Source organism: Copadichromis virginalis, linkage group LG17 (genome assembly GCF_057382275.1).
Source record: "Copadichromis virginalis isolate Kocher_CV1m ecotype Utaka linkage group LG17, C_Virginalis_male_GT1.1, whole genome shotgun sequence".
Classification (NCBI taxonomy): domain Eukaryota; kingdom Metazoa; phylum Chordata; class Actinopteri; order Cichliformes; family Cichlidae; genus Copadichromis; species Copadichromis virginalis.
In genome coordinates, this window is record NC_140634.1 from 7,664,173 (window position 1) to 7,952,530 (window position 288,358).

The window sequence follows — 288,358 nt, forward strand, 5'->3', positions numbered from 1 at the left end:
CGTGGCTGTCATGCGACCGGCTATTGCAGTTAATAATACAACAGCTTCTTGACATTTTTGTGTTTCTTTTTATCGCTGTATAACTGATTTCAATTGAAAGCCTGCGTGCGCTAGTACCGCTTGCCACGATTTCCCAGAATTCTTTGCGGTTTTACCCCTGAGTGACGTCACATTTTCAATCTCTATACCGGTGAGATATATTAGTAATCCTAAAATGCTAGAGCCTGATGGGACAGCAAGAAAAGAAGAGAGACATTCGTCTGCGTCCCACGAATTCACCTCAGGAATCATAAAAGGCAAAGTGAGACGATTATCATCATGAGCTGCCGCTCTCCTGTGACCTTTGACCTGTATTCTATTGTTGAGGTCACAGGATCCCCGGAGTCTTCATTATCACGTAGCGGAAGAGCATACTGACTGCGTTAAATGGAATCTGGTTTTCTAAATGCATTGCTGCAGTTCATCCTTTTTACACCCAGCTCTCTAGCTGTGTGCAGTTTTACTCGCGGCTTTAATCCAGTGTTAAAAAAAATAAACGTGTTTTTTTATGAAATGGTTGATATTTCTTTCGACACACAGCACTGTTTACTTCCAAACTATCTGTGAAATTTTTGTATAATTACTGCAAACAGATGACACCGTGGCGAAGATGATTGGTAACCTGATCCTCGCACCAGTGATGCTGTCACTGCTAATGTTTCTCTAAATTAACAGCACATTTCCCATAAACCAATAAACCTTAAATCTTTTTTAACAGGAAACCTCCCCTCAGCAAAAAATGTTGCGTGTTTGGGCAAATGTTTTCCCTTCTACTTTACTGAAGAGGATAAACAGTTAGTAAGTGGTTTTCCATCTGTCTTTCACTCCTTCTACCATCTGCCTTTGTGAGAAACTCTGAAGCAGTAGTTCTGTTTGTGCTGGCATCAGTCTGTCTTCTGCTTTGTGTCATAAAGCAAACCGGCACGTACGCTGTGAGCGAGATTTGACCCTGTGGTGCACAATGTGAAATGTAGCATCCAGTAAAGACTGCCAATCTTATTGAACATGTTCTCATTTGTTTATGGTAAATGTGCCTGGTATTTAGCCAGAATCAGGCCAGTTGCAGCTGAGTGTTGGTGCACTCATCTGGGTTCTGGCATCAGAAGACAGGACGCAGGCCAGCTCTGGGCCATATATAGCTGCCAGAATATTCTAGAAACGGCTCCAGTTAGCAGCACTCGGGCTGGTGTTACACCTGGAGCAGGACCAATGATCCTGGGATGTTTATAGCATGTAATTCATGTGCTGTGGGGATTTAGGCTGCTGTTGGGACATTTGGGATATTTGGCTGTTTAGCAGCCCACCCTAATTCAGTAAAAGGTTCATGTGAAGGTTAATTTTATCACTTGTGGGGGGCTGGTGCATCCTGGGCCTGCTGCCAGTCTATCGCACACTCACATTCACACCTATGTCCAATTTAGAACCACAGATTAACCTAACATGCAAGTCTTCCCATGATGCACTCACCTTTTTAACTCTGTGTTTACACAACACTTTGTTCACTTTGTATTTAATTGTTTATTATTCATCTCTGCCTCCTTCTGCAGCGTGACTTTTTTGCTGATGATGTGGTGATGAGGTGATGAGAATGAGATTTTAGATACAAACAGTGGAAATGAGAATCCAAAGGGTGGCTGGACTGTCCCTTAGTGATAGCGTGAGGAGTGCAGTCATCTGTGGGGGGTCATTTGGTGCTTTAGCAATCAATTTCACAGCAACAAATAAAATATATATTTTCCTTACCAGTCTCTCCTACCAGATTGACAGTTGGTTTTTATACCAATAAAATATTCCCTAATTTAAACCATGTATATGATGTGATGCGCTTCATGATACATAAGCAGACAGCAGTCTGATGCACAGCATAAGAGCAACAAATTTTAAACCTCGACTCAGATTAGTTTTTCAATTTCATTCTTATTTAACTACCAAAGTCGCACGTCTTCCAATGCCAGGAAATCTACACTGTATAACAATTTGCAGGCTAGATAACTAATGAGCATAACAATCACAAGAGGCTTAAATGAGAAAGATGCTTAAAGAGAAGGCGTAAATGATTTATTTGATGTGCGCACAGTATGGAATAACTGAAGAAATACGTGCTGATTAAACTCCATTGTGATGCCGTCAGTTTAAGGGGGTAGTAATGCCATGAGCCACAGGAGCGTTCCCAAGTGGAGTGTAGCTGGAAAAATGATTGGCAGACTAAGAGATGCTGAGGCAAAATGTGATTGGTTTAACTGGGGAGAAGAGGAAAACTCCAATGAGCTTCAAAAATCTCAACTGCAGATATCATTTCAGACACATGTGCTGATTTGGCAGAAAAGAAGCGTTTCTCATCCCTCCATCGTTTCCTGGTCGTAATTAAAAATGCAATTTGGCTATTTTTGACTGCACAAAAGGGAATCGCTGTGTAATTGTGAATTAATTCTAAAACACTGTAGTGTTGTGATTCACTTAGTTTGTGTTTTCACGTATAAAAGCAAATTATTATTTATTTGTAATTCCTAGTTTTATATCACTTGGAGATATATCTTTTATATTTGTTTAATTTTCAGTACGCTGTATACTGTGTATATTGTTTTATTGACAATAAATTACTCTTGAATCTGAAAGGTGACTTTTCTTGTATTCACATAACACCTGGAAGTTTTAATAAAGACTTTGTTCAGCAAAAATAACTTATTTTCAGAGATAATGACTTTACACGAGAACAAAAAAAAACAGGAAAGTTGGAGTGATTGAGACAAACACTGCATTTTGCACAAAGTGATGAATCACATTCATTTGATGGCAGCTGATGGAGATACAAAGTATATCTGCCTCACGCTATACTCAGACATCACAAGAATCACAACCGTTAGGGAGACAAAATCAGTGTGTTTGGTTTTAGTTTTTTTTTTTTACTGGTTTTTGCAGCAACCCATATGAAAAAGAAATAGAAAAACCATATATGATTTACTCATGAAAGTGGCCACTTTCTCATTACTTTCATATATTGTTTTAGTAAGTATCCAAAACATACAAGTTTCATTATATAATTTTTCAAGGGATCTTATATCTGTTTTCACTCTTGTATGCTTTTCATACAAGTTTCACACAAGACAGATACAAACTTTATAAGATTTATATATATCTTTTCCATGTGGGAAGTCATACCTCTGAATGTGCTTAGCAGCGTTGGTTATGATTCTGCAGCAGCTAAATATTTTGGAGTTTAGTCATGTTGAAAAGTAAAAATGAAAAAAAAAAGTGCAGAAGACTGTTGAGGGGGTGGGTGGGGGTGAACAACAGGGGACTGCACTGCAACAATCAGTGTGTCTCTAGTCAAACCCTTGGCTTGGCTGGTTAGTATGGAGATTGGGTGCCCGGGGTTAAATGAGGAGATGTCTTTCCTTTCGAGAGAAAGACCAGGAGTCTGCTCTGACTCCCAACCATGTGAAATATTAACAAGGCTGGGGACTGTGCAGCGGCTGCACAGCCCTGGCCTGTGCATAACGTCGAGACACAGAGACAGCATAAGAAGAGATTTTTTTTCTAAAGAGGAAGAAGATAAAAACAAAACAAAAGAAAGAGAAGGCAGCTGATATTTTGTGAAAATCCAAAGGCTGTTATTAGAGTGGGGAGAAGGGAAAAAAAAGGCTCAAAGACAGGGATTCTCTGAATACTTGTTTGATGACTCTCACACGTGGCTGAACAGAGCCGTCTAACAGTCTCCTGTGCTGACTGAAGTGTTAAGCACGCAATCAATCAGTAATTAAAAACAGATTATAATTTCAAGTAACCTTCTGCGCCCTGCCGCATGAGTCAGTCTGAGCTCAGCACTTAAATTAACTCTAATATGATGCAACAATCCTGCAACTGAGGAACGCGAAGAGAAAGAGAAAAAGAATCAGAATGCCTTGTTAAAGCGTGCATTTTTTCCCCACCCCTATTTTTAATAACATCCCTAAACCCTGTGCTAGTTGTGTTAGTCTTAGCTTTCACTAAACCAGAGGCAGACGGTGACTCATTGATAGCGCAAAGGCTGCCCCTCGAGAAGTTACAATGCTGCTCATGTCAGCAAAATTGTGAGCTTTTTTTCTGTCCCTGCAAGCAGAAAGCAGAATTCAGATTTACACTACAACATAATTACTTGCTTGAGAGAGGGAGAGAGCGCAAGGGAGTGAAAGAAAAGACGACGATAAAGGCAGCGGGAGAGAAAGGGAACATGAAACAATAACATGATTTCAAGTTCAACTTTGCCGCGTGTGTCAACGCAGTTTGTTTTAATCGGCGCCTCTTTTTTGTTGTTGTAGTTTCCTGCCGACCGAGCTGCAACAAAAGCATCGAACCACTTAAATATCTTATTTAGCCCGTGAAGGAAGCCCAGACACCTTCGGGGAGCAGCCTTTGACTTGAGAGCATAAGTATTCTCTGGTACATGAGGAGACGAGGGGGGAGTGGGTGGGTGGTGGGGGGCAAATGAGGCTGGCTGATTGCTATTCTGAAACGTGGCGTTGTGCAGGGAGGAAGACAAGGCCAGCGCCGAGAGAAAATCTATACACTGACAAAAGGGGAAAGACGTGAAGGGTATGTGTGTGTGTGAGGGGAAGAAAGTACGAAGAAAGACATGGGTCACAATTACTGCAGAGATTCATTTTCTGAACCCCCCCAACTCGTCACACACTCACAGATATTGTCACCGAGCCATCCCATCTTTTCAAAGATGATTTAAAAAGAGATTACAAGAGAGGACCAGATTTCTCTACAGTCGCCCCGTTGCTATGGTGACACAAAATTGAGTCTCTCCCTTTCCTTCTCTCTCTCTCCTTCTTATGGTCAAATCAGCACATAGGTGCAGTCCTGAGCACAGTGGCAGGCTAAATGTGCGTCTGCTTGTATTACTTGTGTTGTGGCGACTTAAATGCACTTAAAGAGTCAGCTTTATGGGACTCATTCTCCTTCTGGGCAGGTCTCTGTTAACAGATGGTTTAGTTTAAGGATGAAGAAGTAGCTTAAGGTTGGGAATCCAACAAGTAGTGGTAATTGTTTAAGGGTAGTCAGAAAATTAAAGTTAGGTAATTTGATGTCCTGAGACGTGATGGGGACAAGTGTGTGTGAGAGAGAGACAGAGAGAGAGACACTTCTGTTACCTTGGTGTCACCACGCTGCCGCCCTCTTGCTGTTGTTGTTGCTTTCATGCAGGGACAGGGAGAGAGCCTGAATGAGTCAGACTGGTATCTCATGTTAGGGGCTTTCTCATTGCCATCTGAGAAGACCAGTGTTTCCACAATTCCTTGTTTTTTAAAGGACACTAACACATTTAAATAAATACATACAAATAGAGTTTGTGTTTCGGTTTCACCTACCAACTTTGGAGGGATGGCACTTCATGTGAACCAATCCATGGGCTGCAATGGAAATGCTGAATTTTTTCAGAAATAAACACAAAGCCAAACTACTGGAAAATTGGCTGAAAACTCTCCGAGTTCTAATTTTACTTGTGGCAAAGAGAAACCCCAACAATCAAATGACTCCCTATATGCAGGCACTTGGTGACAGTGGGAAGGAAAAACTGCCTTTTAACAGGAAGAAACCTCTGGTAGGACCAGGCTCAGGCAGGGGCAGCTAATTGCTACAGCTGAGTCAAGAAAAAGTATTCTGGTAACAACGATAAATATATTGCTATATAATCCTACTGAGTTGCAGAACTAAACTCATCCTTTGGTTTTAATTCATCTTTGCTAGTCAAGGGAGTCAGATGTCAGTCGCACAGGCCTAGAGAGGGGTTCGTAACATCTGCCAACAGCCTGTCCCTAGGGAAAAACAGGTATTCCTCGACCAGGGTAAAATCAGGTACAAAGAGTGCGCTGCATCAAAAAATGTGGAAAGCACCCAGCATACCTCCACTCTTGCCATTAAGTTTGCTTTTACTTTGGGAGCCTCATTGGAGGAAGCAGGAGTAGAGAGTCAGTTTTCTTGGCTTCTTTGGCCTTGGAGAGAAGCAGATCTGAGACTGAGACCGCTCTCTTGAAGGTCTGTAATGATCTTTTAATGGCTTCTGTTGCAGATGACTGTTCTGTAATTATTTTTGCTTGATATAAGTGCAGACCACTGACCATAAAAGCCTACTTATTAGAATTAAGGTTTTGGCTGGTGTATGTGGCTCTGCCTAAGACTGGTTTTCTTCTTACATACCTGACAGGACCTTGTCTGTATGAACGAACAAGTTTTAACATTGCCTCCCTGACCTGCAGGCTTCAGTTTTGGGTCCATTATTGTTTTCTTTCTACATGCCTCCTGTAGCTGGCATTATTCAATGTTCTAATGACATTTCTTATCAGTTCTATGTCGATAACATTCTGCTGCATATGTCTTTTTAGCCTGATCAGATGGATAGGTAGTCCACTGTTTAACTCAGGTTACTGATTGGCTCTCTAGCAATTAGCTTGTTTTAAACAGTAACAACACTGAAGCCATAATTACAGCTCCTCCTGAACTACATTCTCAGTCAGATTGTTGCTTCTTTTTGTCCAATGCTAAGCCCAACATTTGAAATCTTGGTGTGGAACGACTGTGTTTAGTCTGTTCCTTCCCATTCCGTGCAAGGCCACCTGGGTTGGCTGGAAGACTGTTTACTTAGCCTGGCAGGGCGAAGGACACTGTCTCAGCTGAACTATGGACACGCACACACATACATATACTGATACTGATAAGCACTCACCGACGCATCACCCTCCCTATCCCGGATCCATCGCCACCTCCAACACTTACCTCCCCCATGATGTGGACATCGGGTCAGCTGGAGGCGCAGTCGAAAGATTGCAGCGGTCCCAGATCAGATGTACACACTGGAACACTTTCCCATGTTGCTTGTCTGTGTTTATTGTGTTATGGTGTGTTGATATCTGTGCATTCCTGTATTATCCTTTTGTGTTACACATTTCAATGTTTTTTTCCTCGCTACCTACCCCGACCTGTCTCCCCAATGTGATGTTTGTGTATTGTATGTACGGTCGGCAAGGTCTGTCATCTCGGTTGTGGGCAAAAGACCTGCAACTGACAAATAAAGGCTATCTCATCTCATCATCTCTCATCTCATATTTGATTCTTGTCTGGGCTTCGACCCAAATGTAAAATCTTTGTCTTGTTGCTGTTTCTTTCATTCGAGGAACATTTCTGAATTGTGACAAACGGTCTCGTCACCGAAACTGGAAAAAATTGTTCATGCATTTGTCATCACGTTTAGATTATTGTAAAGCACTGTTTACCACGTTGGACTACTTGTCTCCGTTCACAGACTCAAAACGTTTGAGCTGTTCCCCTTACAGACTGAAGACTAAAGGGGACATAGCCTTTCACTGTGTGGAACCAGGGCGTTGAAACAGCCTACCACTACAAATAGTTTTCTGCGTAAACAGGCTTTCTGTTGAGAATTATTTTTAATTGGATTATTATTTACTTTTTTAAAACTACCTGTTTATTTTACTGTGCCTTATTTATTATTTAGGCACTTAATGTTCATGTCGATTTTAGTTTTTTGTACAGCATTTTGTGACTGGTTGTCTGTGAAAAGCTCTTATAAATAAAATTTGCTTACATACTTCTCAGAGGTTTTAAAGTGTATTATTTTTCATCAGTAATTTGAAGAATACATCGTATTGGAGCACAAACGGTGCACGGACACTGCACGCCCCCCCTTTAGCCACACTCCTGTTAAACAGTAAATCAGTTTTAAAATAAATAAAAGGGAAAAACATTGTGGATCAACTAGTTTACAGCTTAACCTTTACTTTTATCAAACAGGAGTAACTACATTACAGCATTCCCACCAAAAATAGTTTAAAAATAAACTTTTTTTAACCAAGAGCTGCATGCGGAGATCAGTGCCACTTTCATGCCTGCATGCAACTTTAGAGCTAAAGTTAGGATAAGCATAAAGACTAAAATAGCAAGAAACAGCTAACACAGCTAAAGAAGACTGATTTTCACATTTCTGTCTGTGCATGCTGACGACTGACCTTTAAAGGCAACTTGTAAACAAAGTCTTTTACCTTTGGAAAAAAACAGGGTAACTATTTCTAAAGCTGTGTGCACACAGAAGGTGTAGCAGCTCCAGTGTGTTTGTACACTGGAAGTATTCAGACACAGTATCGATCTGTGTGTCAGCCTCACATCTGGAGGCACATGCTGCAATATACAAAAACAAAAAACAGCTCAATCTTCAGGTTTTATTGTTTAGCATTCATGTGCCTTTATAATAATAATAATAATAATAATAATAATAATAATAATTTTTTCATTAAATGTACCTTAGGTGTCACGTCAGACATTTCTATCCCGAGGTGTTTTTTTCCTTCAAGTAAAATAACCCATTGATAAACTGGCAGCCTGTCCAGGGTGTAGCCTGGCGCTCACCCTAGGTGAGGCTCCAGCTGAATTGTGGCGTGCTGGATGGATGTAGCTGCACCACGGGCCCCAGTCAGGACTAAACTGGAAATTTTAGTTATATAACTTCCCTACTTCCCCATTTTTATTCTGACATATGAGTCAGAAAATATGAAGAAGTTGAGATATGTCTGACATGCAGGGAAGTGTGGGTGATATTTTAAATTTAAACCCACCAGCATAGCAGAAAATCAGCCACCTGTACAGGAGTCAGGAGTTACATTTTTCAAATAAATAAATAAATATCTGTTATAATTAGCCTCTTTTGCATCATCTTTTCTGAACTGGTGTGGAAGTTTTTTTCATTTTCATTCAAGCTGCATTTAGGCTCCAACCACCTCCATCCCCACATTCTAATTTTAAAATCTGCAAATAAACAGATGGAAACTTCCGATGAACTCAGGGGATTATTCTGAGTGGAACACACCCATGAATAGAATCAGAATGAAACGCTGGAATGTCCCTTTAATAATTTTATGTCTGATAACATACCTGTAACCTGAAATGCTTTTTTAAAAAGAAAAAATAACCCTGTCCAGGCGATACCCCAGCCCTCATCATCGCTGGGATAGCCTGCAGCTGAAACAAAACTCTGACAAGTGGAAGGGGATGGATGGATGAATTATGGCTTTTCAGTGCTTTCATTACTGTAGACAACATTAAAATAAGTGCAAAGGAAAGTTGCGGCGTGTAAGTAACCAATACTGACTGAATGTGGGGAGATATCTACTTTATATTTAGGTGATGAAACCATTAACATCCTTAAAGGGCAATAAAAACGAACTAAATAAAAATAATATTACAATATTAATTAATTATTTTATTTATTTAAAAAAACAAGATACAAATACTTAAAGGGTTGAATACTGACTTCAGGCTGTTTCAGGCACTAGAAGACATGATATACTTTGAATGGAAAGCAGAAGTAAATAAACTATTTGCCATTGATTTATTGCTGATCAGAAGCTTGCTGACATTTTAAACTTGAGTGGATTACGCTGTTGTAACTGTACAATATTGATGCACAGAATGGTTTTAAGCAGGGTGTATTTTGTTCTTGCACATACTTAAAAATAAAATTCCAGCAAAAGTCCCACACCGTAAAAAACAAGATTAGACTGAACTACTTCCTGCAAACACCGAGGGCGTCCTCGGAAAGCAACGCAATCACTGATCCCTGCAGAAGAATCCTCAGCTAAATTTAGTCTTCACAGGATTCAGGGCAGAAAAACAATGGGATGTAGGAAGCAGAGGTGGAAGAGGAAGGTATAAACAGAGAATAAGGTGGGAGGAAGAGGAGTTGGAGAGAGAAAGAGGAAGAAAAGCCAGGAGGAAGCGAGAAGAGGTGGCATTTTTGACCTGTGAACTGCGGGAAAATGCAAAAATGTACTTTCTGTGAGCATACATATTCATATTTGTTGATCTCAAGCTTTTTATATTAGACACACACTCATGTATAGCTTAAATTGCAGATGTTCGTATTGCGGATAAAAAGTTTAAATGTTAGATAAGGTTTTAATTTTAGACATACCTCCGAACAATAACTCAGATAAAGCTGCTAGGCAATTTGTATGGATCCAACACAAAGCTGTTTATCTTACCTTTGAATCCACTCCAGGGATGACTTATGGAGGGGATATTAGGTTCAGATGAAGTTGAAAGAGTTGAGCATCAAAGTTGCATTTGACCCAAATACCTCAAATTAGAATGCTCAGAGGAAAGTGCTGCAAAAACGTGCTCATCTCAACCAGATCGGAAAACAAGGTAAATCTGTTCAAAATGCAAGACGGAACTCATCAAGGTGCTGATCTTAATAAAAAGAAAAGTCTACTGCAAGCAAATTTCTCTGAACACTTTTTAAGTTAATGGTTCGGTCACGCTCTTGAATATTAATTCTTTATCACAAGACTGAGTTTGTTCACCGTGAACGACTGACTTTTTCTGAATTTCAGAGATGTTATGGTTTCTGTTTTGGACTATAACAACATCACATACCTGCACAGGTTATATGTTAATTATTATCAGCCTTCACCCTCACATATCTCTTCTGTAAAGTTCAGTGAGTTGAACTGAAGCTCTTCCTGTGCAGCTGTGACATGGGGTCAGGAGTGTTTCAAGTCACATGTCACTGCAGCGGTTCAGAGATCAAAGTGTCAGTGTCATCAATCTCAGCGTCTTAGCCGAGGTGTCTGAGCAGAAATTTACAGCCCTGTTGTTGTTACTGTGGAATTTCCGTAACTTTTTTCCATTTCTTTTTTCTTTTTGCTGTGCCTTCTCCTCCGTGAGGTTCACTCTGGAGCTCGCGTGCATAACTTTGAATGGGCTGCCGCTACTAAAGCTAAACTGGCTGTGCAGGGCTTGCCCACAATGAGATCTAAAAGGCTGCCAGCTGGTTTGAGTTCAATGGAAGCTGAAGGGGTGAAGCTTCCTTTTACAAACAAGTTCCAGTGTGTAGAAAATCATGAATTGCCCTTATGGGGTGCTCATTATGTAGCTGTTTTTCTAGCAACAGTGCCGGTACAGAGGCTTCATCTGCCAATCATCTGGCACTGGCACTATTCTTTTCTATTTTCTTATGTGTTTAGCAGGTTCTGTGCTTTACACTGGCACCACATCATTAGGAAATAGGTTTCAGATGGCCAAAAACACAGTCTGGTTGATTTTCAATATGCTGCACCATCCTGCCTTCATCAGAAATGAAAGTGGTTAGCATAATGGAGTGCAATAATTAAAGGTCAAAATCTTCACGTCACACATGAACGTCTCATGGTCCATTTGCCATCTTGTTCATCAATCTTTAAAAAGAGTTCATCTGCACTTTAAAGTCACCGATCTATAGCATCAGCCTGATACACATGGTCCTGACTCTGTTCTGTGTGTGACTTTAAGGGATTTTATGTTTATTGTTGCATATAAAAGAAAATATTCTCATTTCCCTTCACTGGCATGCAAAACACAATTTCATGCATATATTTTTAAGAATTTGTCTCCAGGACTGAGCACCTCCACCAGAGTGCCAAAACCACTGCCGAGTATTTTCTTGAACATATCGTTACCAAGCCTGAGAAAGAAAAATATGATTCTGGAGTAAGTTGCATGAAGGGGGAGAGACCGTCCCCAATGGGTGGTGAGTGCAGCTTTAATAGACATGTAGGTAAAGGAACATGAGGAGGTGTTGGATAGGTGTGGTGTCAGGGAGAGAAATGCAGAAGATGAAAAGGCTGGAAATGGCTGTGATGAACACATATGTCAAGAAAAGGGAAGAACATAGGTGGCTGTTTAAGAGTGAAGGAAAGTACACACACGGGGACTACTTCTTATGCAGAAGTTGCAATCTGAAAGAGACTGGAGACTGCAAGGTGGTGTCAGGAGATAATGTAGCTAATCAGCATTGGATGGAAGTGTTTAGGATCACCTTGGAAAGCGAGAAGAGGAAGCGAGTGACGGCAGAGACAAGGAAGCTGAGCTGAGCTGCCTCACAAAGAGATTTGTGACACAAGGATCGGCGCAAGAGTGAAAGACAAGGTTTACAAGATGGCAGTGAGACCTTCTATGATGTTTGGTTTGGTAGCATTGACAAAAAGACCTGCAGGTGGCAGAGTTGAAATTTTCATTAGAAATGATCAGAGGGACAGCTCAGGTGGAGTGGTTTGGAGACAAAGTTAGAGAGGCAACGCTGGGATGGTTTGGTAATGTGCAGAGGAGGGACAGTGGATACTGGACGACTGCCAGGCAGGATAAAAAGGAGACCACAGAGAAGATTCATGTAGTAGTGAAGGAGGACATGCAGAGGGTTGGTGTGACAGAAGAGGATGCTAGAGATATGGTGAAATGGAGCTAAAGCTGCTGTGGCGACTTCTAAAGGGAGCAGCCAAGAGAGGAAGAAGAAGATTATTACTGTGCTTGACTGGCCAGCCAACTTGTCTGACCTGAACTTCTGAGAGAATTAATAGGCTATTGTCAAGAGGAAGATAAGAAACAACCGACTCAAAACAGACGAGCTGAAGGCCGCTATCAAAGAAACTGGACTTCAATAACACTTCAGCAGTGCCACAATCTTGTGGCTTCAGCCTCCTGCTGATATGATGTAGTCATTTCTGGTAAAGGTCCAACAGCCAAGTATAAATGAACATACCTTTCAGAAGTTGGACATCTCTCTACGGTAAATCCTTGAGTCTTTTGAGATCCTGGATTTCTAATTTTCATAAGATATAAGCCATAATCATCAAAATCAAAACCAAAAAGACTTGAAATGCTGGATTTAACTTTATGTGTAATGAATGTGGCAGGGATAGCTCTACTACTCTAAGGGACTCTTGAGCCAGGTACTGTCTCTGTGCACTGCTTGCGCTGGATTGGTTGCTACCCACTGCTTCACCGAGTGAATGGGTTAAATGCAGAGGACAAAATATCCCACCCATGGGATTACAAGGGGTTTGGAAATAAATAAATATGACAGCATCCACCCATTCGCTTATCCTTTTTCATGGTCACAGGGGGCACTGGAGCCTATCCCAGCTGTCATAGGGCAAGAGGCGGGGTACACCCTGGACAGGTGGCCAGTCTATCGCAGGTCTAACACACAGAGACAGACAACCATTCGAACTCGCATTCACACCTATGGTGACCTATTGATCAATTAACCTATCCCCACTAACTGCATGTCTTTGGACTGTGGGAGGAAGCCGGAGAAACTGTGGAGAACCCACGCAAACATGGGGAGAACATGCAAAGTCCACACAGAAAGATCCTGGCCTGATGGTGGAATTGAACTCATACCTTTTTGCTGTGTGGCAACAGTGCTAACCCCCGTGTCACCGTGCTGTCTAAATAAATCCTGTTTGAAAAGAAATATGAAAGCAGACTTTTTTTTAAAGAAATTTCAAATTTTCCTGCTAAATGTAAGTTTCAAATGCACTTCTATATTTGAATTTGAAATCTACTATTTCCTGTTTGCTAGGCACTAGTTATTAATTTGTACTGTACTGTAGGCCAGCGGTCCCCAACCCCCAGGCCTCGGACTGGTACCAGTCCGTGAGTCGTTTGGTACCGGCCGCGAGAGTTGAGGCTCAGGTGTGAAATGTATAGTTTTCAGGGTTTTTATCGGTTTTCAGCGTTATTTTGTTATCATTTTTATCGTTTACTCGGTTTTCCTGGGTCTTTTCACGTGTGTTATGAATAAATTTTCTTTTTTTCGGTACCGGTACTAGTTTTATTTTGTTGTATTTATCCGCGACACCTTAAAGGCCGGTCCATGAAAATATTGTCGGGCATAAACCGGTCCGTGGCGCAAAAAAGGTTGGAGACCGCTGCTGTAGGCTACATGTGAAATACACAGATTTTCATCTTTGTTTACATGTTCAACCTTAAAGATAAGCAAGAGTGTGTTTCTTTATCATAGAAAACCTGTCATGGCTACTGAACGGACTCACGCGCAGACAGTTCTTTCAAGGAAACAAAAAGGGGATTTATTTACAATAGGGATCACCTTAGTGCAAAATATATGTACAGTGAGTTGGGAGGGGGTCCAGGGCTCCAGGGAGAGAAGGGGGGGTGAATCCACACACACGCTTCCTCTTCCACTCAGTCACCGCCACCGCTCCTCCGCACACACGCACTCCTCTTCAGCCGCACTCGCTCCAACACTCCACACACTGCCCCACTTGGACAGGTCCGGTGATTCGGTCCAGAATCTACAGACAGAAGGTCAAAGGTTAGTTCCACAACATAAAACACATGTAAGCGATTCTTCTTTGAATATGCCGCGAGCACGAACTCAGGTGGTTCAACGTTCCAGCGGTGAGCTGCTCTGTGCCACTGCCTTAAATAGCAGCTGGGGAAATCAGCCAGATCAGCCGCAGGTGGACACCATCCACAGGGGTGCGTGGGCCAAGAGTGAGAGCCCGTAATGAGCTCCACCCAGGCAGAGAGGAGGAGGAGAGACAAAAAACCAAAACTAACAACAACAAAACCTGTAGCCAGCGTGGGCCAACCAGAGAGACACGGGGACCGTGACAAAACCTGAGACAGGTGATGCTCAAAAAACTGAATATTATACAAAATTGTGTTCAGATGTTCAGTTAACAAAGCCTGATCCTTTCCCGCTCACTGTTTTCAGTATAAACTCATTTCCATGGGCATCAGCGCATTACTATTACTATTACTATTACTATCCGAGGATTCCTTACACCATGAAAAGCTCGTCCTTGACACTTCTTCACCTCGCAGACAGTCACTTAAGGTTGCCCCTTCCTCTGTAAGCAGCACCCACCTGCTGTCGTCTGTCGAGTCTCAGTGTTTCCACAAAGAACAGAAACTGACTAATAAGAAAACCAGGTTATTAACCACCCAGTGGTGTTTTCATGAAAATCAAACACCACAGAAATCACATTTTACTTACTCCACTAACCCACAGAAACCGGTCAGAATAAAAAAAAAATCTTCATCATGTAGTGAGACTACATAAAAAAAAAACAAATCAGGCCTGGAGAAAATGTGGCTAACGTTGAAAAACTACAAAACAGACAAGAAGAAAACAGGAGAGGAGCTGATAGCCGGCTGGAGACTGTGTGCATATATGCTGCAGTAGCTAAATGACTAATGAAGAGCAGGTGTTCGTGCGAAAGCAAGGCTACTCACTAGGGCAACTAGCGGGCTCCTGAGGAGAGGGTTTATTCTCTCAGTTTGTGATGTTACTACACAACAAAACATTTTACTACTTTCTTTTGAGCAGCTGGCTTTGCTCGGGTTTTTGACATTTCCTTGCTGGTAAATGCAGAACTCGGAAAGCTCCGAGCCCGAGAGGGGGCTTAGTTCAGATCTGTGCAAATCTCTCTGGTGCTGTGTCATATTTATTTTAGAAGCCTAGTAGATAGAGATAGCTGCTGCTGCTGCTGTCTGCTGTTCAATAATAGATAACTGCTCATTCCTTTAAAGAAAAAAAAAATAGAAAAGCTCACTAGTCATTGGTTCCTGCTGAGAGTTCGGCAAGAGGAAGATATATGAGAATGAAAGCAAGGCCGAGATGGACAGAAGAAGAAAGGATCACGCCATCGCGCCTCTGAAGTCAAAGTCCGGAGAACAAAATGCCTCACACCAGTGGGCCAGTGTCAGAAAGGAGTCAATTAGTTATCCTTTGGTGGGGGGGAGGAGAGGAAAGACAAATTTATGTTGGTGAGGTTGTGTGAAGATGACTCACTGGGCCTGACACACACACACTCCCTCCTATAGAAGCGCTTTCATCGCTTCATCTCTCTCATGTCCTCCCTCTTCCATCCCCTCTCTCTATCTCTTAACCTCTTTCTGTCGCTCACTCTTTCTGCCGGTGATGAAGTCATGCCACCACGCCCGGCTCTCCCCCTGTGCTCCCCACGCTCGCACGCCTGTTACTACCAAAAGCCATTAACCCTTGGAACCAAGGAGCTGAGGCGGCACGCGGCATCATTCATAAGAAATGAGCTCAGTTTAACACTCGTGGCCAGAGGTGACTTGCTGCTTTCCCTTCGGTGGCATGAAAAGCAGGGCAGCGGCGGTGGCCAAGCATTAACTTTCCTGCACGATTCACTTTTTTTCCCCTTGAGATTCTCGGTCAGTGGGATTCTGCAATTGAAGGGGTGTTAAATCCTTGATAGCAAAGTTTATCTTGTGCAGCTGTTGAACACACTATAGACATCTAGGCTTGGCTGATTCTCACTTGAGGTTGCGCTGATTTATCAGTCTTGCAGGCGCTGCCACAAGTCCCATGACAACCTGTGTTTGCTGTGTTCTTAAAAAGATGTAAATTGTTCATTTGGCCATGAATTAATGCATAATGAGTGTGAGTGTAGTTTTTTTTAAAGGTTCACTAATGTTTGTTTATTTTGATCATGGTTAGAGCCACACCCAGGGGAAGAGATGGGCTCAATGTCTTGTGCACCTAATTAAATATTCCATCCATCCGCTGTCTTGACAACTTGTCCAAATGAGGGTCTCGAAAGAATGAAGATGCACCCTTTGGTCAGTTCACCAGTCTATCACAGTTCCATCCAAAAGTTAAGAAAAATCATTTTAAGCCTAGTTATGTCCAGCAACTTGAAAAAGTGTCACAAAAAGAAGGAAACTGATGTTGTGTCACTCAGAGTGGTTTCAGCTCAGAGCAAGTAACAGTACAGTACATATATACTATATTACCAAAAGTGTTACTTTACACCAGGGGTCCCCAATCCCAGTCCACGAGGGCTGGGATTGGGACATATCTAAACCCAGCAGGTTTTAGATGTGTCCTTGATCCATCACAGCTGATGTAAATGGATAAATTACCTTCTCAACATGTCTTGAAGTTCTCAGAGGCCTGGTAACGAACTAATCATGTGATTCAGGTGTGTTGACCAAGGGTGAGGTCTAAAACCTGCAGGGACACCGGCCCTCATGGACTGGGATTGGGGGGCCCTGCTTTACACAGTAATTATTTTTATGTCTCTGATTTGGTACAGATCTCCATCCCATCCCAGTGCCTCAGATCTTCCTCTTCTTTCTGTTCCTTCGTTTCGTCTTCTTACCATGGAGGGCAGGGATTTTAGTTACTTTGCACCTCGACTTTGGAATTCCCTACCCGCTGACCTCAGAAACATCACTTCATTCCCCCTTTTTAAGTTCACCCTGAAAACCCACCTCTTCAAGATAGCCTATTCTATATAACTTCTCCATGCTCTTAAACCTTCTTTTATTATTGTGTTTATTTCCAGTTTTTATGCTTGTCTTATTTGCTCTGTACAATGTCCTTGGGTGTTTTGAAAGGCACTTTTGTTAGGATGCCTGGGTCGTTGACCCAGGGGTTTTGAGTTTATTATATTATTTATACTTTCTAGTCTTTGGTTTCTTTGAGTTCTGTCTTATAGTTTATGTCTCTGTCTTCTCTAGCTGCTCTGTCTCCCCTGTCAGCTGTATCCCCTTGTCTAGTTCGCGTCTCTGTGTGTCCTTAGTGGCTATATCCCCGTGTCCAGTCAGTGTTTGTGTCTGCCCTGGTCCCACGTCTCTGTTCCCTCTGTTGCAGTGCGTGCGAGTCTGTGTCTTTGTTCAGTCTGTGTTATGTGTTTCCTGTTTTACTTTGAAAGTCCATGTCTGATGTTAATGTGTCTGGTTTTGCTTCCCCTTGTCTCGTTAGGCCTGATTTGCCCCAGCTGTGTTTCCCTCCTGTTACCCATTCCCTGATTGCTCCCTCTGTGTATTTAAGCCCTGTGTTTCTCTGTGTCCGTGTCGCAGTGTTGGGGAGTAACGGAATACATGTACCGCCATTACGTATTTAGAATACAAAATATGAGTAACTGTATTCCGTTACAGTTACTGTTTAAAAAGGTGGTATTCAGAATACAGTTACTTTGTTGAAATAAATGGATTACACTGCGGTACTTTCCTGTTTCATTTTGTCGCGGGTCAGGACTGTTTGGGTTTTGTTTGACAGCTACGTTCTTTCGTTCCAGGCGGCAGCGTTACGGTTGCCATGGTTACAGGGCGACGCTCTCTCTCTCTTTCTGCGACTGTGTGTTTCCTGGGTGAGAGAGCGCCTTTTCGTTGTTGTTGTTGTTGTGCTAAGCTAACAGGCAGAATGCTACAAGCATAGCTCTAAAGAATGTAGCATCATGGGCAGTATAGTCCGTGTTGCAGGGAGAATGCACTGCCATACACGTTATGTGTCTGTGAGCGCGAGGAGGGAGAAAAAGGCGAGTGGAAAGGTACGAGTTGTCGTCGAGGAAAAACGGGAGCTGGAAGCATGTAAATATAATAATAACCACTGCAGCCAAGAAGAGTGCCTGACGAGCCCAGATGTAAGTAAGCTATTAAGACTCGACTGTACACTGTGTTCGTGTTTTCCTCCGAAAACAATAAGTTCCGTTGGAGCAGTCTTTCAACGCCTCTCTCTGTCTCTGCTAGCAAAGTTGACCCACACAACAGAGTAAAGCTATTTTTCGGCTACGAGCCGACAGGGACCCCGCCGTATTAGTCAGAGGTCCCTTTACTACAGTTCGGAGTCGCGGACCTTCAGTAATAGTAATAAATCACACAGCAATAGTACATTCACGTTGTTGTAAAAAGCACGATAATATATTAAGTAATCCAAAGTATTCAGAATACGTTACTCTCATTGAGTAACGTAACGGAATACGTTACAGAATACATTTTGGGGCATGTATTCTGTATTCTGTAACGGAATACATTTTAAAAGTAACCTTCCCAACACTGCCGTGTCGCGATCTACCGTTTACTTTGCTGTGTGTTTTGTCAATCCGCTGGTGTTAGTTTATTTTTGAGTTTTTCCAGTTATGTTATGTTTGCGTTCAGCATTAAAGCTGTTTTGGTTTAAGTTCTGTCTCCGGAGTCTGCACCTTGGGTCCTATCCCTGTCCGCACACAGCCGTCACCTAACAACTTTTAAATAAAATGTATTAATATTATTATTATTATCTGACTACTATAGAGGGTATTAATTAGAGCAATGTTTGTAGCCAATATTTTGACAGACAAAAAGCTGGACGACTTTGGTTCTGGGGCAGGGACCATTCATTTTCCCAAAGAGTCCCACGAGAAACTGAGGTTGTTGTGGAGGACAAGACAAGAAACCTCAGTCGAAGTAAATTCTGTTCAGTGTTGATTTTTATCTCTTTAGAAGCTTATTGGTGCTAACTCACCACAACAATCCCAGTTTTTCATGTGGCTCCTTGGGAAAATGAACTGCCCACCATGGTTCTGGAGACTAGGAGCAAATCTGCCTCAGAGTGCGTGTTTACTATGCTAACTACTATGTTAACTATAGTGTTGGGAAGGTTATTTTAATCTGTATTCCACTACAGATTACAGATTACATGCCCCAAAATGTATTTTGTAACGTATTCTGTTACTTTACTCAATGAGAGTAACGTATTCTGAATACTTTGGATTACTTAATATATTATCAAGCTTTTTGCAACTACATGAATGTACTATTGCTATTTATAGTCTTTAAATGTGCACTATAAATGTGTGTGTGTGTATATATAAATATATATATATATAAATATTCCCCTCTCGCCCCTGTGGGTGGTCAATCCTTCAAGCTCGGGTCCTCTACCAGAGGCCTGGGAGCTTGAGGGTCCTGCGCAGTATCTTAGCTGTTCCCAGGACTGCGCTCTTCTGGACAGAGATCTCCGATGTTGTTCCCGGGATCTGCTGGAGCCACTCGCCTAGCTTGGGAGTCACTGCACCTAGTGCTCCGATTACCACGGGGACCACCGTTACCTTCACCCTCCACATCCTCTCGAGCTCTTCTCTGAGCCCTTGGTATTTCTCCAGCTTCTCGTGTTCCTTCTTCCTGATATTGCTGTCATTCGGAACCGCTACATCGATCACTACGGCCGTCTTCTTCTGTTTGTCTACCACCACTATGTCCGGTTGGTTAGCCACCACCATTTTGTCCGTCTGTATCTGGAAGTCCCACAGGATCTTAGCTCGGTCATTCTCCACCACCCTTGGGGGCATCTCCCATTTTGACCTCGGGACTTCCAGGTTATACTCGGCACAGATGTTCCTGTACACTATGCCGGCCACTTGGTTATGGCGTTCCATGTATGCCTTGCCTGCTAGCATCTTGCACCCTGCTGTTATGTGCTGGATTGTCTCTGGGGCATCTGTACACAGCCTGCACCTGGGGTCTTGCCTGGTGTGATAGACCCCAGCCTCTATGGATCTTGTACTCAGAGCTTGTTCTTGTGCTGCCATGATTAGTGCCTCTGTGCTGTCTTTCAGTCCAGCTTTGTCCAGCCACTGGTAGGATTTCTGGATATCAGCCACCTCCTCTATCTGCCGGTGGTACATACCGTGCAGGGGCCTGTCCTTCCATGATGGTTCCTCGTCTCCCTCCTCTTTCTTGGGTTTCTGCTGCCTGAGGTATTCACTGAGCACTCGGTCAGTTGGGGCCATCTTCCCAATGTATTCTTGGATGTTCGTTGTCTCATCCTGGACTGTGGTGCTGACACTCACCAGTCCCCGGCCCCCTTCCTTCCGCTTAGCGTACAGCCTCAGGGTGCTGGACTTGGGGTGAAACCCTCCATGCATAGTAAGGAGCTTTCTTGTCTTTATGTCAGTGGCTTCTATCTCCTCCTTTGGCCAGCCTATTACCCCAGCAGGGTACCTGATCACGGGCAGGGCGTAGGTATTGATGGCCCGGATCTTGTTCTTACCATTCAGCTGATTCCTCAGGACTTGCCTGACCCTCTGCAGGTACTTGGTGGTTGCAGCCTTTCTAGCGGCCTCTTCATGGTTCCCATTTGCCTGCGGGATCCCCAGGTACTTGTAACTGTCCTCTATGTCTGCAATGTTGCCTTCTGGTAGTTCAATCCCCTCAGTTCTGACTACCTTCCCTCTCTTTGTTACCATCCGACTACACTTCTCCAGTCCGAACGACATTCCAATGTCATTGCTGTATAGCCTGGTGATGTGGATCAGTGAATCGATGTCTCGTTCACTCTTGGCATACAGCTTGATGTCATCCATGTACAGGAGGTGGCTGACAACTGCTCCATTCCATAGTCGGTATCCGTAGCCAGTCTTGTTAATGATCTCGCTGAGGGGGTTCAGGCCTATGCAGAACAGCAGTGGGGACAGAGCATCTCCTTGGTAGATCCCACACTTGATGGTGACTTGTGCTATGGGCTTGGAGTTGGCCTCTAGTGTTGTACGCCACATCCCCATTGAGTTCCTGATGAAGGCTCTTAGGGTCCTGCTGATCTTGTGCAATTCTAAGCATTCCAGTATCCAGCTGTGGGGCAGCTGGATATATATATATATATATATGTGGGAAAAACTCCTTCCCTTGTAAGAATCATGGTTTCCAGGTTGTCTAAGTGATTAAAATGATAAAGTGACCACACTCTACACTGCTACAAACACGAGCAATCGTGTTTACAGACAGAAAGAAAATGATACCAAGGGGTGGCTGAAGAGGTTTGCGGAGTCCTGTATTTGTTGGTACAGTCCAGCTGCTGTGATGGGATTTGCGTTATCCCTTAACTGTAGAGGCTGTTTTACAGAGCATACCGATACATAGAAGCTGATTAGCTGTAGGGAAATTTGACTTTAATATTTAGGTGGGTGTTATATATATGGAGTTTATTTTAATTATATTTTACTTGCAGGCCACCTTTTATTGTAATCAAATTTCATTCTCTGTCACTTAGCTACGGTTAAAAGGGTTTATGTCAATTACACTCCTGGTGTGTATTCACGGCACTCATTAGCAATTTGCCATAGCACCTGTGCTGTTAATGTGTTTCGTATGAATTGACGGGGCTCTCACTGCTCTGAATAATAGACTGCAGCAGACTCTGTCAGGTAATAGGTTTCTTTTACATGTGACTCTAGCTTTAAATGTCTTTCAATTTACCCCACATTGTGGGTTTTGAGATTTTTGTGAATTTTTTTGTCAGCTCAGCCCCTTTAAATACCTCCAGTGCTCTGAGGGAAAGTGCTCTGCATCATTCAGATTCACAGGTTATAAACTTCCCCGTTAATCAACAAAGAGTCAAAGTCAAAAACATGAATCACTCACATTTTTAAAGTAAAATAAAATAAAATTCACTTAGTCTGCTGGTATAAAAAGAAAAACTCATTATAAACTTTTATTATCTTTTTTTTTTATTATGTCTTGTCTTCTGTAATCTCCTGAGAAATGCATCTTACACTACAACAGGTACAATTTAGACCTAATGTTGCCTCCAGCAGTAAACATTTAACCAAGAATATCAAGCACTTTGATTACCATTACTGCAGCCTGAGTAGACTTAATTTAAACATTATGCAACTGTTCAACTGTTATCTTCTTTTATTGAGTTTGGGCTTCCACAAAGTCCTCCGAACTATGTATAAAACTATGAAAAACAGTGAACTCAACCATATCCTTAAAAAAATCTCCTCATTAAAACTAAATATACAGCAAACTGGTGAAGTGGCGATGAATGTGACAACATATGGAAATTACTATGTTATATTGTTATCCCACTATTAAAGTGTGAGAAGGTTACACTGCTTAAAAAAGTCCTTCCAGCACAAACTGTATATACAGAGCAGAAGCTGTACAATACATGTATGGATCACCCCCCCCCCCACACACACACACACACACACACAGGACGCCCCCAATACACTCAGTTCAGATAAATGGCATCAAGAGTTTTAATAAAAGTGGGAGAAATTAATCGATAATCAGGATGTTTAAACGTAAATGTTGTTAGCATAGCATAGCTCACCTGGCCAAACTTCATAAAAGCTTCTGCTAGCTCTTCTAAAACAATGCAACACTATACAGTGTCTGTGAGCTGTAAATGTAGCCATACATGTAGTAAGAAATCTCATTTTCATCTCTGTTTGGATTCAGAAAACAAATTATTTCTATTATTATTATTATTATGAGGTGCTCGAGGTTGAGTTTTGTAAGCTAACAGAGCCTAAGTTGTGGGCTTTATGTCATGGTAGGCTAACCTACTGATAATCCATATACAGTATAAAATATAGTTGAAGTCACAGCGAAAGACACACTGTGGAAAACAGTCAGAGATGAATAATAACTAAAGATTTATACTTTCATTGTAATGTCAACAAGTACACATACATTCACTGGCTAACAGCTAGTCGATCACAAATGGTTAACTAATGACTATACCCGGGATAATACTCTTTTTAAATCTACACATCATTTACAAAATATTTGTTTATAAATATTTTGTATTCAACATGAACAGAAACTAGTGACTGAACCTATAAAATCATTAGAAACTATATACCGAGGTCCCACTTTTACACCTACACCCACCCTGGTCATTAAAAAGCATATAATCAGGGCATTTCCACATCCATCTTTTATGTGCCGATGCAATGGATACGTATGCTTCCTTACATGATGTGCTCATCCAAATCTCTGCATGGCAGATCGAAAATATCCTTTCAAGTCCCACAAAGAACTGTATATTAACCCAGCCTGTGACGAACTATCCAGCTTGTGTTCCCCCTCTCACCCTGCATCACCTGTGACTCCAGCAACCCCGAGTCCCAACCTGATAAACTTTAAATTTCCTCTTCATCACAAAACAGAACTGATTTCCAGAAGTCATGGGTTTGAATTGTCTTCTTTATTGACAAACAGTGCATTGTAAATGTAAGAGTCAGAAAGTTTACAGCTACAAACTCACGCACAAAATACAAACATGTTACTGTACACTGAACAGCACTCACACGCACACACACATCCACACACACAATATATTACACCCACACGCGCACACAAACACACAAAGATGCACAGGCTTGCGCATATTCACATTAATTTACAGTAGTATAATACATGACAGTGGGATGCTCTGACTATATGAGCAGTAACACCTAGAACGTTATTGTTGGTAAACAGAGAAAGGCAGATGCAGCTGATTATTGAGCTGCTTTTTCTTTTTTCAAGAGAAATAGTACATTACATACATACTAAAAGGTATGGCAAGCAGTTCGAAGGAAAATAAATTACCATGAGAAAAACAACAAAGTGGAAATTTCTGCAGAGGGAGTGTGCACAGCCAGTCTGCGGTTTAAAGAAACACTTTGTGTAAAATGAGATTACAAAGCTCAAAAAGCTTAGGTTGGAACGCAAATATTTATACATTCGGGCAGAAGACATATATTGTCACAGTTTGGGGAAATATGCTCATCAGAATTCTTTGTATTTATGTATTTTTTTCCTTTTTTTCTTTGTTTTTTTTTGCAAAAGACTTTAAAGAGACATTCCCCGTACAAGTTTTTAATTATTTTCTCCTGGATTTGTGAAGTTACACAAATATTTTTGTAATTGAAATACTTCCCCATCATTCCATAACTGCGCCAAATGATGTGGCATCCTTTTGGTGCCTAAGCCAGACAACTTGAAAGTCACAAAAAGAACTCAGTAAAGAAAGGGTCACACATGGGAGTCGAACCCTCGACTCCTGGATGAAAGTCTTGTGGATTGCAGACTTCATCAATCATTTAAATAAGAACGTCTCTTCCCGGAGAGCTTGAAATGCAACTGAAAAGAACTTGCAGTTGTAAGGGAATATATTTTTCCGAGTGAAAGCAAACTCAAATGTGTTTTCAGCTAAGCGCTAACGTTAGCAATTTAATAACGACCCCAAATTATGAGGCTAACTTGCTCATCAGGTATGATAGATGTTCACGGTTTAGTTTAGGTAGCACGCAGCAACAAAGTACAGCTGAGGCTGATGTGAATTACTGCTGTTTCTCACTTATTTGGTTATGAAGAATCGGACAAAATAATCTAATGATGATGCTTTAAATGTAGCAAGATCACTACACAAAATACAACTCATCCCGAGGGGAACGTGAACCAAATTTCATTGTGATCCGCCCAATTCACATAAATAGCAGTTTCTGGTAACCCATAGTTTTGAATATGTCACAGGGGGGCAAGAGGAAAATCAGAGGACCACCAAAGTCAGCAGACTTTATCTGTTTGGGCCTATTAATTTCTGCTGAGCATCCCAGAAAACCCCTTTCTGCCCTTGCAGTGTGCACAGCCACAGCGAGGTCAGCCTTATGAATCGCTGTGAACGACTGGGCGCGAGGAGCAAAGCAGGTGGAAAAGAGGAAAAGCCCATTACTTCCACAGCTCCGGCATAAATAGTTTGCTGAAAGCCCACAACAAAACAGTGCGGGGGTCTTTTATGTAAAGAATAGGCGCCAATATATCCTTAAGAGATGCAAGTTCAAAACTGCTGGAGAGAGGAGTGCTTCTAACGCAGAACGATTGCTTGCCTTCAAACTCTGAGTGAAAAAGAGACGGTGGAAATGTGGACTGGAAGCAGAGTGAGCAGTTCAGAGAGGCTGTGGGCATTAGGAGAAGAAGGAGGACAGCTGGGTAGAGCGGAGAGGGAGAGAGAGAGACAAAAAGAGAACGAGTAATCTCTCCACACCCAGCCTCATTTTTATTCAAACACAAGTCAAGCTTTGCCTTTGCTCCTCCACCCCTCTTCCCCACCCCGCTTCTCTCTTCTTCTGCTAATCCTTCCCCTTCCCTTCTTTCCCCTTCTATTACCTATTCCCTTTTACCTTTTCCTCCCCTCTCTTCATAACTCTCACGCTCTCATCTGGTGCCTCACCTACAGTATCTATTACACCAGAGAAAAAGCAGAGGAGAAAGAAAAGCAGCCCAGTCTGACCAGCTTTCAAAAGAAAAAAAGAAAATCTGCAATTAAAAGATAAATCCACCCTAAAGCACTTAGAGGAGACTCACCCTGCATTTCTGGGCCTACTTTGTTGTTTAGGTTTCTACTTTTCTCATTTTTGTGCGTAAGTGGCTAAATATAGTGTGACAGCTACAGTGGAGTCTGAAAGGCAATTTTATCTTAAAGATCTTGCGGTAAATGTCGGGTTTTGATGACAGTTCTGCAGAATAACAGAATGAGGGCTTTTGTCATGTGTGCCTTACAGCAGCACTTACAGCGAGCAGAGCACAATGCATTGCAGCTGCATCAGACGTGGAGTTTTCGCAAACGAGATGGGATGTGGTCACGGATACGTTCACGTGCTCCCAAAACGATCAGGTGCCGCTTTATGTGCAGGCGTGCAAATGTCAACACGACACAAAAGCCCTGTGCAAAATGTATAAATGACAAGTGGCATATCACGTTAAAACAAAAGCAGTTCCAGGTCTGTGTTTTCGTACTTGGTATGCAAAAAAACTGAAGACGAAGAAAAGAATCAAAAAGAGAGTGTGGGTCTGTATTTTCACCACCTGTCTCTCTGCACACACAACACAAACACATACGGGCATGCACAGTGGTTCACCATCATCTCAGGTGCCAGTAGCATGAAAAGAAGCGCTACTGTGCAAGAGCGAAGGCAGGGAGTAGTGCTTAGGAGTGTTAACATTGCCTCTGTGTACTCGAGCCAACTGATATGATGAACACTTATTACACTACTGTGCTAATAAATTATTAGGCATTGAAAAGTAGTCTGAATACGAGGCTGCAGCATGACTGCAGCAGCCAGCATCAGCAAACTCTGCATGCAGAAGGAAAACTAGTCACAAGATAACAGGATAACAAGCACTGAGTTTGCTGACTGACTCTGATACAAGCCTTACAGCAGTCCTAAAGTTCCCAATTGGTGTCTTTGGCAATCTTCTGCACATAGGAAGTATCTCAGGCAGTGAGGATGTCTGCTGGCATCAGCAGCAGCCAACAGGTCTGTTATACACAGTTAAAGATGGACGACCACGTCGTCTTTAAACTTTAAATTGAAAACTGGACTGCGTTTGTAAAAAAATGGGGAAAAAAATGGGCAAATGTTGCATACACCACTTATACACTGCTCCAAAAATTAAAGGAACGCTTTAAAACACAGCAGATATCAATAGGAGAAATATCATGCTGCATATCTATACTGATATGGACTGGGTAATGTGTTAGAAATGAAAGGATGCCACATCATTTCATGGGAATGAAAATGATCAACCTGCAGAGGGCTGGATTGAAGAATACAACTGACATGAAATTGTGATGTGGAAAGCTGGTCTGCTTTGCAAAACTGTCATTTTGCTGACTCAAAATGGTACTCAGCAGTTTGTTTGGCCCCGTCTGCTTTGTATGCTTGCCTGAAATTGTTGGCGCATGCTGCTAATGAGAAGACGGATGGTGTACTGAAGGGACCTCCTCCCAGACCTGGACCAGGGCGTAGCTGAGCTCCTGGACAGTCTGAAGTGCAACCTTGTAGCATCAGCTGAACTGAAAAATTATGTCCCAGAGTTTGTCTGTTGGATTTAGGTCAGGTTATCATGCCGGCAGCAGTGACACTGACCCCAGCCAAATGCAAAACTAGTAAAAAAAAAAAAAATCCAGAAAGATAAGGAGGGAGAAAATATCCGTCTACCTGTAAAACTATTCCTGTTTTGGGGGTTGTCTCACTGTTGCCCCTCTAGTCCACCTGTTAGTCTCATCAACACCAAAGTAGCTGAAACTGATTAAGAACCCCCTCTACTACTTAACTGGCCAGATTAATAGCCCAGAAGTTTAATGGTCTTGATGCTACACTCTGATTAAAAAGTAGTCCTTCAATTTTTTTGAGCAGTGTACAGCAGTGACAATGTAGCCACGCAAAAAAGCATACCCAACTTGATGATCTATTTAGCTCTAAATGGGACTATAATTTAGTAAATGAACATTGCATTATATTAAATAAGACAGTTTAAGGTACTTTGGCACTGCCTCCACTTTTTATACCCAGTGCCTACCTCTATGTTGTATACACAGTCTGTGGTTTGTAGTAATGACCAGCAAAGTCACACATACAGCTATGGCAAGCATAGAGGGGAAAACAAGTCACCATCTGCTCTGCTTCAAACAAGCCATCACACAGGACTCAGAGTTCAAAACCCTGTTTAAGGTTATTCTTCCATTTTTAACACTGGCTAGATTCTCAGCATGTAAAATGCTGAGTGGGAGAAGTGTGTGACCCAATGTGCAAGCTTATGACTTGGCAGTGAAGCGTGGTTGGTCCTGGTACGAATCAAACTCGGAGCACAAGATGAGTTCATTTCGTTTCTGCCAGCAGTGTCCCCAGATAGGGCACCTTTAACTGGTTCACACTGACAAGAAATGATCCCATCCACAGAGCGACGTACGCCAACCAGACTGGGTCTTCTAAATGTCAGCGCTAATTAAACTTCACACGAACACGTATAAAATATCTCCCTCGTCCTGTCTTACACTTATTTTCTGCCGTGCTTTCAGAGCTACTTTGCCACCATCCACGATTAGTTTTCATTTTTAGCAAGCTGTCACTACGCTTCTTCGCTTCTTTGTGCATGCATGCTGATTTATTTATTTTTTTTGACTATACTCTCTCTTGTTGCTTTTCCAGCAGGCGCACACTCTTCAGACTAGAATTAGTTTCTAATGTGGAACTGGGACACAGCGAGTGTCTTAGGCAAACTTTTCATCTTCAAACTTTTAAAAAGTTGACAGTGAGTGGGAGATATTTTTTTTCATCATTTTATTTTACCGTGTGTGTGTGTGTGTGTGTGTGTGTGTGTGTGTGTGTGTGTGTGTAGAAATAGCAAAAAATGTCAATGATTGACTGTTTCTTTCGAAATAAAAACTTTTCTATAGGAGAGAAAATGAGAAAAATCTAAAACTTAACACAATTTAGCCTCAAGCTAGAATTCAGCATACATTACAGACAGCATAGCTACATATCTGGCTCCTGACTTGTTTACATGCTCTCCTTTCTTTTTTATTATTATGATTTGTTTGTAGGCAACAGATTCAGGGTGGATTAGCTTTTAACTCAGAAACCTGCTTTCACAAACTCCATCTTTAACACTCAAATCATCCTCTTGAGGTTTCTCCAGGTATCCCCTCTGTGGCGAACACTTGTGCTTGAACCAAGACACGCAACAGTATAAACACAAGACGTGTCATAGATCACTTATGCCTTCATTGGGGTTTGGTTTGGTTTTTTTCACAAACACTGACACAGCAACATGTGAAATGGTTCCCAAAACTAACATTTACACTTGCTGAGAAGAAAGAAAAACATGAATCGGAAGAACAGACACACTCGACTACAGATGTTGCATAACGCAGCAAGATGCCTGTCTGTGTTGATAGTTTTCATTTCCTCTGCATGAATTTTGTTTCTTTTTCGTCTATTCTTTTCTTAGGTGGCATTCAATATGAGCTTTTAGGGCGCACTAGTTGTCTCGCTCTTTATTAAACCCCGGAGCCAGGGCTGAAACTGTTTTCTTTCTCTTTTTTTTCCACAGGCATCTATTCACAACGAATTATGCCTCTGAACTACTGACACGCTCCCAGTTGATCTCAATACTTCCTGATAAAATGCTCAATAAGCTGCTGTTGCCAGGCAACAAATGCAATTGCGGGCCGCGCCGTTGGAGTGGAGTTTCGGGGAAACGAGTGCAAACTGAAATGTTTGGAGGTTTTGTTTTTTCTTCTTCTTGGGTTTAAAAAAAAGAAAAGAAAAGCCACAGACCCCTTCAATGTCACAGTGTTCATAAATAAAAAGACTTTGGGGCATCCCAGCAGTGGCGAGCGGTGGTGCGAGACAAACACAAACACAGCATTTTTTTTTTTGTTTGTTTGTTTTTGTTGTAGGAGCCATGCAGCAGTGAAAGCGTGTTAAAAGCAAACAACTGTCACTTCTGTCATCATGAGCCCGAGCTCGCAGCGGATGACAAATAAAATCATAACATCCAATCAGAGGTGCTGATGGGTAATCCGTGCACGCGTGTGACCAGAGGGGTTTTGTTGGGCGGGGTGGTGGTGGTTGGAGGCAGAGCGAGCCTGCTGTTGTTTCACAGCTGGTAATCCGCTCAGCGCTGAGATAAAAGAGATCTCCCAGTGCTTCTCCACCAGTGTGCCCTGTAGTGGGATCAGGCCTTCTTTATATCATATTTTGTTAGGACGAGCTTCAGTATTTAGAAAAAAAAAGATAAATAAGTCACCAGTTTTGCCTCTTCACTGAAAGCATGTGGTATTTCACTGTATCTCTTCTTGTTTGATCTCTTTATCTCTTCTCTGACACTGAAAAGGTTGCCGTCTGCAGATGAGGAACACGGATAGGTCATTTCCTGTCATTTCATCTGCAAACTGACGCGGCGGTATTAATCGGAGATGTCAATCGGGAAATGAGATTGTCAAAACGGGCTCTGACGGCAACGTGTCCGGCAGCCGGCGAATAAGAAAAATGAATGAAAACAAAGAGTCCTGCATGGCTGCCTGCTGCTGAGCGATGAATGCCACCTGGATGGCGGCCATGACAAAGTTTAGACAGGAAGATCTGTTTCCACGCGTGGACAGAACATGAGCGTTGGATTTCTGGTTGGTTTTGTGCTTGGCTGGCAGGCGGCTTTAGGATTTGCAGCCAAATCACAAGAACACTGGATACCTTTGGTGTCTTTTAAAGATTCTCTGGACACCGCGGCGCTTTCACAACAGGTGCAATCTCGATAACTGGTAATGACACAGTACCCACAGTCTTAAGCTGCTTTATTCTTCTGCGCCACCAAGCATGCATGCGCTTTGATTCCTGGCTCAGAAAAGAGAGACATACCACTATGGTTTGAATATTTCTAATTGGCTTTACTCAGTGGGCATTTGTGCTGATTGTGAAACATCATCCATTATGAGTTCTCTGTGAATTAAGTACTTTAAGTAGGCCAGGCCCTGGTAGCACTTTCACTGAAAGAGTTTATCTTTTCATGGCTGCATGGAAAGTACAAAAAAAAAAGAAGGAGAAGAAAAAAACCAGAACACTGAAACCTATTTTCTTTCTTTTTTTGTTTGCAGTCCACAGCACTTCAGAATTTGCTCCAGTGATGATTCAGGCGGGGAAGAGAATCGTTGAGAAGTCACAAATACTCCAGCGACACTGAACTGTCTGTTGCTGTTAGCGAACGCAAACGCTAATGAGCAAATAGGAAAGACATATCCCGTATCACAAATATGTACAAACTCTTCAATATGAAGATAGCTTTTTTTTTATTAAAAAAGGTCCCCTTTAAACGGTTGGCCTTTGTCAGGATTCAGATGGTAGCAATTTTTCAGGAACACGCTGAAGTAGTCTCTGGATTTAACAAGCCTGCTCGCGCGTCTCGTCTCTTAAAACCCTTTTTGTCAGTCTTTTGGTCCGGTTTGTGCCCCTTCATATAAACGTCTGCTCAGCCACTTCTTTCTTCAAAGCAGAGTGTTTTGTGTCCTCATGAAAAAAAAACAAAAACAAAACAATCTTCCTTTAATTCAAGATGGTTTAAATGGTCTGTAGATTTCAGTGATAGCATTCACAGTTACGCTGGCATGTGGAAAAAGGGGGGTAATGATTTTAGAGCCTCATGCTCAGTAAGTTTTCCTTTTTTCCCCACTTATTTTTGTTTTTACTCTTTGTGAGAATAATGCATCTACACTGAATTTCTCCCAGGAGCCATTTTCGTTTTGGAAGCTAAATGGCATAAAAGAAGTCCATCCTGTCAGTGGGGGACGGATCTGTCCATGCAGACACACAAATGGCTAACGATGATTTTTTGAAAGCGCGTGAAGTGATTGAGATCTCCAAAAGCAGCAAACTTAATTGTATGAGCTTAAAAACTGAAGTATAGGACAGCCTGCTCGCTCACAGACTGCACCCAGGTCAAGTGTTTCCCCCGTGTGGCTACACGGATTCGGTGGGAGACTGATCATCGGCTTGGTGCCTCATTAGCTGCACGCTGGTCAGGATCTTCTTCTGGTGTCCAGCTAGAGACACTCCGATCCTCTGCAGATCTCTGGGAAGACAGAGATACGGATATGAGGTTTTGTCTTCATAACAACAATCAAATATAAATTGAACACTCCATGTAGTACACCATTTACAAAATCAGTGTTGTGTGTGAATGTGTGTGTGAATGGGTGGATGACTGGATGTGTAAAGCGCTTTGGGGTCCTTAAGGACTAGTAAAGCGCTATACAAATACAGGCCATTTACCATTTTACCATCCTAGGCCCTCTGCTACACCTGACCCACCTCCCGCTTCCTGTGTTTACTGTCACTACCCAAAAAAGGCACAAAAAAATCAATTTTTATATGGTTATCATTGGAACTGCTGTCTGTAGGATTGTAAACCAGGAAATCAACACTACAGTAAACATGAGCAGCGCTTTAACTGGCCAAGAAAAGGTGCCAGTGCTCGCAACAGCTTGAACATGTAGTAGAGTCTGTTTGTAACTGCTACAGATTAGTAGCTTGTGTTTAACTAACAGGGAAGATACAGGAGAGGCCATCACTGAGTTATAAAGTGGGTGTGACTAAGGTGTAGGGGCACCCATCCTTGTAGGCACGATTGTCATAGCAACAACAACCACTCACTGACAAGCTTCAATAAACTGCTAGCATCAACTAAGCTAGCTCTAGCTCAGTTAATGCTAATGGCTCACCACAACTATCAACTTCGGCTACACTTTGATATTGAAATGGACCTCGCTCTCGGGATTTGTAAAGCGATTTGAATGGCTGGAGGATCTGAATAAATGTGACTGGACTGGAAAAACTTTTTTTTTTCAGGATTTCAGCATGAACACCACAAAAAGAGCAAAGCAATGAATTCACAATTCAGTTCTGTAACGCATGACGTCACCCCATTGAAAGTGAATGACAGGCCAGAGTGTCGAAGCCTAAACCGCAATACACAAATCCTGCCTCAGTGCAGTGCCGAGTTGTTTCGATGAGCAGCTCTTATATTTTTGCTAAAAGTGGTTGTCAGTCAGGAGTTGTTGCTGCCTGCTCCGGTCTGTGCGTGGGTGCAGGGGCACACATACACAAACACGGGCATGTTTGTGGGTTAACTTTGAAAGGACATTTATTGACATTAATGCATTCTCATGTCTCTTGCTTCTAGTTTAACTACCGCAACTGAGTGCCACACTATTATCCGAACTGTAACCTAAACCGGCTTTAACCTTAAAACTAAAACCTGTAACCTAAAAAAAAATTAACAAACTTTGAAGAGGTGCTGATCCGAGCCAAACTGGTTTTCACAAAGATGAGTGGAGAAGTCCAAACTATATTTTTGACTAAGTTCTTATGTAAGGATGGCTTTGGTTTTCTGTAACAAATAACAGATTGTGGGTTGCATAAAGCTGCAACCCACAATCTGCCCGTTCTGTGCAGCCACAGTTTGAACTGGCACAATCACACACAACATTCAGTGAGTGTATCCTTAGAGCTGTCCTCCTTTCAGTACAGTAGCTTTGTGATTGCTTGCATGTTTGGCGATATCTGTAAGTGTTAGCTGTTAAGAAAAAACAGCCCTGGTTTAGACACACTCTGAATGTTTACTGCATTAGCATATACTGTGTAATAACTTCCTTTCTTAATTCGATAAATAGGTACACCATCCATTGCAGAAAGATGTATTTAGACTGAAAATTTGAGGCATCTTGAAGCCCTTCCAGTTACTGTTCGCCTAAGCCTCATCAGAAATGGTCTCAGTGGAAAGGTGGCTGTCAAGACGCTGTGCTTTAGGGACCGAAACAGGGAAAAAAGGCTAAATCATACAAAACTACACAAGAACTAGAACTAGACTGAAAATCAGTGACAACAGGTCTTATGGAGTGATGAATACAGACTTGAAATTTCTTGTTCAAATCATCACTAACATGTTCAGAGGAGGTCAGAAAGTAACTACAGCAGTGAGTGTCTAAAACCATCTGCAGAGCAAAGTGTCCTAATTTGGGGGTTTGTGGATCCTGTCTAAACTGATGGAAATCAGATTTTTGGTCCACCATGCAATACCATCTGGAAAGTGCCTGAATGGCAACAGCTTCATTTTTCAGCATGACAGTGATCCCAAACACACTGCCAATGCAGTAAAATCATACTTGGACAGACAAAAATACACATATTAGTGATTCATTTTGCATGAAAAGTATTTTAAAGTTCACTCAGTATTCTAACTCTGCCTTTATTACACCGTAACTGTGTTAAAATACACTTAATTAATCCCGTTGGTGAAATTTACCCTCTGCTTTTGACCTATTTTAGCTATTTTAGGAGTGGTAGACAGCCACAGTGTAACCAATGGGGACCAGCTCCAGGTCTGGCGCTTTGGTCAAAGGTGAGGGCGGCAACCACGGGTGGACTATTCACAGATAGAAAATTAAGGACAGGCCCAGCAGCTGTCTAAATGAATTAAAGAGACACCTCTCACACATATATGGAATCTTTGCAGGGTAATTCAGACAGGATAAAAGTGATCAACCCATCTCTTCTAATGACAAAACTGAATCATTGATTAAACCCTGCTAAACTGTGCAAATTTCTTTCATGGACACATTGCTTTTTATTTGTCTGTAATATAATGGCACTTGGAGCATTTTATACCATGAGGCATAGAAAAAATAAGGATGGCAGTAAGCAAGCCAGATACAGAGAGACAGACAAGTGTTCACACAGTCAGCCAACCAGCTGCCCCACCAGTCTTCCAACAAAAAAGATGCCGACTTGGCAGGATCAGCTAAGTGTGAGACTCAGGCAAAGAGAAGCAGACAGACAAAAATAGAGGCAATTTAATGGCTAAACCTACTCAGCTGTGATTTGCGTGACGAGCGGCAAAGAGGTGAAGCCCGAGCCCAGAAAGGAGTCTCTGTACTGGGTCATCTTCAATGCAGCCAGCCAGTCTTCTACTGAGCTCACCCTGCTTAGGTCTGGAGCTCCACGGTCTAACAAGGGATGATGGGGAGGACTGCAGAGAGTAGATACAAGAGAACGTGGAGTTTAAAACAGAGGGAAACAGAGGGATAAGATAGGGAGAGTGTGTTTGTGTATGTAAATGAGTTTGTATCTCTGCTCACCCAGGGACCATGTTGTTGGTGCCGGCTTTGAGAGATGCAGGGTTGCGTATCATTTTGTCCAACATGCTGACAATATCGGGGAACTTTGGCCGGGCGTTTCTGTCTTTCTGCCAGCAGTCCAGCATCAGTTGGTGCAGCACTACTGGACAGTCCATGGGAGCTGGAAGTCTGAAGTCCTGCTCTATGGCATTTATCACCTAGGGCACAGCAGAAGAGTCACACAGGAAAAGGAGAAGACCCAAATGACCACAAAAGGTTATAGAAGAAAACTGCAGCATGATGTATATTTAAGGCTCACTGGGGAAAGCTTATATAATCAGTATCTTTATAATAAAGCTTTGGCAAGGCTTAATGAGAAAGATGTAGCTTATTAAATCCGTGCTATTCCTGGTATTCTATTTTCCCCCTTCTAATTTGTACTTCCTTTAGACCTACTTTTGTACAGCTTTCCTTCTCCCCATCATTAACTTATGGTACTTTTGTGTTCAGGAAGTTTTCAAAACCAATCACATCACAAGGGTCACGCTCCAAAGAGTCCAGCTCTATCTCCCACCTGTTTGGGTTTTGACTAGTTCAACTGCCAAATTTTATTTTATAAACAATGTACATTCAATTCAATTTTATTCATATAGCGCCAAATCACAAGAGCAGTCACCTCAGTGTGATTTATATTGTAAGGTAAAGATCCTACACTAATACAGAGAAAACCACAACAATCAGATGACACCCCATGAGCAAGCAATTGATGAGAGTGGGAAGGGAAAAGGAAGAAATCTCCAGCAGAACCAGGCTCAGGGGGTGACAGGAGGAAGACGGGACAAAAGACATACAGTGCAAAAGAAACAGAGTGAAGAAGAAACACTCAGTGCCCCCAACACCAAACCAGGCTAACCGATCCAGTCCTGACTATAGGCTTTATCAAAAAGGAAAGTTTTAATCCTTATATTAAAAGTAGAGACGTGTCTGTCTCCTGAATCCAAACTGGGAGCTGCCTTCACAGAAGCCTGAAAGCTGAAGGCTCTGCCTCCCATTCTACTTTTAAAAAAGTAGAATGGGAGGCAGAAGCCAGCACCCTAAGAGCAAAGTTCTCTATTGGGGTGATATGGTAGCAGTCATCTCTAAATGATCTCTAGACTTTTAAACTTGAAGAAATTAATTAGATAATGATATAGCTCTATAGACCATTTGGGCATCTTAATTTGCTACTTTAGTTTTATAATTGCAATTTATAACAGTCACTGGCAATACAGACAGTAAAAAACATGCATATAGTTTCTTGGTCAACAAAAAGAAATCAACATGGAAGTAGCATAAACCTGCATTCTATCTAAAGGCCACCAGATGGCGATAGTTGTGGTTGCAAAAACTCTTCCGGTCCTCCAGAAATTTGGAAAAGGGGCTTTTTGCCTTGACCTCTGTAAAAACTTTTCCCGCAGAATTTATGGTCTCAGCCACTTTTGGGATTTGGATCATACTGAAAATATTGAATCTGTGTTTTTAATGTCGGTTATACTATATTTCAAATGGCTGATTATCTATGGCATGAAACCTGAATGTTCATTGGCTAATGACTTGTCAGTCACAAGCCAGTTTCACAGTCGGACCAGACACTCTTTGTCACCAACCAAGATGGTAATGTTGCATCTAATCATTGGTGCTTGATGAAACATAAAAGACGGAATTCAGACACCAATGAGTGATGTCATGTTAGCTACGTCCATGATGATCGCCATGGCTAATATCAGCCGATATGGTGATATTTGACTGACACATAAGCACATATCTAGTATCTAAAGCGCCCAGTTGTAGGCCAAGGGATTTAACAATATAAAAAAGAGTCAGCCAATTAGCCCAAATCAAAGCCTAAAGTCTTGATATATAGTATTGCACTGTATTTACCGTAATTGTCGGGCTATAAGCCGCTACTTTTTGCACAAGCTTTGAACCCTGCGGCTTTTAGTCAGGTGCGGCTTTTCTATGGATTATCCATGATTTTTGTCATATCGTAAGACGATTTGTTTTGTTTGTTCCGCTGTTGTACGGCACTACGTTGCCTGGCGGAAGGGCATGTGATCAGACACACAGTATCGGGGTTCAAGAGTGGTATGTTGGTCACATGTCCATCCGCCAGGCAACATAGTGCCGTACAAGTAGCGCGAAAAACAAACTTCAAAGTAGCGCTACACGTTCAGCCGGAGGCGTGGATGACGAGCGGCAATAAACTTGCGAAAAGCAAGTCATGCTCAACTCCACCGGTGGAATCTGACAGCGTGGAAAAGTGTGAAAACATCCATGATCACCAACGGATTTCGAAGGGCTGGACTGCTGCATGATGGAGAGGACACCGCCACGGCCCTTCTGAGGGTGTTCGACTCTGACACTGACAACGAGGATTTGTTTGGTTTTGAAAGTGACAACGAAGGAAAGAAGCTGAAAGTGGATGACGAAGCCACCCTGAGCCTGTTCGTTTCCAACACTGGAGAAGAGGACTTTGGTGGTTTTAGTGCGCAGGAAGAAGAGGAAGATGGTGGTGAATGACTGACTTTTCTTCTTGTTAAAGCCGTGTCACTGCACCTGAGCCTAAAAGGTAGTCCGAATCTATTTTTCTGGTGTGCTGTAGGTTATTGTTATGTACTACATTTGTTACTCATTTATGAAGCACAGTACATGTTTCGTACTTGTAATTACCGCTACTTTTACATAAAAGTTGTGCAAATATGTACCCATAACTTGTTTTTCAAAATATTAATAAAAGGGGTGTGTCTCCAAACAGCCATCTCTTTCCTGACAATTCCCTTTGTGCATATTCTCTTACATATGATAAGTCAACATTGAAACACCTGCGGCTTTTAGTCAGGTGCGGCTAATGTATGTACAAAACAGGATTTTCCCCTGATTTTAGCTTGTGCGGCTAATATTCAGGTGCACTTTGTAGTCCGGGAAATACGGTAGTCGCTTTTGATATACATTTGACAAAAGTAGGTTTTCATAAATATGAAGGTTTGTGATGTGCGACATATTAAAGGGCTAAAAAGATCATCCCCCTGAGTCGATCTCTCTCGCTGCTGTTTGTCACACTGAGTGGAACGTCTTCTGTGTTATGGCTCCTTTGTGATTTCAGTCGATAAAAACAGGCATATTTTTATAGAACAATCTTACCTCGTTCAGCTTTATTTAAAACCACATAAAAATGAAAACTCGGATTACTTAAGAGGATCCAATTTCCGTTTAAGAACTTCATCCTGACACAGCGTGCAGTCACACAGTATATCCAGATATTCATCTCTAAGCAGCAGTAACTTCTGCTGCAGTCTCAGATGTCAAGGCAGGTAGTTTTACACAGAGGAGCTTTTGATTTCATCACGCCAGTGCAGGTACTGAGAATGATAAAGCTCTTTCAAAGTTTTGATTTTTTTTCTCCCTGTGAAAACTTTTAGGCAGGAATTTTGTAAAGCAAAGAGGTTGTGCTAGATGTGTCAGGATACCTTTGAGTGCAGAATGTAATTATCCAGAACAATATGGAATTTAAAACTACCTGCCTCGCCACTCTAAAAATAATCAAAGAAAGGAAATATCACGTTTAGTAACCATTATCTGAAATTATTCGGCCCCCTGTGTCAGATTTGTGAAATTATTATTTTTTATTTCTCCCCAGCTGTAATTACAATCGTTGTAATGTTTAAAACTCCCATTGTGGTGTGCCCCGAAGGTTTAAAAAGTGCCTTCTATCATCTTTTATACATGTTCTGTCTAGCAGATTCAGACATCCAATTACTATCATCTTTCTTGTCATCTTTCACACTCTTTAGACACATACAATCAGTCTCTTTTTCTGCCTTATAAATTAAAGGTGGATTAATATATACTCAAGAGACATAAAAAGAGAATAAATGGCAGAACTGTACTGATGACACATCTGAGGTAAAACTTGATTTGGCCTAGTGAAGACTTGTCAGAGCTTTTCTGTTTATTTCTAACAAAGGAAAATGCAGAAATTGAATTAAAACTTAAGTATCAATACAACAATACTGAGGAAACTCGATGTTATTCTCGTGCTTTATGAAAACTACATTTCTTTACATTAGCTGCCGAATGTAAATGAAAATAGACAAATCCAAGTTAGACAACACTGGAGCATTTCTTCAAACGTATTGGGTCCTAGAAACTGCAGCTGCACACTGAAAAAGAGTTGCTAGGTTTGCAAGGTCATGTACTAGACCTGTTATATATCTTGTCCACAAAATTTTCTAATATCTACATGTCAACATGCACTGCTGGTGGATATTAGCTGAGTTTGCCGAAGTGATCAGACGCTTCATTATATACTCCCCCATGTCTGCTAAGCTGTCTTCTTGTCTTTGATGGGCAAGGCTGAAACAACAAAACACAGCCCGTGAAAGCATGAAAGAAGAGAATCCCTTTGCTGTTCCCTAGTCTCAGAGATAGGCAAAGGTCATGCACAAGGATCGACTTCAGATTCTGTCCGTAGCCAAAGGCAATCAACAACTGCTGCACACGAATTTCCTTAAGGGCTGGTCGAACGCTGACGGCTCTTAGAAGAATATCTGACCCTGACGTGCTGAAAGATTTTTGTGTCTGCCTTGTCCTGACTGCGAGGAGCTATCTCATGTAGGCTTGTGGTGAGGGTGCTTAGAGCATCTTTTTCTTTGGTCACAGTGACCAAAGAAACGTCCCAACATTTTGGAGTTGTCTGCGCAATTGTGTCAGAAAGGAGGAGTTCGGTTTTCCTTGAGCTTGGTCTAAAATTTGCCCTAGCCGGTCACCTTTCATGTGATTCCACATTCTTGGTCTGGCCTCAATCTTCAAACTCAATGCCAGGTAGGTATCAAAGACGCTACATGTTCCCTTGGCTATAGAGGAATATTCTTCTATCGTGGGAAGATAGAAGAATATACACACTTAAGAGCTACCTGGTTGCAGACTTTATACCAGTGAGGAACCGTCAGTGATGGTTACTACCTATGGCTGGTTGTCAGAGAATGCAAACATCACCCGAGAAAGGCAGTGCTGGGATTTCTGACAGCTGTGCTCCTTCTGCCATCACTCAGTGCTACAGGGAGCGGGTGGTTCTTCTGACATAAGAACCACGCACTCCGATATGGGTTGAACAGCCTGGAGATGAGCTGTTTAGAAGTTGTTGTTCCATTTAGTTGAGGTAACTTCTGTCAGCGTCAGGGTCGGGATTTGTTTCAGCAGTCAATCCAAGACAGCCGATTTTTACAAACTACTTTTACTACTAAACTATCTCTATACCTCTATACCTCTGCCATCTCGACCACCACATCCCCACCCAGTGTACTGGCAACAGATTATTCAGAAAAAATGGTTGTCCAAATTCAAAAACTAAGACCCTTTGTCTACAAATCACTGCCTCAACAGTTATTTCAACTCACTGTTTATTGGTTCACAATCCCTGGTGTGTACCCACCCTACCCCATCAATTGACCTCCACATCCACCGGCACACCTGCTCCTGTTTTTCTGCCCTGTAACCACAGTACTGCCAGATTTTCTGCTTTGCATTCCTGCCAGAGTGGTCCAGCTTTTTGTCATGTTATCCTGCCTACCTACATTTATGTATGACCTCTGCCTGTATCTGGACTTACTCCTGCCAGCTTTCGCCCCCTCGGACTCCTCTGCCTCTCCTTGCTTTGATCATTGACCTACTAAACTTTGTTTTCGCTCCACCTTTTGTCTGGCTGTGATTTGCACGTCTGTGACCAAACTTCTAAACTTCTACCTCTACAGTAGTGCGAGAATGAAATAATACTTTAGTGTGTGTGTGTTTTTCTTCTTTTTGTCACAGTTCCCTGTAAATGTAAAGTAACAAGTCTGTCTCAGTGTAGTTGGAAGTCTAGCTCGCGGTAAGCTGAGGTAATGCGGTGCTTCTCCTACTGTAAATGCAGCACGGGGGATTTGTCTGTTCGCTGAGTGAACTCTACTTGACCCCGGCACACTTCTCGGGCTTTGTGCTGCATAAATTCACTTTAAGCACCACTGTCAATCAAAATAGCAGCGAATGTAGTGAAACATCACAGGTCTCTTTCATGATTAATTCATGTTGAACACAGCACCTGCAGTGGCTCCGCTGACAATTTCCCCGCTCCGTGTTCTTTGAAATTGCATGTGTGTGTAAGTGTGTGTGTGTGTGTGCATGCCTTTACACATGTATGATTGCATGTGTGTGTGTGGATTAGCAGGGTGTGTGTCATATGTGTGAGTTTAGGGTGTGAGATTCATGCATAGTTAATGCCCCGGCAGACCTTCGTTAGTGGTAACACACACTTTCACCATCATTATACGCAGTCTCTGCCATTATAAATCTGTCTCTATCATTATACTGACTGTGTCATTACTGCTGCATAGGCTGCTTCTGTTGCTTGCGAGCAAGCATGGGGGAGAAGACTGGGGGAGCTGCAAGGGGAGAAAAATATGAATGTGTGAAAGAAGGGGAAAGAGGTGTTTAAGGTGATATAGAAGCTACATGGGGAAAATGGTGCTCCACAGAGAAAAATAAAGAAATGAATTAGTTTTATGATTTAAATAAAGACTTATGTCTCAGTCTTATAGTTAGGATGGGGATCTTGCCACTGATTAACTTCTCGGCAGTTCATCCTACAAAGAAAACTTTATATATAGAGTTAACAAGGTCTAAAGCCAGGTAAATGCTGCTGGAGCGGGGCTGTGATTTCCTGAAATAGAGTTAAGAAGGTGCTGATTGAAGATATTTACCTGGGGTAATAAACACACTAGAAGCTGCTTGGCAGATTTTCTGCGGCAATAAAATGTATTTTAAAGTTTTGACTCGAGCGAAACTGGAAGCTTGTAAAATCCCCAGCCTCCTTTGTGTCAAAGTCATTAGATATATCATTTGAGAAAGCTAGAATTTGGATTTAAAGCTTCAGTGATTTGAAGTGGGTTTTAGTGCTGTAACTATAATCTGCACATCATGTTTCTTCTCAGAACAGAAACTTAAAAATAAAAACGTCAGCAGTCCAGTGTTGTGGAACCTTCATTTTCATGGACTGCACTGCATCCCCTTTAGGGTTTTACAGTTAAATTGAATTCTCGTGCTGCACAATAATGTTTAATATTTAGTATTTACTGTTACATTCCCATAGATCATCGTGATGTTGTTTATTATGTTGCTCTTTTTTTTCTTCTGCTTGTTCTCTCTTTTTTCTTTCTCAACAGGTGATCCAGGTGATTGATATATGTATTTTTTGTCTGCTTTTTTTGTTGTTTTTTGTTGTTTTTGCCCTTTATCCCCGTCCCTCTTCTCCGCTGTTTTTCTTTCCCTTTCTTTTCCCCAGTCAAGTCTGTCCCGTATTTAACAAGTGAAAATACAATAAAAAATAAAAGGTGAATCAAATAGACCATTACGGCAAGGCTGGGATGGACCATTTGGTAAAGTAAATCCGTTGGGCATCTTTCTTTGCCTTTAGACAATAATTCTGATGGCAAAAGAGCCAAACGGGACAGGCAAGAAAATAAATAAATACAAATAAAAAAAATAAATAAATTGAATTCTCACCCTAAAGAAAGTACACGTGTTTCTGGCACCACTTTATAATAACCATTAAATATATAATAGGACTCCTTTACGGTTTAAAAAAGCAACAATAAAATGAGGTGAAATGATATTTCCTAATTGGCTAACTGGTCTGTTATCTGAATGGTTACTGTAAAGGTATAAATGGTTAACAAATACTGAATCCAGAGTCATTATTTTGACAGCTGTGATGACGGTAAAACAGATTTTAAAACAGATTCAAATAAGACGACGGGTTGGGTGGTAGTGAAAGGTGTTTGTGTCCTGCATCACTTATGGTTGTCATTGCAGTTTGCTTTATGCACAACTACTCACAAGCTCCACTATTATGTTATGGTGTGAATATATATTATGATAAAGTGTTACCATTTTTAACATAAAACCAGTAAATGTGAACTGACTACGGCAGGATGAATGATCTCAGAACACTTAATAAACATCAGTGTGATATGACGAGACACAAGGAGAGCGCAAGGTAAAGAAATGCCGCGGCAAATTGCTCACACTGTGAAGGTAATTGGAATAAAGCTGTCACTACCATGAAATATTCCCAGAAGAAAATCCCAGGAAAGAAAAAAAAATCCTTTGCCTTTTGGTCTGATTTTCATGGAACAAACATTTCTGTGACACTTAAATTGATGTCCTCATTTTCCATGTGTGTTTCCTAGACATGCAGACGCCCTGCTGTGACGGAGGAAACAAACAAGCACTTCCCCCGAACGCCACACACACGTGCTGGAGCAGACGTACACGATATTTTACAGCCGCAGACATCAGTGAGAACTCAAACTACGAGTCTCTTTCTCTCTCTTTTGCCCTCTCTCAGGCAAGCAGGTGGTGACTTACATCTTGGTTGCTCATGTCCCAGTAAGGTCTCTCCCCATATGACATCACCTCCCAGGTGACGATCCCGTAACTCCAGACATCTGAAGCTGATGTGAATTTCCTGTAGGCGATCGCCTCTGGTGCCGTCCACCTCACGGGGATTTTACCTCCCTGAGAGAAAAAAAAAGGGGGGGGAAGAAAAGAAGGAAATAAATAACTAAGGGCAGTAGGGAAGGAAAAAAGGATTTGTAGCTTTATACCTGATAGTTCTGCTTACGTATTCGTCACATAGTTCTTAGCTGAAGTCTCTTATCAGACACGGTGTTGAAAACTGTGCATTATGCACACGTGTGTTAAAAAAAAGAAAGAAAAATGACAAATTTGAGGGGAAATTTGAGGGCAGGCAACATGAATTTTCCTACTTTTTTTTTGTTCTCGAGTGTGGAAGTGTAGACAAAGCAGATGCTTGATAGCATCCACCTGCTTCACGTAGACAAATCCACATCTGCCTGCTGTTGTCTTTTCTAATGAAGACAAAGTAGTGCGTAAACAAAAACTTCTTCCTTCTGACTGCTGAGTGAAATCCAGGATAAAAGGATGCATTACCATATGCTGGTTTGGCTGCTGTATCAAATTTAATATATTAAAGGAAATGCTTAAGACAAACATTTCTTTTTAATAGACTCCTTTTTAAGTCAGGCAAGCGACACGAGTTTAAGGCAGTGTGTATTTAATCCATCAAGCAAAAACTTTTCTTTAACCCCACCCTGGTCCTAGATCTCTGTATTTACTTTAGTCTTTAATTCTGGTTAGTTTTGTGCTCTGGGTTTTGTTTGCATTTTGAATATTGGTTTGGATTTATTTCTTTGCGTGTTTCAGTTTAATCTAGTTTTGCTGTTGTTTCTTGTCAAATCTGTGTTATCCTAGTAAGGAGGTAACACTGTGTTTCACGACAGATAGATGCAAGCAAACACAAGTGAGCCCACTGAGTCACCTTGTTTTTGTTTAAGGAGATTCAAAAATACTCCCAGGCTGTACCCTTCCCTTGGAAAGGCTAAAACAGAATTTTTATTTGGAAAAATAATGTGAATAGTTTTTGATGTATCAAAATGAATCTGTTCCCTGATTAACAAGACCTTGGAAAGCAATGAAATAAAAACAAAACGTACATATTTTTGATTCACAGGAGCTAAAGTTTAAGTCAGTGACATCACTGATGAAGATTTAAAACTAATTTAGACTTCTTCTTGGTCCAGTTAACGATGCAACCAATGTAGTCTCCTACAACCAAAGTGCTAGTGTTTATGTCCTTGTCCCATGGCCCACTCTTGACTTGTGAGTCAGGTTGTGAGGTTGAGGCTCTGATTATTAGTTTTCTCACTAATGAACTCAAAAAGTGCAGAGAAAACGTAGCTGGATGCACAGGATGAATCAACGGTACTGAACAGGCCAATCACAATAGTCCTTACATTTACGTGTAAGTACATTACACATCTGTGGAGGGTTTTGCAGTTACAACATACCTGCATTGTAGATTTAACACAAAAGCATAAATCCGTTTTTAGACCTCAAAGGGTTAAATTATGAATTATATTTGTTTCCCAATAGGATAGCCTGAATCTTTATTCTTCCCATGGAGTACAGTACTCTGATTTTTCATTGCGAGTTCAAAATATTGCCGGATATGTCAGCAGGATATGTTGAGGCGGTGAATTTTCATTTGTCTGCACGCTATGTTTTAAATTTATGATCTCTTAAGCTTATAATTGAATTTTTATCTGCCTCAGGGTTAACATGTGTGAACAATATGAACGGCCAGGTCTATGCCTATAGGTCTATAGGATAATGGCCAATGCAGGACTGGCGGGATATAAAAAAAAAGACTCAGTGAACGTTTTTGTGTGCAAAGGCATCTAAACTGTAACATGAACATCATGAGTGGCTCAACATAGTTTTTATTAGTGAGCAAGCTACTTGGCAGCTTGTGAGTACAGTCACAACCACAGGGACGAGTGAGAAGCGGCAGAAACAAATAACACAAATTGTTACCTTCAAGCAGTGTGTGACAACATGTTTAATGTAATCAGTCAAGCACATTTTAATTTAAAGTATTAACATTCAGCTCAAAGCACAGATGAGCTGAGGTACGGCAGCGGGCCCGTGAAGTCCGGCTTAGATTGATAAAAAAATCGGTGTGACAAACCGGCGATCTGACAAGCTGAGTCTTTCTAAAATGTCCAACTCACCACCCGCAGGACAAACTTCAATCCGGCCTTTATCAGTTTAGTCTTAATTAAGATTCCAGACTGGCTGCACCACACAGATAAGTGTGTAGGAAACAACACATATCACAGTCAAATTGCTGAACATATAAAAGTATGTATATATGGAAAATACATTTCAATCATTTTATATAAAGGCCTCTATAAGGTAGATGAGTAATGACAAAGAAAGTTCTGACTGCCAAATATAATTGGTCGACAGTACTTGGACTACAAATGGACTACAAATTGAAACCCCTATGGTTTGGATAGGAAAAATCATATCCCTTTCCTACATATTCTATATACATTCACTTGCCACTTTGTTAGGTACACCTGTTCAACGGCTCATCAACACAACCTAATGCCTAATCAGCCAATTACACAGCAGCAGTGCAATGCATTTAGGCATTAGAAGACATGGTCAAGTAAACATGCATTTAGGTGACTCTGAACGTGGTAGGCTACAATTCACAAAGGCTTGCCAAAATTGGACAACGCACAAGATTAGAAAAATGGCACCGGGTCTGATGAATCCTAAATTCTGCTGCAACATTCGGATAGTACGGTCAGAATTTGGCACTAACAACATGATCTGTGCCACGAAGAATGACTGCAGTTGTGAAGGGAAAAGAGGTACTAGGTAGGTGTACCTAATAATGTGTATATTGAGTGTATCAATATACTGAAATCTATTTAAAGGGAAGAAATGTTTGGTAGTTCTTAATGACAGAACTGAACTGAAAACTTTATTTTAAAATGATTGACCTACTTGTAAAATGGTTAAAATTTGCATTTTCACCAATCCAGAGACTTTTCATTTTCTGTGTGTTAAACTGTGGCAGACCAAAGTTCTTAAGTGGTGCATCTTTTTACCTTTTAATAAATGTGAGTAACAGGCCAGAATCCTGGTAAAGAAAAGCTACCACTGCAACAAACATTTTGCCCACCTTTGGTCTGCAGAATGAAGGAATGCAGAAGGAAGCGTTAGTGTGTTTTTAGCTTACGTACCAGCGAGCTGGTGTAGGTGGGGTCGGAGGTGTCCTCCTCCAGATAACGTGATAAGCCGAAGTCAGACACCTTACACACGAGGTTACTGTTAACCAAGATATTTCGAGCTGCCAGGTCCCGGTGAACATAACTCATCTCCGCCAGGTACCTGTAACATCAACAGGAGTTATTGTATGAATTTGTGTTATCTGTAGCCAGCTACCTAGGCTACTATAAAAAGGTAATGGGATTTAGAGTTATGTGTGTGTGTGTGTGTTTGCCTGTGAGTGCATGTTATCACTGCCAGCTACCTTCGATAAAACAGGAATAGGATTTAATGTATACAGTAACATGTTTTTGTGCTATCACAGCCTGCATTTAACACAGATAGGCTCTAGTGTGCGTGAGTTTGTGTGTGTGTGTGTGTGTGTGTGTGTGTGTGTGTGTGTGTGTGAGCATTTGTCAGTCTGCCAAGCTGAAAAGTTGCAGTTTTACCAGTGGATTCAAATGCAGCGTATAGCGGAGGTTGCATGTGTTTATGTGCTCATATCAATGTATGTGTCCGTGCAGAGTCGTCAGGATGTGGAGACAGCGCATCTCAAGCTGCTGATGCACATGACCAGACAGCACGAATATCACCACATGAAATCTCAACATCTGAAAGAACTGATATCGCCAAAAGAAATCTAAATCCTCATACCCATGTCTGAAAGATTAGGAAAAGTTTCTTCTCCATCTTTATAGTAAAATGGATTTCTGTAGTGGGTATGTGCGCGCGTGTGTGTGTGTGCGTCTGGGTGTGAGTCTCAGTACCTCATTCCAGATGCGATGCCCCTCAGCATACCAACCAGCTGGATCACTGGGAACTGCCCATCATTTTGCTGTGAAACCATGAACCGACAGGATTATTCTTATTTTCCATTATCAGGTTTTTTCACTTTAGTGCTTTAGAAAGAATCTTGCAGGTAAGAAGATTTATTACCACTTCACAGAAAATGTCATAAGAGAAAAACATTTTTTACCCCCCCATCCCCTTCCCTATTTGCAGCACAGATGATGGTGTGTAAATGTGGTACGTTGTGTTACAGTTGCATAAAACGAATTTGATCAAGATGATGCAAGTAAGAAAAAACTTGAACTTAATCTTTTGCAAGATTCCATTTTCTGCTTTCACTTCTTTGCTCATACTGTGTTCGTGTTGGCAGAGGCTGGCACAGGCTTAAAATACAGCATCTGAAACCCAACTATTGCTTCTTACTTCTATTTTAATAACTTTGCATACACCGACACACTAAAATCTTCAAGCACACTTCCTGCTGCGTGTTGGCCAGAAGGTTACAGAAACAGGTTTATGACCGGAAGGCTAAGATCGAGGTGGAAGAGTGAAAATGAATCCCTTTGACCTTCCCTCCTTACAACCACTGTGGTGCCCTTAGGAAAGGCCTTTAACCCCCTAGAGCCCAGCAAGTCAGACTGTGGTTAAAATTTGCAGCTTCCAGGTGTGTAAATGTGATATACTCAAAGGACGACTATCCTTCAATAAATAACGGTAATTAAAAAAAACTCTGAAAAAGGGACCAAGAAATTGCAAACTGTGTCAACACTAATATAACAAATGCTTTTACTACTAAGCTATTTTTCACACATGAACTCTGGGCAGTGATCTGCAGTTGACCTTCCTCACATGCGGCACACAACCGTAGAGAGTTCCCTTCAAACGCTTTTTTAAACTTCAGATGCCCCGTTTGGTTTAGATAGTTGTCCTGGAAAGGGTGTGCAAGAGGCAGGAAACAAGATAACCACTCCAGATTATTACCTGCACTCTTCTCTTGAACATCACATAGACTTTGTACAAAGGATCTGCAGGGTTCAAGACTGTTTACTGTGACCATGTGGGATATTAGCTTTTTCCCCCACACGGAGCTCACAGTCGGGTGACGAACAGAAAAGTTCAGGGCAGCAGTGCATGTGTGAAAACCACCCTGAAAAGAGTTAATTGAAACGCTGTGATAAAAGTGTTACAGCAGGCATTTTGGACCAATACAAAGGAGACAGCTGGAAATTCTACAAAGCCTTTTTGCCGTCAGATGTAGCTGGATGTCAGCTAGTTTAAAATAAATTTAAGCAAACAAGGTGCACGACCACCTTTATTGTTTATCACAGCCTGAAATGCAGTTTATGCTGAAGTTCAATAAGGAAAAGCTTTTCACATTCATCTGTCTGCATTCCTGAGTGTTCAGGCTGCTAGTCTATTCTTTACATCACTTCGGCTTTTCCACGCTTTCAAACTTAATTCTGTCATCATCACTCTGAGCATTTTCTTTTTGCACGTCTTCTGCTAGCCAATCAGCCTTTGACTCAATGCTTCTCTGCCATAGTGCCTTTCAGACTCTCATTCATGTGACAAGTCTCCTCAGAAACTCAAAATCTCCATCTGCTTCCTCTCTGCCACCACCTGTATGTAAATTCCAGGAGGTCCTGTCCTATTAGCAACATTGGGCCCTGCTCTACTTTGTAGCTTCAGCTGAGGTCTAATAGCCAAATACTCAAACTCTATAAAAACCTTCTCGTAATTTCTTCAAGTCATCTCCAGGAATACTTCTCCAGGCTTCTTTTAGGACATTCAAAGCTCCTCTTTGGATGTTGGCTGCATTTTGTTCTGATCTCTGTAAAGATGATCCCACACTACTTCAATAATGTTGAGGTCCGGGCTCTGGGGAGGCCAATCCATGACTGATAGTGTTTATTGTGTGTTTTTCTATCCAGTTATGCTTTTACTGCATTGACAATGTGTTTGAGGTCATTGTCATAGTCAAAAATGAAGCTGTTGCCAATCAGATAGTGTATAAATAGTATGGGATGGTGGCTGCATTTCACTGACTGAAGTGCAGCCCCAAATTGTGTCAAAGTCAGTATTTCACAGATGGCTGTAGACACTCACTGCTGTACCTCATTCCTGACCTCCTTGGTACATACTGATGAGGATCTCAATTCATTCTCAGTTCAGGTTTACTTACATAGCACCAAATGACAACAGTTGCCACAAAGCATTTCACACTGTGAGATAATGACCCCAAAGGATTTGAACTAAAACTTTCAAATTTGGATTCATCATCATCCGTAAGACCTGTTGTCACTGATTTTCAGTCCAATTCTGGTGTAATTTAGCAGAACCTTTTCTCCCTGCTTCCCATCCTTAACAATGGCTTCTTGACAGCCACCCTTCCACTGAGACTATTTCTGATGAGGCTTCATTAAACAGCAGATGGATCAGCAGATGCATCTCTCAGGTCCTGTGTCAGGTCTTTGCAGGATTTTTTTCTTATCATTTCTTGGCATTCTTCCAACACGTTCTCATCCCAAAATGTAACATATTGTGTGTGTGTGTGTGTGTGTGTGTGTGTGTGTGTTCGGAAATGTCAGGAAACATGACAACTGCTTGGGAATGAATCTACACATGTACCTTTATTTTACTTTCTCATCATTAATTGATTTAGAAAACACTATCTGATACAATTAAGACCGTAGTTAAGGTTAGAGATAAGGCTATGGTTAGAGTTAGGATTAAGGTTGGGTTTGGGCTGGAATACACGGCTGGAGCGTGGGTTACCACCAGGAGTGTCATTCTATTGAATTCCATCCACAATCCGGTGCATATCAAAGGGACGCAGAAGAGTACCTTTTGCGTTTCTATGGGATGCCTCGGGACGTGACAAATCGTCAGGAATAAGAACGGTCTGCATTCTTCGCAGACTCAAATAAAGAAATTGGAACAAATGATGTGTTTTTGTGACAAGCTGCTAATAATAAATTGCCTATAGACATCATTTAAAGTTGGTTATTTGCCCAGCTGCATGTCATGTGTGGACAAAACAGTGCTTTATTCCTTGAGGTAGATTCCTTTTTATTCCTAATGATTGTTAATTCAGAGTTACAACAAACATTCATGTGAAAATGGGCAGGTGGAAGGACTGGATTGAAAATGAATGAAAAAGCAGCCAATGTCCAAAGAAAAAAAACTTTGGAAGACCTTCAGAAAGTCTGGAAAGCCATTGGTCAAGACTGCTTGGAAACATTTAAAGAAAGTCAGTCTCCTTGGAATAAAAAAATATGAAGAAATGAAGGGTCGCTCTAGACTTTTGCATAGTACTGAATAAGAAAAAGAAGTACAAAAAAAAGAAAGAGAGAAGAAAAGAACAAAAGCAAGTTGACCAAGACTATACAAAGGTGGCTTGGAAAGTTAAGAAAGTTCCTGTTTAGAGCTGCTGGAGGCTTTGTTGGATTTATGAAACATTTTTTGATAAAACTCAAAATATTTGCCTTTTTGCTACCTCACCTCTGGGCCAGGCTTTCTCTGTTTCTTATAAACATCACTGACATCCCCCACTGACATCTCTGCAGTCGAAGGTGTGTGTGTGTCTTTTAATTCACTTTGCGCATCAAACCTCACCTTTGATGCTCCTCTAGCCTAATCCTCTGCAGGCAAAGACCTTCTTCTAGGCACACTCACACACACGGCATTGATCTTTTGGGTCTTGTGCCTCCAAGATGGTCACGCTAGGACAGCAACACCAGGAAGATCGATCATTGTGTTTGTGAATGTGTGTGTCTGTGTATGTGTGTGTGCATGAGTCATCGGGTGATTTCTGAGTCAAAAGGGGTCACGCTGTGAGTACCAAACATCAAAGAGTTTCTCTTTCTGTTTTTAGAGGCGCCTCAAAAGGAGGGCAGGATCAAAGAGACGGACAGACTGACAGACAGTCAGGCTGGCAGGATGAGGCGGAAAGAGCACAGGAAGGAAGAGAGGAGAAAGGGAAGCGCAGGAGGCTATTTCTGTCTTTGTGTCTATTTCTTCAAAAACTTACAGTCCTCCTCTCTCCAACTGTTGCTCTGTTTGGTTATTTAGTTTGAACCGAAGGTGAAGGTGCCTATACTCAGTTACCGGTTTATTAGGTATGCCTAATAAATGAACAGATCCAGATCTGGTAGAGGTATTAAATATCCCAAAAGCATGTGATATAATACTGTACCATGTCAATGTGTGATGCTCAATCGTAATTTTTATCATTTGTATTTCAGACTGTAAATCGTGTGTTTCTTCCTGTCAGGCTGAAGGTGATGTTATCTTCATTTTTCTTAAGCATCATGTTGAGTTCTAGATGATAAATGGTTGGGAACTGAACCTGACCAACCACACCATTAGCACCTTGAGCTGCTGAGCAGTGCTGTCCAGACAAGTGATGGTTGTTCTTAGAGTCGCTAGGCAAAAACTTGCTATAAGTGTGGAAAGCCTTTTTTCCCTCTTTTCAGTTATATTTCTCCTGTTTACGTTGGAGAAAAGTGTCGTAAGCCTTAATTATTAAACTTTAGTAAGCTTGGCTATGTCGGGGTTGATGCAGTTTATATTAATGGTTAAATACATCGACCCTCTCTGGACAGTAGCTGTGCGGTCGCACTCCTTATTCCTTGGGAATTTCCCCTCATTGGAACCTTAATCAAACCTTTAAATGACCCGATCCTGAAAGTGGTCTAAAGTGTAGCAGTTACCCTGAGAAATGAGTCCAGTGCTCCATTCTCCATGAACTCTGTGATTATCATCGTAGGCCTGCTCTTGGTGACCACGCCCTCCAGTCTGATGATATTTGGTTGGTCAAACTGGCCCATGATTGAGGCCTCTGACAGGAAGTCCCTCCTCTGCCTCTCAGAGTAGCCCACCTTCAGGGTCTTGATGGCCACAGGGATTTCTTTTTTCCCCACAGGTTTCAGGCGACCTTTGTATACCTCACCGAACTCACCTGAAAATATAAAAGGAGTCAAATTAAAGCAAATTCCGTTTTTTTCCCCAACAGGACAAAAAATGTGCACTAAAGTATTCCTTAATTTTGAGCTCTTAAATAAATGATTTACCAATAAAATGGGATACTAAATTACTGCATTTGAATCCCATTAATAATGTAAAACGGGGCTCAAATAAAAAAAAAAAAAAAAACAGGCTCGAGTTCATACTGAGCACATTCTTCTTTTCAATTGGATGACTTAGAGAGCCGTGTGTGTGACGGAGTGCAAGTTAAACATACAAACACTGAAAGCTGAAAAGCTGCCATCTGCACCCTCGCTGTCATACTGATGGTCACTGAGCAGCTTCACCGGATTAGATTGAGGTCGAGGGGTTTTGCTCAAGGGCACTTTTTATTTTTTATTTTATTTTATTTTTTTATTTTTTTCAAAATGAAAGAACAACAAAAATTGGATCCCCTCAATAACCGCTCAAGGGTGAGGAAAGGTTGTGTAGCAGAGGTGGCAAACAAGATAAAAGGGACAGTGCCACCGTTGTTGCTTGGATACTCGGTTTTGCACATATTCCTCAAATATAATCTCTCAGGTAAATAAAGTCGGCCCGGGTTAAAGTGCTGGATGGAAATAGTGCGCTGCTAAGGCCGTATCAGGTTTGCCTTTTCATTAGAGTTTAAAAGAAATGTAAAAACATTTTGACCCCATCATCAGTCACGTGTCATAATTGAACTATAAACTATAACAACGTTTTTTCTTTTTGTTTTTTTTTGTTTTACACTTCCTTATTGTGACTTTTGAAACAACCAGGTTTCACAAGTCACATGATTATTCTTTCTGCTAATCCCTTCAGCATTTAAAAATTAGTTTTTGCATTGCTTTATTGAAGATATACTGTGTAGCACCTCCATAACAGAGCGGAGCGATGGCCGAAACACTACAATTTTCCTTCCTCTGTATACTCACTACAGCAGAAATAAATACAATACACTTCTTATAGAGTCCCACCCTCAGTAAATGACCTGCCGAAAGGCTGTGCTTCCAAAGTGTTTGGAACAAAGGAAAATAATTCATGTTCTTTTTTTAACATAACATCAGTTCACAACAAGTCACCAAGGTGGAGTAAGAAAATACAAGCAAATGCAACTTCTCCAAATAATAACAAAATACGGAAAGGAGATTCATTTTACCTTTAATAAAACTTTTAATAACAGAGTGTTTACTTCATGCTTTTTGTGCATGAGTATGTGCTGCACATTAGCATTATAACAATATATCTGATTTTTTTTTTTTTTTACTGTGAAATGAGATTCTTTTAGTCTGTTATGTCATTTCCTGTTTTATTTTGATGACCTCTCGTCTACTTCCCCTGTCTTGTCATTTGTAATTAGTTTCAGTTGATCTCTGCTGGCTGTTCCCTCGTTATCGTCTGTGTGTACATATTGTCTCAGTCTTGCCCTTTGTTGTGTTCTCCCTCATGCTCTATTCCTCGTATAGTTTTGTTTTGTTTTTGTTTTAGTTTCTCGATTAAAATTAAACTACCATAAAAATTAGAGACTGTTTATTTCTTTGGAAGTGAGTAAACTTTCAAATTCAGTAGGAGATCAAGCGTAACCTATAGATTTGAGGTTCAATAGTTCACGTGTCTCTCATTACGGTTTTCTTTGTGTTTTGCTGTGAAGGAAGCCGAACTGGTTATAACTTCAATGAACTCGTTCCTTGCGCAAAAAATTCCCTTTCTGTGACACAGATGTCTTTTGTCAAAATAAATGCAGCTTTATGCTGATTGGGGACATGAAAATTGAATGTCACTTCAAAATGAAAGTCCTCATCCCAGAGATAAAAATCGGTGTGTGAATAATGGATGAGTAATGGGAATTGGATGCCAGGCTGTGCCGTCCTGTCTCACTGTGATCTCTGCTCCACATCTTACTGCTCATTAAAAAGTATCTACTGTCACCACTGTAAACCAGTCGACACACAGACGGAGAGGGAGAGAAAAAATGAACGGGAAGGGGATGACAGAGAGAGGGCTGTTATGAAAAGCGCAAGGGGTGGTTATGAGCAGGCAATGATAATAAGGACGAGGCAGGGAGAAGGGATGGAAGGATGGGGTTTTTTCTCCAAGAGAGGCCATGTCAGATGACATGTCACTGCTCTTCGGAAAAAAAACGAGGTCAAAGAGATGACGGGAAAATCAAAGGAAAGATTTAGTCTGTATTATAAACATTCTTGGGTCTACATTATATCTAAGTATGCTGCTTAGTAAAGAAGTGTCAGATGAGATATGGTTGCTACTTCCTTTTATAAATTTAAGAGTTTCATGATTTGTCTTCAGTCAAATAAAGTGCTTTTTGTGAAGGACAATTCCTACAGTGTCAGTGATAGTAATACAAAAGGAGGAAAGGAGAGGGTGTTATCGCAGAGGGAGAGGATGAGGGAGTAAGGTGAGATATTTTTATTATCTCCTCGGGGTGCTTTCTTCTTTTATCTTCCCTGCTCAATCTGTTGTTCTGCTTCCTCCCCGCCCCCCAGCCCACCCCCCTTTCGGTTCTTTGTTTAGCATTTCGCTATACACAAACAAAAGTGAAACTCCAGAGGGGGCTGAATCACAGAGGGAGCTCGACATAGGAGGAAGTATCAAAGAAATACACAGATTAAAAACAAAAGGCAAACAGCTATGGATAAACTTTCACTATCACTTAGAAAGGTAGAGATCCGCCCGTTTGAGGGTTCAAGGTGCCCATCTCATATTACTCGGGCTCATATTTTCTCCTCCCTCCTTGCAGTTTTCAGCCCTCCTCTGTCACCTCTGGCTTAGGTGAGAAACCCTTTCGCTGAGGGAAATAAACCGAGAAACGGGGGAGGGATTACCAAAAGCCTCTCAGAGTACCTCAACAGACCAAAGCCCACAGCACATACTCGCAGCAGTTCTAATACACAACCTTTAACACCGTGAGCTCAATCGCTTTGAGTGTGATTGGTTTTGGTCAAAAGAAGAATAAGTAACGAGAATCAAAGTGTAAGATCTGAAGAATAACGTTTTACTCCTGTTTCTTGTTGACCATAAATTATGACCAATAAGAAACAGACTTAGGTCTATAAGAAATTTTGCATTTTTGCCTCCATATACCACTACTGTTGAATCCAAAAAATATAGAAAGATTAAAGTGCAGACATTTAGCTTTAATTCCAGGACTTCAACAAATGTGTTGCATTGATTAACACGCCCTCAGTTTCAAAGGTTAAAAAGTAATTGGGCAATTGATAAGTGTGTCAGTTGTCATGGCCAACAAACTACAAGAAGCTGACGGTGGCTACAGTTAAGGTTTAGCAGAGCATCTCAAGGGAGATGAAAAAATGTCTCTCAATTAATTTTCAATAAAATGCTTAACATCACATATTGGCTGTAAAGATGTAAATTTGTGGATGAAATGCACACAGTCAATGTTTAGATTTATAGAACCTGATCAACTCTCTGTGGTCACTTTCTAGTAAAGGATATGGGAATGCTACAAATTAAATGTACCTTTTATACTTTTTAACAAAATGTATTCACAGAATCAAATTGTATTATAGCAGGATAGCTATTCAACTTACCAAAGTGCCGAAAGAAAACTAGACTACTCAGTAAAATTCTTCTTCAGTAAAAGTCTTGGTTACTTGCTGGTTACACAGTTTTTGCCCATCACTTGTGATGGCAGCTGGCTGAAATGAACAGTTCCATTTAAAAAGGTTGGTTACATAGTAACAACATTAACAATGACAGGGGCATCACAGCTAAAATTCATGGTGGAGGTGATCCTTTCTTTTCCATCTCACACTTGACCAGAAAAGAGGCAGCGCCATGGTCCAGACAGGGAACCCAGGTCAGATAAAAAAATAACGCTTTATATGAGCTGACAGCAGCTACGCTTGCAGTTGCAGTGGGTAAAAAGCCAAAAAGAGCTGAAATGTGAGAGTAACAGCAACCATCTGCCTCTGGCAGTTATTTTTTATATATTATTAAACAGTAATAAGTTTCACGAAATTTGACCAGAAAGGTTTTATGCAATCTTAGAGATGGCACGATACCACTTTTTTATGTCCAATACCGATACCGATATCATAAATTTGGATATCTGCCGATACCGATATGAATCCGATATAGTGTTTTTTAATCAACAAAACTGTTTTTTAAATATCTTGCTGCATTTTGTATAAGTTCATACTCAAGTTTAAAACAACAACTACACTAAAGCTATTCTGTTATACCTGTATGCAAAAAAAAAAAATTTCATAGTTCAGCAATACTGATCAATCTAATAAACTCAAACCTACACCTTCCTCCCTATTCTGGTATTTTAAAGAGTACTTAGCGTAAATATTAAGCAACCTAACTAATAGGGTTCCAACTCCCAGCAACAACAAAAATAAATAAATAAAAAATAGGGAACCACCCCTCACGCTCCACCTCATGATGCTTAATCAACGTAATCAACCTTAATTTGATGCAGTGTGAAAAAAAATGCACAGAAATCAATTATTTTTCAAGAAATATTAAATAGATTCAACATCTTTCTTCAACAAAATTGCAGACTGCACAGATGGTACCTTCCCAAAGGAAAAAGTACTATAGCTTACTAGGGTATATTAGACTTAACAGTTACTATATGCAGTAATGGACTTCTATACATTTTACATCAGGTTAAAACTTTGGGTGTAAGATTCAGATAAATATTGAATAATTAAAAGCGAGACATTTTAAATGAGAATAAGAAAGAAAAGTATGTCTTTGTGCCCCCCCTTTTCCCTGTTAATGCCCTATCGGCCCCCCTGGCTAAACTTTGCTAGATCCGCCCCTGCACAGTTACCAGCGTCAGCTACGTAGAAAAAGATCCTCGAGTAGAAAGTAATATTAAATAAATTCTAACAACAGCTGATCAAGCTTAAACGTGCTTCTGTTGTTCAGCCGCTGGTTTCCTCTTTCTGGTGCAAAGTGGGCCAAAAGCAAACAAGAGACACGGACTTGCGACAGAAAAGCCGATCAGCTGATCGTTAAGCAGTTTCATGATTGAAGTAGCAGCCGGAGAGCGAGAGGCAGTCGCTCGTTAAGCTTAACGCAGGAATGCTTTACAAACATTCAGAGATGGACTTACACACTTGCTTTACTTCTCTCGGGGATAACTTTGTCGGAGATGAAATGCTGGGTTGCTAGCGAAGCTCCAAATGCTATCCAGACCACCGACAGGTCCCGCATGCCACAGCCGCTCTATCACGTGATGCATACTGCTCCGACGTGCTAACGTTCTGAGGTGAGTTACGGCATGTTGCAAGTTTTGTGAGGTGCTTTCGTGATATTTAATGGATCGGATTACATTTTTTATTTTTCTCCGATATCCGATCCAGTAATTTAGGTCAGTATCGGACCGATACCGATATGTAATATCGGATCGGTCCATCTCTATGCAATCTTGCTCTAAAACAAAAGACAAACAGGAGCAGGCATATACCCATTCACACCTTGAATAATGTGAAAAATGATTCATATCAGCTTAATATATGTTCAAATCTGAATCCACTTTGCAAAAATAACCATCTTCAAGAAAGCACCATACTGAACTATCACCTTACTTGCAATATTGAAGAATCCATATTCCTTTCCCTCCCATTAACCAAATGATAGTTTAAAGTGAACCTCCAACCTTTGTGGGTCTAATGCTGTGATATAAGATCTAAACAAATAATGCCAATATGATCAACATATAAACCTTTGAAAACACTAAATCAATGAGCATTAATATTACCTTTAAAAATCTACTTGTAGCAAACAACAGTCCTGAACATCTGGTAGAGAATGTATACTATTATTCCTGTGAGGCAGAGGTAGCTGGCTTCAGTGCTTCTGCTTTATTCGTCGGTCTGTCTAGTTGTCGGTCAGTAATACTGTTCAAACACGAGTAACCAAATTTCAGAAAACCTGGCAGAGCATGAGTGAAGAAAGATCCTATTAAATTTAGCTGCAGCTCCAGATCGCTTTCTTTAAAACTGTCACACAGACACTGGTCGTGTCTCAGAGTGTGAGTCCCTTGTCTTTCTTTCTTCTTTTTTTTTTAACTCAGATTTTATTATAATTTAAAACATTGCAATGTTCACAAGTAAGACAGTTACAGGAACCGCAGTGCAGAAATACAGATTACAATAAGAACTGCAATTAGGAAACAACACAAAACTGGGATGCAAACCCCCCCCCCAAAAAAGAAACTTTACGTAATATTAAAAAACGTGAAAATCTTAATAGCCATGAAGGAACAAAATGAAACAGACCTATGCTAAATTATTGAAACAGTAAAGCATGTATGGGTCGCCAACGCTCAGTAAACAACTCTCTCTGAATCCGCAGAGTATATGTTATTTCCTCCATCTGGTAAATTTCTCTTACTTTATCAATCCACATATTATATGAAGGTGGGTCAAGATTCAGCCATTTAATAGTAATACACTTTAGTGCTGCTGTAAGCAAGATTCTTAAGAGGTACTTTTTACTGTTTCCTGCAAAACCATTTGGTAATACTCCTAAAATGGCGAACTGTTGGTCTTTTGTTAATGGTTGTTGGAAAACTGTATTGAGAACTTTAAATATGTTATTCCAAAATGAGCAGATTTTTGGGCATGACCAGAATATATGTGAGTGGGTTCCTAAATGAGTACCACAATTTCGCCAGCAGGTATCAGGATTTGTAGGCTTCATTTTGGCCATTATCTCTGGGGTTCTAAAATATCTCATGACCACCTTCCATTTGAATTCTCTCCACAGCCCAGAGTCACGAGATGGGCTTCACCGAACACCTCTTCCCAGGCGTCCTCTGAGATTTGAGTGCCAGTCTCAGCTTCCCACCTTGCCTTAATATCCAAAGTTGCACTTGTACTGAAACTCATAAATGCGTTATAGAAATTGCTGATTAATTTTGGGGAGGAATTACTTTGAAATATTTTTAGAAATATTTCCTCAATGGGTGAGGGCTCCAAAACTTATGAGTCCCTTTTCTGACGTCCTGATAACAAACAATAAATATATGCAATTTTTTTCTGGGGGGATAGAACAGTAGTAAACATAAATACATAGCTCTAATATCCTTATATAATCAGTTTTTTTTGGCTATGTATGTGCAAAAGTCTTGGGCTACAATTCATTTCTTTAAATTTTGATTCTAAGCTGTCATATTTGATTTTTTAAGGTAGTCTTGAGCACTAATTTTCTCAGCTTTCTGTGGATTTGTCTTTGGACACTGGATGGTTTTTGGCTCATTTTCAGTCTAGTCCTGAACATTTTTGGAGGAAATCTTTTTTTCTTTGACCTATCCAGCATAAGTAACTCAAGGATGAACCAGTAACAGACAACTTAGCAAAGAATTTTAAGTTGTATCTTTATGCACTTTGGGTTGAACAAAAAGATTGCATAAAAATGTAAGGAACTTAACACAATCGCTTCATTTCAAATGCAGGTCAAAAGCAACTGAACTAATTAAATACCTGAAAATAAATTGTTAGTTTCTAATACTTGTTTTAAAAGCCTTTGCTGGTAATAACAGCCTGAAGTCTTCTTGACCCCATGGACATCAGTAGATGCTGCGTTTTCTTCTTTTTAATACTCTGCCAGGCCTTTACTGCACCAGCTTTCAGTGTTTTAGAGGGCTAGTCCAATCTAGCCTTTCTATTCTTGAGGCTTATGAGTGGCTCGCACCTTGCAGTGAATCCTCTGTATTTGCTTTCATGCAGTCTTATTATTATGGTAGACTTGGATATCGATACGCCTATTTCCTGGAGAGTGTTGTTCACTTGGTTGGCTGTTGTGAAGGGGTTTCCTCTTCACCATGGAAATGATTAGAAAAATCCTTTAATTGTCCCACAAGGGGAAATTTAGTGGACGATCATCCACCACTGTTATCTTCCAGGTCACTCACTCCTAATATTGTAGCACTTTCTCAGATGGTTTTTTTCTGGATGGCTTGTTTCACCTGCATGGAGAGCTCCTTTGACCGCATGTTGTCTGTTTACAGCAAAATCTTCCAAATCAAACCTCAAATCAACTTCAGGCCTTTTATCTGCTTATCTACCTTTATCTGCTTAAGTGATAATGACATAACGAAGGAATTGCCCGCACCTACCTGAAATAGCTTTTGACTCAACTGTCCAACTACCTTTTGTGCCTTTAAAAAGAGAGTGGCACATATTTAGGACCTGAAACTCCCAAACCCTTCATCCAATCTGAATGTGGATACCCTGAAAGATGCATCAGGCCCCCAATTGATTCATCCACTGTTTCCCAAAGCCACGTCAAAAACGGTAAAGAAGCCATTCTTAAAAGCTGTATGTCATTATTATGAAGTGGATGAGAATAGAGGTACAACAATGAGTGTGTACAGCTACTACAGCCACCATATAAAACACAATGGAGGCTTAGTCATGGTTTTGGAGTTGCATTTCACTCAGCGGTGTAAGGAAGAAAAAAAGAAAGTTTAGTCTGTGCTGAAGAATGAAGTTGGTCATACAAAATATTGACTTTCAAGCTTGTTTGAATTGTACAAACTGTGTTTTTGACTTATATATTGTAGTTTCCTTTATGTCTGTGAAGGTTCTCAGTCATCCAGGTCATCACAGTCTAAGGAGCTTGGAAAGAAAAGCGTCTGGAATTCTTTAAGTTGCTTGAAGACGTTTCACCTCTCATCTGAGAAGCTTCTTGGTGGAGAGTCCCAGATTTAAGCCCTATGGGAGTGTCCCCCACAAAAGGCAAAAAGGACCCCCTGATCAGTGTTCTAAGGTTTTTATCTAAACTTTAGAACTGAAGAAGTTTCTCGGATGAGAGGTGAAACGTCTTCAAGCAACTTAAAGAAGTCCAGACGCTTTTCTTTCCAAGCTCCTTAGACCAGCGGTCCCCAACCCCCAGGCCTCGGACCGGTACCAATCCGTGAGTCGTTTGGTACCAGGCTGCGAGAGTTGAAGCTCAGGTGTGAAATGTATGGTTTTCAGGGTTTTTATCGGTTTTCAGTGTTATTTTGTTATCGTTTTTATCGTTAACTCGATTTCCTGGGTCTTTTCACGTGTGTTATGAATAAATCTTCTTTTTTTTCGGTACCGGTACTAGTTTTATTTTGTTGTATTTATCTGCGCCACCTTAAAGGCCGGTCCGTGAAAATAATGTCGGGCATAAACCGGTCTGTGGCGCAAAAAAGGTTGGAGACCGCTGCCTTAGACTAGTTTCCTTTATGTTTGTACACACTTCAATAAAACTGCTGCATTTATTTTCCAGTGAAATGAGGGGTGGCTTAAGACTTTTGCGCGATACTGAAGCCCAACGACTGATAACTGAAGTGGATGATAACTCACACTCAGCTTTATACTTTAAAGGTGTTCCTTGTTTTTCTTTCCTTCCTCTTTTCCTTTCTCCTTTTCTCATCCAATAGCCAAAATACCCCCCCAGCAGCCCTGGGACTCTCAGCGTTCTCTGTTTGCCAAACATCATACAGCATTTTTACAGTGAGAGTGCAGATAGCCAAAGAGAATGCATGAAGACAGTTTTAATTTATTCCTGTGAAAGTTTTCAACATGAATAAAACATCTCTCCTGACTTCAAAGGAAAAATAAAGCAAAATAATAAACTGGCATTGTGTGATTCCAGATCTTCCTCATTCACACTAAAGTCTGGCACAGTTGAGAAATTTGATTAATTTTCTGTAGAGGATCTGCTCCTTCACATGGCGGTTGGTTTCATTAAATAAACCAAGGTTTGCTTTTCTAGCTTATGTTTTGAGGCACTTTGTAGAGGATAGCAGTGCTGTGATTGTGGTTATTTTTTCATCTCAACCTTCAACTGATTTTGCTTACACTGAATGAATGCAATGATTATTCAACACATCTGAAAATAAATACAGATTTTCCCTTGCTGAGATTATCTTTCAGCAGCTTATAGAAACAACATGACAAAAGCGAAAGGGTCACCAAACACATGAAGGCACTTAAAGTATCTACCTGATCCGATGACTTCCTCTATTTTGACACAGGAGGGATCGATTTCTTTGGCAAACTCCCGCACAGCCTCATTGGGGTCCTCGTAGGTGAAAGGGTCAATGTAGATCTTGACCCCTGGTGAACTGTGACCCTCAGAAAGGCTGGGAAAGGTCACAGTGGGTGTGGGTCCACTGAACATGTCTGGCCTCAGAGTCACCTCTGAGGAGAAAGGCAGAAAGCTCGAATACACACACTGTTTTAACACATCATATTTTATGTATCGTGATAAAGAAATAAAGAGGGGGGTCGTACCTCCTCCTGTGTTGTACTGCTGCAGCTTGTCACCATATACGCTCTCCTTCAGCTGCCTTCTCCTGCAGACAGAAACACGGACACAGAGATTTACGGGGAAGAAAAAGTGGCAAGTAGGTAAAAAAATAAAACAACTCAAAGTTAGAAATGTTGCAGAAACATCATGCTAATTGGTTGTCCTCTCGCTGTTTCTCTTTTGAGGTGAAATAAATTGTTTTCCAGAAGTGTGCTTAAGAGAGAGTCTGTCAGGAAATCATTAGTATTGGGTGACTTGCTCGTGCTCTTTGTCATCAGCTCTTGTTTCCCGCTTCTCTCCGAGGCTGAAACTAAAGGAATGCACGCGGTAATATTTTAATATGTGGACTGATCTCCACAGCAGACACCTAATACTGAGCGCAGGAGAGACAGCTTGCCGCTCGCTATTTCTGGGAGTTCATGGGGTCACTGAGACTTTGGACATTTCTCATTTCACAGCTAGTTTAAAACTCTTGCCGTATTAAATATTATAATTTAATATTTTTTTTGCATCACTTGTGCGTGATTTTTTGGTCTACAACTTTATTTCTACTAGGAGTCATTTCAAATCCTTTTTTAAAAAAATATGTGAAGTACATTTAGAAATGCTCCCTTCGCGTACACAACCAATGTTTTTTCATAAGAATCTTTTGTTCTTGCACTCTAATTTTGATATTTCTCCTTCACATAGCCCACCTCTCCCTTAATGTCAGCTAGGACAGGCTCCAGTTCATCTGTGACCCCCTAACAGGATAAGAAAACAAATATTTTATAGTCCAATGCATGCAAAATTTAAAGTTAGACTAACTTGTAGGTCTCCTTGCTGTCAGTGGCTGTGGCCATGAATGACCATTATTCGGAAAATGCCACACTCGGTTTTTTGTAGTACCATATGCAGATACAAAAGTATTGGAAATAGCTAACAATAATAGCAATAGCAGCAGCAAGTGTAGTTTGAGCTTGAATCAGTTGATCAGCGAAAGGTTAAAGACTACAGTGTACAGAGAGGATTTGACTTAGATGCACACACGCGACTGCAAGCAGATATACTGGTAAACATACCGATTCTACATTTAAGGTGAGAGAGCTGCAGCTGTCAGTGGTGGAAGCTACACTATATTGCCAAAAGTCAAAATGCAGCCATCCAAATCATTGAATTCAGATGTTGCAATCACTTCCATGACCACAGGTGTATAAAATGAAGCAGCTAGGCATGCAGACTGCTTCCACAAACATTTGTAAAAGAAGAGCTCAGTAAATTCCAGAATGTTACCGTGATAGAGGAACAAGTCCAGCTGTGAAATTTTCTCACTACTAAATATTCCACAATCAACTGTTAGTGATATTATAACAAAGATGAAATGATTGGGAACAACAGCAACTTGGCCATGTAGTGGTAGGCTATGTAAAATCACAGAGCTGAGGTGCATCGTGCACAGAGGTCACCAACTTTCTACAAAGTCAATCTCTACAGACCTCCAAAATTCATGTGGCCTTCAGGAACAGTGAACAACGGTCGAACAACAGCCTTATGTCACCAAGTGCCATGCAAAGTGATGAATAAAGTGGTATAAAGCACGCCACAGACTAGAGCAGTGCAGATGTCTCGTCTGGAGCAACGAATCACACTTCTCCATCTGGATGACTGCGGGTTTGGTGGTTGCCAGGACAAGGGTACTTGTTGGGGCTGTCCCTCATAATATCCAGTGAGAGGAACTTGTAATTTTTTCATTTCATGCTCCCAACTGTATGGGAACATTTTGGGGACCTTTCCTGATCTAACATGAATGTGCATCAGTGCACAAAGCAAGGTCCATAAACGCATGGATGAGTGCGTTTGGTGTGGGAGAACTTGACTGGCCTGCACAGAGTCCTGACCGTGCACTCCTGGGATCAATTAGAGCGCAAGTGCACTTCTGGAAGAATGGTCAAAAATTCCCATAAACACTCCTAAACCTTGTGGAAAGCCTTCCCAGCTGAGTTGAAGCTGTTATAGCTGCAAACCCCATGGATTAAGAATGGGATGTCACTCAAGTTCATATAAGTGTGAAGGCAGACAAGCAAATACTTTTGGCAATATAGTGTATATATAGTAAGGTACCATTTAATGCAACTTCAACTGTACTTCGTTTTAAAAGTATTATTTTACTTTCTAAGACATTTATTTAACAGCTCCAGAAAATAGTTTAAGATGAACATTTTACACAGTTGATAATGTTTTAAAATAGAGCACATTATTAAAGCCGACACCAGTGGTTTTAACCTTCAAGCTCGCTGAATTACAAAAAGCAGAATGGAATGAGATCAGTCAAACGTCTGTGTTTTTTAACAGCTGCAACAAATAGGGATTTTTTGGTTCCAAATTTCTCACATGGTTTAATATCAATCGAAATTCAAATGATAAGACACCAAAAAAACCAAAAAAAAACATCAAAGATGAAAAACAAACAACAGATTAGTTTATCACATCTTTTTCTTCTTCTTCTCTACCACCAATCATGTCCTCAACCCCTTTACCCTATTACCCCTATATGTAAAGTAAGTAAGACAAGCTGTTCATGCACTGATGCCTGTAATTTAACAATCTAACGATGCCATACAGAATAATATGACACCCAGAGGCGCCAAAGCGGTACTTTTGCAACATTGCTTCATTTTAGTGGTCAAGCAGGAGGTGGTGGACTGCCACAGAGTTCCTCTCATCTCCAACTGGAAAAATGATGAAATGCTGCCTCCTGGTTGGGGTTTAGAAGCTTGTATCAAATATGATGGCCTCTTATTCCCAAGTAACAGGAAGTGCAGTGTGACTTGAACCAACAGATTGGCACAAGATCAGCAGTGATGTGGGTGCTGTACCAGACTGTCATGGTAATGAGATTAGCACTCCACCAAGTCCAACTTTCATAAGACTGCAACAAATAGTGCAAATAGTGATCATGAGATCTAGTAATGACCAAACGACTAAGACCGATGAAATCAGTTTCCTCTGCAGAGGGAATGGGCTCAGCTTTGGAGATAAGGAGAACAGCTCAGACATCCAAAGGGATCTCCTGCGACTCCCGGTCTCAAGGGAGCCTTCCATTGGAGGTCGTTGGGTATATCCAAACATGAGGTGACCCTAGAATAGACTCAAGGCTCACTCGAGTGATTGGGAGCAACTGGGAACACCTCAGCTCCTCCAGGATCAACTGGAAAGTGTTGCTGGGGAAAAGACCCTACTTGGCTTAGTGCCATTGTGACCTGATTGTCTATAAGTGGAAGATGACGAATAGAGGGATGGATGGTGTTTTGTAAGGACTGACGGATGGACATTTTAGTACAATTATTCATGCAGAACTTTCACTTGTCATTTATTTTTTGTCACATCAACAACATATAAAATGTTACTTTAAAGGAGGTACATCAGCTGTGGCTACGCTCCACACCACACACTCCCAGAGGCTTCCATTATCTGGTTTACGCTTAAGTAGCGATAGCTAGGTGCTAGGTGCTGCTCATATGGTTGATAAACTTCCATTTTTTTCTTTTTTTCACCATTTTAGCTGAAATAGAAGAATGCATGTGCAGCAGCTCTCTTATTCATTTAAAGGAGCTTTGTTAAAATACATTTATTTGATTGATATTTGTGGGTGTCAGATTTATTTTACTGGGTAATTATATTTGAAACAGATGGCAAATGTCACGAAAGAGAGCAGGGGATTAGTAAAATGGGTCAGGGATTCTGTTGCTGGGGGCATTTTTATTCATGTGGTATGCTCCATGGCCAATCGGCCCTGAACATTTATCCTGGAAAAAAATATGTTGTTCAAAGTCCACTTACTGCTTTTAAAAAAGCATCTACCAGTCTGTCTCAGCTAATCGATTTCCTCAGCGGTCATTAAATAACGTGATCTAAAGACGTGATGTGTGGAAGCTGCAACTGTGCTACTGAAGTGCCGCTTTGTCCACGTAATTACAAACACCTTTGCATTTCGTTCAAAGCTCAAAAAAGAGGGGAACTGTTGTTTTAACTATCAGTTCATGTTCATAGTCTGACAAGTGAAAAGTATGTTATTTAATAGGACACGTGTCTAGCATCTCTACCTCTTTGGATTTTGCAGTGACAGACATTTATGTGCAGCTGCACTTTCGTGTGAAGTGAGCAGGTGTGTCAGCTGTACATTACCTGGTACAGATGATGGCGATAGCTACTAGTGATACAATACACACTCCACCAACTAGAGAGCCAGCAATCAGAGAGAGCTGCTGTCCGAGCTCTGACTTATATTCATCTGCAGAACACACACACACACAAATTAATATTATATTTCATACTCCTCATATGTTTCAGTCTTGCATACACACAGCTGAGCATTTCTGGAAGGGAAAATATATAACTGACACTTTTTTCTCTCTAATACACAGAAAATATAATTTACAAGGCTCATTTTACATGACTGCAAGCACTCTTCACAAACACACACACACGCACACACACACAGAAAGTAAGGGAGAATTTAATCACTTCACAGCCAGAATTTCACTCTTGCGCAACCCTCTCACATTCCCTCTCTCAGCCCTACACTCGCTTTCCTCTCCACCACGAAAACCCACACCCACACAAACACCTCCACACACTCCAGATAACCACCCACACACTTACCGTCGGTGAGGGTTTGGAAGAGCATGTCTTTGCTGTAGGCTCCGTAGCCCGCTACAGTGCGGGCCCTCACCTGGACCACATAGCCGGTCCCGGGTCTCAGACCCTCCAGAACCACATTAGGTGTTTCGCTTAGGACCATCGAACTGTTCAGCACAGATGACTGCAACTGCGTGTGAGGTACAGAGACAATTAGGAGATATATTTAAGAAGCAGCCCAAACAGTCTGTCTGTAACCAAAATATTCTTTTAGTCTAACTTCAGCACTTAGTTTTGGCCAGTATAAACAAAAATACATCCAAAGTAAAGCGAAAACAAAAGAAATTGGTAAAAGCACCCTTTGCCAGGCTTCATCACATTGCCCTGTTCCAAATAACAAAAATATTACAGTTACATGTAGTGGTACAATATGTAGTCATGGAGATAGTTTGGGTTTATTAATCCATATTTGGATATCTGTGTTTTCATGTAATGTGAAGCTGAAACAGGAAAAAAGTAATCCACAGGCCTCACTGTGTATAGCTTTTAGTTTATTAAAACTTCACACAGAGAAGACACTGGATTGTTGTTTTAGGGAAGAGTGTGCTGTGATACACAGTGGCCAAAGCACGATTGTGTTTAGTCTCATTTCATTGTGGCTATTAAAAAGCAAGGCAACACTTCACATCGGTAGGTTTGGAATACTGGTGTCCCAAACTAAATAATATCATCATTTCAAAATGCATTTTGTATTTAATCAGTTTATCATTGTCAAAAATGAAAATTTGTTTGATGAATTTGTAACTTCTACAAAATTGCAAAAAACTAAGAAATTGAGAAGGTGGCAAACACTTTTTAGCAGCACTGTGTGTGGGTCACTTTCTAACCTAATCCACCTCGAGAATACAAGAAGTCTACGTGTGCCGCCTTTCTTTCTGTTGTAATGATCTCCAGAGCTGAGAGTTGTACACAGACACAAGAGACTCATCAGTATTACACCCCATGATTCAACAGCTAGAACAACCTTAAGAAGGAATAACTTAACATTTCCTTAATGACTTTCTAATCCACTGTACGAGGATTTATAGAGGCGCTCACACTTTCTGCTCTTCAGTTAATCAAGTGTGTTTGATTAGCAGCACCTGGCTGCCACTTACCCTCTCAGTTCCTATGGAGGCAGCGACTGATTCTGAGTTGTTGTCAAATAAATAATGACACAGTGCACATGTTTTGTAGTCCATCTGAGTTTGTATTTACCTCATTCAAAGACCAGATGCATGCACCAGATGTGTAAAACTTTCTTTTGACCCTGACTGTGCACAGCAGCAGTTGCTTGTAGATGGATTGATGGTTGCCAGTTTGAAAATTTGAACATATTATCCAACCCCTCTGGTCAGCTCTATTGCATCTGTAACCATAACCAGCGCTCACCTCATGGTTACACTGACATCCTGGATAAAACGATCTACACTATGGAAAAGTGAGTGATGAATAAAGAAACACTGCTTAACTTACACCTCTGTGTCGAAACTAAACACTAAGATTGGGAGACTGCCATTTTTTGCAGCACATAAAGATTCAATAAGTCAGGTTCCTCTTTAAAACAGAAAAGGTCAGAAACAAGCATTTTGCGAGGCGTGGAGCCCTATTCAAAACTAAAGAACTCCTAAAGCTGCTGCTTTTGCAGACTTGATATTGGTATTCTTAAACAGATTACACCATATGATTTGTGAGGCTTAATTTGATTCAAAATGGGCAGAAGGCATTCAAAATACAGCGGCAGACTGAGTGTTTGCTGAATGAATATAATGATTCTGTGCACAGGAAACAGATTCCACACAGCAGAAAACAGTATGTGAGCTTAACCTTCCCTTCCCCATCAGTCTCTTATACTAAACTGTAACCAGAGTAAAGGGCAAAGTTGTCCTGTTCTCTCTGGAAACCTAAATCCTCACAGGATCCTCTCAGACATCAAAGGTTCCTCTGGTACAGTTGCAGTCACTGTCAGAAGGCAAGAAGTCAGAAATCTTTAGCTGGCACTCGTGCGATTTCCAACATTTACCCCGTTAGCACCACTTTGGAGCCAACCCAACAAAAACAATGAATAGTCTTTAGCTATCCTTTGTCATTATTTCTGGAAAGATACATAAACATGATATGTTTTTCCAGTTTTCTTGGTGTGGTAACACAGAATCTTCCCACATGAGAACAAATGTTGTTCAGGCTTTTTCAAGCTCACTATCGTTAACATTTCTAAACCTCCAGTTTTTGTTTCATATGATGCTCCTTGCCCTCATATATCTTCCAGTTACGTTTTCACCCCTTTTAACCCCACCCCCCTTCATTCCCTGCATATATAGGTATTTCTGTCACAATGCAGTTAATTAGCTATTATCCTCAGAGACAGGTGAGAATTTGGTCTTCACCCCTTCCATTTCTTCTTCTGGACTGAATTAGGTATGAGACCTATCAGGCCACTCCAATAAACCAAAGACCACCACCTTGCACTGCTATCTTTCTCTGTCTGCCTTCTAGACTTCCTGTCTTCAGTCGGTTTCTTTCAGATAAAAAAAAAAAAAAAAAGCTTCACTGCAGTTAATTTGAAATGGAGTCTGGAGAGAATGACAGATATAATGTGGTGATGGCATGAAAGTAGAGGGAGGGAAGCATGCAGTGAGGATGAAGGGTGGTAGGGTGGAGGGGGTCAAAAGCATAGCAAAGATGAGAGGAAGAGAGATGACGGTGGTGATGAACAGGACAGGTCAGGAGGGAAAAGAGTGGGAAGAAATTGAGGGAAAAGCAGACGAAAGGCTGGGAAGGCTACCAGAAGATGGAACGGATGAAAGAGGGTTAAAGATGATTGTTTTTATTATCGTAATCTTTCATAACCAACACTCATCCCCCGATCATCAGCCCCCTTTGTTGCTGCAGGGCCTGTTTACTTTTCCAATATGCGATATCATATAGTATTTATTACCTTCATTCATGTCATCTTAATATACTGATTTCTCTTATTAACATATATAAAAGACGGACGCTGCTAATTGCTTTCTCGTAATTAGGACATAACGCAAGGACAAGTGTTAAAGGCTTGAAAAGAATGCGTTATATTTGCAAGTGGACAGAGAAATGGGGTATTGTGTTGGGGGTGAAGTTTGAATTTGAAGGTGTGTGTGTGGGTGGGGGGGAGGGAGGATGAGGGTGGCTCTATGTTTGCCAGAATGAAGAGGTTAAGGGGCAGCCCATATGGGAAGGCCTGGTAGCCAGAGATAAGTAATGGGGAAAAATCCAGCCTTCTTGCACCATATCAAATCTACTACATTAAAACCTCATTATCTATAGAGTGGGAGTGGAAAAGGAAGGTGCGGGTGGGGAGGATGGGGGGGCGAGAGAAGGTGGAGAAATGACAAAAAACTGCCAGAGCAGGAGGTAGAGTACAGCTGTCTGGTAAGAAAAACCTGTCCTCTCTCTGCAGGCTTATCAAACCACTCCCCGGGGACATCTTCACTTTCAAATATGTGCTAAAATTAGTCTTTATGTGGCCGACTGCTCCGTGGTGTGAAACGCAGCGACTGAATTGGCTTCTGCGTTAAATGATATTGAAGTAAAAGCAACAGCAAATAAGGCTGACTTAGAGTAAAGTCACTGTCATGATTTTGACTAACTAAGGATTTTATCTGTGGCTGTCACACCACAGGTGCAGTACATCTCTCAGTGAGAGCACTACTTCTCACCGTGTACTCAGCTCACTTTAATTGCCCTGCGAGAGGCAGAATCTCGACCTCCTCTTCTCTCCCTATTCTCCATCTTTCCTGGAACTTTGCTGATACCAAAACTGTGAGAATAAGAGGAGCGGTGAGTGCTCCATATGGAGATAGGGCTACTGTGCTCTTCCTGTTATTTATTTCTTTTTTGATGATGCCTAAGTGACAACGCTGTGTATGTAGAGTAAAAGACTGTGAAAGAAACACAAAAAAATGACGAACATGAAATACTAAACCCGCATAAGAATATAGATCAAATTAAAAAAGTGTTTTAAGGTGGTAAACAAAGCCACAACTCCTTCCTTTGCATCTAAGAGTACAATCACTATTTATGCTGGTGTAGGCTTTTCAGGAAGTGCATTATGGGACTGGCATGGTTGTGCTCTGCAGCTAGACAGCCAATGCACAGCTTTGTAGACTCTTGTCTACATGTAGTAGCTGTCTGCTGACAACAGGAGGCAGTGTCAAAAATATGCTGAGCAACAGGTCTGTAGAGTGTATTGATCCCCAAGTTGAAAAACCCCTGCATTCAACCTATTCACCTAAGCAGTCGACATTAGAACGATGCCACCTTATCCCATAGTCCAGCCAATGATGCGATTCACATTCGTATATACGCAGTTAATCAACATCATTGACAGGCTATGACAGCGTCCTTATGTGCTGACACCGGTGTTTTAGCTAGCAAAGCGGCGTGGCTGATGTGGAGTTAATGGCAACATGTACAACCACTGGAGATGTGAGCAGGACAGACGGAAGTTGACGGAAAAAGTGTGGACTTTATACCAGTTTTTAAATTGCGTTGATCGGCCACGTAAAACCAGAGTTATGATAAAAATATATGCAATGTTTGTTTTTCCTGAATACTATTGTTGTTTATATTTACTGCGGGAAGAAACGGTAAAAACTGCGTTTTATAAGGAAAACGCTCGAAAGCACTCTCCACCTGTGAGCAAAACCAAAACCAAAAAACCCCCCACCCTTTCCTGTTCGTCGGAAAAAGTACCATGTCGACCAATCAAAAAAATGATATGGCAACATGGCATTTAGTTGTTTAGGAAGGGGGGAAGTTTTAGGAGTGACAGCGGTGTTTTGAGATGAGAGATTTGCGACGTTTAGCGCAAATCTTGTGTGAATGTTACAGCTGTTACAGCAGTGATACATCTCCTGCTGTCAAGCCTGCAGGTATCAGGCTGTTGCTCTCCTTTATCTCATAGTGGACAGAAATTATTTTTTGGAGTGGCACAAATAATTTGTGTGGCATCAAATTTGATGCAGAACAGCTGATTGTTCTGTAAATAGTTTGAAATGTTTATTTAAAAACAACTTTGTTGTTTGCATAACTCAGTAACTTTTTTGAAGAAGTAACTATATAATTAATTGCCCAACATTGATCATTATATGCTGTATTTTGCAGACAGAGTTACAGGACTCTCTCCCAGACCACAGACTCATAATACAAGTCAGAGCTTTATTGGAGTTCAAGTTATTTTTACTTCCAATAGTGTTAACATACTACACAGGTCATGAACAAGATTTTTTTTAATTTTCATTGTAAGTGGGCTAAAGCACTTAATTAAAAGAAGTCTAACATAAATGTAAATGCTGTAGTTTGGTCATTTTAATAAACCATGTAACTTGGATGGATTTGATGCTGGCGTGACCACACATCTGCTGTTGCACACAGTGGTCTAAGGGGGCCGCTCAGGGAGTTTGTGTGTTCGCTCAGACACATGAAAAATTAGAGAGAACATTGCTGTAGACTGTTCTTGAAGTTCTAACACATTTGTTTACTACAGTCTTTGTCTGTGCTTTATCGATCTTTTCATGACTTTGTGGGCCCCCTTTACTGTTCAGGCCAGCGTTTGAATCCAGCATTCAACCTATGCATAGCATCAGCAACATCTACATACTGTTGGTTATTTTCTTGCTGTATGTAAGCAAGCCCACGTAGACTGCATAGCATAATCCTGTACTCTGAGTAGCCAAACACCTACGCAAACAGACTACAGACGCAGTACCATGAATCCCACTTGAAACAACTATTATCCGGTTCTGTGCTTCCGGATAATGTTTGAAATACAGCCAGTCCTACCCTGGAGAAACATGAAACATTTTACATTTGAACGACAGATGAAATGAAAATGATATAAATGGTTTTCGTTTATCGGAGATGAGTCACCCTCACCGAGCTTACGGAATCTCTCCTTTATTCCTAAAGGAAAAATCAGCGAGTGTCGTCTAATGCCCATTATAGACAAGAGACACTGAATCAGCAGGAGTCTAAATGAAAGTTTTGTATAAGAATTAGTGAGGTTTAAGAGACAGTAGTGAGACCTGCTATGGTGTATGGCTTAGAGATAGTGGCACTGATAAAAAGGCGAGTGGTGGAGCAGGAGGTGGCAGAGTTGAAGATGTTGAGATTTTAATTGGGAGTGAGCAGGAGGGACAACATTAGAAATGGAGGAGGGATAGTGGATGTACTGGGAAAAGGATGTTGAAGATGGAGCTGCAAGAGGATGAACACACAGAAGATTCACAGGTGTAGTGAAGGAGAACATGCAGAGGGTTGGTGTGACAGAAGACAATGTAGAAACAGGGTGAGAGCTAATGCTAACAGTTAACCAGCTAGAAAAGATAAAAATAAAGGTACATGCTGCTGAAAAATACCTGTCTTTAAAACTGTTAATAAGGCATCACAAATTATTACACAAATTAATTCAAAACTAACAATACAATTAAGTGCAATTTATAAAAAGCATTAACTCCACATATGTTGGAAAGCAAACCTTGAAGTAATAGGTACTGATTTTTAATTATGTAATGACAAATGGTTGCATTAGTGCCACATTAAGACTTAAAAAGCAGCAGCAGTATCCATAAAAATAAAAAGGAAAGATTCAAACACACGTTTTCAGTTGTTTTTGTGCAGCCCTGCGAAGTTGACAGCCCTGGAAAATTGGAATCTCTGAGCAAGTTCTCTGAAGCCACGGACTTTAGGGCTGCGCATGAGTGTTTTCATCAAAGAGAATAGATAACAAAAACAGCTGACAAGAGTACTGGGCATTTAAAGTTTGTACTTGCGCTCACAGTTGAGAGTTTCAATGAGTTATGGAAGTACCAACTCGCTGACAGTGTGTATTAAAAAGAAAAAAATGAGCACAGGGAGAAGCAGTGGTATTCCAAAAAATGCCAAAAACAATTTTCTTCAGATCTTGTGCGAAGGACTGAAGGATGGTGGGGAATGAAATGTGATCCGTGGCTGAGGAGGCACGCGCTCTGTTTGGTGTATGTTACACAATCCCTTGTAGGTGCTTCACTCTTTGTTTTTAATCTGTCTGCAGCAAAAGTCTGTCTGTTTTTGCAGCTGTTGGCTCTGCTTCAAAAAAAGATGAGGACATTCTTATATTTACCTTTGGGTGATAGATATGGGAGTAATTTAACTCGGAGTCTCGAAATGCATTGCTTCCTATTTGCGGAATTACAAAGACAAGATATGCTGTCGCAATTTTCCTTTCTCTTCACAATTTTCTTTCCTAGAGCAACTTCTTTGATAGGAAAGCAATCAGAACCTGCATGTTTTACCACTGAATCAGAGGCTCACATTGGTGCCTCTGGTCTGACATTCGCTATTCAAGCTAGACTATGAAGTCTTTTGTTCATACAAATTAGGACCTTGTCCACTACAGGCAGCTGAAGGCTTGATTGCTTCAGTAAGACAGCCTCACAGAAGACTGGTAGGAGCTTTGAAAAACACCCACTGAGGGGATAAATTGGTGGTTTAGTGTTTCTGCTTTTGAGTGAATCGGTTAACAAGATTAAATGATCTTCCACTATTCTACATTACAAAAGCTGGAGTAACACTGTTATCAACGCTGCAGCAAGACATTCATATTGTGATCTCTTTTGCAAAACACTGACTCCAGAAGGGTAAATAATATTCTGTCTGCACAAGAAACTGCTTCATATCTGGAGTGCATCCACAGAATGGAAATCTGATCACAAAGCTAGAAGCATCTACGCTGCTCGAAAAAATGAAAGAAACAAATCAGAATATAGATCTGATCTCAATGGGGGGGGAAAATCATGCTGCCTGCATATCTATACTGATCGGGTAATGTGTTAGGAATGAAGGGATGTTACATTGTTTGATGGAAATGAAAATTACAAACATACAGAGGGCCTAATTCAAAGACACCTTGTAAATCCAAGTGAAGAAAAGTATGTGGCAGACCAGCCCATTTTACTGAAAATTCACCCCAGCCACTCAACATGGCACTCAATGGTTTGTATGTTCTCAATGTGCTTATGTGCATGCCTGACAACATCGGGGCATGCTCCTACTGAGACCACAGATGGTGTCCTGGGGCATCTCCTCCTAGATCTGGACCAGGACATCACTGAGCTCCTGGACAGTCTGTGGTGCAACCTTGCAGTGTCTGATGAACTGAAACATAACGTCCCAGACGCGTCCTATTGGATTTAGGTCAGGCGAGCATGGGAGCCGGTCAGTATGAACTCCTTTATCTTCCACAAACTGTCTGCAAACTTTTGCCACATGAGGTCAGGCATTATTGTGCAACAGGAGGAAACCAGGACCCACTGCACCAGTGTAGTGTCTGACAGTGGATTTCACAGTGTGCCAGTGTATTGTTGCCAATCCTGTAGAGGTCTCTGCGCCCCTCTGTGGATATGCCTCACCCCACCATCACTGACCCACCGCCAAACCTGTCGTGCTGAGCGAACATTCTTCATTTGTTCTCCAGACCCCTTCACGTCTGTCACATGTGCTCAGGGTAAACCGGCTCTTATCTGTCAAAGGCATATTCTGGTGTTCTGGCAAATGCCACAGTGTCGGGCAGTGAGCACAGAGCCCACGAGAGGACATCAGGCTAGCCTCATGTAGTTTGTTTCTGATATTTGGTCAGAGACATTCACACCAGTGTCCTGCTGGAGGTTTATTTTGTAGCTCTGGCAGTGCTCATCCTGTTTCTCCTTGCACAAAGGAGCAGATATCGGTCCTACTGATGGGTTAAGAATCTATTACAGTCCTGTCCATTTCTCCTGGAGTAGCTGTCGGTGTCCTGGAATCTCCTCCATGCTCTTGAGACTGTGTTGAGCGACAGAGCAAATCTCTTGGTGATGCCATGTATTCATGTCCCATCCTAGAGGAATTGAACTACCTTTGGAACCTCTGTGGGGTCCAGGTGTCACCTCATGCCACCGGTGACTGACCCTAACTGAACTAGTGCAAAAAATTGTCAGAAAAGACGGGGAGAGAAAAAATGTCAGTGGCCTCCACCTTTAAAACCATTCCTGTTTTGGGGGTTTTCAAAAGGTTTTCCTTTTTGTGAAGCAGTATATATAGAGAACATGGAAGTTCACATGATTAGCATGCCAAGGTCAAATCCTAAAAATGAATCCAACTCCAGGGCATGTCTCTACAGTGGTGAGATAGGCACTGGTGAGTCTCCTGCTCTTCTGGACTCTACAGCCAAGCCCTATGCTAAAGCACTACTTTGGTTGTGGAGGTTCCCCTCCAAGGTTTTGTTACAGGTGGCAGCAATGACCTTGTTTTGTTCACCTCCTTTGGATTAATAACCCCTCCACCACAACAACCTTCATATTCCTAAAAGGAGAAGCAGGTTTCTGGTTGCTTTTATCTGAAAAATTACTCACAATAATAAACTTTATTCCAGAAAAAAATACAGTTATAACCAACTAAAAATAATTTCTTCTATAGGGTGGCTGAGCTTAAACTTTAGAAATAGTTCAATCAATCCTGAGGGAGAACAGAATAGAGCTGGTGCTCCTTTATTTCTAAAAAGCTAAAGTGGTTCAGGCATTTCATAAGGCTGACTTCAGGGTGCCTCCCTTTGGAGATTTTCAGGGCATATGCATCATGTAGGAGACCCTAGGGTAGACTCGGACTTTGTGAAAGGATTTTATGTATATCTGATGTGGTACTGGAATGCCTCTGGATCCCTCAGGATGTGCTAGGAGACGCTGCTAAGGAGAAGAATGTCTGGACTAACTTGACCTGGCCTAAAGAAATGATAGATGGAGAATGTGGGCATCCCTCTTGTGCAGGAGATCAAGTACTGAGACTGAGAGTTTCCTTTTATTCTCAGTATAACTCAGCGGGTCAGGGTAGGGAAGAATAAAGAAAACTTCCAAAGAGTTCAGCTAATGGACACAAGTGGTTCTTCTCTCGGAGCACATTTCTGGCCTTTGCGAAACAGGAACAATAGGAGTAAAAGAAAGCTACAAAGGATCATTTTGAATATCGATCATTTTCCTTCAACCTTGCCTGCCTGGAACAGAAATCCTCAACACTCTGGCCTGGAAGAACGGATGCTTCTTGTTCTCTTTTCTGTGGCAGACTCCATCTCTCTGGGGTGAAAGGCTTTGCCCTTTTAAGATAAAGGTAACTATGTAATATCAGTGCTCTGTGCTGACTTCGGGCATGTACTGAGGTCCACGGAGAGACCTGAAGCCCACAGCAACAGAGAATGCTGAGGAGATGAATCTAGGACACCATCTTACTCAGCAAACAATAGAGAAATATTAGCGGCTGCAGTCTACAAACACTATGATATCCCGCCTCGCAGACTTTGGAACAGACAAAACAACATAAGCAGTAAATTGAATAAATGCATCGGAGCTGTATACATGACTGCCAATGAATATTTTCCTGTAAAACAGCAACAAAAGATATCGCCGTCTTGTGTGGCTACCTAAATATTTAATATTTCAGCTAGGATCGGATTAGCTGGAAAGGTTTTGGGGAAATTTGTCTAAATTACTGTCCATTTGTCTTCTAAAGTTTTCAGTAAAGACTAAAGAATTAGCTGCTTGAGACTCCCAAGATCAGCATGAGCTCTTACTGCTCCTGATTAGCCTAATGGTTGATTTAATTTTCATCTTCACAAATCCTAATTTGATCTTATATTGCATGTTACCGATAACAAAGCTGCAGCAGCCCAAACTACTCCCTTTGTTCGTGTTCGATTCAGTGAAACGCTGAGTTGGAGGGAGGCGGTCCTCATTGTCTGAAAACAGCTTTTTAAAGCCAGTTGTTAATGAATGGACACTCATCCTTCCTGCACAAATACGATCAACAATTTATGTGTGGTTGAAAAAAGAAAGGCTCTACATCACTGTAAAACCCTGTCAGTATGGCTGCAGGCCCCATTAAATATGCATTGTAGCTCTAAGATCAATCCTGACTTATTAGGAAATAATATTGCATAAAAGATGATACATGAATAGGCATTCAGCACGAGTGGGAGACAAAAATACATCATTTATAAGAGCTATAAATTGTAGAAATATGCTGACAGGTTTCTGCCTTCAGCTGTCCTGAAATAATTGCCATGTTGATCAGCCACCAAACCCAGTGATGATGATTTTTATCAAGCTGCAGTTTTCATACTAAATGACAAGAAATATTTAATAACAACGGTATTACAAAAACGGCAGTACTGAGTACTGAGTTTCTTGAACGATATGATGGAGAACAGACACGTTCAGAAACATTTGTCATGGTGTCTGCTGCTGTTGGATGGATGTTCTCAAGGAGTCTATGAAACTACCAGACAGCCCGTAATCTTCTGTCAAGTATTAAAAACATAACATCATGCCTGTATAAATTATCGCCATACCCAATACACTTTTGAAGCTTCTCTTTGATAGATGAAAAAATTTCAATTATTAAATTTTAAAAACTGGTTCTCTTCCATCCGCTGCCTGGAGTTATCCTACCCCCTTATTTTCTTAAACTCCTGGATAGATGTAGTACCTAACTATTCTTTTTTTGGTGAATATTTTAAAATTGCTATCAGCCTCTCCTCCTTATTAATATTAAACACATCTAATTTCTTTCAGTAACATGTTTTTTGTTTGCTGTTTTTTGTGTTTTCCAAGGGACTAAATCTGGAAACATAAGGTAGCACATACAATATCTACCTAGCAACAACACTTCTGTGAGCTCCTGATGTGTGTTTATAATTAATGCTTTATTGTTGATGAAGATGGGAACTTGAACTCTACATCACCACGGTGAGCAAGATAAATCTAGGAAATGATCTCACACCCAGCAAACAATAGAACACTATTAGTGACAGCGGACACTGTAACATATGTGAAACCATTAAGAGCCCCTAGTAAAAAAGCAGAAAGTGCAGTGCTGTGCGTGAGTCTATATTTTGCTAGGAAAATGTGAAATCGGTGTAGGGATTTATTGAAACATGCAGAAACATCCATAGAAATACAGTATTTAAGACAAAATCAGAGTTTATATAAATGTAACCAGCTTGAAAGTCAAGTCATTTCATATGATCGCCATTAGTCTTCAACACAGACTGTTTTGGGCAAGCTTTCTTATCATTTCTTTAAGCAGCCTTCAGGAATAGTTCCCTAAGCTTCTTGAAGGACTGCCTTTTGTTCTACTCTCTTCTGGGATGATCCCACATTGCTTTAATGATGTTAGGGAGGCCAATCCATTATGTGCCTTTTTGTTTTCTATCTGGGTTTCTACTGCACTAGTAGTGTGTTTGCGATCATTTTCATGCTGAAAAATTCAGCTCTTGTGTAACCAGTATGTAACAAAATATATAAACAATGGGCAAATCAGAAGATTTCAGGAACGACAGGAGCCCAGAGGATGGGTAACCACAATGAAAACACAACTGCAAATGATGAAGCAATAGTTCAACTGTATTTGAAATTTGTGCACTGTATTGCCTTTACAATAACAACCAAAATTGTGTGTGCGCGCACAGATACCCAAAATAAAAAAGAAAAGAATGTTAGACCCGGGTCTTTTAAAGTGTCAATAGGATCCAGATCAGGCCTGTTTGGTGATCTGGTGAGTTATTGGTGTGAGTTCAGTCCACGATCGATGTATGGTTTGCACTGTTTTGTCCTACCACAGTTCAGGCAACCAGACTTCAAGATTCAATTCCAAATGGGCTGTGGCTCGCCATCCATTGCAATGGAAAATTATTCCTCTTCTGCGGATTTCCACAAAGTCTGTAATCCGATGTTCTCCGAGGAGTCTCGGCTCCTTTCTCCAACTCAAAAAACCTGACCTAAGAGTGAGGTCAGAATTACTTCAAATGAACATGGTTCACACTTAACTAACACTTCTGTTTAAAGTATAAATCATGAACAAAATGTGTTTCAATTTCTAATGTTGTACAACTAATCAAATTCTAAACGTTTTCATTACATGGCAATGTAGCTATCACCAATCATTAAAGCAATTCACACTGCTCATTAAAAGCAGCAAACTCAATATACTCTGCTCACGGTCAAGTAACAACAGTGATGAATAAAAGTAACACAATAAAACATTTCAATACAGATAGACATACTGTTTTTTCCTTAACCTAACAACAGCTAATAAGTTCTCAACTAACGCTTAACAACGGGAGTGAGCATTTAGCACACTCGCTAGCTACTTGCATAGTACCGTCACCATTAGCGTTTGTTTTTTGAAGCGAACAACATTAACATTTCAGGATGCCGATCAGCGGCTATAACAGTTTCGTTACTCACCAGTGCAAAGTAGTGATGGGACGTTCTGTATCGAGGCTTCGGAGCGTGTGTCGAGTAATGGAGGGGGCGTTTCCGCGAAGCGCGTATCGAGGCTTGCTTCATTTATGGGAGGAGCTGAAAATGATGACGTCCGAAGCCTCGCTGCCCGGCTGTACCACGTGACTGGTTCATGAAGTGGTTCGAACTTTGCCGCGAGATATGACAGCGATATAAACCCCTCAGACTTCATTCAAAAATGTGGGTGTTTGATGGAGAGTTGCGGTTAGTGAGAGTTTGGAGACCGTATGGAGGTTTATGAGAGTGAGGAGAGTCAGGAGAGAATGGAGCCAGCTAAGAAGAGGAGGATGTCCTCCCCTGTGTGGGAACATTTTGATCTTATTCCTCCCAACAAGGTATGTAAATTTCTACAGAAGATGTATTTTGATGATACTGATGGTGCAATACAATTTATGTTGAGCTGTCTTGACTTTTGTACAAGGTGAAGTGTTTGCTATGTGCCAGGGAGCTGGGATATAACAACAACACCTCATCCATGCTTAGGCACTACAGAGCTTTGCATGAGAATAAGGGGGACACCGATCGTGGAGCAAGACCAGGTGAGCCATCAAATGCAATGATAATATAGGATGCAGTAATGTTACTAAATGATATAACAATATTATACAACTGTTATAAGTTACGTATGTGATATTTATATTTGTGCTTTATCTTTATTGTCTTTCCTCAGGAGAACAATCTCAAATAGATGAAGACCTGGTCAGCATGGTGATTGAGGACTCCCAGCCATTTAGCATTGTGGAGGACAAAGGATTCAAAAGATTTGTTAAATCATTAAATCCCAGCTATGTTCTCCCCACTAAAAAGGTCATAAAAGCAGTGAAAATTTAGTTTTTACAGAATAAAATGTGAACAGGCAGGACTGAGGCTCAAAGCCTCAGTGTGTAGCTGTCCATACCTCAACGTTACAAAAGCACAACCACTGTCCACACCCCAACCACACCTCACCTCACAGTAAATGATCATTTCCATTTCAAGCATTTCCAAATAATCATTTCCCATACTGCCACTATAAATATACACAGTATACTGCCATCACTACAATATACATGTTTTACACACTCCTTTTGTTGTTGACATTTACAGGCTGTGTGCAAAATGCCACACTCTTCAAATTCATGCCAGCTATTATTTTTACGTCCAGTAGGTGTCCTGCTAGAGCAAATGAAGCTTCATGAAGCTTCGCGTTGGGGTGAACCAATTGGATGAAAAGCTTCAGTGCTTCATGGGGCTTCATCTGCCCATCACTAGTGCAAAGCACTTCGTATTCATAAAACTAGCTTCGGCTATCCAAATCTGGCGGCTAATCAAGCAGACACCAACAGCTTCGCTGTTTCAACAGCTACCACGTTTTCCCCACAGGTACTGCTATGGCGCGTGCGGTCTAAGCAGCCTTAGCAGCGCAACCAAACATGAAAAACAAGGCGGGACAAACAATCCCATTGGTTGGACTGCATTTGTATCCAGGTCAAAAAATAACCTTTGAGAAACAAAATAAATAAATAAATAACACAAATAATGCAATTCCATACAAAATAATTTGGATTTTTTTCTTTAGAGTCTCTCTCCAATCATGAGTGCTTTTAACTGAACAAAATAAAACACCTTTAATAATAATTACAATAAACAGTCTCTAATTCCATCTGTTTGCCACTGGGCTACACTTGCCAATCAGATGGTTTCCAGATGGTACTGCATGATGGATCAAAAATCTGACAGGACTTTTCAGTGTTCATAATTCCATCAATCTTGAAAATCCCCAACAACACTTTGTGAAATACAGCCCCAAACCATGAGAGGCTCCACCTTAGCTGTGTCCCAAAACGTAGGCTGCATCCTCCCGAGGCTGCATTTTTAGACCAATTACGCCACAGTGACACAATGAAGGCTGTCCCAATTCGTAGACTCCTCCGAATGCGGCCGACAAATGCGTCCTCCTTTTCCTAAGATTTGAAGGATGGGTCGGGTGTATCCTTCGTGGCCCACCATATCCCAGAATTCATAGCGCGGCCCAGCCAATTCCAGTTTCCAACAATGGCTGCAGCTACTTAGTTTTATTATTACTCTTATTACTCTTTCTGGGTCACAAAATAAACTTTTAACATATTTTAATGTAGCTGTGTAAACTTCAAATATCTGCTTGGTTTATCAAGACATCACATATCGCATATTTGTAAAAGTGCTCCGACCTTTTCGGAGACGTCTGTTACCCACCAGATCGATGGCTAGAGGGGGTTCAAGGGTCACTAGAGCAACTAGAACAGCGGACTCCTGGCTTCATCATTTTTTTGGCTAATTGAAAGCCACTCTTCCACCGAGACCATTTCTGATGAAGCTTCAGTGAACTGCTAATGGATCAGCTGAAGAGGAAGATGCATTTCTCTGATTAGATCTTTGTCGGACTTTTTCCTGTTTCTTAAGGACATAGCATTCAGACATTTTTCACTGCAGACAGTTTTTAAGATCTGACACTCCTTCTGTCCTCTGTTTGTCCAGTTTCCTCAAATGTTTCAACGACACACTACACACCGTGTTGTCACATGCCAAGTTTTTAGCTAATATCTCTTTGACAATCACCTTGTTAGTACAAAAATATTATTGTATGCCTATCAAAGTGTCTGTTTTGTGACAGGTTGCTGGTAACACAGTGCCTAAAGATAAAATTAAAAATGTTTTTTTGATAAGTTGTCTGTTATGTGTAGACACAACACTGGTTAATGCCTTTAATTAGGTGCTATTCATCCATCCATCCATCCATTCGCTTCCGCTTATCCTTTTCAGGGTCGCGGGGGGCGCTGGAGCCTATCCCAGCTGTCATAGGGCGAGAGGCAGGGTACACCCTGGGCAGGTCGCCAGTCTGTCGCAGGGCTAACACATAGGGACAGACAACCATTCACACTCACATTCACTCGCACATTCACACCTAGTGGCAATTTGGATTATCCAATTAACCTATCCCCACAAGTTAATTGGGTGCTTGTGCTATTCATTTCTCTAAAAATGGTCAGGTATAAGGACTGGACTAAAAATGAGTGAAAAAACAGTGTTCAGAGAAAAAAGAAAGCATCTGAGGACCATTTTTAAAAATTACAAGAACTTTTGGGTTTCTTGGAAGCAAAATATAAAGTACGCAGTGGTGGCTCATAACTTTTTGCACAGAACTATACGTGTAGTTTTACCAAAATGGTTGGTGTTACTTTTATTCAAGTTCTTAATGGCTGAGGTGTTTGTGCAGAAGTGAGAATCCTGCTGGTCTTTAGTAACAGTCCTGATAATGGATGACTCTGATGAAGTTGATATTGATTTGCCTGCTTTATTGACTAATGAGTTACTGCCAGCGACTATAGCACCAAAAAGCACAGACACAGAGACAAACACAGACATTTATCATCCCACCCTACCTTGTCATAGTATCGTATCTCGTAGTCGAGGATAATTCCATTGGGCTGTTCGGGCGGTGGCCATGACAACGAGAAACTGCGACTTGTTGAGCTCACTTGGTGCATTATGGGAACTGCTGAGGGAGCTGATAAAAAGCGCACACACATACATACGCACACAAGAATACACAATCAATTAGGCAGTTAAAAGACTTGCTAGCATGTTTAAACACCATAAATATGGAAATACAGAGTTTAATGACATATTGCCAAAGATTATTTGCACTCAAAGGAGAAAAATGTTTCCTCTTCCAAGCTCATGAAAACAAATTACTGCACTTGTCACTGATGGGGAAACAAGAGCTATGTCTGCGATGCATTTTTAACCCATAATTTTGGGAACGAGAAGCTGTTGGCTGTAATGTATTTCATGGTTCAGCTTCTGGATCGTTTTATGTGATGGCTTTCATCACTTTTGTGCTTTGATAGTCTCAAGTGGAAATATGAAGCGAGAAGAAGACTAATATCACACAGCATCTGGAGATGTACTACACTGTTTTAAATTTAATTAAATTAGTGTTTTAAAGGACAAAAAACCTCAAGAGAATTTGTCTTCTTGGTTTTATGGGGATTCTGCTGAAAGCCATTATATCCTAAATAGACTGTATGCATCTTACACAGCTGAGTCACCATAATTTCATACAGCAGCTATAACGCACAGTAAATGCTATGATGCCTCAAGAGGTGTATACTTCTGCTGGAGAAATAATTTGACAGCATGAGCGATCTGTCACCTGAAAACCCCACAGTCTTTTTTTTCCTCACATAGCCACAATTGAGCCCCCCCCCCCCACACACACACACACACACAGTGTTGAATTTTACATCCTAAAGTCCAATGAAATACACTCAAAAGCTATTGCATAATTTAAAAATCTCCCCCAGTGCAGTCAACCTGAAAAATAAATCAGTTTTTGTTGAGTCCTAAAAGATTTCAGAGATAAGAGAGCCTCGCATCCGACAGCCTCGCATAACAAATGCGCTCAGAAAACGGCAGGGTGACAATGGATCATGTTTCGATTAGGAATGAGCCAGGGGTGCTGTAGATGAGGTAAATGATGTGTTTTTCCATAGCAAAGCGGCTTTTAAATCTAAATTTGGGTAGCAGTGGAAATATCACTTGTGTCTGTCTCCATAAAGTATTGATGGAGTAATAACTCACTCACTTTATGGCCTCTAAGAATTATACTGAGGGAGACCTAGGGTGAGGAAAGCAGGGAAAGGGGGGAGAAAGCTGAGAAAAGCAGAATTGAGGGAGGGGGAGGAAAAGCGATGAAAGCTGTGGATGAGCAGGAAAGAAAGAGAGAGAAAGGGGAAGGAGAGCGAGAACAGGCAGAGCGATGACAAGCACATAACATGTTTTATGAATTAAAAGGCTGTAGCTCAATTTCCTTTATCTCTCCGGCCATCCCTCCCTCACATAATCCACAGTGCCCCGGGGTATGCTAGCACACACACAGATGCTTACACACACACACACACACACGCAAAGAGTCATTGCTCTCCCAACTTACCAGCCTGATTGGTTGTAATGTTGATTGACAGTTGTTGGGCGGGGTAAGGGCTCTTGTTGGAGACTCCGTTGACTGCCTATAGAAAAGTAATGGTTATTCCACCCTCAGACATTAAAGTTAATAGTTATTTGAACTGAGTTCTCCACCCCCATCTCTTCATAGCTCTTGGTGCCTTTCCATTCAAGCAATGCATCTGTTTAACAATAATAATGGTGGCTGATAGCTTGAACAACTAGCACATGATTTACCTTTAGCTTCTCAATTTTAGCTAGCAACCGCTGTTGTTTTTTGCCTGAAATGACAAATGGTGCTAGTAAAATTTGGCAAGCTAAGAGTAGCTAAGTTTAATGCCCCAGAATCATATGAAAATAGCAAAGCTAACAAGTTCAACTGTCAAAAGCATTAACTATATTACATGTTGAGTATTATAAGGGAAACCTCAGATTCATGCATTTCTTTGAGACCTAGAAAGTATGGCTGCCTGATTCTGATAGATAGAATCACACATTTTTCTTTGCAGCGAAATTGTATGTTTCACTTATAATGTTAAAACAGTTAAGGCTTGTCAGGTGAGTATGAAAAACATGATAGTACTGCTGCAGTGTAGCAGTAACTTGGTTAGACTGAGTGCACAGTAGGAGAAATCGTAGTGTGCTTTGTAGTGAAATGCTATACAGTAGATGAGGTAATCTACAAGGGTATGATAACCTGCAACTCCACAAAATAATTGGAAATACACTACTGTGCAACAACCTTAAACCATCCCTCATTTCTCTCTCTCATATATATATATATATTGGTCGGTTATTGGTCGGTAGTTGGAGGGGACCGGTCCCTTCTTGGGGTCCTTGGGGATCAGGACCGTCCGGCCTTCAGTTAGCCATTCCGGGTGTCTCTCGTTAACTAGCAGCTGGTTCATTTGTGCTGCCAGACGCTCGTGGAGTGCAGTCAGCTTCTTCAGCCAGTAGGCGTGAACCATGTCGGGCCCTGGTGCTGTCCAACTCTTCATACTGGAGACCCTTTCTTGGATATCTGCCACTGTGATGGTTACTGGACCCTGTTCAGGGAGGTCGCTGTGGTCTGCCCTCAGATCCTCTAGCCACTGAGCATTGCCGTTATGGGTTGCATCCTTCTCCCATATGCTCTTCCAGTATTGCTCCGTCTCCAGCCTTGGTGGTGCTGTTCTCTTATTGTTCCCTTGCCACTGAGAGTACACCTTTGCTGGTTCTGTGGAGAACAGCTGGTTTATTCTCCTGCCTTCTATCTCTCTGGTGTACCTCCTCAAGCGGCTGGCCAAGGCTGTGAGTCTTTGCTTGGCAGTTTCCAAGGCCTCAGGTATGGACAGCTTGCTGTATTTCTTAGGCACCTTATTTGTCGCACCTTTCTGCAACTCCGTTAGTTGGCTAACCTCCCTCCGTGCTACTTTGATCTTGCCCTCTAGCCTCCTTCTCCATGGAGGGTACTGCCCCTTGTCGCTGTTCAACTTGTAGCCAAGCATCTCACTGATCACTGCTGCCATATTGTAGATCAGCTTGTTAGTGTCGGTAATCGTGGTTGTAGGTATTGCCCGTAGTGCTGCATTAACATCATCTAGCAGACCTTCTGAGGGTACTTCACGTAATCTTGGTAACCGGCTACGGGTTTCGACCAATAACCTGCCTCAGTACTACATGGAAGCTCCTGTCAGGCATCATATCGGCCAAGATGAACAGGCACATGGGTCAATACATGAGCGGGACACAGAAAGGAATTGGCAAGAATACCAGAGGCGCAAAACACCAGCTACTGGTAGACAGAACAATCAGCCGAGACTGCAAGACCAGACTGACCAACCTGTGCACTGCCTGGATTGATTACAAGAAGGCCTATGACTCAATGCCCCACAGCTGGATACTGGAATGCCTAGAATTGTACAAGATCAATGGGACCCTAAGAGCCTTCATCAGGAACTCAATGGGGATGTGGCGTACAACACTAGAGGCCAACTCCAAGCCCATAGCACAAGTCACCATCAAGTGCGGGATCTACCAAGGAGATGCTCTGTCCCCACTGCTGTTCTGCATAGGCCTGAACCCCCTCAGTGAGATCATTAACAAGACTGGCTACGGATACCGACTACGGAATGGAGCAGTTGTCAGCCACCTCCTGTACATGGATGACATCAAGCTGTATGCCAAGAGTGAACGAGACATCGATTCACTGATCCACACTACCAGGCTATACAGCAATGACATTGGAATGTCGTTCGGACTGGAGAAGTGTAGTCGGATGGTAACAAAGAGAGGGAAGGTAGTCAGAACTGAGGGGATTGAACTACCAGAAGGCAACATTGCAGACATAGAGGACAGTTACAAGTACTTGGGGATCCCGCAGGCGAATGGGAACCATGAAGAGGCCGCTAGAAAAGCTGCAACCACCAAGTACCTGCAGAGGGTCAGGCAAGTCCTGAGGAGTCAGCTGAATGGTAAGAACAAGATCCGGGCCATCAACACGTACGCCCTGCCCGTGATCAGGTACCCTGCTGGGGTAATAGGCTGGCCAAAGGAGGAGATAGAAGCCACTGACATAAAGACAAGAAAGCTCCTTACCATGCATGGAGGGTTTCACCCCAAGTCCAGCACCCTGAGGCTGTACGCTAAGCGGAAGGAAGGGGGCCGGGGACTGGTGAGTGTCAGCACCACAGTCCAGGATGAGACAACGAACATCCAAGAATACATTGGGAAGATGGCCCCAACTGACCGAGTGCTCAGTGAATACCTCAGGCAGCAGAAACCCAAGAAAGAGGAGGGAGACGAGGAACCATCATGGAAGGACAGGCCCCTGCACGGTATGTACCACCGGCAGATAGAGGAGGTGGCTGATATCCAGAAATCCTACCAGTGGCTGGACAAAGCTGGACTGAAAGACAGCACAGAGGCACTAATCATGGCAGCACAAGAACAAGCTCTGAGCACAAGATCCATAGAGGCTGGGGTCTATCACACCAGGCAAGACCCCAGGTGCAGGCTGTGTAAAGATGCCCCAGAGACAATCCAGCACATAACAGCAGGGTGCAAGATGCTAGCAGGCAAGGCATACATGGAACGCCATAACCAAGTGGCCGGCATAGTGTACAGGAACATCTGTGCCGAGTATAACCTGGAAGTCCCGAGGTCAAAACGGGAGATGCCCCCAAGGGTGGTGGAGAATGGCCGAGCTAAGATCCTGTGGGACTTCCAGATACAGACGGACAAAATGGTGGTGGCTAACCAACCGGACATAGTGGTGGTAGACAAACAGAAGAAGACGGCCGTAGTGATCGATGTAGCGGTTCCGAATGACAGCAATATCAGGAAGAAGGAACACGAGAAGCTGGAGAAATACCAAGGGCTCAGAGAAGAGCTCGAGAGGATGTGGAGGGTGAAGGTAACGGTGGTCCCCGTGGTAATCGGAGCACTAGGTGCGGTGACTCCCAAGCTAGGCGAGTGGCTCCAGCAGATCCCGGGAACAACATCGGAGATCTCTGTCCAGAAGAGCGCAGTCCTGGGAACAGCTAAGATACTGCGCAGGACCCTCAAGCTCCCAGGCCTCTGGTAGAGGACCCGAGCTTGAAGGATAAACCGCCCGCATGGGCGTGCTGGGTGTTTTATATATATTATAGTACAGGGTGGGCCATATATATGGATATCCATATATATGGATATATATATCCATATATATATATATATATATATATATATTCACTCGGACTTTCTGACCACGTCATGATCCACCTAATCCCCGCGTACAGACAGAGGCTGAAGCTCTCCAAACCTGTCGTGAGGACCAAAAAACTGTGGAGCAACGAGGCTGTGGAGGAGCTTCGCACGTGTTTGGAGTCTACAGACTGGGACACAATGAAGGCTGCTTCTAACAGCTTGGACGAGTTTACGGACACTGTCACCTCCTATATCCACTTCTGTGAGGACAGCATTGTGCCATCACGCACCAGGGTGAGTTATAACAATGACAAACCCTGGTTTACTCCTAAACTCAAAAAGCTGTGGCTGGAAAAGAGAAAGGCGTTCAGAAGCGGAGACAGGGACTGCTACAGAGAGGCCAAGTACAGGTTCACTAAAGAAGTGGACATTGCTAAACATCAGCACTCTGAGAAGATGCAGCAGCAGATCTCAGAGAATGACTCGGCCTCTGTGTGGAAAGGTTTTAGGAATATCACCAACTACAAGCCTAAAACCCCCCACTCCACTGATGACTTGCTCTTGGCCAACACCCTTAACACCTTTTACTGCCGTTTTGACGAGCCATAAGGCAGCCTTCACATCTCCAACGGCCCCAACAATAGAGACACTTTGGACACTCATTCCCCCACCTCTCCCCCCTCCATAGAGCCATCACCACCTTCAACCACTTCACCTACAACACCCCCCTCCTCACTCCACACAAAAGAGGATTTCACACCACCTCCTCCCACCACAACTCTTCATATTCATGAAGCAGGTGTGAGGAAGCAGTTTAAGAGTCTGAATGCTCGAAAAGCTCCCGGCCCAGACGGTGTGTCACCTGCCACCCTCAGACACTGTGCAAACGAGCTGGCCCCAGTGTTTTCTGGCATTTTCAACTCCTCACTGCAGGCATGTCATGTGCCTGCCTGCTTCAAGTCCTCTACCATAATCCCTGTCCCCAAGAAACCAAGGATCACTGGATTAAATGACTACAGACCCGTGGCTCTGACATCTGTGGTCATGAAGTCATTTGAGCGTCTGGTTCTCTCCTATCTCAAGACCCTCACGGCCCCCCTCCTGGACCCACTGCAGTTTGCATACAGAGCCAACAGGTCTGTAGATGACGCCATCAACATGGCCCTACACTTCATCCTGCAGCATCTGGACTCCCCAGGAACCTACGCCAGGATCCTGTTTGTGGACTTCAGCTCTGCCTTCAACACCATCCTTCCAGACCATCTCCAAGGCAAGCTTTCCCAGATGAACAGGAAGCAGCATGTGAGGCTGGGAAAGAATGTCTCGGACTCCCGGACCATCAGCACCGGCTCCCCTCAGGGCTGTGTTCTTTCTCCTCTGCTCTTCTCCCTGTACACCAACTACTGCACCTCCACCCACCAGTCTGTCAAGCTAATCAAGTTTGCAGATGACACCACCGTTATTGGACTCATCTCGGACGGGGATGAGTCTGCCTACAGGAGGGAGGTTGAACGTCTGGTGTCCTGGTGCAGCCACAACAACCTGGTGCTGAATGCCCAGAAGACAGTGGAGATTATTCTGGACTTCAGGAAGCACACAGCCCCACTCCCCCCCATCATCCTGACTGACACCCCCATCACCTCTGTGGACTCATTCCGCTTCCTGGGTACCACCATCACCCAGGACCTGAAGTGGGAGCCCACCATCACCTCCGTCATTAAGAAAGCCCAGCAGAGGATGTACTTCCTGAGGGAGCTGAAGAAATTCAACCTGCCAACACGGACGATGATGCAATTCTCCACTGCAATCATCGAGTCCATCCTCACCTCCTCCGTCACCGTGTGGTACGCTAGAGCTACTATCAGGGACAAACAGAGACTGCAGCGTGTTGTGCGCTCTGCTGAGAAGGTGATTGGCTGCAGACTCCTATCTCTGCAGGACCTGTACACCTCCAGGACACTGGGGCATGCAGCTCGGATCTCAGCTGACCCTTCTCACCCTGGACACAGTCTGTTTGACCTGCTCCCCTCAGGCAGGAGGCTCCGGTCCATTCGCACCAGAACCTCTCGCCATAAGAACAGTTTCTTCCCCTCTGCTGTTGGACACATGAACAATAAGCGTATGACTGTTCCCACCACTAACACATGACCCTACGCTGTGATCACTGCATCATTCCATGTTTGGCACTGATCACCACCTGCACTCATGTATATATCTATCTACTTAGCACTTTTAATTCTTATTCTTATTTTTATTTTCATGTCTATTTAAGCGTAATTTATGACAGTATGTTTGCACTGAAGCACCGCAGCAATTTCCTAATGTTGTAAACCTGCTCAACATTTGGCAATAAAACCCTTTCTGATTCTGATACACCATAATAAAATGGGAATGGTTGGTGATATTAAAGTCCTGTTGGTGGCACATTAGTATATGTGAGGGGGCAAACTCCTCAATATGGGTGGTGACCATGATGGCCATTTAGAAGTCAGCCATCTTGGATACAACTTTTGTTTTTTCAATAGGAAGGGGGCCATGTGACACATCAAACTTATTGGTAATGTCACAAGAAAAACAATGGTATGCTTGGTTTCAACGTAACTTTATTCTTTCATGAGTTATTTACAAGTTTCTCTTTGTTCACAGCCATTGACATGTCGAAGAGGTTAACACGTGAGGAGCAGATCGAAATTGTGTTGATATCTGGTGAACGCAGTAACCGGGTCACTGAAGCAGATTTCAATGCAAGACACCCTACGGGACCACCCATCTCCCATGCTACAGTTAGCAAACTGCTTGCTGAGTTTCGTGAAACTGGTTCAGTGTTGGATTTGCCAAAATGTGAACGCAAGAAAACTGTCACTAATGAAGAAACATCAGTGGCTGTCCTAGCTTCATTCAGCAAGAGCCCACAGCGTAGCACTTGCCGCATGTCACTTGAGAGTGGCATTAGTCGAACATCCCTTCGGCGGATATTAGCTACACACAAATGGCACCCTTACAAACTCCAGCTACTGCAGCATCTCAACGAGGATGACCCAGATCGGCGCACAGAATTTGCAGAATGGGCAAAACAAAAATTGGAACAGGACCCTCAGTTCATGCAGAAGATTTTGTTTAGTAATGAGGCAAACTTTTATGTGAATGGTGAAGTTAACAAACAAAACCACCGCTATTGGTCTGACACTAACCCACATTGGATGGATCCCCCCAAGACTGTTGGAACAACAAAAGTGATGTATGGTGTGGTATATGGGGTACAACGATAGTGGGTCCATTCTTCATCAATGGAAACCTCAAGGCCACTGGATATTTGAAATTACTACATGATGATGTGTTTCCCTCTTTGTGCACTGAAGCTGGCACGTTCCCTGAGTTTTTCCAGCAAGAAAATAATGTGGTGCACCACCACATTATGGGTGCCAGGTCCGAGCATTCCTAGATGAACAGTTTCCTGGAAAGTGGATTGGTCGTCGTGGGCCTGTTGAATGGCTCCCAAGGTCTCCCGATCTGACCCCCTTAGACTTTTATCTTTGGGGTCACCTGAAGGCAATGTCTATGGTGTGAAGATACGAGATGTGCAGCACCTGAAACTACGGATACTGAATGGCTGTGCTGGCATTTCTCCTGCGGTGTTGCTATCAGTGTGTGAAGAGTGGGAGAAGAGGGTTGCATTGACAATCCAACACAATGGGCAGCACATTGAACACATCTTATAAGTGGTCAGAAACTTGTAAATAACTCATGAAAGAATAAAGTTACGTTGAAACCAAGCACACCATTGTTTTTCTTGTGACATTACCAATAAGTTTGATGTGTCACATGGCCCTCTTCCTATTGAAAAAACAAAAGTTGTATCCAAGATGGCTGACTTCTAAATGGCCACCATGGTCACCACCCATCTTGAGGAGTTTGCCCCCTCACATATACTAATGTGCCACAAACAGGACTTTAATATCACCAACCATTCCCATTTTATTATGGTGTATCCATATAAATGGCCCACCCTGTAGATCTAAGGAACCAGACTCTCTCGTGATATTCACAGTGATACTTTCATGTTTTTCTTTAGATAGAATATTTGAAAGTCATGTCTTTAAGAAATGGGGAGAAAAAATTCTGCAACAATATCCAAAGAAAGGCTGTGTAATGTTCTTCAAGAAGCCTGAAGAACTATTCCCGATGACCACTTAAAGAAAGCTTGGTTAAGAGAGTTCAGGCTATATTGGCCCCATCCTCTCACCCTGTGGCAGCTGGGATAGGCTCCGGCCCATCCACCCCAACGAATCAGAATTAGATAAGCGGAAGAAAAATAGATGGATGTAAATTATTTAGAGGCTTAAAAAACATCTGACACACTCTTTTCTTGTGTATGCAGTATCTGCGTCATTTAAACTTTAACATGCACAAAAATACAGAGACCCAGCTCTCCCAGTTACAGCTGTTAATCTGTTATTGGGCACTTGCTGTGGTTTAGTAGTCAGTTAGGTATCAGAAACAAGAAGCTAGTTTAATATCAGGGAATAAAAATTCTGCTAGTCCCTTTGCGAAGCTTTAAGATCTCCAAATGTGTTTCATCTCACCAACACTGAGACACAATTAACAGGTTGGGAGTGCTTTTTAAAGACCATCTAATTAGCTGCCACATATTATATTTGTCATGAGCTCAACTAATCATTTTGATGGTTGAACAATGTCTTCAGTCATAGCAAATAAAGGCTGGCAATTACTAATGACTTACTCCAAGCTCTATTTATTCTGTGTCCCTTAATCAAATAGTACCTCCTATCAAGACTATAAAAGGCACATCTTACTTTGCCTCAAAACTTTGTGTTATTAGAGTAGTTAGTACGTTTTCATGCATGGTTGAATTGTGGTAAAACCAGTGTTAATTTACGTCATAGTTTTGTCAACAACCTTTTTTCTTTGCTTAAAACAAGACAATATCAAACAACAAACTAATGCACGAGGACAAAAACTATGATTATATGAGCCAACACTTTCATCAACAAAAGAACATAATATGAAAATATTCAGGACAGACGAGAGCCAATCAGAACTAATTAAGTTGTGTAGAAAGGCAAATTTGGAAGTGAGCGAATTAGAAGTAATTACCGTGTGTAGTTTGGGTAAATGTGCACATTTGATCTGGCCCTGGAAAATGGTAGCTAGCACACATTAGTAACACTACACGTCTTTTGAACTTCAGAGGTTCAATGCCTGACCAGGGCGTCTGTATCCAGTAAGCCTCCCTAGACTGTCACCACTCGCTTGAACGGGAATACCAGAGAGATGGAAATCAGGAGAATAAACCAAGGAAACAGTGCGACACTGCCCCACCTCCAGTCTTGTTATGGCTATGTAAGAATAGCCCCACGAAGACTGAAGACAGAGCAATACTGGAAGAGCATATGGGAGAAGAACGCAACCCACAGCAATCTCCCTGAATAGGATCCAGTAATCATCACAGTGGCAGACATCAAAGAAAGGGTCTCCAGTATGAAGTATTGGACAACACCAGGCCCCAACATAATTCAAGCTCACTGGCTGAAAAAGCTGACTTCACTCCATGAACGTCTGGTAGCACAAATGAACCAACTGCTAATCGACAAGAGATACCCAATATGACTAAATGAAGGCCAGGGAGTCCTGATCCCCAAGGATCCCCAGAAAGAACCGTGCCCATCCAATCAATAACCTGCCTCAGTACCACATGATGTCAGGCATCATAGCGACTAATATGAACAAGGACATTGCTCAACACATGAGCAGGGCACAGAAAGGAATTGGCAGAGACCAAGAAATACCAGAGACCGAGACTGAAAGACCAGCTGAAAGACCAGCTCCAGATCCTGGAATATCTAGAACTACACAAGATCAACAGGACCCGTAGCACCTTCAACAGGAACTTAATGGGGATGTGGCAAATAATACTATCCAACTGGACATGTCACCATCAAGTGCAGGGTTTACCAAGGAGATGGCCTTTCCCTATAGTTGTTCTGGATAGGCCTGATCCCCCTCATTAGGATCATTAACAAGACTGGCTACAGAGCCAGACTAAGGAATAAAGCAATTGTTAGCTGCCTCCTCTACATGGATGACATCAAGCTGTATGCCAAGAGTGAAGAAGACATCGATTCACTGCAACGACATTGGAATGTTAATCGGACTGGAGAAGTGTAGTTCGATGGTAACAAAGAGAGGGAAGATAGTCAGAACTGTGAGGATTGCACTACCCACAGGGAAATGGGAACCACGAAGAGGTCGCTAAAAAGCGGCAAACACCAAATACCTGCAGAGGGTAAGGCAAGTCCTGGGGAGTCAGCTGAATGGAAAAAACAATACCTGGGCAATCAGCACCAACGCCCTGCCCATGATCAAGAACCCTTCTGGCCAAAGGAGAACATAGAAGCCACTGACATCGAAACAAGGAAGCTCCTGACTATGCATGGTTTTCACCCAAAATCCTGCACCCTGAGACTGCATGCTAAGTGAAAGGAAGAAGGACCAAGGACTGGTTATTGTCAGAACCACTGTCCAGAATGAGACAACAAACATCCATGAGTAAATCAGAAAGATGTCCACAACCGACTGCGTGCTTAGTGAATACCTCAGGTAAACGAAACCCAAGAAAGGAGAGGAGGAGCCATGGAAGGACAGGCCCATGCACGGTATGTACCACTGGCAGATAGAGGAAGTAGCTAACATTCAGAAATCCTACTAGTGGCTGGACAAAGCTGGTCTGAAAGACAGTACAGAGGAACTGATCATGGCAGCACAGGAACAAGATCTAAGTACAAGATCCCTGGAGGCTGGGGTCTATCCCGCCAGGCAAGACACCAGGTGCAGGCTGTGTAAAGATTCCTGAGACAGATAGAATTAGCTATACCAAGTGATAACAACATCAGGAAAAAGGAACAAAGGAACAGACGTATCAAGGGCTAAGAGAAGAACTCAAGAAGATGTGGAGTGTGAAAGTAACAGTGGTCCCAGGGGTAATCAGAGCACTCGGTGCAGTGACCCACAAGCTAGGTGAGTGGTTCCAGCAGATCCCAGAAACAAAATCCAAGAGAAGAATTTCTAATGAATTTTTATTTAAAACAATTCAGTGGACTACATATTGAACTTAGAGGACAGATACAAAATATCAATCCTATCGTGTTGTATTGATCCGGTTGGTACCTAATGGATTAGTATCGATAGTATCGATGCTTGCCCACCTCTAGTAGTAGGTGCTCTCACCAAACAGTACAGCTTCCCCCCCATATGCTCCCTGTTTCTCATGATAACGGGGAAAAATTTCAATGCATGGGATGAAAAGACGAGTAGACATATGGGCACATTGATTTAATGACTAAATTTATCGTTCATCAATATTGACATATTCATCCCGCAACAGATGGGCCACACTATTCATATAGTCAGGGATTGGATTCTATTTTTAAAAAATAGCCACCTCTAGTTAGTAGAGTCATTGAACTCATTGAACTGAATTCTAATACCACTGGCCTTGATTTTAGACTTACGTGTATGGGAAATGAGGCAGATGGCAGAAGATTGAAGGGACACAATTGTACTGGTTTTATAGACTTCAGGGTGACCCTGTAAGTTGAGAGTTATAACTGCAGATTGTGCATAAAAGCCTGCATGTCAGCAAGCATCTATGTAGCCTCAGTAACCTTGAGCATTATGGTTAATATTTGCATTTCAAAAAATAGCTGACAGCAAGGTTGTTTTTAAAGTGGGTAATAAGCATAACTACTTTTTTTAAGTACTAACTTTTGCTGTTCTTGACAGTGGACAAAAAAATACAACTAAAATACAGTAAATATCAACATCACATTTGCTGTGAAATGTCTGTGTAGGTTCTCAGTCATCCATGTCATGGTATTCTAAGGAGCTTGGAAAGAAAGTGACTGGATTCTTTAAGTTTCTTGAAGATGTTTAATCTCTTATCCCAGAAGCTTCTTGAGTTCTGAAACGAAATGGTGGACAATCCCACGTATTTAAATCTCGTGGCAGTGTGCCTTAATAAACAGAGTCAACTCCTTTTTTGACACATTGGCTCGTGTGATGAGGCGCATGAGTCATGTGGCCAATAAATTGCTAAATAGTGGCATTTTGGGGAGAGTGTTGGAACTATGCATGAAAATTTCTTTGATGCATTTTTGCTGTTTTTAGTACACCTCTGGAGTCCACCGCAACTGCTGCAAATCCAGCATGAATGCAACTCCCACTAACTGACAATGAGTCTAGGCCTACACGAAGTGCCTGTTTGATATACACAAAATAGATTTTTCACTGTTGTAAACACTCAACAAATCTCTTCACAGCACAAACAAAGCATGAAAAAGGGAGGCAGCCCTCCGTCTGTGGACAAACCTGTATGTCAAAGGTGTACGACGTGTGGGCCCGCAGCTTGCTGATCTCAACCCTTGTTTCCTTTAACGCCTGTTTGCCTGGAACAAACACCACGCTGTCATCACATGGCTGACAAGCCCGACGCTCATTGCTGTGGCATCGGCGACACAACAAATTATACGACAAGTCGTCGCGGTGTCCAGTGTCACGTGGTGAGTGCCACTCCAACATCACCGATGTCTGGTTGACCACTGAGACCACATTGCGAGGAGCTGAAGGGACACCTGGAAAGAAAAATAACGAGTGAGAGGGAATGTCACCTGTTTACATGGAAGAATTTGTCTGTCTGTGTGTGTGTGTGTGTGTGTGTGTGTTATGTTTGGAAACAATGTGTTTGGAAACAGTTGATAACCATACTAAATAAATAACTGAAATTTGTTGTTTGTTGATATGGGATATTAGATTTAACATTATGTGTTTTCCTTAGTTTTACACAATATTGTCTATGATTTCAAAACTTGAACCAATAGTAAAGTTTGTGCCTTTTTAGGTAAAATAAGGAAATAAAAATGCAAGAGCCCCACCATTCTTAAAATTAGGGGTGGGCGATTTATCAAATATACTCAATGCATTGTGAGTTTTTCCATGGTTAAAATGGTTTTATCGTAACCACTGAGTATACGTTGCCATGGAAATATTAAGCTGTCTGCACATAATCCACTGTGAGTTTTTTTCTCCCACATGCTATGAATGCATAATTAATCCCCCCCCACCGGAAAATCTACCGCCACACTGCACCGAGCATGGGTGTTTATATACTACCAGGATGTATACAAACTATGAAACCAATTGTGAATAATATTTGGAAGCACCAAATAATGTTACCATTTGTCACGTACGTGATAGAATACCTGCCTGTTGTAAACTATAATTAGTGGATGGATATCAGATAAACAAATAAGATCGTAGAACAGGTACGCTTTCACATTTTTCTGGTTCTTTATTGCACATGTAAACTTTGCAGTTTTGTTTTAAAGCTTTTGTTATGTGTAAAATGGTGAAAAACATCATAAGATACATTTACTAACCTAACAGCTGAGGTTTTTAAAAACATTGGGGTTGGTCTTGAAAATTAATTAATGATAAATATATCTCCCCATCCAGCTGGGGGGAACAGGTACTAATAACTAATTTAGCCAAGGCCACCAAAAAAGGCTAAATCCCATTTATCAGACATTGATCAGTGAAAGAAAGAAAGTAGGGAAGAAAGAGAGCAGCATATGTTCACAATGATTACGGAAATAAAACTGGGGACTCACATAGGATCTGAGTTTGGTTGTGTTCCAATTAAAAAAAATGCTGACATTTCTTTTCTTCTTGATGTCAAAAACAAGGCCAAGTGCGAAAACACCATTAATGTAAGACTAAAGAGCTGCAGACATGTTAATCTTGAGCACCTTCAGCTGTTAATTGTGGTGAATTGAACTTAACATGTTTGAATCAGCTCTAAAATCAGTACTTTCAGTTTTTCTTCTCTACAATATTTAAATTCAGAATCCCTTCACTTTTTAGGTCTCGTTAAATCAATCTCAGTTGTAAGCTTTATTCATCATCTAAATCTATTCAGAGCCTGGACTTGTGATGTTTTAAAGTAATGAAATGTAGAACTTTCTCAGGATGCCAGAATGGTTTTATCACAACGTTCACGTTTCAGTACTGAAAGCTGAACACACTTCTGTTTCTCTGAACTGCTTTACTTTTTATTCCACCAAGTTAGTTTTTAAAGCACTGTTATCATCCATTCTTATTGTTTATTATGCAAGGAATGAAGAGTTTGACAATGTTATATCACTTGTTGAAACCCATGACCTAAACTTCTAAAATGTGATGTTAGTCAGCCATCACCAAGACCTTTACAGATTCAAAGTCACTGACTTTGGGCTCTCTCAGCTCCACAATGGTAAGTAGATGAAACATCTCTGATAGTTCAGAGATGTACTGGATATTTGCACAGTCACACAAACCTCCAAAGTTTCTGAGGGGTTTCTCAGCAGTACGATAAATCATAGTTATCCAAACTGTCAATATCAATAGCAATTGTGACAATTACAATCACCTCCATCATGTCCCTGGAATTTATTCTGGGACTTCAGTTTGCAGAGGCCACAGATGGGTTGCACTGCTGCTACTCTGTGCTTACCCCAACAACAATGAATAATGATATAGTAAATACAATAACATGATTAAAGTCTGCTCCTCATTTAGTCTGAAGAACTTGACTCCCAATTTGCAGATGAGACTCACAGTGGAGACCCTGGACCAGCTGCCAGACAAAATTGCTAAACTGTGGGCCAGAGACTGCCCATTTCTTCCACAGAGAGTTCAATTCCACCAGCACTTCACCATTGCTCTGCTTAATTTCGATAGTCCTTAAACTTGTGTTTGAATTACACTTTTTTTTTAAGTTGACATCCTATTTTTTTGTATAAAAACTTAAAGGTATACACATTTACAAAGCACATGGTCTCTGTAGACCAACCAGAACCCCATCACACAAACTCAGAAATGCTTTGTTGGAATATGTAAACCACTGCACTACTAAGCCACTACTTTTAGTAGTTTCACTGATCACAAGGATTCGCTGCAGAGGGAAACATCGCTTATTTGATTTGTCAGATTTTGTATGCCAGATGCACTTCCTGTTGCAACTCCAAATGGATTTGTGCACCTTATCATGTAATAACCATAATGAGGTGGTGATTCTTTCACCAGACAGAAATACCAAGGGACCTGAGGCAACGCTAACTCAGAACCCTACAAGTCCCCATCTTTTAAGCACCTGTTAGCTAACTGTGCTTGGCTTATTGCTGAACACTGAGCACATCAGGAAACACTGCTTCATTTGCTCCACACTGTTTCACTGCTTCATTTGGGACATGCACAACACTAACAGGTGTAAGAACAACAGCCCATACTTGGCTTCCAGAGAGAACCTTCAGCCCTACACTCAATGCAGATATATATGCACACACAAATGTCTCACCCAATGGCGGCAACACTGATGCTAAAATAAAGAAGTCAAACTAAAATAAAGGAGTCAAAGACACCTGTGTCTCACAATATCTTGATGCCTACTTTCTCGCCACACTTGTGAGAAATGCTTGGAAGACTCTTATTTACCATTTATCACCCATAGGTGATAAACGGTAAATAAAAGTCTAGCTCACATTTTGAGACCTGAGATTTCATCTCACAATCCAAGATGTTCAACGTTTCAGCAGCTCGCCCCCGTACACACTTCCTCCTTCCCACAACTCTGAAGGCTAAAACTGTCAGTCTTCCAATGGCCTCGCCTTTGACAAAATTTACAAAACTTACCAGAATCACGCACAATCACTGCCACCAATTCCCATGAGTGCAGCAAGCGAGAGAAAAATGCAAATCATCAATATGGGATCCACCAATCCAACAACATTATACTTACTCAAACTTTCCTAAGAACACAGAATAATGTTACCAACTGAATAAGGATGAGCAATGATTGATTAAACTATTTATCCACATCAGTGATATAAAGCAATCCATGGATGCACTGACAAATGCATGACATGTGTTGTATGTGCAAAACCAAACCACAAAAAAATAACTCAAACAAAAAGATAACAAGAAATGGAGATGGACACATTTTCGTAATCAGGTCTTTGTTTTGATCATTGAATAAATAATTATCATTGATCTGCTCAACAAATGGGTTCATGGGCTCTAATATTCATGTGAATAATCATCAAGGAAGTATTCTTAAACTCAGTGACAATTAAAATAAAAGTTAGGTGCCATTCGCACCAGAACCTCTCGCCATAAGAACAGTTTCTTCCCCTCTGCTGTTGGACACATGAACAATAACCATATGACTGTTCCCACCACTAACACATGACCCTACGCTGTGTCACTGCATCATTCCATGTTTGGCACTGATCACCACCTGCACTCATGTATATATCTTTCTACGTAGCACTTTTAATTCTTATCCCTACTTTTATTTTTTCATGTCTATTTAAGTGCTATTTATGACACTATTTAAGTGCTATTTATGACACTATGTTTGCACTGAAGCACCGCAGCAATTTCCTAATGTTGTAAACCTGCTCAACATTTGGCAATAAACCCCATTCTGATTCTGATTCTTTCTTACCCATTCTGGGCATCCGATGTTCTCACGTACTGCAACTGCAGTGCAGTCGAATACTTTATCTTAATTGGCATCCGCTTGTATAATACTGAGAGGGTTGTAGAAACTGTCAAGGCTGCTTGCTGACATGGAAAGTTGACAAGTGCAGTTCCCAGTCGGAAGTTTGCACTTCAGCCAACAGTGTCTACAATGTTCAAAAAGTGACCCAATAGCTCAGCGCCAGTAGGGAATCTGCATCTCTTTTCTCTTAGCTCTTCTCTGTGATCTGAGGAACAGCTAAGGGCTTTTAGGGTACACAACCAGGGTTTTCACAAGATTAAACCTACTGGGTGCACGTCTCTTTGATTGCTCACACACATCACAGACACTGCAGTGCACACGCCAAACAAGAGCAGTTGAGATGAAATGGATATTCAACCTTGGCATATGGTAAATCACAGAGTCATTAGAAACAGCCGAGAAGGCCCTGTGGAATATGTGCATGTGCGCTTTTCTCAAAGAGACACTCAGAGGCAGAAATCAAAGTGCTAACAATCAGTAGGGGGGCTGAAAATCTAAGAAGCACCATCTTATAAACATTTCTACTGAGAGAGCGGGAAAGAGAAGACCCGTCTGGGCTTTGATTATTAGAGACAAACACAGTGTGTTGGCACAGGCGTTCACTCCATTTTACTTTTTTATCTAAATAGCACAAATACAAATTATTTTAAAGTGTCTGACACTCAGAGTTCACAGCAAGCACACATTCAAATGCAGAAAAGTAAGAAGCGAGGCGATAATCACATTATAAATTTTCCAGTTCCAGTTTTACTGTTGCAACAAGAGACAGCGTTCCAAAAGACTTAGAGACACAATCTGTGCTGCTGTTTACAGCCGCGTTCTTTTTCACAGTTTTGTAAATGGCTTACACAATATTGCTCTGACCTGTACACAAAAATACCACAAACAGAAAACCTCTACATATGCACACAGGGTAAAGACACACACACTCCTCCATACCTTTGCAGCCCATGAGGCGTGCTGAAGAAATGATTTTCTGTCAGGCAACTATCCACACAGCACACATTCACTCTTCCATCTCACTGGTCAGATTTTATATCTGATTGAGTTCATGCCAAATCCAAATAAACTGCAGCTCTTTCCTATATTAAACTTCCATCCCACTGTTTTTGAACTTTTTTCACTCCTTGTTCTCGTGGCTCTTGTGCTTGAAAGAAAACAAACTTGTAACTCAGTTTGTTTTTGTCCTTGAATTGAAAGTACCCAGGTAATTCACAGAGCTGTGTAGGCTGACTAGGTTGACATCTGACACCTTTTCACATAAAAAGTCGATTTTTTTTCTCTTCTGTCTGCATCAGTTTGAGTTTGCTGCCACTGTTGTGATGGCTTTCATGTGGTACCTCTGTTGTCAGAATAGGTTAACCACATCAGCCGCTCCATATTTATTGTGACAAAGTCATTTTTGAACATTTTCTCTGTCATTTTATTTCAGTAAACTTTCAATGCAATTACTACATCGACTTTAAAACACCCAACCTGTGTAACTAGTGTTAAATAAACAATGACTATTTGCTTTGCTGTGTACAACGTTCAGGCTAGGACTGGGCGATATATCGAGTTTTTAAATATATCGATATATTTTTATACGAGATATGAGATGTGACAATATCGTTTATATCGATATAGTCTACGTTACGTTATAATTATACTTGTGGAGCCAATAATTTGCCTCTCTTTCGTCCACTTTTGTCTCTACGCAAACGTTACTCTGCCTCGCCTCGCTCCTTCACTGAACACAACTCCCCCTCCGCCATCGCTTCACCTGCAGGCGACGACAAGATGGACACAGCTATCAAAGAGGAGCTGGTCGGTAAAAAGAAACCATTGGGAGATTACTATTGTAGTGCTGTCAGGCTTAATCTCGTTAAAATGACGTTAACGCCATAACTGCATTAACGCAGCAAATCTCCGTAAACAATTAGCGCGGATCGCCCCGTGCGTGGGGCTGCAGAGCGTCAATGCGTTAACGAGTTTTATTAACGCTGTATGTTAATAAAAGTCCCTGTGTGAGATCTGGGACACAGCTTTGACTAAGAGCTCTCTTTGTTCTTACTTTATGGCTTAAAAAAATATCGAGATATATATCGTATATCGCCCAGCCCTAGTTCAGGCATTACATTTTGAACACTGACATATGAAGTGAATAACACAGGTTATCTCTTCATCCTGGCACCTGTTTGTGGGTGGGGTATATTAAGGAGCAAGTAAACATTTTGTCCTCAAAGTCAATGTGTTAGAAGCTGGAAAAATTAGCAGGCATCAGCATTTGAGTGAGTTTGACAAACGGTGGCAAAATGATGGAGTCTAGGTGATGGTGTCACAGCATTTCCAAAAAGGTTTGTGTCTGGGGCTGCATAGGCACAGACCAGTCAAGGTGCCCATGCTTACCTTGTCCACCATCAAAGACACCAACAATGGGGGTGTGAGCATCAGACGTGGTCTGCTGAATCACATTTTCTTTCTGTTGTGGGTGTCTGTGGAGCTTACCTGGGGAACACGTGGAACTAGGATTCACTATGGGGAGGAGACAGTGTGATTTGGCCAATGTTTTCCTGGGAAACCTCGGGTTCTATCATCAGGAACCAGGAATGGTTTGAGGAGCACAACAATGAGTTTGAGGTGTTGACTGAACCCACAAGTGGTTTCAATTTCAAGGTTTTCAATGCAAGTAAATCAGGTAATCCTCAAAAAAAAAAACGTAATAGGGAAGTTGAACACTAAGAGTAGACAAATCAACAGCACAGAAAATTTTGCAGAAATTAAAGAACATACTGGTGTGGATGGAAACATAAGACAGATTGGATCAATACAGAAGGCAATGGTGTGGATGATCACAGAAGGATTTCCAGCATAAAGGAAGAAGCTGTAAAAAGAGCATCCTCCATGAGGTAGACATATAAATATCCAGGTCAGCAATGAAAACAAGATGCCATGAGAACAAACCGATAAACAGGGTTACAGGATACTAGGTATACATACCAGTGTTCAGTCTCAAGGATAGAAAGAGCAGAGCAGCTCTCATTCAGCATTCTTAACGGCGTTTAGACAAAATGATCAACCTGTACCAGAAAAACCGGAAGAGCAGGCCTGGAACCCCTAACCCTGCTAATCTGAAGTTTACTGTATCCTCTGTGAATCAGCTGAGACAAGGGCGTTTGCCTGTTTTTATTACTCATAAAGAAGAGTAAAGAATTGCGACATGAAATCTTGAGTGTACTGAGCCACGCTGTCTGATCAGCCTGAAGCTGACTGGATTTTGCGGGACAACAACCACAAGCTTGGTTCACTACAGTTCAGGATGTTCAACAAATTTTCTCTTTGCTGTCTCAGGACTTACCGTGGAACTCAGACTTGACAGTCTGACCCCGGTCAATGAATTCAGAGTATGTAAATCTGTGAACATCAAAACCATTAGAAAAAGAAAGGGGGAAAAAAGAAAGTATGGTGGTTGCACTCCTGACCTAATGTGACATGTGGAGGTTAGGATGAGGTGTGGATACTGTGGGTCCATTCACTGAAAAGCTATTGAGTGCCTGACTGGGATCCACAAACCGAGCTTTCATCAGCAAATTGATGTTTGCTGTCTGTGTAAGATCCATGGTGGTGAAACCACAAAATAGTCTGAGTGATCGTCGTGGGACTTTTTGTATAAATGACAACTGTGCTGGGAGAATCCCAGAGGTGAGCAAAGAGACAGCCATTATTATACAGCTGTTTATTTTCAGTCCAGAAAACCCGCTCTTAGCACTTTGTAAGAGGGTCTCACTAATTGCCGACCTTATGCACCGCCACTCATTAAAAAAGAAAAGATTGACTCATACCTGGCAAACATTTATTCTTCCACACATGAAGTTATAAGACTGATGGTTTTTTGTATTGCTTGCCTGCTGTTATGCCGCTAACATATGAGGCTTAGTTGCAGACTCAACTAAAGCTTGTGTTCAGCATTTTTTTAGTGAACTCTACTGACTGCAGAGGATTAAAAAAAAAGGTCAAGAAATTCTGTCATTTGATTAGTGTAAACCAGAGCAAAGCGCCAATTCCTCAAATATATGAAATGACGAACATACAAAAGGAATGCAGATGTGACAGCCAGTGCATAAGAAAATAACGCAAAATGTGGGGCCGATCAGCAATATTCACCGTCAACATTTGTTCTGCTTTTCTGACGCAGCATTGCAAATTCATTCACGACTCTGTGACAGCAAAATATGGCCAGACTATGAATGAACCAGTGCTTTTTAACCCCCCGCCCCAAAACATAAAGCTGTATTCAGGTCACCTGGACATGTACAAGCACACAGGTACACACTCACACACACACACAGACTAACTGCATGCAGTCCAAAATGATTCATGTCTCAACCTACTTACACCATCTCTCTGAGGAATTGAGAGCTCCATTTTTCAAACTCTCTGTGCCTCATCTTGCATAGCAATATAGCCTCTTCAACACACTAAACACATATTCACTTCAATGGAAAGCCCGAGGAATGTGGCAGCATTATTACTTACCGCTCCCCAAATCCCCTAATGAGGACAGGGATGCTACAGCGCTCTGAACGAGGCACAGAGAATTAGGGGCGCAATGATAAATCAAAGCAGATGTTGGCCTTTAACTTAATGATGAAATATTGGACTGTCGATGGTGTCAACCACTGATACGCTCGAGTATGTCAGCTATTGGTTGCTTCATCCAAAATCCTGCCTTTCGCAAACATGTGTTGGTCATCTTGAAGCTCATATTGAAAGATTTATCTATTGTGTCTGATGGGGAGAAAAAAAGGCTGACTCACTGGTGCACAGGTCCTCCGGTTTGTCCATGTCTCCTCGGTAATAGCCATTCCGACAACCACAGAGGGTGGCAGCTTCGATAGTGGAGCGGCTATTGGGCGGACATTGCTGACACAGTCCTGGCCCCTGGAATGACTTAAAGGTGCCCTGAGGACAAGCTGCGGGGAAAAAAAGAAGCGGGAAAAACACATAAAAGCCAACGTGTGACTCAGAGTAAAGAACAGGTTTGCATCGCGCTTCTGTGCATTTTTGTTTGCCTTGATCGTGAAACATTTGGTAAACTTTGTATTAGAAAGCAGGCGTGCCAGTAGAGTTATTATTGGTACTATGAGGTTGACACAGCACAGAAGGGGATTTTCTGGGGATAGCTGCAAAATAGTTTGTTCTGACAAGATACACAAAAACATTTTGTGCACAGTGACACAGAATCATGTTGTGCTGATTAACTGAAAACTGGATTATCGTTTTCTTCTCTAGCTCTTTTTAATATGGGTCAGACATGACATGAAACACGTAGTGGGAATTTTTAAGGATGATACCCTACTTTATCCAATTTTTATGTATCCAGAGTTGGCTCTTGCTGACCAGATAATAATTATTCTTATTCAGCTTGGATACGTGCTGTGGAAATTTTGCAGTCCACCTTGGCAACGCGCTCTCATCTCAAGGTTTCAAATACTGCTGGAGGCAGCATAGAGATACGGACACGGGACTTCAGAGTCAGTGCCAGTTTAATATTGGCTGCAGAGTTAGTGGCCTTGTTTAACAGAACTAGAAAGTATGCATGAGGAAGCAAGAAGGCTTAAAAGTATCTGGGGGCCGAGGGGTTGTTGGTTTTTTAGCTACTGTTTGGAATTATGTTTTCTTACTTTTACTCTTACCAGGATTCTGGTAGCAAATAACAAAGAATCTTGTTGGTGCAAAAATACAGTTTTATCTCAGTGAAACTATTCGCTTTTTTGCATTTTTCATAGCTTGAATAAAGAAAATGGGAAAAATTGTGTGTTTTTGTGACAGAATACTAGTAACAAAGATACTGAAGATACAATTTAAAATAATTTCTTTGGTTCTTTTCTGTTAATAGTTGGTCGCTTTATATTCAAATGATTCATAGGTTAATGTTACGTGTCCAAACCAACTAACAAACAAACAAACGAAAAGCATTCTTCTGAAAATAGCCAAATACAAGGACTGGACTGGAGATGAAAGAAAAAGCAGCCAATGCATAAAAAGAAATTCCACTGCAGTTACAAACTTTTGTGACCATTAAGTCCCGTACGTGTGGTGTACACTGAACGTGACACTTGAAACAAAACCATGAACATGGTGAACATAACGACATTTTTTGGTGGGTGAATACGAAAATCAAAAGAATTGTGGTTAATAATAAATCTGTTATGTTTGTTTTTTCTTTCTTTTTTTACATATAGATATTAACAATCGCTGGATGTGTGCTGCTGTTTGTGCAAAGTATCTGATGTGACACGGCAGGTAAAGCTGGACCAATTACTAAGACGTGTAATTTGTACAAAATTACACGTCTTAGCTTTTATACGTATACGTCTTAGCTTTTATACGCAGCGCCATTTGCATTTCCCAAGTGTTAATACACACATCTGACACAACTTAACATGGTTCAGTTCAGCAGGAAGGCTTAAAGCACTGCCGTCCTACATGTCTTTATGCATGCTCAATCAAGCCACACAAACTCACGGTGGATAAATGACCAAACAGCACCTTTCTGATGTCATAGATGCATGCACCCCCCTCCCTTTTTTCTTAACCAATGCATTTTTAATTATTGACATGCATTTTTAATTTCAACAAAGCTCAACAACAGCCTGAACATGATGTCATCAACCAGAAGCATTGCTGTACAATCACATCACTGGCTCTCTGAAGCAAATGTACACGTTTATGAATTTAAATTCATAAATACGTATTTAAAAAAATACGTAAAGAAAAGAAAATATGAAAAAGCCACGAGAACTGAACTTGCAGTCGGAAGATAAAGTAGCATGTTAATATGTTAGCAAGTTGCGTCAGAGTACTCTGTCCTACTCTGCCTCTCCCCACCGCAGGGAAAAGGGTAACACCACCTGGGTCTGGGTGCAGTTCCCCCCTCCAGGGGCAAGGGTACCTAGACCCGGTTTGTAGAGTACGCTTGGGGAGTGTGAGCGTGTGTACAGCGTCTCTTTATGTCTGTCTCCACGTTGGTTGAGTGTGGAGTAAGTGCATATGAGAGCATGAGGGTGGGAATGGATGTTTGTGTCTGTGTGTGCCTGTATGTCTGTGTCTATATGTCAGGTTGGGTATCAGACGCCACCTCTCTGGGGACATCTCAGGCCCTCCAAGGTTTGGAGGCCTATCTCCACCCACCACCACTTCCCCTGCCAGTGGCGGACTCCCTCAGGTGTCGGTGCGTCGGTGGTTCTTTGTGTCTGGGGGTGGGCGTCCGGGTACACACCGGCTCACTCCTTGGCGGCCGCTTATCGGGGCCTGGAGCCTGGGGCTCGCTCGGGCCACTTCGGAGGTGGGGTGCCCCCGGCCTCTCGGCCTGGGGCTCGGTCACTCAGGCACGGCTGGCTGCCGGCGGAGCTCACGGGCGCGTCACTGCAACTCCCCCTGGCTTCTGCTCCGCGGCTGCTGAGTGAGCCCTCATCTGGGACTCTCCTCAGCTCTTACTGAGACAGTGGCACGGCTGCCCCTCTGTTGGTCTTCCTTGGTCTCTTGTGTTCTGGGGGCCTCTGGATGTCTGGAGTTTTGATCTCCTCCATACCTGCTTCATACCCTGGAGGACGGGGCTGTGGCCCCCCCACACCCTCTAGCAGATCATTACATGGAGAAACCTTTGGAATGCAAGCATGCTGATCCACACAGGTATGCACACAGGTGTACACACGGGTGTTCACAGACGCGGACTACAGCTTTCTTGGCTGCTGCCTCAAAGCACATTGTGCGCTGTCTATCTTGCGTGCTGCACAATATCGTTTATTATTTAGTATCTACTGATATCTACTGCTAGCTAGTTTATTGTGATGGTGCTGTTTTTTTTTATTATGTTGCTCTTTGTTGTTTGCTTTCTCTTCTGTTTTTTTTCTCCATACAGGTGACCCAGGTGTTTTGTTTTTTTTTGTTGTTTGGGTTTTTTTTTCTTTCTTCCCCCCCTTCTCACCATCTCTTCTCCCCTTTGGTTTTCTTTCTCTCCCTCTCTTTCTTTCATTCTTTCTCCCTGTCCTATCCCCCAGTCATGTCTGTCCCGTTTGTAGCAACTGAAAATAAAATAAATTCATAATTATAATAAAGGTCAATCAAATGGACCAATATGGCAAGGCCATGATGATCCACTTGGTAAAATAAATCCGCTTGGCATCTTTCTTGGCCTTAAGACAACAATTCTGATGGCTAAAGATCCAAAGGGGACACAAAAAAAAAAAAAAAAAAAGAGTACTCTGTCCTAGAAGGATTACTGTTCTTAATTTGCACGTGAGATGTCACAGGTGTCTCTTTGTGAATGTAAATGCCTTCTGAAGTATGACTTTAAGTAAAAGCCAAAACAGAGAGGTGTGAAATGAAGAATAAGACTGAAATGAAAACTCTGCCAAAAGGCTTAGGCAAACCAAATGAATTTTTTTAGTCTTCCTTTCTCTTTTTTTAGTCTTGATTTATCTTTAGCATTTTGTTTTCCTTCTTTCTCTGTAATGAATGTTTACTTTATCCCTGAGCTGCTTTAGGCGCTGTAAGACTAAAATGCAAATGTTTCATAGATTTATGGTGGAAGACAGAGGAGTGTGCAAGGAGGCATTTAGTAAAGTCCAAATGATAAAATGAACCGAGTGACAGAAGTAAGTGAGACAAAGTAGAAAGCAAGTGAAAATCCTTAGGGTTTCACTTCATCAAATGTCAGTAGGTGAAAGGGTCAGGAATGAAAAGGAATGTCTGAAGAGACAAAAATAAAAAAGCATTGGGGAAAAAGTGGAACAAAGGGGAAAAATGTAGATTGGGAGTATAAGGTGAAGAGAAACACACTGATCCTGTTTTTATTCTTTCATTTCAATGCTTCTACAGTACTGCTCTGCTGAATTGCTGCCACAGACGTGTTATATTATCGTTTCTTGGTTTTGCTTTTGCTCTAACATGATTTACAATAAAGGAAAGTGTTTTTGTCTCCCTAATTTACTATAAATTACTTTCTACATGACCAACATACTGTTGTGAAACTACAGAAGGAGTACTTCATATCATGTTATAAAGGCCATAGCTGGTCCAAAAGTATATAAGAGATGGATGCAGTTTACATCTAGAACTTACAGAGGCATTAGATAGCATTTCTGCTATCTAATGCCATTATTAATATGAAATCCATTGTGTTTGTTATTTGTAACAAGCAAAGAAAAATGACACTTGATTGAATCTTTCTATTATTGCTGCCAACAGCTTTCCAACATTTGAATTTTATGGCAGAGATTTAGAGAAAGGGAAGTATGTCACCAACTGCCCAAACAAACCCAGAAGTGCTTAGCAGCTAGCTAGCACTGAACAGCTTAGAGGCTAGCAGCATTGCTGTTATATAACGCAATATGAAATCCCAAAAATTCCCAGTTAAACTCCAAAAACACATTTCAATAAACAGTGCAAACATACTAAAATACTAAGGCCGATACCAGGGAGGCTAACAAGCACTTAGCAGGATCTAAAAGTACTCATTAACTTTAAACTGTACTGCTTGCTAGCCACGAACCAATAATCAGTATACATTACTTAGTCAGTGTTGTTATGCTATCTGGGATATGTAATCGTAAGAGTTATTCAAGGTATTACACGGCAGAATTTTATAGTTTTTTTTTTATTATAATGCATCCTTATCATGTCTAAGTAGAGCAAGAAAATGTGATCGCATATTAAGATAGTATAAACTGATTAAAACAGGAATGGTAAGGTTCTTAATTTTATGTTGGTCAAAACCTTTAAGTTTTGACCAACATTTAGGTTTTGACCAACATTTCTCATAATCAAAGCAGTCGTTAGCTATGTCCATAATCATGACAAGCTAAATGGTTGTCAGATCACATACCATAATCAAAACAGGCATGCAAAGGATGTTCTTTATTAGTAACCTTATTTACCACCGTTTCCCTCAGTTAAGCTGCAGTTTAGTCAGCGGATCATTGAAGTTTGTTGACCACCCTCAGCAAGAATGAAATACTTCTAGGAATGTAGCAAGCGTAATTAATCCCTGTAGTATCAGATGGCAAAGTGCATATAGCTGCCCTATACTGCCTTACACAAAGCTGGAAAGAAAAGCTGGCCTTCATAGTAAGTGCATGACTCTACTAATGTAGATAATGGAACGGACTATTGAAAGCCTGAAAGAACTTCTGATCCTGCTTACTTTCTCACCTGTAAAAACATACATCTCCCGCATTCAGTTTCTAATAATGATGTCTGCCTCGTTTGTCTGTCTTCTTTACACCCAGACATTTGCCTTTCTTTAAAGCCATCTCATCAGGAGTGTCAGCGTCTCTTCATGTGTGTGTGTGTGTGTGTGTGTGTGTGTGTGTGTGTGTGTGTGTGTGTGTGTTGTTCTGAGTTGAATAAGCAGATAGACATCTGGCTTGTCAAGGTCATTTATTCAGAAACCTTGCTCATACACATGGGGCGTGTCACCATGGCAACAAGTCTTGCTACCTCTCTCCATTACTTATCTCTGGATACCCCTGTGTAGAGTTATCCTTTTCTGTCTCTCTCTCTGTCAAAGGATTTTAAACTGGTAACCCGGCATATGTCAGTGAATTCTGTTTGTGTGTTTTTGTGCAGGCTGAAAAGAACAAAATACTGACTCAAGTAGGATAAACAACAATCCATTATTCTGTCATTTCTGTTGTTTCTATTGTATTCAACAGCATCCAACTCACATTTCAAGTAGTATGATAAAGTTGGTGATGGCTGCTGCATGTCTCACAGGCAAAGGTCAGTATGCTATACAAATCTTTTGTGGACATATATGTGGAACTATATCGGATGGTAAACTTATTATACTCTATCATTTATTTCAGGCTGTGACAAAATACACTGTTTACAGCACTATTTTCCCATCGCATTGGATAACGTTTGCAATAGAGTATATCAACATTTCCTGTGAAGTTGAGACAAAACCGGGCAGCTCCAAACTGAATGACCAGCTGAAACAAATTGAGGAGTTACGGCTATCTCTCTAGCTTGGACATGATTTGGTTATGAAAAGTCTGACACAGACCAGGAAACCGTACTGTGCAAATTATGCCACAAATCAGGTACACAAGTCGAGCTGCCTCGTTTATATTAGGAGTCTCGGGCCAAAGTATTGCAGGAAATCTGCAATGTAGCATACTGAACTTCAACAACAATGACACTCTGCAGTCGCCGTTTGCAGACAGGCTATTCTACTGGCAACGATTTAGAACCTACACAGATATTTAGAGAAACTGTGTGTAGATTCTCAGACATGCAGGTCATGGAAGTTTATGGAGACTGGAAAGAAAGCAAACTGTAGAAGCCTCTTGGTTGAGAGTTAAAAGTCTTCGTGAAACCTAAAGAAGTCCAGAAGTACTTTCTTTCCAAACTTTTTAGAATACAGGAGAAATTATAGTTCTTGCGTCATGGGAAGTGATATATTGTTTCTACAGTTTACATTTAATTGGTATATTACATAGCAGTATTTTATCCTGGGATTTTAGTAATTGGTTATTGATTTATATATTGATATATTTATGTTTACATTCTTAGGCAAACATGCCCAGATTTGTTGTAAATATATAAAAATATTCACATATGAATGACTACATTTTATTTTTGATGATTTAATTTAAATGTAAAAAAAGTACTTTCCATTTGATTACATAAACTATGTGATGTGTGTGATTACTAGGATATGAGATTTAGAGCAAAAAAATGAATTCAAATCGTGCAGAAAATTCTTCCTACATAAGGAAGAAATCTGAAATAAAGTGGAATAGGAAAACAGAACATTCTAGAGACAGGAGTAAAGGTCGGAGCAACACGGAGATGAAGTGTTAAAAGCGGACAAAGAGCAAGAGATTGCTCCTCTCTTTTTTCCACCTGTGCCCTTTGCCAGCTGTGTGGAGTCACACAGTGACCACGCGGATGGCAATTGTCTAAAGCTGGCAAACAGGCTCACTGATCAATTATTAAAAACTTGCATGAGTATGTGCGTGCTTGTGCGAGTGTTTTAAAAGCCCCTGGGTTTGAAAAGCTCAGGGCATTGTTAAAGTTCACAGCAGGGGATGTTTGTGTGTATTCATTGGTAGTGCATACATCTGTAGTGTGGTGAATTTCAAGCATGGCTCTTGAATATTGACTTAAAAGAGACACGCGCACTCAAACACACACGCACTTTGATGTACTTTGATGCTGAGCCAATTTTGCCTTATGGTTTGCACAATATGCTGATTTGGTGCAAAATAAACACCATCTCTGTGGCCTTACACACACGCACAAAAACACACACAAAAAGATGACCATCTGTTCTAATAGTGAGTCCAGCTTCCTGCCAAGTTGTTATCAGCTGATTGGCAGAAAAGCACACCAAAAAGATGCCAGCTTGAGGAAGACAGACAGGACATGCTCTGTCCCACGACACTTTAAATCACTGCTTAAGCTCAAAAAGCCTTGACAGAGAGTGTTAAGCCACGTCCCTCAAGTCTGCCTTTGGTTTGTGTACTCAAACCATCATTATACAATAAGAATTACAAATGACTTGGTCCTTTGAATGAGGACTGTCTCAGAACAACAACTAACCAATGACTCCGGGAACGTCCAGTCACCCTGTCTAGTGAGGATATGTGATATACAGTACTGTGTATTACATCTCAGTCAACAAAAACAAAAGCTCAAATCAACTGCTTATGAAGAAGCTATTTATTTTCCCGTGTTCACGGACACAAACTGCCACGTTTTTTTGTGTCAGCGAGCACGAATTTGTAAATAGAGTATTTTGGTAGGAAGTATATTTTGTCACAGCAGCTTATATTTTGCTAAGAGAAAGCAGGGAGGCATCATTGTGGCAAAGAAGAAAACAAAGCTTTAGAAGAAATGGCACATGTTGTATTTTGAACCAAACCCTGATCTTTTTCTTAACCTAACCCCGAACCCTAGAAAAATCCATTTCAGTGCCTACACCTGACTGAGATAAATGCCTACACTTAACCAAACAACATATTCTTGTGTATTTACAAGTGATGTGTCTCAAACTTGGGTGTTATTTTCAAGCTCCAAATGCAGACTTTTTGTTGCGCTTTACAAGTTGACAGTATTCACTTTGTATACATGAATAAGAACATATGAGAGCAGACTGATCAAAAGTCATGCTCAGGAAATCATGTTAATGTTCAGGAACACAAATCAGTAGACTAAAGGTTGTGACTCCTCCCTCCCAACCGGTCACGACCTCACTGAGCCTGGTTCTGCCGGAGGTTTCTTCCTGTCATAAGGGAGTTTTTTCTTCCCAATGATTCCAAGTGCTTGCGCACAAGGGGATCATTTGGATGTTGGCGTTTTCTTATTTCAATTATTCGGGGGTCTTTACACCTGCCATAGGGTGACTGCTGCTGTAATTTGGTGCTATATAAATAAAACCTAATCAAACTGAATTGACTATTTCACGAACTGCTATAAGAACATACTGTATAGTCACACTACTCACAATGAAGGCTTAAAAAGTTTTAATTTGAAATCCATATATGACAAACATTGATAAGTGTTAATAATGAAACTTCTAGAAGCAACTTCTAATCACTAAAACAACAGTGTCTTAGGAACAGATAGCCCATGTTCAAAAATAGAAACAGACGTTTTTTTTTTTAAATAGCTAAAACCACTACGAGCTAGTGTTTTGGAGCATTCCTGTTTTCTAGACTTTTTTGTCTGGCCTATGTTATCTTAACAGTCATAGGACTATATGGAGGTCACCAGAACTGATACTTACCAAACCTTTCAAAACCAAAATTCTGAAAATGTCAGAATGTTTTGTTTTCGTTTTTTAAGGTAGAGTTGGCAAAAAAATGATACTTGGATGCTAATTGATGCAATTTTATTTTATCAGATGCATCATAAATACGGACAGCTTTGTCTATATGAAGACTTTTGTGAAGTAAATAAAGCTTCTTTTTAAACAACATTCAAATATCAAACAGTTACCACGAACACTAATCTGGCTGGTGCACATGGCAACATGAGCTGTTTAACTATTACTTATTCAAATTAGCTGTCTGATAAGTTATTCTTAATGCATCAGGTAGCTGCTACTAACACGATAACCTTAATGTTGAAGCTGGGCAACAAAACTTATCAGTCTATAAGTCTGTACCATTGTTAGAGATTTTTAATTTAACAGGAAAACACAATTATCTGTGGAAGCCCGTTTCCGCCACTAAAAGAAAAAGCATCTATAACTCAAAGTTTTGACGTACTTTCAAAAAAATTTCAACTTATTAACTCGAAATTTCGACGTATTTTCTTGAAAATTCGATTTATTAACTTGAAATTTTGAGAAAAGTAACTTGAAATTTCTAGTTAGCTCTGCCAATCAGTAATGTACGTGGAATGCGCACTCAAAACAGGGTCGCAACAAATTGGCGCTTTCGAGAGTACGTTTGCTGATAGTAACATCATGTGATTCAGCTAATAACACGAGGATTTCATCATTTGTGAAACCACACTGAAAATAATCAGCAATTTGTGCATTCATGACTGGCTGTAATACTGGTAGCTTAGCTGTAGCATTTGTAGCTGAGGGCTTCAGCTTCCGGGTAACTAGGAAATGACGTCATTCACGTAGATTACTGAGCTACTTTTCTCGAAATTTAGACTTAAGTCGAAATTTCGAGTTAATACGTCAAAATTTCGAGAAAATGGCTCAAAATTTCGAGTTATGGATACTTTTTTTTCTTTTTTTGTGGCAGAAACGGGCTTCCATAATTATCTGTGTCTAAAAATATGAAAGGTCTCTCTTAGAAGCAACAAGACAGAAACAGTGACAGCCTATCTTACCAATAAGTGATCAGCATTTTAAATATGGTGCCAAGCCACCAGAAGCACAGAAACAGTTGTAGCTGAATACAGTATTATTATTATTATCATTCAAAAATAAATAAATGAGCCTTATAATTTAGTCTTTTTACTTTCATTGAACTGAAACATTATTATTTTCCTGGGTATTGGGCTCAAGTTTGAACTTCTATTATCACGATTACTCTAAATAGACACAGATAAAGGAGTAATAAGAACTCATGCGAACATTCTTTGGTTATAGCAAGCGTACGCTGCAATAGGGCGAGGCTAATATTATTGTAAGGCTAAACACCGTAGGATTTTTTTTTATATATAGCCAACATCTTGTAAACCTGGTAATTTAGTCCTTTAGCAGTGGTTTTTCTATAGAGCTGTAACACTGTCAGACGTATTCACTATCTTCTTTGAATCAGGACGAGTTTACCCCTTTCAAAAGCTGCAAGTTTTTCTGTTAAAAAGAGAGAGTGACAACAAAGGCTAAGCTGACATTTCAGTCCATGTACTTGCATGCATTTTACCAGAGGCAGGAAGAAAAACTATTCAGTCTTTAGGCTCTCTATCTGTTTTATCTCACAGTTTTAACCTTTATGTCCTTGGTTTGTTCTCTTTAAAAAAAAACAAAAAAAACTTACTTTGCAGTTCATCTCTCCAGAGGTTTTTCCCTAATTTTCTTTATCTTTGCTTCTTCTTTTCCTTTCACTTGTTCCTTCTCGTCATTCTTCCTCACGCCCTTCTATCTCTCCAACACTGTGTGACAGTTCGCCACCAATTTGCGCTCGACTAATCTGACTAGAACACGCTAAACTAATTAACATGGGCTGAAGCGGCCTCACTTATCATTTCACCATATGTACATACATCACACGCCCACCACACACTCACTAAGTCACCACATATACACGCACATGCACGCACAAACACACACATAAAATGAATGAGACTCTCCAGGGAGAATAAGAAATGATGGGTACTACTTCGGAGAGGAAATGGGGAACAAGGCCAGATATAAAAAGGATGGAAAGGAGAGAGAGATATTTGGAACACAGAGGAAAGAGGAGCTATTTCTGCACCACGTTCACCCGAGTCTGCCTCTAGAAGCATTAACATATGGAACATCATGCGCTGCCCGGTTGGGCATAAAATATATACACGCATGAAATTATTCAGTTAACTCTGCCAAAACTGACACACTTTTTTTCCCTCCTGGAGCTAATAAAGCACTTGCATTTCCTCCAGAATTTACTCAGCAAATATACAGTTCCATTTATTTAAAAAATCATATATTTGGGACATATAAACAAAGAAAGCTGAAATGTTTTTGATTAAAATAGTATTTCCTCTGTTTAAATAATTTCCATGTTGGAGGTCGACGTATGCTATAAGATATTGATTGCCGCAGTAGCATGTTTGCTGGGGCTCAATATTAGACGCGTGTTTGTTGGTTATTGATTTGCTGTCATACTGGATTGTTAGCTTTTGCTACAAAATAACAAGAAAGTCATGTGCAGCGTGTTTAAGTGTTTGCTGTAGCAAGGTCATCAGCAGAGATCTGAGAACAGATTATCAGTTCAGTCCACACAGCAGCACCTCTGATATGCACTGATGCGGTGCAGTATTTGCTGATGTTCTCATTTCATCTTCATTTTTTACGAGCTCAGTTTGAACTAGCACGGCCTCGTTAATGTACAGATTTACCTCGGCACACATTGCCATTGTCAGGTTCATAACCCGCCTTGCAGCTGCAGCTGCCTATGGGTACCATCCACTCTCCGTCTCCATTACAGTAGAGCTTTATGGGCACGTCTACTTCCTCGGCGTTGGGGATGCAGCTTCCTCTGGCGATGACTAATGAGGTGGACTCTGCTCCGGTCAGCGTCTGCACAAAATAAGAATCATTAAAAAATTCCATTTAAATATCCATCCGATGGCTGTGCCAAGCTCTCGTAAAAATCACCACCGATTTCAATTAGCTCTGTTTCATACCTCTGGGAAGAAAGCAAAGTTCTGCACGATGCTGGGGCATTTCTTGTAGAATACCCTGACGGCCAGAAGCGACATGCAAGCGCCTAAGTCCTGGAAAGCCAAATGGAAACCTCTGCCTTTGGACAGAGGCCCAAAACTTCTCACTTCTGTGTTCACTTTCATCAGCCTGCCCCCAAAATCAACCTGGGAGAAACTCTCATCTGCTGCAATGGTGTCCACCTGACAGAGAGAAAAAGAAGGAAAAAAAGATACATTTTTAACAAAGGTTTTCTTTATTGATTTAGATTTTCTACCTATCAGGTAAACACGCTAATGCCCAAATGCTATGAAATGCTGTTATTGTATCTTTCCCCCCGATAAACCTCCACAGTGGCCAGGCAAAATTAAACGTCTCTGTGAAATTGCAAATGCATGAGAGCATGAGCATGACATTTAAGTAGAGAGGTGACTTATGAATCTCAACAAGCACAAACACATTCAGTCAATACGGGTTAAATTCTAATAGCGAGTGGAGGTTAAGGCTTCAGGCTACAAAACGATTTGTGAATACTTTTAGCCTTTGTTGCAGTTTTACTTACTTACTGATCAATTTTGGACTGGTTCAATGTTTGGATTTCATTCTTTTGAACTGACATACAAGGAAGGTGTAATTTAACACTTTCTGGAATCTGCTTGGTCTCCAGCTAAGAACCAGCAGTTTTAGTTGATAAGACCACAACGTTCAAGCCCCAAGGTGTTGGGTATGCCGTCTTTGCGTTGTTGCACATAGCAAAATTCCTGTCAGTTTGTTCACTTCCTCAAAACGAAAATGATGTCCAGTGGTCACCATTTTGACACACAAGAGAATTTCCACTTGGATGGGTGCAAGTGGACACAATGGAACTTCCACAGTGAGAAGCTTTCCAGATATGCAAGAGGCAATGATAGGTATACAGTGGGGCAAAAAAGTATTTAGTCAGCCACCGATTGTGCAAGTTCCCCCACTTAAAATGATGACAGAGGTCAGTAATTTGCACCAGAGGTACACTTCAACTGTGAGAGAAAGAATGTGAAAAAAAAAATCCATGAATTCACATGGTAGGATTTGTAAAGAATTTATTCGTAAATTAGGGTGGAAAATAAGTATTTGGTCACCTCAAACAAGGAAAATCTCTGGCTCTCACAGACCTGTAACGTCTTCTGTGAGAAGCTTTTCTGTCCCCCACTCGTTACCTGTATGAATGGCACCTGTTTGAACTCATCATCTGTATAAAAGACACCTGTCCACAGCCTCAAACAGTCAGACTCCAAACTCCGCCATGGCCAAGACCAAAGAGCTTTCGAAGGACACCAGGAAAAGTATTGTAGACCTGCACCAGACTGGGAAGAGTGAATCTACAATAGGCAAGCAGCTTGGTGTGAAAAAATCAACTGTGGAAGCAATCATCAGAAAATGGAAGACATACAAGACCACTGATAATCTCCCTCGATCTGGGGCTCCACGCAAGATCTCATCCCGTGGGGTCAAAATGATCATGAGAACGGTGAGCAAAGATCCCAGAACCACACGGGGGGACCTGGTGAATGACCTGCAGAGAGCTGGGACCAAAGTAACAAAGGTCACCATCAGTAACACACTACAACGGCAGGGAATCAAACCCCGCAGTGCCAGACGTGTTCCGCTGCTGAAGCCAGTGCATGTCCAGGCCCGTCTGAAGTTTGCCAGAGAGCACATGGATGATACAGCAGAGGATTGGGAGAATGTCATGTGGTCAGATGAAACCAAAGTAGAACTTTTTGGTATAAACTCAACTCGTCGTGTTTGGAGGAAGAAGAACACTGAGTTGCATCCCAAGAACACCATACCTACTGTGAAGCATGGGGGTGGAAACATCATGCTATGGGGCTGTTTTTCTGCCAAGGGGACAGGACGACTGATCCGTGTTAAGGACAGAATGAATGGGGCCATGTATCGTGAGATTTTGAGCCAAAACCTCCTTCCATCAGTGAGAACTTTGAAGATGAAACGAGGCTGGGTCTTCCAACATGACAATGATCCAAAACACACCGCTCGGGCAACAAAGGAGTGGCTCCGTAAGAAGCATTTGAAAGTCCTGGAGTGGCCTAGCCAGTCTCCAGACCTCAACCCCATAGAAAATCTGTGGCGGGAGTTGAAAGTCCGTGTTGCTCGGCGACAGCCCCAAAACATCACTGCTCTCGAGAAGATCTGCATGGAGGAATGGGCCAAAATACCAGCTACTGTGTGTGCAAACCTGGTAAAGACCTATAGTAAACGTTTGACCTCTGTTATTGCCAACAAAGATTATGTTACAAAGTACTGAGTTGTATTTTTGTTATTGACCAAATACTTATTTTCCACCCTGATTTATGAATAAATTCTTTACAAATCCTACCATGTGGATTCATGGATTTTTTTTTTCACATTCTGTCTCTCACAGTTGAAGTGTACCTCTGGTGCAAATTACTGACCTCTGTCATCATTTTAGGTGGGGGAACTTGCACAATCGGTGGCTGACTAAATACTTTTTTGCCCCACTGTATAGGGTTTTTGTTGCTTTTTAAAAATCTGTAAATAACACTATATCTTTACTCCCTCTCCCCTCTTTTTACCTAAAGTGTTTACCTTTAGGAAGGGTGCGTTGGCCCAGTACTCCACCCCTTTGATGCCGTCTGAAACAGTCCTGTCGGTCTCTAGGTAGTAGAGGTTGAACGTCTCTTTGCAGGAGCCCAGGACACTCGGTATGGAGGCACAGTCGCGCACAGTGAAGCGGATCTCCACGTAGATGCGTTGCGCCGCGCGCCGGTCGATGTAAGTGGTGAGGAGCCAGTTGTTCTGGCTGGGCTCAAACACGTTACACACCTGGTACGTCCTGATGGTGTTCAGGTTCTCATCGTAACCGCTCACCTCCTCCCACTGGGCGATGTGTGCGTGTGAGAAGAAGGGCCAAGTAGTAGGAGAGGGGAGGAAGCAGAGGGAGAGGGGAGAGGAGAGGCCAAAATGATGAATGGGTTTACCAAAACCTGACACAAATTAAACTTTATCCCTCCCTCCCATTTTGTCTCCTTCTCTTTTTTTCTCCTCTACCTTGTTCTGTGCTACATGGGTAAACCATTCATCACAATTAGAGTCACTCACCTCAAACGCACACAGCAGACCACTGTGACCGGCCAGTCGCCAAGCCAGAATTTAAACAGCCAAGGAGCTCAATTTAGATGGAAAAACCCATTCTATTCTATTCTATTCTATTCTATTCTATTCTATTCGGCTGCTGCGGACTCCCATGTGATGCACCTCACTGATCTTTTGGAATGCATTCTATTTACATCAGTAGTGGTTAATTGTTGTCACCTTGCTACTGTAATTAGGAATTTGACAGACTCATTACTGGACCACTGTAAAGTGTACTCAAACAGTTTTTTCCCAAGGGCGCACGGACACACACACACACACACACACACACACACACACACACACACACACACACACACACACACAGAGTACACCTTTGCACATTGTTCTTACTCCATTGGCAGGGAACGATATCCAGCCAAGCTCAGCTGTCGCCGTCCTTGTATCCATCACTGTCTCTGTCAGACAAAAAGAGACAGAGAGAGAGAGAAAGAGCTGAAAAGAGGAGGCTGCACCAGAAGGACAGGTGTGGATTTAATTAATAGTCAGCTCAGATGACAACTTTCAGCACTGCTTTGTGATATGTACCATTCATATTCATAAAGCCCTACTTCTGACCATTTCTGCAATGCTCTGTCTGTTCTGTGCACCTGTGATAAAGAGATAAAGAGGCGCAAAAAACAACAACAACAAAAAACAAACGACCCCTGGGTATGTTAATCTAGTTTGAACACAAGCCACAATGACAGGACATAATGATGAAGGTAATCCGGTTAATCCAGGTTTTATTCGAACCTCTGCGTAACAGAAAACAGTTATGTTCAAAGCAGATAGCCTGCCTAATCACATTAGGCAGTGCCAAGGAAGAACACACCCTCATTACTCAGTGTTCATTATGTACACAAATGACTTTATCCCATATTGCATTATTTAGCTTTGACAGTATGTGGAAATGTAATTCTATCATGGAAAAGGCAGCATATCTAATATTTCACATTTATGATTACAACGACAGTCGCTGTCTGAAGCTTTATTAAGTCACGAATGACAGAAGAAAGATTTGATTGATGTAGCAGCTGGATAACATATAATATAACTGTCACTGAAAATGAAACCATTCCCAAGTCCCGAATGGGAAATTGGACTTTTGTGTTTTCTTTGATTTTCTAGTTGTAGATTGAAATTCAGAGTTAACCACTGAATTAGGCAAATGCACCAGAACTAGAACTGTTAGTAGAATATAATTAAGGACACAATGAAGTTAGCAGATATATTCAACTCAATTCACTTGTATTTGTAAGGCACCAAATCACAACAACCGTCACCTCAATACAAATAAACCCCCAAAATCAGATGACACCCTATGAGCAAGCACTCGTTGACAGTGGGAAGGAAAAAAATCCCTTTTAACAGGAAGTAACCTACAGCAGAACAAGGCTCAGGGAGGGGTAACCATCTGCTGCAACTAGTTGGATGTGATGGGAGGAATCAGGACTAAAGACACACTATGAGAAAGAACCAGAGATTAATAATAACTAATGATTAAATACAGAGTGGTGTGTACAGAGGTAGAAAGTATAAAAAGAAGTAATTGAAGAAGAAACATTCAGTGGAACATGGGAACCCAAAGCAGCCTAGGCCTATTTCAGCATGATGACTAAGGGAGGGATCTGGGTCACCAGATCAAGCCCTAACTATAAGCTTTATTAAAAAGGAATGTTTTAAACCGAATCTTAATCCTGAATCCAAACTGAAAGCTGTTTCCACAGGAGAGGCCCTGAAAGCCAAAGGCTCTGCCTCCCATTCTACTTGTAAATACTCTAGAAAACAAGTAATCCAGCAGCCCATGACAAAAGTGCTCTACTGGTGAGATGTGACATTACAAGGTCTTTAAGATAAGATGGGGCCTGACTATTCAAGAAAATAAAAGAAAACAAAATTTTAAAATATAACCAGAAAGACTTGTCATTGAAAGAATCCTGAGGGGGAAATCTTTGGGTAACACCAAACACATAACCCAGCACTAGTGTAAAACGAAATCTGCTGGTCCTCTTTATAAGAGCAAACATGTCCAGTTGTGTTCTTGCTCTGACGCAACTACATGCTTGGCAGAAAAAATAATGGCCTGACAGAAGAGCCCAGAGCTGTTGCCAAGATGGAAAAGTGGCAAGATTTGCCTCGAAGGATTTTGCATTTGAAAACCTTAAAATCTAATAAATAATAATAATAATAATAATATTTTTTAGAAAGGCAGATTTGTAAGAGCTTTTTTTGAATAAGAGGCAAAAAAATATTCATCAACAGCATTAGAAGATATCCAGGAAGCCATGGAAGCTATTTATTTTGACTTTTGTGGGTGTGCTATGCAGTCATTAAGAGCATTGGTGTAAATCAATAAGCAGGACTTCTTTCTGCTTCTCTCTGACAATACCACACTTTCATATGACTTTTGCATCCCTGTAACCATGTTCTTTGATTCACCACTGATTTAATTTCCTGCTAAAAAAAAGAAAATGCAAAGAAACCCGCGCGCGCGCGCGCGCGCACACACACACACACACACACACACACACTGTTGTATGCATATCTGGTGATTTTATGCGCATTTTTTAAAACTGTAATTCCTTTTCAGAAATAAATGATTGCATCAATTTAACATGTTGCTGCCTCAAATTGGCAGTTAGCATATATTAAAGAATAATTGCATACAGGTGTAATAAGTCAGCAGCGGCAACAGCAATCAAATAAACGACTTCATTAGGCGAATGTATGGAAGTAGCGTTCAGCTGATCTGGATGTTACTAATGACTTCATGCGTCCCACTGAAACTACACCATCAGCTCTAACCTCCATTTTTTTTCCTGGCACGCCGATTAAATCACTGCTGGGTGACACACCGACACAGTAACACACTTCACAACGCTGACCGTACCTTCTCACATTGCAACAAAGAAACCCAAGAATTACAGCGCGAGAGTCGCCGTAAGCAAAGCTACACGACAGCAAAGCCCAGATGGCAACGCTCGCTGTTAAACAGGTCATAATACGTCTTCATGCTATAGATCCCACTGTGTTAATGGTGAAAAATGGCTATGTGAGCAGCTCTAAGAATCAGTTTTATGTATTGCCCTGTCGCATGAATGCAAAGCCTGGCGAGCTGTGAAATTGGAGAATGACAGATATATTTCATTAAATATTTAGCATGTCAACAAATAATGTTACTGCAATACTGTAAATAGAAAGCAACATAAAGAACGAAGGAAAAATAGTATTTAAAATAAAGGATCTTAAAGCTGATGACAAACTGACCCTCGTGTAAAGTCTGCAGCAAACCAGTGTAATGGAAAGCATGCCTGAAATTTTTATGCCACTCCACTTTCCTGGTAACTAACGCTTGTTACAGGAAATATAGTTGACCATGACCGCAGCAAACTGGGGGGTAGACTTATTCAAATCATTAAAGGTGCTCCGTGTTGCTCTCAGAGGAAGTGGAACAAGAGAAACCGCCGAGCCCCACCCCGCCATTATGTAGGTAAGTTGGGTTCCTTCTTATCTCCTGTGTCACTCGTGGCATGAACTCAGCCACTGCATGCAAAAATGAACGTTGACATGGTGCGAGCGGACACGCCGAGACGCACGAGCCAACATAAGTTAGCTGACATGCTGACAAGGCCGACCCCAACACCGAGCCCCTTGTAATAAAACACGGTGAGAAGATTCAGCGACATCACACCATGAGGCGGCCGCAGGCAAACAACCCCCCCTTGATTCTTGACACGCTCTCTTCCTCTTGCACTCTTTCATACTGTCACCCTGCCTCTCATTATCTGCTCTCCTCCTCCTCACACTTTCCGCACCTTCATCCTCTCCTGCATTCTAGCTCTCCATCTTTCATCCCTCCACTACTCCACTCTTTTTGTTGTTTTTTTATGTTTTGCGAGCGAGCTAGCCTAATTAAAGCAGAACCCCCTTTTTCAGCTCTCTCCCTTGGGAGAGAAGGTCGTTTTGGGAAATGAAACGCTTGTCACGCGAAAAATGTAGCCGACTATCAAATTCTTGGACCAAAGCTCATTTAAACGACGACAAGTGTCACTGTCTAATTTGTAGCTTCGGTGCGTTTAGTGGCACGCTGTCAACAAAGATTTTCAAAGAGTGATCTACAGCAGTTTATTTCTACCATGCATATTTTTACCTGCAAGAAACTTTGAAGTTTAGGTGGGAAAAAAACTGAAAAGAAGAAAAAAAAAGACACAATGAGACAAATCCACAATGACAGAAGAGATGTTGGAACGGCTCATGCAGCCTTACCTTCCAGCAAAGTCTTGCAACAAGGGACCTTATTCAAGGCTTTGCTTTAAGAACGGTGGCACTGCATTGGCACCACACTTACCACCAACCTGCTTTAAAGGAAGGTTTTAGTGGCACACTCACAGGAAAGGTTAGCATTCTACCCACAGACTTCATTGGCAAATGCATTTATTGAAAAATTGATTGTACTTTTGCACCCAGAAACACCTGTGGGTCCCTGCAATTCATCATTTTATGCCATTTTGTCTTGCTCACTGCAAAATGATTACAAAGCAGTGCTTGAAGATAAGCATGCATGTAAATATAGAGCGAATCACTTTAGATTGGTGCAACATTCAAATTAAATCTCGACAGTTCATCCCATGATGACTTGTTTTGTCCGTCAACAGTCGAAAAACCAAAACATATTTAACATCCTGTTAAGTCTGACAAGGAACAGCAAGGAAGCTATAATTATGTGGCCTCTATTAACTATCAAATACCACAATATTTGCCTATTAAACTTCTTTCAACAGACCGATCAATACTTCACTAATCATTCATATATTTGCACAAAACCACTTAATAAACTGCAGTGCATTAGCAAACATGCTTTGCGAATTCCCAGTTTCAATGAGAAAAGAAGTCTAATCAGAACAAAACGAGACATGTGTTTGATGGTCTATGCTGGGCTTATTAGAGAATCTCCTCATCAGTCTAATTAACAGCACACACCTCTCTGCACATAATAGGGTATACTCGCCGAACAGCCTAATTACTTTTGACATATTGGAGGTTGTGATCGCAGTGTGCCTTCCTCCCCCGCAGTGGTGCAGCTCTTCAACCAGCCCTTTACACCGCTGAACGAAAGCAAAAGCCATTTTACAGCAGAGGAAACAGCAGGTAAATCTGTGCGATATAGTAGCAGTCAAAGAGGTTGTTAAATCCTTGTTGTGGCCCACGAGGGAGAAGTTAAAAGTATTTTCATCACAGGCCCCCGGATTAGAAGTAATTTCCCTGTTTTGCAACCTTTTCTTTCCCTCTCTTTCTTTATGTGTGCGTACCAGTGGTCAAATGGGAAGTGTGGTTAGTTCATCTTCTGCTAATTGGCATAGTGTGTCCTACTGCCCAAAGACTGCAGTTAGTCCCGATTCACATGGCAGTGTGCGCACATATATGTGGCACCTCCCTATAGCACTGATGGCACACATGTCTCAACTTCAAAGGGCAGTTTTGAGAGTTGGTAATTGTTTTGGTAAGGGGCCAAGGGGGTTGTATCGATGTGTTTACCTCACTAGGGTCTAGATTTACAAGACTGCATGTAAGAGGTGGAGATCCTTGAAATTTAGGCAGCTGCCCCAGTTACATATGTATTTCTGGGAGCTCCTTTCTTAAAGCCCAAAATAGGGAGGGGACTATTTAAATCAAGCGCACAAACTAATTTACTAACATTCACGTCACACAATTTAATATCAACTGCGCTGATATTTAATGCCAAAAAAGAGGATGTTTTTTTGCGCTTGATTTTGAAATGAATGGACTGCACCAGGCAACTTCTGTAAATTGCACATGAAACCAACCATACCTTTGAGCGCCATTTGGGGACTGGGCTCACACACCATCAGCACAGCTGCCCAATCACGTTGTTCTGATTTCGTGGACTTGCAAATCAAAGTCTCCTTAAAGACTGCTGTGGTCGTACCGGATGAATGACTCAGATGGTATAAAAGATGGAGGTAGCTACAATGACGTCAGCCATGTGAAGTCCAGTTATGAAACCTCAAGAGTACCATCTCAGTGAAGTGCAGCGCTTTCTGTGAAACTAACAACTTACTGTCACAAGTTGTTAGCTTATGAGCATACCCTGAATAATCCTCCTTTCTGAAATGCAGAACGACCCAAATGTTTGACAAAACTCATCAACAAAAGTGTTTTGTCTGAGGCAAACTACAGGCAGACATAATGAAGTCAGACATAATGTGCATCTATGATGGCTTCATTTGTATATTATTCTGTACCATCAATGGGTCAAAGACAGGATTTTAGCCATACGACAGGTTTTTATTCTGTGCTGAATAATAAATGTAGAATAATTCTTGCAGATTTATATTTTGGACTTAGTAGAGGGTTTTTTTCTCAGTTGTTCTTTGGATTAGATCAGTGGTCCCCAACTTCCGGGCCACGGACCGGTACCAGTCCATGATTCGTTTGGTACTGGATCGCGAGAGTTGAGGCTCGGGTGTGAAATTTATGGTTTTCAGTGTTTTTATTGGTTTTTATCATTTTTATCGTTAACTCAGTTTCCCTGGGTTTTTTCCCATGTGTTATGAATAAATCTTCTTTTTTTTGTTACTGGCACTTGTTTTATTTTGTTGTATTTATCCGTGACACCTTAAAGGCCGGTCCGTGAAAATATTATCAGACATTAACTGGTCCGTCGCGCAAAAAAGGGTTGGGGACTGCTGGTTTAGACAAAAAAATAAATCTGTTCTTTTATGGAAAACCCATAAGTTAAATCTATACAAGAAATAGAATAGGTCAGTCAAAAGGATATTTGTCTGTCTGCATCCACAAGGTGTAACCTATGAAATAAAAACAAATATTAACATTAGACCAAAGAAACTTTAGAATCTAAATTGAAGTATTAATGAAGACCAGGATGGGCACTGGAAGGCTTAACAGGAATGTTTTTTTAGTTTTAAAACACTAATGATTTAAAAAAAAAAAAAAATCAACCAGGAAGCTATTATGTCATAAAAACAGCTCCACTGACAGTCCTGGGGACAAACATGGTGATACCAGGTTCTAAGAGTCCTCACAAAGACACACAAGTGTGTTCCTATGTGTATCTCAAAGAAAGCCAGAAGGTACAGCTGGGTGTGTCATACTCACAGTTAAGGAAGCACAGCAAAATAACACGCTGACGCGCACACACGACTAACGCACGATAAAAGCCCTCCTGGGGAGGAAGACGTCATACTGCCTGGAGAGATGGACCGATCAGGCGTTCAAGTGAAACGACACAGTGTCACAGAAGGACAACTCAGTCGGTATAGCACACTTTGAGAAGATGATGTGCACTAACTCAAATATAAATAGATATATAGGCATATGTGAGCACTCAAAAGTACACAGCCTGCGCAGGAGTCACGCAGAGCAGCTTTTCTTTTGCTTTAATTGAACCTCATATGCCCCCAAAATCAATTACAAAGACAATTATAAGACAGTGAACAGTGCTCTGAAAATCTGAAAAACTCCACACACAAAACCAGGGCAAACATTTGCCTCTCCACAGGAAATGTTATAATTAAATTTAAGCACTCAATGAACAGCTAAACAAAAAGCCAGGCTCGACTCATAACAACAACAACAAAAAAGAAAGAAAGAACAAAACTAAGTACATTTTAGTGTTATCAAGATTTAGCCCCTGCCAAACACAATTTTCTCTATTAAGCCCACAGGAGCTTATTATTATACTCTGGTGTATAAAAACTGCTCTTATCTGCATGGAGTCCCCTTGAGCTAAACTCACTTCGCAGTGAGTGTACACAGCCTGCAAAGTCTCACCCAATAATCCCCACATTCGACACATTCAACATCGCTCTGAAGCACTGCCTAATGGGCTGACCTTGTTGTCTTAAAAGAGTCTGCTCAGCAGCTCAAAAGCACAATCTATCAGCAAAAACAGGCAGAACGGTGCAACAACAGTAGGGCTACACGAGGAGACGCAGATGTGGGAGACAAAATTGAAATGCTGCAACAACAGCATAACGCCGTCATGTCACGTGGATATTGTTTCAGATGCAGTTTTAAGAGATACTAACTGGTTAGATGAGCACTGAGCACTCCATAAGATCAAACCTAAGCCATGATTTTCGAGTCACAGGTAAGAAAATGTACAATTTGTATTTATTTGTGTTCACAGTCACATCTGGCACAGCAGTGTTTTCATTTTTTGAGCATACATCCCGCAGGCTGGCATTATGCTAGTGATGAATACCAACCTAATGGCCATTAGCTGAACTTTTATGCTTATTAAGATGTTATTCATATTATAAATCTATTTAAAAATATCTGAATATTTGTATCCAGCCGAGCATCTCTCTTTGTGCGTAATGAATTCACTTCAAAACCTGAGACGACAGACCTCGTGACTTCCTTGGCTCACTTCCCCATTTCCTTTAGTGACACTTTATTACTGAAGGTGTGTTTGTGTCAAGAGCTGCCTCGATGATAAAATATCACCGTGTCAAAGTTCCGCTCGAGGTTGCTGGATTCCTCTTTATGGATTTTAGCTTTTGCTCTCCAGTTTCTTAGTTGCTAAATTAGGTGCTTCACCCCTTAGAGTATTTTTGGTGTCTGCTACTGTCAGCTCCGCGCTTATTTATGCACACCGAAACCTCCTTTCAAAGGAAGGTAATTGAAGAACCTACATTCCTCTTCATAAAAGTAATTTATTGCACAAAGATTCTGAGCAGGTGAACAATGTGCAATATATTTGAAGAGAAAGTCATTAACCTAAAGTGAGGAAAGCGTCACAGAGCAGAGTGTTGAGAGTGTCCTGCGTCTACTTAATGTTTTATTGTAAAGCATTGGCCGGATGTTGCTGACCTGGTCTGTTATAATGTTTTGAAGTGCACCTGCTGCTCATTTATTATAAATAAGGATTATCTGTGATCTGCTATTAAAGAGAAAAAACCCCAAATCCTTTCTCACGTGTAACACCTTAGCTTTGAGGTTTTATGTCTCAATAATAAAAACAATCAGTATCAGATATTTTTTTAGGACAAGTAATGTTAGCGAGCTTTGATCGCATGTTTCCAGCAGTGACACTGGAAAAAGGACAGGCTTGCAATTTACTACCAACCTCAATGAAATCTACTGGTCACTTCTCTTTCCACTAGCTTCTATTTTAAATGCCTACTTTAAAGCAAAAATAAAAACGGATCTCTTTAGCTAATTCTCTCATTTTTGATTGGTGTCAAAAATGGGCTATGTGGACAGGATTTTATTTTTTAAATAACTCATCATTTACACTTTGTTATTGCTTAAAATGATGTATTATTAGAGGCGTGGGTGCTTTGAGTGACAGATTTGTGCCCACTGTGGTTCTGGCTTTCTGCTACGTGTCACCTCAGCTAATTCATAATACTATGCAATACGTTAACTCTTATGGAGGGATAAAACTTGAGGTCGTACCCAAATATTGATTTTGAATCTCATTAAGATATGAGACTTAGATATTTTGGGAAACTTGCATAAATTTACCCGCATAGTGAAACAATGAGTTAGTAGCATTAGGTGAAGCTACATTAGCCAATTTAGCTAATGCTACACTAGCTATGGGATAAGGCAGTAGCTATGCAATTATTAAGCTGGGAGGTGCTTATGGCATTAGTAGGGTTAACATCGTTGCTATTCACTTTGCTATTCACTTGAACCGGCAACCTTCCGTTGCCGGTATAATACAGACTTATAATTTGCACCGATTTTTTTCCGAAATTCTATACACGAAAAGTGAGCGCGAGAGCCCTCGGTGCACCTGCTCGCTGCTGAAGTCAAAGTAAACTTTATTGTCATCTCCGCTACAGTCCAGTAAAGGCGAGGCTCCAGTTACAGCAGTGCAAGTAAACAAATAATATATATAAGAAGAGTAAGAAAATAAATATACACTTTAGGACTAATATAAAGGGATCAATAACAATTTAAAATTTACAGTTTGATGATTTAAAGTCTCAATTAAATCAAATAATACATTATGTTACAGATTTTAATATTTAGCAGTCATTGTCAATTGCTGATTTGCCCTGTTCCCATTGTATGACGAATTATGATGGCTGTTTGGTAGCCGTTTGCATACTATGCATACTCTCTCTCTCTTCATATGTGTGTGTGTGTGCAACAGCTTTATGTTAATGTACAATCCTTAATATGTTTTGTCTGTGTGTGTGTGTGTGTGTGTGTGTGTGTGTGTGTGGGGGGGGGGGGGGGGGGGAGTGTTCGCCCAGGGCGCCAAACAGGCTAGGACCGCCACTGGCTACAATGTAGCTTGCCATCACCACTGTATAAATGGGTGAATGACTGAATGTAGTGTAAAGCGCTTTGGGGTCCTTGGAGACTAAGTAAAGCGCTATACAAATACAGGCCATTTTACCTTTTACAGTATAATGCTACACATAGTTGTCATACTGTAGCATGGTTTTAAATAAAGAGGTTGTTGACCTTCAATAAACCTCGTCTTTATCTTCCCCTCACCATAGAAAGGACACGTTGTACCAGCTGGCTACAAGATGCTTCACTTGCGAGTTGATGAAAAGCATAGTTAAACTAGCTAAAGCCATATTAAAATTTATGTTGCTATGTGGACAGAAATACATTTGAAAGCAGTAACTGCTCCTCCAAGTGGCTGGAAATCCAACAGCAGCTACAGAGAACAGAAGACTGCTCAACCACAGGTAGTGAACCAGTAATCTGATAATAAAAGAAAAGCAGAGAGAAATACAAGGTGGACATTTTGAGGCCAAGTGAGTCCACAAAGCCTCACAGGAGCAGATATTTGGGATTAGATGTGTGCACAAGTGTAACCAATGCTTCGGTGGTATCAGGCTGCTTTTTTTCTCCTGTTGTTTCATTTTTCTTGCTGACACGTTGTTGTCGTGAATGGAAGCACGGGGCCGCTGTGTTAAAAGGAACAACGGAGCTGACGCACATGAAAACACACACACACGCACGTAGTCAATCTCAGTCTCAGACTTTGGTCTTCGTGTCTTCCTCTCGCTTTTCCCTTTACGTCTCTTCCTCACCCTTTGATTTCACTTCTCCTCTCTTTTCCCACTCACATTGTCAACAGCCTTGACCTAGAAAATTTGTGGTGTCATGATTTCACTTGATGAAAGAGAGCACGTTCGTCACTGCTGCAAAACTACAGCATTATCACTGTCTAAGAGAAACCTTCAGTCGCAGCCTTGTAGAAGCTGAAAAAAGGCCCCTAAATCCCCCTTTATACTTGCATATTTTGACAACTTACAGCTCTGACCGTGATGCTGCCACAAAGAGTTGGGAAATGCTGCCGCCACCACTTCTGTAATGTTGGATTTCTTTAGTTTGATGGCTTGTCACCGAGACATATTATATGTTGGATAATTCAATACAACACAGTCAAACGGGGCCCTTTAAAACGCAGAAAATTTATTGTGCTTCACCAAAACATGATGGCTTGTCAAAGCAGAGGAATGGCACTATAAATATAAGTGCAACATATTGAGTTTTTAGACACCGGGCTCTGCTAGTCACTGTAAAATAAATAAATAAATAACTTATTGTCTTTAGAAAATAGGAATGGCACAACAGTACAAAGACATACTGGGGTATTATTTTTAGAACTGAGCCCCAATGATGGCTGTCTTTCTCTCTTTCTCTGGAAGAAACTTAGCATGAAACTGCCACCGCCACAAAAAGAGCCGCGCGCACGCAAATGAGCACGCTCGCTCGCTCAGAGGCACAAGTGCCGTGTGAAGCATCCAGTCTGTCACTGTGGCAGACTCCTTTGTGCCTTTGTCACTAACACAAGGGGAGCAGGCCTCTTGCTGACACACTGCGATTTTAAGGAGAGCGAGTGTGGATGCCACATCATGGATCGCTGTTCGGTGCATTGATGGGATGGATAATTCAGAGGGCTACACGAGGGGGCTCAAGTGAGGATAATATATTACAAATTAAAGGTTATATATTCACCGTGGGACATATGGTGAACAGGCAGCGCTTCAGAAGGATGATTGTGTCTACACTTTGTTAGCGTGTATGATTGCTGGTTGTTGAAGACTTAACGGAATATTTTAAATCTTTATGAATTATGTATGAAGCTAGAAAAAAGGAGACTGTTAGAGGCATTTCATGAAAGTATAGATTGTACATAAAGGGCAGAGGTAGTCATTGTGAACTCCAGTTCTGAAGGCTCAGTTTATGGCTGTTACCACCTTGGTTTGTCCAGACAGAAGAGCCCATTTTTGGAGAGTGGAGTGCTAAATTTCCAGCCAATAGGAGCTAGCTTTGTCAGCAAGGGGCTGTACACCCAGTACCAGACTGACTAAATGGGGCAAAGTAGCAAGTGAGCATAAGTCCAAAATAGGTGATCTAACAGGTGTTAGTTTTACAAAGGTTTCACTGTTTTTTAAACACAGTTCAGTTTAATACGAAGCACAAAAACTTTTTAAATCACTTAGCAGTAAAGTCCATCAAAATCGTCTCCTTCCTATATTTTTTGAGTTCCCACATTTTATCGCGCAATTTTCTCACTGAGTTTAAATATACTAACAGCAGTTTTCGGGGGGGGGGTTAACACCTAAACCCAGTTTGCAGTTGCCCAATCTGGCCCCTAAAAACTCTTTTTAACCAAACAGCAAGCCATATAATCCGGTCTTTAAGTCTGACGTCATTAGCCGTGTCTGAGCCCAAACTACACTGCAGGTCCCAAAGTCAAACGATCACGGTGGCATTACTGAAAGTTGAAAAACTTTCCAAATTCTTTCATCTTTAATAAAATGATCAGTCTTGCTGCTCTACCAAAAAAAATTAAGACGTACAGCTCTGCTATCACTTCTGACATAAATGAAGACAGAAAACTAAACAGCAGTGACGTTTGTAGGGTTACTGAAGTTGGACTACCTGGTATATAATGATGTGCTACACGATCACTAGCGACACAGCTATGTTAGTATAAACAGTAACAGTAAAGCTGGAGGACGAACACTAAAAAAATTTTTCCACTCGATAAAAGTTAATGTGAGGGTTCCCGATGGTTAGGGACAAATGCAATCGCTTGGCAGGATGTAAACGGACCAAACCTCAGTGAGGAGAACAACTGAGGTAATCCATCCACAATACGAGGTTAGTCATTAATATACTGCTGCATGGGCTGGGCTGTAGTTACATCGTAAGTTTTTAAAAACTGAGCTTTAAAATGAATAGTGGTAATAAAAACCAAGAGAGTCCGACAGTGATCACTGACTGTTTTTAGGGGCTTGTTGAGATTAAATAGAACAAGATACAAAGCATTAAAACATGTCTTATCAAACACAGAGTAGTTTGGGCCCGGAAGCAGGATTCATCACGTCATCACTGAAAGACTGGATAGGCTAGGTGCAAAAATACGCCATAAAAGACAGTTGAGAGACAGCCTCAAGTGGTCATGTAAGGAACTGTAGTTTCAGCAGTTTTTAAACTTCCAGATAAAACTTTAAATACGTGACAAATATGTTCATTTATGTGAGTTTTTTTTCTTTCAGTTTTAATGTTGTTTTGCTTCTACACAGTATGAGCTGTTGATTTTATTCTTTATTTTATTGTTTTAATCATGTTTAATTCCTGCAATTCCTCCACCATAATCCCTGTCCCCAAGAAACCTAGGATCACTGGACTAAATGACTACAGACCCGTGGCTCTGACATCTGTGGTCATGAAGTCTTTTGAGCGCCTAGTTCTCTCCCATCTCAGGACCCTCACGGCCCCCCTCCTGGACCCCCTGCAGTTTGCATATAGAGCCAACAGGTCTGTAGACGACGCCATCAACATGGCCCTACACTTCATCCTGCAGCATCTGGACTCCCCAGGAACCTACGCCAGGATCCTGTTTGTGGACTTCAGCTCTGCCTTCAACACCATCCTTCCAGACCATCTCCGAGACAAGCTTTCCCAGATGAATGTGCCTGATCCCATCTGCCGGTGGATCACTGACTTCCTGACGGACAGGAAGCAGCATGTGAGGCTGGGAAAGAATGTCTCGGACTCCCGGACCATCAGCACCGGCTCCCCTCAGGGCTGTGTTCTTTCTCCTCTGCTCTTCTCCCTGTACACCAACTGCTGCACCTCCACCCACCAGTCTGTCAAGCTAATCAAGTTTGCAGATGACACCACCGTTATTGGACTCATCTCGGACGGGGACGAGTCTGCCTACAGGAGGGAGGTTGAACGTCTGGTGTCCTGGTGCAGCCACAACAACCTGGTGCTGAATGCCCAGAAGACAGTGGAGATTATTCTGGACTTCAGGAAGCACACAGCCCCACTCCCCCCCATCATCCTGACTGACACCCCCATCACCTCTGTGGACTCATTCCGCTTCCTGGGTACCACCATCACCCAGGACCTGAAGTGGGAGCCCACCATCACCTCCGTCATCAAGAAAGCCCAGCAGAGGATGTACTTCCTGAGGCAGCTGAAGAAATTCAACCTGCCAACACGGACGATGATGCAGTTCTACACTGCAATCATCGAGTCCATCCTCACCTCCTCCATCACCGTGTGGTACGCTGGAGCCACTATCAGGGACAAACAGAGACTGCAGCGTGTTGTGCGCTCTGCTGAGAAGGTGATTGGCTGCAGACTCCCATCTTTGCAGGACCTGTACACCTCCAGGACATTGCGGCGTGCAGCTCGGATCTCAGCTGACCCTTCTCACCCTGGACACAGTCTGTTTGACCTGCTCCCCTCAGGCAGGAGGCTCCGGTCCATTCGCACCAGAACCTCTCGCCATAAGAACAGTTTCTTCCCCTCTGCTGTTGGACACATGAACAATAACCATATGACTGTACCCGCCACTAACACATGACCCTACGCTGTGTTCACTGCATCATTCCATGTTTGGCACTGATCACCACCTGCACTCATGTATATATCTTTCAACGTAGCACTCTTAATTCTTATTCTCATGTATATATCTCATGTATATCTCATGCACATATCTTCCCACGTAGCACTTTTAATTCTTATCCCTACTTTTATTTTTTTCCATGTCTATTTAAGTGCTATTTATGACACTATGTTTGCACTGAAGCACCGCAGCAATTTCCTAATGTTGTAAACCTGCTCAACATTTGTTAATAAACCCCATTCTGATTCTGATTCTGAATTGTCTTTGATGCTTTTATTTTGTCTTAGAATTCTATTTATGTTACTGTAATGCATATTTATTCCTGAGTTTAGCACGCTGGTCAGTGGTTGGTGTTGGCTTGGCTTCATTTGTACTGAGTGTGCACTACAAAACCAAGATGTACCAATCTAGGGGTAAAAGTGACAGGTCCGGAGTCTATCTGGAGTGGTAAAGGACAGGAGCTGGATTTCTTGAAAGCCACGCACTCACATTAAATCCTATATGTTAGGTTAACTCGAGAATCCTCAGTTTTTCAACCAAAGCATGCAGATGAAAACGATGCAGGAACAAGAAGAACGTGCAAACTCCACGCAGAAAGGCTCCAGCTGACAAGTGGTTTTAAACAGAGAGGCATCTTGCTGTGAGGTGATATCAATGAACAAGTTCAGCAGTGCAATTAATATTCATTTATTTAGAGAATCAGTTTCTCCTTCTTAGCCTACTGTTTCATTTTAATGAGTAATACGGTCTTTTATATGCCTGACGTTCAAACCTAAGCCCCTGAGATAAAAACTTTAGAGAGAACTTTAGTCTCTCATAAAAATCTTGCTCATCCATAATGCATACAAGAGCCTAGGCTTCCTGGTATAAATGCACTTCTGCAAGCCCAGACACTGTACATGATCAGGGTTATTTTTTCAAAGCTGACAAATCTTCTCCGGAGCCACAAAACACACAATGCTACTGTTCACGGGCTGGTTAACAAAATTATAAAGAAATAACAAAATGAGAGTCTCCCTTTCAGAAAATAACACAATAAAGCTATTAGCATATTCTATTTGTATTATTTTGATTTAATAAGGAAAAAAAAGCACTGTCACTAAACCTGGAACCATAATTCAAATAGCTGTCAGAAAATCGATTAGCAACCATTACGATAATTGATTCATGCAAATGACTTATGATGCAAAATGTGAGGTGTCTAGCAGCAATAAGAAATCAGGTAGCTTTGAAAAGTTCACCTTGTGCTTCGTGGTAGTGTGACATATCTTTTAAAGGGAATTTTAAGACCCGTTTATTAGAAATCAAATCAGCACGTCCAAAAATAATACAAGCTGGCAGACTGTATGAAAAATATGTTAGCACTATCCAATCTTCAGCTAAAGGAAATGCTTTTACATCGCTAATCCAAACTCTAAATCATCTAACGTACTTCAAGTAAGCTCATATTTAAGTTTAGTTTGAGTCTCAGTGTAATGTAAATGTGTCAGCTACATCAACAGTTACAAAAGCTCACAAACTCCCCAAAACTACGTGACAAACTCCAGCAGGGCTTTGAGAGTACCGAGAGGGTTCCAAGGTTTTTCAATGTGTGTCTTTGCGCTGTCAGTCACAAATGAAAGATGAGTGGGACACAAAATCAAACGAGGCAGAATTGCGAGCTACGCTCTGAAGAATTGGCAGTTTCAGACGCCGACGTGTCATCTCCAAGCCCTAACATCAAAGCCCTAATCCCCTCACATTTTTATGAAATCATTCTTAAACAAATGTATGTCTACTTAATATTTTCTTTTGCCTTTTTACATGTCAACTGATAATTTAAAACACACACAGGAATCTGTCAGATGTGACTTGTGACCCAAAGGAACCTGAAAGAAAAGAGCTCTGTGGCTGTGTGGAAACAGGCTGAAAGGAAATAGGCCACTGTGTGAATTGTGTCTGCAGTGCATCTACACTGCGTCGCACACAAGCTCATCTCCTTCAAAGAAGAACGCACCCGCAGCATTACAGCTTCTTAAGTTTACGTAAGTAAGTGCGCTGAGAAGGCAATGTAGAGAGCGACAATATGTACTGAAAAATGCACATAAGCACTATGAAGGCAACAGGCAGCCAAACCGTTCAGCCAAGTCTACAGTCACAGATCTTTGTATGAAGAATCACAGCATTAAATGGATTCTTCAAATAACCTAAAACCAGCCTTAGCCCGATCAGGCATTTTAGAGCTGAATGGTGAAATGTACATAAAAACAAAATGATTTGCAGATCATTAAAACTCCAACACAGATTACACATCAAATGCTGAAACTCGGAAATGTTGTTTTTTAGTCAAAAATGTATCATTTTGAATTTGATGCCAGCAGCACATTTTGAAAAGAGGGCATGTTTAACACGGTGTTGCATCAACTACTCATTAAACACAGCACTGGAAATCTGAGGACACCCAACAGCTAAACTGAGTGTTTTCCCTATTTTTCACTCTGTCTTCAGGTTAAGTTTGCAGCTGGTTACCAAGTCTGACAGGCTGATAGCTCTGGACAAAAATAGGCCAGTTTAACCAGACTATTACTACAGCTTCATGTTGTTGTAATAAGTGCAGAATGTTGCCTCTTCGGCCACATGTGGCACTCCAATACGTGTAAATATCATTTGTGGCAGGCGCACTGATGTAGCCCAGTGTGATCTCATTGAGTGTTTTGTGAAGTGCGATAACGAGCCCGATAACAAGCATAAATAAACATTTTGATAAATATCGACCACTCAGACCACAGGACATTTTCCCACTTCACCTTGGTCCACCTTTGATAAGCTTGTTCCCGGAGAAGGAAGTGGCATTTCTAAATGAAAGCACTGATGAACTATGTTCGCTGTCTGTTCCTGGTCCAGTACAGTAATAGTTGTCAGCAGGTTTTTGTTTGTTTGTTTGTTTACTTGTTGTTGCCATGTTTTAATGAAAATTGGTTGTGAATATTTCATGTTCAAATAGACTGCATTCTGTCTTTTTTTATATGGAGTCCAGACTTTTTACAATTGTATATACAAGACAAAACGAAACACATTTGAGGACGTCAGTCTGAAAGAAGATAACTGCAGAGCTGTTATGGAAGAAAACAAACTGACCAAAGATTACTCAGTGGATTAACAATAGTACGCCTACTGCTTCGTGGAAAATGTTTATTTCTAGTCAGGTGAACAACAAGTTCTCGAGCCTTCTCTAGTCTAGTCTATAAATGGAAGACACAAGCAACTGAATGGGAAAAGAAAAAAAAAGCTGTTTGTAAATGCACAGACTGATGTGAGAACGGAGAAACAGTGAACATTTCTTTATTATTATTATTATTTATATTATTATTATTACTTTCAGCAGTAGTAGTAGTATTTTGAGTGACAAATGTTGCTTCTTTATGTGCAGGTGGGGGAGGTACACTGACGTTATCGCTGAAACATCAGTGTACAGAGTAATCCCTGTAAATATGCAGAATCTGATGGGAAGTCCTGAGGTTTCTGGTCTTCTGGTTTCAGTTTGTAGTCCACTTATAGCCCGAGTTACATCAACCAATCGTGTCTGAGCAAGCTTTGGTTGCATGCATGCACACTTCTGTGTGGAGAACAAAAGAGGTTTTGCATTTGCCGCAAACCAGTTTTGAAGACTATAGCTATGGTCTGATAATGTTAGCATTTTTGAATGTATCTGTACACTGAAAGCCCAGAAACATTGCCCATTACCACAGAGACGAAGGCCAGGGATAAAATCACCTGCTGCCGCACAGTTTTTTCCCCCAATCTAATTAGAGTGTGCCTTACGTAGCACGTGTAGTGTGTACGAGCAGAGTGAAAAAGTAAAATAAGAGCCGACTACTGGATCGGTGTGTCCGCGAGCAAGTGTAATTCCAGCCTCAGTCAACAGATAAGCCCATTTGTTCTCCAATTGTGTGATAAGTAGAGGGGACACGTTCTGCTGTTGTTTTAGCCAGAGAAATAATTACGAATATCCAATGTATAATTATGTAGCAGTGTGCAATCATGTAGTGAAACGCAACAGCTGTCTCCACTTGTTTACTAGTTAGTGTAGCAAATACTATATATTGGATAATTAGAACACAGCTGTAGTCTAGGTAGGTTTTCCAGAAGAAACAACAGGGCAAAAAACAAACAAAAAGAACTTTGCAATTTGAAGAATTATTAGGAAAAATGTGACTGACAAGGTAACTTGAACATAAATATATAATTAATTTTAGTGAGAGTGTGTCCTGATCATAACTTTGCAAAAACAAAACTTGCTCATTTCTGTTATTGATATGGCATCGCTCAGTATACAGACAGAATATGATTATATAATGAAAAACCAACAGAATCCAGCTTCAAGCATTATTTCGTCAGCGGAGTTTATTTTCTTGGCATAAAAGAGGTTGTTTAATCATCTCATTTGTATTCTATTAAAGCAGACCATTAGTCACAGATCTGTTTATCACATGTCAGCATGTGTCTCCGCTTGTCTCCCCGGAGACAGCTCGAGAAAGACGGAAATGAACAAAGAGAGAAAAAGATATCAGCTGACCGCATGCCTCCAGGCCTGTGCTGTATCTCCCCCGACAGTCTTAATCTATCAGCAGGTCAATCTGTCGACAGGTTTTCCATAGAAAGCCAGCCTGAGAGACATCCGCTGGCTCGGGCAGACACCTTATGCTAACGCAGAATGTGCACAGTGGCTAAGAGACACATGCTCGCACAGCGTGAAGTCCGCTCATGTCAGTGTGCAACCACATGCTATCAAATACACTAGACCATAATGTGATAGTGGAGTGACTGCAGGCTTAAATCCTAAAAGAGGTAAAAACCTTTCCAAGGAATGATATAGTGCTATGTTGAAAGACAGATTCTCAAAGTCTTGAGGAAACCGATCACTGAAAAATGACAAAAATAAATGTTTTTTTTTTAAAGGCTACAACCAATGAAGACAAATCATTTTCTATAGGCAAGTAACATTTAGCTTACTACACTTCTCACAATTCAGACTATCCTCTGTCCACTACTTGCTGTAATTCAGCCTCTCATTTAGCATCATCCTTTAGAGAAAATAAAGCATGTGCCATGGGTATTCGGCCCATAATCTGTTTTAAATTTGGCATCCATTAAAGCTGTTGCTGCTATAAGATTAAAAACTGTTAATATAGGCAGAGTGTGATTTTCCAGAGGGGATGGTGGGGATAAAAATTTATCCCTCTGATTTTTAGTGCTGCATTTTGAAATGATCTACAGAAACAAACAGAAAACAAATCCGAAACTGACTTTCACATTCGGCGCTCGCGATCCCGTGACAGTCGAGATAACGCTGCACATAAAGGGATGATCCAGATCCCGTCCCATTCCGAGTTTCCATTAAACCTGCTTACATTAAACTGCTGTTTCGATGTGAAAACTACACTAAGTAAATAAATGAGAAATGGAAAAGACTCAAAGTGCCAAAACCTCACAGAAAAATCTAGAAATATTCCTACTGAGTGTCAACCACATAAATGATCATCATCAGAATTCCCTAAAAGGTCAGCAGCTTATTATTTTAACTCGTTAAACTGCAGCTATGCATCGGAGATGCTGTCTGCACGGTTTGCTGGTTTTGCAAGTGATGGCGCAGCGGCTTTGATGGACCGACAGAGAAGGACAATCACACTCCTGTGTGTAAAGATCAGCCTCAACCTCACCATCATTCACTGCATTATTCAGCCACGACTTTTGGTCTTTGGTCAGCCAGTGATTCTTTATTTTCAGATGTTTATTGACTTTTAAACTGCAAAAGTCTGTTAAAATTACAGTATTTTTGCTGTTTCACTTTGAAATATTTCATATTAAATATTAAAGTTAATGGTAGAGTTGGGAAAGTTGAAAGGGATTTAATTCTGGCATCTTAAACGGTTTTGTTTGACTGAGTGTCTAAAGAGGAATACGTGAGCCGGGGAATATTATGCATAATCATTTATTTTTTTTAAAGATTACAATATTATAGGTTATATTTTTAAACTCTAAACTCAGTTGAAGTTAATAAACATTGCATTACAGCAGTAATAAATACTCCAGCAGACTTCAGAGTATGTATCGAACTGCTGTAGTTTCTGAAAGGTTTTTATAGGGGGGAGGGAAAAAAAGCAATTTTGTTATCCTGAACATAGACTGAACATAACACAGCAAATCAATGACGTTAAACCTGAGAGGTTGAGACAAATGGTGCGTGTTAAAGACCCTAAAAACAAAAGCAGTGAATATTAATGTAGTAAAAAACTACGATATTATTGTTGTTGAAGGTCATTTTCTAAGGCTAGTTAGAGACTTTTCTTTGATTCGGTTTACTAGAATGTGCGAAACCTCACTTTGATCTATAATATTAATGATGTGCGATTTTTTTGCCACACATTTGAAAGGAATGACCATTTGGGACCACAGAGCAAAACACAACTCAAACTGCCACTTCTAGCTAAACTAGCAGTTTATCAATAAACTCGTAAAGTAAATTGAACAAGTTAAACGAGATTAAATTTGAGCATTCCTCTTTCACACAGTGCAGTACACTTTTTTTCCTCACAGCGCTACGAAGTGCTTGTACATGCACCGTTTTAGATCCCCCCCCGCTATTTAATGAAATGCTGAGAGGCCTCTTTTACACATTTTTAGAGTGGTACTGCAAAATCAAGTGCAAGCACGGAATAGCCATGAAAAACTCTTCAAAAACCTGTTTCTCTGTTCAGAAAACCGTTAGATTAGAGTCACAGAGGTGAGGAGATCAGATTGAGATGAGGGGTGTAACCTCAGCAGCACAGTTCATTAAAGGTCACCTGTATCGTGAGCTGTCACAGCTATTTTCTGAGTCAGTGAGGATGACTGAGTACATTTTGCACGCAAGCTAAGGTAAACCACGCATGTCTAAACAATTTCTACTATGTGAGAGATGTGTTTAGCCTAGGGATAGGGAGTTTTAAGTCTGCTGACCGCTTTGCTTCTCCGGGGAGAAACCCGAGGAGTTGCTGACGGGGTATGAGGAAGGATGGAGATGGACGCAAAGAGCCCAAGTGTGAAGTTTGTGTTACTGTGTTTGTGGCGCGAGGGTCGTCAAAGTCAAGTGCTGGTGTCTAGTAAGCGTACACGCATACACGCACGGTTTGACCTGCCGTCACAGAAATATGCTCCTGCCTCTTCCTGGATTGACCCTGAGGACTTCACCACAGCAGGTGCATCCAGCTCCACTTCCCTCAACACTCATCACTTGCTATCTTTTATTGTGCGAGTCTTGAAGAACAGACTGTCAGTGGCGAGGTGTAAATCAGGTCTCCATCTGACTGTTACTTTTTCCTGTGCCTTTCTGACTTTATTTGAGCCATGTAGAGTGAATTATGTATGAGGTTTACTCCATCACCGATTCTCATCCAACTCACATTTTTGACTACTAACAAATGTTTTATTACACTGTCACCAGTCATTACAAGAGTCTATTTGTCAGCTGAGTTTCTTGAAGCTTATATGACCTGCAGTAGTTTATTGTAGATGTTTTTTTTTTTTTTTTTTACAGACTTTTGATGTAGCAATTGTGTTTTTTTAGCGACTCCACCAACCAAAGTGAGAAAAATGACACATTCTCCTGTTTGTTGCACAGGCACTTTCAAGCAGCAAACATTTCCACGGCTGTAAAGAAAATTTGATTAGGAGTTTCTATCACAATGCAGTTTATGGATTTTGCGAGTGGCAAACATTTCCAAACTTTCAAATTAACATGCATAATTTCAAATTAACGTTTCAGAAAAGATTAAACTTCTGACAAAAACTCCGCTAGGTTTACGAGACACCATCCATCGAACTCACCAAACACATCCTTGCTGCTGCAGACTGACGATGGAAAAGTAAGACATGACTAAAGAACACTAAAGTCCACTATGAGAACTCTGCTTCACAACCCTCCCTGACCACCTCCTTCCTTTTGAGCAACTCATGAATTAAAAACAGTTTGTGCTCAACGTAATCCACGTGCCACCACACTGTAGCTAGGAAAAGTTAAATAACGGTGCATTCCAGAGTCTACACAATTCAATTTATTTCAAAACCAATAATGTTTTGAATATTAGATGATACTAATAAACCAGAAGGGTATTGTACAGTAAACAATGGTAAATGGCCTGTATTTGTATAGGGCTTTTCTAGTCCCTAAGGACCCCAAAGCACTTTACACAACCAGTCATCCACCCATTCACACACACAATCACACAATGTATGATAATAACTCTGTAAAGCTGAATTTAATATAGAGTCCCTTAATGGAATCTGTATACAATGAGATCGCATATCGGATTGACTTTTTTCAGTGATTAATTTTTGCAAAACAATTTTTTGTGTGCTGTTTGTTAATTTGGTTGAAAAAAAGAAAAGAAAAACATAAGAAAAATAGAAAAATAAGAGCCACATATGAGGATATTCGTTTAAAATTTTGATAGAACAGTAGCAGTATAATGTCCTCGTAAGTGGATATCAGGCCCATGTAGAGCAAAATTGAGTATTTTGGTCTAAATTACCCAAAATGTGATGTCCACATATGTGGATGCCAGGTCCTAGGAGGTTAAAACGACCACTCAGATACAAAGAACCTGTTAAAATGGGCCCTAGAGGGACGGACCTGACACTTACTGGCTCTCTGCGCCAAATAGTCAACTGCCTAGGACTAAATGCTGGGTTCGTTGTCTTTTTATGCCTCTTTCTTGCTTTAACTCTTTTTCTGTCCTTTTCCATCCTCTCTCCACATCTCAGGAGACTCGCTATCATAACCGCAGACAAGTAAAACTGTCTCTGGTGCTCCCCCTCAGCTGTCCCCCCTCTGCCATGGTATTTGCTTTGCCCCAGGTATTTAACATTTTTGGCGAGGAGAACAAGAGGAAAATACAAACCCACCAAAAGCATAGTCTGTAGGGTCACGATACACGCGTGTGACATTTTGCCAGACAAAAGTTGACACCGAGACTACACGTGTCGGACCTGAAAAATAATCTATCTTCTTCCTGCGGTCACTTTCCTTCTGTCGAAGTAGAAGCACTGAATGGCCCACTGCTCCAACAGAGCAGCTTAGCAGCCAACAGAACAGAAGCCTTTGGCTGTAAAAGACAGGTGCGAATGAAACCGAGCGAGTGTCAAGCCGAGTAACTCTATAAAAGAGCACAGACGCTTGGTCAACCTACCGTGAGCTGATAAGGTTTAAACTGAAATAGGAACAGAAGACTGTGCAGGTGGAATGCTAGAAGAGTAAAATGACACAGTTTTTCAAATGAATGCAAAAGTCAGACAGTGATTTTTAAACACGACAAAAAAAGTCTTGTTAATGCAAAGGTGACAGAAAAAAACAGTTCCTACCATGCCGACTTTTGGTGAGTAAAAAGCAAGTAGAAGAGGAAAGATAGATCAATACATCGACACTGATGCTGATAATAGTATCAGATGAACACTAGCACAATACTTTGTTTCTAGCCCAATGTAGTGTGTTAAATAAATTACACTGTTCCAGCTCAAGCATATAGGTGTGTCAAACATAAGGCCCAGGCGCCAGAATCAGCCCAGCAAAGATTCCAACCTGGCCCTCTGGCCAACTGTGGAAATGTGGAGTAGTGCATACATTTTGGACTTGACCTCCTTTATCCCCCTTCACATACACCAGAGAAATCAAGTAGTAGATAAACTATTAAATGACAGAAAAGTTCCTGTTTTGTCCACTTGCTACTAAACTTGATTTTTACAATATGTCCACAGTAAAGAAAGTTTGTGAATTAACAAAAAATGTTTTATAATGACAAGACAGTCAGGGACAATGAGCTGCCAATTTTCGAGACTTCCTTTTTCTTTCATTAAAAGGAATTACATGTGTGGTTGAACTTCCTTGCAGTGACAGAACAGGGAGTTGCTTTAGTCCAGCCCACGTAGAATCAAAGTGGGCTGTGTTTACGTGGTGTAGAGCGACCCCTTGTAACACCTGAAAACAACTTTCTACTTTTTCAGGTTAAAGACTGAAAGAGAGATATCTGGAATGGAAATGTGAGTCTCCTGTACTCTCCTCTTGATGTTATTTTGGATCTCTAACAGCAACCACAATGCTTAACATCGACATTAAATAAAAAAAAAAACATTCATTTTTTTTTATTACGCATTTCTCTCATTCAAGGTGAGGCAAAATAACTGATGTGTGTCATCTCGCCCATTATGTCCTCTCCCTCTTTTCTTTTTTGCTCCAATGGTGACACAGTCCTTAATATCCAGCACGGCTATCTGTGAGACCATATGCCCACGGCAGGAACCCTGAAGAGGCTGGCAGAGGGCCCACTCACAACCAGCAAATAAATAATGGGCCATTATGTTCAATCATATGCTGAGCTATAAAGGTCTAAAGCTCAGAGCTGCAGTATGCAAAACGCGGCGGTAAAAAACAGAACAAAAAAAATACAGTGAATCTGTATAGTCAGTGCCTGATGTATATTCCTGCGATGTACAAGAGAGCTCCATTGTTTGAAACCTTTTTAAAAGCAGACATATTCTTTCAGTGGGTGACAAGCTTCTTTATTACCTCTAACACGAGCATTGTATTTAAATCTACACAAATCCCGCATACCCTCCCTTACTGCTGTAAATGCTCCAGTTTCAATAATGTTTACTGAAAGCTAAGGACACAGCTGTTTTGGGAAAACATGTAGACTGTCAAACAAAATTGTATATTTGTGTTGAAGTATGAATCAGTATTCCATCGGTGTTGATAGACAGGACTAACAGGTCTTTTTCTTTTCATTTGATTTGTAGAAAATAAGAAAACTGTGGCAGATTGTCAGCCATTTATTAATTTGTAAAGTGCTAATGGATACAATTTTCTCTGCCGGGAGTAGTTTGAGGTTTCTGCATAGTATCTTAGTTGTTGGTAGGACTGCACTCTGTTGGACAGAGAGCTCAGATTTTTGCACCTGGATTTCGGATTTCACCTTCTACATCTGCTCCAGTTGTTACCCGGGGACCTTGGTTCTTTTCAGTGCTTCCTCTGCCTTATGTTAGTGTCAACTGGGATTAGCACATCTATCACAACTGTTCTCTTCTGCTCATTGTCAAACACCAACATGTCTGACTGGTTGGCTGGGAGCTGTTTGTCTGTCACAGGAGCTTAGCCCCTTTGTCCTCAGCCACTTTCGGACACATCACCCATCACCTGGGGACTTCAAATCCATCCGTGACACAGATGTTGCTGTACATTATCCCACTTTGTTATGCCTCTTAATGTAGACTGTCCCAGCTTCCATTTTATATCCTGCCACCATGTGCTGAGGTCTCAGGGGCATCTTTGGAAAGCCTCCAGCCTGGGCACTGTCTGCAGTGGTAAAAACCTGCATCTATGAATCTAGTGCTTAAGGCCAGTTTTTAAACTGCCATGAGCTGAGCTGTCCACTTGTAGAATTTCTTACTGTCAGCATTTCACTTTTTCTATTTGGGCATGTGCAGAGGAGGGATAGTGGCTGCACTGGACAAAGGATGTTGAAGATGGAGCTGAGGAGGAAAAGAGAAAAGACCCACAGATGGTCCATGGATGTAGTGAAGGAGGACATGCAGAGGGTTAGTGTAACAGGGGAGGATGCCAAAGATAGGATGAGATGGAGGCAAATGACCAACTGCAGTTTCTAAAGGGAGCAGTCAAAAGAACAAGTCACTGTTTCTATCTGGTATTGACTGGTAGGAAAGTCGGGTCGTAGTCCTACAGGTGAGGAATTTGGCTGGGCTGACCTTGATATGGATGTGCTTAGCTTTCCTTTATGTCTGCTTTTGTCTTGTGGTAGTTCCACCCTTTCAATCCCCTGGATCACCTTTCCTCTCTACACGTATGTAATGTGTACACACAAACACACAAACACACACTCGTGAAGTGAAAACCATTTCAGATGACTAGATCATGAAGCTTATTGAGAGAAGGCCAAGGGTTTGCAGCGCTGTCAACAAAGCAAATTGGCTACTTTCAGGAATCTACAATTTAAAACATATTTAGAGTTATTTATCATTTTTTCTTTGCTACGTTTGAGTGGTAGTATATACGTGTGTGTAAGGAGGACTTTTACAATCATTTTGTTAAATACAGATTAGATCTGACCAAAAATACTGTGGTGTTTTTTCTTTCTTCAGCTCTGCTGGTTGGTTTAACAGTAGGTGGGGGGCCTGAGGCCAAAGTAAATTAAGGGTTTTTTTGTTGTTGTTTTTTAACCAGAAGAGTGAAGAGAATTTATTTTGCCTTTGTCTGAAACAAAGGGTAATTGATGCTATCGCTTACCTTGCATGCTGGAAAAAAAATCAATACAGAAGACAGCACAACTCAAAGAGCATGCCATTGCCGTCTGTCTAACATAGCGGTGTATTGATGTGACTCTTTGAGCTGCAAATTAGTTGAAGTGACAGTATAATGGACCCTGGTGAAAAGAAAGGGAGAATTTTAGGTGAAAACAAAGGATTCTTTCATTCCTTTATTCTCACCAGTGCTCTGTTCCCCATAACGGTATCAATTATAGTTTCATATCTGAGAAATATAATCTATTTAGACTGGTTTGTTATGCAAATAACCTGTGGAAGTTATCTAGTGAAGCATTTTGTAATGCTCTTTCTCTCTCTAGCACTAAAATCAATTTATGCTTCTTTAAACGTGTCAGCAATGGCAGCTGGAAAAGAGAAAGGGTGGGTTTAATTAAGTGTCTGTAACGACTGTGGTTTAGATGCTAAATGGTTCTTGTGGATTTTATACTGAGTAATTAGGCTACATAGTGCAGTGCTTATTCATCCTGTATTCTTATTCAGACCACTTTTTATACAGTTAAAGAAAAGTCAGACTTTCCCATGCCAAGCTTTAAAACATTCCATGATGAATGCACTCTTTCAAGATGACCTTTAAGTCATTTTCTTATAATAAACTTAATAATAATCAGTCATCTGACCGTTTTAATGAGTCACGAACTATTCAGTCTATGCAATATCAAATGTCATGTGACACTTGGTCATAGTTTATAATGATATGATTAAAGAAAGCAATTTCTTTAATTTTACTTAAAGGCACAGTGTGAAGAATGTCACCACTAGATGTCAGAAGATTGCACATTTCCAATTCAAATGCATTATTCTTGCTACGGTGGCCACTGTAGGACAAACAAACTTTTAGGAGTTACAGTGGGGCAAAAAAGTATTTAGTCAGCCACCGATTGTGCAAGTTCCCCCACTTAAAATGATGACAGAGGTCAGTAATTTGCACCAGAGGTACACTTCAACTGTGAGAGACAGAATGTGAAAAAAAAAATCCATGAATCCACATGGTAGGATTTGTAAAGAATTTATTCGTAAATCAGGGTGGAAAATAAGTATTTGGTCACCTCATACAAGGAAAATCTCTGGCTCTCACAGACCTGTAACGTCTTCTGTAAGAAGCTTTTCTGTCCCCCACTCGTTACCTGTATGAATGGCACCTGTTTGAACTCATCATCTGTATAAAAGACACCTGTCCACAGCCTCAAACAGTCAGACTCCAAACTCCGCCATGGCCAAGACCAAAGAGCTTTTGAAGGACACCAGGAAAAGTATTGTAGACCTGCACCAGACTGGGAAGAGTGAATCTACAATAGGCAAGCAGCTTGGTGTGAAAAAATCAACTGTGGGAGCAATCATCAGAAAATGGAAGACATACAAGACCACTGATAATCTCCCTCGATCTGGGGCTCCACGCAAGATCTCATCCCGTGGGGTCAAAATGATCATGAGAACGGTGAGCAAAGATCCCAGAACCACACGGGGGGACCTGGTGAATGACCTGCAGAGAGCTGGGACCAAAGTAACAAAGGTCACCATCAGTAACACACTACAACGGCAGGGAATCAAATCCCGCAGTGCCAGACGTGTTCCGCTGCTGAAGCCAGTGCATGTCCAGGCCCGTCTGAAGTTTGCCAGAGAGCACATGGATGATACAGCAGAGGATTGGGAGAATGTCATGTGGTCAGATGAAACCAAAGTAGAACTTTTTGGTATAAACTCAACTCGTCGTGTTTGGAGGAAGAAGAATACTGAGTTGCATCCCAAGAACACCATACCTACTGTGAAGCATGGGGGTGGAAACATCATGCTATGGGGCTGTTTTTCTGCCAAGGGGACAGGACGACTGATCCGTGTTAAGGACAGAATGAATGGGGCCATGTATCGTGAGATTTTGAGCCAAAACCTCCTTCCATCAGTGAGAACTTTGAAGATGAAACGAGGCTGGGTCTTCCAACATGACAATGATCCAAAACACACCGCCCGGGCAACAAAGGAGTGGCTCCGTAACAAGCATTTGAAAGTCCTGGAGTGGCCTAGCCAGTCTCCAGACCTCAACCCCATAGAAAATCTGTGGCGGGAGTTGAAAGTCCGTGTTGCTCGGCGACAGCCCCAAAACATCACTGCTCTCGAGAAGATCTGCATGGAGGAATGGGCCAAAATACCAGCTACTGTGTGTGCAAACCTGGTAAAGACCTATAGTAAACGTTTGACCTCTGTTATTGCCAACAAAGGTTATGTTACAAAGTATTGAGTTGTATTTTTGTTATTGACCAAATACTTATTTTCCACCCTGATTTACGAATAAATTCTTTACAAATCCTACCATGTGGATTCATGGATTTTTTTTCCACATTCTGTCTCTCACAGTTGAAGTGTACCTCTGGTGCAAATTACTGACCTCTGTCATCATTTTAGGTGGGGGAACTTGCACAATCGGTGGCTGACTAAATACTTTTTTGCCCCACTGTATATGCTGTTACTTTTTGTTCTGGAAATTATATTTGCAAATTTGAATATTAGGAGGTGAAATAGTTTTTTGACTTATCTATTGTAAGACTACTGATACGACTACTTGTAGCATCATGCCCTTGACCATGCTTTAGTAAGCCAAGAGAGATCAAAAGGCTTAAATTTAAACTTTTAAATTCAATTGCCTGTCTAGCAGAAAGCAGGGGGACTTTGGCTTTCCTTTTAAAACCCTCTCTCTGCAACTCATTCCGTGTGGGAAAGTCGACTGTGCCAATATTTACGGGCATCCCTTCTCAGATGATAAACCATAGCTTTGAACCTTGATATCTTAAACCTAAATGTGCAACCAAGTATTAAATTTTTCTCATCGATATGTTGGAAGACACAACTACACACTTATCTATGAGTATATTCTTTTTTCTATCAAATAACCTAAAAAACTGACTGAAAGCTGTCAAATCAAATTTGACTGACTGATAAATGGTTTAACTGATGACCTTTTCCAAACGAGATCCTTTGTATATACAAGGGATGCCATGATTTCAGAAATGTAGTAGTAGGCTAGTGTCAAGATCAAGTCTTAGGCTACGTTCACACTGCAGGCGAAAGCGCATAAAATCCGACCCTATGCGACCCATATCCGATCATGCTATGACAGTGTGAACAGCACAAATCCGATATTTTCAAATCCGATCTGGGTCACTTTCGTATGTGGTTCTGAATCCGATACATATCTGATGTTTCAGAAAGCGACTGCTGTTTGAACGGTCATGTCGCATTAAATCCGTCTTTTACGTCACTGACACAAGACAGATGGCAATTATCAGCACCGGAGAAGACATCGTGAACGCTTCCTGGCCATCCAGTTTAGATGTCAGTTAAACTGTTGGGAAACGTGAACATTTTATTTGTACTGTATAATCTGCAGATTCTGACAGAAATCTGCAGCTATCCTTTGAAGCACCGCTCCTCTCTAAAACAGCAACAAGGATAATTATTAGGTTATTTACATTATTATGTAAATAACAAAATAACTTAAAGCAAAAATTGGGAAACATAAAGTCCGAAGTCTTTATATTAAGGGCCATCAGTCAAACAATACTGTTTGCTCTGGGTCTAAACAGAGCGCGTTGTGTGTGACATCTTCTTTTGCGCATGCGGGCCGCTTTGAGCGTTCACACTTGAGCGCGTTTGCTGTCGCATTTCATTTGTAGTGTGAACGAGCAGAAAAGAAAATCGGATTTGATCAAAAAATCGGAATTGAGCATCAAGACCTGCAGTGTGAACAAAGCCTTTGTCTCCCTCTCAATGTTTAGGCTACCTTTTTTCATTTTGAGTCGCTTGTCCTGTGTGCACTATGTTCAGTTTTGTTTCCTCTGTCGTTAGTTTGACTTACTTCACATGTGTCTTGCTTTCCCCCGAGTGTCTCATCTCCCTAATTACCTTCTGTGGATTTATGGCCTCAGTTTCCCTTTGTTCTTTGTCATGTCATTGTCGTAAGCTGTGTGTCGGGCTGTCTGTGCGGCTCCCTGCAAGCAAGCATTTTCTTGTTTGGTTAATTGTAAATTCGGTTTGTTTCCAGCAATAAAGCTGGGCCTCAAGTTTGACTTTGGAAAAAAACAGAAGCGTTATTTAGTTTTCATAGTTCTGGAACATATAATGAATATCATCAGTTTGAATGGCATCCATAGTATTTACAGAACATAGGGTCAAGGCACCAACCATGAGCTGCATGGATTTTGCTTTACAATTGATGAGGAGCCTTTGCTGTGCTTCATTCACATCTCCATTTTGAATTGGCAAATAACACTCAAATTAGGGCTGTGAATAACTATTGGAATTTGAATATACAGTATATTAAAATAGACATTCAGCTGGGGAATGAAATCCTGCAGCTCTTTGTTTTCCAAACAGCACAGAAAGCAAAGCTTGATTTCCTCCACAAAAGTTGTTATACAACAGTATCTCACATTTGTATTCACTATGTGGGGCTTTTTCAATGACACGTGTGTGAAATGTTATCAATTCCTGAAATGTGTTTCATGAGGTCACAGTGTGGTGATCTCAGACCACAAAAACCTAAGCAGTTTATCTTTTAAATCTATGTAAAAGATTGTGGCAGAAGCAAAAACAACAACAAAAAAACAGACACACACTGATCTGTGGTGTTCATATCTGTCTACATGTTTGTCTGCTGGTGAGAGTAACGTTACACTTAGAGATAGGGTGTCAAGTTCAGACATCTGGGGAGATGTGAGTCGAGTCACCGTTCCATTGAAAGGACCCAGCTGAGCTTCAGGCATCTGGTCGGAGTGCCTCCTGGGCACCTTCTTTTGGAGGTTTTCCAGGCATGCCTTGCTAGAAGGAGACCCAGAGCTTTGATGTAGGGATTATATATTTTATTATATATTAGATTTCCATCTAATATACCCCAGGAAGAACTAGAAAGTGTTTAGGAAGGATGTCTGGAATACTTTGCTTTGCCTACTATTGATTCCACTCAAGTTAGCTTTAACTTTCCACAACATCCAGGTACGGAGCGAACATCTCAAACCCAAATGTCAACATGAAAAGTAACATGAACAAAAAGCCACAAAGCTGAAGTACACCTGGTTTGAGTGTATTAATCTCAGTCATTGCAGAACATGGAGCATGAGACTCGAACCCACTGGCTGCATATCAATAAAACATATGTGCAAAATTAAGACTTGTGGCCTTTTCACTGTCAATGACATGGTGAACTGCAGTTTCACCGACTGACTCACATCAGCAGAGATCCAAACAGCAGAACAGCTGTCTTTTAGCAAGACCATTACACATGGCTGTGGCTATTTATAGCCCCGGTAACATTAATTTATCACACATATCTGTAAACCAACTCAGCAGTGATATCGCAGTCATTATTATTAAATGTCAGAAACAAAAGACAGGAAGCTGACTATAAAATGAAAGCATCACAGACAGGAACATAACAACTGGAATGCAAACAAGATGAACGATCAAGCTGCCTCTAGAAAAATGTCTGTATGCCAGATTTGAAGGATGCATAAGGTGCCACATTCTTACCATGCATATTCATGCACATCTACGAGTTGCATGTTTGGCCCATTTTAATTGGAGATCTATGAAATGGCTTTCATAAGTGGGAGAAATTTGCAGCATTTAAAGGCTTTGTAAGTGTTGGATTTTACTTACAAATTGCTCGTGCAGACTCGTGACTTTGCCAAGCAGTGCTCTCAGGGATTTAAAATTTCACTAAAGACCCAACCTGGACTCCTCAAGCCCACAACAAGCTGTACAGATTGCATCTGTAACCATCAGACAGGGATGTGACCCAAACATTTGGTATGAAAATGCAGCCAAAAGCACACATTAGAAAAAAAAAAGAAATTATATATATATATATATATATATATATATATATATATATATATATATATATATCTCCCCTGTAACTGATGTGACTCATTATGGATGCAGAGAACCAGCAACTTTTTCCTGAAAAGAAGGACAAAACTGTTGAGTTGTGTGAAAATTTGCAGCCAAGGTGTGAAGATTCATGGTTAAGGATATATTTTCGCACTAATATAATATTAATCACAGCTCAGTAAACACTGAGCTTGTTTTGTTAGAAATGACTTCCTGAACCACCGAAAGCTGTGATAGTGAAGTCTGACAGCCTTTGGCTACAGAGGAGCACAGTGTCTAATACCAAACTGACTGATCTAAAATTGCCTCTTAATGCCCAGCTCGCCGTGGGAAATACAGCACCAAAGCCCGGGGCTCTGAGTCTCTCTGCAAAAGGTAAATAATCCCACAGGTTCCAAGGAAGGAAGAAAAAGCAAATTTATTCTGAAACAATTTGAATGCTGTGAGGAAATAAATATTTAATACTGAAAGCAGGCCCTGAGGAAAAGTAGACCGCAGAACACTGGAGTAAAAGCCTCAGGACTGGTGCAAAGGATCTGCTTCCAAGCTTCTAATTTTTCCCAGTTCAACTGTCTGTCTGTCACATTGCTAACCTGTCACCAGAAGAATATAGAAACAGCATCTTTAAAATATGAGCAGACAAAGCATGGTGCAGTGTGTGTGTGTGTATATATATATATATATATATATATATGTATGTGTGTGTGTGTGTGTGTGTGTGTGCGTGTGTGTGTGTGAGTTTGCCTGATTGAGAGTGCATATCTATTTCCAATAAAGACATGATAGCTTTACCCAAGGAGATCATTTGTTCATTTGTCATGTTAACAACACCTTTCAAGACAACATCTACCATGTTTAACCTTTAGCATTCACAAAAGGTGGCAGATGGGCACAGGATGGCTGTGTCTGGGCTTCAGGGGAAAGGATAGTTTATGAAAAGAAAGGACACGCGGTGCTATTTCTAATTAGACAGCACACAGCAGCTCTTTCAAAGGCAAAGGAAATTAACTCGTCGACCTCTCGACACTCAACACTGACACAAATCAGCAACTTCACTGAGAGAATCTGCTGCTGACTGGGCACTGGGTTCAGACACAGATGACTTTGCCACCCCTCCCAAGGCTTGTGGGTGGGTGTTTGTGGGATATGTAGCACTTATACCCAACAATATCCGCTGGGTCAGGGTTTGCACTGACTTTCAAAATAACAGGGTCAAATGCTGTGTTTACTGCACTGCGTTCTAGGCTCGCTGAATAGGTGAAAACCCTGAGACTCCAAGGTCAGTGAACAGCACTTTCAGACGACATAAATGGCAGGTAGTAACAAAATAATGTACTCACATTTGTGTGTCCAATGCAGACTTTTTCAGTCATGCTGGCATATTTTCCTGCATCTCTGATATTTATCAAGTCTGCAAAAAGCTGCCCGGCTTCACACTTCTAAAAAGCTGCTCATGGCTACCTTTGTAAACAACAGATCAAGATTTAAAAAAAAAAAAACAACCTTTCTCAAGAATATCAAAAGCAGCTTGGGGCAAAAAAGAAATTGTTGCAGCTATCTGTAGTATAGATCAATAAGTGTGTAATGACGCATTGTCTGGTATTTGTTGTAAAAATATTAACACATCTGACAAATACAACGCCGATAAAGTGACTGCATTAGAGATTTCCTATTTTAGTTATTTTTCAAGCAAAAAAAAGAAAGAAAAGAGCAAACCATATTTTGGTCCTGTTTATGCAATGCAGAGTTTTGCCTATTTACTTAACTGTGATATGTTATAGTTAGGTTTCTGCCAGAAATGCTATTAGACTTAATGGATGCTTCAGGGGGAGGAGAGAGTTTATAATTCAGTTCAATTTAATGCTGTATTTGCTATTCATATAATGCTATCCTCCCACTATAATGCTAATTGTTAATTGTGTGGTGGCACTGATAGAAGAGGAGCAGAGGGAAGGGGAACTGAGAGAGGCACTGGGAAAAGATAAAGTCATTTGTATTTATACCAGCGGAATAACACAGAATCATAACCTGGTACAGCTTTGAATGATTTTTAGTCTACCCTGATTAGTAGAGATATATGGATGGATATCAGCTGAACCGGTGAGGAAGATATTTAATTGTGAGATCCAGCTAGTCCTTTAATTTGTCTTTTTTTTTAAAAAAGCAAGTGCGTAAAAACAACAGAAACAGTAAAGTAATACACATTAGCAAACAAAATGGCTGTAGCTCTTTAGCTAGGCTAGATGTCTGCTAGCTAGGCCTCAACTCAGCTAAGCTAAGCTGAACTAGACCATTTTATGGTGCTGGTGCCTTCTGCAGCAGTTTGATGAAGAAATAATATAGCCATGATACAATTGTTCAATAATTCAGAGTTTGGTTTTGGCAGATAAAATTGTAGCATTCCAATTAGCACTAAGGACAACGCTTGGTACAATATGGGTTAGCGCTGCACTCACACACAGTATAAAGTGCTGGTTTCTGTGTGCCGTTCTGAAGTCTCAAGATAAACCATTCTACCATCACCAAGTTGGTTTCAAAAGACCAGATATGACGAGGAAGGAACAGTGAAACCACTGGCTCATTGGCTAATAACCTGTCAATCACAAGTTGATAACCACTGACCATATCCAGGGTAATCCACGTTTTTTAAAAATAGAGAATAATCTAAGCAAACCTCACACTATATTCAGTTTAACCCCAAATGAGTGAGTGAACCATAAACTCAGCAAGAACATTTTTACGGAGGCCAAGTCAGAAAGGGGTTTTTCCCACAGGTTTCTATAGCACCAAAAGTCTTTTTTGCAGCAATCACCATCTGTTGGCACTAGCACTGTTGGCAATGTTTCATATTGTTAGGATTCAGCTTGCTAACAGAGCTTTCCAGCCTTAGCAAATAACTTAGTAATCTACACTCAGGTCGAAATATGGTCACTTCTGACTCCAAATTTTTTTTAAAAATTGTTGACACTAAGCCTCCAAAACAAGATGTGACAACACAGTTGATCTCCTAAAGAGGGTTCATGTACAGTAGCCCAATACAAAAATAACAAAGATTATGTAGTGTTGTGGATCATGGTCATTCATTTGGATTTTGACTAGAGTCAGCTATTCATTTATACTTTTGTTTGGTACTCAAATGTTTGAGCTTTTGCAATATTTGATTAATCAAGTGACTTATTAATGAGGATACTGACTGATAATAAAAATAAGAGTTAAATACTTTTTAAAGTATACACCAGGGATGGGCAAATCCAGGCCTCGAGTGCCGGTGTCCTGCAGGTTTCAGACGTGTCCTTGATCCACCACAGCTGATTGAAATGCCTAAATTACCTTCTCAACAGGCTGCATTCTCCTGAGGACCCGTCCTTCCCAGTCTACGTGGGTTGGGTCCTCAGAAGGTCAGGTAGACCGGAAGTGAGCGGCTGTGAAATTGGACGATCTAGCCTTCAGTTTTGCATCACCGCTGTCTCGGTGGAGTTTAATAAACTCAGCCGTCTGCTCCTTGCTATCTAAAATATAACAGGACACTGGTATAAATTCTCGACCATCTCAGACTTCTGTTTAAACAGTTTTCTGTTTGACGTTTATTCAGCTGTGTGAAAACCTCCGGAGGAACCCACCCAGGGGATTAATAAAGTTTTATTTTATCTAATTTAATCTAATAACTTTAATATCAGCCAAACCGATTTACTCATGAACAAATAAAACACTGAAAAAAGCCAAACGATAACATTTTTAAGTTATCTAAGTGGCTTATATATCACGTTTAACCTGAGTAGCGAAAGACCGCGGTGATCTGAAAATGATGTGACCGGAGTTTGCCCTCCTCGCCGGCTCTATTGACCCTCGAGCTCCCAGCTAGCTATCGAGCTGGTGGGTAACAGACGTCTCCGAAAACGTGATGTGATGTCTTGATAAACCGAGCAGATATTTGAAGTTTACACAGCTACATTCTCGCCTGAAAACACGTTAAAAGTTTATTTTGTGAACCAGAAAGAGTAATAAGAGTAATATTAACACTGAGTAGTGGTCACCATTGTTGGAAACTGGCTGGGCCATGCTATGAATTCTGGGATATGGTGGGCCACGAAGAACACACCCGACCCATCCTTCAATTTCGGGGAAAAGGAGGACGCATTTGTCGGCTGCATTCGGAGGAGTCTACAAATTTGGACAGCCTTCGTTGCTTCGCTGTGACGTAATTGGCCTACAAATGCAGCCTCAGGAGGATGCAACCCAGGAATTTGGACACCCCCAACATGTCTTGAAGTTCTCCAGAGGCCTGGTAATGAACTAATCATTTGATTCAGGTGTGTTGACCCAGGGTGAGGTCTAAAACCTGCAGGACACCAGCACTCGAGGCCTGGAGTTGCCTACCCCTGGTATACACTATATTCCCAAATGTATTCACTCACCCATCCAAATTACTGAAATCCAGCATTTTAATCACTTCCATGGCCACAAGTGTATAAAATCAAGCATCTAGGCATGCAGACTGCTACTACAAACAGTTGTGAAAGAATGGGTTGCTCTCAGAAGCTCAGTGAATTCCAGCGTGGTACTGTGATAGGATGTGCAAGTCCAGTCTTTCTCACTACTAAAATCCAAGAGCAGGATGAGTGGATGCTGAGGTGCACAGTGTGCAAAAGGTCACCAACTTTCTGCCAAATCAGTCACTACAGACCTCCAAACTCCATGTGGCTTTCAGATTGGTTCACGAACAGTGCTGAGAAGTTCATGGAATGGGTTTCCACGATGCAGCTGCATCCAAGCCTTACATCACCAAGCACAATGCAAAGCAGTGGTATAACACATACCACCACTGGACTCTAGAGCAATGGAGACGTGTTCTTTGGAGTGATGAATCACACTTCTCCCTCTGGTCAATGGACGGGTGTCAGTTTGGCGGTTTCCAGGAGAACGGTACTTGTCTGACTGCAATATGCCAAGTGTAAAGTTTGGTGGAGGAGAGATATTATTGTGTGGGGTTGTTTTTCAGGAGGTGAGCTCTGCCACTTAGTTCTATTGAAACAAACAATTAATGCTTCAACATACCAAGACATTTTGGACAGTTTCATCCCCCAACTTTATGGTAACAGATTGGAGATCACCCCTTCCAGTTTCAACATGACTATGTGCTACTGCACAAAGCAGGGTCCATAAAGACATGGATGAGCGAGTTTGGTGTGGAAGAACTTGACTGGCCTGCACAGAGTCCTGACCTCAGCCTGATATACACGTTTTGGATGAATTAGGGTGGAGACTACGGGCCAGCTCTTCGTCCAACATCATTGTCTGACCTCACAAATGTGCTTTTGGCACAACACTAAACCTTGTGAATAGCATTCCCAGAATATTTGGAGCTGTTATAGCTTCAATCATTTTAAACCCTATGGATTAAGAATGAGACGTCACTCTCAGCAATACACTGCATCTTTGTCTGCCCTACAGTTTATTGCTATTTAGAGACCAATATATATTCTGCTGATAATGGTATCACTTTAGAGCATCAACTGAGTGCTGTAAAAAGTCTGATGTATAGGGTGAAATACACACAGAGTGTACACAAAACACAGATAATAACAGTCACTGTGTCAGCTGTGGTTCTTTTTAACACCAACAAACTCCGACCAGCTTATACATCAGTTCATTAGGCACCTACTTACCATGAAAAGGCCACCATGACCACAAAACAACCCACCACCCACACTGTACCTATCTGTCTCTTCTCTCCAGCTAAACCTCCTACCTCTCCCTCCTCCACACACACACACACACACACACACACACACTGCAACAGCATTCTGTTTAATCAAAATAGAGCTGCCCTTCAACGCATTTACATGTCTCATAATGGGGAAGAGTCGGTACGAAGCCTGTCATTACGCGCACCATTAAAACACAGCAGTAGACTAATCTAGCACTTCCATAAGCAACAGCAGCAGCAGCAGGAGGAGGAGAAGCAGCAGAGGACGAGGGAGTGGAAGCTGACTGTGGATGGAGAAGGAAAAGAAAGCAAAAGCAGTCATTCGATGCATGGTTGGTTTAGCTGTTTAAAGGTTGGGAAAGCCGCAGTGGTGAGTACATGACAAGGAGGAGGAGGAAGAGGAGCAGCAGCGAGAAGAAGAACCAGGTAGGGATGTCAGAGGAGTGACATGAGCAGTCGGTGAAGTGTGAGAAAGAGCAGCAGGTGAAGGGAGAAGTGTTGCATAAACAGCAGGAGGAGGGACCAGCAAACAGGCCAAAACAGCAGGTGATGCCTGCTGGGAAGGAGACAGAGAAAGGAGCAAGAAGTCATGCTTGAGGAGGAAGGGGAAGGGACGGGAGAAGAAGAGAGGGGTGGAAAAGCAGGAGAAAAGCGAGGAACAAAGGCAAGGGGTCCATGGGTAGGAAGGGACACCAACAGAAAGAAAGGCTGAAAGACGAGCAGAGGAGGAACTCTTGAGGAAGAACATCAGGACTGTAATGAGAGGTGTGGAGAGGGGTAAAAGAAGTTCATGAAAACAACTAGAAAAGTGATGATGTGCAGACTAGACGATGCTGGGATCCTTTAGGGAAAATAGGTCATGTCTGGAGAGAACAAGCCAGAAAGCAAAGGATGAAGCAGAAGATGTTTTTGGGGGTGTAGAAGAAATTGGATCTTTGGAAAAAGAAGGGGGAACGGGAGTAGATGGTGGGCGGTACTAAAATTATGCTGTTCAGAGAGGAGCACCAGCAGTGAGAGGTACTGGAAGGGAAGTAAAAATAAGGAGCAGCGGGTGAAGCTTGTGGAGAAGGAGCAATAACAATGTGATGCCTGGCTTACAGGAGCAACAGGGGTTAAGGATAGAGGAGCAACGGGATGCTTTTGAGACGAGTTGCTGGAGATCGTATTTGGGAGAGGTTCACGGTAACACAAAAGAGGCACGAGGTGATGTTTGGAGGCGAGCGTGGGGAGATGGCGCTTCAGGCGGGGAAGCGGCAGGGAGGAGCAAGAGGTCACTGTAGGGAGGAGCAGCAGAAGGAACAGCGGGGGAGGTGGAAGCAGCTACAAGGAGCCGGTGAGCACCTGCAAGCTATAATTATGATTCACTTTGCTGCTCACAGGTGAGTGGTGGCCTGTGTGATAAAACAGCTACAACAGTGCACTCAGGAGGGAGAAACATGGTAATGTTTGATACTAAACAACACACATTTTTATAATATGGCAACAGACATTTATGGACCCTGTAAGAAACTTGATACAATTTATGCACGTGTCATGTACATAAAGGCTGTACTAAATGTGATTTATGTCCTTTTTCATGTCCTGGAAAGGCTGGATGTTTAAGGCTGTATAAAAGTAGAACATGGAATATATTAGAAGAGCACAAAGGGACTACTTTCTGTGTCATTTCGTGCATGCGTGCACAGCAATAACTGTCAGTATTCCCAATAAAGCACTAATTGGCCCACTGCTGAAAGGCAATTAGCGTTCATATTAAACCCCAAACACACCCAGCTCACCATGAAGGACCAGAAAACTTACTGTGGTAAAAATCCTCCATCAGTCTCAAGTTTCTTCCAAAAATGCATGGAGCTCTGCATAAAGTTAAATTCCAAATGTCTAAGGATAAGAAAGCTTAGCTGATGTTACATCTTCAGAAGTCTTCTGCTCAACCACTGTGCATAAATTAAATCACCCTGCGCCAGCTGTAGCACTCAAAAAGATGCTCCCTGGTTTGCAAACCTACCTTCCACTGCATGCACTGAAGTAACCGTGAAGAGAACCAGAACGGCCCAAGTGGCCGGCATGGCCAGTCTGACTCCCTGTCCGTCCTCTCCCATTATCCTGCTAACAGAGAAGAGAGAAAAAATCCCCACTGGAACACGCTGTATTCCTCTGGTAAGCAGTCACATCGCAGTCTTCAGTCTGTGTGAGTGTGTGCTGAGCCGGCACAGCCAGCGAGTGCTGAAGGGGATACACTTCTTCTCCTCTCTCTCTCTCTCTCTCTCTCTCTCTCTCTCTCCCCCTATCTATCTCCCTCTCTTCTCACCGTCGCACACCTTTCTGTCCAATCAGGACAGAGAATGTTGCTCGTAAACCAATCACCCATTCTTTTCCACCTGACCCAAGATGAATGCCCAATGGTCAGGTCTCCCCTCCACTGCCTCCATCCCACAGCACGACGAGCTGGCGTGACGGGACAGCGGCACCCAGTGGTCAAGGATCAGCACAGCAACTAACTAAACCTTGCAGTGACTGTGGTCCGGTGACATTGAATTGCTGAAGAGTCATTATGATGGGATGTGAGCAGTGGTCTTTCTCAAGAGTCTTTAAGGATATTGCAGCAATAATGATGTTCGATCCTCTTGATAAAGCAGGAGAATCAATGCTTCTCAGCTATTGGTTCCTCAAGGTTTGGACTGAGACCGCTTGTTCCCTACACACGCACGCCTCATTTCTTTTTATTTTGCTTTGAAGAAGCCACGTCTTCTCATAAATTTAAAGTGTTTTGAAGAACTATTGCTGTTTTTCTTTAAACACTGGCTGCTTTGTTAAGCCACTCAACACTGACCTGTGAGCTATTCTGGCATTAAAAAGGCAGCTAACTTACAGGATGGACCACTGTTGTGTCTACACATTTTCCAAAGAGCTTTTAGCATATCTTGGCAGTGGTGTGGCAGTGTGTCCTTAAAAAAACTGAGGAAAGTGGAGGACAAAATAATAAATCTACTGTTCGCCTCATCAGAAACAGTCGCAGTGAAAGGGTGGCTGAGGTGAGGCAAATTATACAGAAACTGGACTGGAAACTAGTGGCAACAGGTCCTATGGAGCAAAGAATATAAGTGATACATTTTTGGTTTGAATCATCATCAACGTGTATGGAAGAGGTCGGGAGAAATGTTCCACAGTGAGTGTCTACAGCCATCTGTAAAACATGGTGGAGGCTCTGTCATGGTTTGGGATTGCATTTCAGCCAGTGGCGTTGGTGACCTTCTCAAAATTGGTGGAATTATGAATGCAGAAAAATACGGTCAGATTTTTCTGCATTCCAAAACCATCTGGAAAGCATCTGGTTAGAAACAGCTTCATTTTTCATCACGACAGTGATCTCAGACACACTCATAAACTCATACCTGGATAGAAAAAAATACACACAATCAATCAGCTTTGCATTATTTTTTCTGGATTATGACAGTTAACCGTTTATATTTTTGTAGCATATTAGAAGTTTCAGCCTCTGGGTTTGATGTTGTCCATATTCAAAAAGGGCCAAAGTTGTCAAAAAACTATCTTGACTTTGTCTCAGAGGGGCAACGTAACCAGCAAGGTCAATCAAAACAGACTGGTCTCAGTAAGGGGCTTGATGGACATGATTTTATATTTTGGTAAGGAAATTGGAAAGATGTCTTAGTAAAAGAGATTCTGCAAGTCTGATGCTGATACTGTGCATACTATAGTTAAAGGGCTTTCACAAAAGTCATACAGAAATGTATATTTTACACCTCAACACATGCTGTACACGCAACAAGAAACCCCTATGTAGGTCTGTTTACTTTCTGCAGACTTTCAGCCCAAGGCCTCTGGTAGAAAACAAAAGTTGAGTGGTTTTCTGGTCTTTCACATCACTGGGAGAGACCTCAGGGTTAATTTGATACATGAAAACAGCCTTTGCAGTATTAGGAGAAAAAGCAAGGACTAGAGTGTGTGGCCTTGTGTTACAGGGGATAAAGAGGATTAAGTGAAAAACAACTACGGTTCACCTACACTGGTGTTTTCGCTTGTGTTGACTAATCAGACCTCTTTTCAGGACTGTGTTGATGGACATTTCCCTAAATGTCCTCTTAGTGCCTTTTAAGGGTGAGATAACTGAATTTTTAAATAATCATTCTTACAAGTACACTTAATCTGCCAGAGTGAAAACATCTGTGTCTCTCTCTAAGCCGCATGTCCAGCTTTAACCCTTAGCAGATTTAAAGCATCTGGGACTGCCACACTGCTTTAAAAAATGCAAATTGTCACAATATATTAAGACTTTCAGTTCAGTTATTCACATTTTTTAATCACACTGGCAAAAAAGACAACTCTCTAAAATAGGAAGCATTATTATGTTTTTTGGCTACCTGCAAAATCCTAAAAGGTGTGCGTACTGACAAAATGCACTATGGAAAAAATAAAAATCACTCAGTGTTTCTGAAAAAAATGCAACTTTTCAACCCCAGAGGCACTGGATCAATTTACTTTTTTAGGTTTCCTGTCTCCTTCATCCTGTGCCTCTTACACTGTCTCATACCGCTGTGACATTGCTGCACTTTTCTTCCCAGATGCTCTATTTCCTGTCCCTCAAGATGACATTTCAGCTGCCAGCAGCTTTATGACACACACCACAACCTACATGGCAATCGCTTTCACTCAGGGGCTACTGCATCCTGTTCATATTGACCGCTATCCTAAAGAGCTGTGTATATGAGCGTGCATGTCAGTTAGAGGCAGACAAACATAGGGAGACGCTTCTTATCTTAAAGTCAGCAGTTGGAGGCATTTATCATTTCCTTCCAGCCACAGGTGGAGACCCAAAAGTCGATTGCAGGTCTGCTGGCTGCCGCACGAGCAGAACAATAATGTTTGAATTGCCTCCGAAGGTTCTGGTTACTCTTTTAAAATTGTGCAGCTGAGGTCACGCAGCCCTTTGCTAAGAGGTATCTCCATCCTGAGGGACTCAGCGAGGTAAATAAGCTTTGATCAGGAACAGAGCAGTCCGGCACAGTGCTGAAAGTTGATTGGTGTACATGTCTAGACATAGCAGAGTGGAAATCAAAAGTGTGGTAGCAACATGCCGGTAAAGGTCTGCTCAGGTTCTACTCTCACTTCTACATCATTCACAATTACACGACAGGAAACATTACAGTATAGATGAGTTATATAAAAACAGACAGATCTGTGCATCACACTCACAGTTTCACAGGATACTGACAGTGAGAAGTGAAATGTGAGGCATTCACACGCCGAAAAGTTCACCTTGGTTCAAAAACATAAACTTGCCGTGAACTTTCCGTTCGTTGCTGCTTTTTCGTCCTGTCGTATCTGATCTGAAAACATCAGGAAAATGAATCATTCAGTAAATCAACACCCTTGACAGGCAGGATTGTCATCAGCCCCAGTTTCCCCCCGGCAGGACCAGATGATGCTTGTCGTGTCCTGTTACAAAGAGCTATATGTTTATTTATAGCTGTAGTGGAGCTCGCAAGTCGAGGCTTTAAATAGAAAGAGAACAAAATCATCCCAGATTTGATGTTCTTGATTAGAGTGGGATGATATCTGGGAGCGGATATGGCATCAGTGGAAACAGGGCCAGGCAGTGAGTCATCTGGTGGGCACAAAGCATCAGCCAAAAAAAAAAAGGTGCTCAGTCACATATTTGTTTTTACTTATTTTGTCATATTAATAGCTGCATAATATCAGAAGATTTTAATGCTTAGATCAAGAGAAAGACCTTTATATTACTTGTAGAAAAATACAGCACACAGCACTACTTAGGCTCATTTATTAACATTGCTTTGTTTTGGTTTCATACTACAGTTGTCGCCATCTTTGTTTTTCAGAGCCAGAGGTTTCCATATTTCGAAAAGAGAGTGAAATCCTGGTTTTAGGTTGATAGTGGGTAGATTAATTAGCTTATTTCTATTGGGTGTATCACGCAGTTACTGATACCTGCTTAGTGCTAAGTAACCTACTATTAAAACACTTGCATTTCACTCATAGACAGTGTAAACGACGGCTTCTGGGTCTGAAGTGTGAAGTGCAGAAGTGCCTTAAATCTGCATTAGTTCTTAATCCACCAAGGGGCAATGGTTGTGGTTGGAAAAGACTTGTGGTCCTATACAAGTCTATGGGATAATTATTCTCTGCAAAGGTGAGGTCTTTATTGTTCATCTTGGGTTATAATGCATAAATCATGAAGTCAGATTTATAAGTTTTAATCATTCCAACTGTCAGATCAGTTTATCCAGGAAATGCTTGTTGGAGTGTGATTCAGTCAGATCACGGTGGCTACAGTGGTGTGAAAAAGTGTTTGCCCCCTTCCAAAATTACTATTTTTTATATTTTTGTCACACTTAAATGTTTTAGATAATCAATATGTATGTATATTAGACAAAGATAAGACAAGTAAACACAAAAATGCAGTTTCTAAATGTAGATGTTTACTATTAAGGGGGGGAATCCAAACCTAAGTGTGAAAGCGATTGCCCCTCTGTTATAACATAAATTAACTGTGAAAAGCTTAGCTCAGTTTCTCTAGCCACACCCAGGCCTGCTCACTGCCACGCCTGTTCTCAATCGAGAAATCATTTCAATAGGACCTGCCTGACAAAATGGAGTGGACCAAAAGATCCTCAAAAGCCAGACATCGTGCTGTGATCCAAGGAAAATTCAGGAACAAGTGAGAAACAAAGCAATTGAGATCTCTCAGTGTGGAAAAAGTTATAAATCCATTTCTAAAGCTGTGGGACTCCATAAACCACAGTGAGAGCCATTAACCACAAATGGCAAAAACATGGAACAGTGGTGAACCTTCCCAGGAGTAGCTGGCTGACCAAAATTACTCCAAGAGTGCAGCGAGGTCACAAGAGGTCACAAAACCCCCCCAAAACAACATCCAAAGAGTTGCAGACCTCACTTGCTTCAGTTAAAGAGAGTGTTCATGATTCCACCATAATAAAGCAACTGGGCAAAATTAGCATGCATAGCAGAGTTGCAAGAGGAAAACCACTGCTGAGCAAAGAAACATAAATTCTCATCTTAGTTTTGCCAGAAAATTTCTTGATGATCCCTAAGACTTTTGGAAAAATACTGATGGGACTGATGAGACAAAAGTTAAAGTCAAAGTCCCGACCTGAATCCGATTGAGATGCTGTGGCATGACCTTAAAAAGGCGGTTCATGCTCGAAAACCCTCCAGTGTGACTGCATTACAACAATTCTGCAAAGATGAGTGCGCCCTTCTTCAACAGTGCTTCATGAGACTCACTGCTAAGGGTGGCCCAACCAGTTATTAGGCTTGGGGACAATCACTTTTCCACACAGGGCCATGTAGGTTTGGATTTTTTTTCTCCCTTAATAATAAACACTTTCATTTAGAAACTGCATTTGGTGTTTACGTCTGTTATCTTTGTCTAATATTTACATTTGTTTAATCTTCTCAAACATTTAAGTGTGGCAAACACAAAAAAAACAGGAAAGCAGGAGGAAGGCAAACTTAATATTCAGGTTTCTAGCACGATGTAGAGTAAGTGGTCAGTGTTTTTAGACAAGTCTGTGAAATAACCACCACAGCAATCTGCTAGCAAAGCAATCACAAGGAGATTTTTGCCAATCAGTTGGGGAATATAGATTTTTCCCTAGACCTGTCTGAATTTTACTTTAGGAATCGTTTTCCAATAACCTCTCACAACTCAGGGGAATAGTCATTTTCCCCTAGATTTCCCCAGCACTGGTCTCTAGGCCTGGACAACTGCGGGCTTCACTTCATCCTACATCGTCACCCTGATATAGAGGCTAAATAACTTTTTCTGTATCAGGCTGTTTATTTCTGATGTGAAGTAGAGGATTTTAACACGAAATTCCTTTTTTTCCAGCCATGAACTGGTTTAATACTTGTGAAGAAAAAAAGAAACTGAAGTGTAAAAACAAAAATGTGTGTTTTTTACCTTGTTGATCAGCTCAGATAACGTGCCACATAACACCCAGTTCCACTCTTAATAAATACGAAGTTAACTGGCTTTTGTCTGTAGCTTTACTTTTAAAAACACACTTGAATGTGTTATTAATGTTCTCATGAAGATCTCGAAGACTCTAGTCACATTTTGCCAAACTGCTGACCTATTTCTTCACATCAATGACAAAAAAACCCACAACTACAATCAAACAGAGTTTAATGAATGAAATGTGTGACTGGATACACTGATGTATAAAAAAACCCGGCTCAATACACAGAGTGAAAAATGTGTGTGTGTGTGTGCGTAACACATTTGCGTGAATCAGAAGTTCCATATGTAGCAGTATGGTGCTGCAGCTTGAAGACAGGCATGCCAAGTAAATGATCACCAGGCTAATGCACACACTATTTCACAAATATCCTGTATGTACAAAAGTTGCAGGAACTTTAAACCATTTCTTTTCTTTCTGGTGCGTATGGAGTATAAAACCTGGTGAAGGGTTCTCACGTGTGTGTAATAAGCTTTGGTTTGACCGACCGTACATCAGCCTCAACACAAGCAAGCATTCCCCAAATGGTCCTCTCTGGATTTTACCTTCTCTGTGGAGTTTTGTGTGCGTGTGTGTGTGTGTTTACTGCAAACAGATGTGTAACAATCGTGCGCATTCTCCTGTCTTTACAAAACAGAACTTAAGGAAACTGCTTGTGTGTGCTTGAGTTTAAGAGCGTCAACGAGGCTGCTCACTTCACAGAGATCATGAGTTGTTATTAAAAAAAAGAAAGAAGTGGTTGTTTCAGCTTCCTTCTGAAAGCCAGTTTGAAATTGTTGGGTTTACAGTACAGCACATCTGATACATGACAGGGTTGTGATCAGTTATCTGCAATATTTCGAACAAATCCCACTGAGTCTGTCCGCTTAAAGCAGTGACACCAAGACTTCTGGACGACGACATCACAGATTACGGGGAATTCCTCGCCAGTAGAGTATTATACTGTACATTCATGACTCGATATGATGCCAGCCTTTAAGCTAATGTACACGAACATTTATAGCGTACACAATGTTTGTTAAGGTAGACAACTCTGACTCAAGTAGTGAAATAACAAAAAATTAAATTAAAAAAACCCAGAAAAATCTTGTTTGTATATCAGGGCACCGAACATGTTTTCACAGGCCTCTGCAGCCTGCTGATTGGACACAATTAGACATCATTATCTTCATCAGAGTCTTCTTTGTCATCACTTATTTGTCTGTCCTCATTCCAAAAACACGCTAGCAAGCTAAGACATATGTAAACGCAGTAAAATAAAGAATACAATCAGTTTTTGCTCTTCTGAGTCGATGAAAATGTCTTCTCATTCCACAAATGTCTCCTTTATTTATTTTTTTATGGTTTTTTTGTAGGTTTTATTTTTGTTGGCAAAGTTACTTCCTCAAGCTGAACCCCCGTTTGTCCTTCCCATGGTTCAGCCCTGCCTTTGACTTCAAACTCTCGACCGAAGGCGGCGGTGGTCCATCATCGCTGAAGCAGCAGCAGAAGGGTCACCGGGAGCAGGAGCAGCAGGCTACAGAAGCCGGTTTGGAACGCGGCCGCGCCTCTGACTCGGTTGTTGTCCGGCGAGTAGGCATACAATCCTGGTCTGCTACGAGGACACTGGCCACCTACACACATACCGCTTCCAGAGCCGCTGATGTCATCACCTGGAAAAGAGAGCGATACGGATAAAACACTGTTAACGGTAAACTGTGAAATAATTCTTTAAAGACCAGTGGAAGCTTTTTTTATTAAATGTCACCTTCAGCTGCTCTTTATAATTGACCCAATTGTGTTTGGGTCCGTCTGAAATTCCTGAATGCAATTAATCTTTTAATTACACCATTCATAGGGAATATTTTGTCCCTAAATCCCAGGTCTCATTAACTCTAGGGAATAAGACCCCTGAAACAAGAGAGCTGGTGCATTTGATCTACTTGCAGAATCAGTATGATATAAAACAACTATTTCTGGTATCTACTTTTACCAGAAGATCACTCACTTGCATCCTGGAAGTCTACATCATTGCCATCCAGTGCATTTTTCAGCCTGTTGCTCATAATTTTGAGTTGCATGATCTGCTGCCGGATGGTCATGTCTGGCTTTGTGATGTCGAGCTCCACTTCTGGGTTGTTGATCTGATTGGCCAAACCATCGCCCATCACTTCTGGAAGGTACCTAATTGGCCATGAGAAGCGACAGGAATAGAAGCATGATGCTCATAGCTTAAATCACTGCCTTATGACTGTCACATTATCGCTGATGACAGAGCTTGTGTGTGCTCAGCGGACTGTGAGGCATCAATATTTGGTTTTATGGGCACTCCTTAGCTTATCTTAGCCTTCGGGGTTTTCTCAAATGCAGTTAATTACTATTAAATTAAATTTAGTTATTTTTTTCTATAGCACCAAATCACAGCAACATTCACCTCAAATAACTTTGTATGGAAAGGTAAAGGCCCTACAACAATACAGAGAGAACCCCAACAGCCAGACGAGTCTTAGTAGAGGGAGTTTGCGCAGCTATATTGTGGTGTTAAAAGCACAGTCGTGCAGCCTGTGGTTATGCAAAAGAAAACAAGTACTTGTGAGTATCCTCAACTGGAAAATACAATACCTAGTCCCAAAGCTTTAAGAAATGGGCACCAGTGGATAGTAAAATCAGTGCTGCAGAAGAAAGAAAAAACCCCTTTTAAAAAAAATTATATAATTTTTATTTATTATATTTTTAAAGTATTTCATCCAGCAAGACACTGCTTGAGAAACATTAAAAGTCGTGAGGAGTGCTGTGTTTGAAAAACTATTACATAAACCCTTTGTGACTCCTGATGGAGCTGTGCAAAGTCTGGTTGTGTAATTGGCCTTCTGACTTACACCCCTTTCAGACTGACACCTACGCTGCTGTGTCAGCCACCCCAGCTATGTCAGGAGTAAGCATCTCTTTTCAATTGTGGGCCAGTGTTTTTAGCATTGATCATCAGGGCTTAGTTTTTCCAGACATGGATTATGCCTAATCCTAGACCAAATACTTTTTCCAATCAGGATCTTCAAGTCTAGAAATCTGTGCCTGGGAAACCAGCCGAAAGAGATCAACATGTCCCGGTGCAATGGACGAGCAGGGGTGTGATTTTGTTTAACTTTCTGTTGTAATTAAATAATAAAATGTAGGCATAAATAAGACAAAGTATGCTGTGGCAAAGAACTTATTATGCAAACAAGAAACTAAAACTTCCTTTTGTCTCAGACAGCCAAATATCTTTGCAGGCGCGTGAGGTCTGAGTCACTATATGTCTACCACTCACTTTTGCATTTAGGCCTAAAGCTCTCTTTCAGCCAATATATTCATGTATTTTTCTTTATGAAAAGACTCAAACAAGGCAAATTTACAAATAAAACACAATTTCATTAAAAGGTTCAGCCTAAAGCCGCTCTACGCCCATCCAAAAACTCCTCTCCACAGCTTCCTATCACGGCTACCCTGTAAGTGGAGACAGCTGTGCTCTGGCTCCACAGGAGACCGGGGGCGCGGTCGAATAGTTAATTCTGCTTAGGAAGGTCTCTAACTGAGTTAAGCGACCCAGAGGTATCTGCATGGCAGCCATAATAAGAGCCGTTCGAATTCTCTAAATACTTAGAAAAGGTCATTCGATGCTTCATTATCACCTCCTCTGGCATAGGACAAACTGCACCATCCTTTATGAAAGGAAAGGAGATAATGAGATCCCATAACTCATAGCTACTCACCATCCGACCATTAAATGATTCAAAATAAACTGACAAAGTGACGCAGATCATGTAAATATTAACTATGAGTGTTCCCCAATTTACAGCCTGCTGATTTGTTTAGAATTTTCAACAGCAGGCTGCTAAACCCACAGCTGCTGTAACAGGATCTACTTCTCATCAAGCTATCGCCTTATGTGAAGAACATACTGTGGATTTATATTAGCTCTCTAAATCAAGATTATGCGCTATATTAATTGATCGTTGTGTTTAATGTTAGCTATAGTTCACTTTGCATTAGTTATATCCGCTGTAGCCAGAATCCCCAGACTTTAGGATCATCATTAAAGTAATTTATAACACACACACACACACACACACACACACACACACACACACAGAGGACTCTGAATTGGATAAGTGATGGATGGGGGGAATTTTTCTTCACTTATAGACAGGCTTAAAAAAAGGAGGAAATGATGCGGTGAAGTATGTCAAGATCAAGGATCAGTTGCCAGTTTGTTTATATGTTTAGCATCTCCCACTACAGTATATATGGGTGTGTACTTTTTCTCTCCTCCCCCCAGGTGTTTCTGTCTCTGGGTGAGAAAGGTGTGAGAGGTCCCAGGTTCAAGCTCCCAATTCATGTTACGTGCCCTAGCCTTCGGGGTAACCTAAACACAACATGAGACGCGACTCTCAAGAAAAGACCGGCACCCTAACAGCCAAAGATGCTAAGCAGGTGTTGTGTATTTTGGGTTATAACAGGATCCGTAGTGGGCTTGCCCCGATGCATTATGGGAAATGATGCTTTTCGGCTGTTGCTCGGGCTAGCTCCATGTTAAGTTGCTCCGTTATAATAAATACCGCAAGTTACGTCGTGGTCCGAGTATCATTGTTATACTAGTAACCCGGAGTGAAGATATAACAAAAGTGGCGACGAGGACGTCTGGACCGACGCTGCAGTCCGCTTTGGAGTTTTACATTTTACATTTTTTTTCCTGCTGATGCCTCGCGCTAACCTGGTGTTAGACGGCGCCGGAGGTAGGACGACCCTACCGGTGTGCGAAGGTGGATGCCGTTTTTTTTTTTTTTCTCAGCGAAACCGGGAGGAATGTACAGCGGACAGGACGACGAAGGCAGACTCCGTAAGTGACGTTAACCAAAACATAAACGGATAAAAGAGACGTTACGAAAAGGAACAGTTGTGAGGGGAAGAGTGCCATTCAACCAGGAGCCGAGTAATGGCTGGAGTTACTGGCCCTATCGGTCCCTTCGACGAAAGCACGGAGCAATGGAGCTCATATACGGAGCGTTTTGGATATTTCGTTGCGGCTAACGACATACAGGATGCTAAACTGGTGCCCATTTTTTTGAGTGTGATAGGCCCAAAGACTTTTACCCTGCTAAGGAGCCTGCTACAGCCAGCAAAGCCAGGCAGTAAAAGTTTCACAGAGATCGTGGACACACTGACCAAACACTTCTCGCCCAAGCCCCTCGTGATCGCTGAACGGTTCAAGTTTCACAAGCGAAACCAAGAAGAGGGTGAGTCTGTCACAATGTTCGTTGCATCGTTACGCAAATTAGCTGAACACTGTGAGTTTAAAGATGTTTTAAATGACACATTAAGAGACAGACTCGTGTGTGGTTTAAGAAATGAAGCTGCACAGAAGAAATTGCTCACGGAAAGTGATTTGACTCTTGAGAAGGCAATTAATATCAGTGTGACCATGGAAATGGCATCAAAAGAAGCCCATGCGCTACATGCTAAAGACAGAGTACACAAACTAGACAATGGTAAAGCAAATGCACAGGGACCATGCTTCCGCTGTGGCAAGTTAGGACACCTTGCTAGTGATTGCTGGTGCAAAGAAATGGATTGCAACAACTGTGGAAAAAAAGGTCATGTAGCACGGGCATGCAGGAACAAAAGGTGCAAGGATAAGGGCTCAAAGCCTGGGAATAAAAGAGGCACTGCAAGATTCAAAAAAGAAAGACATGTTCACACAGTTAAGCTTCATGAGGATAGAGCAAATGACTCCTCAGATGAAGAAGTGTTGTCTGCAATAAATACTGTGCGAATACTGAAGGTGGACGAAACCTCAGACGGCTTTTGGGTCACGCCCAAACTGGAGGGACATGTTGTAAAAATGCAGATTGACACTGGGTCAAAAGCATCACTAGTGTCATATAATGTCTATAGGACATGTCTGAAGCACCTTCCACTCAAACCCTCCGACACAGTATTTAAAGGATATACTGGACATCGAGTGCCTATGAAAGGAATGGCAGAGGTGACTGTTCAATACAATGGCCAAACTGCTAAGCTGCCTGTGTATGTTACGCAGAAGAACTGCCCTGCTATAATGGGACGTGTGTGGCTCAAAACAATCAGACTCAACTGGCAAGAGGTGAGAAAGCTGTCGCATGGTTCCTCTCAGCTACAGGCCATACTGGGAAAACACCAGGAGGTTTTTCGTGAGGAGCTGGGCAGCATGAAAAAAATTACAGTGAAGCTGCATCTCAAGCCTGACTCCAAGCCAGTCTTTATGAAGGCTAGACCTGTGCCGTACGCCATTCGGCCCAAGGTGGAGTCTAATTTAGACGCATTGGTCAAGAATGGTGTTCTGGAGCCGGTTACGACCAGCGAGTGGGCCACGCCCATCGTTCCAGTTCCCAAAAAGGACGGCGGAATCCGGATCTGCGGAGACTTCAAGGTATCCGTGAATCCTGTATTAACAGCAGAGCAGTATCCCCTTCCACTGATTGATGACTTATTTGCTGGTCTGAGTGGAGGACAAAAGTTCAGCAAAAGAGATCTCAACCAAGCTTACCTGCAAATGCACGTTGAAGAGCAGTCACGTGACATGTTGACTATTAACACACATAAGGGACTTTTCAGATTTTGCAGGTTGCCTTTTGGCATCACATCAGCTCCAGCATTGTTTCAACGAGCGATTGATCAAATCCTGAGCGGATTACCTGGTGTGCAATGCTATCTGGATGATATCCTGTGTACAGGAGCAGATGATGAAGAGCATCTGCGCAACTTGGATGCGACCCTTCAGAGGCTGAAGGAATACGGATTGAGAGTCCATAAGGAGAAATGTGACTTTTTCCAGTCATCTGTGGAATATCTAGGGCACGTGATTGATGCAAATGGACTTCACACTGCACCTTCGAAGATCACAGCAATCGTGGATGCACCCCCACCACGAAATGTCAGTCAGTTAAAGTCTTTCTTAGGGCTGTTGAACTACTACAGACGGTTCATACCCAACTTGGCATCACTCCTGAAACCACTGCACAACCTGCTACGCAAGGAAGAAGCATGGGAGTGGACAGCAAGCTGCCAAGACGCCTTTCAAAAGGCAAAGGATTCACTGACTGCATCTGAGGTGCTAACCCACTTCAATCCCAAGTTCCCAATTCAGCTTGCTTGTGATGCTTCTCCCTATGGGGTGGGGGCAGTGATTTCCCACATTCTCCCAAATGGCGAAGAAAGGCCAATTGCATTCGCATCAAGGACATTAAACACAGCAGAGTCCAACTATGCTCAGCTGGAACGAGAGGCGCTGAGCATTGTATTCGGTGTTCGGAAATTCCACCAGTACCTGTACGGTAGGAAGTTTACACTGTTTACTGACCATAGGCCTCTCACAACCATCCTGGGACCCTATACAGGGATTCCATCTCTTGCTGCTTCACGTCACGTCCTGATATTGTCAGGACATTCTTATGACATCAAGTATCGCAAATCGGAGTCTCATTGCAATGCAGATGGGTTGTCCAGGTTACCCCTTCCTGTTAAAAAACCCGTCTCTGACACAGTTGAGATCCTCTACTTCAGGGAGGTAGAGACAGCACCTGTTTCGGCTGTGCAGGTGAAAAAGGCGTCCAGAAATGACCCTGTGTTGGCAGCAGTGCTGGACTGGATCATTAAGGGTCTGCCTGCAAGTAAGGGTGTAGACCTGAAGGCTTTCCTGGGAAAGCGGGCGGAGCTTTCTGTTCAGGCGGGATGTTTGCTGTGGGGGAGGAGAGTCATCATTCCCATGTCACTGCGACCAAAACTGTTGAAGCAACTGCATGCAGGACATAGTGGAATAGTGAGAATGAAGGAAATAGCGAGAAGCTATTTTTGGTGGCCAAATATGGACAAACAGATCGAGGAGATTGCTAAGAACTGCTCTTCGTGTCAGATGGTCCGGAACAACCCACCACTTGCTCCTCTTCATCCCTGGGAGTTCCCACAGGAGTCATGGCATCGGGTACACATTGACTTTGCAGGTCCATACGAGGACAAAATGTTTCTTGTAGCTGTTGATGCACACAGTAAATGGCCTGAAGTGACCATCATGAAATCAGCCACCACTGAAAAGACCATAGAAGCTCTAGGAGAAATGTGCAGTAGGTTTGGATCTCCTACTCAGATAGTCTCTGACAATGGACCTCAACTGGTTTCACAGGAAATGGAGGCTTTCCTACAGGCTAATGGAGTGCAGCACATTACGTCAGCTCCATACCATCCTGCAACGAATGGTCTTGCAGAAAGGTTTGTTCAGACAATGAAACATGCACTGAAAACATCACAAGGCCAAGGAACACTGCATCAGAGACTGCACAAGTTTCTGCTTAACTACCGGAATAGTCCACATGCGACCACAAGGACATCTCCTGCCAACGCAATGTTCAAAAGAGATCTGCGCACTACCTTTGATCTTTTGAAACCCTCAACTGTGAAGGACACTGTACAAAAACAACAAGAGAAACAAATCATGTACAGGGGTCAAAAGGTCAAGGGCAGAGTCTTCAGCACCGGCGAGTCAGTGCAGGCCAGGAACTACCGAGGAGTACACAAGTGGGTTCCTGCAACTGTCATTGCTCAAACTGGTCCAGTTTCATATACAGTTCAGGTGGCCGATGGAGTCTGGAGAAGACACGTGGATCAGCTACTCCGGTCCGCACCAGTGTCTGCAGAAGGGTCTTGCGGAGATCTTGAAAATGCACTCATCGACTCGTCAGCCCCTTCACACACACAAGTAGAGAACTCCACCACATCAGGAACAGTGGTTCCACCTGTAAAGGAGACTGTAAGAGAGACTGAGACATCTTCGGTGTCAGGAACAAAGGCTCCACAAGAGAGCACACAGACTGACGTTACCACAGACCGCCGATACCCCAATAGAGAGCGGCGGCCTCCTGTTCGTCTGAGTTAATAGATGGCACCTGACCCAAATGAACGGGGCAGAATAATCCCCATGGGTCATGGGGGAGGTTGAGGTAGTCCACCCTCACTCCCCAAGATAGCAATTAAAAGAGTTGGTGTTGTAACCTTACAGTTAATAAGAGGTGAAATGTTTGTGAGGCTATTACTGTCATGTGCCAGTGAAGACTGAAGTTTGTGAGTAGATCACCTGTTTATTTCATAGTACATCCTTTGTAAGAGGGGAGGAGATGTTGTGTATTTTGGGTTATAACAGGATCCGTAGTGGGCTTGCCCCGATGCATTATGGGAAATGATGCTTTTCGGCTGTTGCTCGGGCTAGCTCCATGTTAAGTTGCTCCGTTATAATAAATACCGCAAGTTACGTCGTGGTCCGAGTATCATTGTTATACTAGTAACCCGGAGTGAAGATATAACAGCAGGAATTTATTTGCTTCACCAAAACAACAAACCAACGTTTCCTGCTCTCCCCTGACCAAAAATAAAAGGCAAACAGAAGACAATGTTCTAGTCTATGCTCCTAAACAAGAGACAAAGTGTTTCATCAAAGAAATGGCTTCTTATTCCCATTTAACTGCTACAGTGCTTTGAATTTGCAGTTCTCTAGTTATAAAACGATATTTTTTAAAATGCTCTCAGCTAGCCGCCACGTTACCAGCAATACAAATGAGCTCACGCTGTTCACTAAAGGATTTAAGTGCAGGATTCTCACACAAGCACTCAAAGCTACGAGCAACTGGCTGGCTCAAGGAGAGATGCAAGGTGGCTGTCAGCTGGAGGCTAAGAGGCTGCTGTCCACTCAATTAGCAGTCGCTGCATGTCTCTGCCAACACACACCTTGTAGGAAGGAGAAGGGAAAAAAAACACAGTCCCACTCATACTCTGATGGGAGGAGCCAAACACGTAAACAACATGGCACATAACAAGTAAGATGCACATGTTGTTTTCCCTCTTTTGAACAGTGTGGTTCAACAGAACAGACACTCTTCCTTAGTCAGTATGAATTCGCCTTCACAACTTTCTTTCTTCATGACATTTTCCACTAGAGTCAAAGAACAATGTGTAGTAGAAGGAGGAAGCAGGTCCTTTTTTTGACTATTTGACTGCACCCCTAGTGGTGGAAGCAGGACACACCCACAGAACCAAAGATAGATGGAGTCTGATTATTCAAGACCTTGTATGTGAGGAGAAGGAACTTGTTGTTGCAATTTGGGCACCATGACACAATCCTACTGAAAGAAGATGTGTGATGATGCCGAGTTATTGTTTCCACAGGATTTCTGTTGTAATTCTGCGTCTGATATCTATTGAGCTCTACAGAAAACCACAAGATGTCACTGCAAAGCTGCAAGCGAGTATTAATGGCATATTCTTTATCACACACAGTCACACACAGTCAGCAATTCATCTTTATTTCATGGCCTCTTTCACATTATTCACACACACAGAGGCACAGCACATATTTGATGTTTAGTTGGCCCTAATCCAAGCACTTTAAAGAAAGGGAGGTGCGAATGTGTGTGCACGTGTGAAGCGTGGCCGGATCCTCAGATTGTTCTCTAATCCATTTGCACATGGATTAAGGGAGGCAGAAAAACACACAGGGGTGTGTTCTTTTGTTTCCATGAATACCTGTGTCGCAGGATGTGGATTTCTGCTGGGATTTGGAATCACTGTATGTGGAAGAAATGTAAGTTCGGCACCTTGGAACTGATGCCTGCTTTGTTTTGACACAGGTGCTACAAATGGCTTTCAACGTGAAGAGGAGGCCTGTGTCTCGCAGCTTCATCAGAAGCTGGATGTTTGGCTTCTTCTCTTTAGAAGCATTTTCCAGTTTTTAAGTATTAAAAAGAAACGTTCTCTTTGGAATGAAACTTCACTCAACAGTTGTTGTTGGGATGAAGGTGGGATGTCTAACTGCCTTCCTGCCTTTCAGTAACAAGTGCATGTGGGAATAAGGAATGCAGTCAAAAACAACAAAAACCTAAAAAGAAAAAAGTACACACAAAATAGACTATGAACTTTTGTCTTCTTCTTTCACTTGATAGCTTGAGGGGTTGCCACAACAGATCATTTGCCTTCATCTCACCCTAACCCCCAGCATCCTCCACTGGCACATCAACCCTCTGCATGTCCTCCTTCACTACATCCCTGAACTTTCTCTGTGGTCTTCTTCTTTTCCTCTTGCCTGGCACTTCCATATTCAGCATCATTTGTCTGATATATCTGCGCATGTCCAGACTAACTCAGCCTAACTTTGTCTCCAAACCCCTCAAACTGAGATGCCCCTCTGAAGTACTCATTTGTCCATCCTGGTAGTTCACAATCAAAATCACAATCATCTTCAGCTCTGCCGCCTGCAGCTCGGCTTCCTGTTTTTTTGTCAGTCTCACTGTTTCCAAGATAGTCTCACTGCCATCTTGTAAGCCTTTCCTTTCACTCTTGCTTCTGTCTTTCTGTCACAAATCAGCCCTCATACTCATCTGCACCCACTTTATCCTGCCTGCACTCTCTTCTTCACTTCTCTTGTGCACCATCTGCTTTGCATGGTTGAACCCAGGTATCTAAACTCATCTACTGTCACGACCTCTACCCCTTCTATGTTCACCTTTCCACCTGTCTCTCTCTCTCATTCACACACATGTATTCTTCTGAATTTCATTCCTCTTCTCTCCAGTGCAAACCCCCAACTCTCCAGAGTCTCTTCCACCTCTCACTTCAGTGTCGTCTGCAAACATCATAGTCCGCAGAGACTCCTGTGCGATCACATCTGTATAAGCCAAAAGCCCAGACTTCCAGCTAACTTGAAACACTCCATTTTATTTCTATTCTCAGCTCTGACAGAGGTGACAAGGGTCATATGCTCATCTTAGACGCACAGCTCTGGTTGTGAGCACAGCAGCTCCACTCATCTGCTGTCCACATCTTTTCTTTAAGAGGGGGGCAAAACCAATCTGCAGAAGCTGGCTTAAAGGAAGAAGAGTGTGGATTAACTGAGGGGCTGCACCATGGTCCTGTGTACTATATTAAGGGATTATTTTGATATGTGAATCATACAAAGCTGCTCTAGCAAAGTGCATGAATAAAAACATTTCAAATGAGAATAACAGCCCCACATTAATGCTGAAGATAAATGCAGGGAGGTTAAGTAATAATCTTTATATGATGTATAGATAAGTAAACAGAGAAAAACATATAAGAGGTTAGGTTCAGGCTTGTTTTTTAAAATCAACATTAATGCGCATATTTCCTGCTTTTTTTCCCTACCTGGCTTTAGTGATACCATTCCAGCATTTGTCCTGACTGTTGCCTCCAGGTGCCAGTTTGCCACATAGTGCCAAAGAAAGCTGAATCCAGTACTGACGCATCTCCCTCAGCTTACTGGATAGATCCGATACCTAACAACAAAGAGAGTGCAAACAGTCTTTATAAACAATACATAAAGTGATGGAGTCTCACTCTTAAAAGCCATGCAAACACCGATAAAAGAAATTCTGCTGAGCTCTTCAGCCGGTCGTTTGCGCTTACATCCATGAAAATCCACTGATGCTTGCTGTCGTTAAGTATGTAATCATTATTTTTAAAGTACACCACACACAGGTGTGGTGTACTTTAGATGTATGCACCTGCATTTCAAGTCTGAGTCCAGCAGTCGGGGAGGGTTTGTACTCAGACGCAGTCAAGGAGCCACTCTTCTTCTTCTGTTCATGAGGGGTGGGACTTCCTGTTCCTGGCTCTCCTGGCATTCCACACGTCTGATACACCTACAAGCACAAAAGACACAAAGACAGATAGAAAGATGCACACACCGTGATGTATTTACTAGCTAAGTTTACATTGGTGATATCTAATTCACCCACTAGATGGCGCCACAGACAAGCATTTGAAAATCTCAGCTCCTTTTGCACTGACAGTATCGGTATATATTAAAGGAGCAGATCACTATCAGTATATCTGTGGCTAACTATGTAAGCTAATAATGCTCTCCATTCTTCTGACGGACTTATCTGGATGGTGCTACGTTCTTTATGATCCCTTATTCACAAGGGGTCACCATAGCAGCTGTATGTTTCATTTGCCAGACAACCTTCCCCATGCAACCCCCAAAGGGATTCGTTTCTCCTGGTTACACAAATGTGTGAACTAATGTGTCAACGTTTAAACTATGGATCCACCATTCTGTCCTTATATGACTTTGTATGTTCCTTAACATGGGAATAAAACCAGTACAGAAGTAAAAGGTTTGGATGATGAGCTGTTTATTTGGAGATAAAAAACTAATATAGGTGTTGAGTCAGACAAGCTTGCCTTAGCTGTAAAAGCATCCATGTTTTCCTGCAGGTAGTGCACCGCCTCGTAGATTCGAACTGGGATGGAAGAAAGAACCACGTCGAGGCTGGGCTCTGTGCTGAAGCTAGACGCCACCTGGATCATCGTGTCTTAACAGGGGAGTGAGGACAGCGACTTTAACCGGGCAGTGTTTTTCGATTTTTTTGTTTAGCAGAATTGTTAAATAAACTATTTAAGTGAATTCTCAGAGGATTAGTAAGATTTTCATTGTGTCTCACCTATAAGGTTCTGCCACTCAGGGTTCAGGTCAGCCTGATTGGCCAGGCAGCCCTTCATGACGTTTGCGCAGTAGCTGGAGCACGGTTTAGCAGAGGCCACGCCACGACAATGGGGGCAGTATAGCAGCTTCATCAAGGCTCTCTCACACTCTGGACTCAGAGAAACCTGGTATGAGTGAATGGAAGAGTCAGTTTCATTCAAAAAGAAATGGTAAATGGTAAATGGCCTGCATTTGTATAGCGCTTTTCTAGTCCATAGGACCCCAAAGCGCTTTACACTACATTCAGTCATTCACCCATTCACACACACATTCACACACTGGCGATAGCAAGCTACATTGTAGCCACAGCTGCCCTGGGGCGCACTGACAGAGGCGAGGCTGCCGGACACAGGCGCCACCAGGCCCTCTGACCACCACCAGTAGGCAAACACGGGGTTAGTATCTTGCCCAAGGATATTTGGCATGCAGCCAGGATGCAGCCTGGGATCGAACCACCGACCTTCTGATTAGTGGCTGACCTGCTCTGCCACCTGAGCTACAGCCACCCACAAGAAGGAAGTTTATGTTTCTTACAGGGAAAAAGACAGAACAAAAAATATTGGCAGTCACCAGCGCTACCTCTCCGCCTCAGGAGATGCACCTGTGGTGCAAATGTGAAATCCCAGGTGATTTCCTTCTCTAGTTATTGGATTCACAAGATTTTCAAAAAACCTTCTGACCTAACCCTAACCCTTGATGTTGAGATCTGAACTTGTCTGAGATTTTTAGTAGCTGCACTTCTGGCATTATTTTGTAAATCCTATATTGCCTCTTTCTCACGTTATTTCACAAAGTTTGTTGTCCACCCACGCTATTGTCAACCTGCCCCCCTCTGTCTTTCATTGCTAAGGAGTAAAAAACAGAAATTAGTTCTTTCCCCTGTCCTTTCAATGAGGGAACTAATTAAAAAACACACAGTAGAGGGCGCTATCGCAGCATAATATGAAATACAGGCGCAACTGGAAGGCAATGATGACCCTGCCTGTCTGTCTTTTTACAACACTGCTGCTCTCTCAGCTTCTGATTATGAACCCAAGTCGTGAAATGTTGTCAGCTTCACCACGACTGCTGTCACATCTCAGAGTGGGACGCTTCAAATCAGAGAAACAACAGCACACAAAGGTGTGTTTGTCTGATTTTAATAAGCGCCGTGCTCTCTTGCATACCCTCACACATTCATCTCTGTGCATTCTGAAGCTCAGTCAGCACACACTCGAGACCTGCTCGTGTGGAAACAGTCGCTGTCAGCGCGAGGTCTGCGTTCATTTGCGTCACACATTTTTCCATGCGATAATGTCTTTCATGTGTTTAAAAGTCTGCGCTGCTAATGAAGTTTTGACAAAAACTAAACGAGGTGGCCTACATGTGCTGTGATGGAGTGCACAACTTGAGCAGGTTTCAAGAATGTGCTCAGATTTTTATATCAATCAGAAATGAATGGAACCTACGGGAAACCAGAAACATGCCGAGTTTTGGGAAAATGGGCTTAACAGTACCCAATTCCTGCTTTTTAAAAAAACAAAGATTTATGCACTGCTGATATACTGGCATCTGGGACGAGTGATGAACCGAAGGCATGCCTTGCTCTTGTTCTTTGTGTCCTAAATCAAACATTAAAAGAGAGGAGGCTGCAAACCATAAAACGCAGACAAAAAACAAACAGCCAAATCTGACGCGCTCCGTCCCCGAGAGATGAGAAAACTGCAGCAAGAGCTGGAAAAAAACAAAAAAACATCATCACACCCATAATTTGCTGTCATCCCTCCAAGTGAGAGTTTTGTTCTCATGGCAGAGTCTGACACTTCATTTCTGATGATCTTTGTGTTTCTCATTTGTAGGGTGGGGACATTTTCTCTGGCAGCCAGGGTGTGACGATCATGCAGCCATCATCTCTGCTTTCCTGGGACTACGCCAGGCAGGCCTTGGACACACACACACACACAGGCTGTGTGTGCAGACGTTCGTGTTTCCATGACTTCAGTGGACATCATTTGCCTTTCACTGAGTTCATGTGGCTTTACCCTAACCTGAACCTGAACTGCTACTTGCTTCATTCTCATATTTAATTATATACCTCACGGGGACTTGCCATTTCTCCCCCAAAGAGGGAGGATCCCAACACCTAAATGAGTATTACAAGCATGCACGCTCACCTGTGAGACCTTCCTGACCACATCTGCGCTGACTAACAGCCCCTGGACAAACGACCTGGCTGTGACAAACGCCCGGATCACCTTCGCCTTCATGTCTCGAGGGACGTCTCCAAACGGCCGCAGCGTCTCCTGTTGCTTAGCAACACACTCAAGGTAGTCCTCTGATAAGCTGACCTGTGAGACAGAGGTGACAGTGGAAGTGGACACACTGCGGATGAAATATGTTGCTGGGTACACTGTTAGAAAAAATACAAGATCTTCCAGAGCAAGAGCAAAGGCAAAGGAATTCCCCAAACCACATCAAGAATCTCCAGTTTGGCCAACACTTGGGGACCCAACTGGAATTAGCTGTAACATTATTTTCTCAGCTGAGTCAGTTCCCTACACACCTTTTTTATTTTGCGTCTCTGAAAAAAAGGATACTTTGTCTTTACTCACATCTGTGGGTGCAGAGGCTTTGAATGTGCGCTCCAAAAGGCGGGACCAGAACTCGGACAGGTTCTCGTCCAGGTTGAGAGCAGAGCCCCGATAGTACTGACGCAGGTCTGTGTAGAGATCCCCGTACAGACGGCTGTTCTGGGAGTACAGCGGGCCGAGAGGAGACAGCACCTCCTGCAGGGAGCGCTCGGAGCGACCGTGCAGCTCAGTGAAATACACTGGAGGAGGGAAGGAGAAGAAGAGCCTCACCTTAACCAGAACTCCACAACAAGGCGAATTACATGCACATGCTCGACACATCAAGTGTAGCAAACAAACACCTATTTATACGTGTAGTGAACACACAGCAACAGCAATCATCTGGATTTCTGTTTCCAGACACTCCAAAAATGTCCTTTAATTTGTGTCTGGCTTCATCTGAGCTGAGTAATCCATGTGGCGTTTTTTAGCAGCTAGATTCAAGAGCTGGCCGATATCATACCAAACCTGCAGGCTGGTGCTGAGCAGGAAGTGTTACAGTGAGTTTATCAGATGGATTTTGATGAACGAGCACCTGCCAGGCTGTGCATGTGGAAGCTAGTGACTATATTGCTGAGACAGGGCCAAAGTAATGGGGCTATGAACCGTAACTCTAAAAACAACCGAGGTGGACTGTAAAACTCTAGAGAGGTGAGGGGAAGGCGTCAGTTTTCAGTGCGACTTTCTTACTATAAACGGCTTTTTTCACCTCACACGTTGTCATTTGTCATTTTTGTTTTAACGGCCTTTCTGTTAAACAGCCACGATGCAGATGAACTATTTTCACTGCCCAGTCAACACGCACATTTCGTTTATAATATTTGACTTAAGATTTATTTAGGTTTAATTTATCTCTGCAGACAGATGGATAAAAAGCGAGCGAGAGCCCATAGGAGAGAACGAGGGAGTCAGCGAGCTGTCTCTGCAGTATACTGGTCTGGGCTTTTCCCTCATGCTTCAAAGGCCATGGACCAGTGCCAGTCTGCTCTAACAACATCCAGATGGACGGCCACGTTACTGCTACCGAGGTGGCCTGCTGCCTTCAGACTAATAATACTGTCCTCTCCTCCTCCTCCTCCTGCTCTCACTTGTCTTTCTCTTTATTTATTTTTATCCTGAAACATTGTTTCTTCTCAGCGCTAATGACACATTTCTCTCTGGTTGCATTCGTCTGTTTCGCTGGTGTTAGCAGCGGCAGATCTCAGTCTTCTTTCTCCCTTACATCCCTCTCTCTTCCTCTGATGTGCAGTGATCTGCAGACACGGCTCCTCAGTGGGTCAACTGCTCATTAGCTGAACCAGCCATTGCCCCAGGGGACACCCCTCTGTTTGTGGGTGTGTGTGTGTGTGTGTGTGTCTCCCCTGAGATGAGGGGATCAGCTTATCGTGTTTCATTGTTTCTGCCTGACTCCGCTCTCATTATAGCACCCAGTCAGGGGTCCCCTTGACGCACACACGCACACTTTTGTACAGTGACACACACACCCACCCTCTCCAGCTGTAGTATTGAGCGGTGTGCACGGGCAGAGCTTGTAACAAACAAAAAGATACACAACACACTAATGTCACACTGCTCTGGGCTCACTTCTGAAGCTTTGCTATCGAGCTCAGCTAGTAATGAGTGTCTCGCACACAAACACACACACACACACACACACACACACACACACACACACACACACACACACACACACCGTACTTACTGTCAAAGCTCCTGTGGAGACCATTGAAGACAGCCTGCAGCGACCTGCCGGCCTCTCTGATCAGTCCCTCTGTTTCTTTGGTGCTCAAACCGGCCAGGTCCTCCTCCATTGTGCTGGTACAGCAAGTCGGGCCCTGAGGACACATCCTCAGATGTTCACCTGATGCAGTGAGAGGGACACTAATTAATTAATTGGGCTTAACTGAATTGACATTATCTAATAAATGAACTTGTCAGCTTTCGAACATGTCCGTTTTCCACCATCCCGAACAACCACGAACACCGGGCTTAAAGAAGAGCGAGGTGCAGACGGGAGCTGTAACCGATTCTATTATCACTCATCGGGATGGCAACAGTCAGTTCACCACTTTATCTTAGATTGAAATATGTCAGCTACTGCTGGACAGTATGAGGCCCCCCTGAATTTGCATCTAGCGCCATCTTAGGTTAACATTTGAGTGCACGTTGAGTCTACTGTTGTAATATATCTAAATCTAGAGCTACAAAGAGGACAAAATTGTATTCTGCTAAATTAATGCGCGCAAAATAACTCACGCTCCAATCAGCTGTAGCTTTGCTTTGTAATTGGCAGGTATTTCCACATCTACTTGCTAACCTCCTCAGAAAGATTAAAACATTAATACCTGCCAAACATCAAGATGTTACAATTACAATGAGGCTAATCTCTACGTAGTTGTGCCGATAAGATGCAGAATGAGACAACAGAAATCTTTCATCTCATCTCAGACATCTTAACGTATTACAAACATGCTTTGTTTCTATTTATTCGCCAACCCCTCCGGTCTCACATGATTAGCAGGATCTGGCATGTATGCAGATGCTGTTGGACCACTTTAGTTACTGCTGCATTAGTATTTGAAAACTTCGAAATGAACTTGTATCTGCTGTGTGTTCCTTGTGTGTAGTGCTCTGCTAATATTTGGCTACTTAATTACAACTTGGCTGCAGGACACTCTCTTTCTATGTTTTTGCCAGAGTAAAGAATTTGGGTGCTTCTCATAAAATATTTATGACACTGCTGGAACCGTTTTATGCATTCAGACAAGATGAGCACTATTTACAGTGTATACAGTATAGCTGATTCATATATAGCACCAACAATGACTTTTTTTGCCCTGCTTTCCCCTCGGACTGTATATTTGTGTGTCTGCACTTTTTGAGGAAGTGTGTAAACTTGATTTAAAGTCTGTAATCGTTTTGTAAAAGTCCCTCGTTGGAGCCCATATTGCATTTAGCATTACTAAACATATTCATTCATATTCATTCATCTGTTTGCAAACAATATTATTTATTTAACAGAAACAAAAATTACCAAGGTCGATATTATCAGCCCTCTGATAATGGACCTTATAATATTTAGCCATAGCAGAAACCACTGCTGTGCAGTGATGCGTTCTTTTGCATTGTAATGCTAAAACTGAGGGTTATCTTCTAAAAACCTCAGCAACAGTTTGAGCTGTCACTTGAGAAATCATCATGCCAAAAGCAAAAGAAATCCATTTAGGCTAAAAGAATTGTTGATGCTCACAAAGCAGAAGACGGATATAGTTATATTTAAGGATAAAGCTATCACAACAATTCCAAGTTGTAAAAACTGGAGTCAGAAGTATCATCAAGACATTCAGAGAGACACACAACACAGAACAAGCCTGACAGAGGATGGAAGCAAAAGAGTTCAAAGACTAGCTAAAGAAAACTAGTGAGAGACGTGTTTACCAAGATGGGAAAGTCGTGAAGAAGAGAGGTTGGAGACCAAGAAAAACTCCCACAAAAGTGACACGTTCAAGCCAGGCTGAAGTCTGGAAAGATTATCCATACTGGAAGCGCATCCTTTGGCAAAAACTGGGTCCGGGTCATTGCTTTGTCTTCCAACGCGACAAGAATACAGAACATGCGTCGCTCCTGGAGAAGAACTACCTCCCGAAGACCAAAATGAACATTGATTGACTGGGATGTACCGGCCCTGACTTGAATTCCACTGAAAATCTGTGGGCTGAACTGAAGACCAAGGTATATGCCACAAACCATCGAATCTGGAGGAGCTAGGCAGATTCGTCAAAGAAAACCGGGCTGGGATTTCTCAGGAGATGTGTGTGAGACTTATTGAAAACTACAACCACCGACTCCAGGCTGTTATCCAGCTATGCTTTGACCCTGGTATTTTATTTTTTCTGAAATAATTTGGTTTCTGTCTGCAAAGTAAAATAATTTGAGCATCCAGAATAAAACTAGGCTGTTTGGAAAAGCTGTGTTAAAAATTCCTTGCTCTGTTTGAAAACTTTTGGGAAATATTTTTAAAAGAATGACATTTTCATTCCATTTAAAACGAATAATTCGGTCGTTGTCTGATCATGACATTCAAACATCACAGAAATGCAGAATCAAAATGTGAAAATGTACCGCCTTCAGCATTTTATTATTTTTTTGTCTCTGGTCTCATGGGGATTCCCAGAAACTGAAAAAAATTGAATATTCTTTTCCCCACATACACAAATAAACATTCACAAAGTCTCAAAAGCAGTCTGCAGCATGGACTGGTTGCCTTCAGGATGTGTGTGTGTGTGTGTGTGGGTGTTTATGTGGCTACGTCTGGAAGGGTTAAGGGTGAGTAAGTACCCCAAGGCTATGTGCATCACTGCTCTCTGCCTTCTTAACAGTTTCGGGAATCGGGTGTGTGTGTGCAGGTCTGTTGGTGTGGGTGCGCTCGCGTGTGTGTGTGCGTGTGCGTGTGTGTGTGTCCACTGCAGTAAGTGGAGCAGAAGGGGAGATGCCTTCATCATCACTGCTCCATGAATCTTTCATTGGCACTGGGTGGTGTGTGTGTGTGTGTGTGTGTGTGTGTGTTGTTATGTGTGTGTGTGTGTGTGACTCTGTGTGTGTGTGTGTTAACCGATAACCGAGAGCGAGATAAATGGTGGCATCTGGATTGCAGGAAATAGGACTTTTGTATCACCTTGCTTCGTTTCTCACATCCTGCTTTTGATATTTGGAATAATGTTTGTTTCACTGCCTTGCACAGAGTCACGGCGTTAAACCCGTCACACGCCCATCAGCTCTAACACCGAGATATTCTCTTTCATTCGGTCTTTAGTGTCAAGTGTAGGTCTGAGATGAGACGCTTCACTCATCTGAGCTTTCAAAAAAATCTACCAGTCACACCTGCTTCTTCACTGAGCGGCGAGCCTCATCATTAACTCACGTTGGAAGAAGCTCTTAAAAAGAACACTAATCACATCCTCACACTTAAGCTGTGAATTTTCACGACGCCCACAGTCCTTTCAATCTGATTTCCGGCGATAATCACTGAATCCTCATCTTTGTGCGCCGTAATTACAGCCTCACTGCCAGTTGTTCCAAACATTCAATCACATATTTAGTCAAATATACAGTTTGATATTATACGATCAGTTTGGCCAATTTTCCACACAGCTCTGCAGATTTGTCTCTGATTGGACAGGTAGAAATCATTCATGGGTGCTACTTTTTCAAGCATTTGATAGTACAAATAAATCCTTTACTAAATAGCTTATTCCATTTTAACAGCATTTTAACTTTTAAATGCTATTTTATCAACTGGAGATTTTGTATTCAATATGAAAATCTTAAGTGTGCGATTGAAAATTTATTAAAAATTATTTTTAAAAAAACATTCTTTCAGTCAGTGCTTGCACTTTTGGATTTGCACAAACATTTGGGCAAAGCAGTGAAGTAGAAGACCAGAGGCACTTTTTTTTTTCTTCTTGCACTTGTTTTCCGCCACAGTGTATATTTTGGAGATCATTTCCCATTCCCATACATATTTCATTCTCACTACTGGACAGAAAAAGCACAAACTTGGGCTATTTATTTATGGCAAAATTTATGGTTTAGTATTTGGTGTCAATCCAACCTAAAACTTAAAATAAAAATAAAACAGAAAGTCGTCATAAGGGCTCTGAAAACTACACCCTGAGGCCATCTTCGAGTGCGCGTGCACAGCAGCTAATGTTAGCATTTCGCTGTCGGTTTGCTTACCGACCGTGAAGACACGGGGGCGTTTTTGTTTTTTGTTGGTTTTTTTACTACAAACACATACGCTCTACTGCATTCCTGGGTTTCTGGGTAATGGAAGCAACCGGGATCCTGCTATAAAAACGTAATTTATTTGGATAGACAGAAGTGAGTGCAGCGGTTACACACTAACACATGTGTACAAAAAGCAAGCTTGCAAACACGCTCGCCCACACATGAAAGTGCATTTAAAGGAGCCGGGGGAAAAAAGCAGAGGGTCCATCAAAGTGCAGGTTATCTGGGATTAAGCGGCTTGCTCGAGGGTTTCGTGATGGGAAATGGAGAGGCATTGGGCATTCATCTGCACACAGAGGCAGAGTGAGATTGTCAAAATGGCAGAAACTCCTTTTAAGCGAGACACAACTTTTAAGTGCCCTGGAGTAAAGTGGAGCAGGGGAGAGGAGAAATCTGGTTGCTCACACTGTTTTTTGCCCTCGAGCTACAGCATATATTTAGTTAAGTTAGCTTCCTTAGGGGTAAACACACATTTTGCACTAGACTTACGGGAACCCTCACTGACATAATCCATCTCCTAGTGCCCAAGGCCTATTTCAGATAAGAAAAGCATACATAACACATATATATTTGTGTATATATGTGTTACTTTTCCATGATTCTTTGACCCCGTTCAAGAGTCATGTGACTCAATTACAGGAGGAGAGCTCTAAGTGTTAGCGTAAATACACCAACAATGAGGTGACGTTCCTTTGCTTAAGGAACATTTGGACGCTGGAAAGGGCCTCATTCTTTTAGGACTTTGTATGCCTGTTACATGTGTCCAGGGGTCTACTGCACACACTTATGTATGCGACATGAATGGAGGTGTACATACTTGTTCAACTCCAACACGAGATTAGTAGAAGCCCGTGGAAGGAAAGCATGAAATGGGAAGAGCCTGGGCTATATGGTCAGTGAAGATCCTCTGATACCTGCGGATAGAGTCATCTTTGAGACCGATGAAATATACTTAAAGGTCTGTTAATATACATGGATGCTGCAACCAAGTAAAGTCTATGGATGAGAAAATCCAGGAATTTACTAGGGAAGAAATGGCTTTACCCAACTGGTCCTGTGCTGGACATTTGCAAACAGAAATGACTAAACAACTTTGCGTGTGTGTGTGTGCGTGTCTGTGGTGTGCATCCAATCACACGTGGCCACATAATGAGAGGTCTTCTGATACCTGGTATGAAGGGTATGCACGATAATACCAGTTATGTTCATAATTTCCCTGCTGTGGTTTTGTAAGGTGCTTCTATTCCTTAATGGTTTAAATGTGATCTACGTTCTTTTTTTTTTAACTCCACACCCAACTGTTTAAAATGCTTCATGCCTCAAGGTTAACAGCTACCCAACCCTAGCTGGGTTTTGTTTGAATTGGCCACATTTGTGGTATTCAATCAGGTATAAAGGCAAAAATTTCCTGAATTGCTAAAGTATGCAGCGAGATGTGTTGTATTAATGGCTTTAGAAGGTTATAAAACATGTGAGCCCTTCAATTGTCATGTCAAATAGGTGTGTGGGGGCGGGGGTTGCAGACAGAGTTTAACAAGTGAATCCTTTGTTCTGAGCTACGTCTTAAACTTCCTAACTTTTATCCCTAAAACCTGCAGCTTCCTGAAATATTTTTGCCTCAAATGAAGTTTGCTTTGGACTCAACCCATCTTTGCGGAGCGTCTCTGGTCTCATGCGCTGGCATATCAACCACTGCATTTGCACACTAGGGTAGATGCCAGTATTCTTCTCTTTTTTTCACAGGGTTCAACTAAAATAGATATCCAGGAACCTCTCTAAACAAATAAATACTTTGGCTGATCTCTCACTTCTGGCTTAGCTTTACCCCTGGTCGTCTATATGAGCACACCCTTCTTTAGATCCTAACAACTGTAACAACCTCTGTCCGATTTCCAATCTACCCTTCATTTCTAAAATACTCGAAAAAGTGGTTGCAGCTCAACTTCATTTACACCTGGTTAATAATCTATGAGAGATTTCAATCTGGTTTTCGCTCATGTCACATGCTTTACTTAAAGTCACTAACGATCTTCTAATCGGAGCTGACTCTGGTCTTCTCACCATTCTCGTCCTTTTAGATCTGAGCTCAGCCTTTGACACCATTTCTCACTCTGTACTTCTAAACAGACTTTCCTCTCTCGGCATCTCTGACACACCCCTCGCCTGGTTTCAATCATATCTCCTCGACCGTTCCCAGTTTATTCAACTAAGATCATTCCGCTCTCGTCTATTCCCCGTCACCTCTGGTGTACCTCAAGGCTCAGTTTTAGGCCCTCTTCTCTTCATAATATACATCCTCCCTCTAGGTACCATTTTCTGCAAATTTGATCTTCAGTTTCACTGTTTTGCTGATGACACCCAGTCCATTCTTGTCCACAGTCTTGTTACGTCCCATGGTCTCCCCCAAAAATCCCTCCATAAGCTTCAACTGGTTCAGAACTCTGCTGCTCGCATTATCACCAGAACCCCCTCCTACCAGCACATGACCCCTGTTCTTCAGGAACTTCACTGGCTTCTTGTGAAATTCCAGATAATATTCAAACCTCTTCTGCTCACCTTCAAGGCCATTCATAACCTCGCTCCTCCTTACCTTTCTGACCTGTTAACCACTACCTGTTCTGCCCGTTCACTTCGATCTTCTTCTTCTATCCAGCTTGCTGTACCTTCCTTCCGCCTCACCACCATGGGAAGCAGAGCTTTCAGCTGCTCTGCTCCCAGGCTGTGGAACTCTCTACCACCAGAAATAAGAAACATTGGTTCTCTCCCCCAGTTTAAATCCCAACTCAAAACTCAACTGTTCAAATCTGCATATTCACTGTGAATCCACTGTTTGTTTAATTTTATCTCTAGTGTAGGGTTTCAGCAGCAATAACCAGCTGTGACTGAGCAGTTTCCAGCAGTTTTCAACAGTTCCAAGCCCAACGGTGCCAGGTATGGAGCATAAACAGAACTACACTTGTTATTTTTGGGTTTCGCACCATAAACTCATCCCCAGAGTGAAACCCGCCTTCATAGAATTCTACTAAAAAGTCAAGGACAACAACCAGAACAGTGCTTGGTGCCACTAGGTGCAATGAACTGGTCAGATATGTACAATATATACAAAAGGTATCCTCAAAATGAAGATCAAGTTAAAGGAGCACAGAGGAGATCAAACATGCACAGGGGAGAGAATAGGACTCGAAGGAGGCAAACTCAGTGAGGTTTCTGATTTTGTTGTATAATAATCAAGTTCACCACTGCCCTTGGTTATGTATTCAAAACAGATGAGTCACCTAGGAAGCAGTGAGAAACTATTACTTAAGCTAAGTAAACTCAAGCTTTAACCTTCAAAGATGCCAAGGATGGAAAAACAACAACAGCAGCAAAACCTGTTTTTACTCTTAACGTCTAAAATGGAAACTGGTCATCACAAAAAAACCAGAATAATTACTGTACAAGACCGCAGAATCACACACACACGCACTAAGTTATACACGTGCAGAGCACTACCCGCTTGTTTGGTGTTTTTAATTCATTTAAAGTTTTCAAAAGAGCAGCTGTGACGTAAAAGGCAGCTGAGCTTAATGCAACCCTGTGAAAACATGCCGCTGCAGTCTTTACCATGGCGCTATCCCTGTTAATATTTATCAGCTGCTCATGGTGATGAACACTCCAGATGGGTGGTTTCTCAGGTGCATGCATGATTCAAAGCCATTGCCAACAATCTTTAAAAAAATTAACCAGACTGCATCCCCCTGAAAATTACTACGTAAGTGTTGGCTAAACACATGCGACACTGCAGGAGATCTGATCGGCAGTGAATGAGTTACTGCGGCAACTTGATGTTGTGCACAAACTGAACATCTTTCTGTAGTTTGCCTGTTGGATGTGGGCACTGGTATTTGTGATCAACATGAATTATTTGGCCAGTATACTGGCTGACTGCTCACAGATATACTATATATTTTCTGATATGCATCGATATAAAAGTTTGTTGAAAAATCAACTTGTTTTCAATAATCTCCACGTGTAAGTAGAGTATGGTTTGGGTAAAGTTGGCGATCAAGGATCAAAGAATGCAATGAAAGCAAAATCCATTTAAATACAGATTATCCTGTTTTTTATTGGAGGAACACGTTTTTCACCTCATGAGGTTGGCGTGAATCCCGAGGAGGTAAATACTTTGGTATTGATTATGTGGAAATGCATGATGTGATATTTATGAGGAAAAATTCCTTTAATGCCAAGTAGAGATCACAGACTCCCACAGCCCTCCTGGAGCTAAGTGCTGCATTATAGAACCTGGTTGTGCTGCAGGGTATTTTGCACTTCATCATTAGCAAATCCATTTAATTCAAACCATCTTTTTAGTTTTGCCTTCAGACAGCTTACACTGGTTGCCAAAGAGACCGCATTCATTTCCTTTTCCCATCAAAAACATACGCCTGCGACTTTCTTCTCTGCATCACACCCTCGCTGTTTCATCTCCCCACCCCCTGAATTCCTTGGGATAGCCCCGACATACCTGAGCTCGTCTCGACAAGCGAGCAAACCTCAGCACAGATTACCTGCATCGCTCTGCGGGCAAACAGAGAGTCATCCAGGCAGGGATAAAAGGCCCAAATCAAGCCCAGTCTGCAACAGGAAGGGTATTATGTTTATGGGGGTGACACGGGGCAGAGGACTGGCTGTAAAGTGAGACTACGCTCAGTCCTCTTTTGAGTAAACTGAAACTCAAATTAAACTTCAATACAAGCAAACTTTGAATAAGACAAGCCACCATTCCTACTTTGGCAGCACTCACATTTAATCAAAGACAAATTGTTGAAGCAGCAGTTTATTTTTTAAATACTTGACAGCAGCTGTCTGTTTATCTCAGTTTGTCACTTAAGTACACATTAATTAATCTCCCTCGAATGCTGCGCTGTCAGTGTTCTGGTGGCATGCTGCTGGTTTGTATCAGACACAGCAAAACATATCGGTTCAGCCTCTGGGTATAGTAACGTAATTGGTATTTGCCCTGCGGTAAAATACATTTTTATGTTCATGGGAAGATTTTTATTTGTTTATTTATTTTGCTCCATAAGGTGTTTATCATCTCCTGCATGGTGCAGAAACCACTCTTTTACTGATTCTAAATCAATTCTTACTGGGGAATGTACGTGGTTTGAAAAAGTCGTTATATATATTTTCCCTCTGCAACAGAATATTTGATGAGCTTTCAGCTGAAGTAGCTAATTAGAGCTCAAGTGGACTGCTTTAAATTGACCCGATCACCACTTATCTTAGATCTACTCTATTCAAAGTAAAGTCCTAATCAGACTTGATTTTCTACTAAGACTCTGTGACTACAATCATCATCAGAAACAACTATATTTTTAATCAAAGTCTATTAATGTTTGACATTTCATCAAACATACTTGTTAGCGACCTTTATGGGAAAGAGTTCAAAAGCAGAAACTGAAAAGGTGAACGTACCAAAACCAGCAGTTGTTTGAGAAGCCACTCGAGGCTGGCTCCCCCAATGAAAGTATACAAGTTAGGCAAAGCCAAGACGGAAGTGCAGTAAATCTAATGAGGTTTTTCAGAAATCTGACGTTAGCTTGTCTGCCATTTTTATGTGTGACAACCACGGTGGAAATGCAGGGTCAAGTGAATAAAGCCTCTGGCACTCAGGAGACCTGTCTGCAACCATTCGGCAACCACTAGTCTCAAGAGAAGAGTGGTTGTTGGGAGTCAAAAGGAAAAAGGACTGCTAAAACAGGATAGGATATTGCCACTGTTTAAATGGCGAGTGGTGAAACCGTGACGAGGAGCCGGAAAGTAAAAGTTGTGCCTCAGTGCTGCAGCCAACAGCAGGTTTTCACAAACAAATACCTGATTTCCACTCTCCTCTCAAGGCTTCAAAATGGTAAAAATACACTTCAGAAATTGATCTGTGACGTCACGGTAGCTGCATCCATTGGTTAATTCAAACTATGCTAACCAAGCTTCGTATAACCCTGCTTGCATCCCTGAATGTTTCTTTTCATTCTGTAATCTTCGTGTTAATAGGTTAAAATTGTGACCTAATAACTTGAAATTTCAAGTTATGTTACTCAAAGTACACCAAAGTACAACACCAGGTAGTAATTGACACTGGAGTGTTTAATACATGGGAATATTACATAGATTCACCCTAGAAGATACTTTTTTTAAACTTTATATAATACCACATATATTCTTGGAGTACAAACATACAGTATTGTTATTTGAGCACGAACGACCAATATAACAAGGTTTGAGTATCCTCCTAAGCTGAATATGTGTATATGCTGCGTGCTGTGTCTCTTCCATGTCCAAAAGTTTTTCTTTGTGCATAGTGGGAGACCGACGGCACCTGGGCCTGATACATGAGGGATCTGGGCTGATGCAGGCTGATAGATGGCACTCAGGCCGGCTGCAAAGCTGATGCATGAATCTGCAGGTCAGAGTGACCTGCTGAGGGGAAAACTCGAAAATACCGGATTTTCAGAACACATGACAAGGCAGACTACAGAGTGGAAATCTACAGAATGGATGACCTTGCTAGGCATCCCTCAATAACTAAAAGAGTCACCAAGAGCTGGTGTGGGTGTCTGTCTGTGACGATGTTCTTGTTGTTTTACCGCTTTACCCCCTGGAGGATGCTTTTTGTCTATTTTTGTCCTTTTGTGTATCTATCACCATTGGTCGGAGTTTCTAGTTACTTAGTAATAACCTGAAATTTTGAGAGACTAATTCAAAATTTTGACTTAGGTTTGTCTGGCATTCTTTAAATAAGCTTCCATAAACAATGTTCACTTAGACACAATAAGATCAACATGGGCTTCAACGCGGAAATCAATGTGGTGACATGACTGTTACTACAGATACGTGTTTAGAAAAGAAAGCAAACACAGCCACAGTCAAAAGAGAAAAAATAAAACAAAACAGGCTATTTCTCAAAGCATAGCTCGACACCATTCTTTATACTGAATACATGAGATGTGTGCTTAAAGTGGCTGGAGGGCTGTTTTCCCTTCAGACTTTACGCTTGGCTAAGCTCATCCCAGATAGATTTTTTAAACTCATTCCAGCCTAATCATTGTTCTCCATTATGAGCTCAATAAAATAATGACTGCAAAAATAAATTAATACGTTTTTGGACCGTGCTGCAATGACAACCACAATTACATAAATACAGGAAAAAAGGAAGTTATAGGACCTTTATTCACCTTTAAAAAAAGCTTTTCCAAGTGAATTTTTAAATTTGTAAATAAACCAGCCAATGTAAGTCTCTTAATATTAAAAAACACTGGCCTGGCCAAAATAAGGAACCAATCTGACTCCTATATACCCACAAATACACTTGCTTAGCACAATGCTAACAATAAGAATACACACATTACGCTTAAGATGAACATCAAAGCTCCGAAAACTTCATCAGAACAAGTAATAATCACATGGACCACAAAAATCTAGCAATGTCCAGGAAAACTGTTACAAACATACCGTGCAAACACACAGGCACCCACACATGCATGCGCACACACAAACCCGCTCTTGTCCCCTTGAGGCCATCATTAGGTGGATCAAGGTCACCAGACACACGATTAAGAAGATCAGGTTAATGCATTTCATAAATACATGCACCAGTTATTAAAATTAGATGTAGATTATAAGCCTTTATTAATCTAAACCATGCAAGCACACACACACATACACACACACATGCACGCACAGACAAAGGTGGGAGACATTTGATGTTACTCATACAGACATAACACCCTGAGGTTGTAGGTTACTCTAAATGGAACATACATAGAGGATAATCTTGTGTCTTTCTAGCACACACACACACACACACACACACACACACACACACACACACACACACACACACACACACACACACACACACAACTGCTTACAAAGCTATTATAGCATTTCTGTGAAAACATCACACTGCAGCCCTAAACCGACTCTGTAATCGTATCTTTAATCATAATTAAGCACCTAAATGAACTTTGCTGAGCTGGTTAAAAGTTGTTTAGTGTGCACTTTCTTTAATTTTACCTAATTAAAAGACCATTTACCTAATTAAAAGACCATTTTTTTGCACCGTGACAAAAATATCCATTTTGCTTTACTTGAAAAACTCATGAGATGCTTCCAATATTCGAGACCGTGGAGGCATCTAGCAGGTTAAATGAGACGTGTAAATCTAATTACGCCCTCGGCCACGGCAAACGTACTCCATCACGTAACCTGCACCAACACTGCACAATAATATTTCTCTGAGGTCAGGCAGAATGCGCTCGAGCTGAATCAGCACACTATAAACCATAACTAAAGTATCTCAGATGACTAGTTTCCAGATGTGAGCCTATACGTCAGACTGTTTCAGCTGCTGAAGGAGTAAAATATGACAGCGCTCCTAGGGTGGTGCATCACAGCTGCCTGTTCAAAACAAAAACAAAACAATAAGTCTGAAAGTAGCCGTTCTTGATAAATCAGTTTGCAATCTCTTTTGTAAAATGTGTCTAAAAAGAAGAAGTTTGATGATCAGACAAAGTACAAACAGCGCTGCACACGTTTGGCTCAGGAGCCCCACCAGTCTGCTCAGTGTTTGTTTTCTTGTTTCTCAGTGCTCACACTTCATATCTCTGCTCTCCTTTCACCTCAACCAGTCTAGGCAGCTGTGGCCCGTGCTGAGTCTGGTCCTGTCTGGGATTTCCTTCTAATAAAAACCAAGCTTTTCCTCCCACCTGTAGCCAAGTGCTTGCTCAACAGGGAGGATTGTCGGATGTCTATAAGAGGCAGGTTTTGTTATGATTGCTTCTATCCTTAAAAAGACATGAAATGAACTCAAACTCGTAAACTGACATAAATTTCTGGGCTGAACTTTAAACCATCAGCAGTTTTGATGCTCTCATTTTCAGTTTGGACTGGCCTCCTCTAGAGGATGATCTGATATCCTCGTGTTGGTGTTGTTCCCAGACCATCATGAAAATGTTGTTCCAGGTTCAACATTGCAAGTGACCAATCACATTGTTGTGACGTTATTCTTTTGCGCGCCAAGCCATTCGTGCATTTATGAAATTCCAATGTTGCAAGGACAATATCAATTCTGCTTACTGTTTATTAAAGGGTTACGGTTAGGGTTAGGGTCAGGGTCCGTTGATCAGCGGACAGAGGCGGTTTCACGCAGCTTTAGTACAGTTTTTTGTTTTACGACGGTTTTTCCCGAAGTCGCAAAAGTATGATGTCACAACATTCTGATTGGTCACTTGCAATGTTGATCCTGGAACAACATTTAGTATGATGATCTGGGAACAACACCAACACGAGGATATCAGATCAACCTCCTCTAGAGGCCTCCTCCAACATCCAAGGAAAAGCTTTAAATGTCGTGCTAGAAACCTGGAGAACTGCTCCTGAAGATTGGCAGAAGTCAGGTGGTGTTCCCATATAATGACTTTCAAGCATGTAAGAATTATACAATGCATTTGCCTTATAACCTGCATTTCTATCTATGTTTGCATGCTTCAATAAATCGTTGCAGCTATTTTCCAGTTTCCTAGCAAAACATAAAGAAATAAAGGCTATCTCAAGACCTTTGTGCAGTGTGCGTATGGTTGCACAACACTTAATGAACTGCAACCCATTAAACTATCAATATTCCAAAGTAGTAATAACAACATTTGACAACCCTTATGAGTTAATGAGGATAGTAATTATACAAATATTTCAACAGGTTCAGATAAGTCCAAGAACAACAAAAAAATAACCTCATCCTATCAGTGAGTCATCTTCTCATGCAGTGTGTGTTCTCAGGAACGAATGAATGCTGGCACAGACTCTCTCATTATTTCTATCATAACAAGACAGCAACAAGCAGACTGACAACTTTTCCACCTCCCTGTTGCAGCAACTGTACAAACCATGAAAGGGCGCACTAGCTGAAACAATCCCGCTCCGTATACAGCTTCTCTTCATTTATCTGCCAGCAGCCAGCTTTAAAGTTGTACCTCTGTATGTCAGTGCATATTAACTTGCTAAAATAACTGTCTCACATTAGGGCCTGCATCATCTTGTGTCAGTGTTACAGTATTTGTCTACACAGTGAGACTAGAGGCAGCATCACCCTGCATGCAGATGCTTAGCTGAATGGATCTAGCAACCGAGTCGGGTGACATAACATAAACATGGGGCAATATTAATGAGAAACTATTTATAGCAATGTCATTTTTCATAATGATAAATATCAGCTTCAGTTTAATTCTAAGCAAAACTCTCCTTGTCTGACACAGCTTTGAGAAATCAGACCACCTCCAAATCGCCAGTTTTTTGTCACTTCATTAAGCAACAATTTCCTGACCTTGTGCCGGCATCTGACTCTCCTCACTCCTTCTAACTTTCCTAACAGTCTTTCACTTCATCCTGCCTCCCTTTTAACTCTTCTCCTAAAATCTGTTTCTCCATCTCTCAATTTCACTGTCACTGCCTCCTTCCTTTCATTCTTGCATCGCTCCTTCCCTCCTTTCTTCCGTGTCTCCTGCTGAGATGAAAGTTAGTTATGGGAAATGACCTCGCGCTGAGTTAGTGCAGTAACAGCCTATCACGTTGTAACTAATGTGACCTCTGACCTCTGGATGCTTAACAACAGACCCGTGCGCATGGTACAGTGCTCACAAATAAGCAGGGCAAAAAAAAAAGGAAATATATACACATTTTCTTTAGATCACTTTACAAATAAAATGTGAAATCGCTGTATAAGAAGCAGCATTTTTAACATACACACACTCTCACATGCCCCGAGTCTGCCCCAGCCCTGACATCACACACCACATCAAAGCAGCTTATTGCTGAGCAGTAAAAGTGGCACAGTGGTTAGAATTTATTCCCTTGAGTCAGACGTTTACTCGCTGCTTCCCTTTCTTAATGAGCCTCTTACAATAACCCTGTCACTTACTGAGCCAAATTACTGCTACCTAAATGAGGGGCTGATGGTACATCTGTGTGTGTGTGTACGCATGTGTGCATGTGTGTGTTTCCGTCACAGTCCCTTCACCATTTAAGGGCACCTGTATGTGATTTAACGTCCCACATGGCCTTCCTCCCAAAGTACGCTTTTACCTTTTTACTATCCAGTGAAAAGCCAAAGGAGGGCAGAGCAGGAGAGAACCACGAGCTGTAATGATGGAAGAGGAGAGAGAAGTAGAGGAGTGGCGAGGCAATAAAATAGAAATGAAAGGAGGAACGGGAGGACTGAGAAACCATCGACGGAGGCAGAAGCAGACACCGAGAGGGAGGAGGAAAAGAGTAAATTATGTGGCTGTAATCTCATTTTAAGAGTCTGATAAAGCTTCTCTGTGTGATTTTGTGATTTAACGTCATAACTGATAGACACTTAGTTACAAAATTACCAGTTCAAAGTGAAAGAGAGGTGGATGTTGTTTTTCCTGATGCTTGCGGATGCAATACACAGTATGGTGTTTACCATTGATTAGAGTGGGAAGATACTTCACACTGGCCGAGAACCAGTTGGAAGATCTGCTCCAAATAGCAACTGGAACCACTATTTTTACAGCAAAAGAATTGAAGTGATGTATAATACAAGTCCTGTTGTACACTCTGTTGCTGTTCAGTTTCTCATTAGCATTCTATTCAGTAGTGCAGTGATGCTAACCAACACAGCTAACGGACAAGGCTTAACAGCCTCAAAACTAATGGCTAGCTTTACAGTGGTGTGGCAGGGCGTGGTTCGTGGTGTGGCTGCAGGGGAGGCTGACACACCGGAGCTCCGTCGGCTCATGATGTCTCCCCTGTATTAAACGTGCTGGGACCTGAGGGGGTTGTTGTTGTTGTTGTGTGTGTAGCTGTCGGCTGAAAAGCTGCAGCCGAGTGTGTTGGAGTATACAGCAAGCGAATAAAGAAGTGCGCTGGAAAGTGCAAGTATGTGGTAGGGTCCGTCATTCGTGCCACAAGTGACTACAGTGTAGATAAAAGACGTGACATCATGTGCACATTGCTTGAGAGTTGTGATGCAATCACCATTTACACTATTCGCCAACCAGTCGGGGAATGCACATTTTCCCATGGTTCTAGATGTCACAGATCAGTCTCTGGGCTGAACTGACAGGAGACTGAATTAATGTGAATGAGATTAAATAAGCAACACAGAACAAAGTGATAGGTCACCATTTTTGAAATGTTACATACAAAACAGAAACTTTAGAAGAAAAATGTACAATTTTTAAGAACTCATCCAATTCCGGGTCACGAGGAGCGACAGTCTATCTAAGCTGTCATTGGGTGAAAGGTGGGGAACACCCTGAACAGGTCACCAGTCTATTCCAAGGAGAGAGACACAAAACCACTCTCATTGTCACAGCTACAATTAAAGTATCATTGATTAACCTAACAAGCATGCCTTTGGACTTTTGAACCCATGTAGGCACAGGGAGAACATGCAAACTCCACACAGATGCTCTTGCAGTGAGGAGACAACACTAACACTGTACTGCCTTGGGGTCTTGGTGTACAGCTGGTTTACTTCCAGCAGCTGAACAAGGATTAGAAGTGCTTCAACACACTTTAATGGTTTACTGGAAATGCTGGAATTTGGCTACTTAATCAACCACAATTCCATCTGCAACCTCTTCAGTAAAAGGAGACAAGTCACCGAGAAAAAGGATGTGCAAAAACTCACTGCAGCACCAGAACAAGAACCACGTTCTGACCCACGTTCAGGGTCTCTGTCCTCAGAGAGGGACAAGAAGATCTTGGAAGATCAGATCCCGGAGAGTGTTGTTAACACTGGAGAGTTAACATCTTGATGCTATGTAATCCATAGTGAAATCGATTACCTTAGTTTTTCATGTAACATAGTGCTAATTAGCAGTAAATACACCGTCCTGCTGAAGCCGATCAATTTTAATTAATATTAAAATCCAAGCCAAACCAAAATCTAAATTCTCACTTGATGGAAACTTGATGGAGACATGGTTGAGGATATACTGTTAGTATTCAAGCTTGGGGATGCATAAATGTCTGTATCAATTTTCATGACTACCCTCTGATCGCTATGGAGATATTACTTGAATCTGAATCAAAGTGGTGGACGGACAGTTTCATTCGGTGTCTAAAAATGAAATAATGTCAGATCTGCAGGCAAGTTACATTAGCATAAAGTGTCAGCACTTACAGTCATTGTTCGTCTTTTCTGCCTACTATGCTATAAGCAGTCAAAAGACGAAGAGAACAAGGAAAAAAAAGAAAAGGAAGGAAAGGAAGAAGAAAAAGATACAAAAAGAAGTTTTATTTGCCACAGGTAAATAAACTCCATATTTATTATCTTCAACAGAGAGACATGTTTAGGGAAAGATGAATGCTAATATGCTCTGACAATGTGCTTTAATTTAAATGAAAATGAAAAGGAGGGTTTTAAAAAAAAGACAAAAGAAAAACAGCTAAACAGAGTCAGAAAAAAAGAGAGGGTGGTGCAGGCCAACTCTAGTTTGGGAGCCTTTTCTTATTTTGTACAGCTAGTGAACTTAAAATATCCCACCACCCATAGTCCAGCTCGGTGTGCTGCTGCTCAGCATGTGTGTGTGTCAATGTGTGTGTTCACATGGCACCAGCACTGCTGCATAATGCCATAATTCTATGTCATTTCTTGGAGTAGTTAAAGGCTCTTAAGCTAACTACCACTTTTCTCCCCTTCACCCAGTCTGTGAAAAAATCCCAGCACGTGCCAAATGGTGTGTGCCACGATGCACAGAGTCAGCATCTTTCCATGTGAGTGTGCACATTTGTGCAAGTATGAGGATAACTCTGGGGAGGCAAAGATCACTTCAGCTACTGCAGCAACTGTTTCACTGAAACAAACCAAAAGGACACTTAGGTATCCCGAGCTGTAATGAGAGTTTCTCGGAATGTAAAGACGTCGAGAAGGGCAAGATTCAGAAAAATCCAGAAACAAATATGCAATGACTCAGTAAGTATGTGTGTGTTATTCCCTCAGTGGTCAGCGCTTCAGAAATCATGCTGTGAGCTAAGAACTGCTAACACACAGATTAACAGGCCAGGATTAGCAGGAGATTAGGCATCAGCCCCTAATCCAACAGCATGGCGTTGGCGGCGGCAGCGGTGATGATGGGAAGGTAGTGAAAGAGGTGGCAATATATTATTGTGCATGTTTGCATGCGCGCAAGTGTGGAAGCTGGTTAATAAGGGCACAATAGAGGCTGATTCCAGCGTCACTGTCATTTCTCAGCAGGGAACATCAAATCCCTGCAGTTGGGCCAACATTAGGTCGGTCGTTTCCAGGTCATGCCTCGAAATGAGGGAGAAGCTGACTGAGCGTGACGACCCCCCGATCGGTTTTGCACTTTCACATCACAGGAGTCAGATGTTCAAATAAAGCAATAAACCCCATCTGCACTCAGTGTCGTCAACAAGCTCCTGTTAAATATGCACCATTTCGAATAGTTCATCCGGTGAGCATGGGGTTGGGGGTTAGCGTGACGGGTAGCGTGTCAAATAAACTGCTCCCCTCAATATGGTCTCTGACTTATTAAGGGCTCCTTATCACACTGATGTTTGTTCAGTTTGTTTTCATTAGCTTCTTGCTATGAAAAGTCTGCCAGTCATCATGATTGATAGCTGCTCTGAATCACAGAGACACCTGTTCAGGACCACAAGAGTGCGATTGGACTGTTGTGTTCATTAACCGTGCAGGTTATAGTTGTCTGTTTCAACCTACAAAACTTATGACTCAGGAGGTTGAGTGATTCATCTGCTGATCAGAAGGTCGGTGGTTTGATCCCTGGCTCCTCCAACCTGCAATGTCCAAGTATCCCTTGGACAAGATACTGAACCCTTAGTCACCCCTCATGGAAGCTGAGTGTGTGAATATTAGGTTAACAAAGTGCACTGAGTAGAAAAGCACTATGTAACAACCAGCCCATTTATCAAAATGTGTTGTTCCTTTTCTTAAATAAGACAACTTCTGAAAGAAAAATATCTCCAACATGCTTCCTACAGAGTCCAGAACAGGAGACGTCATGCAGTCAACATTTAAAAATCTCTTTGCACTTTCAGTCACTGATAGCGTTTAAGTGAAAAGTTGGAAAAATGCAAAGCATCTGTTTAAATTTCACTGGGAGCACATCTTCTGCTCAGTAGTTTACTCACAGAAATTCATCATTATGTCTCCCACAGTGCCCATGGGCAAGGCTCTAAAGTGTTGCGCCGGAGCTGCTACACAAAACGAGGTACATTTCAAAATGTTATACGGGCACCCCTGTGTATCGTCAGAATATATAACGTACGCATGTTATGAGCCGAGGAGCCGCTTTTATGCAGTCCGCCACCTCTATCAAATAAACGTCTCCGTCCTTCCCACCAGCAAGCATGTAATAAACAGAAATGCCTTCAAATAACAATAAAAAATAACAGAAAATAACCTCCGAGCTGATACTCGGGAGGTTAAAATGATAAAAAAGTATGAGGATGTTCGGAGCGTGGCGAGGCTCAGAGAAGCAGGGAGACAGCAGGCGTGCACAGGGTTGGGATTTTCACAGCAACAAGTCTAATTATAGGCCTATGTTTATGCCTCATGTAGAAACACCAGGAAGAAACCCACTAATATACACAGCGATGGATATTTTAGATTTCACATTCTTTATTAACCATCCGCACCATTTTATCTCTGGGGGCTGACAAGCTGTTTTCATTGTGTGAGTGTATGTGTGTGGTAACTTTCAACAAACCGCCAACTTGCTCTTTCCACGAACCGCTGGTTTCTGGCGTGAATGCCGTACCGTAACTCTCATTGATTTTGACCTTTGAAATGCACTCGTCTGCCTTAAAATCAATCATTGTTTTTTACTCCAGTAACGTTATCAAAAAATGATCACGTCCTTAGTTGCTGTTGGAAACGGGTACCAGTCTGTCAGTTTTGCCTTCTGGATCCGTGACGGATAAACCTCCCATGGATACCCTGTCGCACTCAGTCAGATCCGCCTCTGATAATACTCTGCACCAGTGATCCTATCAGCATGGCTGGTGTGCGTACGTGGCTGTGACCTCTCTGTTAGGACACCGTGTGGTCAACAAAGACATCCTCTATTCAAGCTACTAAACTGATAAAACCCCACAGGGAGTCGGTAAAGTCTTCCCCTGTGACAGATTTGTCACTTCAGTAACTGCATAGTCACAGGTTTAAAGAGACAAATGCTAATTATTTTGAGTAGCATGTTATGTACCATGTTGTCATTTTTAAGTATGATATAGCTGTTCTTTCTTGGCCTCTTTTCTTTGTTGTAGTTTTGTTAACTTTATTTTTTTGGACATGCTTTATCAAAGACACGGTAATCTGAGGTCACAGGTCTTGATCTTCATCAGGCTCAGACTCAGACTCCTGCACGCAGCCAACAGTGATGTCATTACTGCTGGCGAGCAGAGTAGGCGGTGTTGAAAGAGGAAGCTGACTGCAGAAACCTGTGTTTGATTGACAGCTTCCAAAAATCGCTTTTGTATTTTGTCAGCAGCAGCATCTATCACTTGGGAGAAGACTGCAGACTGTCATGTGTGCCTCTAACGCACATATAAAAGGTTATGGTGATGTGTTAATGTCCCGGTTTGTGTGTACAATGATGATCTATCATAGCTTCACACCTCATGCATACATTAACACATTTTACTGTTTTTAATACAGTAAATTAACTAGAATAAAATGACGAACTTCATGACGAACTGAGGATTTCAGTCATACTGCACTCCCTCCTGTGCCCACAGCCTGACAAGAGCTGATTTTGTGTCCTCATAGATTCTGTATTTTTGCAACAAGAATCAAATAATAGATGCAATTTTAAGAATTGTTATCCAGGTAAGAATATTTCTGGATGAAACATTTCAGATATATACTTTTGTTCAAAGGTTTATTTGAGATTAATTTGACCATTTCTCTTTTCGCATTCACTAATAGCTCAGTCACAGTTGTAGCTGTAGTTGTAGATATATGGCAACCTGCTAGCAACAGTTGCCTGGTGAATGTCTGGCAAATGCTTGCAGTTGCACAAGTGGCCTGGTGGGAGGCAACCTGTCTGTAAACATCGGCAGTCTGGTTTTGAAATGTCTGCCGTGACTCTCAGCCAGATTGGAGAAGCTTCCCAAATAACTTTCAGTTACTTTATAAATGCAGAAAGATTACCAGATTACATTGCAATCTATCTGAGTCAGGCTGCACGGATGCAACACATCTCTTTGCAAACTCGCCTATTACACTGCTATATAAAGTAAAGCTTGCTGAGCAGAAATTTGCACTAATTATTTCACTATTTGTGGAGTAATATCTGAATTTCTCTTCTATGACGTTCTGGCTGGACTTTAAATGCTGTGTATTTAGACATTAACAGGTGCAGCAGGGTTTTTTTTTAATGATTTGTTGCATTTAATCGGCATATTATCGCAAAAGGATTGCATATAATTGCCAACTTGACTCCAATCAATCGCAACATCATAGCATTTTCACTACATTTTATTATTGTCTCGGTGCACCAAACTCACTAATGCAGTTCACGTCACTCGGTTACAATAATTTTGGTCATGCAGCTGTCTCATTTACTGTTTTCACTAGTGTGACTTTAGCATGATTGAAACAGATTTTCCTGTGGCCAGAAATGGAATAATGTATTAGTCACTTGGATTCAAAACATAATTAAAAAACAGTACTGTTACTGTAACTAATTACATTTTATCATCAAGATAACACAGCACTGACCCTGCAATATGAGCACCAACATACACTGACAGGAAGTTCAACTCTCTAGTTGAAGCTCCGTTTGAAAACGAGGCAGTTTTTCTTCTTGCTCTGCAGGAAATACTCGACTTCCAACAATTAATCCTCGTAAAACCTAATTAATAAGATGTTCCCAGTGGCAGCAGCTCTGCACCGGTGAGCCGGACTTTCAGCGTTTAGCGGAACAGAAAGCAGAGCGCTGTAATGCCTCAGCATACACTCCCTGATGTGTCTGTCTAAACGTAACCTGCTGAGGGGACTGTACTCGCGTCCTTCCCTGAAATCACAGTGTGTGATGCTTAATATGCAGAAGTGCGTGCCGAAATGCCGAGTGTGCACGCCAAGTCGGCAGATTGCTTCCACTCCTGCCGTCTTTATTCGCTGTCATGAGAAGTTTAAAAAATGGTTTGATCGAGTGTACTGTGGAGGCCTGGGAATGCACTGAAGTTATTTTATTTGTCTGTGTTGTTTTTATATTCTTTTTCTTTTTAGAAATAATCAGTTTCCTTCATTTAAATTCAGGCAGTGAACATAAAAAAACTACAGTTGGCTTTAATGAAAAAGAAAAATTGATAATAAAATTGTTTTCTGTGCTGAAGAAAAATTCAAATTCTTTTCAAATTGCTTGATTTGTCCGACTGACATTTTTAGAATTTAAAAGGAACTAATAGATGATCTTTGATTAGTTATCGCTCTCAACAACAAGATGAATAAGCATCAGTATAACATCCCCTTATGTACCGAAGATGCCTGTTATCCACACGAGCCAACTGCTGTAAATCACCATCCTGTCCACAGACATATATGTGTATATATGGAGCATATGCGTAAACAGCCTTGACTCATAAAGCAGCTGAGCAGACACCACATCCGACAAACAAGTCATCGTTTCATTTCGAAAACAGATGGATGCTCAACTCCTCAAGTGGAGGAGGGGAACATGAGAGCAGGGCTGGGAGGAGGAGGAGGAGGAGAATGTAAAAATAGCATCTGATAAGGAGGGGAGAAGTAACTGTTCAAGGGAGGGCAGAGAGAAGGAGGAGGAGAAGGAGAAGAGGTGTAAAGTGGAGCGTGGGGGAGAGAAACACAGAGGTTACCGAGAAGCAATCCTGATTTGTACCACCATTGATTTTAGGTGTAGAGAACAGTTTATGCTCTCACTCCTTCACAGTTTAAAAAAAAAAAAAATCCTTTTACACACCACTCCTATAATATGTGATGATTGTAGTGGAATGCAGTGGATATTAGGGATAGGATGGGATGCAGACAGACGATCCACTGTGGCGACCCCTAAAGGGAGAAGCCGAAGGACAAAGAAGAGGGCTGAAATGAAGTGGAGCTTTATGACTGACTGCATTCAGCAGTTTACCAGAAAAAATTATCTTCTTGAGTCTTTACACATTATATACACGGCACCAGGCAAACATTTGGACACACTGCAATTTCACATCTTTTACAGAAAAGCTCTTAAAAATCTTTTTTATGTTACTGCATCAAGTCTGTGTCAGGTCTGGTTAACAAGTCTTGACTAAAGCTATTTCTACAACTCTAAAAATAGCTGTGTTTTTGTGTTTATTACATCAGAAAGCAGAACGGACCATCCATAAGCTTCTCCAAAACAAGAGAGCAGTAAATAACTTCACTTCTGAGAGTTGAGTCATAGTTTATAAGCTACTGTTTAATAACTGTCTGAAAGTGTCATTAATAAAGTGTGTATGGATGCGGTGCCATAGCTACAGAGAGGAGAGGGACTATCTAGTTCTAAGGAACAGCAAACATAATAGAAGAACTGAATTGACACAAACTGAAACTAATGGAATCACCTTGTGCATGTATCTGAACCAGCCAAGAGACATAATGTCTCCAGTGTGACCTGGTTGTACACCAGTGCCTCCTCCCAGTCGGACATGCCCAAAGCACTTCACCAAGGAAAGCAGTGTCATAAGCTCGCTGTACTCCCTCAAATACTCAAATACTTTGATCTCAGTCTTTTGGTCACCGGCCACTTGTGGCCACAGATGAGGGTGAGGACACGGACTGACTGGTAAATGGATAGCTTTGTTTTCAAGCTCAGCACTCTCTCTTTACCACAACAGGCCATTACAGCATCTACTTTACTGCAGATGCTGCACCAATCAATCTGTCAAATTCTCACTCCCTGGTTCCCTCACTTATGAACCAGTCCCAGGGGTACCTGAACTCTTCCACTTGAGGCAACAGCTCATCACCAACCCAGAGTGGACATTCCTCCATTTCAACTGAGAACCATGGCCTCAGCCTTGGTGCTAATTCTCATTCCAGCTCCTTCACACTTGGATGCAAACAGCCACAGCGTGAGCTGAAGGTTGCTGCTGGATGAAGCCAGCAGAACCAAAAAACTCCTGACGGCACCTTGAGAAGGGCGAGCCTCTCATCTCATCCACAGCACACTGCGTGTTTAACCCTAATAACATCCAAGCAAATATCAACACACAAGTGAACACGGCACTTGCTCAAGTTTTCAGTGACTTACTTCGTATTTTTTAAATATAAAACCAACAAACTATAGTAACCTTTTAAGTAATGATGTGCTCGGAGGCACCACTCAGTTGCTACAGTAGTAATCCAGTTAGCATCAAACTAATGATAGCAGCAATGTACGTCAGCTGATGAACACTTCAACTTTTGCTCCTGGCACTGCCTCCTTATATTGAGAATATTACTCTTACTAAGGGAAAATCTGGGAGAGGGAGGGAGACGGGGGGGGGGGGGGGGGGTTAACAAGCTAACGCTTTTCCTGTAGAGGTGCTTACTCATCCACCAAACAGTGTAGGCCTATTTTAAAAGCATTAAATATCAGGGCACCACAGAAGGAGCAAATATGGAGCACAGGAGACTGCATCTGCATCAAACCAATTGTGACAACATTTCATTTTTTGTGAAGGGAGGATAACAGGAAGGGGAACCAAGTACGAGCCTCCCTCCTTTGCTCATCGTCCTCCTCGTCTGCTTTCACCCTCTTCTGTTGCTCCTCACCTCTCTCTCTCTCTCTCTCTCATGTCACTGCATCAGACATCATGAAAGATTCACAGCTCTGCTTTTAACAGCCAACCAAAGTCCTCTCTTTCCCTCACACACACACACACACACACACACAAGTGCACAACCCCTGCACTCATACATCTAAAGCTGTCTACAAAAACATGGCACCGGGAAAACGACAGACACCAGGAGAGAGGCTAAGGAGGCAGAGAGAAGTTAGAGAGAAGCACTCAGAGCTTTGGTGCAGGTTTGTGCGAGTGCATGTATGTGTGCGCTGCGTATTTGGTGTTCCACATGGTGAAGTATGCTGTGAACGCCTGAGTGAGCATGTGATGTGTGACAGATGACAGACAGTATCAATTTCCTTCCTCAAGCACATTCGTAAACGCTCGTACACACAGCAGTTTCACAGATGCTGCGAGCAGAAAAAATACATAAGATTCACACCTGCTTACATTTCCAATGCAGTTTTCTCTAACTTTGTGGCACCGCACTATTATCACAGTTAATGTAAACTATAAAATATATAGAAAAAGCATTTATAGGTAGGAAGAATGGGAAAGCCATAATATATCAATATATTTAACCAGCCATAATGGTTAGAATGGGGAAGAGTAGCAGTTTTGCATATTGTAGTACTTTATGCAAAACTGACGAAACACCTTAAGCCAAATCCTTTGTAATACTGTAATATTGTATAGTTTGCATACTTTAATACTGCAGTGGCTGCACATGGTAGTAGTCTACACCTTCACCTAACAAGTGAAAGATCCCTGATTTTATTTATTAGGCTGTGTTGCTGTACACAGTTTGTCTTTAAGTATTCTTTATATGATGGCAGGGATACAGCACCTGATCATTTTCCATCATCAACTAATCGATCAACAATGTTCTCTGTGAATAAATTAATCTGTAATCTAATCAAATGTCAGAGAAGATTAAAAACATCGATGTCATTTAGTACCTTGTGATTACACTTACTTATATAAATGACATTAGCAAATGATTAGCGGTGAGTTGCTGCATCACTCGCATAGACATGTTGACAATCAGGCAAGAAAACAAAAGCAAAAACTAAACTAGAACTTGAAATCTAAAAACTAACGGCTGTAAAATTGCTAGTATTGTACACAGTGTAGGGTTGTCAAAAAAATCAATTCTCAGATAATAATCTATTTTTTTTTTCTAAAAATACAAAAAAATTACTGGGCAGTTATTATTTGCAACAGTCACGTGTTCGCCTCCTCCCCTCACCAACAGCTGCAGACATGAACGGTGACTGACGCTCAGTCATGTTAGCATGAGGTTAGCATGATGTTAGCATGATGTTACAACACTTTATGAGCACTACTAGAGGTCAATAAAGCTTCCTTTCCTAACCCCCCCCCCCCCCCCCCCCCCCCCCCCGAAGTATATACAGCTATCATGAATGTTAATCTGGCCTGTGTACATCTTAATGCCTTTGAGCTGTTAGCAATTAGCAATTAAAAATACTGTTGTTATTTTTTCTGTCGATTTTTTGCTTTTCTTTTGTTCTTTTTTATCTTTATCCTGTAGTCTTGAAACTGAAATTGAACATCGGCTATTTTCCTGGGAATTCCAGTATCGTGACAACACTGATGCACACTGATATTTTTCCTGGTGGAAAGACCAGTCAGCTAAATAATATAGACAAGCTTCAGTATGAGACTGCATAATTTCTCTAATTGGTTTCATGAATTAAGCTCATATTCTTTAGCGACGGTATCAATGCAACCAAGCAGAGAATTAGTGCCGCCAGCTCCAATGGAAAGGATGAGAAATAATTACATTTTAAACAAATAGTGACGAAAGCTGGATTTAAAATAAAGAAACTAAAGCCTGGCACTGCACTCATCTGACTTCTGAGGTGTCCAAAAAAAGTTGAGACGCCATGTAAAATGTCCAGTTTTACTTAAATAAAACAAAATAATTGAAAACATTTTGTTTTCATTTTCACACACAAAAAAGTTTTGAAATATGTTTGCTAGCTTCAGTCCTTGCACTACATTTTATTAGCATTTTGCACAGAGTACCAACACATAACTTTTCAGCTCCTCCCATATTGTCTTTCAAACATTCAAATAATGTAACAAATACTCAAAATGTAGGCCACACAAACCCACGCACACCGACACAAACGCATCAAAACTCAATACCTGTGAATTGCGCAGGTTATATACGCTGTATCTGTTTCTGTGTGTCACTTGATCACATGGGTGTGTGCTGCTCTGCGCAGACAAAGCATTTGTGAATGAAACTTGGTGTCTTCCTTGAAGAAGGTGTTGGTTTTCACTGACTTTTAAACACACACACATAGACAGATACACACACAGGCTATAGGATGAGCTGGCCTTTAACTATTGACCAGGTGAAGGATACATTGTATAACAAGAAGAGAAAAAAACGCTTGCAGGCAAAAACACAGACAGGCAGACATCAGGAAAGACGACTTCCATTCATATGGTGTAAAACCTAAATGACAATGGATGTCAGCAGAGTCTAAGAGTCATTTTGGGTTTTCTTTTTTTAAATTCAGGGTAAAAATGTAAAGCATCTGTTCCTCGTGTTACACAGATTTTACTCTGGAACTATGATTTTCTCACATGTTTAATCCTGGAAAAAACATGATTATTTTCTGAATGTTTTCTAGATTTTAAATACAAACCTAGAGATCTAGAAAAAGCTACAAGCCACTACAATTTTTCATTCATTTCACTCATTGTTTTCACTTTGCATGGCTGCCCTGTGAAAGAGACTGGTTCTCAATGGGACTTCCTGGTTACATCAAGGTTGAACAAATAAATTGCACAATTTAAATCCTTCCATTCAGGGCTGACATTTTGGCTTTTTTCTTTGCATTCATTGTGAAAATTGGACTTCTTGCCATTTACGTTTGTGCTGGTTTGGAGAAATAGATGAAGCAGCTAAATACGCGTCATTCAATCGCAGGTTGGTGTTATTCACCTGTGAAAATCCATGTGAACGAGATTATGGGGAGAAAAAGCAAACAAAACTTTCATCTACACATCGATCCATCCATCTGTCTATTGTTGCGATTACCTTGATTGTGGCGAGTGATTTGTAGGGTTTTTCGCTCTAATATTAATAGAGTCTTTACCTTATGCCTTGAGGTGACTGTTTTTGCACATATTTAAACAACATATTTTCACAGGAAGAGAACTAACCTGAGTGACATTAGCCATCGACCACAACCAGCTGAGGGGGAGGGGAAAGCGAAGAAAAAAGGAGAGCATAGACAGACAAGGATGAACTATGCTTATGGAGTGATACAAGGGGAGCACAGAAGACATAGTTTATGCTCCCAGCAATCTGAGCCTATAGCAGCATAATTAAGGGGTGTTTCAGGGTCACCTCATCAAGCCCTACTTACAAATTTGCCACTAAATGTATGCAACATTGCAAAAGAGTCCAATGTACTAAACACTGAATTCAAAAATGTTCATTATCTTAGCGTAACTAACAAGAAACTTTTCTAATTAGACCGTAACAGAAAGTGAAGTTGATAGGAACATCATTTGCTCTCACTTTTGACCTGACGATGGCACTAAATCCTAAGTCTGGGGCTTCCCAGCGTTATTAAAACCCATCCTGTAGGGAACATGAATGTTGGCTAAAACATGCTGATATTCTCTGAATTCAGGTATGCTTCTGGTTCAGTTGGGTAGGTGCTGCTGTTAGTACTCGTTTCTGGGCGCAAAACTCCATTTTATTTGCTGAATCTATGTACTAATATACTGATTTGTCACCCAGGGAAGTCTTCTAGCTGAATTACACTTCCCAAACATTGTTATGCTCTGCAGATAACGCTAACTGTGAACTGCTTATGATTAGCAACAGCTGGGTCTTGTCCCATATCATTAGGAAAGTGTTTGTTCATCCAGATGCGAGTCTGCTGCATGCGCAGGAAGGCCACAGGGCTTAGATATTTAGCTTGTTTACTGCCCTGAGAGATAATAAATACATTAGGAAGGCAAGTAAGGCTCAGTGTGCTAAATGACCAAATATTGCTTATGACGATCACGTTGTCGGTTTTCCTGGAGGACTTTTTTTTGTATAACTTCATTATGACCTGTATGGCGAGGGTTTGTCTGCATTACTGTAATGCATGCTTGAAAACCAATCCAGAGTGCAAACAATGAAACAAAGAGACAATATATTGTATCAAACATTTAACATTCCTAGTGTGCAGAAGAGGTATGGAAGTAAACAAAATGAATTTGTTGTGTTGTATCTACTGTGTTTTTCCAATAGACTGTATTAATGTTTTGTTCTCAGGTTGGACATCCTCCAGAGTGCGGAGGGCCAGATAATCTAAATTGACCCACCTAAGGTCCCTGAAATGAGAAGGACTGAAAAGCCCCTGTTGTGGGGAAATCTTCCCACATCTCTGTGCCCAACTGGTCGTCAGTTTTAATGAGTTCTGGGGAGGCAGAACTCTTGCGCAAATAACTAGAGCAGCTCAAGGTCCAAGAGACTGAAGCATTGTGTTCTTCATCTGTCAATAAAAGATGAGCTTTTAATGGAAGAGGAGGGAAAATGTCGTGTCGAGTCTCTTTCACAGTCTTCCACTAAACACAGACAGACCTTGAGTGACTCACTCACTGTCTCTGGTTGTGGGTTTTTCTCCCCCTTCTTTCCTTTTCTCTCTATTTTCACATTCTTTGCCTCACTGTTATCTATTTTCTGGTTTCTGTCTGATTCACACACACACACACACATCCAATATTAATAACTCAGCCGCCCATAAGTGTGCATTTCCACTGACACAACACAAAATGACCTTCAGATCGCAGACGCTGAGCACACAAACACACCTTGCTCTCCCCTCGCTTTCATCTCCTCTGCACGCTCGCTGCTGTCTGTCCATCTTTAGGTGAAATAAGGGAGGAGACAGAGGCCGACAGATGATTGCCTTAAAGGGGACAAGAGCTCAATTTCACTTTCCCCAAGGCCAAGACACTTTTAATCTGCATTTATGGTTTGCAGCAGCCAAAGAGACAAGATAGAGAGACTTTGATGTGTGCTGTCTGACTGACAGACGAGAGATCAGGCTAACTGATTACTTTCACTGCCTGGGTAATTCACTGATTGACTAAATGCATGATTGCCTGACTAGTTGGATGACTGACTGACACGATGAGAGTACAGGAATGAAACAAAAGAAGTAAAATGAGTGTAAACCACGTCTTCTTTTATTCAGCTCATCGGCAGCTTATGTTGTGCGATCGCTGAGCTGTAGCTAGAGCTGTGATTGGATATTGCCCCAGGCGAGCCTAAATTATTAGTTTATGCAAATTCCAGCATCTACTGGGTCTCTCTCACACACACACACACACACACACACACACACACACACTACACCTGCAGTCCATCCACAGCAAGGTGGACAATGAAAAATGCCCCGGGACACAAGTCTGCATCCGCCCCCTCTAGGTTATATTAACAGTTCTTCACACCTGGAGCACAAACACCAGCAAACACAAATATATAAAAACAATGAATAGATTGGAATGGCTCCACAAGACACATGGCTCACACCCACCTGCATTTCTGCCCTCAGCAGACAATGAGCATACCCTGAAGGACTGTAGACTGGGAAACACTGAGATGCTGAATGAGGGGGGTGTATAAGAGTGCACAGAGAGGCTGAACAGACGCACAATGAGGCACACGAACTGGGATGCAGCATAATAATAAACCCTCAGCAAAGCTGCCCTTTGGGAACATTTCTTTTTTTTAAAAGAAAAAGAAACCTTAAGCTGATTTATTAACATAGATGGAATTCCCATTCACGCAAACCACAATAAAGCACTCAATGTTTATGAATAAAAATGATCTAGCACAGACTATGTATAATGCAACAGAATGGCATCCTGAACAGCCGCTCAAGAATCCCACAAAATAAGGCAAGGCACGAGGGGGGTCATTTAAGAATTATGTCACAACATGCTGTAATAGTTGGAGCGATCTGAAATTTAAAAAAAAATTATGATACAAAAACTTGACTTTATCGTTCCTGTGGAGGGCGTTAAGTGTTGTCCTCTTTGTTACCACCAAAACAATTAATGAATTTAAAAAACAACTACAAAAAACAAACAAAAAAAAAACTCACCGGAGATCTCAGTCTGAGGAACCCTTTCCGAAGTGAACCCTTTCCCGGTGTAGAACTGCCGCAGGTCGGAGCAGCTTCTATCCGCCCCGGCCACCGGGCCCGGTGCGGCACACAGACTCACCAGCACACAGAGAAGCACCGGCAGACGCATCTTTGGAGGTGTAGTCCTTTTTCCTCACACGCAGTTTTTGGATTAGACTCTTATCCACAGTGTTTAGTTGCCTTTTCTCTTTTTTAATATTATGTTGGTTATTATTCTTCAGAGTTTGGGGGGAGGCGGGGGGGTCTGCGAACAAACAAAAGCAACGTGTCCCGTTCAAACTCCACTCCTCTTAACTAAAACACACACATACACACTCACTCACTCTCACACACACAGCCACGGGAGAGGAGGAGGCGCCCGTGGCAGCCAGTCCGGGATGTTTGTGCGAGAGACGAGGGGCTGCGACGCGTGGGACTGTAGGTGTCAGATACACCGTGCTGCTCCTCCTCCACCTCCTCCCTCTGCTCGGTGCTGCTGGTTGTGAGCTGCAGAGATGCGAGAGACAAAAGAGAGAGAGATAGAGGAGGGGGGTGCGACAGAGTGAGCGAGCAAGGAGGGCAGGTGTCAAAGCCCGTGAAGCTCCGCGGTCTGACTGTGCAGCTTCATGATTATGGAAAAAGTGCAACAAAGATCAAAATCAAAAATCAAAAATGTTGCTCTGAATGCGGCTTTAGACAAGAGGAGACATGCCCGGTCCCTTTTCCAAGCTTTGGGACAATGAAATGTGTGTTGGTGGGACGGGAGTGTGCAGCAGTCCGTGCTGATGCTCTCTCTTTCTCTCTCTCTCGTTCCCTCTCTTTGTGTTGGGTTTTGTGCTGCACTAGCCGTGTGCAAAACAGTGCCACCTGCAGGTCTTTACAAAAAAAATATAGCACAGAAAACGTCTTCCAACAGCACACACTCGCTGGCCACTTTATTAGTTACCCGTGTTCAACTGATCCCTCGTGTGAATATCTGATCAGTGCGTTTAGACGCGCAGAGATGCTCAAGCTGAGTTGCTGAAGTTCAAACCCAGAATACGAATGGGGAAGAAATCTGACTGAAGTGACTTTGAATGTAGCACCAAACTGCTGATCTGTTGGGATTTTCCTGCACAGCCATCTGTAAGGTTTATAGGGAATGGCCTGAAAAGAGAAACTATAAAGTTAACGGAGACTCACCGGGTGAAACTGCTTTGTTGAATTCAAAGATCAGAGGAGACTGGTCAAACTGTTTCACAGTATCTCAATTAACTATTCTGTACAACCAAGATATGCAGAAGAGCACCTCTGAATGCACAGCACGTCAAAGAGTTCTTCTAGTATTTTTGTTGCATTACTCTTCAGGACAGAGAGCTCAGATGTTGCACATGAATATGCGAAGCCTCTAGGGGTTACAGCTTCTAATGCTTCTATTTAACACTGGAACCACTTTGGACATGACCTTCCACGTCTGCTCCTGTTGTTGCTTCAGCCCCTGGTACTCTCTTTGTCTGATGTCATTGTCAGCTGGAATTAATAAATCTATGTAAGCTCCCTCTGTCCTCGGCTCTTGGCCAACCACCACTATGTATGGTTGGTTGTCCAGCAGCTGCCTGAAGTCCTGCAGGGCCTTAGTCCTGTTGCCCTCTGACCACTTTCCCCCATAGCAAGCAGGTCTGACCCAGATCAAAGTTCAAGCAGGTCTGGCAATGATGGCACTATTTATGTTCCTATTTTCCTATTTTAGTTAGAAGACCCAAATGCCATGTTGCAATACTATACTGCTATGGTAGCCAACGTTTCAAATGCAGGGTTGACAGGTTTGTGAGTGTTCACTTTATCCAAAACCTAGCGACAGCTTACTCATCTTTGCCAGAGGGTGGCTGTAGCTCAGGAGCAGGTCACCTATTGATCAGAAGGTTAGTAGTTCGATCCCTGGCTCCTCAAGTCTCCTGTTAAGAGTGTGTCCCTACACACTGCTCCTCGGTGTGGCTGCAGAGAGAGCAATTTCCCCATGGGCATCAATAAAGTATACATTATTATTATTTATCTTATGTCCATGCTACCACATGCTGGACAGTCTCAGGGGAAACGTTGCACAGCTTACACCCTGGGTTCCTTCTGCTGTGGCAGATTCCCGCCTCTGTGGATCTGTTTTAATGTTGGAATATGCTATCCTTTTCTAGCAACCGGTAGGATGTCAGCCAGTTTTTCTTTCTGCCGATGAAACACCCCATGGAGGCGCGTGTCTTCCAGAGTATGTCTTCTTTTTCCTTGCAGCACTCAGGTAGCTCTGTACCCCGGGGGGCCAACTTCGTGATATATTCATGGATACTCATTCTTTCATCTTGAATAATGGCTCTCACAGTAATCCTCACCCTCCCTCTTTTCCTTGGTTATGGAGTCTTAGGTTGCTGGACTTTGTGTGGAACTGTCTGTACATTGTGAGTTTTCATGTCGTTTGGGCAAACTTCGATCACACAGTTTTACTCGCAGAATGTGCTATACAGTGTGGTACAGCAACATTGCTTGCTTACTATAACTGCCATTTCCATAGTGCTGCACTTACTAGTAACAATGACTAAAACTGCTGTTGGGAATATAAAAATGTAAAGTTATTAAGAGTCATTAAAATTGATAATAGTCTCTGTGTTTTTAGGCTTATAAGACGTTTTGTTAATTTGAATGTTTCTGGTTCAGAACCTACTTTTCTTTCGATTTTCTCAGGCATCTGCTGGCAATAAAATAATATTTATTCCCATTAGTAGAAAATAACAGTTTACACGAGGAAAGAGAGTATTGGTTTTATTATCCTCATTTCATTTGCACCACCCAGGACTAAAATGATAAATGGCAAATAAAACAACAACACTCACAGAAAAGATCTTTGCATAAAATCAAATGCAAGTGTGGGAGTTCATCTGCAGCCATAAATTAGAGTACAATTAGAGATGAGGAAAAAATAAAAAATGTAAAACTTTTTAATGATTTGCTTACACGAGAGTAATTTGATTTCATTGTATAATTTATTGTGTTGATGTCAAAACCACTTGGATTTCAAATGATTGTGTGTAGATAGATTTTCTATGCACATGTTAAGGGAAGTAAAATTGTTAATACACATTTTAGCTGGAAAATCATACCTGTGACATTAACAGAAAGGTTTTGTTTTTGTTTTTTAAGATATTGTGCAACATTCTGCAGAAACCTCTGCCAGGGACTTTCAAAGCTTAAGGGATTTGGATGATTCCTCAGTGACACAGTGTTCAGTTGGCCCGCAGCTGGCAAATATTAGTCCAATGGCTGCCACAGAAACATAGTGAGGTCAGATTCAAGAGTATATGTGAGCCTTCAAGAGTTTTTTCTACAAGTAAATGCATGAAAGAAGACATATTATGTACACAGAAGAAATTAGCCTTCAGCAAAAAACCCTGATTCATGGAGGAGTCCCAAATGTCTCGTGTGCCACTGTAGGGAGGTCAGTGGCTGGTAGAGATTCAGTGCCTTCCTCCGGCTCAGTTTGGTGTGGCTGGTGGATGTGACCAATGAGCTGTCAGACCCGCTCCAATCTTCTCATCCAACATCCTCCCCCAGCAAAAGCATCAGCAGCGCCAGGTCCTCAAGCTGACTGGAAAAGGTCAGTGGCAAGCCTGAAATTTGACTGACACACCAGAAATGCAACTACAAGGTAATGTAGACGTGGCACACAATGTAATGTTGAGTCCCATGTGAGTGATGCTACACAGATTAGACTTTTAGAGCATGTGCTACTACAACTCCAGTTCCCAAAATAAGGACAGGATGCTGTACAAAATGTAAATAAAAACAGAACGAGATGATTTTTAAATCTTACAAACCCATATTTTATTCACAATAGAAATTTGAAAACATATCAAATGTTTAAACAGAGATTATTTCATGAAGATATATTAGCTCATTTTGAATTTGATGGCAGTGAAGTGATTGAAAAAGGTTGGGATGGGGGAGGAGCATTTCACAATAAATTAGATGAACTGGTCACAGGTCAGAAAGAACAGTTTCAGAATAATGTTTCTCAACATACAATTGCAACAACTTTGAATATCTCACCATCTACATGATATCAAAAAAAGATTCAGAGAATCTGGAGAAATCTCTGTGCGCAGAAGACAAAGTTGAAAGTCAGTATCGGATGCCTGTGATATTCACGCACTCAGTCTGCACTGCATTCAAAACAGACATGATTGTGTCACTGTCAGTGAACACAGTTTGCATCCACAAGCAGAGGTTCAAGCTCCATCGGGCACAACAGCAGGGCTACAAGAAGAAGCAGAAGAGTCGGTGTGCTGAACTGGCCAACCTACAGTCCAGACTTTTCACCAACTGAAAACATTTGGAGCATCATAAAACCAAAAACACTATAAAGAATAGTAAAAATTTCAGCAACTGGTCTCTTTGGTTCCCAGACATTTACAGGCTGCTGTTAAAAGACGAGAGGATGCTACACAGTGTTAAACATGGCCCTATCCCAACTTTTTCCAAGATGTGTTGCTGTCATCAAATCCAAAATAAGCAATTATTTTTCTTGATATATTTTCTGTTTCTGGGTTTTTTAACAAATCATTTTACTCTGTTTTTTTAAACAACATCTCAATATAATCCTCAAGAACATCAGCTACAGTTGTGTGCTGTGTGCTTCCAGCTCATGCCATATCTTATCACACTGATCTTGACTCTGAAACATTTACATATGACAGGTGTGAATGTGAGTAGATGTACATGGACCCCATCATTTGGAAAGCGAGTTTTGGACAACATTGTGCTTCCCACTTTGCCGGAACAGTTAGAATTTCAGGAGGACAAAACTATTATGCACAAACTAGATCCATGAAGAGATTTCTTGTTTTGAACTTGACTGGCCTCCATTAAGCCCTGACCTCAGTTCCATCAGCACCTGCAGGATAAAAGGGAACTTAAGCCAAGAGCCACATCATCTCTCAACAGCCGCACTCAATCCCTGCAGCCAGTTTCTGAAATATAGCAGAGAACAGTGGCAGCAGTTATAACTGGACACTAATGCCAACGCTTTTAAGCATCTAATTTACAAGAAATAGTTAAGCTAGACTTTCACCTAAGCCAACATGCACACACACGTGCTCAGTTCTACACCAGGGCAAGTGTTAATCCAGCCAATGACTTATTGCCTTGGCAGGCTAAATACTGTTAGGATTAAAAGACATACCAGGCATCAGGAGAAAGACACTGATTAACCCAAAGCCCGTGCCACATACCTGTATTCCATGCCTGGAATATGAATGAGAACTTCCCATTTCAGGGAAGAGTCGGTGCAGCCAGTCTTCATATGAGAACGGTGTTTTCAATACATTCAACATGCACCAAATGTCAGATTAAAACGTCAAAACTAGGAAAAAGGTTTGAACTGCCATCAAACACATTTTTGAGGGTTTTAATTCCCTGCAACAATGTGGATGTTGTTTGTAGGACCAAGCGCATCTCGACTTTCCTTCTGGCAAGGCGCTAGTGCGGGATTTCAGTGTCGGCTAAGGCCACAAAGCGGTGATGCCAAAACGTTGTCGGATTGTGTCCCTGCCCATCTGTTTGCACATTTCAATCACAGTTTATGTAGCATAAATAAATGAGACATGTCCTGAACCTTTCTTTTAAACTCAGTTTTGCATGTCTGAGTTATTTTTCCTGAGGCGCCACAACAGGCTAGTCAAGCCAGGTCAGATACACACAGCTGAATTAACCAAAGGATTGAACTGGTTTCATGTGCTTAGTTCTGCTCTTGATCTCGTCTAAACTCTGCTCCACTCCCTTTTTTTTCTCTTCCTGTGAACTTCCTGCCCTCTCATATCTGCCCACGCATTCACGAGAAGAAAGTTCTAATACTTTAATACGTTCCAATCTATCCCCTCTTCACAATCATTTCCTCCTAGCTCTTCGCAGCCTCAAATGCAAAGCCTTATAGTTTGTGCAGATATATCGTAAAAGTTGGTTATTTTTTTATGTGCATGCCAGTAAGGCTTCAGAGTATGAGGATGTCAGGGTTAAAGATTCTAAAAGACAAAGCAGGTTAGCTTGCTGTGACCTGTATACGGCTTCCTGAAGTATATGCTGCTCTGCTTTGTCTCCTTTCAAGTCTGTAAGTCAAAACTACACATATTTCACTCTCAAGAGGTTTTCAGCTAGTGACTCTCTTGACACACGCCAATCTGTCTTGGTGATGTGAGGCACCGAGCTAGTAAGAGACAAGAAATGCAGGTGAGGTCTGACTCTGCTGAACGAAGCAACGCATTGGTGCAAGGGGGTTTACCTAGGTAGCTCGATGCAGTGACATTTACGAAAGCCTGCCAGAAAGTGTCTGTCAGAAAGAGTGCCTACGCTACACTGTACGCAAACAAAAACAGACCATAAATCACAAAGATGATGAAACTTGAATGTCTTGCCTGCCCCAAAAAGTCCAAGCTAATCTGTCACTCAAGATAAGCTCTCTCAGCTTTAGTGAATAAGCATTGGAATTATGCAGTGGAAGTGAATGATTGGCTGGCATCCAGCTGAATTCGAGCCTGCTTCAACCTGAAAACACTCTGAAGTTACCATTGAAGGCATCCTAACTGCATGTAGGAACGAGTCTTTCTGAGAAAAGCACCGTTGCTACTAACCACACATGCAGAAACAAATTAATCTGTGAATCTTTGGACTGATAAGCAGTGATTTCCACCCTGATGGTGAACCCTAATGACTCTAGTGACCCCCTACTGCCACTTTAACACACGAGTGAGTTAAGACATTAGTTCAAGCAGCAGTGTCACACAATAACATGAGCTAAAACTGTTAGGCAGTGGCAGAGGAGCATCTTTTTGTGGTCTGATACATAAAATAACCGTTTTTCAATGCGGTCTTCAATATTGGAAAAAGGTGGAAGCATTGGGCCCTCAAATAATAGCCTTTCATGCAGTGATTTTAATAGCTAACAACAACGGCATCCGATTTAAAGGTGCTCATTCTCATTCCAACCGCTTCACACTCAAACCACCTCGTTGCAATCTGGACCACCGACTCCCAAAACCCTCCACCCTCGGCTGTACCTAGAAATTCTGTCCATAAAGCAACAAAAAGCAGCCATAACCAGGTCGAGCACTCGCCAGGAATGAATCTCATTTATTGCTGGCAAACCAAGCCTTCCCTATGGTTGTGGAGGTCGAGCTAACACACACTACAGGCAGTTTTAGCACACAGTTTGCCTGATGCTATGATGAAGGCTTGGTGGCACAGCAAACAGTTGTTGCCTTCTTGTGATTCAGGAGCAAACTTTGTTGAGTAGATTTTCTGATGTTACTGTTGGACAGTCACATCTGCAGGTGATGTTTTCACTGCTGACTCCTTTCCATGTGTGGCATGACCCCGAGCATGTCCCAGATATCTCAGGTATGCCGAGCAACATCTGCTGTTGATGGCTTCCAGTGTGGGAAGATCAATCTGATTCTTCTTAAAAATTATTGACAAAGTACTCCTACATCTGTTAATACTATGTGAGGCTTTAAATTACTACCCAAACTGATTTCAGTTTATTAAAACTCCGTAGGTGGAATTGAGTGTTTTTGACTAGGTTCCACTGGGACCTCAAAACAGTTGCATTTTTAAAAAGCACTAATCAAAGCAGAAATAGAAAACAAAGTTCTGACATCAATAGGAACAAAATAACTGACAAAACAATTGAAAATGGAATAAAAAAATTCAAAATTCTCTCTGGGGTCTGCATGGACTCTACTGGGTAGGATGATTGATTGTAACATGCTGGCAAACAGTCTCTGTTTATAACTATTATTAGACAGCAAGTATTTGCAAACTTTCTCCTATCAGTTTTAGAGTGACTGCAATCAGTCAAAGTCAGACCACAGTAGTTTGGAGACCGGATGCCTCCCACCAAGTGACCTTTGCACTTGTTCTATGACTGCCATTAGTTGTCCAGAGGTTCAGGGTGCTGCACCTTCAACCTCGGAGCGACCCGTTGGTCCCGTTCTGGCAACTACTTTAAATCGGTCGCTGCATGATAAAAAAAAAATCAGAGCAATCATCTGACAACCACCATTTGTCTTTCTCTTGGTTGCAAGGAGGTCACTGTCCTATTTTGACTATGCATGTATGTCCATCTGTTATATAGATGGACATAGCCAGATGTCAGATATAGAGTGGGTGTTTGAAACCTATAAACAACCAATTTACATGCTGTGATTTCAGCTATATTTAAAAACAACTGAGTGTAATCTGAGTCTGCATACTTGCGCTAAAGGTGAAAAGCGTGCAGAAGGATATCTCGACCATAACTGGTCAGTGATATGTGCCCTATCTTTAGCTCACAGTGGTAAAGAGAACTTCCAAATAATCCCGGATAGATTCCGAAATGTATTAACTTCCAAGGTGAGCCACACCCCTCCTCTGGTCAGCTTTTAATGCGACTAACTAACCAGACAACCTCCTTTGTGTTGTTCACTTTTGTGCATTTCTCTGTCACGTGTAAAAAAGTTTGCTTTGACAGCAGCAGCTCAAATGTGATTAGAGCTACAGACGTAAAAACAGTCCTGGGTCTGATTGCATGAGACACTTATATTAACTTGTTAAAAAGGTGAATGATATGGGCCTTGAATCTGGTTTGGTTTTACGGCACTGATAGAAAGCCTCGATGTCTTTCTGGCATTGCAGTTTGCAGTAACAGTTAGTGTTTCTTCCACACAGAAGCTGAAGTTAAAAGTGCCTTTCAGCAAGACACTTAATCCTTAATTGCTTCACTAGAGCTGCCCTGATGTTGGCATTATAGACTTTGAAAAAGGAGGCTGCCAACTACTGTGAAGACGATCAGCTTTTGTGGTTAAACAGCTCCTAAACACTCAAACTAAATTAAGATTGCAGTGCCACGCCAGTGCTATTTGGATTTAGGCAGCAATCGGATGCTCTAAATCCACACATTTTCAGAAACAATGTTCTCATTCGCACAGATCAGACGCTAAGTTCCCCTTTTACTAAGTCCCTAAAATGTTGCTCTTCAGGATATAAAAGCATGAGCGCACATCACTGGAAATTGATTTGGGTAAATTCAAGGGCTCATTTCCAAACAGACAGATATACGATAAAATCCAGCGGATGTCAGCAAAGGGCGAGCATTTACCAGTTTGACCTTTGCAGTTGTGTCGTGGCACTTTCTAAATCAATTACAAATCCCACTGCGTTGCTTTGCCTCGAGTCCCATTTTTATAGCTAACGAAGCTCTAAAACTGCACGGAGCACATCAACATGTCTGCAATCAGTGCTCGCTGATATGATGTGTGTTTCAAAGGCTACACATACTAACAGGGTAATAAATATGATTTTAAATAGAACAAACCTCAGTCATAACCCATGGACAGGGTCAACAATAATCACAGCTCTGATTTCATTAGTGCCGGCACAGAGGAAGGATATTATTCAGCAAGAAACCTCATCAGCTCATCGAAAGAACATCCTGCAACACGCTCTGTCTCCCTGCCTCTCTCAGCCCTGAATCCTCATATAGTTCCTTTTTTTTTTCATTTTCACCTACTTTACTGTTAAGCCCATCTCCCTCCTGCTTTCCTCTCTGTTCTTATAGCTCAGGGCTGTGCAGGCTGTTCTAGCCCTTTTGTGGTTTTTGGCTGAAAGAAACAAGAAAGACATTTTCCCCTGAGAAATTAGTCAAAGCAGATCGTGGCTTCATCAGGCAAAAGCAGGGATCTGTCCCATAAATGCAGTAGAAAAGAAATATCAACAATAATGAATAAAAATAAATGAAATAATAAAGAAAGTTTCAGAATGACACAGACATCATGGGTGGAACTTGGATCTGCCGGCATAAGGATGAGGGATGGCAGACATTCCTCCTCCCAGTCTCTCCCGTTTGTGCTTTCTCTCCCTCCCCTGCCCTCTTCTTCTTGGTGGCAATTCACATTCAGTGATGTCTTTATTTCCCAACATGCCTCGGCAGGATCCTGTGCCAGCCAAGTAATCTGTGCCAACTTTGTGACCATGCCAATCCAATCACAGTAATCTTGCACAGGGCCAGAGGCCAAAGACCTGCAGCCACGTTCCCATATAACATATACATAAATAAAGCTTTCACAGCTTCAGTGTCTGTATGTTTAAATCTATTTTTAGTGACCGAGATGTAGTGAATGATCCAAAAGTAAAATCCAAATCTAAAAAGAAGTAAAAATATTTATTATGAGGTAAAATGTAAACCTACAGAACTTTATCTTCTGTTCTAGCGGAGATTCGGTTTTGTGGAATTTGCATATAAAGGTCAGGTCTATGCCACAGTTTTGTTATTGGTTTTTTCCGTGATATTATTTTTTAATTAAAAGTGTTTCCAATGTCATTAATAAAAGTTAACACTTTCCACTCTAGAGATCCCTGTATCTGTTATTAAAATTCAGTCTGCAGCAATTTTTCAAAGGTTGTGGAGTGTGGCACATTCAGTGAAGATTGATGATGATGACTAAAAGGATGCAGATTTGTTGTGCTTCATTTCTGTTGCAGCAAATTTGCTAGCCTAGAGTTTAGAGTTGATTTTTTTATAACAGGTTCAATAACAGTGGCTAATGACTCATTGTTGTAAGGTTCCTGTTTGCTCTCTAATTTACAGTTTTGATTGGGCTGAGGTTTTCAAATCTCACTCCAGTCTGGCGATGGGATAAGGACACTTATTGCATTTTAAACTTCATCCAAGCTACTCATTGAAGCCAAGATTGCTCATTTTTCATTTCATTTGTGGAGCCATCACTCACTAAATTTGAGGAGTTTTCTTTTTCATGATGAGAGTAACCCCAAAACAGCTTATCTCGCTTTAAGTGTCACACTGTGACTTTACAAGACTATGCATAATTTGTATTAATTGATGGAAACACTTGAACAAAACTACATTTAGAGCATTTATATGGATCATGCAAATGAGTAGTTGTTTTTAAATTTGACCAAAAGTGAGCTCAGAAATTACACCTGGAAGGAGTCACTTTGTTTATTTGTGTGAAGCTTTGTCTCTCCTTTAGTATGTGCATATTTGGGAGATGGAGTAGACAACAACATCAAATGGTTTGTGTCCCCACATACTCATCCTCTAATTGCTAGCTATGCTCAAAGCTAGCACTTACGAGCATCACGTTACACATTACATTTCATTGCACAGACCATTAGCGTCCTGGCCCGTTCAGGGGCTTCTCTGGTTATATTGATATGGTTTTACTTGTTGTAATGGCATTTGTTTTACATGTGAGCAGAGACATTAGCATTTTATTAGGTACACCTTGCTAGCTACTCATCACATTCCCAAGAGATCCATAATGTGATGAGAACGTCACAAAATTGCTGCAGATTTGTTGGCTGCACATCCATGGTGTAAATTATCCTAAGGTGCTCTGTTGGCTTGAGATCTGGTGAGTGTGAAGGCCATTCGAGTACACTGAGCTCATTTTTATGTTCAACAAACCAGTTTGAGATGATTTGAGCTTTGTGACTGCTGTAGATCATCTGCTTCAAGGTTTAATGTGAGGTGCATTGAAAGATGCTCTTCTGCATACCTTGGTTGTAATGAGTGCATATTTGACTTGAAGTGGTCTGACCATCATCCTTTTCTCTTTTTCTGTGCATTCAGAACACCAGCCTGTCTTGCCAACAACCACGCCACATTCAAAGTCTCATAAATCACCTTTCTTTTCTTCTGATGCTCTGTTTGAACTCCAGTTGGCTGTCTTGACCATGTCCACATGAATGAATGCAATGGATCGCTGCCAAGTGATTGGCCCATTAGATATTTTGGTTATGAGTATTGAACAGGTATAGCTAATAACATGTACAGTGAATGCATATATGCAGATGCCTGTTGATTCCTGCTATTCATTGGAATTATATAAATGCAGCTGCCATACTGCTCAGGGCCCACTAAGTCTCTTAATGCAGTGGAACTATATGAAGAGTTTGTACTTGGTTAATCAGTTTGCCTTGAAATGGGCACTGCAGGAGAGACATTTGGCTCAAAGTCTCTCCTCCTCACTGCTGCATGTCTTTATCTATTAAGAATCTATACATAAAACAAAAGCTTAATTTCGTTTCAGGACAGTTGCTAAACACTAAGCTAGTCTGAGCTTCTCAATCATGAGGTATCATTTCTTTCACTGAACATCAATAGGCCTGATATTTTATACAGGAACTGGTCAGAACCCAATGAGTGAAATGGCAGTGGCAGAGATGCATCACATGTCTTACTGTAGAGTGTAGTGCTCAGTCTGGCTAGTCTCTTTTTAGTTAATTTTGGGGAGTTGAAACGCAATCTACATTTTGGTTACACTGCTGCAATGACTCATGTCCATGTAATGGACTCCAGTGTACTCTATAGTTGTATTTTTGCTGTCTGATGTCTTCAGAAGACAGTAAAAGTAGAGTTACCGTCAGGCTTGTGTAAACAAAGCACCATGTGTGGAAGAATATGTTGGTGATTAGGTTGTCTGGCAAGCTGCCCCACATCGGAGTTAGTAAAGTGGAAATAATCAAAGAAATAATCAAAACCAAACATATAAAATGATAAAAGTGTTTTTCTCTTGATAGCTTCAAATCACTCATCTGTAATTTCTCCTCTATAGAGGTGTGAAGTTGAAGTTAACCCGACGATTACAGCCATACTAGAAGCATTAATGTCACATTAATGAGAGGGTGACTCCTCCTTAATGGGAGAATTCGTGCAACAGTGCGGCTATGCTGGCTGGTTTAAGATGCAGATTTTGTTCTTTTTATTTTAGACTTCAGTTTCAGTTCTGTTTGTAGATTTTATTCAGATCTTCTAACCTTAATTTAAAAAAACGTTTTTTTAGATATATCAAAAACTACACTACATATTTAAAAACACAGTTTATTATTAAAAATATCCAACTGATGGTGATTAATGACACAACAGTAGCAGGACACAGTACATTACAGGGGTGAGTTTCACATCAGTCACTGATGTTAGCATTAGCGCATTAACATTAACATTAGCGCAGTGGCTTGAGCTACACGGCTGTAGCTAACAAGTTGTTCTTATTGTATTCTGGTTCCTCTGCATCCTGCTAAACAACAACAAAAATTAGGATTCCTAAACTAAGAGAGCTGTTAAACTTTGATCAAGAAAACATAATGACTTTTATCCAACGATGACAAAGTTTATTCGCCGTACACCAGTATGCTTTGACATGCTACTTAGCACTTTGATGCACCAAAGTGTTATACTCAAAATCACACACAGATTCATAATGACATCATTTTTTCGCTATTGGTTTCTCAATGTCAATTTCTCATCTCAACTTTACAGCAGAGACCACAAAGTTGAGAACACCAAGTTTAATCTGTTTGATCTGCAGTTCCTAAATAATTTAGTTCTTCCGATTATCTCGATAGATTATCTCGACAGAATAACTATTAATAAAACTGAGTTCTTATTATGAGAAAAAAATAACAATTTAACAACCTAAACAATATATGACATTTTTAAAATTTTTTAATTTCCTTCAAAGCATGTGATTGGCCAAAGGTAGGCTTCAGAAAAACCAAAAAAGTCCTATGCTCGTGTACTGTATATCAGTCGGTGTGTTGTAGGCCCAGAAGGAGCTGTGAAAGATGGTAGAGTTTGGACTGAATCCAAAAACTCATCCCATTTAGGTATAGCGTTTAAACAGTAATCAAATGATAGCACATTTGTTTGAAGGTTATGTTGTAAAAGCATCCTGCTGTGTAACATAGGTTTTGGGCTCACTGCCCAGATATTTCACACACTTAAACTCATAATGGTATTTCTTAAGCTGTCAATCATCTGTCTCTCCCTCATAAATAAAAAGACTCGGACCATGAAAGCAGACACATTTTTTAAAAATTTCACTGTACTTAGTAAAAGACAAATACTACCCTCAATCATTCGCTCTCTACGAGGTGAAACCTCAAGAAAAGAGGTTTTTAAGAGGGTATATTTCTGAGGCAGTTAATGTAACCAGCACAGTGTGATATAACCGAGACAAACAAGGCCAACCATCCACAGACATAAATAGATTAGAAGTCTGTTAAATGATTCATTTGTACCCTATTGAATATCTTTAACCAGTCTCCCAGTTGGCTGTCCAGCTGTTGGGTGCATATTTGAGCTTCAACAGAGAGCCAAAAGGATTTGATAATTGTAATATCCATCCATCCATCCTCTTCTGCTTATCCGGGGTGGGTCACAGGGTCAGCAGCCTAAGCAGAGAATCCCAGACTTCCCTCTTCCCAGCCACCTCCTCCAGCTTGTGTGAGGGAACACGAACGTGTTCCCAGGCCAGCCAAGAGATTTAATCTCCCCACCGTGTCCTGGGTCTGTCGTGGGGCCTCCTTCCAGTGGGACATGCCCGGAACACCTCACCCAGGAAGTATTCTTGTCTGATGCCCAAACAACCTCAACTGGCTCCTTTCGATGTGGATCATGTGGATCATCATTTGAGCAGGAGGTGCTCTACCCTGAGCCCCTTCTGGTCAAACTCCTATCTCTAAGGGAGAGGCCAGCCATCATCCGCAATCTCGTTCTTTCGGTCACTACCCAAAGTTCATGACCATAGGTGAGGGTAGGGATGTAGGGACGCTCAGCTCTCTCGTCACCACCACGGACAGATGCAACGTCTGCATCACTGCAGCCGCAGCACCAGTGTGTCTGTCCATCTCTCGCTCCCCTCTCCTCTCGCTCGTGACATGGGGTGGGCACTTCAACCTTTTACAGCCGAGGACTATTCTCATTTTAAGAAGGAGGCCACCAGCTGATGAAGCAAACAGAACCACATCATCTGCAAATGATATGAACTGAATCGGTGACAAAGGGCAGCCCTGGTGGAGTCCAACACCATCGGCAACAAGTTCGACTCATTCCTGGCTATGGGGACCAAGTTCTTGCAATGGTTGTATAAGGATCGAATGGCTCGTAGCAACAGGCCAGACACCCCATACTCCGGAAGTACCACCCACATAACACTCAGAGGGAAACTCCACAAAATGCATGCGGACTGGTTTGGCAATCTTCAGTCATAATTGTAATATGAATTATTAATTACATCACGTTTGGATCTCGGCTGAGCTGTGCCCTGATCACTATCTCTGTATTCCATCATTTCCCCTCACTGGAGACAATCTGATATCACAAAAATCAGATGTAGAAAAAGCTTGAATAGTAAAGACAAGCCTACAGTACTGTTAAATGTCTTAAACATTACCTCACTGAAGGAGAAAGCAAATTCAATTAATACAAATTGGATGAGAAGCCAGCCTTTGAAAGCACATGACAGTTCATGTTTGCATATGAAAATGAGACATCGCATTATTTATTGTTCAGGCAGATGGTTGTCTCTTTTCCTGGGTGCTTTTTCATATTCTTATGTTTTGACAGAGCCTTATGTTGAATAATTGAATTTCAAGTTTTACTTACATCTGTTATATTCATTAGTACGGTGCTTTTACAGTTTTGGAGACTGTGCATCTGAAGAAGAAACATAACAAATTTCTCCACAACCTATAAGCTAGCTTCAGTTTGCACAATTACTGAGCAAACTGTGAAGATCTTCACTAAACTGCAAGACCATCTGTTAATAGTCTGAAGTAACACATAGCTGGTTGTTTTGCTTTTTTAAGAAAGTGCCTAGATGAACTTTTACAGCCTGTATCTTCTTCATTAATGAGGCTTCACAAGTTTTCGTTCCCTCCAACCAAACTGCTTCGCTAATGAGGGAGGTCCTCAGCATGAACTATACTTGCTACAGGTCTTAGTGTCTGTGGAAGATACTGTACATCTTTTAAAGATAATACTAAACCAAACATCCCTTAATGTCCTGCTCTGATCTAGAATAACCTCAATTTACACTCAATCCTTTGTTATCCTTAGAAATTCTTTATATAAATATATATAATATATATATTTGTATTTACATATCACTTCAAAAAAAAGTCAGTAGTGCTGTGTGGTCTATTCTATAAAAGTTAAATACAAATGAACACATGTAGAGGTAAGTACAGGTAATACAAAAAATTGCATACTGCACACCTGTAGCTGTGTTAAACCAACAGCTAGGTGACCCAGAACAACATAACAATCATTTCGGTTGAGCTGTGCTTACAGAAAGTACTCAGCGTCACACGCGCACACACAAAAATACAGTCTTTCAACACTTCCTGTCACTGTACAGCCCCAAATCTTTCTCCTCCTCATCAGCGTGGTTCCCATGGTGACAGCAGAAAGAGCAGCAGAGAGAGCAGGGTCAAAGGCTCAAAAGTCATCGTGTGGGCGGAGCCTTTAACAGGCACCTGACGGAGGATAGGCAATAAGATACAACATTACAGAAAATAGAGTTAACAAGAAAATATAAATATATATAAATATATCTATATATAGATATATAGACAGATATATCGAGATATATATCGAGATAGATAGATAGATAGATAGATAGATAGATAGATAGATAGATAGATAGATAGATAGATAGATAGATAGATAGATAGATAGATAGATAGATAGATAGATAGATCTGATAACAGATACAAATAAAAACACCTTCAAAGCAGTGGTACAATACAGTGGTCCCTCGCTATAACGCAGTTCACCTTTCGCAGATGCTTTGCTGATTTTTTCTTTTAACAGCGCATTGTGTTCTGCGTCCTGATTGGCTGTAGACCATTGTCAATCAATCTCGTGTCATGTCTCCTGTACAGTATAGGATGAGTTCAGCTTGTCAAATTTACATGAATCTTCGATCGTTACCAGTGTGACTCTGAAGTGCTGTACTGTATGTTGTGGGTGCCTTTGGTTTCATTCTATAATACTGGACTTATTATTCTACGAAGGTTTGAACTTTGAGTGTTTAAACAAAAGAGAAAAGTGGGAAAATGTTCATGCCTGTCCTCGGAAAGTGTATAAAGTGTGTAGTGAGTGGTTTTACAGCCTTAAAACATCTATAATAATTGTAAAACATAAAGTTAGCTACTTCGCAGATTTCACCTATCGCGGGTTATTTTTAGAACGTAACTCCCGCAATAAACCAGGGACCACTATATAAAGAAACGAGGGGCGACTCAAGACTTTTCGCTGTACTTAAATTTGTAAGTATGTGTACATCTTTAGAAATAAAACTAGGTTTGCTGTAGTTGCTCAACTAAAAAAATAGAAACAAAAACGAAATCTACGATTCCATCTGTATGTTTATTGAACTTCAGGGAGAGCAAGCAGTGGTGTTACATCACACAGCAGACACTATTCAATGAAAAGTGCGTCATCCAGGAACAACATTGATATCAAGTTGCATCAGGCTCTCTCTGACAGAGCTCTGCATGTGACAGGCTGATCGATCACTCTGCATTTGCTTCTCAGTAATTAATCAGAGGAGCTCATTGCAGTGGTTTGAAGGAGGTGTGGGTGGGTGTGAAATAACCCAAAAAGTATTGGAAAACGGTCAGAGGATTTCAGGCCTCAGAATCGTCGATACTGATGCACAACTACAGATCCGTCCCTAATGCTCCATGAAAGTCGGCAAAAATCGATTCGGTTGTCAAAAAAAAGAATCGTTCCAAATAACTCTCGAGTCTGTCTGCACTTGTATAAGTGTTGATGCACGGGATTTGTTTCACTTCTGTTTGGCTGATACGTTCTCAGTCACATAACCTGTTCGAACCATTCCCGCCCCTTTCTTTGTCTTTGAAATGGGCAGACAATTATTGCCATGTCTGCTAACCTGTCATGTTTACTTATTGTTCTGAGTTCTTTTTACTTACCTGTGTAGGTGGAAGGAGATGAGGAAGGACTGGGCGACGACGAGGTGGGGTCCTGTCCTTTCCCTCTGGACTACGACCGCTGGGTGCATCACCTGGCTCGTCCCCTGAACAAAAGCAAAAAATAAGATGATTTTAGCATGACAGTATATAAGATTAGATCAAGATCAAGTTAAGATCCCAGAACATGCTCACTGATGAAAATCTGGCATTAAAATCCCCATTAAATTAAGAGAATACTTGTGGAAGTTATTTTGGTTCTGTTTTTACTTTCATGGTTGCACACAATCTTGCATTATTTATGACTGTTTTGTTGATTAGAACTAAAAGATTTATGGACTTCGCCGCACCCACCCACAGCTTCGCACAGTGTGAATACCGTTACCTTACAAGGCATAAACTCACACAGATGTGCAAAATGTTGCTTCGTCTAATGGGTATGCGGCCGCACTTTCATATAGGTGTGTGTGTGTGTGTGTGTGTGTGTTGGAAGGACTCCAGACTTATCGCAGGAGAAACTCAGGTAAGTGAGTGGATTAGGACAGGAGGGAAACAGACTTTGCCGGTGGCTAAACACAGTTGCACACACGCATATTTCAGTCTGAGACATTGTCATACACACCTGCACTGTCGCAAGAAAACTCGTTCATAACGAGCTCGCGCTCTCTGTAATATCTTGGCACAAACACGCTAACACACACACACAGAGTCATACACACACCTGCTTGGGAAGAAATCTGATTCCGTCTCTTACAATACATATTGTCATGCAGTACAATAGACAAAGAGCTTCTTTCAGTCGCTGAGGAATGAGGCGAGTTTGTTAATGTTGAAACACTCACACAGATATTATATCTCAGTATTACAGACAGAAAATATGAGAAATTTAAAACAGAAACACGGACAACCTCCTTCAAAATATCAGCGTGCGAGACGCCTGATGTGTTTTTGTTTTCCACCGCGTCTGTGCCGATGATAGAGGTGATTTACTCGCAGCAGAATGTTTACCAATTAGGCATCTGTCCTTTATTGTGTGCACCGTTGACAAATAGCAGCATGGAGCAATATGGGACCCTGGGTTCCTATCTGAACAAACATTGCATTCACGCCTGTGTTTGTGTGTGGTCTTGCTCTGTGACCATCTGTTCCCATCAGAATCGAAAACCTCGAGTCACATCTGGTTTGAACCTGTTTAGGAGACAGAATTGGGTCGTGTCATTATTGATTTGCCACAATAACAAGTGCAGCGAGACGAATTCATGTTTCATTTTTAGCACAATATTAACCGAGCCTCTCTTTCCTTTGCACTGAGCTTAGTTTGATGAAAAATGTGGGAGGGAGGCAGGCGCATTGTCCACTTTGTTAGACAACATTAACTTTGAAACATCAGAGCTTAATGTTTCCCCTGAGTACGCGCATGCAGATGTAAGCATGCCCAGTGCATTAGCGGCATTTTCCCCAATCAATTATAGGAAACAAAATGATGACTGAAGGAAAACTATTAAAACCTGAGCAAAATACATGCAGAGAGTTCACATATATATATGTATATATATATATGTTGTAGTGGCAACAACACAGTTGCTTACCTACCTCAGTGACCTCGTGCCCAGACTCTGCTTCCTTAACAGAAGTTGTGTCAGAGGGATTAAAGAGATCCGATGCAACAATTACACAACTGATCACCAATCTGTGACCTAGGGTGTCCTTATGTTCAAACATAGTGTAGATTATGGAGAAACTGTGGTTTATACATAAGTCCATTTACAGAACGCCACTCGGGTTCAGATCAGTCAGGCCGTTCCTCCCAATCACACCCCTCCATTGCCCATGTGACCATTGAAGTCACTGGATTAAGCACCCTCATGCAGCCCACCCAGCGACTCCAAGAAGGCGGGGTGCACTGATCAGATAACTGCGAACAACAGTAAGCAAGCAAAAAGGATGCAAGTGCAACATCCACAGCCTGCTGCTTCTCACTAAGAGCAACTCTAGATTAGATCAGAGAGCAGCATTCAGTCATAAATATTTTTTTGAGTTTTCTTCTCAGTATATGAAACTATATTAGCATTTTAACACTTTAACACTTGAATACTTCAGCATTGTCCTTTTAGCTAAATGCAATTTTAAAATTTGGACTTTTTTTGTGCAATTTGTCTTGTAAAAAAAGGCAAGAAATTTAATTGTAAACCTTCACTGATATTTCCACTTGGATTTACTTGCTTGAGCCCGTGTCACTTCAGCTTGTATGTGTGTGTGCATGTGTGTGTCACAACACACAGTCTCCTCCTACATGCCCTTTGGCATGTTTGTTTCTTAGCAACAATCCAGAACACATCACGTATAGCAGATTGTCTAGAAATATGTGTACGGACACACACAGCTACAGGTGATTAATTGCTTCTGGACCTACTCATGGTGTAGTTTAACCTTTATTGCCACCTGCAAGGATGGGGTTATCGTTTTGTGTGTGTGTGTGTGTGTGTGTGTGTGTGTGTGTGTGTGTGTGTGTGTGTGTGTGTGTGTGTGTGTGTCTATTTGGGCAAATTAATGACATACTGAGGGACAGTCAGTGAACTACAGTAATACACTGCAGTTTCCGTGTATCTGCTATCGCACATCAGCCAAAAGCTTCAGTGTTGTTCCATACAAACAGCGAGCAGCTCCATTCATGCACGGTTTGCATCCCCAAAGGAGCTGAGCTGACACTTTACAAGGCAGGACACCAGTGGTCACTATGTCCTGCGATAAACTGCAACTGTAATGGCTGTAGAGGGCAACTGGATAAAAATGGGAACAGATTCACTAACTCCTCCTTTCCAAAACAATAAATATGTCCCTGTCACCTCTGAGTTGTAATTTAGACACTTTTCCAAAACAACAGGATTGGAGGAAATTGGATTTAGCTGAAGAACTCACCCAGAGGTGACAGTAAGAGTCCAAAGCAGGCGGAGAATTGCCATAAATGAGAGCTGTAGTGACCCATAGACAGGAGACTGTATGCCCAGCGTGGAGTCCCTCGCTCTTTGTTTCTCCTTACATATAACTTCAGAGGACCTCGGCTGACATTAATGTACTGCAGACTAACTCGAACCATAAGAGTTGCTTCACTTTCCTAAAATAACACAATCTGAGCAGTTTAATCTTCACTTTAACGTCTGACACGTTTGCCTCATTGACCAGCATCTCTCCACACTGCTAAAATGTGTGTTCTGTTGAGAGGGAAACACAGAGCCTCATTGGTAAAACACAAACTTCTGCTTTCCAGAAGCACAGTATGGCATCCAGTGTTACATGATGTGTGCACCTCTTGCTGAGTCAGGCTGCGAGTTAAAGGTGCCCAGCTTTAGCCATCTCTCTTGGGAGAAGAAGTGTCTTCTCTCTCTGCACCGCCAACAACACATTTTCTTAAGAGAGGTCCTGCACACTGCAACGTGTGGCTCAGTGACCTTACAGCTTTGCAACCCTTTGAAAGCTAAGATTCTTCTAATTTGCGGCCTCCAAATCCTTTCCTTGGTATTCTTTTCTCGTTTTGTGCAGGAACAATTAAATGCTTCTTGTTTGGCATTTCTCATCGGCTGTGGATCTTGATCAATAACAAGACCTAATTAAAATTTTAATGTCAGATATATTTATGTTTTTTAATGCAACATAAATATATTCATCCATGCCCTTTTTGCTCTCCTGGTAAACGTTCAACAGTCTGGGAAAGTTTTTTAAATAAACTAAAAAATAAATAAATAATTTTTTGTGAGGACTGTATGAAACATTGGCAATAAATGGCAAGCAAAACACAATGTGTGCCACTGGGGTGGAGAAATTCATTCTCGTCTTTGTGACACATAAGTCATATATTTCGTGTTTTCATGTTTTCCTATTTTAGACACAAAGCATTCAAACTGTAGCCACAATCATAATTTGCATCTGGAGCTCTGTTTGTAATATTACACTTTAGCATTCCTGCAACAACTATTCCGGGAAAGCCGCTACCCAAACATCAGCATAGCTGTGTCTGATTCCTCCATTTGGCCATCTAAAAAAAACCCTACTGACAGCACAGCTTCTTCCTAATGGCAGCAGACGCCACAGTGTATGTGCTGCATGTGTGTGTGTGTGTGTGTGTGTGTGTGTGTGTGTGTGTGTGTGTGTGTGTGTGTTTGCTTGTGCCCGTGGAACAGTTGTCAGGAGAAGCATGATCTGAGGAGCCAAAGTTAACGATGAACTGACAGCAAAGGTGAAGATGTATATGCGCTAAGCATGTGTGTGTGTGTGAAATAGAAAGTGCATTAATGATCAATCGCATGCGATATCAAATACTTGTGGTGTACTGTACAGAACTGTCAATTTAGGCCCCAATTAGGGGCAGTCTTGTTGTTCCTCAGTTTATATACACGGAGCATTCGCTCACACACACAGACACACACAAGCTAATGATGCGAGGTGACCTTGAAAAGCGTCTGGATAGCTCGTGTGTGTGTGTGGGCGTGTAAATGTATCCCAAGCATTTCCAGCTGAATCAGTAATGAGCATTTCATTACTTCAGCCTCAGTTCCCCAGGGAGGAAACACACACACACACACACACGCACACACACACACACACACACACACACACACACACACGCAGAGCAGAAAGAGCATGGTACAAGGTAGCTGTAGATTATTCCCTCAGCAAGTGCTTATTAGAATTAAATTATATTATGATAGTGACATTTTCTTTAAAAGCAAAGAAAGAAAGGAGCCGACTTCCAACTTCAGTACATCCTGACATGAATGACTACTTTCTATGCAATCTTGCAATGAAAGCAGCGTGATTCTGATATCCTGTTGAAACCTTCAAGGGCACTGTACTGCAGTATTATTCACTGCAGTCATCTTGTTATTTACTGACTATAAAAAAGAGAGTATGGGTCCCAGTATAGCTCACTGGGTTGAATAGGTGACCCACATGCCATAAAGCTATCACAGAGGCCTGCGTTTGAATCCACACCGAGGTCATTTACTGTGTATCTCTGTTTCCTGCCTTCTCTCATTGTCCTATCTTTATGAAGGCTAAAGAAATCTACAAATAAATACATATAAGAGCATAATGGAAAACGATATGCTTGTCCTTTATGTTATGAGTATCTATAGAAACGAAACGCATCCTCTCTAACCCCTCTGGGTAATTTACCATTACATTTCCAAGGGAAACGGAGGAAAAAAGGAAGAACACAGAGAAGGTTCATGGATGTAGTAAAGGAGGACATGCAGAGGGTTTATGTGACAGAGGAGGATGCTAGGGATGGGGTGAGATGGAGGCAAATGATCCACTGGGCGAAACCTGAAAGGAACAGGTGGAAGAAGAAGAAGATTTCCAAGCACTTTAGTAAGATTTTAAGAACGATACATTGTAACACCATAGTTACAGTTTATAGACGTCCCTTAAGTACCACGCATCCAGGCAATCATTAAGTTAGTGTTTTAAAATGAGGATAGCTGAGCATGTGTGTGCCTGTTCAAAGCACTGCTGTGCAGAACAGGAAGATTGGTGGGTGAAGGTGGATGAAAGAATGAAGCGAGCAGAGTGGCTCTTTGAAGGCTACACATCAACAGCAAGCCGGAGAGGGTGTTGTGGGAGGCGCAGCTAGACAAAGCAAGGGCAGCATGCTTCTCCAAAAGGTCAAGTATGAGAATAATAGCATCCCTGCAGAGAGGAGGACTAATATACAGATGATGTCGAATCAGATTTGCATGAACAATCTCCCTCAAGTGCCGACATGACCAGAAAGTCAGAGGTAAAGAGGGGCGGACTGAAAATAAGGAAATAGATGGGTTGACAGACGAGGAGACAGGCAATGAACGGTCTGTTTGATAGAGGTTATGGGTGTGGCAGCATAAGTGAACCCAACCATGCTGCCGACCTTTTCAGTAGATGTTCTGTGATTTGCAGCATCTCGCATAAAGTTTTGCTACTTTTATCTCTTCCGTGTTGAGCAGCACAGAGAGCTTTGCATAAAAGACAAGAGCAAAGCGAATGTATAATTCTTTAGTGAGCTGCATCTCCTAACCTGAGGATCTGACAGATATTAGCAAAAGCGAGATACGCGACTGCACACGTACATCATTGATTCTCAGTCTTTTTGGCCCCACTGTTGCCCCCATTAATTGGTGTGTGAAGCAGTTAGCATCAATGCACCGCAAGCTGTGAGTTCCAAGCAACAAAATGATAAAAGAAAGCATCTGTTTAAAGAAAAATGCCCAGCCCAAGTGATTTCACCACAAAAAGTATCAGGAGCCAAAAATAAATAAAGTTAAATGCCGTATTTTTCAGACCATAAGGCACACCGGATTATAAAGCGCATTAAGCGAAACAAAACAGATGAGCTCATTCTCTTTGCTTCCTCTACTTCTGTACCATTGATTAATGTTGAATTCCCTCGCAGCTGCTCTATTCCTGTGTTGTTGCAGTATATTATGACTAACCTCGTATTGTGGATCTCAGTTGTTCTCATGATTGAAATTTGGTCCGTTTAAAGCATCCTGCCATGCGATTGCATTTGTCCCTAACCATCGGGAACCCCCACGTTAACTTTTATCGAGTGGAAAAAAAAGTGATTCATTCATCATTCATCCTCCAGCTTCACTGTGTTTATGTTATGCTAACATAGCTGTGTCGCTAGTGATCACGTAGCACATCATTATTAGGGTTGCCAACCGTCCCTTAAAATACGGAATCGTCCCGTATTTCGAAACAAAAGTACACGTCCCGTATTGAGCTAATAAGGGACGCACTTTGTCCTGTAATACAGTGAGAATCAAAAGTACTCTATAAATGTTTATGGAATTAACGCTTTGTTTGAAAACATAATTCCCAGCCCCTCTCCTGCTTTGTGACCAATGAGCTGACACCACACTTATGACAATTCGAGTATGACAATTCAGATTACCGCTCATCTCATTGGTCGAGGAAAGGTCGCTTACGGAGAAAATACCGGAAGACAACAGATGACCACAACAACAAGCATGGCCAACAGGGAAACAAACGCTGACACTGCGGTGCAAGTCTCGGACGACAGTACACCTAAAGCTGGGCAGACACTGTGCGATTTTTTCAGTCACGTTATTCAGCTCCTGCTCAAACTGCACGATTGACTCGCAGGGGTTAGACGTTGGTAGGTCATGATGCAGGTCTCACACTATACCGCCCGATGCTCTGATGCGACCTGAGTGCTCACACTGTGCCTCCATAAAATGAAGGTTATAACAGAAAATCTGTCGCTCTCCCTCTCTCTCTCTGTCTTTCACTCACACAGACACACCACCACCATCAACTTTGCTAAATTGCTAATGAAAAACATTGATCAGGCAGCTGTGATTGAGCAGCAATGTAAATCCAACTATTTTCACGGTTGTTGTGGTCGTGATCATTTTGTGAGGCCACATTGGAAAGCTCATCCGAGCCTTTTCGAAGTTCTACAAGTAGTGCCTCCATCGCTTGTGTCCAGATCACACGCTGCACTGCTGTGCTGCTCCGTCTTTTTCACCGACGTTTACGTGTTTGCGCGTGCGCAGTGTGAGCGCCTGTGGTGACACCTTCACGAGCGATTGATGATCAGGAGCTGGTCGTGAGGTGTTAATCACTTCTCGTTACCCCACGTATACTACACGACGCACGATGAAGGCCAAAATCGGTCCGATCACTCAAAAATCGGCTCAAAATGGGCCAAAAACCGCACAGTGTAAGCCCAGCATTAGAGCAGCAATGTTTGTTCCCCTCAGAGAAAGGGAAGAATGGGAAAAGGAAAACACCTGGCTGGAAAAAGTTAATATGGGCATGTGCAGTGAATATCAGCGCTATGTGGCCAGAAGTGTGATAATATAATTTATTTTGTGTAATAAACAACTGCAAGGATAGATGATTACAACAAATAGATGACTAATACATAAAAGTAATACATAGATGAATAATGATGATGAGTTAAGATGCGTAATCATGGGAACTGTCATGGTCCTGGGTCGTTGACCCAGCGTTTTGTGTTTTGTGACTATTTCCCTCTGTTCTAGTTATTCTGTGTCCTCCCCCCTTGTGTCCGGTTCGGGTTCTAGATTTCCTGTTTTACTTTGTAGGTCTGTGTCTCGTTATGCCCATTAAGTTCCAGCTGTGTCCCCTCCTGTGTGCCATTTCCTCATTACCTGGTGTGTGTATTTATAGTTGGTGTCTGCCTGTGCTCCTCGTCGGCTCGTCTGCACTCATCCGTGTATTTCTGCGTATCTCTGCATTCATCTGCGTTCCATGGTGTCCTGTCTCTGCGTCCCTCTGCCCCGCACCCCCTTTGTACGGTCTCAGGTTTGCTATTTAGTTTCTCCCAGTTTAGGTTTCCGTTTGTAAAGTACTCATACCTCGTTGCCTGTTTTTGTCACCACCACCTTTGTAAATAAAACATCACTCGTATCATCAGTTTGCTGCATCTTGGGTCCTCCTTTTCCTCCACACCACACGGCTCCCTCCGCCAGCCGTGACAGTACGAGCCGACCAAACATGGACCCAGCAGCATCCGCACCGTCCCAGGAGTTTCGGGAGGAAGTGATCGACAGCGTCTCCAGGTTGGTCAACCTGTGGCTGGAGCATGAGGAGGAAGAGCTTCACCACGCTGTAGAAGCTAGGCTACAGCAGCTGATGTCTGCTCACTGCTGGCTACTCGACTCTCTTCACCCGCTCGCACAGGACTTCATCCTTAACGAACTTCACCTCCACCCTCCAGCCGCTACCGCTTCCCAACCCAGCCCGGCGGTGAAGATTTTGCCCGGCCCGCCGGAGGTTTTGCCCGGCCCGCTGGAGGTTTTGCCGGGCCCGCCGGAGGTTTTGCCCGGGAGGAAGCGACGATCGCGCCGTCGGCGCGTCGCCCCACAGCCGGAGGTTGGGACTTCGGAACTGCCGGCTGTGGTGAGTGGAAAAGACACTCCGTCTGTTTCGCCAGCTCGCATGACTGTTTATTCCGGGGCTGTGTTTGTTGAGCCAGCTGCCCAGCCGGTAGCTCGGTTAGCTGCCCTGCAGCCGCTACCTCAGTTAGCCACTCAATCTCCACCTCCATTACAGTCACAGCCAGACCTATTAGACACCTTGTTACAATCCGTGGCTCAGTCAATAGCTCAGTTGGCAAGAGACTCATCAGCGTTATTACCAGCTCAGCCACCATCTTCACCAGCTCCGCCTGTACTACAAGTCCAGTCCATCCAACCGGAAAAGCACTGTTTTTCACCTGTTCATGTCAAGCAGAGAGACACACCACATAACGCAGTAGTCAGTCCGCAACAGCTGGCCAGCCCAGAGACTGTGACGCACTCCAGGGCCTCCCCAGAGGCTGGGTCCCAGCCCCCGGCCGACTCTGGACCCCTGGAGGTTAAGAAGCCAGCTGAGGACTGCATCCGGCTGTCGCTGCCTGAGCTGAGTCGATGCTCTGTGCAGCTGCAGTCTGCTTTGTGTTTGCCAGAGGCCCGTGCGCCTGCTGGTTCTGATCTGTTCCTGCCAGAGGCCCGTGCGCCTGCTGGTTCTGACCCGTACCTGCCAGAGGCCCGTGCGCCTGCTGGTTCTGAACTGTGCCTGCCAGAGGCCCGTGCGCCTGCTGGTTCTGAACTGTGCCTGCCAGAGGCCCGTGCGCCTACTGGTTCTGACCTGTGTGTTCCAGGGGCCCCGGTGCCCACTGGTCCAGAGACTGTTTTCGCTGGGGGGCCCGAGGAGCCCGTCCAGCCTCCTGCTTCGCCTGCTGGGGGGCCCGAGGAGCCCGTCCAGCCTCCTGTCTCGCCTGCTGGGGGGCCCGAGGAGCCCGTCCAGCCTCCTGTCTCGCCTGCTGGGGGGCCCGAGGAGCCCGTCCAGCCTCAAGACTCGTCAGCTGGAGGTTCAGGAGAACCTAGCCAGCCTCCTGTCTCGTCAGCTGGGGGGCCCGAGGAGCCCGTCCAGCCCCAAGACCCATCATCGCCACCAGCTGCAGCCTCTGTGTCTCCATCCTCGCCAGCTGCGGCCTCTGTGTCTTCACCCACGCCGTCGCCTGGTCCAGCCACTACTTCACCCACGCCTGGCCCGGCTTCAGCTTCTGCTTCACCCACGCCTGGCCCGGCTTCAGCCTCTGCTTCACCCACGCCTGGCCCGGCTTCAGCTTCTGCTTCACCCACGCCTGGCCCGGCCTCTGCTTCTGCTTCATCCTCGCCTGGCCCGGCTTCAGCTTCTGCTTCACCCACGCCTGGTCCGGCCTCTGCTTCTGCTTCATCCTCGCCTGGTCCGGCTCCAGCCTTCGTGTCTTCAGCATCGCCTGGCCCGGCTTCAGCATCCTCATCAGCTGCCTCGTCTGGTCCAGCCTCTGCTTTGGTCTCGTCTGGTGCTGCGACGGCCACGCCACCTTCGGGTCCCAAACTGCCGCCTCGACATCGGCGGTCATCTGCCAGGCCGCTGGTGGAGCGTCATCGTCAACATGGACGACCTCCTAGACGCCGCCGCTGCCTTCCGCGCGGTCGGCCTCCAGACTTGTGTCATCGCCGCCGTTGCCGTCCGAACGGTCGGCCTCCAGACTTCTGTTATCGCCGCCGTTGCCGTCCGCACGGTCGGCCTCCAGACTTCTGTCATCGCCGCCGTTGCTGTCCGCACGGTCGGCCGCCTGAACGGTTTCCCTGTTGCCGCCGCTGCCGTGTGCACGGGCGGCCCCCTGAACTGCCTCCACTCCGCCACCGCTGCCTTCCGCTCGGTCGGCTTATGGATCTGCGTCGCCGACGTGGCCGGCCTCAGAAGATAAACTGTCCTGGACTTCTGAGCTGTGAGCCTCTGGGCCGGCCTCCTGACCTGTGTTTTGTCCTAGTACTCCAGCATGTGTGTTTTTGTTTTGGACAATTCCCTCGGTCCGCTGGAGCTTGTTTTGTTCGGTGTTGGTCCCTCCGTCCTGGGCCCCCGCCGCCCGCCCTGGGTTGGTCGTCTGTTTTTGTTTTGGGCTGTCTGGTGCCAGCCCTTGGTGGGGGGGTACTGTCATGGTCCTGGGTCGTTGACCCAGCGTTTTGTGTTTTGTGACTATTTCCCTCTGTTCTAGTTATTCTGTGTCCTCCCCCCTTGTGTCCGGTTCGGGTTCTAGATTTCCTGTTTTACTTTGTAGGTCTGTGTCTCATTATGCCCATTAAGTTCCAGCTGTGTCCCCTCCTGTGTGCCATTTCCTCATTACCTGGTGTGTGTATTTATAGTTGGTGTCTGCCTGTGCTCCTCGTCGGCTCGTCTGCACTCATCCGTGTATTTCTGCGTATCTCTGCATTCATCTGCGTTCCATGGTGTCCTGTCTCTGCGTCCCTCTGCCCCGCACCCCCTTTGTACGGTCTCAGGTTTGCTATTTAGTTTCTCCCAGTTTAGGTTTCCGTTTGTAAAGTACTCATACCTCGTTGCCTGTTTTTGTCACCACCACCTTTGTAAATAAAACATCACTCGTATCATCAGTTTGCTGCATCTTGGGTCCTCCTTTTCCTCCACACCACACGGCTCCCTCCGCCAGCCGTGACAGTAACAAGCGGGTTTACAAACAGGAGCAGCTGATTAGCATTAGAAAAGCTGAAATAATACCTCAACTGAAGCCAATTGTACTAAATGCACTAAATGTGCACTGTTCCAAGAATATTTTTCTTTCTATTGTTTTCTATTATTTTAAGTTAAGCAGGACAGAGTTCTTTTAAAGAAAGATTTACTTATATTCTCAAAAGTTAAGCATGACAGGCTTCTGTTTAAGAAAGAGACCTGTTTTACTGTGTTAATGTTGTCATTTTGAGCTAAAAATAAATGGCTAAATGATCATTTGTTTCACATGTGTTCATATCACAAAGAATAGAATATGCATGTACTTAAATCAACTTCAAGTCAAATGGTTAAAAAAATAATTTCACACACAAAAAAAGAGCTAGAAAATTCACCACACTGGGAAGGGTGAAGACAACTGGGTCGCCCGGCCCTGGCCACGAGGTGTCCCTTATTTATTTTTCAGGGAGTTGGCAACCCTAATCATTATATACCAGCTAGCCCAACTTCAGTAACCCTACAAACGTCACTGCTGTTTAGTTTTCTTCTTCATTTATGTCTGAAGTGATAGCAGAGCTGTACGTTTGAATTTTTTCACAAATCTCTCAGTCAGAACATGCAATGTCATGTTTAGGTGGAAACTAGCGAGCTAACTTCCTGCTAACTTCTAACTCTGTTAAATTTAATAAATTTTGTTTTCATGGATGCCTGGATGTTAAACTTAATTGTTATACCTGGTAAAGCAGCAACGCTGATCATGTTATTACAGATGAAAGAATTTAGACAGTTTTTAACTCTCAGTGATGCCTCAGTGTTCATTTGACTTTGGAACGTGAAGTAGACGGAGTTTTGGACCCAGATTACTCCGAATCCGTGAGGCTCCTGCCTACGGTAGCTGTAATGCTCCAACAATCCATCAAGCGGTGTGGCTTCGTAGCTTCCCAAAGTCTCACCAAAATACTAAAACATTTTTTTGACATATTTTGAGCGCCGTGTACCACATATAATCCGTTCAAGGTCAGTAAGCACAACCAGAATTCATACATAAGGCGCACTGTTGATCTTTGAGAAAATTAAAGGATTTTAAGTGCGCCTTATAGTGCGGAAAATATGGCAGTTCTGATAAATGTAGTGTCTGGCTCACAAATAGTGGAAAAAACAAGAACTTTCTTGTTATTTAGTTGTTTATCTGTTGGTTTACTTACTTCAGTGTAAAATGATTGGCAATAGTAGTGGGGAATCCTTATCAATAGAAAAAGCTGCAAAACTAATGAAAATATAGTTAAAAGATCCAGCAGGCCAGATTCAACTTTTCACCGGTCAGATTCTGGCCGTTATGTTTGGCATCTCTGCAATATACATTAACTACTTTTTTCCCCCTTTCCCAGCAGTGTTGAGCTTGGTGGTCAAAGCGACATGGCAGAGGTATACTATGAAGCAGAATAAGTGGCTTAGCCAGTTAATGCAACCTTAGGAAAGGCCACTTCCTAGCCAGTAACATTGCCACGGTTATTCAGTGCTCTTTAAGGTGGAGGTGCATAAGCTGACCAATCAATTCTGTGGAAAATTCCATTCTTCTTTTAGGGAGGCTAATTAGGGAAAGACAGACTCTCAGCAGACGGGATTTTACTTGCCTCTTGAGTATTGTACTTTTTGACCTGACATGAAATTTGCAAGTCAGCTACCTAAGTGGTCATAAGCACCATAAGCAGTATATGAATTCAATGACATAAAAGTTGTACTTAATCTTCCCATGCCTTCATGACAGGGCAGTGAAACTGAAAAGTGTATGAATTTATACAGTTTTGGATCTAACTTGGCTGCATTATTGCATTATTATATTATAAAATAATCACAGGAAAAACACTGCACTGTAGTTACATTATTATTATTCAATTTACCTAAAGCTATGGCCGATAGAAACAATAAAAAACAACCAAATACACACAAGGAAAGAAAATACCTCCAACAAAGCAGCACAAAGAACAATAAAGCCATTTTAACAAAATCTTAAAAACTGTAAATGAGCTTCATCTTCGAAATCAGCACAGAGATCATATCAGGAACAGATCTGTTTAACACACAGCAAGCAAAACAAAACAAATCAGGTAATCATTATGTTTTCTATAACTTACATAGTGCTTAACGAATTTATTATCACCATTTAATGAGAGCAGCAGCCCTGAATTAACAGTACTGGTAATTATCAAAATCAGTGTTTCTGCTTCCGTCATGGTTAATCCGCCAGAATTTACAAACTCTTTAATCAAAATGATAGTTTAAAGCTAAAATATATAATTATTGTTGTCATTACTGGATTTCAAAGTGTACTGTTTTATAAAAAAGCAGAAAATGGTAAAAACACTTTATTATATTTTGAGTGAGATGCCAAATTACAGTTTTTTTACTTGTATTCTTGAACAAAAAAAGAACCGCTTTAGTGCTTGAATGTTTTGCTGGATAGCATGAATTCATTTTTTTTTCTTTTTTGCTTAAAAAAACTGTCTTTTTTTTTTTAAACAGACTGCTGACAGATTTATATAAATATATTACATATATAATTATATATAACATTTGTGTTTTCTTGTCTTTATAACAGGTAATCTAATAAATTTGCCTTTTTGTCTTTATAAGTAACTACAAGCAAGTATAAGAAGATAGAAAGACGATATGACGGGTTTGGACTGCCGGTGTGAAGCAGCAGTGGAACAGTGGGATATTGTTTGCATTTACTAGATGTTTTACACCCTGACGTTCTCCAGCGTATGCATGTACAAAGAAAGCAGTTTTATCTTATAGCACTGATCAATTCGTTCATGAGGCTCGCTCTGGGAACTTTTATAGTCACCAGTGCCGATTGGAGGCCTTGCCAGACTTTTTATTGTTCTTCCTGGCTCCCTTTAGACAGCACTGAATGCTTATGAATGCAGATCAAACTGTACTCAGGCGGAGGGGCAACATTTTTAATCAGTAGAAAAACTGGCCTTTCCCTTTAAAATGAAATAGCTTCTGAAGGCTTTGCAAAGCTGGCTCAAGGGAAGTGGGGGAGAGGCCAACAGAGCAACGCAGACATTATGGAGGGAAGATAGGTGGAACAATGTGTACACTATCCTGTTTGTATGTCTATTATTTATTTCAGGTTTATGTTAAGAACCAAACACTGTCAGCAATTTAACTGTGACTTAAACTGTGCGTTTGCAGATTCCAGTGTGCTTCAGGAACAAAGAGGAAGCACAATGCACAGACTCACTGCTACTTGGCCATGAGAAATGGCACGTATACCCCACCACCACGTCCTTACTATCCTTATCGCTCCGTGTGTTACTCCCTTTCTCTCTTCCTCTTCCTTCATTGTCATCAAATAAGGACCCATGGGAGGACAGACCACCTGGTAACCATAGCTACAGGGATTGAGCACCCCATTGCGAGTAGTGCATTCACACATTCTCTTACAGACACACACACACAAATGCCTCTTGTGCTTAAAGAGTTCCTGAATATATTACCAACGAGTATGCAGCAGAATATAAACCAGCCTGTGGTCTTGGTGCTTTCCAGAGTGGTATTACTGGTTGTAAAGTGACTCGTGGATACCTGGAGGTTATAGTTTCCCTATCTCAGCATTCAACCCCCCACAGTATAGTACAGCAGCTATGGTGATGTGGCATTTCATTTGGAAGAGAAGAGAAGAGAAGAGAAGAGAAGAGAAGAGAAGAGGAGAGGTGATTACATTTACATTATTGACGTTATGGGACCTGGATGTCTAGGGAGACAGAGCGATCGGAGATGGGCCAGTTGAAGAAGGGATTGTGCTCGTTTAAGGAAGGAAAATCAATCAGTTTAATCTTGGTGAATTCCAGAAAAAGAGAGAGTTTGAAATGACTAAACGACATAAGAAGCACAGTAAAGATCAAGAGAATAAAAAGACTCTGCTGCAATGTAATAAATAAGTGATACTATTAAATAACCTACAAAGAGGAAAGCTATATCTGACTGCTGATGCAGAAGTCCATAGATCAGAATCCATTAGCTTCAGCCTTTGCATTTATAGGCGTTTATCATATAGCTTTTCCACTGGTGACAGTGAAACAAATGCTGCGCCTGAATCTTCACCATAACAACGTTTTCGAAACGTATGACAACACTGTGTGAGAATGAACTCCAGCATGAGTTTGGCTGGAGTTCACCGTCTCCGTCTAATGGCACAGATAGCTTGAACTTAAGCTGCCTGCTTTTAACTGCTCATGTGCTCGGATGCCTGTTTTTTTCCTTTTGTTTTTGATCGGCGAGCATTGTTTGCCAACTGATTCTCCTCCTCCCGGCTGAGATCAACTCGCCTTTATGTGGAAAATGGACTTAAATCAAATAATAATAGACCGCGTGCTGTCTCGGCACAACTGAAGCAACTTCACGTTGCCCACATAAATAAAACACATCCGTTTTGGAGCTTGACTTCTGCCACCCGCCGATATGGCCTGGCACCGCGCCTCCCTCTCTGCCCACACGCGCTGCCCTCGTCCCGCCTCAGCTCTCAACAAAGCCGAGAAATAATTATGTCAAAATATTTGCAAAAGAAATTCTTAATCTTTCTCATATCTGATAGATCTGGGTTTAGGGAGGGAGAAGGAAAACACAATGGTATTTGAGTGTGTGTGTGTGTGTGTGTGTGTGTGTGTGTGTGTGTGTGTGTGTGTGTGTGTGTTCAAGGACGCACATACAGACATTGTAAGTCAAGAAGCAACACAGTACTAGATTTGTTTCTGTCAGTCAGAGCGGCAGAGAGCAGATACACATAAAACATGCTGGGTTACACACAAAGACGCTTCAATCTCAGACATCGCAGATGAAACGAGTGTTGGGCACACAAACAAGAGGTCATAAAGATTCATTTGCACGCACACACACACACACTCTCTCTCTTTCTAATGCAAGCAGAGTCTGGATTCTGTGCTATTCCTCTCCTGTGAAATAATAAGCTCCACATTTCAGTGATTCGGATTTAGAGAAGTGGTTTGTAGGCAGAATTTTAAAGAGATAAAGCTGGAGAGCCTAGATTTAGTGGCAGCCGCATCTTTAAAAACAACACAGCAGCCTAAATTTATTCATGCAATAGTATTTTATTTATGCTTTACCTCAGAATCACTGATATAGTCTGCTGTACAGACATGCAAAGTACAAGCAGAGAAAAATTAAGAAATGGCTTGTGTGAGCCTTGATGTGATTTGTGGGGTCTAGCTGATCCAGCATCACTCTTTCAGCTCCAGTGCATGTTAGCCTTGTTTATATGCATAGAAAGGGTGACAAGCAGGAAGAAATGCAGAAAATCCCCGTCTGTCACTCTATATTGTGATTCTTTCTCCAGGCTTGAGAGACAAGATCCCAACACGCTGCCAACGGCTCGCTTAATCATAACCAGCAATTTTCTCTGGAAATAACAAACGTACCAGCTTGAGGCCAAGCGGGAGGTTTGACTTTCCTGAGAAGTGGCACATCAAGGTTAGCGGAAAGGGTATGATAAATGTAGTGACAAATGCATTACTTTTAGTGTTCTTAAATAAGCAGGTCATGCAGTATAAGAAAACAAACAGAAGCGCTCCTCAGAGAGGGCTCATGGTGAAGTGAACACGCTACCTTGTCGAAGTTATCTGAATGCTTGAAAAATAATCGTGATGTGCATATTTTCCAAAACACGGAATGTGAATGATGAGCGTGAACAAACTATCAATTAAAATCTTCTGTCACCTGTCACTGAACTATCACTTTTTATAAATTTAAGAGATGAAAAGAGAGCTGTTTTTATTTTATCCTTTTTTTAAACAAAACACAAACCAACATGGGTTTCCTACCTTTTTTTTCAATGAGATTATATATGTGACCTGACCAGTTTACCTGAATCTGTTTCCCAGTCTCAGTTTTCATCCTACTGAAACTACATAACACACTAAAAATGTGACTTCAGTGATTTGATCTGGGAAAGCAACAATACAAACTCAGAGACTCCAGTTGCTTGTATGTGTTATGGGAAGTTGCGTCGCAATGAACGTGTTTAGGTTTCTTCACATTCAGCATGAGTTTTCAATTCAATTCAATTTTATTTTATTTATATAGCACCAAATCAAAACAGCAGTCACCTCAAGTCACTTTGTCAGGTAAAGCTCCTACAATAACTGAGAGAAAAGCCCAACAATCAAAGGACCCCCATGGGCAAGCACTTGGTGACAGTGGGAAGGAAAAACTCCCCTTTAAAAGGAAGAAAGCTCCAGCAGAACCAGGTTTTGCACTGGTCCATTTCAAAGATTTTACCATTTTCACCATCACCATCTCAGTTTAAACAAACCAGGTGTGAAGAGAAGTGGCAGGTCTGACTATAAACCACTTGCTTATTGGCTAATTGTTTGAGATTAACAAGTCATTAGCAGTGAAAATAATACAGATGTGGTCCTTTTTGAAACATAGCATGACTGAAATTTATACAATAGATACTTTTTTTTAGTATGACCGGAAATGAGTGACTGAGCCCACACTGTAAACTAAAAGTGTTTACAAAGGTCAAGTCAGAAAGTTGTTATTCCCGTAGGCTGTGTGTCGAAATGAAGGATAGTGTCCAGGCATCCACGAAAAAAGGATTTACCAGGGTGAGTGGGGGAAGGTGTTAGCAGTAAAGTAGCTTTGAAATCTAAAGATAAGAATAAAAACATTTAGCCAACCCACAAAGCTTTGGAGGTTATTGAAGTTCAGCTAGTTTGCTAGATCTTTTAGGTGAGAGATAAAGTCTTCTCAATAAAAGTGCATGTTCAGTGTTGTTCAGTGAGGTACACAATCTGAGTCCCCATTGGGTGACAAAAGAGATTAAACAAAAAAACAAAACATGGTCCTTTTCTAAAGCATTAAAATACTGCTGAGAGGCTCACAGCATCCTGGATACTCAGTGAAGCATGCCTTAGCTTGAAGGCCGGCTATGAATAAATAGTACTGATACAGTTACAAGTGTACAACTGAATAGTTTGCTAAGGCTCATCTCTATTCAAAGAACAAGGGCACACAGAAACGACAAGAGCCTTAGAAACAGCCATGTTGCCTTTACATTATCACTTAGCAAGTGAATTCAATCCAGCTGCTTTTTGTTTTCTACATAAAAACACTGCAGCAGTGGCATTGAAAAATGTACACAGAAGATGGCTATTAGTGCGTTTTTCTTTTTTGGGAAGGAAAAAAGGTCATAAGCATAGCAGATGAATCCCATTTAAGATGTCAGCATCGTGTCCTCCATCCTTCGCAGTGTTATTTACCTCCTCATTATTATAAGGAGTAACTTAACACTCACAGGAATTCAGATTTTTACTCTAGTGGTTGAACTTCCCACCTTTATACAGCGATTTAGCTACAAGTGTTTTTCAAACACGATGATTCAGCGTTGTAAAGAGACCACTTCTTACTCTTGTCAGTGATGTTGGGTGTTATAACACCTTGCAGGTTACTCTGCGGAAATTTAGGTCAATTTTAAAGGATAAAGACGATAGTACTCTAAGTCAGCGTGACTGCTCTTAACTTTGCACTAAAAGTGTTTTGCAATTTTACTTGTTTTGAATTCAATCTGTTATTGCATAAGAACTGTTTACGTGTTTGTAGCGCGCACATGTTGTTTGAAACAACTCATGGCCAGGCCACATTTAAAAAAGAGATTTCTAATCCTTTAATTAAACTTTTACTTAAATGAGACTGAATAAACTTTGTTACCAGAATGAAGAGATATCCAGTCTATATTTAACTTAGTTTAATATATTAAGATATGTGCAGTGGGGTTTTTCGAAGGCTGATGACATTCTTTAGATTTTTAGATTTGGTGTTTACAGTTTTCCCCATTTTGATAAATGGACTGCTATTTTTATAGCACCTCGGTATTCGGTTGAGCTCTCACAGCATTTTCTACTGAAAGTGTCATTCACCCATTCACATATCACTTTTATCTAACATCTAACATTTACACACACACACTCATGTGGATGAACTGGGGTTCAGCATCTTGCCCGAGGATACTTCTGCACAGAGACTGGAGAAGTCAGGGCCCAATCGATCGGTAGATGACCCAGTCTACCATGCTCTACCACCTGAGCCACAGCTGTTCAGGTGGTATTAAGCCGCTAAGAAAGACATAATGGCTCAGAAAGGATCAAAACCTTTCTGAAATCCTGTGAAAAGCTTTGATATTGTATTTCCACCAGTCATTCTAAGATTTTCTCTCAGCTAACACAGATCACAGTAGTCCGTTATCTTTAGAGCATATTAAATCTTCTCTTTACTCGTCAACACATTTCATGCTATGAGAAACACAGGGCCTTTAGATGTTTTTCAGGCCAAGGACAGAAAACATTACATTTGGCCAGTACCCTCAACCCAGAGCATCCTTTCTGAAATTAGCAATTAAAATGAAAGTAAATTTGAACTTCATCCACTCTGTGGAATTGTCTCAACGTTCCTACGGGTCCCAGTTCTCCCTGTGACACCCATGTATTATGTATAAGCATATGCACGATGAATAAGTCAAGAGATAAATGACGAAAATTACATTTCTTTTCCGCCCCCCATTTCTGTTTTTGGCATGACCCGGTTGTTAGTGCATCCTTTATCACGGCAGAGGAGCAAGTAAACTGCAGAGACCAGCAGAAAGTGAGATGGAAAAAGTGAGAGAAGAGCAGAGAGAGCAAGAGAGGAGGGAGGACAGTTGAATCCATCTCTCAGTACTATCCCTCCCTCTGGGCATTTCCCGGCTGGCACACGATATGTGGAGGCTGCAGTATTTTAAATCTCTACTATACTAATACCAATGAACCATGAGCACATTGTCTTTTATTTATTATTTGTGTGTGTGTGTGTGTGTGTGTGTGTGTGTGTGTGTGTGTGTGTGTGTGTGTGTGTGTGTGTGTGTGTGTGTGTGTGTGTGTGTGCATGTGTGCAAGCATGTGTGCCGGAAACCCCAGAGCTACAGAGGCTAAAGACAAGATTGCAAGCGTGCACCAACTCATTTGCGTATATGTGTGGGTGTATGTTTGCTAATGTTTGTTCCTCTCTTTCTGCGAGCTCGCCTATGTGTTTGTGTGTGACTCACCGCTCTCCTCACCAGATGCTTCACAGCCATCTTCATCATCACAGTCGTCTCCGCTGCCTCCCTCCGTGTGGGCGCTCCCTCCCTCCTCTTCCTCAACCCTTCCTCTCACTTTGCTCGCCCAGCCCAGCTCCACTAATAGTTCCTAAATGAAGCGCACACACACATATGTCCACAGATATTACACATACATTTGCAAGACACTTGGATTGATTCAAATTTTGTTCTGTATTGTGACAAGATTTTTTTCTGATTTTATTTGATAACCTTACTGGTAGAAAAACATTTTTTATGTCTTTCAAACTATGTTGTCTTTTTTCATAACTTAAGCTAAAGAAATTGGAACAAATTATGTGTTTTGTGACAGGCTGCTAGTAACAAAGTACCTAATGATACAAGAAAGTCTTTGAAAAACCTTCCTTGGAAGCAAAGTCTGAAGAATTGAGGGGTAGCAGTTTGTAATGTATACTATAATCGAGAATAATCCAATTTTCAGGGGGTCACATGGAAGGCAGTGACTGATTTTTATAATGGAATGACATGTATGTATAAACACACATCGAAAGAAAGACTAGAAAACAAGGAACATGTAGACAAAAACACAGGTCAAAGTACACATGAAAACTTTATTCAAGTCATGGTATGACAACAAGAATCCCACTCTCCACTGCTTATTTAGATCAGTGCCGATGCCGTGGCATAATTGTGATGCCAGATAAAAGCTTCATGCCTCTATTCATGTCTTCACGCCTGCTATTTGATTACTTTTTAAATACAATACTGGATTTAGCTTCAGTGGTGGTAAGATCTATCTGCTTTGGTCTTAAAATTTGTCCCACGAACACATTTTAAGACCAGAGGAGATAGATCTTTTAGAGCAGTGGCCCACAGGTTGTGGAATGCTTTGCCTCCATCATTATGTTGCCTTGATTGCATTTATTCTTTTAAACAGGAGCTTAAGACTCATTTATTTAGACTGGCTTTTACCTAGATTTGTGCTGTATGCTTGATTGTGCTGTTTTATGTATATCTGTTTTATATTATTGTGAAGCATTTGGGGTTGTTACCCTGTAAAGAGTGCTATATGAATAAAGTAAAGTAAAGTAAAATATGATTACCAGATTTATAAATAACAGTTCACATTTTGTTAAAACAAAGGAAAAAATAAAACATACAAGTCATCAAATTGAAAGTCATACGGTTTTCACCCATACACTATGACAGGATCATGTAATTGGTTCATAGTTTGATAAATGAGTACTGTAAAGAGCCAAGGTGGGTCATATAGATGGGGTCCAGCTAAGGACAGAGACAAGGCAAACATACAGCATTTTTATCAAGGAAAAAGACATAAGAAGACATTAAATATATATGTATATATGGTACCATGGTGAAAAATAAAATGTCAGTAAAATATATCTTTTTTCCTTTGCCTTATTTCTGTCCTTAGCTGGAACTGATTAGGTAGCATGGTGGTCCTGGCTTTGAGACCTTTACTTGATTTGGTTCCCTGACCAACTGTTCCAAAGCCAGCAGTGTTGTAGTGTTGCCACTACAATATCCAATATAAAGCTGCTGGCCAACCAACTAGACATTGTGGTGGTTGACAAGGAACAGAAGACCACAGTTGTGATATATATTGCAATCTCAGCAGACAGCTACATCAGGAAGAAGGAGCACAAGAAAACAGAGAAGTACAAGGGGCCAAAACTAAAATTGTGGCTCCAGCAGATTGCAGGCACAACATCAGCAGAATTGGTCCAGAAGAGCACAGTCCAAGCACCAGCTAAGATACTGTGCAGAACCTCTGGTAGAGCACTCAAGCTTCAGGATCATATCCATACCACACCTCCAAGCGGTGAAGAGGAGAGAGTTCATCATGTTACCAGTGGTTTCTATGGTTGTTAAAAGTAAAATGAGAAGAAAAGTCTTCAGCTTTCCGGCCCCTCTCCAAACTGGAACCAGCTCCCAGTTAGGATTTGAGGCAGACCCTCCCCTTACTTTTAAGATTAGCCTTAAAACCTTCAGTTAAGGCTGGATCAGGTGACCTCCCTTAGTTACACATCAATAGGCCTATACTGCTCGGGGCTTCACATGGTGCATTAACTATTTCTTCTTCACTCACCTTTTTTTTTTTACTCACTATGTGTTTATATTCAAATTTGCATCTAATCTGTTATTAAATAATTCAGTTATTATTTATTTCTGTCTGTCTTCCACAGTGTGCCTTTCATCCTGTCTCCCTCACCACCAGCCAATCACAACACAAGTCTGTTTTTCCTTCCCACTGTCACCAAGTGCTTGCTAACAGGGGGTTCTTTGATTGTTGCTGTTTTCTTTGTATTATTGTAGAGTCTTTACGCTGCAATATAAAGCTCCTTGAGGCGACTGTTGTTGCTATCGGGTGCTATTAAAAAAGAATTAAGTTGAATGATTTATATTATTGTACTACATTGAAAACTGTCTGAACAACTAAATGGACAGTCAGTTGTCTGAAATTTTATGATAATTTTAAATTTGCTATCCTGCAGAGTGAGAGCTGTAACTGATTTTCCCTGTCTCAGCTGCTTGTTTATACACAGACAAAATCTGTCTGACTCTCTCGTATTTAAAGATGACTTAACTCTGCCTACCAAATATAATCCCTTTAGCACATAAGCATAAGGTGTCTGTTTTGATTCACAAGGGGAAGATATTAAGTAGGCAAACAGCATTGTGGGGTGGCTGTGGCTCAGGTGGTAGAGCAAATCATCTACTGATTGGAAGGTTGGTGGTTCGATCCTTGGCTTCCCCAGGCTGCACACCAAATATCCTTGGGCAAGATACTAATGCCAAGGTTGCTCTCTGATGTGTTTATTGGAGTGTGAATGTTTATTAGTTTGCACTTGTGTTTAGAAGTACTTGTGTGAATGGGTGAATGCAGCATGTTGTATACAGCGCCTTGAGTACTCCGGGAGAGTAGAAACGCACTATATAAGTATAACAATGAAAACAGTGCACCTATCCTTGTGTATGGATCAAGGAAACATGTTTAAAATAAGCAGGCATCATCGATCACTTTATTTGATTAACAAGCAAGGGTGCCTGTTAGTCCTTGTGGAGTTTCCTTGTGGGGCAGAAGAATGTGGGACGCAAACGGAGGGACATCTGGCCTCCACCATAGAGTAGGCGTGTAGCAGCCACGGAACCAAGGGGAAGCAAGGTTATTATATGACAGCATGTCCGAGGGGACACAGAAACAGACTAGGCTCTGTACGGTGATTCACCATCATGTCACTGGACTGCAAATGAGTGCTGAGGGAGGACAAAAATACATTACAGCACTGTTTCCACCAGGACTGTTTTCTTAGTCATGTGGAAAGTCTGAAATTTAAACAGGATTTGGGCCATGTGGCACTGAAACTCCTCTGTGAAACCAACAGAGCCAACAAATAAAATTATTCAAGTGTGGTAACTCCAGAACGGTCTGTCCAGTGTAATTAATGACTGGAGACAAACTTAAACTGGTAGTGGCTGAGGTGATGAACTTTTGTATACTGTAAAAATAGAAATATTTTTTGCTTTGTTCTCAATAATACATCAGATTTTAATAATGATGGATAATAAGACACTGCCTTTATAAAATGTTTAAACAATTATACATGTTCAACTGCTCGTTAATGCAAATATGTAATCAGCCAAACTCAAATAATTTAGGCATGTCAACATGGTCAAGATGGCCTGCTGAGTTCAAAGTGAGTAAGGAAGATGGGTAATTTAAGTGACTTTAAAGGTGGCATCGTTGTTAGTGCCAGGCTGTGTGGAGTTTTTCAGAAACTGTTGATTTGCTGGGATTAAAATGGTCTTAAAAAAGAGAAAATATCCAGTGAGCAGCAGTTCTCTGGGAGAAAATGGCTCGTTGATGCCAGAGGTCAGAGGAGAATGGGCAGACTCCTTTGAACTGAAAGCAACAGTAAAGCAAATGACCACTCATTACAACCAAGGTATGCAGAAGAGCAGCTCTCAGTGCACAACATGTCAAACCTTGAAACAGAACAGCAGCAGCAGACACTCCTGTCAGCTAAATACAGGAAAGTGAAACTACGATTTACAAGACTGTTGCGTTGAGACACAAAGTCTAGTCTCCACAATAAAATTGGTATAATTTAAAGCTCTTACTGGGTGTAAATGATCCTATCACATGCTGACAAATGATCATTTTACAAGAGAAGAACTCCTTCCTTGCCCATCTTCAGCTGCCATGTAATCAAAAGATGAGAGCCCTTCCCCTTTTTAACACAAAGGGTTGATTCATGTCATCTTGACTGGCTGTGCATGTACCTACAAGTTTTAATTGTGAGTATAAACACGTGGTTGCGTTAATAAAATCCCATTAGACAGCAAAGCTTATGTGAAAAACAAGCTACTGCACCAAAGGTCTGCTTAGCACGCAATACAAATTGGGACAGTGACAGATAAGAAGACACCAACGAAAACGCATAAAGAAAGACAGACCTTCAAAACCCGGTCGGAGAAATGATTAAAATTCCAGGGACGCTTCTGTGTCCTGTCTCATATTTTCCCTCTGCTTTCATCCTTGTGGTCAGAGCGTGTAAATGGCACACATGACAGGCATGAATAATAATTAATAAATGGTATGCATTAATGGCTGTGCCTCAGATGAATGGCTTCACCCACAGAGAAGCCACCGGAGCACCTAGTTTCAAAGAAACAAAGCCCAGGATGTGGGTTTGCAAAGGCGACTCTCAACAGGTTCAAATTACACTTAGTTTGTTTGTATGTGTGCAGAGGCTTGCATCCTGCAATTTATCAGAAAGATGGAAAGACCACACCGCACCTCAGAATGGAAAATATCAGACCTTTCCCTTTGGTTCATGTCGTGACCTGTATAGCATTACTACGATCGATCCAGAGGCCGCGTATCCAAACACATTGATCTAACCGCGTGTTCGTCTGAATTACATCTGAAGATCGGCAAAAAGCTCGAATAGTCTTTAAATCACAGATGACCAAGAGTATACAAGTTAGACCGAATTAATGAGCGTAAGAAGGAACTCGCATCCATAAATGAATACATGGTGCATGTGTAGTGCATGTTTGTGTACGTGTGTGTGGGGGGAGTACGGGGCGGTGCTGACTTGGCATTTTCTCCATGTAAATGCAGCATGATTAATGGAGTCACCAGTGAAATTAGACAAAGCACAGAACAGCAGAACAGCAAAAAAAAGGAAAGAAAAGAAAACTAGGCCTTAGCATGTCCCATCCGATTAATTTTCCTTTACCCTCACCAACATTACATAAACCAGAGGTTAACAGGCTTTCTTTAAAAGGAGTGGCTGTTGCTAGGAAGACATAACTTCTGTTTTTATGACAGTTCTAGGGGGTACTGTTTAGTTTCTGTAATATATTTTATACATGTGTGTTGCCGACAGGATAGTTCTTTTCAATAGCCTCCACACCCATCTAAAAACACAAACAAACTTCATAATCTCTGTGGTCCACATGTGCTGTCTGTAAACACCTACAAGAAGAAGTAACTGTGTAAAACTGGGGCCATATTTAACTTGAGCAGCCACCACTGGATAACCAGCTTCCTTTAAAAATGATTAAAAACAAATCAGTGGGCCACACTGCTGGGCGGGGTGACATCTCCAGTCATTACTGTTTACCAGTGATGTGTGGATTGTAGAGGGGAGGACACTGCAGGGAAGTGCAGACTGAATACTAAACAAAATGAGAGACTTTATTGTGACTGATCAAAGAAAAATACAAATAGGCCAATAGAAATTGTAATCCAAAGAACATGAAGTCCAATCAGGTCTAAAGAGCATGAATGTGCACAGGTGAGCACAGAAGGCTAATTTAGGGTTAGAGAGCGGAGAGGAAATGAGACACGGGTACAGATTATCAACACAGGCAAAGCAGGAAGTAAAGCGAACTATTCATGAAGGAAAACCAACACTCAAAGGAAAATAGGAAATGAGTGAGAGACCTAATACTAACACTTAGCACGATGTCAAGCTAGTGAACAAAGGGTGATGATGACATCAACAGAGAAATGAGAGAGAAGGAGGAACAAACAGGGTGGCAGCAGGGGAACTAAAAACTGGCATTAAGAAAACTCAAGAGTTAAACCCAAGCGCAGGATTGCAAAACTCAGATTCAACTAGACTAAACAATAAAGTTGAACAAACACCATAAAAGTTCTTGACTAAGAATTTCAAACAACGTGACGCCTGTGAGGACGGATACTGTTTATTTTGACTCCAAATTGTTGCTGCTGGACAAAACTCAGCACTAAAAATAGATTTACCAATTTAAAAGAAATCAGCTGTTTCCACCTGTCTGAGTAACATTTACTAAGTTTAAAAAAACCCTAAACTTACAGTTTCGTTATATTACATAGCCCTGTTTTTATTTTACTTTATTAAAGTGCGTGTGTATCCTTTTTTAGATTTACTCGAGATCTAAAGAACAAAAGATTAGGTTGTTATACAGTTCTTGCTTCTACTTCTTTCTTCCTGTTAAAAGCGAGTTTTTCCTTCCCACTGTACCAGGATCTTGCTCATAAAGGGTTTTCTGATTGTTTGTTTTTTCCTCTACTATTGCAGGGTTTCTAACTTACATTATAAAGCACAGTGAGGTGACTATTTGGCGCTATATGAATAAAACTGATTTGAATTGATGAGTGAATGACCAGCAAACCAAATTATGTTGCCAGTATGAGTTGTATGATGTATCAGGCTGTCTCCCTCAATCCAGAAGGGTCCAAAGCCACATCGTCCACACATATAATAATGAATCATGATAATGAATACATTTCATATATCATTCTACGGAATCGTATGATTTTATGAATCATTCACACAAATCATATCTCCATATTACCTTACTGAGTACAGCCTTGAAAGTCCTGCATAAATTCCAGTTTAATTGTTGAATTAATTAATTTATTATTGAGTGTTATTATCTACCTGTGTTTCAAGTGCTGACATTTAACTTTATTGGATTAAGCAGCACTTCACACAGGAGGTGGTAGTGCATAATTGAAGGCCAGATGAACTTAAGGGCGCCCCTCCAACCCCGCAACACACACACAAACACAGACACACACATATAAAAAAAAATGGAGCCATCATCATCATCACTCCCGCAGAATGGCAACCATAGGGTGTCACTGCCAAGGTTAGCGCAGGGTATATTAATGTTCAGTAGATGTGAAATCATCCAAGAAAACAAGAAAACCACTCATAAGCAAATACTTTCATACTTCAAAAAATCCTTTTGAAGTATGAAAGTTTGTTTCATCATAGTGTCCTTAAAAGATGAAGGAAAGCCCCCAAATCTAAGGTTTCTTCTTCTCTCGATTGCATATTTCAGAGTGAATATTGATTGCAGCACTAGAAGAAAGGCCACCAACTCATAATATATCAACATTGGGACTATAGCTTATTCTATAATTACAAGACGGTTTGGACAACAGTTGTTGTTAGGGTGGGAAAAATCTCAGTATCATCCATCTTAACATAAGAATTTGGGTAACACTTTATAAGACAGCCTTTGTTGGGAGTAACAAACTGGGAGAACACTGGGTTGAGCATTTACCTGTGTTAGCTGTTCCAGCCTCTGTTTTGCGCCCTTCAGGACAGGATCCGTATTGCGCACAGTCAGCTCGGGATTCTCCCTCTGGGCTTTTAAAGTGTTGCCAACCACACGACCTGCATAACTACAGAAAGGCAGAACATGAGAAAGATATGCAGTACTTCCTGTCCCAGTTTGTCTCTGTGTGAGTGTTGTTCTCCTGTCCCAGTTCTCTCCATTCACTATACTCGTGTGTTTAGTCAGAGTGCACTGGATTCATAGACACACATGCACACGGTCATATTTCCATTACTTCAGAGGTAGGGGTGCAACGATATTCGTATCGATATTGAACCGTTCGATACAGTGCTTTCGGTTCGGTACGCATATGTATCGAACAATACAAAATTTTTAATTTATTTTATCAACTTTCCTTCTGACAATGCTGTCTGTGTTGAGCGCTCAGTGAATCTGCGTTCGACTACTCCGCCTAGGCTCGACAGTGCAGCCTAGGCGGAGTAGTCGAACGCAGATTCACTCAGCGCTCAACACAGACAGCATCATCAGAAGGAAGAGCGCAGGGCAAGCTAGCGAGACAGAAGTTAAGCTCTCCTTACAACATGGACCTCCCGCACCCTCATTCAGATCTGGCGTTTGGAATTATTTTGGTTTTCATGTGACGTATGACCCTGAAGGTAAGCGAGTCATGCACTAAAGTAAAACAGTATGTTGGATGTGCCATGCAATGCTCAATTACATGGGTGGGAGCTAGTGTGTTAGCGCAGTTAGCTCGTTAACGTGTTGGCCGTCTAGCCCCATGCACGGGGCAATCGGCGGTAGCTCGTTAACGGAGATTTGCCGTGTTGTGGCGTTAAGGTCATTTCAACGAGATTAACCTGAAAGCACTAGTGGGAACACAACGAATATGACTGCACATTTACGCCGACATCATCCTAGTGCAAAGACAAGTGGAAGCAGAAAAAAAACAAGCAAGCATGCTACTAACTTTAGCCGAGTCATTTAGACAGCTGTTAGCACATGATTCTCCTTATGTGTTTAATATGCTGCTGAGAATATAGCCCAGAAGAAGCGGATAGTATAGCTTTTATTTTGGAAAGAGCCATTTCTCTGTAATAAACTCTCTTTTTCCAAAGATGAGTGATTCCTCAATCAGATACAGGGCTCGCAATATCGCTAGCCCGACGTCCCGGGGCTAGCGATCTTTCCAGTCGGGCTACCAAAATCTATCTCTGCCCTGCCCGTCGGGCTATTGCAGGAAGGAAAAATATATGTCAATGCTTTTGCATTCTTTCAGAAATGTAGCTGGGTAATTATGTCATTGGCATCGGTGAGCCACTGTCAATATGTGACATATTGAAATCGCGTTTGAATTTGCGCTTGTTTTTTTGCTTTCACTTTGCAATGACAGCACTGATCTGTGAGTGATGATAATTTGTGCACCAATTCCTCTGACATAGTCTTATTAATTGTTAGCTTACTATGCAAACATGACAAGTGAAATCTCCCGCAGCAAGCTTAAACATGTGAGAGGTTGATTGCGCAGAGAATCGCTGAGCTTATGTGAGTGCGTGTGTAAAAGCAGCAGGATTTATATTTGACTACGATGACCTTCACAGACAGATATATATTTTAGTTCTGCTGAGCCAAATAAGACAGGTCAGGGTGAAGAAGTGACAGCCAAAGAAAAGCTTACCACAAAACTGAGAAGTTATGACAAATCAGACTATAAGGCAAAAAGAAAGTGCAGCTTTATGGTTTCATGGACAAAATAATTTCTGTGGCTGCAATATGACGAGCTAAATAACCAGGGCTGCACATAAGTGGTCCGCAGGTGCGCATTCGCTGTCAAAATAAAAAACACGCACAAGGGTTAGGGTTAAATTTAAAAACTGTACTTTTGAGTTAAAATATATATTTATAATTTTAATAAATGACAAATTAAAAAGGCATGAACATTTTTTTTGTATCGAAAAAATATCGAACCGTGACACCAAAGTATCGAACCGAACCGAACCGTGAATTTTGTGTATCGTTGCACCCCTATTCAGAGGATATTACATTTACTCACGCTGGTTTTGTCGAGTCTTATCCTGACCCCTCCATAATCACTACTTGCCCATAATCCAGATCTAACCCTAGCCTTAACATTAAACCAAGTTTTGAACTTATATGTTAATAATCTGTCTTTTGCACCTCTGACAGTAAGCAGCTACCAACAACAGTAAAGACAAGAAGTATTACAAGTACACAGACACATACATACCCTTTGCAAAAAGAAAAGTCACCATTTACTCCACAGTAATGGACTAACTTGTGATATGAGCTCATCTTTATGCAGATTAATCTTATTTCTTTACTTTTTTTCCCAGGGATATTTCATTGAAAACAGATGGACTGCTTACAGTAATTGCTATTAGTGGTTTTCAGCAAGGTTGTAAAATGATTCATCTTTAGAAATCACATTTTCCCACACACAGGAAACTGAAATTCAATTTACAAAGATGTTTTTTGTATAATTTAATATACGTTTAAGATATTTTAGTTCTTTGATAATTGTGTCTGTATATATATCTATATATCTATATATATCTATATATATATAGATATATATATGCATCATACATTTACATATCAATATATTACAGAGGTACCCACTATAGACGCGCTGAATTAGGACACAAGAATCAAGTGTTAAAATCATTTGAAAGGATATTACTTTACTTTAGAGCTGAGTAACTCTGCATGTTTTTAAATGATGCAATCAAAGTAAATTTAGTATTACAATTTATTCCATGCAACGAGTGCCATCTTTGATCATCTTGCATACTGATAGCTTTTTTCAATAACAGGCTGTAAGCAAGGATCACATCATTTTGTCTGGTGGGTGGATCAAAACGAAGATGAAGTGGGAGAAGAGCAAAAAAGAAGAAACAAAAGTTCATGAGTCACATTTTTCCATGTTCCAAACCAGCTTTGCTAGCTAATACAATCAACCACCAACTCAGTAACCACCGAGTCCACACCCTCAAAAGCACAAACACACTCTGGCAATGGCAACGAGGGAACAGGATTGTGGGAACCAAGGAGCAGAGACATGGTGGATGAATCTGAATTGATTTGAGTGATGCCAAGAGATGGTGCGGTGGTGAAGACCTCTTCTTCTGGAGCCATGCTTACTCTGCTGGTCTGGGATAAAATCCCATGTGAAACTTAACACAGTGTGGCCTTTAATTAAGTTTCTCAGATTGTTGTTGTGTTCTCACACAGATCAAGTTTTGATGCTCGTAAGTGTTCATGTCCTGAGGCCTTACTAAGTGAGTTCTAAATCTGTGCCTGGATTCATTACACCTGACTTGAACTAGCTACAGTAACTGATGTCACAAAAATGCTTATCAACTGTCCCTGTGAGAGAAGACGTTCCAAACCATCTTCATGCAAGTTCACATTAAATAGGCAGCCAAACACATATCACATCAAAAGATCAAACTGCATGCTTTGCTAATAAAGCGTGAGACTACAGATCCCCACGGGAAAATCAGGTCAACGGAGAGGCAAACTTCCTGTGAAGTAGGGGAAAGGAATACAGCATCAATAGAAACCGAAGCAAAGAGAATTAATTAAATATTATACTGCTGATGTTTTCATTAGCTTTAAACTGGTATGGTTAAAAAATATTAAGATAAGATAAGATAAGATAAGATAAGATAACCTTTATTAGTCCCACACGTGGGAAATTTGTTTTGTCACAGCAGGAAGTGGACAGTGCAAAAGTTATGACGCAAAAATTAGAATACAATAAGAATAAATACAGTACACAGCTGTACAGAATAGAATAAAATAATATACTATATACAGTAGAATAAAATAGAATAAAAATATATAATAAGATAAAAATAGAATACGAATGCTATATACAACTGAGTAAAAATACAATGATGCCAGAAAAGATTATTGCACTTAGTGTTATTGCACATGTGTGGATGTGTGTGTTTGTTCAGTTAAAGTCTTTATTATGGAGTCTGACAGCAGTGGGGAGGAAAGACCTGCGAAATCTCTCCGTCCCACACCGTGGGTGCCGCAGTCTCCCACTGAAGGAGCTGCTCAGTGCTGTCACAGTCTGCTGCATGGGGTGGGAGACGTTGTCCAACAGGGATGACAGCTTAGCCGCCGTTCTCCTGTCACTCACCACCTCCACTGGGTCCAGAGGGCATCCTAGAACAGAGCTATTACAGGTTTTGCTTTTATGCTTCATAGGATGCATTATAAAAGTGTCAGGGGAAAAACAGCACTGTAAAAGCAAGCAGAGTTGCTACAGGAAAAGAAAAATGTGCAGCATTTAGTAAACATATTGGAGGGACTTATTTTTTCATGTGCCACTCTTATTAACTGCTTCATGGCTCTGCACTTGTAAACTTTCTATATTATTGAGTCTTTCATATCTCATGCTTATGTGTTGTTAAATGTGTTGCACTAAAATAATCGCTGATGAAAATATTGCAACAGAATCTTAGCTGACTGGCCTGAAGCTGTTTGTGCATGACTACTGCTGCAATGAAGGTACAGCATGTTAAATGTCACCACTAGATGTCAGTAGATTGCAGTTCTGTTTTCTGTCAGTCCGCTGTTTACCTCAGCTGTCAATATGTGCCCATGTCTATTTACTCTGGAGGTAGCTGTAAAACTTTGCATAAAGAGTCAGATACGAGTTACTAATTTGAGCTGCTGAGGACATCCTGAACTTTTAAGTCAGTTATCAGTGTTGTTTTTGCTACTGTTAGCTGCTAGCAGGTGTTAGGGAAACTTTCTGTGAATTGCATCTAATGTTATTCAAACACTTAGTGAATAAAGTCTGATAAAATGCAAGACAATCAAACTGTTTATCAGATGAAACAAACACTCGAGTCTAACATTAGCTAGCATAGTGTTAGCTAACCAGTCACTGCTTTCATTTAGCCGGCTTGTTGTTAGCCGTCTGGAAGCGGAGGGTCGCATATCTAATCTGCAACAATACTGGGAATAAATGAGCATGTTTATGCAAACTTCATATTTTAGAGCTCTGACCTCAGTTCAGGAGTTGAGGCTTGAGGTGAGAAGGAAGAGGATGAGATTATATTCAAATGCCAGTCATGTTGTTGCTTTCTTCTGTGTTTTCATTTCTTTAGTGAAAAGGAACCTATAATCAGATGGCAAAATATAACTATGATGCTTCATATCTCCAGTCTGAAAGTGCAGGCACAAATTACAATTTGCCTCCACGACGTACAAACACCCCTTCTCTTCTGCTATGTACGCTGCTCTCTAGCCACATAAATAAAATGCCATTAGGCACAACGATGTTGTCAATCTTGACCACTGTGTTTAAGATACAAAGGAAACATACAGTGGGGCAAAAAAGTATTTAGTCAGCCACCGATTGTGCAAGTTCCCCCACTTAAAATGATGACAGAGGTCAGTAATTTGCACCAGAGGTACACTTCAACTGTGAGAGACAGAATGTGAAAAAAAAATCCATGAATTCACATGGTAGGATTTGTAAAGAATTTATTCGTAAAGTAGGGTGGAAAATAAGTATTTGGTCACCGCAAACAAGGAAAGTCTCTGGCTCTCACAGACCTGTAACGTCTTCTGTAAGAAGATTTTCTGTCCCCCACTCGTTACCTGTATGAATGGCACCTGTTTGAACTCATCATCTGTATAAAAGACACCTGTCCACAGCCTCAAACAGTCAGACTCCAAACTCCGCCATGGCCAAGACCAAAGAGCTTTCGAAGGACACCAGGAAAAGTATTGTAGACCTGCACCAGACTGGGAAGAGTGAATCTACAATAGGCAAGCAGCTTGGTGTGAAAAAATCAACTGTGGGAGCAATCATCAGAAAATGGAAGACATACAAGACCACTGATAATCTCCCTCGATCTGGGGCTCCACGCAAGATCTCATCCCGTGGGGTCAAAATGATCATGAGAACGGTGAGCAAAGATCCCAGAACCACACGGGGGGACCTGGTGAATGACCTGCAGAGAGCTGGGACCAAAGTAACAAAGGTCACCATCAGTAACACACTACAACGGCAGGGAATCAAATCCCGCAGTGCCAGACGTGTTCCGCTGCTGAAGCCAGTGCATGTCCAGGCCCGTCTGAAGTTTGCCAGAGAGCACATGGATGATACAGCAGAGGATTGGGAGAATGTCATGTGGTCAGATGAAACCAAAGTAGAACTTTTTGGTATAAACTCAACTCGTCGTGTTTGGAGGAAGAAGAATACTGAGTTGCATCCCAAGAACACCATACCTACTGTGAAGCATGGGGGTGGAAACATCATGCTATGGGGCTGTTTTTCTGCCAAGGGGACAGGACGACTGATCCGTGTTAAGGACAGAATGAATGGGGCCATGTATCGTGAGATTTTGAGCCAAAACCTCCTTCCATCAGTGACAACTTTGAAGATGAAACGAGGCTGGGTCTTCCAACATGACAATGATCCAAAACACACCGCCCGGGCAACAAAGGAGTGGCTCCGTAAGAAGCATTTGAAAGTCCTGGAGTGGCCTAGCCAGTCTCCAGACCTCAACCCCATAGAAAATCTGTGGCGGGAGTTGAAAGTCCGTGTTGCTCGGCGACAGCCCCAAAACATCACTGCTCTCGAGAAGATCTGCATGGAGGAATGGGCCAAAATACCAGCTACTGTGTGTGCAAACCTGGTAAAGACCTATAGTAAACGTTTGACCTCTGTTATTGCCAACAAAGGTTATGTTACAAAGTATTGAGTTGTATTTTTGTTATTGACCAAATACTTATTTTCCACCCTGATTTACGAATAAATTCTTTACAAATCCTACCATGTGGATTCATGGATTTTTTTTTCACATTCTGTCTCTCACAGTTGAAGTGTACCTCTGGTGCAAATTACTGACCTCTGTCATCATTTTAGGTGGGGGAACTTGCACAATCGGTGGCTGACTAAATACTTTTTTGCCCCACTGTAAACATGGCAGCTTCTGCAAATTGGTGCCTACTCCTGTGTAATTTGAGAATGTATCTGTTTCTTGGAACAAATAATTAATTAATTATAATAAATGAGTGCAATATTATTTTTGTCGACAAAATAAACTCAAACTCAACTGACTGTACCTTTAACGAAAAATGTTCCCAAATCCGATGATCTCTGCAGGATAAAACAAAATGGTCAAGCTTTATAAATGAAGACAGTTTGGGTTATACTTAAATTAGGTGGCTTATCCATTAATCTCATCACATGATACGGACCATATCTTTTTCTGTATTGCTACATAAACAAAAGAAACATTTCAAACACCGTCACCATGGGAACTGGGAACATTGATTGCCAATGAACAACAAGAGATCATAAGATGCATGCTGCCTAATCCTCTGTACATTCAAAGCATTTGATTCTGTAGTTTTTTAGCTGCATGACTGGTATGAGAGTGTGTTGCTAACACAAGCAGGATATGAGAGCACATGTACTGTGCCCACAACAGAATGAAGTAATAAAAACAAGATAATGGACTACATGTAATATGAACAGGATATTGACGTACATCTACATGAAGATGTGTAATAAAAGGCAACAAAATCAAAGGCAGCAAAAAACAGCATGAAAGAGCAAGAAGCGAAGGGCAATAATGAAAAAGGGTGATGAACAAGAAAGCAAAACGAGAAATAAAAGCTCAATTAAAAACCACAGACCTTCCCTTAAGGGGAAAATCCCAAGATTCCACAGACTCCAGCAAAGAGTTTAGGGATCAGTGTCAACAGCGCACATCCAGTGAATTTGTTAGTGTCAACACCTCACACATACTGCTGGCATATTTCATGTTTCCTTTTATCTTGATCTAAGCTGGGAACATACCTGACATCATTTGAAACAATGCAGCCAAGACTGACAGACAGCTGATTTGACCTTTATATATACAAGGCTGACTGAATCTATACTTTCTTTTACCGCCACGAAAAACAAGTAAATTAATATAAATGGAACAAGCACAAAAGGACCAAGCAGGCGTGGATATGAACATTATTAGGTATCAGTGCACGAGTACACTAACTATAAGACAGGCGTTTCCTCCAGGGGATAAAAAGATTTACATGTCTGTAAATTGTATCCAGATAATGAACAACAGTACTTTTCCTCCAAGTCACAGAAGAAGTGTTTCGGTGTAGACAGACATACTTTTGTTGCAGACGAGTGTTTCTATTGGATATTTAAATGTAAATTTCTCAGAGAGTCAGATATTAGAGGTTTTACATTCTGTGACCTTCTCCATATTAATATGCAAATAAATGTAATATATCTCTATGTGGACACTGAGACCGTGATGGATTTTGCCGTGTTTATATGCATAGCTTTTAGTAAAATTACTACAGCCTGCAAAAAGCACAAACACACAAAAATATGCTCTCACTGACCACTTTATTAGGTACACCTGTTCAACTGCTAGTTAACACAAACGTTCAGTGTATTTAGACATATAAACATGGTTAATACGACTTACTGAAGTTCAAACTAAGCAAATAAATGGGGAAGAGGAGGGATTTGGATATGGCGTGATTGTTGGTTGCAGACAGGCTGATTTGAGTATTTTAGAAACTGCTGAGCTACTGGAATTTTCCCACATAACCATCTCAGGGGTTTACAGAGCTTGGTCGGAAGATGAAAAGATATACAATGAGCCGCAGTTTCTTGATAAAAAACAAAACAAATTTGATACTGCTTTGAGCTAACAGGAAGGCAACAGCAGCTCAAATAACCCATCATGACAATCAAGCTATGCAAAAGAGCATCTCTCAACGCACTGGGGTTTAAACCTTGACGCTTCAGTATGAGTTGATGAGTCAGTGAAGCTCGCTTCTGTCTGATGATTGTGATACTGGGGTCAGCTATTGAGGATATCCTGAACCCCTCTGGCCCTAAACACTGCTGTGTTTGCCGTTGTTAGCTGGTGTTAGCCACGTTGAAGTCGATCTAACATTATATGGACTGTGACGATACAATGTGAGAATGTAGTGAAACTGTTTGAGGTCTGACTGTAGTTCAGGAGATGAGGCTTGGGGTGAAGAAGCAGAAGATGAGGCGGAAATGAGGGAGGAGAAGGAGGAGAAACACATAATGAGAAAAGCTGAATGTCCACTAGGCCACTGTTTTCATGGTGGCGAGGGAACATGGCCGCCTCCGCAAACCAGTGCCCACTCCAGTGTATTTCTACACTTATGAGAACCCATCAGTTTGTTGGGAGATATAATTACGCACAAATCAATATATCTTTATTAATACAATAATTTCCTATTAAATAACAATAAAAATGACCTATTCTACCTTTAAAAACTCATTTTTGTTGGCAGTACTGCATCTTTCCCTGTTTTTCTGAGGAGATTACACATGGAACTGTGCAAAGGTTACTGAAATCACAGCAAAGATTTACCATCTGGCAATCATACACATCCTTTTCAACTGGAGATGAAAGTGTCCACAGCATCTGCACATCTGAAACATTTTCTCATGTCTAATACCAGCTATTGGAAGCTGTCATTGCTATTGGCCCAGATTACAGATGTCCCAGCTGTGCTGCTTATTCGGCGCCTGATGATAGTATTGCAGGAACTGTGGCGTGTAGACAACACATAGAGGTGTGACTGTGAGTGACACTTAATGAGATCTGGAGAACGACACACATAAATCACCAGCAGCACGATGACAACGCTCCTCTGCCGCTGCCCTTAGTTACTGCGAGGTTGCTAACAGTGACACGCATAGCGCTCATTTCTTAAGGTGCCTCCCTGCAGCGTTAAAGGATCGCACACACACACACACAAAATTATAACACCTGAAATGGTGATCTGATCTGAGGGAGGAGTGCAATTATAGGCGTCGCAACCTCAGTTGTAAATCTAGCTGCATTCCTGTGGAGACATTTAATTAGCCCATTCAACCCCACTCCACACACACACACACACACACACTTATAATATGCATACATAGGCTACACAAAGTAACACACTGTACCCACACCTGAGGGATAAACCTGTATTTCTTGTGCCAGATGAAAGTACAGTGTGGTTTAGACTGGTCTGGGGGAAAAAAGCAGTTCTCTACTTTCTACCTCAGGGTTCAGGACATTTCTGTCTTGGACTGTTACATGTCTTCATAAAACATTAAGGGGTGATGTAAATCAGAGGTGGACATTTGAACACACACACAAACACAGGACGCATAAATAGACCGGGTATGGTAGGTTTTTAGTGAAAAGGACAGAGTTAATGCGCGGTCGCTAAAGATGTTGATCTGTTGCTTCCCTCTTCTGGAGGCAATCAGCCATTACAGATCTAACTGCAATCAGAAGGTCCACATTCATCACACATGTGCCCACAGCGATGTTTCTACTCATTCTAGATAATTAGGCCTGAGTGAAAGAAATACATTTGCTTGTACTGCACGCGTGCAAACATTTCACTGCAAACTTTTAATGTGGAGTATGCTATTAGCTGTGGGTTGCCTTTCACTTAAAGTGACAATGACCAACACAAAGTTGAGGGAGTGCATTCCCAACCTCAGACTATTTGGGGAGTGTGTGAATGCAGTGCGAGCCAGCATTAACAAACTCTGTGTCAAAATGAGTTTTTGCTTTTCCATCTTAGACAATTAAAACATTCGCCATGAAATGCATTCAGTAAGATGACCCTAAATGACAGTGATTCGACCCTGTCCTGAGTTGAATCTGGCAAAACTTGTGAAAATACTTGTGCGACTTGATTATGAATGTGGAACGCCATAAATGCTTTTGAAATATGAAAATAAAAGTTAAAAAAATCGGTTTAGATCACTATTCTGAATACAGCTCTTATTCAACTCTAGTTGTTCTAGAGTCTCACTTGTGAGCGGCGCACCTTTGGGGGAGTGTGTGTAAGTGGATATATTAGGATGGCCCAGAGCCACTGGAGGATTATGTGCTGCCAGCTGGGTCCTGTCACCTGTATGCTTAGTTTATAAAGAATTTGGCGTCGGGCCTTCTCTGATGGTACTGTTTTCTCACTTGTGTCCGACTTTCAGACTATTTGTAAATTGATGCTCTCTCATTTATTCTCAGCGCATCAGACCCCACGCCCCACATCTGATAAACCTGGCTGTGCCTTCTGACCAGATTAGGAGACAGCTGGAGAAGCTACATGACTTCCACTGCTGAAACAAAAAAAAAATCAGCTAAATAAAGTTGTTTTTCTTCTTCTTTAGTAGTTATTTAAGATGCACTTAGGAACAGATATTTTAACTGCAATATTTAAATAAGTTGGATTTGGATACCGGAAAACAGACGACACCTACTCTTGTGCTCCAGTCTAGTCTCCCTACAATGTAGGTGTAACCATCTTCATTGTCATGCCAACTTGTAACCATGAAAAAAAAGGGGGCCTATAATCTGCCCTCTGCTCCTCCATCATCCACTCTCAGACTTTCTCATCATTTATCTTTTTCACACATGCACAAACACACACTTTCACCAACACCAGACATTTGTAAGTGAAGTGGGTCAGAGGGCGGAGGAGATGAATGGAGGTCTGAATAGCAGGATGGAGAGATGAATGGATGGCTGAATTAATGGGAGAATGGGTGGATGGATTGATGGATGAATGAGAGAAGAAGATGTAAAGAGGTCAGAGAAGCACAGACTGGCTGCGCTCCAGCACAGGCCAAGGGCGACATCTCTTCTAAACCTGTTATGAGAGTGAGTAAAACATCAGGCTGGAATGATGGTGGCGGATTTTTTAATATTTAATTCAAGACCTTTTACACAAAATTGGAGGGAATGCAGGGATATCTAGTTTGGAATGGACCGGTAAAGAATGTAGATGTGGGAAATGTCCCAACAGGTTAAAATGTTAAAGAAAGGACAGAGTAAGGACAGGTATTTTACTCGATATGTTCATTCAGCATCTGAAATCATGGGCATTATAATAAATAAGATCAATAAGATCCCCAGCATAAAACTTAAGCGACACCAGTGATGAGAGCAGACTTGCTTTTGCATGGTTTTTCTTTGTCTGGTACATCAGGCCACCAATAGCTTGCTAATTTGTGGATTTCTCAACATGTAACAATGCAATTTTTAGCGTTATTATCCTTTTAAAGTGTTTCCTGCTCCAGTTTTCTTTAAATATCCAGTGAAAAAGAAAAAGCAAAGCCGATAAATATATATGAGGATCACTGACTTCAGCAGCATCAACGGTGAAGAAAGAAAGAGCGAAGCGTGTGTAGGATGTCCTTCAAGGCAACACGGCCTGTTTCGTATGGTTGGTAGACCTTCAATAAATAAACCTTCTCTATCACAGGAACAGATTCCCTGCTGAGACGGATAGAACGGGCTCACATCTAAGTGAGTGTGCTCCAGAGGAGTGTGTGTATTGCCGGGTGCATGTTGGTATGTTTGCTGCTCGGTATGTGTGGAAGAATGCGTCTCGGAGCACATTTGTCTAAGCGTGTGTGTGCTTGGTACATGTGTGCGTGTGTGGGTCCATTTGTCTTGTTACTAGTTTAAGCTGCCAAAGTAATCACCATGAGAAAGACTCTGGAAACGAACTCTCTAACCTTCACAACCCCTGCCCTGGCAACTATAGGAGCCACACACACACACACACACACACACACACACACACACACACACACACACACACACACACACAGACACATTTTAAATAGATATTATGCTCTGAATGTGGATGGGTTTTTTTTTTAACATGACCAAAGTTGCAAATAAAAATATCTATGCTCTGTATGGCATTATAGTGACATGACAGGCTTAATATGGTCATCTCAGGCATGCTATTGTGCTTGTACTTGTACAACTTGTCTACTGTACCTACTGCTTAAACCTTCTGTTTGTCAGTGACAACGAATCAGAAGAATTCTGTCTTAAAAGGAGCTTTTTAGGGAAAGGAGCTAAAACATCTCGTTTCGAACAGTGGATGAAATGAGACAGCATCAAGTTCCAGTGTAAGATAAATAGAATGTAATTATTAATAACGAATAGAGTTAAAGAATTAAAAAAACAAAACAAAGCGTGGAGCTAGAAAGAAGCATAAAAGGGTCAGTTTTAGGTAGCAAAAACAATGACAGAATTCAGCTCATTGCATGTGAAATACAACAGGATAGGATAACATACTGGGCTGGAATTTACATTGAATGGTGGGTAAATGCTAGAATAAACTGAAACCAATACATGAGTAGAGCCAGTTATAGGATAAAATCCAATATTTAAATATATTAGTCAACATTTTTTTTCTTTCAGAAGCAACAGTTTTCTCTAATATTTGTTATGTCCAGCTATTTATTTACTCATTTATACTCTTCCAGACTCTGCACAGATCAATTTGTTTTTGTGCCGTTCAAATGTGTACTGCCAAGAGGAAAGTTACAGATTCAATTTTAACAGATACAACATCAACACTCATAACATGGCTGAAGGGTGTTTCTGCCATCTCTTCTTAGATTTTTATTTTCATTATAAATGCTCATGCCAGCCAACAATAACAGCCAGCCAATAAATCAGGCTCTAGCTATGGAGGTAGCTGTCACTGGGTTTATCCAACACTGATAAAGTAAAAATGGTGAATAAATGGTGAAATTCAAAAGGAGAGACACAAATGCATTACACTGCTAACACAACATCAGCTCTTTGCAAGCATCCACATACAGCATGCTAACGCAAAGCTAGCAAAGAACCCAGTGATGTTAAAGGTGAGTATCTGCAGACCCCAGTTCAGTGGCCCGAGCCTGAACTTCAACAGGTAACATAAGCAGTTATGGGCAGAGTTGCAGCGTTGTAGCCTTCATTTCTACCTTTTCGTGTTTCTAGAGTAGAATCATTTTGGCGATTGCTTTTGAGTCTGTTTGGTCTGGTTTTCAACTTAGCTTTGTGCGCAGGTACGTATGGAAACACAAAGAGAAAGATCTTATGTGTCCTCATGAGGATAGGGATTTGTGTTACTGTGTGGAACTGTAGCCTAAGGATTATATTGTTAACTGGTAATGTGTCTCAGGTCATTTTACAGGGTAACCTGAAAGCAAGTAGACAAATTCTGCCTGTTTTTTGGTACATCATAGTTGTAAAAAAGCATTTGTCACAGAATAAAACATATCGCAATGCACACAGACCTCTCTACGACATCTTGGCCGCTCCAGCATGTGTGCTGCTCCACTTCCATCTCACTTTCACAAAGCATCTCTGGCAACTCGGTGAAAAACCACTGGTACCGCTGGATAGAGCCCTCAAACTCTCTGAAAAAGAGTAGGAGTTGTGCACAGCTGAATGCTCGGGTTGTTGTTAATAAGAGTTGAGGCGGTGTACCATATGCCTTTATTTGTCTCAATTTAGACTGTCAAGTCCAATTCGCTGCAAAATCCCTTCTGATAGACCGAAGGCAACAAAAGGAAGCCACACAGACTCCCTTTAGATAATGACTGTGTAATAAAAATCCGATATTTGGGTTCATTTACTACGTTTTCTTAGAGTTCCAAGTTTAGGAAAATACTATATCATTTATGTGGAACAATTACATGAATTACGTGATTTTACCATGATAGTGTAATGTAATAATACAGCCATAGAGAATCATTTCACATGAATTTCTTGGAATATGACTACTTTTAATGGCAACAGACACAACTAAGGCTAGATAAAAATCACTCTGAAAACTTAGGATAACACAATGGAGACGAATGGTTATCCTCTGACTTCTTGATTTTAGGGTGATTTAATAGTTCATAAATACATCAATTACCTTGATATTTTTTTCAGGTTTCCACTCTTCTCCCCTCTGCTACCTTTAAGAGGGAATGACCTAGTGCAAACACAAAGAAATGAACAATTCTTTTCACTTGATTTCCATCAGCAACATAATAATCAAAGATGTTCTGGGACATCCTCGCCTTTTTACACACATATGTAGAAAGCACAAGGCATATGTGCCATATAGAAGCCTGAGTTTGAGAGAGGAATGGTAACGCATTCAAAAGAATGCAGGCAACAGTGACAAAAGTCAGAACATTTATGAAGTAAGACACAATGTGAAAAGAAGGCGTTGGACTTGAAGTTAGTTACAAAGCAGCTTAAATAACATGTCATATGTGAAATTTGTCAACCTAACGCCTCATGTGTGTAGGATAATAGCTGAGCCATCAGCTGGTAAGAGCTGCTCTCAGCTGATTGAGGGCTGAGCTTTCTGTTCTGCTTATGCCCATACTTCCCCTGCAATACGTGAATGACAAATATAAAAAAAATAACACTACTCCATCCTCCTTTACAGGCCCCAAATATTTCCATCTTCTCTAACAATAAGCAATGCATATCAGCAGATCCAGTATGTTACTCACCTCCGGGATTGCAGCCGCAATCGTCGATGAACTGGTGGACCAACTGAAGGAGGCAAAGTCGCAGGCGACCTCTCCAAGTTTGCTGATGTTGTAGTGTGCACGGTAGTTGACTGTGGACCTATCATCACAGGACCAGCTGCCTGGCTGCCGCACACTTTCTCTACCTGAGGAAACACTGGATGATAACTTTGGGCTGCTTTTCAGAGGAATGCTGAATGATGTACATGGACTATTATGCACGTTTATCTAGACCACGTGTCATGTTTAAGATGTGTTCATTAGTATTGGTAAATGGATGAACTGAGAGACAATGCTAGTTTTTTCTTCCTTGCAGTAGATTAGAGATTAGACTACTTGTCAATATGCTCAGTCAAACTGGCATTACCAGTTGGAGAAGCTAACTTTGACTTATTTGACTAAGTGCTCAGCTAAGTCTTTATTGCACCAAGGATGTTGAAGCCTGTGACCACTGACTCATGTCATTAGGAGGCATGCCGAGTGCCCAGTAAATTTAATAGCTGGTAGTTTTTTGGTTATTATTGCAATAAATACACAAAAGATTAGCTTCATACCAATTATTCAGTTATAGAATGGGGATGGGCAATTAATTTTTCCCAAGGGGCTACATGAGGAAATGGGACCGTTTTTGGAAGCGCCGATATTAATTTCATTTCCTTATAGATTTAACGTTGTAAGCTTCCACGACTGTCCCATCTACTCATGTGGTCCCTGGGAAAATTCATTTCCCACACCTGCATTAGTGTTTAATTTTCTAACACTGGTTGTCAGGTTCTCTAAGAGAACAGAAATCAGTGTTGTCTTAACCTCAGCATTAAGTGTAGCCAATATTTCATTTAACCAACTGTCATGCGTCACATGGATGAAGAACTTTGATCAAATATTTAATGAAGGGGCATTTTCTTATCAGCCACAATTAGCAGTGCAATTATGTCTGTGTATGTTTGTTTACCTCTCAGGAATCTACTCTAAGTCCACAATGTTCTCTCAAAGTTGGACGACTACTCTATTGCTTCCTCCAACAGTGTGTGCATGCATGCATGTGTTTGTGTGTCGTCTGTTTGTCTACAGATTAGCCACAGAAACTTTCTCATCACTCTGAACCAAGCTGCATTCTGGGTATCGGTTGTCCCGCCAACCACAGTCTTTGTCTGGCACTGGATCTGTATTCACACTCACATACATGCTCACGCACACACACAGACTGAAAGGAACCCCAGATTCTCTAAAGAGAATGAGGCTGTTTTTAGCCCATCTAGGTACAAGGCTTTTCTAAGAAGCTCCAACTGCCAGGCTGGAAGAAACCCATGGCCTTCCTTCCTCTGTGTCCAAAATTCAAATGACTTTATTATTGAGGCATATGTGTAACGATGCTTAGGGACCGGATGCTCATCTTTTTTTCTTTTTTTTTTTGAGTTTGAAGCACTTTAACATTACATATTTAAACTTTTTTTCCCCCAGTTGATTTGCATCCACATGACTACATGTCATATTCTAAACAATTATAAGTGTAGCCAGTATAAAGCAAACCAAACATCATCCCCAACATCAAATTATCTCTTTTGCTTACTGTGGCTGTGATGCGTGGCCCATGCAGCTGCGCATGTAGTATGGCATCATTTACATGGTGTCTCACAGCTAAGAGAGCTAACTCCATGCTGTTGTGGTTGCTGCTGGTTGCTAAAGTAGCAGCTAGGCGTTGAAGCAATACCACCAGACTCCCCCAGGGGCCACCCAGCTCAGATACACCCACCTAGAAAAAAAAGAGAGGAGAAAAGACGAAGAATGAGAAAATGCAGATCACATACAGTGCTTCCTCTGAATCAGAGAAGACTATCTACTGTATATCTATATATCTATATATATTCTCTCTAAGTCTTTACTCAAGATGAATTTGAATTTATTGTTGGATTTCTGTCTTTGTTGTCTATGATTTCTATCTGTCTAACATTTCACTGTGATTTTGTGCTTTTTAGATATAATTCAATTTAACTTAATAACTGAATTTCTCTTTAAATACATTGTTTCCTCCGCCTCTCTCTTTGCTCTGCGTGGGTTTTTCTTTCCTTCTCATTACTGAGGAGGATAAACATGTTCAGAGTTGTTGTTTTTTTTAATCACACTTTCCTTGCATCCAAGAAACTCTCAAGTGAGACGAACAGTGCCATCTTCTAGTTTTGTGCTATAAAGAATTCCCCCTGGGCGCTGGTACAGCTGTCCAGCAAATTTCAAAGCAGACTAGTAAGAAGCACGGAAGAGACTGCCAATTCTCTTGGCAATGCTCTTGTTATCTGCCAGTCAAAATGTAATGTGGGAATGATCTGTTGGTGGTAAAATTCTCTGAATGATTCAGCAGAATGAGAGATGGCTGCATTAGTGCGAATTTGGTAACTGTCTCGCCCCTTGACAGCGGGATACAAATTCTCTGGTGCCTCCCACGCATCTAAAACACTGTCTTCTTCAAATCGCACACTGAACCCAAAAGGGAGTCCAGTAGGTTCTGCAGAGATTACAAATGAGAAGATTTAGAAGAGCAAAAGTGTCACTGCAACAATATATGTAAAATGTTTTCTTTCTAAAGCTGATCTAAACAGGACGAAACTCACTTTTCTTGCTGGGTTTATTCACTGAGCACAAAGAGCAATCGGGTGATTATCTAAGATTAGCATAAAAAGTGTAAGCTAGCCTGACTTTAACCAGTTAAAAAATATATGTACCAGAACCTCTGGAGCATAGACTGTACAGTGGGGAAAATCCCCTGTTAAATTTGTAACCTCGCTCACTTTCTGCACCAAGTACTAAGTCATGTTTTGCTTGGAGATCAAACACTTATATCACTCCATAACGATTTAAATCGATAAATCAATATATAATTATTTTGGTTATTTTGGCTGATATTCTGTCTCTCTCCATTAAAATTCAACTACATTAAAAATTGAGGCTGTTAATGTTTTTGTAACTGAGCCAACTTACAAGTTCAGCAGGGGATCAAATAATTACACTGACCAGCCATAACATTATACCCACTGAAATGTGAATAACACTGATTATCTCTTCATCACAGTACCTGTTAGTGGGTGGGATACAGTGTATTAGGGAGCAAGTCAACGTTTTGTCATCATAGTTGATGTGTTCGAAGAAGGAAAAAATAGTTAGGCGTAAAGGATTAGCTTTATATGGCCCAAACTGTGATGGCTAGGTGTGCGGGTCAAATCAGCAAGAGTGGGAGGAAGTGCCTTTCAGTTCAGTTCAATTCAATTCAATTCAGTTGTATTTACACAGCGCCCTCCCATTCTACTTTTAAATGCTCTAAGAACAACACGTAAGCCTGCAGTGCCTGTGCAAAGTGCTCTTATAGGGGGATATGGCACCATAAGGTCATTATGATAAGATGGGAACTGCTTATTTAAGACCTTGTATGTGAGGAGCAGGATTTTTAATTTAGTTCTGGATTTAACATGGAGCCAATGAAGGAAGCCAATACAGGAGAAATCTGCCCTCTCTTTCTAGTCCCTGTCAGGACTCTTGCTGCAGCAATTCTGGATCAACTGAAGGCTTTTCAGGGAGTTTTTGGAAAAACTTTATAATAATAAATTACAGTAGTCCAGCTAAGAAATAATAAATGCATGAACTATTGTTTCAGCATCACTCTGAGACAGGATGTTTCTAATTTTAGAGATATTCCACAAATGGAAAAAAGCAGTCTTACATACAGTATTTATTTTACATTGAAAGACAAAAGAGTAACAATCTGGTTAGATACAATAGTTCTAAATTTTTTATATCCCAGTACAATGACCTCAGTTTTATCTTATTTATTTTCATATTATTATTTTATTTATTTAGCTTCATGGAAAGATACAGTTGGTTATAATCCTCATAACACTAAAAATGTATGCTATGGCTTCTAATGATACAAGCTTCAAGATTCAAGGTTACTTTATTCATACCCGTAGGTACATTTGCTTTACAGAAAAATGATAGCATGTGGCAGACACTGGAAAATAACTCAAAATGTTAGAAATATTCCAGTGTTAGAAAATCAGCACTGCTCAGTGTTATGGTAAATGGTAAATGGCCTGTATTTATATAGCGCCTTACTAGTCCCTAAGGACCCCAAAGCGCTTTACATATCCAGTCATCCACCCATTCACACACTGGTGATGGCAAGCTACATTGTAGCCACAGCCACCCTGGGGCGCACTGACAGAGGCGAGGCTGCCGGACACTGGCGCCACCGGGCCCTCTGACCACCACCAGTAGGCAACGGGTGAAGTGTCTAGCCCAAGGACACAACGACCGAGACTGTCCAAGCCAGGGCTCGAACCGGCAACCTTCCGATTACAAGACGAACTCCCAACTCTTGAGCCACGATCGCTTAACGGTGTTAGCCATTGTTAATCTTCAAAACTGACTAGGTTACTTTTAAACATATAACACTGTCAAAAGTGTTAATTTAACACTCAACAGTGTTGTATTTAACACTCAGAGGTGTGGACCCATATAGACACTCTCCAGTGTTAATTTAACACTGGAGATTTTGCTGTGAGTCCCTTTACTCTCTACATGTTTAAGACTCAGATTAAGTAGAGTCCTGCACTCCTCTATTGGGCATATATGCAAATTGCATTGGATCCTGATCGTGACAGCTGATGTTCAATCGCTTCCATAATCACTTTTCTGGTGATTTTTTTCAAAAACCTTAATCACGACTGAGGTAAGGGCAACAGGCCTGAAGTCGTTTAGAACTTTTGGACGACTAGATTTAGTGAGTGTAACCACGACAGCGTCTTTTCCAAAAAGAGAGTGCACATTATGTATTTGCAAGGATTTATTAAAAATAACATGAAATATAGGATGATGTTCTTAAGCACAATATTTAATTAGGCGGCCATGAATGTTATCAGGACCCTGGCTCTTGTTAACATTAACTGTATGAAAGGCCTGAGCTCAGTGCTGAGTACCTTTCAGTTCCAAAATATCCTCGCTAAAATCAGAACTAAAAACAGCATATAGCACATTCAAGGCGATTGCGAAATCTCTGTCTGAATTAAAACCGTCAAAAATGATCTGACTGCTGCTCTGGGGAATTTGCAGCCTTGCTATACTTTTGTCCAGGCAAATCCAAAATCCTTTGCAGCAAATTCGCTTTCAAGAAGATTTTTGTAACTCTGTTTTGCTTTCAGGATCTTTGGTGGCTGTCTGAAAGTCAGAAACAGCCCCCTCTGTCACGGTCCTGGGTGAGACTCAGTGTTTTGTATTTAATTTATATTTATTTGCTATTTGTGATTTTAGATTAAATTAATTTAATCAAATTTTGGAGTAAGCTGGAAGCTAGGCTAAGTGACCAGGAGGGAAGATCAAGATGGAATAACGTAAGAATCCAAGGTATCACAGAAGACCACAGCTGCATGTGTGGAAAGCATATCAAAAGAGAAGCTGGAAATTTGTCAGACAGTTGACCTGAACATAGAAAAGGCACTTTGAACTTTGTTTTTAAAGTTACCAGCATGGGCCCGTCTGTTATTCATAGTGGTCAAGTTCACCAGCTTTAGAGCCCAAGAAGATGTTCCTTATACCAGGAAACATGACTAAGCGAGATGACTCAGGAAGCCTTGTTGGGAAAATACAGAAGCAAAGAAAGCATTAAGCGAGAGGAAAACTACACTTCCAAACTCCCTTTCCTGTGAGGCTGAGAGTTTTCTACATGGGAGTGTCTTAAAGCTCAGCAGAAGAAGTCACCAAGGATACGGCTCCCGTTGGGCTCCCTGTGATGGTACACAATAAAATGAATGACTCAATGTGGCTCACACCATGAGCTTTGAAATCGACGGGCCAACCAGCAGAAACCCATCAGCAGGGATGAAAAGCAAAACTGGTCACTTTCAGAAAGCAAGAACAAAGAGATGCTCACTATGTAGACCAAACGTCCCATCGTACCGTGAGGTAACAACATTACAAAAGCTTCTCTTTTCTTAACATTACGTTATGTCCTCTGATCCCTTATAGAGACAAGATCAGTGACTATAGGACAGATTCAGAACACACAGTGGAGACAAGTATACAAATGACTCTTTGTGCTGATGTCTTAAACAGAGACACAAAACAGAGATGAGGCAACAATCGCATTACTGTGCATCTGTGACTGCTGGACAATAGTGATCACACAGTGCTACTTAGAAGACTCTTTAATGCTAAGACATAAGTATTCTTGTTTTACACACACTGGACTATGAATGTGCTAATGACTGCATGGACCAATTTATACGTGTAAACGAGGCCCCTTCGTGAGCAATGCAGTATTAGAAACTGCCCTCAGAAGCAGCAAACAGAGACCTCAGAACAAGAAGACCTTCTGATATTGATCTGTTCTATCTTCTACATGTAATTTTTTATATTTGATTAGCTGAGGGGAAGGTTTTTTGCAAACATGTCCTTCGTTGTAATTATATAATGGAGAAACAGACAGCTTCAGTTAGTCTAGTATCATACGATGTGAAGGCTATTACTAACTAGGGGAAAAAAATCGGTCCAGCATAGCATTGTTATAGTTTGCAAAGCATTATTGTCACTGTCAATACACTGACACCAAATACAGATTTTATAAAATAAATTAAAATACTCATCACCAAATACCATCACCACAGGGCTAATCACCAAAATCCTAAGATAACATTAGCCGAACAACGTTACATTAAATCGACTCAAATGGAAACCATCCAACACTGGCCACATTTAGATTACCAAATCTATTTTATAATTCAGAGCAAGCAAATGGCTCAGTCAAAAAACAAATAGGACGGCATCCTCCTTTCATTTACAACAAAACTGGTGGCTTCTTGGTGATGGCACTGAATTCTGTGACTGATTCGAACTTGTGGTGACTAAGTAGCTGCCCACAGCTTGAGGGTATCACACATTCACCACCACTTTTGATCTTAAGACAATTTCTGCAAACAGTTGCAATCTGACTGGGACTGACAGCAATCGCTCGCAGTGAGGTTATTAAAGGTTTAAGTGATGAATGCAGAGAATCTGGTGATTCCCAGTAAAGAGAAATAAAAGGAGAAAGGACAAAGCTGCATAGTTTTCTGTCACGGTCCTGGGTCTTATGACCCAGTGTTTTGAGTTTTAGTTCATTTTGATGTTTATAGTTTATGTTTAAGCCCTCCAGGTTTTCTAAGTTCATTTGTTACCATGCCTAGGTGATTTTAGTTCTTATTAATTCCCCCCTCGTGTTTCCAATCCATGTTAAGTCTCCCCTGCTCTTCATGTGTTTCATGTCTGTGTCTTACGTTGTCAAGTTCTGGTTGTCATGTCTGCGTTTCATGTCTGCGTAGGAGTCGTGTGTTCTTGGTTCTGTGTATTTAGCTTCACTGCTCCTGTCATTAGGTTCATGTTAGTCAGCTGTTTCCTCATGTGTCTCCACTTCCCCTGATCATCTCGTGTGTATTTAAGTCCTCTGTTTTTGCATGTCATTTGTCAGGTCGTCTGCTCGTCCATACCCTCACTTCAGCATTCTATGTCAGTTCACCACGTTTAAGGTTTTTCATGTTTAGCTTTAGTTCACCCAGTTTAGGCTATGGTTTAGTGTTCACCTGTGTCCTGCTGTTTGTACTCCCTTTTTGCTGGCCTCAATAAACGGCTGATTTTCTGTTAACTCTACGCCACGTTCAGTTTATGGAGTTGCGTTTGGGTCCGTTTGCCAACACCTACAGTCTGCCCTCGCCAGACTGTGACAGTACGACCTGACCATGTCGGACCCAGCGACCCCTGGTAGAGACGTAATCCAAGCAGTGGAGTCGTTATGCTACCAGTGGAGCCGAAGCTCTAGTGAGGAGGAGAGGGAGGAGTTACTTTACTCGTTGGGGACAAGCGTCACGGTTTTCCCCTGGTTATGGAAGGCGCTACCCCCTCTGATCTCGGACTTCTTCCGCACCATCCTCCCAGCCTGCCCTCGGCAGCATCAGCGGTCCGGTGTGCGGACTGCGTCACCACAGCAGCCGCGCAGCCTACCCTCCGCCTGCTGTAAGCATACGAGTCGGCACGCTAACCGGGCCGCCGCCCAGAGATTTTGCCCCGAAGACACCCGTAGACAGTGATTTGGCAGGGACCTCTGGTGTAATACTTAGAGGGAGGGAGACCTCCACAGACCTAAAAGCTAATTGTGTGACAAGAGGGGGGGAGGAATTTCCTCCATTGTCCGTTACTTCGCCTGGGGTTCCATCTAAAGCTGAGTTGCCTGTGGCTAACGCCTCCCTTCCTGAGTCTGCTCTGCTCACCTACGAGGTGCTTAAAGTAGACACTTGTGCTTTCACAGCGAATGAGGATTTTTTTAGAGGAGGGTCATGTCGCAGAGCATATAAGAACGGAGGGTGAGACGAGGTGTGATCATGTTTTGCCTGCTGCTCCTGTGTCCAATGAACTTAAAAATAAGAATGCTGGTCATGACCTCATGTTGGGACTTAAAGGTGACAACAGGGATTCTAATCAGGGTAACACGAACTGTGAAATGTCCCCACCTAAATTCTGTTTTCCCCACAGTCGTGAGCAGGGTGTTTTTGGACTGTTTACCTCCATACCTGCCGCCTCTACTCAGAGGATTGAGTCTGAGACCAGGGGATACGATTCCACTATTAATGACCATGTAGCGTCCCCTCACGGAGTTACTTTGACACAGTTCTCCGAGGTTTCTGTGAGCACATTATCGGACAGGGTTTTGAGTCCCAAGGTTAGTGTTAACACCAGCACACAGCCGGAAATGTCACCCGTCTCGGCTATGGTTGCTAGCACAGCATTATCCGTACCCATTTCACCATACACTCTACATAACCCCCTTGAGTTACAGTCCACCTCTAGCGTGGTCCCAAGTCAATGTACCACTTACCGCTATCAGACTGGTCAATTCTCATCACCCAGATCCATATCTGAATATCTCATGTTCACCCAGGGACTTCCCCCTGGAGGTTTAAGTCATGTTTTTGTGGGTAATATAGTAATCCTTGTTTTCCCTGTGGCTGACCCAGCTTACCTGTGCCATAACGTTATGTCATTGATTGAGTCTGAAGGGCGGAATGTAGACACAGGGCTTTCTGTTTCTGAACCTATTATGTCAACTAACATGGGTCTTGCAGTGACTGGGCTGGTCTCTGCCTCAAGACATCTCACACCTGTTTGTTTCTGGACTGATACCTATAAGATGTCATGTGAACGCAGCCGGCCTGTTGCCACGTCAGCTGGAGGGTCCGAGGGGCCCGTTCAGCCACCTGTCTCCGCTGGAGGGTCCGAGGGGCCCGTTCAGCC

The 288,358-nt window shown here is 41.7% G+C and overlaps 5 protein-coding genes and 2 long non-coding RNA genes across 9 annotated transcripts in view; 3 read left to right on the forward strand and 4 right to left on the reverse strand.

Annotated features, from left to right (window-relative positions):
* Positions 1-13,922: 13,922 nt before the first annotated feature.
* LOC146688926 (uncharacterized) lies at positions 13,923-14,536 on the reverse strand. Its single transcript, XR_014916191.1, has 2 exons — positions 14,246-14,536; positions 13,923-14,162 (listed from the first exon to the last, which is right to left on the reverse strand). It is a non-coding gene; the product is annotated as an uncharacterized LOC146688926 (long non-coding RNA).
* Positions 14,537-26,252: 11,716 nt separating this feature from the next.
* Positions 26,253-162,917, reverse strand: LOC146688927 (ephrin type-B receptor 1-like). 2 transcript variants are annotated; one of them, XM_085436117.1, is made up of 21 exons: positions 162,702-162,917; positions 122,220-122,284; positions 121,320-121,610; positions 118,697-118,915; positions 118,409-118,589; positions 106,648-106,803; positions 97,624-97,886; positions 85,562-85,637; positions 84,009-84,133; positions 67,250-67,415; positions 66,773-66,878; positions 62,593-62,654; positions 62,302-62,499; positions 52,051-52,298; positions 47,317-47,384; positions 46,525-46,672; positions 43,274-43,423; positions 34,856-35,052; positions 34,588-34,746; positions 31,645-31,791; positions 26,253-31,229 (listed from the first exon to the last, which is right to left on the reverse strand). In XM_085436117.1, the coding sequence occupies exons 1-20, from the start codon at positions 162,793-162,795 to the stop codon at positions 31,680-31,682; spliced, it is 3,084 nt and encodes a 1,027-aa protein (XP_085292243.1). In that variant the 5' UTR covers positions 162,796-162,917; the 3' UTR covers positions 26,253-31,229; positions 31,645-31,679. The 2 variants fall into 2 exon arrangements, with proteins under 2 accessions (XP_085292243.1, XP_085292242.1); XM_085436116.1 differs by having other exon boundaries at positions 26,253-31,791.
* LOC146688928 (uncharacterized) lies at positions 80,559-81,466 on the forward strand. Its single transcript, XM_085436119.1, has 3 exons — positions 80,559-80,942; positions 81,029-81,146; positions 81,278-81,466. Exons 1-3 carry the CDS (start codon positions 80,835-80,837, stop codon positions 81,436-81,438), a joined length of 387 nt encoding a protein of 128 aa, XP_085292245.1. The 5' UTR covers positions 80,559-80,834; the 3' UTR covers positions 81,439-81,466.
* Positions 162,918-168,867: 5,950 nt separating the features above from the next.
* Positions 168,868-217,798, reverse strand: gpc1a (glypican 1a). Its single transcript, XM_085436118.1, has 10 exons — positions 217,620-217,798; positions 186,569-186,727; positions 184,849-185,066; positions 184,411-184,584; positions 182,217-182,382; positions 181,957-182,087; positions 181,275-181,412; positions 180,916-181,046; positions 170,705-170,880; positions 168,868-170,369 (listed from the first exon to the last, which is right to left on the reverse strand). The coding sequence occupies exons 1-10, from the start codon at positions 217,768-217,770 to the stop codon at positions 170,185-170,187; spliced, it is 1,629 nt and encodes a 542-aa protein (XP_085292244.1). The 5' UTR covers positions 217,771-217,798; the 3' UTR covers positions 168,868-170,184.
* Positions 170,346-184,504, forward strand: LOC146688930 (uncharacterized). Its single transcript, XR_014915900.1, has 3 exons — positions 170,346-170,407; positions 181,990-182,385; positions 184,096-184,504. It is a non-coding gene; the product is annotated as an uncharacterized LOC146688930 (long non-coding RNA).
* Positions 217,799-230,517: 12,719 nt separating the features above from the next.
* Positions 230,518-288,358, reverse strand: part of gpc5b (glypican 5b) — a 70,078-nt gene continuing 12,237 nt past the window's right edge. The window contains exons 4-11 of one of the 2 annotated variants that reach the window (XM_085436443.1): positions 280,626-280,808; positions 279,038-279,201; positions 278,446-278,505; positions 277,820-277,942; positions 263,662-263,782; positions 256,072-256,201; positions 235,437-235,540; positions 230,518-233,972 (exon numbers count right to left, since the gene is read on the reverse strand). In XM_085436443.1, the coding sequence (XP_085292569.1) occupies positions 233,877-233,972; positions 235,437-235,540; positions 256,072-256,201; positions 263,662-263,782; positions 277,820-277,942; positions 278,446-278,505; positions 279,038-279,201; positions 280,626-280,808 (981 nt within the window). In that variant the 3' untranslated portion in view covers positions 230,518-233,876. Of the gene's footprint in view, positions 233,973-235,436; positions 235,541-256,059; positions 256,202-263,661; positions 263,783-277,819; positions 277,943-278,445; positions 278,506-279,037; positions 279,202-280,625; positions 280,809-288,358 lie in introns of both variants that reach the window. The other variant, XM_085436442.1, reaches the window with a different exon arrangement.
* On the forward strand, positions 243,420-250,219 carry LOC146688932 (uncharacterized). The gene is made up of 6 exons (XM_085437475.1): positions 243,420-244,358; positions 244,605-244,946; positions 245,064-245,198; positions 245,280-245,949; positions 246,022-246,411; positions 250,155-250,219. The coding sequence occupies exons 1-6, from the start codon at positions 243,954-243,956 to the stop codon at positions 250,217-250,219; spliced, it is 2,007 nt and encodes a 668-aa protein (XP_085293601.1). The 5' UTR covers positions 243,420-243,953.

What these genes read in the sequence shown, in the direction of transcription:
- LOC146688928 (XM_085436119.1), top strand. Translation starts at nt 80,835, where the DNA reads ATGGAGGTTTATGAGAGTGAGGAGAGTCAGGAGAGAATGGAGCCAGCT. An exon ending in ATCTTATTCCTCCCAACAAG is followed by an intron (nt 80,943 to 81,028) that starts GTATGTAAATTT and finishes CTTTTGTACAAG; the next exon opens with GTGAAGTGTTTGCTATGTGC. An exon ending in CGATCGTGGAGCAAGACCAG is followed by an intron (nt 81,147 to 81,277) that starts GTGAGCCATCAA and finishes GTCTTTCCTCAG; the next exon opens with GAGAACAATCTCAAATAGAT.
- LOC146688927 (XM_085436117.1), bottom strand. Translation starts at nt 162,795, where the DNA reads ATGGGAGAGGACGGACAGGGAGTCAGACTGGCCATGCCGGCCACTTGG. An exon ending in CTTCCAAACCCTCACCGACG is followed by an intron (nt 66,879 to 67,249) that starts GTAAGTGTGTGG and finishes TGTGTTCTGCAG; the next exon opens with ATGAATATAAGTCAGAGCTC. An exon ending in AGAGGAAGTCATCGGATCAG is followed by an intron (nt 52,299 to 62,301) that starts GTAGATACTTTA and finishes TTATATTTTCAG; the next exon opens with GTGAGTTCGGTGAGGTATAC.
- gpc1a (XM_085436118.1), bottom strand. Translation starts at nt 217,770, where the DNA reads ATGCGTCTGCCGGTGCTTCTCTGTGTGCTGGTGAGTCTGTGTGCCGCA. An exon ending in TGGTCAGGAAGGTCTCACAG is followed by an intron (nt 182,383 to 184,410) that starts GTGAGCGTGCAT and finishes CACTCATACCAG; the next exon opens with GTTTCTCTGAGTCCAGAGTG. An exon ending in TGGATGCTTTTACAGCTAAG is followed by an intron (nt 181,413 to 181,956) that starts GCAAGCTTGTCT and finishes TTGTGCTTGTAG; the next exon opens with GTGTATCAGACGTGTGGAAT.
- LOC146688932 (XM_085437475.1), top strand. Translation starts at nt 243,954, where the DNA reads ATGGACCCAGCAGCATCCGCACCGTCCCAGGAGTTTCGGGAGGAAGTG. An exon ending in AGACTTGTGTCATCGCCGCC is followed by an intron (nt 245,950 to 246,021) that starts GTTGCCGTCCGA and finishes GTCGGCCTCCAG; the next exon opens with ACTTCTGTCATCGCCGCCGT. An exon ending in CTGTCTGGTGCCAGCCCTTG is followed by an intron (nt 246,412 to 250,154) that starts GTGGGGGGGTAC and finishes GTGCGTTTGCAG; the next exon opens with ATTCCAGTGTGCTTCAGGAA.